Here is a 270308-nt window from a genome sequence, read left to right on the forward strand (position 1 = left end):
CAAAATTAAGTTTAGAAACTCTTATTTAAAAAAATCTTGATTGATTTCATTATCTTCTTAGTTCATATACAGTACTCAACCATGTGCATTGTATGCTAAACACTGTGTAGGGTTTTCTACCTCAGAACTGGAAGCTTCAAACTACATCACTTCAGATGACATATGGGAAATCTAGCAAATGTCGTTTAATTTTTCTGTATTTATGAAGAGTGACTCACGTTCCCTGCCCTCACAGATTTGCACAAGTTTCTCATTACCCTTTAGCCACAGTGTGCCATGGTGTCTTCCTCCTGATTTGAGGCCTCAGCCAACACTTACCAGTTATGTAATGCATGATGCTTTCTCTTCACCATTGACCAAGTGCCTTAGGGACAATTTGCTTATAGGGAGTCATCGTCTGATTCACAGATGAGTCTGTCTGTAAATTCATTCCTGCGCAGAATGTCCCAGATTTTCAAGATCTGGGGACAGAAATCACCAAGTTCAAGGGATCTAGTGAGAAAAAGGAGAAGCATTTTAATAAAAAAAAAATGAGGACGGGTTGTTACATTGTTTTAATTTTTCCCCCAAATAACTGTTGTGTAGGACTTTGATTTGTAAAATTTGGGTGAGATTAACAGTGGATTTCAAACACATGCCCAGACTTTTTCAAATTTTCAAAACTTGATATACTGCTAGATCTGACAGTTTAGTTTCAATAAGATGTGTGTTTTCTTCAGCCAGTCACAGATAAAGTTTGTGGGTTTAAGCAAGTCGTTTCATCTTGTATGCAGTTGTCTCTTAATTTGTCTTGTTCACCCAGGCCATTTATTCCCCAGCACAATGACCATTACTGTGTCTTTTGACTCAGCATTTATGACAGGCAAATATAATCTTGTCAGGCTCTTGCAATATTGTCATAACAATAATTTAAAAATACAATAACTAATATATACTTGGAGACAAAACATTAACTTAATGATTATTTGTTTTTACAAATGATTGCAGAACATAGAACCATTAAGGGAAAAAACCTTTTCTTTTTCCTTCTGAGCAGCAAAGTCTTACACTAAAGCCTACATTTCGAGAAAAATACAGAAAGGTAAAGGCAAAGTAAAAGGACAGAAGTGCAGTTCCAGAGCATGGACTCTTGTGATACAAACAAATATGAAGTCTAAATGACAGCTAAATACAGGAATTCTCCCATTTTACTTCTGAATGAAACACAATACTCTCTCCTTGTCCTTTAGAAAATCTCCAGCCTTTGGGATATTGTTCCACAGCTCAAAAAGAAGATCCTGGGGGAAGGCAACAAGTTATAAAGATTTTGGAAATGGCCTGCTGCATTGGATGATGATGTTGTAGACTGACTGGTTCATTGAATGTTTATGCCTTATCTCCTACATAGTTTTCACTCCAAAGTTATGGAGCAGCTTGTGTATCACGTGGTTTTATTCTATTTTTTAAAGCATTCATTCAGCATTTAATGCAGTGGAAACCAGTCATGATACTGTGATATTTTCCCTGAAAGCTTCAAATTTAACCATCTCTTGATGTCCACAGTGCTAGTCCTATGTCTAACTTGCATGGCTGAAAGCCAGCCTTCTTGAACTCTGGAAGGCTCAGTGCCATGACCGCATCCCTGGGGAGTCTGTTCCAGTATTCAACCACCCTCTTGGTGAAGAACGTTTCCCCAGTATTCAGCCTGACCCTCCCCTGTCACGGCTGCATGCTGTTCCCTTGGGTCTTATCATTGCTAAGCAGAAACCAGAGATCAGTGCTTCCCTCCCCGCTCTCCTCATGAGGAAGCTGTGGACCACCATGTGGTCTCCCCTTAGTCTTCTGTTTTCTATTTAAATCTTCCACAAGCAGAACAGTTACACATCCTTATAAAAAGATATACATGCAGAAATGAAATAAAACCTTGTCTACTGTACCTAAAATAAGGTTATGTAGGAAAAGTCTTTCTCCCTTATTCACATGCTACTATGTTTGCTTTGAGAAGGTATCATTTGGGGCTTGGGGTTTTGCCTCATGTCTCAGGTTGCTTCTGCTCAGTAGCCTTCACCTGAAACCTTGCTGATTACAGCTTCTGTAATTTTCCACCAGTGAAATATCTTCACCTTCAGGTATGCTCACATCTCAGCCTGCTCCCCTTCCCACTCTTTGATGGAGTGTTAGTTCTCCTCTCCTTCAACCCTTCAAGGACATCCAGACAGATCTATTCTTTTTGCTCTAAAACTCATGTTAATCCAGTCTTATGCAGGAGATAATCAGGCCATTCTTCTTAATGAAAAATGGAATTGTTCCCCTCTTTCAGTATGTATATATCACTTTGTTAGCCAAGGGGTTGCTGCCTATATATATATCTAGCTAGCAGACAATACTTTCCTTCAGTGAGTAAAATTCTTTCCTCCTCTCTTTAAGGACTGTTTGCCATGTTCTGGTGTGGAATGTAGCTTTCACTGTGGTTTATATTCAATATCAATCTGTACACTAAGACCACAATCAAGATACTTATACTTAGGTGCTTGTCTTCATCTCATTATTGGTGGAGTCCTGCCTGGAGAGACAATGAATTTGATGATTGCCCTCCAACCTCCTACTCCAAAGTATACAATTGTACATACTAATGGTCTTAGGATAACAAAGCTATGTCATTTAAAATGAAAAAGCAAACAAAAAAACAGGAATATGACCGTATTAAGAGAGGTGTAAGACTAAGTTGTGCTTATAAAAATTGTAATAATACAGTGAGTTCTGATCAAGTTAAATAAAAATATTGAAAATTCCAGATCTTTGTAAAACATTGCATTTTGAACACTAGACAGAATGAGTACCATCAAAAACACATTGGACAGATGTTATTCAGCCTTGTATTTCAGATGTGGAAATGGCATGTTTTGTCTGAGGTGAAACCGGTATCGTTGAAAAACTGCATAAAGTAGAAAAATGATATTTGTGAAACAGAGCTGAAAGAATAATCAATACCACAGACTTTGATGATAATGTCTTCTAGACAATCATTGTTTTTTGGGGGTGCAACGTAAGTCATCTACCTGAAATATAATACCTAGAAGAATTAAGCTCCTGATGGTGTTAGTGGCTGAATGAAAATTTAATTTTCTCTAGTTACTTCTGGGGAATCTGATGTATACACATGAGCCTTCCCACTAATGAAGAGAGAGGTTTGATCAATGGCTCGGTTGGTGAACTGCCTCTGTGCCAGGGAACTGACAAGGCTCAGAGAGGTCTCTCATCTACTATATGTGCTACCTCAGAAATGAGTAACTATATGACCATTTCGTTTCAGCGTTCTTGACTACTTGAGGTACCTGTCCTGAACAATTATGACAGGAAGTCTCAACCAGTGACTTCTTTTTTACTATTGGGAACTCATAAAAACGAAGAGGAATAGGGGAAAAAATAATTATATTTTTTTTATTTAAATTGATTGCTCTCAGAAAACATTGGCAATATTTACACAATTCTACTGCTAACTTTTCATCTTATTCTGTAAAGAGATCAAATTTGACAATTTCATAGATCTGGAGGAGGGTAAACAGTTTCACAATCAATAAAACTGATCTTAGGTGTCAAAAGAGCTAATGGGCATGTCAGGTGCTAATAGTTTTGCATGAGCTCTGTGTGGGGCATCATGATTATACAGGTACTGCTACCTTTCTAAATGTCTTTTTTTTTTTGGAGCAGAAGTTTACTGAGGTAGTGTTAGCGATAAAACATCTGTATGCCTGGTATTTGAGTGATTGCTTTCGTTGTAGATGAATCGTCAGAAGTACCCTGGCTTAGAAAATGTTCTCAGTTTCTGCAACAAAAAAAAATTGAAAAACTACTTTGAAAAAAGAAAAGAAAAGAAAAAAAAGTTATTCTTCTGAAGGCTTGAAATAATTCTAAAAATAGTTATTTTCTAAAGCAAAGCATTACTTCTTTCTCCTTCCTTTCCCAAATCAGCTGCATTCCCAATAACAACCTTTTTCTTTTCTTTTAAAGGTAGGAAAAAAAGAAGGAAAGTAGCTGGAGTTTTTCCCAAATTAGACTAATTTTAGAAGAGCAAAAGGTAAATTACGATTTTTCTTAAGTAACAAGATCCCAGAATATATCAAATGAAAAGAAAACCTTTTATCACTTTCCCCAGAAAAGTGTAACATATACTATTTTTATCTCCTTTCAGTAGTTCAATCTGAAGCCTGCCATTATAACCGAAAAGCTAATTTTCAGACTCGGCAGAAGCTAGACATTGAATTGGACCATAGAAGCTGAGGACTCAACTCACAGAAAGCCATTAAATGGAATGACTGTAACAGTTTCTGTGGAAAAAAGGCAGGTGGCAGTGCTATATTAGATAGTTTTCTAATCACGCAGACAGTCAGTGCCCCTTTTATAGACCTATTAGTTCACCTCCTCTCTTGAGCAGTTCATGCACTTGTGAAAGACTCTTGATAAAACAGATTCTTGTACAAAGACAAATTCATCCATCTTCACACCTTGTACAGTCAATAATTTTCAACAAATGTAATTGTTTTTAATAGGAGTGTTTGTGAAAAAAGTACTCCCTACCACATTAAGAACTTGCAAGTTCTAATACTAAATGGGGGTTTGTCCAAGTATAAGCAAGAAATAATGGTGCACTGTGTCACTAATTTTCTATACTACTGGGTAAAGTAGAAATACTTATTTACTTTGTGATCTAAAATTTAAGACATGGATAGAGAGGGGGAGGGGAGAGAGAGAGAGAAATTGATAACACAAAATAATTTTCTTCCAAATTTAGTACGTTGTGAAACTGGCAAGTATTATTCTGTTTTTGGAGAAACAGACATCATTAATAGACAGTGCTGAGTGATAGACATGTAAAGTATCCATAAGTATTAGTTGATGCTTGATCTGTTTTATCCTAACCTAATATTTCACTTAAACATCAGCCTTATGACAGAAGTTATCATTAGAATTCTCTTTTCTCTACTGAATAAAATGGTTTCCAGCTCTTTTGTAACTACTGTTATCATCCTGAATTAAATCTCTGACAGCAGGCTGGATGCCACACATGACAGAAAAATCAATTCCTCTCCCTGAAGAGCTTAAGGTCTGATTAAGTTCCTGTTAAAATCAATGGAAATCTGCTCATTAGCTTAAGAGAAAGTGGCTGATTACATAGGTCCAGATTTAGAGTTTAGGACCACAGTCGCACACTGCTCTGAATAGACAGCTTCAGTGAATCTGAGCCCAAGAAGACATTCAGCAAGCTGTTCTTTGCAGGGAACACCTATTCAAAGCACTTTTTCCCCCACCCGAAAAGAGTCTTTGCAGTGAAAAAGTGGAATGCCTTTGGTACCATGCACTGCATTCAGCACAAGCAGAACAAAGCATAAGATATCCAGTGAGGCTGGAGAGGTGCTGCTCAGCTTGTTTGTTGTTTAGCTCCAAGAGCAGGAAAAGAAGCCTGATCCTGAAAGACACCCTCTAATTTTTGCAGTTTAGTTTCAACAAAATAATTGCAGAAACTATTTGCAGACAGCTATTACTGGTTACATTTATTGATAGGTTTTAAAGTAATGCATAAAATTTGCAAACAATTATTTAAATAATTTTTCTCCCTTTTCACTGGAAAAAAACAGTAACCAACTAAATGCCATGAACTAAATATGTTTGCTTATTGTTAAAGCAGATATTTTTTCCCATCTGGCTGCAAATTAAATTGTATTGGAGCCCTTAGTTTGTGCCAAGCCAGCAGGAGGTAGACATTTTCATTAAACACGTAGGTAGAACAGAATTCTTCAAAGGTCTTCATGAACTACAATCCCACTGCAAGAGAAATTGATGTAGTCAAAAGAGAAAGAAAAAAAGCTCTTTAAAAGTGTACTAGCTGTAATAACATTTCTTAACATCAAGATGAACACCCAAGGCCTTTTTGTTCTAAATGCTTTTTCCAACATGAAAGTAAAAGTTGGTTACTACTACAAAGACTTTCAATATTAGACAAGACAGCAGATGGACACAGGCAGATGGGAAGGAGTATAAAGAGATGAATACTATGGGTCACAAATACTGTCAGTCAGCTTGTCTTAGAACACCAAGAGCTTAACCATGGTCGTGTTGTGGGCTGGTGTGTTTATTTGGGGCAGAAGTGAGTGTTTTGTGGTCTGGTTTAGCTTTTGTTGTTTTGTATTTTTGTTTGTTTGTTTTTCATATATATGCATTATTGCAATTGATGGTATTAAGGCAACTTGAAGCAGGATAATGAGATAGCTCTGCAGATGTTTACAGGGAGAATTGGGGGCACAGGATAATCTCACAATGTCAACTCTAACTTTCCCTCTAAGGATTTGTGTCTGTTTTAGTGCGTTATACTCTCAATAAATATATAACTGGCTTCAGAACTCTCTGCTTCATACTATATTCCTACCTTAATTTTGGTAAATTTAAACTCTCAGATAATTTTAATTGCATGAGACTTTGGTAATGGTGGTGAGGTGCATGTTAACTGTAAAACTAAAATTTTTAATGTAAAGAGGCATTCAGTCTAAGGGTCTTGTATCAAATATGTACCTGATTTAACTTGGATTAATGGGTCACTACTGTCAGCAAAATCACATTTTCCCTTAATAGTCTTTGTACAGTAGAACACTTTAGTATTCTTCATTCGATTATGTGTCCTTCCAGAATACATCATTTTCTCATGCTGTGAGATGCTGACATTTGATGCAAAAATTATGCACAAGCTACATTACTAACAACAACAAAAAAACAACTGTCTCCTGCTATTCTGGACAGGCTGGTGGCTCCAGTACACGCTAATTTGCAATAATACTTTGACAAAACTTTAGCTTTAGACAATGTTCAAAACAGTACAGTAAATCATGTTTATTTCCAAATGTACTGAATAGAATTCTTTTTTTTTTTTTTTGCTTGCTTACCTTAAAATGACTATTTTAAGGTTATTTTAGCTGCTGCTTATTTTTTGCATTTATTAATATGAATATTATATATAAATATACCTTGAAACACTTTTTTTATTTTGTTAGCTTCTGAGGACTTTTATATTTTTTCAGGTTTTCAATGAGCTTGATAGAAAATTGTGGAAGAGAAATATAGCCATGGCCTAAAGTCTCTCTTTTATCAAAACTGACATTTAATGAAAGATTAAGCAATATTTATATCATGTGAAGGAAATATTACACAAAGTAATATTGGTCACTTATGTAGCATTAGCTTAATAAAGAAGAATCAAAGAAGGCTGTTTTCAGAAAAAGATTTCCTTGGCCTAAAGCAGAACCGTGGATAAGACTAGTCTACTAAAATATTCTCACACTGGTATTTTTACAGGGATGGTTTTAGCCATTGGCAGCTGTTCAGCTGTGATTCATTTTTCCAATAATTTACATCTATCACTGTGTAACTACAACCTTTAGCTATAAATATTAGCCTACACAAGTTTTACTGTTTTATAAAGAGCTTACTGAACACTTGGGGTTTAAACTTTAAGTTTTGACTGTTTTTTATTGAATTATAAAAATATTTCACAAGGTATTAGTATATTCATTGTAATTCTAAGCTCACTGACTCATTGATTTGCCTGTTCCCTGCTGGAGGTGCTGCTATTAAGTTAATAAAGTGTTCGCAAATACATCTTGATCTGTTTGGTTCCCGTTTGTTTTGTTTCTTCTTGGAAATTCAGCTTTGCGCAGACAAGTAACTACCATTTGTTTCTGTTTTCCATTTTAAGTACTATTTTCCCTTGAAATGTCAAGTTTCCAGTTTACATCATCTGTCTTGGTGATGCATCAGATTTCAGTCTTTCTACAGCTGTGTAAGCTGTACAACAATGGAGAAAACATGGCACTTTTTTCATTTTGGAAAATGGGAATTCTTCTAAAACATTGAACACTGCGTGTTCCATTGTACTCACCAAAGATAGCACATAGTCAGTCACTTGTGCAATATTTAAGTAGCTAGTTCTGCCTCTTCAACACTGTTGTCAGCCCTCTACTTAGTGGCAGTCCTTGTGTTTGAAGTTTCATTTCCAGACACAAACCAACATCCTTATTTTATGTACAAGTAGAACTAGAGCAGAGATAGCATATTTGTACACAATATTTTTCTTCCAAAGTTTAGTCTTCACCAAATTTTGATTTCCAGATTTAAGAAAACAAACCTTCAGAAATCAGTTCTACTCAGGAAAAAATGGCAGAAAGAAAATGCTTAGTGTGAGAAACAGCTCTCTCAGCTGCAGTTACTAAACCACTATTCTAGGCTTGCATAAGAAATTTAACAAAAAGATTCCTTCTCAATATATAATATTTGATCTTATGAAGAAGAGAGGAGCTTTGCCAGCTATTTGGGCCACTTAATGTTGCCTCCATAAGTAAGTAACATCAGTGGTGGTCTGGCACCATGGCTGCATTCCTTAACTCAACAGTAAGCATCATCATGCCTCCTGATTATTCCTCATCAGGATATTCTGGGATACCCAAAAGATCACACGTGTGGCTTTTATGGCATCCACTCCATCTGCAGTGCAGATGGCTGAGTTTGAGGGTGCATCAAGAAGCAACATCAAGAGAGATCTTCAATTGCACCTGTGCACTGCTGCAGACAGAACATGTCCAAGGCTGTAGGAGCTCATTCTGGCACTTCACCATGCTTTTAGTTAACTGTTCCCCACCTCTGAAATCATTTGCTACAAATGAAATTACCTTCTTTCTGCCGTTATTTGTCCTGTATTTCATTCGTATCCTGACCTGACAAATTACTTTCATCCTTTCTGAATTGATTCATTCCACATGTGTTTCTTTTCCATCCTTTATATCCAGATCATATCAAACAAGAAAGGAATTTACACAGATAACTGTAAGGTATGTCCCTGTCAAAATGCATCCGAGTCCCAAATCTTCCTTCAGTCTCTAAGTATTCAATAATCCTCACTAGTATCACTGGTTGTTGCTGAAGTTCACTGCTATTGAAAATCAGGTCATGTGTTCAGGTTTTCAGTATGGATTTAACAGGTCATTTTAGGCACCTACTTTCAAAAATCCTCATTTATGTATTTGTGCCAATGATAGTTACACAAATTAGTTAGTGGACACATAAGAATGGTAGTAGCTCCCACCTCCAAAATATTTTGAGCTAGTTCTTATACTAGTATTGTGCAGAAAGTTGCTTTCTCTACATAAAAACAAACAAGCAAACCCCTGTTTTGCAATTTGTGTCTAAAACTCCAGATGGGTTGTTAGCATTCGGAATTTAGATCTGCTATGCAGGTTAAAATGAACATCCAGTAACATTGTCCTATTGTAGCTCACATTTGTTTTGTTCAAGAAAGCGAAAGCTTGGCTTAGTCAAAGCCAGAGTTGATCTGAGGTGAAATTTTCAGCATTGGCTGTGGAGGCAGGATAGCAAACAAGCTGTTCAAGCCCCTTGGAAATTTGCAGGCTAGTCCTGTATCATTTGAATGGTTGGAGGCAATGGATTTTCAAAGTTGAGTCCTGTTGCATTGTGACTGTGAAGAAGGTCTCCCAAAGACAGATGTGTGGAAAAAATAGTAGAAATATTAAGCAAGAAATTGAGGAAAATGCTATTCCATTTATTTTTGTTCACAAAGACAAGATCAGAACTCTATTTTCAGTGATTACTGAATATTGTGTGTTTTAATGGATTCAGACTTCTTTCTTCTTATTTTCACAATCTTTTTCATAGCCAGTTTAAACAGTCTTTTATTAATATCAAACTTGAATTCCCCGTCTCTGAATTTGGGGTAAACTCTAGTGCTAAACAATGAAGTAGACTGCACACTAAAAAAAAGGAGCTACTACTGAAAGCCTCTCTCCTCCTACGTGTGTATTTGCTTACCCCATAGCATAAGTCAATACAGACCTGCTGGTCAGATATTTTCACCAAGAAGAGTCATTTTCCAGCACAAATTGTGATACTGTCTGTCAGGCTCATCTTTAAAAATGTTCCTCACTTCCATGCTTTCTGGACCTGCTTCAGTGTTTCATGGTGATGATGCAACTCCCTGCAAGGGTATTACATCTTCCTTTAAAAAAAAAAAAAAAAAACTTTACAGGCTTCCTTTTGTTGTTCACCTTCACTTTGAACATGTAGACTTTGGGGGAGGGAATGCTACAAGCTGCCAACTCTAGCTAAAGTCAGTAGCAGAACAAAGTCATGTGCACTTCATTAACACGTATCATAAGCACAGTGATAGAATTCCTTCTTATTTACGTTGCACTAGCTGTTTAATCTGGTCAGACTGAAAGAAAAGATTAGAGAGTGGTTAGCACACTGCCATGTATGAAAGAGACATGTAGTTCCCACTGGGGAAAAAGAGAAGGCTGTGTAAGCAGGTATGTGCCCTATAAACGTGCACTTAGCATAGATTTATACTGAAAACTGCTTCTTGTTTGAAATCCCTCTAGACGATGCAATAGCAAACCAGAAAAATTAAATGATTTCCCATCTTGTGAAACTGAAGCCCAGCTGCAAGTTGTCATTGTTTTTGTACCAGGAGAGGAAACAGTGAAGAGTGGAAGGCCTCTGTTCAACTATTAGATTTTTTTTTTTTTCTGTTTTCTTTCTATGCTGATATTGCAGCAGCTGTATTCAGGCACTCTGGAGTACGTTTTATTTGTGAGACTGGTTGACTTCCTCTCATTGGAAGCGCCCTGAATAGCAATAAAGCCGTGCTTTGTAGACGTCTGCCCACACAGCGACTACAGCTTTTTCTCTCTTTAGCAGTAGGAGAAAGTGTAATGAAGGCTATCCTGTTTCAGATTTACAGAATATGTTTTACTTAGCATGAAACTGATCTGAGCACACATTAAATTCTCCTGGAAAGACACATTATATTTCCTCTGCATTCTGTGTTTTAGTTTCAAAATGCAGTGAATTTAGGAGCTAGGTGATCCAAAATTATGTGCAACGCACATCTTAGCTACACAGATTTTCATTTCAAGAATTACACTGTTTCCAGGAAAATAGTATTGTCATTATATCACATATTTTAATATATCTCCTATTTCCCTTACGAAAACTAATTGGCAGATTTCAAATAACAGAATCTTAAGATTATGTAAAAATAATAATAAAAAAAATAAAAAAGCATAAGTTATTTCATTGTGGTCACCAATGAAATAAGCTATTTCATTGTGGGCACCTTCTTAATGGTAATTACTCTAAATCTGTTTTTATATTCTACACCTGTTTTTCCCCGTTACCCTTATGAGAAACTTTCACCTGGGGAGTCATAACTGTTCTTTTTTAGAACTAAGCAAAAGCATTCTTCCTTTCTGTTTTTCATGAGGAAAAGTAAAAAGGCTTCCAGTTAGACAGCTCTGCTTATAACATTTCCAAATTCAGTGAGACAGGCAGTTTGAGTTTTCAGAAATTAAGCTGATTTCTCCAAATGGCTTACATAAACTTGCATTAGAAACAACCAAGGACTTCAGCAGATGGCAGCTGGATCCGAGGGAATGGATCTTGCAAACGAACACAGAGACGGGCAGAAATTCCTCTGACACTGAGCCCAGTAAGGGCTGCTAGGTTAAAAACATTTATGCTGAAATAGAGGAAGTGTTCTGTGGGTCATCCCACAGAGAAGCCCCAGTTCTGAAGAACATGCAATGCAGAAGCCAAGGTGTGAGAAGTGGAAAGGGAGAAGATGAGTATAATGAGAAGAACATATGTCATAATGATATAAGAACATATATCATAATAAGAACATATATCATAATGAGAAGAACAGAGGTCGAAAGTAGGTAGAGTCCTGGGTATGTCCCTTTCTGTCTCTCTGAAAGTTAGTTTTCTGCATGCCCACAGAAACCTTATCACAATCTACCATGGCTTAAGAAAAAAAAAAAGGGATACACATAAATAATATGGATGCGTATGTTTGTGTGTGCATCTACAAGTAATTTGTCAGAACACAGACACTTTAATTTGTATAAGCGAAGAAGAATTTACACCCAGGCTTGCTTTCTATTCATTCATTTGCAAATCAACTGCACACATTAGGCATGTTTTCTCTACTGATTAAGTGCTAGTGAAAAACAGAAACGTGGTAACGTGCTTAATGTACATAAACATCAAATATTTTTGACCGACTTTTTCATCAGCTGAAATGTTTGTATTAGAAGAAACAGAAGAGGAAAAGATGGTTTCATCATAAAAATAAAATTTGTTTGACCAGGACTGCAGCAGTGCATGAAATCTGTTTGAAATACCCTGTCAGATGATTAGTTTTATAGAAAATGGGGTTGTCAGAGGCAACAATTAGTTGAAGACAAAAAACTACAAAATGGAGGAAATTGTTCTGAAAGTCTGCCATATTAATCTTCACAGACCTGTGCTTCCAAAGCTACCCAATACACAGCTTTTTGATCTTTTTCAGCAAACAGGATACTAGTGGTGTCATAAAAATAATGCTCATCTCTTGAAAAATGTTTTATAATTTGAAGATCATATATTTAGGTAAACATTTCAGAGCAAAATCTCTTGTTAGATCATTATTAGGTTATTTCTACTCTACAATATAGTATCACTTATATCTGTAAATGACAATATTTCTGTAAACTATTACTTTTCTTTCTCATTCAGAAAATGCTATAATATATTATTTGCAAGGACTGTCAATAGCTATTATGTTGTCATCCATTCACTGCTGTCTTCATCCAGTGGGGAATCATAATTTACCAGGAGAAAGATTTTCTTTTCAATGCATATTTACGGTAACGCCATATACCTTAATATCCATGGTCAGTAAGAAACTGAGTTCTGACAAGATTTATGAAGCAGGTCTGTTCATTTGTGGTTGCAGAACATCTCTTTGATTTCAAGGTTCATTTAGGAGATAAAATGTGTATTTTTTAGACTAAAAGGCTTCAGAAGCAGTTGATTTTCCACTGTCCCTTTCACAGGTATTTACTGAAGAAGGACATATCTTGAACCATTTTTCTGCATATTTGTCAGAGCAGTCCTAAAGTTTAGCCATCACAACCATATAGAAATTCTCAGCAATCAAATCTAATTCTGGGATTCAGAATTAGAACTGAACGATGCTAACTCATAGCTCTCAGTCTGTGATAGATAGCAGCATCTGCATATAACAGTGCTGTGTCCGAGATCACTCAAACAAGCACTTACTGAACTGGTACTCTTATATTGGAGTCTTGCAAAAAAATAGTATGAAGAAGTTATTCTGGTTCTGGTTATAAAAGTATTTTAAGCATTATGTTGTTATTTTCAAGGATTCATACATAAGAATAGGTTTTATGAAATACAGCAACTTCATCAGTCTTTATAACAAATATTTGATTATAAGACTTAAGTGAAAGTGTTATCATCATAGTCCACTGAAGGTCCGTTCATGAAAAATTTTAAATGAGAGCATAATTGGGTCTAGATTATGTTTCCTCCACGCGTACTGCTTGATATTGTTAATCTTGGACTGGCAATTACCTCGTCTTGGTGATGGTTCCTCATTACTGCATTTTGCCATTTGCTGTTTTCAGTTCTTGAAAGTGAATAGCTGTTCTTTCATCTTAATTCAACAGCATCCTGCGAATTTTAATTAAATCATTATTTGAGATTATATGACATTGGTCTAGTTACCCAGTATGAGGCTTTCATGTCTATAAGGTTTCATATGGAAATGATAGTTTCCTTAGTAAGTCTAATCTATTAGCCAACCAGGTAATTTGTTATAATAGGTCATTAATAATAACAAATGACCAATTCTAGTACAAAAATACATATGAAACATAGTGCAAATTCTGCTTCCTTTCCATTCCCTCTCTCTAATTTACATGAAGGAAACTTGACAAATTTTTACTGGAACAATTTCTACTGAATTTTACTAAATAAAAAAAATAAATAAATAAAATCCAGATTAATTTCCCTATGTCTGCATTTTCATGTTTTCATTTATTCAGGTAGAGCTCTTTACAGTGGCCCGTGGAACAGGGATGAAATAATAGCATGTGGAGAATGCTAGAATATACATGTTTTCTTCATGAAGAGTAGCAGAATGGTAAGGGACAAATCAGAATGTCTAAATTTCTAGCTACAAATGTTGTCCAATGACTCTAATACTTGTGCAGGAGTTTAATTTTTGTGAGTATGTGTAAATGATCATACTGACATCTGTCTGCATCTCACAAAATGCTGGAGAAATAAAGAAAGGAAACTATAGACTGAGAAGTAGGGAGGTGTTCAACACTTTAAGAGAGAGTTGATACATGTACACCCTATAACAGCTGTAAAATGGCAGTATTTTTTCCAAAAATATTATTTTTCAACATACTGTATGACAATCTACCACATTCTGCAATTGTAACTTGTCACACCTTTCTACACCTTTAGGCCTCAATAGGGTAAATGTGCTTAATTGTGTGTAGTCTCTCTACTATGATTTATTAATTTGTTGCCTGTGAGTGCCGTCAGATGAGATTTTGCATCTAATTTTACATTCAGATTTTATACAACAAAGGCAGAGGTGACCACCTAACCACCTTCAGTGTTGCATTTTTAAAGTTGATAAATATCAGTTTCTTTGTGTCATGCTTTTTAACAAGGTTGCCATTTAGAAGTGAAAATATGTGTAGTTTAACTATGAAACTCCATTCATGTGCTCCTCAAATTTCCATGATACAAAGTGGTATTTTTCACAAGTGAAGGAATGTGGAGAAAGAGAGTGACTCAAAGCAGTACTGTCTGTACTCTAAATAGAAATTTCCCAGACTTTGAAGTGCTTGTACTAGTGATATTCCATCTATTCTTTTCCTCTGCGATCCTTCTTTCCATCTGTGATCTTTTCTATCTCGCGCTTCAGTGTTTTATCTTCAGGTTCTGTATGATAGTCTTCGTATTTATAATAAAGGCTCACACTGCACACTTCTCACTGTGAGGAATTACTTGTGGGATGCTCCTTTCATGCAATGGAAATATTTATCTAAATAACTGCTTATCTGTAAGATCATAGAGTTTATAAAGAGGCCCAAAATATTTTCTTAAACCTCCTCCATCTTCAAAGATGAATAGCAACCCCAAAAAGATTTACATATTGTGGAGTTAGTGGGTAGTTGACATAATAACTCTCCATCTGTTGAGGTTTAAATATGAGGCACTTGACAGGTGCAACAGATAAGTACAGAAATTGCCAATGAACCTTCCAAATAAAGCAACTTCTTCAAAAAAAATCTATAAATTCACTTCCTATTTTTGCATAAGTAATAAAAAATAAATTAAAAAAAATCACATTTGAACAGGATGGAAACTATCATTTGCCCCAAACATCTGTATGTGTGATCGGCATTCCCCAGTCTCGGACGAAATTTAAAGGGCTGTTCTCTTCCGCCAAAATATTACCCTGACCATTCATGCTTCTGAGCTTCTCCCCATAAATGTGGCCCAAGTTTGTGGGTCTGAGGCTAACGTGACATCATGCCATGGGACAGTAGAAGCACATCTGGCACTGCCAGGCCTGCATTACAACCGTGAGGACTGTCGAGCCAGCGAGTTACGCCAATGGCCTCAGATTGACCAGGGTTTACTCACGCTTGCTGGCGCAAGACTTTGGGACTAAAATGGCTGCGTTCTTTTGGTTTTTGGTTTGGGTTTTTGGTATGGTGGCTGTTTGTGGCTTTTTATTTTGTTCTGTTATTTCCACTTTTTTTAAAACACCGTTAGGCCGCATGTTGCGGGCGAGCTGCTGGCCCGGGTCTGTCAGACCTGAGGGGGCCGCCGCTGTATGCCTCCCCGTCCCCTTCCCCTTCCCCCCCCGCGGCGGGCACCCCCCGGAGCCGGGCTGAAGGCCGGTGCCCCCAGCTCTCGCCCCCTTCTCCCCGAATTGACCCGGGGACCCCGTCTGAGGGGCTCCTTCGCCCCCCGGGTGTCGGTGCCCCGGGCGGAGCGGGCAGAGCCTCCCGGCCGGCCCCGCGGACGGGGTGCGGGCACGGTGCTGCCCCGGCCCGCCGCTTCTTCCTGGTTCGGGGCCGCCGTGCGCGGAGGGGCGGCGAACACCTCGGGCACAGGTACCGGGGGCGGCTTTGCGAAGGGGGAACCGAGCCGGCCACCCGCGGGCGCGACCGGGCGGGACGAGGAGGAAGAGAGCGGGCGGGTGCCGCACGCCCCCGGGGGGGCGCGGCGCGGCGCGGCGCGGCTCGGCTCGGCTCGGCTCGGAGGTCGCCCCGCTCGCCCCTACGGCTGCCCGGGAGCAGGCTGCCTCCCGCACCTCGGCGGATGCTGCGCGCAAGCCCCCGGAGCGCCGCAGCCCGGGAGGAGACGCCGGTGCGTTGCCGTTTACGGTTTTGCTTTTATTTATATTTTTATTTTCCTTCCTGGAGGGGAGGGGAGCGGGGGGGACTCCGCCGCGGTGCTGCGCTGCGGGGAAGGAGGAGGAGGTGGTTCCCCGGGCGGGGGGCAGCGTTTGGGCTCGCTCCTCTTCCTCGCTGCCGGGTGCCCCGCGTCCCTCCTCCTCCTCCTCCTCCTGCCCAGCGGGGCTCGGAGGAGGAGCGGGCGGCGCTGCGGGACACCTGGAGCGGAGCACAGGTGGCTCGGCCACAGGCAGGCGGCGGCAGGTGGCCTCCGGGCTCCTTCCTCCACCTCCTCCTCCTCCTCCTCGCCATTCCGCCGGCGGGACAGGTACGCGCGGCCGGGGGCGGCCCGGTAGCGATCGGCGGGGCACGGCCGCCCGGACACCCGCTGCATACATATCCCGGCCCGGGGAGCTGGGGGACGGGACCGGCTGCGGCGGCTGGAGGCCCTCAGGTCGGTGCCGTGGGGGGTTCCGCTTTCACATCGTGGCCGTGCGCGGAGTTTTTGGAGCAAAACCCAGCGAACTTCTGCTTTTCACGCCAGCCCCGCTGCGCGGCGAGGCGCCCTAGGGCGGCTGAGGAGCGGGGCAGGCGCTGGCCCCGCCGCCGCCCCCAGGGCGGGTCCGGCCCCGGCCCCCCCGGCCCCGGCCAGGGCTGCCTAGGGAGTTTGAGGGGACGGGGACCGGGGACGGGGACCGGGGACAGGGGACGGGACCGGGACCGGGACCGAAACTGGGACCGGGGCCGCGGTGTCTGCGCGGTGCCGCTTCCCGCCCGGTTCCTGTCAGCGCCCCCGGGGCTGGGCCTGCGCCCGGCCTCTCCCTCGCCGGCAGATCTCTCGCCCTTCTGCTTTATTTTCATTTATTTATGACTTATCTTAAGCTGCCGTGCCTGTGGTGCGTGTCTCCGGGTGTGCTCGGGCCGTGCGATTTTTATTTATTTATTTTCTGCGTGTGTAGGGTTTGGCAGTGTTTAAAATAACTCTGAGTCTGTGGTGTCGCCGGGCTGTGGGGTTAGCAAAGACTGCAGTTTTAGGGTACGTTTTTATTATTGTTTCTGTTATTATTTCGCGGGGACTTTTGGAAAATCGCTACACGGTTTGTCCTGGAAAGAATGTAACCGCGTATCTTTGTAGTTTTAAATAGGTCGCTCATGACAGTGTTTCCTGTTAGCATCAAATTTATCCTTCAGTATATCAGGTGCTACGTTTGGAAAGTGGTTGATTTTTATAAAAGTACCAGGAAACTGTGAAAGCAAAGGGTATAATAAAATTAGAAGATTTGAAAATAATGCAAGAGACTTTATTGTTGAGGAACCGAAGCTTTCCCCCTTTTCAGTAGGACCACAACTGGGTCTCAGGTGATTAGGGCCAACACCGTGTATGTTGCACTTTTTAATTTGTATTGTATCCAGTAGTTATTTCTAAAACGCTGAGTTTACTACATATAATTTATGTCTATAGAGTATTACTGGTTCACAGATACATACAAGTTAAACTGTGAATTGTGAGGTGATTGTGCATGAAGGCTTGAAATCCCTGGCTGGAAGGATGATGAAGTGCTCCCTGTCATTCGAGGTAAATAATAACAGAGCAGGAGAATGGTCTTGTTTTACGTTAATGATTTGTTGATTACAGTTGGCAGCTGGCAGTCCTCAGCCAAGCTGAGGAAACAGATTTGGATGGTCTTAGAGCAGTTAATGACGACTGCTATGAGCCTGTCAAAACTCTCAAGCATCAGGGATTATATATAATTTTCCTATTCTACACCGGCTCTGCCTGTATGCGTTTAAAATTGTTCTGAAGAATGCCCACGAGAACATTAAAAATACCACGCCAGGGTGTAGCAGAGCTTCTGTGGGCAGGTGCCTAGAGCAAGAAGGCCGTGCTTGGTTGGGCTTTGACATGGTGCTCCCCTTCAGGGCCCTGACCAGGCACCTGTGGATCAAGGATTCCCTCGGGCTGAAGTCTTGCCTTCGTGTTTGACAGACCGTGTGTTTTTTTTCTTTGATTTTTTACGGTAGCTTTTGAACCCATGTAAGGTTCTAGTAAGGGAATAGAAAGGAGGAGGTAGGTAACCAGATGGACACCTTTACAAATGTTATTGATCGCTAATGAGACAGCTGAAAGTCAATTTCTAGCTTTTAAAAGCCAGTGCAAAGAAGTTGCATTAATAAATATTAACATACCAAGTAGGGTTCAAGCATTAGACTCTGAAGTAATCCATCTTAGATAAAGCTTGTTATTTATAACAAAAAAAAAAAAAGAAAAAAACAAGTCAGTTATGCTCTTCTAATGCATCCTAATGAAATAGATTCAAATTCATTTTCACCCGAGCTGGGAGAAAGCAGTGAATTAAATGTTAAATTTTGTCATCTTCACTGGATTTATGTTAACTAGAGAATTAATAACAGAAATTGAGTATTCATACTATATTTACACCGTGCTGTACAATTAAAAATAAAAAGTATACAACCCCTCAAAGCCCCAGATCTGCAGTGATAACTAGGAATAGAGTAGTGAATGTTTATAACCTGACTGATCATCATCACAGTGATAAGCTCTGGCCCACCGCAATCCATTTGCTTGATGATAGAGATTTCAGTATGTTACTTTAAAATTTTCACGAACACACAAAATTAAACAGCTAAAAATATGAAACAATTTTCAAGACAAAATTGTTTTTGCATTGGGCTTTATTCCTCGTAAACTCAACTCCCATGCAATGCTTATATTTCTAGTCACTTGAGGCCTTGCATCCTCTTTACAGACAAGCTAGTTAGAATTATAAAAATCATAGACTCAAGATATCCTGCATGTGCTGAGAAGCGCTATGTCTGTTTTCAAGGCATGGTACCAACCAAGGCTTGATGCTGGGCACCTCAAGTATCAGTATTAAAAGTGGGACAGGCTTCCAGTTCTATCCAGCTCTTAGAGTTTGAGAATATGCGTGTTAGTGATGTGTTGGATTAGAAGTGAATGCGTGTGGAATGGTAAATGGTAGGATCAGGCAAGAGAGCAAATTGTCCCAGGGGAATGCCAATGATCTCTTTCAGTGTTGCTGGGAGAAACACAGAATTTGTAAAATTGATGCTTGAGTCTCACTATCGCTGCATATGCACAAATTTCCTGTTTATTCTTTTTGCGATGTTTTTATTCAGTACTCTATATAAATTATTCATACGGCTGAAATAGCCACTTCAGTTATTTATTCCATCAAATAGAACATATCATTATAGTTTAGGCTCTAATTACTCTGCTACATGATTGTTATGACTAACGAAACACTTTCATTATAAACTGTTGAGAGAATACAGATTAAACTGAAATCCACATCTCATACTACTCATAGCATAAATAGCAAAAGTTCTAAGTGTTCAAATGATTCGATTTTGGTCAAGGGAGGTGATTTTCCCCCTCTACTCTGCTCTCGTGAGATCCCACGTAGAGTACTGCATTCAGCTCTGGGGTCCCCAGCACAAGAAGGACATGGAAGTATTAGAACAAGTCCAGAGGAGGGCCTCAAGGATGATCACGGGGCGGGAGCACCTAACCTATGAAGACAGGCTGAGGGACTTGGGGTTGTTCAGCCTGGAGAAGAGAAGGCTCTGGGGAGACCTCACTGCGGCCTTCCAGTACCTAAAGGGAGCCTGCAGGAAAGCTGAGGAGGGACTCTTTGTCAGGGGCTGTAGAGACAGGACAGGGAGTAATGGCTTTAAACTAAAAGAGAGTAGATTTAGGTTAGATTTAAGGAGGAAATTCCTTAGTCTGAGGGTGGTGAGGCACTGGCACAGGCTGCCCAGAGAAGCTGTGGATGCCCCATCCCTGGAAGTGTTCAAGGCCAGGCTGAATGAGGCCTTGGGCAACCTCATTCTTTAATCTAGATGAAAACTTAGTGATTTTTTGACAGTCAGCAAATTGCAGTCAGAACTAATGTGGATGAAATCTAGTATTCTTTGCAATAAACGCTGAAAGCCTAGCCAGTGTTTAATGGGGGAGGAGTCTGGAAAGTTTACAGTCCAATCTTGCATGAAGTCTGAATGGATTAAAGGGTAGCACAGTCTTCTGGATCACTGCTGAGGTGCCCAGTCCTGTGGTGTTTAATTACCTGGGTGATTTTTCTCTCAGGCAAGCTGTCATGTTGGAACTGTGAAGCATGTTTTTTGTGGTGAGGCTCTCACTTAGTAAAGGACACCAGTGATGAGCAGCAGTAGGTCAGGAATGTTTAGATGCAGTTTTGAATACAGCCAATTGATACTGCTCTATAAAACAGGAGTGTGTCTGGTTTCTTTAAAACACTCTGTTGAAGATGGAAAGTGTAAAAGCCACTAGGTGTCCAGAATTCTTAGGTGCTTCCAAGAAAAAAAAATCAGCAGGACACTGTCATTTGTGAAGAAGCCTGGATTTTTATGTGTAAGATAAAAGTACCAACTAATGGAAGAAGAAACAGAGAAAGGAGAAGAAAGAAAAAGAGCTTTAGGGCTCCACTGCTCAAATAACTTATACAATTGGAATTTCAAACAAATAACACTGGAATCCTGTACATTATTTGCTTATTACTTGCATTAATACCCATTTTCAGGGGCACCCAGCCTTCTGCATAAACTGCTTAATTTGAGCCTAATTAGATAGCAAGTGTAAAATAAACAAGTTAGTCTCTGAGAGAGTGATCCAGTTGCTACTGATGCCAAAGGCAGTGGCTGACTTCAGTGGAGATTACATTCTAACTGTGTTCCTGTAGCCTTCAGTCATAGCTCTGGGTCTGATTGTGCTAATCGTTCCGCAGGAAGATCGCTCCCACCCCGATGAGACATCGAGCGAATGCTGCATTTGAGCTGAAGGAGCCCTGTATAGTGATCCAGATCAGGTCATAAATTAAAATGACAAAATTGAAATCTAGTTCTCTAGGGGCGTTGCCCACCAAAGAATTCAGACAAAATTTTCTTAGTTATGCTAAGCACTGTGAGAATTAGCTGTGGTTGAAGAAAGTTGCATAAAACTTTACTGGCAGCTCTTCCCCAATCAGTCAATGACAATGTCTGAGCTTCTGTACTCGGTGACATTAAATAAAGGGTCTGCCACATGCACTATTTTAGATTTCCTTTACTTAGTTATCTCATTCAAATCAGTACGGATTTTTCTCTCTTTGTTTCTTTGGTTATTTTCATGTATTAGTCGCACATAAAGAAATTGCTCTCTCCTGCCATCTAATCACCACTCAAATACCAAACATAATCCGTGTTGAACCCTTGTGTCAGATGGGCTTTTGGATATAGTAGTAAACAATTTTGAGGTCAGTTACACAGCTGATAAATAGCAATTGCATTAACTTTTCTGAAGAACAAATTGTACTCATGTTTTCCTGATTTTTTCCAGCTGTTTTTAGTTTGGCTTTTTTTCTTGATGTCCAGAGGATACCAGTAACCCCCATCTGCATTTGCTACACCTCATCTTCTTTGTCGAGAGGTTTGCAGGGACTGACCCTTCAGTGAAGGGTTGATCATGCTAGGTTTAACTTTTCTGTAGAAATCGATATAAAACCTGCGACTGTATTCTTTAAGAGATTCATAATCTATTGAGAACAATTTTTTTCTGGCTAAAGAATTTCTGGTACTTAAACAGTTCCCAAGAGTAGTGTTTGGATTTAAACGTTCTGTGTTTCTCTCATTCAGAAGAAAAGGGAAAAAAAAAAAAAAAAAAAAAGCTTAAAATGCTCATTTAAAAATACTCAGAGAGGTTCTTGGTTAATATAAAGTGGGATCATTCCTTTGAGGCTTCTGGCTGTAACTGAAATCCCAGCTCTGCTGCTTGGAATAGCTGTAAATCTTGGACATATCCCAGGAAAGCCCACACAAAGGGCAAGTGAGAGAAAAAATGAGAAATAACATGGAAATTTCCAGCCAGTTTTTTTTTTCTTCCATTCTAAAATGATTTTGAAATAACTCAGTAGTGAAGTTAGTTTTCTAAATCCTTACTTCGCCATTGATTTTTTTTTTTCCTGAAGCTTCAGAAGAATCTTTGAAAGGGGAGAAACAAGCAAAGTAATAAATCAGAAACGATTGATCAATTCAGAGACAATACTTCTCCCTCTCCTCTCTGAAACACACAATGACTGAAGTACAGAAGTGATATTTTCCATTTTATTTCAACCATTTCTGATCAGTGTATCAGCTGTACTAGGTTTGTTTTGCACATTGGAAAAAAAGACAGTTTTAATTTATTTATTCCTTAAATTTTGTTCCAATACTCATAAAATTTCTCAGTTTATCATTTTAATTCTTAAAGTATCATTTCTTAAACATTTCGGGGAAGCTTTAACATCTGGGAAATTTTAACTTCAAGTCTTTCCATTACAGATTGGTGAAACTAAGAACTGAGGGAACCTAACATCTATCTATTATGATTTGAAAGGGAAAATGAAAGGGAAAACAAAATCAAAGCAAATATATACCAACAGATATTCCTAAAATTAATTCAGAGTTGTAGTATATTTTTATATTGTAAATATTGTAAATATTAGATAAATATTTTATATTTATTTATATATAAAATATAAATATATTTTATATTTATATTTTATATTATTTATATACCTGGTGTATTGTCTTTGGCTTCTGCTTAAGAATTTTGGTTCATGTGAGCTTTGGATCGTGTGAAAATGTGTTTGTTCTCAGCCTGCTTATTTTGAAGTCAAAATTCAGGCGAAACAATGCAGTTGGATGAGTTATAGCCATCTTTGGAATTCAGCAACTTGAAGAAAGAGGCTTGGCAGTGTGAGAGATCATTACTAATAGTCACCCATGAAGCTGTTCTTTTATTTTCTTTTCTGCTTATGCATTGTTTGCAACCTTTTTACTTGGTCTTAATGTTTGCTTTTAATCCTTGACTTTCCGAAGGAGATTTTTCAAGAAAAAAGGTGGGGCAATGTTGCTATCAAGGACAATAATATGTTCTCAGCACTTGGCTACATTTTTCAGTTGGTTTTCTTGATTGTGGTCTTGTAAATACAGGCAAGACTATGAAAAGTAATCTTTATTTGCAATGGAGTAAGTTTGATAAAGGACTTGTATAGTGCAAGAGAGTAGTCTGTAATCTTACTGACAATATTTGTACGTGCTCCAAAGATTCAGAAACCCCTGAGATACAGCTATTACATAGCTGTCAGTGTCCCGACGATTTTTTTTTCAGTTACAAATTGGACCATGAAAGCATGGGCTTTTCCTGGTAGAAAACATCACTTTGTATATCCAAAGGTCTTTCAGAGGCCACTGTGTAGCCGCTGCTTCTGTTGTGTCAAGGGATCTGCCATCAGCCCCTTTCTGGGTATGGAATTGCCAAGGTGTGCTTTGGTGGTAAGAAGCCAGCTCCAAGGTCGGTTTATCTGGGGACATGTGGTGCTTTACTGTAAAAGTGTCAGGGAAAAATTATAGTTTTCAATGTAATAACTTCAGAGCCCAAAGGACAGTTATCCTGTGCCTTCTGCTTAGTATTTACATGCACTGTTTTCTTTGCTAGATAAGACTTCCTATACTGAAGTAAGGTAAAGCAGCATCTTTTCCAAGGATGTTTTAAGGTAATGTAAGTTCAAAGTGCTATCTCCACAGCATTTGTGGGAAGACTGGCATCTGTAAAAGCAGTTCACTCTTATCTGGCCAGATGCAGATTAGGTATTATCTTGGCCAACACTGGCATTCCAGACACACCACTGAAGCATAAATTAATGCTGATTGAATATGTTCAGCAGTAGAGGTGATCTTTGCTATATCCTCAAATTTTCTTCCTTGCCAGCCCCTCAGTATGACTTTCATCTTGTCTGCTACAACTGACCAAATCTCACTCATTCCTCAGCCTTCGCACAGCCTGGGTTAATGTCATGGTGGAGGCACAGTCTAGATTTTATTTTTTATGCTGCAATTCTGTAGATCCTGGTGACAGCCACTATTGTCCTTAAATCTGTGTGTAAACCTGAGTGTCACAGGCAAGCTCACAGCCAGTTCCTTCTGACTAATATATTCAGAATTTCTGCTGCCTTCCCATGGTACCCACTCCCAGGAAGTGTTCCCGGAGTTTGTGACAAATTCTTTGAGTAACCTAGACTCTCAGCTCATCTGAGAAGAGACACATCAGCTTCTGGGATCAAAGTCCACATCATCTCACGGTTAATAGTAAAACATTGTTTTGTGATGCTGTGTAATGTATTGTAGTGCTTTTCCCTTATCCTTCTCCATCATTGTTATTTCCCAGATATCAACATCCTTCTTTCCTTAGGAGCTTAAAAAAATCAGTCCTTAATTTAACTCTTTTGTCAAATTTTGTTCATTCTCAGGGTGAAAAGTCATTCTGGAATATCACTGGAAAAGCTAGCACATTCAGAGCTTGCAGTGATTAAAGTGAAATTATGTGTTTGTCCCTTTGAATATTACAAAGGTACAGACGGAATTACGGATCTGTGCGCACGTGCTGGTTTTTGCATGTGAAGGACAGTTTCACAACTCTGTACAGAAAGGAGCAGTTACAGTGAAACCTATCGCAGCAAAGACTGAAGTCAGAACAAGGAAAACAACTGGATGAGGTTTTCGGTAGATCTGTGGTACAGGATAAAATACTGATGAAATGATACAGAGCAGAAACTTTGGAGATTGACTTGTCCCTCAAAGATTTATCCATTAAAAAATGATAGCATTATAATCTGAAACTTTCTGACCCTTAGTCATCGTTTTGCATTCATAGTGTTTTGACAGCTCTCACCATCCTAGAGAACTAAAATAGGAGCAGAAAACAGAATGTGAAATACTAAAATCTGCCACCAGGTTATACAGTGGTCCCATTTGAGTTTGGATCTTTAGTGGAGCGGTCACTGAAAAATACCGAGCAATTTGATTCCAGGCATTTTCATCTCTATGTTGCTGAAATGAAATGGGGTGGGGTGTGGAGCGGGATGGGACAAAACCCACTCAGACAAAGAAAACCCGTGCCTGAAAGGCAGACCAAAAGATGATGACGAACTATTGTGGAAATAGTCTCCTGATTATTATAGTTGCATGGAGTGCTTCATATATCAGAAAAAATGGTGATATTGAAGATGTGCAGAGCATCTTCATATTTCCGAAGTCACTCTTGGTGTTAACTGCCCTTTTATTTTTCTCAAAGCAGAAAGAAAACAGAAGTGATGTTTTATTCATGGTTGGTTTTTTTTTAGCTTAAGTGCTCAAGTAATTGGGACAGACTTGGAGGAAAACAGTTATCATTTACTTTGGCTCTCGTTGGGCCTTTTACTCTTGGACTTTTTCCCCAGATGGTGGAAGCTAATTGTGTCAAGGGGTTTTTTAGTAGCCAAAGTGTGTAGTCTGTAAAAATATAAACTCCCTGGCTTGGCTTTTGTAATCTTTTATACATACTATTACTTTGTCCTGGCTTGTTGCAGAAGCTTATGCTTAGCTCTCTTCCAGCATAGCTTTCATCAGCACAGTCTGAATTAGCACAGTTTGCCTGGAGGGCAAGCAATCATTTGGCTTGGGTTATGTTTTGCAGAAAAGCATTCTTGTCCAATGGAAAAGAGCCCCTAATGGGGTCACATGGGAAAGCTGTTGTTGTTAAGAGAATTTTAGGAGGTGCTCTTCGACTGAACACAGGATATTGAGAAGTTCATCTTAAATTTTGGCTGACTTGTATAGCGGGTTGCAAAATGTTCTTTTCTTCTCCTCCTTTGGTAAAAAGTGAAAATGCAACGTGAAGAAAATTGTTTCTAAATAAAGGCTGGAACTTGTAGCTACAAGTCATAATTTGGTTTGCCCCTGGAAAGTGTGCAAAAGGCTGAAGAATACTTTTCATTACTTCTAATTGGCCTTTTATTGTAAACTGTTTATAAACTTCATCCCTTTGTGAGTTATATTTTTCCAACTGCTAAGCTTTAGCGAGAAGACTGAAACATGCCTACCACGAATGGCGTGTAGCAATGACAGCAGTGTGCTCCTTCCTTTCTGCAGCTAGCTGGTAACATGTTGAGTATCACCGTATTCAGACTTCTTATCTGCAGTTTCCACTCTACCATAAGGGACAGTTGTATCTGCCATGAGGTGTGTATTTTACCTGTAGTATTTTCTTTATAATTAGCTTTTGGTTTGTTTTTGTTTTGTTTTTTTTTTTTTTTTTTCATTTTTTTTTTCTCCCCTATAACTGTAGTGCTGCTCAGTGAATTTTGGGTTAATTGTGGCTAAGGTTGTTCAGTTTTCCTGGTTCAGGGAGCCAAGTAGCATTATAGATGCTTTTGAAGGATGCGTTCCGATGATGTAAATACATGCTTATGCAGTTTTTGTGATCTGTATAATGGCATAAAACTCAGAACAATGAAGGATTTCAATTTACTGCTTGCACATAGCTCGTTTGTACTGCACACTCTTGTCGTCTTGGCTGCATTGTTCCTAACTGTGCATGCTCTGTGTAATGTGTTCACATAAGTCCAGCACAGATTCATAGGATCGTTCCGGTTAGAAGAGACCTGAAGAAGTATCGGACCATCCTCCTGCCTGAAGCAGGGTCAGGTATGGGGTCAGACCAGGTTCCTTAGGGCTTTGTTGGGCTGGGGCTCTGAGAGCACAGAACAACGTGGTTGTCCGACCGCAGCCAACTGAGTCACGGGATGGGGCACCTGTGTCTTGGGAATGTGATGACGGGTGTACCGGGACTTCGTGTGGCCTGGGGAAACGTGCTTGTTGGGAACAGGATGTTGCTGCTACAGTGATTCCTACTCCTCGTGTGTGAGTAATTTGCAGGAAAGGGACTTGGCAGCAGAAGTGACAGTAAGTTTAACAGTTATATTGGTTTGGAGTGCTTGCAGTCAGGGGGCTTTGGCTTGGATTCTCTTCTGCGTTGGTTTAGTTCCATAAATCTTGCTATTAGGTTGACAATAGGAAGAAATGCACGTGTATGTGTCAGGGAGAGGATTTGTGAAAGTCTTTATTTGCGTTCTAATAGACGTTTAAAACTTCACCAGTCATGTGGTACTCTTTTCTTTTACTCGCCATTTGATATTCCCTTATTACTCATAACTTGCCAGGTGATCTTTGGAAAACACCAGCCAACCTCACATGTTGCAAGACCCACAGTAAAACTGAGACTCGCTTGATTCAACTCTAGTAAGAAGCAGACAGTTTTAGCCTGACTGTATGGTGCTGAGCAGAGTTCATGACAGTTTACTGGGGAATTTAGTATTTGGCAGAGCTTCGTGTTGGCACCGCATGCCCTTCTGATTCAGACCATTCAGGCTCAGGCCTTTACCTGTTCTTGGTGAACAGTGATTACTCCGCGTAGTCCATCGTGTACCAAAATGATTTCCTCACATGATGATAGCAGTCCTTAGTTTTATGCTTTATGCTGTATGGGTTTATGTTTCAGATATTCATTTGTAGCCACTGAGTTACTATTTAATATCTGAATGACCTCTTGGGAGTAAGGTTATGTTTAATGAAACTTTTCTTCAGGACCTGTAGCTGAACTGAATGTAAGAAGAGTTATGTTTTGCAGTTAGAAACGTTCTAGTAACAATCCTGTCAGCAGTGAATTCATCTGAAACACAGCTTTCGTAATATGTTTTGAATGTCATGTGAAATTAGCTCTTTAATCCCTTCAATAGTGCTTATTTTCAGTAAGAGTTTAATACTTTAGGAAAAAATCATAGTAGAACGCAAATAATCTTCAGTATTTTAACTGAGGTATATTACATGTATCCCAAAATCTTAGTGTAATCATTTATTTTATTATATAGTGAAGACTTCTAAACTGGAAAATGAATATAGGGAAAAATCTTGCTAAAAAGTAAATAGTACCTCCGGAGTACATCTTAGAAACATGAGTTCTTACTTTTATCTCTACTGTCTATCAATGGATCTTATGTTTTAGGAATTTGTTTTTCACGCTGTAATTATTTGTGAAGTGTAAAATCACATTTTCTTGTCAAGTTTTGTAAATTAACCTCTATGGATAAAAGATTAACATGCTGATAAAGCATTGGTATGATGGTATGTTTGAAGACGGCCAGCTGATTAAAGGCATTTCACAATTGGCCAATTTTGTACTTTAACCTGAGAGAACTAACCAGAGCTTTGGAAAGAGAGCAATTAAATAATTTCATAATCACCCAGGCATTACAGCAATAGCACTGGCACACGTAAGCCTGAAAGCTGGTTTTGCAGTGTATTCCTGGTGCGTAGTAATGCAGTTGTCTTCGCTGGGTTTGCTTGCAAAAGAAAAGACCACCCAAATGAGTGCAGCCAGATGACTTTTCAAAAAGTCCATCTTCACATCTCTCTCTGAATGTACTGCATGTGTGCAAGAAGACTTTGAGGCTGTGTTTGTTTTCACGCTGGTTTTAAATAGATAGAAAGATTATTGCGTAATATGTCTTTTTGTGGTATTGAATCATTTTTTTATTGATTGAGAGAGGCATTAACTTTGGGCATGTTGACTCAATTCCAGCTTCTAATTGCATTCCATGTGTGCGAAACCTTCTCCTGCAGTGTCAGTTGAATAAGGTGCCTGTCAATTACAGTTCAAGTATTCTCAGTGTTTAAAGGTTGCTGCAATTCAGAAGCGTTTGAAATTATTCTTAGTTGTACGTGGTTGGGACCCCCGTATTTCGAAATTATTGAAAAGATTTTTATCTTTATGGTAACTGACATTGCAACTCTTAAGAGGCTTACTGTATTTTTACAGTAATAGCTTATTATAATATATATATATTGCTTATCTAATGGTTTGACTTTACACAGAATACCAAATTATATAGCCTGGTGTCACTTGAGTTCCTGAAAATTCAGCTATCATTAGATAAAACTAAAAAATACATGAGCTTACTTCAGCCTGTCATAAAGAAGGCTCTTGCAATACCATGCCTATAAGGTTGGATGCAGGTCAGAGAAGCTGTCCCGATCGTGCAAAGTGGTGCCTCCTGGCTTGGCTGTGGGCATGCAAAGGGTAAGCAAAGGAACAAGCAAGCAGCACGGTGGGAGTGCTGTGACTTTAAATGAGCAAAATAGTGATTGAGCAACATTTTTAAGTTCTCTTGTTTCTGCCGTGTTGGGAGTGTGTGGTACTGATGTTGTACCCATCCCTGTCCCGCTGATTCCCTTATTACCTGCTGTTATTAGCTCTTCCTATGTGGTGTTGGAGAGAGCCCGCGTGGTACGATCTGCAGCACTTCTCCACTCGAGCAGAGAGCTAATGCATAATGTCATTTGGAGTGCTTCAGGACAGGCTGTTCACATGACATAGCTGGCAAAAGTGGGATGTATCTGTGCATTACTAAATGAATATAGCGGTGAGTTTAAGTGACCTCTGATGTTTCCAAACTGATGAAATGTTTGCATGCAGCTGTGTTTAAAAACAAACAAACAAAAATCAGTTCTGGTGCTAATGGCTTTCCACTTTGCTTAACTTTAAAAACAGACGAAGCCTGCTGTGCTTTTAGCTTACATTTTTAAACATCCTTACCAGATAGTACGAAGCTTGTGGTTTGGGGGTGGGGCAATGTTTTGGTCGGTTTGGTGGTTTGGTTTTCTTTTTTTTTTTGAGTGAATATTTTGTGCTGCAAGATAAGAGATGGGGAAAACATTTTTTTCTTTCTTAGCATAGTTTTATTTATATTTATACATATATATTTGGACACTGAGCATCTGCAAAATGAACGACAAATACCACAGTGAGAACGGATTTACTAATAGATACTTATAAATGGTAATGCATTAAACTTATTGGATGTACTAAAAGAAGATAGTGATTAAAACTGTAACATTAACATAGTAAGGACAAGTTTGGTCAACCAGAATCATGGTAAGATTTTAAAATTCCACTTATTAAAGATTAGGGACTACAGCTGGGCAGGGCTGGCATTAGAAGGGACTGGTACATGGGTCATCCCCAGTGTGTTTGGCAGTGAAAGGCTGCATCTGCAACAGTCAAGTTGATCACAAACACTAACTTAAAATAGCCAGATTTCCAGTTAAAACAACAATGAAAAAAAGTAGTTATTGTTTTATAGTGTACATACTGACAGTAAAAAACTGTCAGTATTGTATCACTGCTTGCAAACTGTCCACTTACAATTCCAGTAAGAGCTCTTTTAAGCAAGATGCTACTTTAAATAAAAGACTGATTGTTTTCACTCATTGATAATTCATGTGTTAAATGACAGGTTTTTTATTCAGGTATCATAAAAAGAAAAAAACTTGCGTTATCAACTTCCCTTTTAGCATTACAAGCTGCTGTTTCTTGTGAGTGCTGTGGGTGAGCTAAGGTTTGATGGGAACTGGTTAGATATTGAGTTACTGTCTGAGCTGGGAAAGTAAGAAATTCAGCCAAAGCAGGTGTGCTGGCTGAAATGGGCACCCTCAGGTGAAGGTAATCCCCTGAGTCACCTGGGGATGTTTTTTGGCTGTGGCCAGAGCCCTGCCATTTCCGCTGTCATGCTCTTGTCTCTTATCTTGAAAGTAGTTGTAGTTAGTTGTCTACTCTCCCCTGGTTCCCCAGACCCTTTTCTTCTGACATTCAGAGCCACTCCGACTTGCAGCTTGGATTTATACACGGGCAGGATATATTTTCTCCTCTTCCAACACTGTCTTTCCACCTTGTTTTTCTTTTAAGTGTGACGTGTCCTGGGTTTTTAGTCTTATCCCTGTATAATAGGCTCCTATTGCTTTCATTATCCCATCGTCCCTACTATTAAAAAAGAAAATTTTGCTGTTAGATATGGCTGACCAGAGCTGTACCTTACATTCAGATGAGGTTATACGTGTGTGTTGTGTGATGACATCAGTCCTTCCCTATCATGACTGGAAATACCCCCTCGTCATACAACATAGGTCTGTCTTTTTTTTTTTTTTTCTTTCCCCTGCCAGATCATGTTGGTGACTCACAGTTATCCTGTGATCAACCCATAGACTGATCTTTCCCCTCAGTACCTTCTGAAATGCTCCCTGGTTTCCCACATCCTGTGTGAGTATGCGAATCACAAGCTGGTTATCTAATGGTACGGATGACCTCCTGCTCTGGCTGTTTAAATAAAGGCAGGCAGAGAGGGGTTACTGTGGTTTCTGCTCCGCCTCGTGATAAGCCCGGGCCTGATGGTTAGCGTGATGTGTGCCTGAGAAAGTCTGCTGAAATAACACCTCGGAGAGCAGAGAAATACCTCGTTGCTGTATTTCGACAGGGTTCTGGTGTAAAATGAGGTGAAGCTGCTTAGGCATGTTATCACGGCTGGCGTAATTTATCTCTGCCTTTGTGCTGTATCTATAATATGAGAGGAAGGCTTACCTCCTGAACGTGTGTCTTGTGTGCTGAGGTTGCAGGAGCTTTAGGGAAGCAATGTTCTTCATCTGCCTTCACATGCTGCCTGGCATAATGAGACCCTTTTTGGCTGAGGGCTGCAGACCCTGTTACAAATTTAATGATGATAATTGAAACATTTTCTTCTTATTTTAATAACATTCAGTTAACAGTAAAAATAGAAAAGTTTGTCCTTATACCTCACGAAGGAAACTTGTTCAAGATTAAGATGATAGCATGATGGTGCTGTGAATATACCTTTTAAGATTACTTAGCTTTTAATCATGGAGTGAATTTGAGTTGTATTTTGGTAAACATCTTTTAAAATGAATATGCTGCTAAGCTTCTTATTAAAACACAGATTTTCTTACTCCACTGACCTGTCGCAAGATTTAGCTGTTGTTTTGTACGGTGAATAAAATATGATTTGACATAAGTGCAGAACTGCAATAGAAAGCAATCCTGACAAGCAACAGTGTTTGGCCTGACACATTCCTTTGTCTTCCTTTTAACTTGAAATAAACAATCTGATTTTAATGAAAGAAGGGGAAGTAATTGTCTTGTGTACGTTTCGTACATCATTGCGTTCAAATAGAATTTTTTTTTCTGGACCTGTTATTCTCATCAGGAGGAATTCAGTAATAATTATTTCTATGCTGTCTTTGCTCACGGCTCTCCCAACCTTTATACAGGCTACATTTAGTACATGAAATTGAAGATTTTGAAAAAAAGAAAAAAAAGAGGCAATTCTCGAATGCGAGGCACAAAAGTACTCTATATTTGATGAAGCACACAGCACAAAAGTACTTTAAAGTATACATGACGAAGCACACAGCTACAATAATGGTATCAGGGTGATGTAAAGACTGAAGTGGTTTCTCACGCAGATTGCAGCGTCAGGGCTGCTGCTGTTACTCATTAATTATTTAAAATTCCAAGTGCAACACCTCACGGCTTAGTGACTGCAACCTGCTCAGCTTCTGACCTCAGCGAGGAAAACCCAAAGTAGCCAGGCTGAAATTCCATTTGAGAAGCAGGTAAACTTGTTTGTTTCTCAGATATACAATTGTCGTTGGCAAGAAGTGTTTTTGCTTTCTCTGTCCAGAAGGGAAAGCAACCCACTGTATCACTGACAGAGAAAATCCCAAACTAGTGTCGTGGTAGTGCTGCCAGATAGGCATTCATGAGCACACAAATATAGCTTCTCTACAGCTTTGTAAGTCACTTTGGCTTTGGAGTTAGTTTCTTGATGTAGAAGCAGAGCATCTTGTACATAGGCATTGAAGCTTCACGAGGTGTCACTTACAACTTGCACAGCAAAGGGTTTCAAGCTGGAGAGTCTTGTTTTGCACATGCTAATAGACTGTGGGTAATAACAACCTGTTAGAGGTTGTCACAAAACCCTTGAGTCTTGTTACATACATATCTTAAGCACACACAGATCAAAAACTTGGGGACTAAGTTTCCATCAAGTTATTTAAAAACAAAATTACTTTCATAATTTTATGCACGAATGCTCAGGCAATCAGGCTAGGAAAGAGAACGCAAAAGAGAGTAACATAGCACGTAAAGTGAGGAACATAAGCATATATATTGTTCAGGGTGATATTTTCATGTCACAAAAGACAAATTGGGTTTTGTGCCTCCTTGGCAGCGTGCTTATGGGAAGGGAGGGACATGGCTTTATAGCAGCAGATTGAGCCAAGAGGGAGTCAGCTGGGAGTGCGGTGAAAAGTCAGAGCCTTTCGTAATATCTATATTTATGCCAAATGTAAGAGAGGAACACTTATAGGAAACCCGACTCTCGGCCGATATGTTTACAGTATGGATAGGTAGATCATGTGTGAAGTCAGAACAGACGGAGGGAAAGGTGGGGCAGTGTCCTTTTTTTTTTTTTAAGCTTATTTAAATGAGAAGGGTGTAGTGGTTCATTGTTTTCTCCCAGCAATGTTAACGGTGTCTGGAGAGGATGAATCATCTTTTTGTCCCGTCTGTCAGTCAGTCGAATATGAGAAGATAAGAGCCAGCGTGCAGTGCCTTTGATTCACGTGCGTTCGGAGCTGCAGGTGTGCATTTTGTCATCAGTTGCTACCGTGTGTTAGCGAGACGCTGAGCATCAAAGTGGCTGTGTTCGCTGGAAGCCTCGCTTGTAAAGGGAAAACATACAGCTCACCGCTTGGAGAGGACTTCTTGTCTCTCTAAGTAGACACACGATAAAAATGTGAGTCTTCAAATGTATGTTGTTTTGATTTTCGTGGTGTCTCTCCATTTTTTTGTGAAAACAAATGTTAGATCTTCTCTGATTTCAGAATACTGTAATCTCAAAACCCGAAAGTCTGCAAGTAAGTCATAATGATACTTGCCTGCATGATTTCTTGATTGCTCCTTGCCTTTTTCTGCTGTTGTACTGATAAGATCATTATTTTGGCCTGAAATTCTCTACCATTTGAAATCAAATTTCATTGTTCATTTTTTCGTTTTCCTGCTTAATGTTACATTTATGTTACGTTTCCTTGTGTTCTGGTTTCTCTCTAAGTATTTTAGCATTTAGGGCAAGTACGTCTTTCAGTTGCTGACTCATTCAGGTCAAGAGGTGAAGTCCACTGCTGCAGGCACACTCCTAAAGGAGATACATAGCGCTTTAGGAGTAGTGATAGTGGAAAGTGCTGGTCTTAAGAGCTTACACCAGGTCTTCACTGTATGCAGAATGAGGTTGTGGTGCATCTTTGTACTTAGCTATTCTCTCTGTATTTTTATTTTTATTTTTATTTTTATTTTTATTTTTATTTTTATTTTTATTTATTTTTTTTTCCCTCAGGATTTATCTTAATTCAGTGGCAAAATACGTTGTCCGTGGAGCAGGCAAGTGTTGAGGAACAAACACCCATGCTGATGCCCCTGAGCATTTTCAGAGGGTTGGGAAAAATCGGTGCTTGCTCCTAGGTCTTGTATGCCATGCAGACCTAAAGACTCCTCCAGTGTGGGGGGAAAAAAATAGATGTTTTGTTGTTGCTTTGTTTTGTTTTTCTTCAGTAGGCTATCTGAAAGGGTGAAAAATGAAGGTGTATTGCTCATCAGTAAAGACAGCACATAGCAAGTTAAATGAACCTGTTGATATTAGTGAATGAAATGCGAATAGACAAATCAATTCTAATTTCATAATAAGGCAAAAATTCCTTTTTGAATCAGGCTCGAGGGGTGTGATACTAGGCAGATGTGTGATTTTCTCTGTTCTCTAGGTCAGGAACAGCTGTGAGGCACAAGGGTCTCAGTGAAAACCCAGGGGACAGATACAGCAGCTCCCCTGCAAAGCCCTTGCCGTGCGGGTGTTGTGGGGGAGCAGCAGGCACAGGGAATGGTGTGGCTGGGGGCTTGGACCTGTGGGGGCACCTGTGCCTCTCCCAGAGCTTTGGGGTGGCAGCAGCTTCCCCATCACACGTGTTGGCCTCTCTCCTAAAGTGGAGGTGATCAAGGAATCTTCCTTCTGATCCTTCAGGGGGGCTGCTGCCATAGAGCTCTCGACGCTCCTCCCATCCTGGTGTAGTGAAGACAAACAGTGAGCATGTGGCTAATGCCGTCTGATCGCAAACATTCAGGATTTGTGTTTGTACAAGGGAGTACAGATAATGGCATGTGCTAAGTGATGCCAGGTGAGCATTTTTCTGTTCACGAAGGGAGGCAGAAAAGCCCCATTGAGAAATTTGTTCTAAAACTATCAATTTTCTCATTCCTAATGGGGAACATGAGGCTGACAGCGTTTCAGAAAAGAGGGTGGAGTGGGCTGAAAGAAGAAAGAAGGGGGGAAAAAAAGAGAAGAATAAGCTACAGGAAATAAATATCTATGATTTAGAAATTTCACTATAATTGTTCTTACAGGCTGCTGTCTGTAATTGAGTTTGGACTGTCCTCAGGTGAAATTCCTGAAATTTACATGTGTTTAAAGAAAACAAAAACAATGCAATATCCTTGTTGAAGAGAGATAGAGGGAAAAGTGTAAGCAAAGCAGTCAGAAAAGATCAAGAAAAAGAACCAAACCAAAAAAAAAAATACCTTGTGTACCGTCTGCTGTGCTTACCCTGTGGCAGCTTTAGGAAATAACTTGGTGTTCTTTCACAAAATATATTCCACTGCAGCGTGGTAGCCTTTCTCCAGTGTCGTAATGCTTGCATGAAATGTACTGATACTTAAATAATTTTGGTATCTTTTGCAATGATGGATGAGGTGTACCGAAACGGCTGAGATACTGCACTAGCACGAGGGAGTCTTTTCTCGGGTGTTTCAGAACTTGACCCTTCTCTTAGAGGGTTGCTGTTCTAGGTCTAGGGTCCTTGCTAAAGAGCATACAGCTGCCTGTAAATATAAAAATTGCTGTAATGCCTACATAAGCCAGGAAGGACAGGTTTTTACTATGCAAGGCACTGTGCAAGCATAATTTAAATGCGTGTATTGGTACTTACAGCTGGTGATTTCTCTTATCTGAATATTACAGTTTGCCGCTATAATCTTGGTTTTTGCCATTGACAAAGGACATGTATATGGGGAATAATTTGGTTTTCCTTCAGGAAGGGTTCCTTAGAGAAATAGCATTGTGGAAGTCAAAAGTGAAATAAGGTTTGATCCAGCAGGGATTACATACTTTCATGGGTAATGAAAAGTTAAATTTATGTGAAATAATGATGAAACTTGTAAGATATAAAATGTTATATTTCACAAAAGAATTTAACACTTGAATTAAGAGGGATGGATTCCTAGGAAGCAGTTTGCCCATGAGGTGGGTTACTTTTATGTGGTTGCTTGCATCTGACTCTGGCTGTGGCTGCTGATGCAGTTAGCTACAGGTCGCTCCCCTGAAGCTGCCAGAGGTTTGTTTTCTTTCTTGGTACATGGGAGTCCCAGATGACCATGATGAGGGAAGTCTGAAGAAGCAGTTTAGGTGTGCCCAGGGTCTCATTCTGTTTTGAAAAAAAATGCTGAAGTGAAGGGCTTCTTTCTAAAGATGCACATCACCCTGAGAGCCTAGAAAGCACTCCAACATTTCCAACTAGCTGCTGGGCAGTAGGTCAGCTTGCTTCCCAGGAGGCTACGTAACCTGGACCCGACACTGGTGAAACAAAATGTTTTGCATGTCACTGCTGGGGAAGTTTGTCATTAAGAGTCTGCATTAGAAGGCTACCAAAAATAGACAGAACTTGGACATTTCTTAACAGTAACTACACTGCTTTCTTTTGTTTAATAAGATCTGGATGTAGTAGTAAAATACAGTTTTATTCAGACGAGAATATCAATTAATTTAGCAGAAAGTTTTAAGTAAATTCCTGAAATATTTTTATGTTCTATGCTGACTCTTCCCATACATGAGTAAGACCGTGAGCACTCGGTAAACGTATCTAGCACTGCAGCTCTGCACCATTATTCACCAGCATCAGTGTGTGGTGAATACATGTTCCTAGACAAGGTACTAATTATGAGCTGATACTTGTAAATATGTAAGCGCTTGCATACCTGTATTATTAGGTGTAGTTCTGTTGAGTCATACTTAAGTGCGTGGGAAGAGGTAAGATCGAACCCCTATTTTACATAACTAAATTGCTCTTCAAGGATAACATTTAACAATCCATTTGCAGCATCCTGTGACTTACATTAGGTAGTTTGTATGTTTTAAAGCTAAATAACCATTAATGTTCAATAAAGGTGCACCAGGTGCATTGGCTTCTAGCCTCTTGTAGTTCCTGAATTGTTGTGATTCGTTAGCTGTCACTGTAAACAAGATCCTGGGCTGAAATTTATTGTTTTTATTTAGATTACAGAAAGCTGACGTTTGGTGAGATGTTACAGGAGAAAGAGACCCTTTAGAGTCTGACAATTACAAGTAGTGGACTTTTATCAGGTTCCCTTCAGTGAGTAAGAAAATGGTACTTTGCATTTAAAACAGAGTAACCTGCAAAAAAATGATACCAATCTGTTTCTTGGTATATTCAAAGTTTAGAGGAACATGTTTCTGCCTTTCAGGGGAAATTCTGAAGTGAAATTTAAACCTCTCTGTAGGACAGTGCGTGTATATGGGGAGATAACCTCTTCAGAACCTCTTCTTTCAAAGTACAAATATCCGTTTAATTTCAACAGTCAGGCTAGAATGGGGTTTAACAAAATTCATCTGATGATATATGTTTACAAAACCCTATTTTTAAACAATTTAATCAATTTTAATCAAACATACACACTTTTATATATATATTGTTTGTGAATATGTGATATGCAGGACCGAGTTTTCCCGTCTCTTTCTGTATTTGTTCATCTTTTAATTTTACACTTAGCAGACAGCAAAGAGAGGTGTCTGTCCTGAGGTGGTGTTTCCACTGTTTCTAGCTGGAATACAGCTTCCTGTCCTGAAGAAGGCAGAAAAGAAGGCTTGGCCTAAGCTTCCCGCAGGCCACCTGTTAGACTGACTCCCCAAGGAAGGTGAGTTGGTGGGAGAAGGCAGTTTATTTCCCCAGGCGAAATCCCTGCGCTGTTTTGGAGAATCACTTGAAGCAGCCTGGATAGCTGGAGTGATTTCAGCAGCAGGCAGTGACCGGGTAATGTTAGGGTTTTGGCAGCAAAGCTGATTCAGCTGGCTCCTGGCAGGGGGAGCAGTGTGGAGGCTGTTGGGCAGCTCTGCTGGTAGAGCTTGCGGTGCCTGCCTGGGCAGCTGGTGCTGTGCTCTGGTTGTTGCAGATCTTCCCCGTGTCCCCTCTCATTTTGTGACTTAAGGTCATATGCAGAATCGTTCATCTCGCAGGAATTACAAAACTTGCTGGATTTCACTAGGAAGGTTGAGGGCACGTGCTGTTGCGGTCATAAGCTCGATCTCATGCTCAGGCCTATTTTGGAAGCTTATTGTTAGATCTGATTCACATCTGATTCAATGGAGGTTGCTGCATTTCTACGGCAGTTGTGTTTTCTCATTGTTTTGGAGCTTCAAGACTGTTCTTGTGGCTGTTTATCAGTGCTAAAGCACGTATGGACTCATCTGCAAACAAGGATGTTGATGGGTTGACTGACATTTGTTAATAACTGCCAGGAGCAGCTGCTTCAGTATATGCTTAGTCTGGCAACCTGAACGTTATGAAAATGACTAAAAAGAAAATAAATCCTCTTCTATCTCAGATTTTTTGAATACTTGGCTGCAAGTTCCTACAAAGATTGTACAGTGAGTAATCCCATTGAAGTCAGTGACTCAACTCATCTCATGAAGATCAGCACACATACAAACGGTGCAGTGTGGCTTTCTCAGAACAGCAGCAATCAGAGAATAGGTATTTAAGTCTTAACAGCAGCCTGTACTTGCATTCCGAAGTGAAAATGACCCATGGTCTCAGTTTTTAATCAAGTACGGCAGACTTCTGCTTGAGTGTAAAGTGAAAAATCAGGACTTTCTTTTTGCTGCTGGGAGTGATTTTAATGTTTCCAGGCTTGCGTATGCTGGTTCTTTGCTCTGATCGTTGCAGATCTGCATGTTGTCCCCTCTAATTTCATGTTGCCACTTCCCAATCAGATACATACAGAACAGTTTGCATTATATGCTTCCACTTCCAATTGACATCAAAGTTTTTGAAAGTCTTTTTTCCCAAAGAACCACTTACATATTTCTCCATTTCTGTTACTCTTAAGATATTTTGGTGCCTTTGTCTGCGAAGTATCTTCATCTCTACACAGGAATTTGTAGCTTATTGGTTTGCTGGTTTTTCATTGTGCTTACTTTGTGCAGACACTTGGGAAGAAAACTGGCCTTATCGTTTGCTACAGCTAGTTTGTGGCAGTGTGGAACTTGTTGCTGATTTTCTTTCCACTTGCCAGCAAAGGATTTTAAACGTTTATCTGGCTTAGTTTCACACCATGGGGCAGAATATGGTTTGTCTATATATATGTATCTTTCTCCACCATGGCAGTGTAGGAGCGGGGGCCCACTGTGTTGGGTGTTTGAGCCCAGGGCAGTTGTTCCTAGAGCTTTAATCCACAGAAACAAGGGAGAGAAAGGTAAGGCTGGGCAGTGAGCAGAGTTCTAGTTTGCAAGTATTACATCAGCTCCATTGCCTGTTTACTTAAAGGTATGTGCATTGCAGATCGTTTGATATTATTATCATTATTACTGTTTCTATAAATGACTTGGAACATCGTGCCGTTACGTTCCTGGATAGATGTTTCCTCTGGTTTTGTATTCCACTTGGTATTTTCCTTAGGTCGCAAAGTAGGCAATGAGAGATGAGCTGTCTTCCACAGGGAAAGAGGAAAAGCTGCTCTGAGGTAGTTCAGCTTTGAAATCAAGTGTAAATGCATTTATTTGGATTTTTTCTTGCAAATTTTCGTAATGTCACAACAACATAAACTGGTTGTGCTGATTTCACAGTTTCAAATGCTATATTTAAATCTTTTATGCAATACATACATCTGTTCTTTAAAAAGAAATCTATTATTCTATTATTTGCCAATAAACTCTATCTTGAGTACACTTAATGAGTTTGGATGGTTTTTAAGTTTTCCTCTGTGAGACCTCAGAATTGGATTTAGTGGGGAATTATTTAATCAGATACAGTGACATGTGTCACTTTGAGTGTTGAGTGGCTGAAATTTGGTGGATAATTGAATAAGTACTGGAGACACTTGCTAATTTGAAATTTATTATGTGTGTCTGCGGAGAAATCTGTCAGTCCTTCCAAAATTGCAGTAGTGATGCAGGACAAAGAAGCTTTCAATAAAATGCACGTTTCTGTGATGGAAAGTCAGAATTTCAGAAGTAATCAAATCCTCTATCCATCGGAGATAGGTATCCCTTGGTACACAGGTCAGTCCACGTATCTAAGCTTATAACCATGGTTTTATTTTCAAGTATAACTAGGTAATAGGCTGTTGTTTTACTTCATGTGTTTTCTGTCATAGCAAAGGTCAGCTGTGCTTAGAAAAGCCTTAGAAAAGCCAAGCCTTTGCAGAAGATATTGTTAATGAAGTAACAGCCCTCTGACACTGAGGGTGTTGTGTGAAGACGTCTGACGCCAATGTTTTATAGTATGCAGCATTACATTTATGGCAGAGTAGCAAATATTATTGTTGGTCAGAAATTCAATATTATGAGCAAAAGTCCAGTTCATAAGCCTGAGAGGAGAAAGTCTCTTTGAAACGTGTTTTGGAAGTAGTTTAAAGTTTCAGGGCTTTAAACGTTACCTTGCACCGTCTTTAGGTACTAAAACACAAAGACAAACCTTGCCTGTGTAAGATACTATACAGACACATGCTTCTAAGAGAAGAAATATGTAGTGTAACCACAAATGCAAGCTAAAAGCTGAAATTTGAGTGTTGTGGTTTAACCTACATAAGCTCTGCTAAAGCTGAGATACACCACAGAAAGCCAGAAAATACAAAGAAAAGGTTGGCATTCCATTCCTATGCGCTTTCCATGAAAGCTTGTGCTTTAAAGAACATATCCATTCTCACCTCCACAGAAAATTGTTAGCAGTTTAGTGTGGTGGTTGGTTTTTTTTCAGTAATTGCTGTTTATGTAATGGTAAATGTGAATTCTAAAGAATTTACTTGATCCCTTATAAAAATTCGCAGCTACAAATCAGCTGCTACATATTGTACAATTGGGATTGTAAATATGTTATCAAAAGACAGGGCTTCTGCTTAAATACTGACCTAGTCTTGGCTTGTATACAAATAAAATGCTTTATTTTTCCTCCTTTTTTTTTTTTTTAATTGAATAAGGAAAGTTTATGGTGGACTGTAAAAATGTTTATTGTACGAGAGCTGTTTCTTTGTTCTGCCCAAGGAAGAATTAATTTGTATTTCAATATATTTTGGTTTCCAAATTTCTGTTTTGTTTTTGTCTTTTCAGAATTTGAAGTTCTGGTGGTAGATCATGGGGAACCATGTAGGAAAACGAGAACATAGTGCTGACAAGTCAACCAAGGTAAGAGCAGAAAATTGAAGAGGCGAGACCATTTCAGAAATGTGTGTTTATAAAATAATTATATATATTTACTACCTTAATGTGTTTACCAGATCGTTTTCACTGTTGCTATTTTTGTCATTTTAAAATTATATATTTTTTTTAAGAGGGTCCTATGAGATGTAGCTGAACTAGGATTTTGTTGTGTTAGATGAAGTTTTCATGTGTCAGATGCATAACTGATAAAATGCTTCTCAGTCATGTTGGAAATGAATGAAACGATCCTTAGAAGCAGGAAATTGCAGACATTTTTAAAGAGCCAATGAGCTGAGTAATGTTTTACTTATCGACAGCTTTCCATTTTGGCAGTCGTTGGCTTTATCATTAAGAAAGGAACTGTATGGAAACAAGTAAAATAAGAGGATTCCAAAGGCAACGATTGTCAGTCTCAGTAGATACAACTTTAAAAATCTCCTTGGTAGAAAGATGAGAACCATCAAAATATTCACTAAAAGTTAGTATATACTTTCTAGGCCTCTGTAGGCACTTTGTATTTCACACATTATGTGGTATTCTGTTTGCCTTGTGATAATATCTTGTTTATTTGTGTGTCTGCATTGTACAGGAAGAGTGTATTCACACGTATCTTAGATTAAAACATACATAAAAAAGTTGTTTCTTCTTACTAGCTTTTGCTAACTTCCCTCTACCCATCCCCACCCAAAAATAACAGTTTACAGTCTGATCCCACAGTGTATAAAGTTATTGCCCTTTGCATCAGACAGATGATGTAAACAGATAATTCTGTGCTCTGTCTGGAGGAATGCAGGTATTGTGCATTGCTGTGGCACAGATAAGCAGCTATCCCTAAAAGGTTTATGCAGACTAGAATTCATATAGTTAAAAGTTCTCTGACTTCTTCTTTAGGGAAGTACATGAGCACATTGGAGGGAACAGTGAGAAAACAGCAGGAAGAGAGAACTGGAAACATGTTTTTGTTTTCTATTTATGCAGTGTTTTACAAAATGGTTTCAGTTTCAGTGCAAACAATAGCATGAGTCCCAAGCTGTGTTTGGCACCTTAAGATTTTTGGTTACATTTCTAGAAAAATGCCTTGTACAAATCCAGCAAAGTCACGGGTACCTAACAGATGTATTTAGCCAAATATTTTGACTCTTTCTGACCAAGTGTGGGAGATGCTGCAGGTGTGATATGGCAGGTACACAGAGCTTATTAGGCTGTTGTGCACCATGTGTCCTGTGCTTAGTTTTTTCTTTGGGTACAAAATCTGGTTAGAAAAACACTTCATAACTTCTCTCCCACTTTGGGATCTTGTGTCTCACACACCTGGGTGGCAGGTCAGTGAGTTGTGTCTGGCACATGGGGCTTCAAACAGTAAAAGATTCTTCAAACTCTAGCAGCCTGTGCCATAGGCACAAGTCCTTCAGGGGTGAGCAAGAGTCAGGTGTCCACGAGTCTTGCACTGAGTATGTAAGACAGGTCTATAAGGAAATGGACAGTTGAGCTCTTTTGAATTCCTTTTTCCTTATCATTCCATAAAGAACGGTGAATTCTGCAATGAAAATAACATTCATTGATGTAAAATATTTCAAAGGGGAAACTTACTTCTGTAGCAATATCTTCTGTCCCTCACTCATCCTTTCAGAGTGCAAAAATAAAGCAAAACCCCAAACTTTAAAACAGCCAATGCTTGATCAAGATCTCCCTTTACTCATGAAAGACAGCAGTAATGTCACAAGAAATGATAAGGCTACAGATCTAAAATCAGGAAATATATGGTTAAGGTGCTCCTGTGTATTCCACGTAACCAGTCAATCTTCATTCAGTTCTTGTAGGCAATAGTAAAGTTCTTACGGACAGCTGTAACCATATGTACCGTACTCGTTTTTTCTTTTCAAGCTGAAGTTGCTCTTTTGTCTTTGTTCAATATAACTGTAAATTAGAACTGTTTTCCCACCAGTCTTGTGGTGCTGCAGGCTTGAAGAGACTCTGTGAAAATGCTGAACTCTTCTTGCTCTTAGCAGTAGAACTGCAGTGCAGAAGGCTATTAGCTCATTCTAAAATTCATTACTTGTAACTTCAGGCTGTTTATAACGTTTCAATTCCCCAAAATATAGCACCAAAGAAGAAGATCATTTTAGGCAGCTTGTTTGAACCTATGACAGTCAGATTTGCTTCATGGACACCATACTGGCTCCTGAACAAGTAGTCCAGTTCTCCAGGTAGTTATATCATGAATGTTAGTAAAGATGCTGTAATGAAACTTTAATTCTTGATTGTACATTAAATGCCCTGTAGTATAGCAATTACTGTTGCTGTTGTTGTTGAGTTGACCTCTAGCTTTGTTTTACTTTCAGTAAACTTGGATATTTGACGGCAAAATTAGAAATAGCCAGAAAACAATTATTTCATCAAATTTCTGTTACGAGACCAAGATGCTTTCAAATTGGCAGATTTGCTAAAGGCAAGATGGTTTCCCATGCTGTGATGCTTCTTTCAAAATATTGTAATCCTCTTGATTTATAAAAATGCCAGGCTATAATGATGCTTTCATGAATAATAAGGAGAAATGTGAAATTAATTGAATGCTTTGAAAAATGGTCTATTTGACTTAGGTAATGAGAGAAATACTTACAAAGCCCTCACCTTTTTCTACTATTCAACGAACACAGCAATTTCTCCCATTTCTCTTTTACTTTGAATGGTTTAGGTTACTGAGACTACTGAGTCCTGTAGTAAATGTACAAATATTGATTTTGTTTAACTTTGTTCTTGGTGGTAATGCTTGGGTTTAAACTTACATAAATGTATGTGGGAACAACAGAAAAGAAAATAATGTCTGTTCTTCATGTCACAAATTTTGTTAAATTCCCTGAGAACTAAATGTAGAATTAAAAGAGTGGGTGACCAAAGTTTTGTTGATCTTTTTTCTGAGTTGTTGTTGATCTATGTTAATTCGGCACAGCTGCAAAGAGCCATGGGCTTTTTTTTTAATGTCAGAAGGTGCCTTCAAGTGTTTCATTAAAACAGTTCCTTGCCACTCTCTGTTCTGGCTGTCCCCCCTGGAGAATTCTGTTCAGCACATATATGCATCCCTAAATCTCTGAACCTTCTCGGTACCTGTCAAAACTGGCCCTTACCTTCCATGTTGTTTGTTCAGGCCTGTGGGGTTGGGAAGAAGTGTTTCGGTCATTGTCTCATCTATTCTACAAATACCAAATCCAGCAAGACCACAGAGCCTGGTTGCCCTGTGCCTCAGGTCATGTCGTACTGTGGGGTGCTGGACAACAAACTTGTGACTTGTAGAAAAGAAAAAAACCCACTGCCCAGATTGCTCAAGAAGCATAAGTAGGCCTGAAACACGTTCGATCATTTGCCTATTTCATGTCCTTGATGTACTTGGAGTATGCTGTCAGTAAACACCAAGGAACCAAAAACAATTGCTACCTCTGATATTTAACTCTGAGGAACCTTGAGAAGTGTAAATTTGCCACAGTATATTGCTTTTCACAGGCAGAAATTCAAAACAGATGTAGTGATGATAAAGCATTCAATCTACAGTTTAATGTTTTGCTTGAACTACAAAGGCATCTGTTAATAACGACCAGGTCTTTGTGTGTAGTAAATTTATGAAAAGTATTGCCTTTGATTACCATCTTACCTGGATTCTGTAAAGTGTTTTGCACGGTTCATTTGATAATTGTAATAAACAAACTGGTTCTCCATGTTTAAGGTGAACTCAACACAATTAGTTCAAGCAAAATTGCTCTGGTAAGCGTGCATCAGTCAATAAGTCAAATGGTTTCTAAACCGATTCTGAAGAGATTCTGGTTTTTCTTCTCCTTGTACGGCTAACGTTTAGAGATCTCACGCCCTGTGCAGCCCTACTCTTGATAACATTGACAGAAAGTTTTCTGGCTCTCCCTGATGAGAGAGGGGTGAAATTCTGAAGCTGGCTGGCTCAGTGTAGTACTTGTGTAGTTCACCTCATAGACACTGAGCAATCTGCAAGCAGAAGGGTTTCACACTGATCTCCTTTGATGCCCTACCTCAGACTGTTGAGACTGCTTGTCTCTAAACCATGTGCATGTTTGTTGTTCTTTTCTTTTACACCAGGTGCTTCCTCTTGGTATGCATGGTAAAGTACCAAGAAAGGGGGGGGGGAACACAACAGGTGAAGTAATTTGATTAGTTATATTAATTGCATTGAAGTATTATTTTTGTAAGATAAAGGTTTATTATTCAATACGTCAAGAGATACTTGATATACAGATTATGTAGGATATGCCTTTTTTTTTTTAAATTACACATGGTATTGTAATTTAATATGTTTAAATACACTATTGTTGTTACCATGCATAAAAAGAGTGATGCTCTTTCACTTTTTCCCCTAGCAGATTTGTATAGCGCTATTTTTATTTTCCTTTAAAATTGTTTTTTTTTTTTTTCTGAGTAAAATTTCTGCTGTAAAACAAAGAGTCCAGGGGCTCAAGTGATGTATCCTTCTTTGTAATCTGATATACTGATTAAAATACTCCCTCTCAAGCTCAGTACTCCATCTCAATAGCTTTCTGAAGGTAGAGGGAAAATAGAGAAAGAAAAACTTTAAAATGTTGAGAGAACCTAAGTTCTCTGTGAGGGACACGATGAACACTTTCACCAGCCAGTTTTACAGGTTACACATAGAAATTCTCTCAAACTGCTACCATCTGGTCAAGCTGGTGTCTGGTACAAGAGAAGGCAGCTTTCGAAAGAGGCAATCCCCTTCCAGGGAGCGAAGGGCAGTTCTGTGAAGTTAAGCAAAACCAGTTAAATTTGATAGGCATCTGTTTTCTTCAAATTCTGCCATTGCCCTAGATTTGGCCTTGAGCAAATCCCTTTGTGCCAGCTGTATTCTTCTGTTACATTTCTTAACCTTCCTACTGTCTAACTAGATTGCTTGCTGGGACAGATGCAGTGTCATTCTGTATTAATAGGGGGACTTTGAGACTTTGAGCGGAGCCTTCAGGCACTAATGTGCTTCAGACAGTGAGATGATATCATAGCGATACAGAAAGGACAGTGCTGTTTGAAGCCTCTGAGAATGCCAAGTATGCGGTAACTATGACATCTTTCATCAAAAATTAACCTTAAGACCATCATTCAGCATTGTACTGAAGCCTGTTCAACGTTTAAGTAGGCAAGTAGCTCTGCTGTAGAAGGACCAATTTATGTGTCCAAATTTAAGTTGTGTTTAAATACTTGACTGTTCATTAAACTTTTCAGGCACTGGGTTGAATAAGGTCTATTCATGTTACAATATTTTTTTTAGTCTAAAATATCCTAGGCTTATCATAAGTATGTGTGGAAGATAAACCCTCAGTGGTGTAGAGGTCATGCTTCTATGCTTCTTTGTTCCCCTTTTTCCTGTGTATCTGAATGCCACAGAAGGTAGCAAGGCTTATGAACAGAGCAACTGACAGAAGAGTTACAGGTGGGAGGCAAGACAGATAAGAGTGAGCAGCAAGTTCTGGTCAGTACCATGGCACCTGAGTATTTAAGGCTTTGCCTGAATTGTGTAATACTAGACATTTTTCATTAGACCTTCATTTTAATGAAAAAGCGAGTAAATACATAGGTAAATGTCACATCAAATATGTTGCAAGAATGTTTTTCTGTTGTGCATGAGTGCTAAGTACAAACGTTTCTTGGTTTAGGTCTTGAGCTGGTTGAGCTCGCATGGGTGCAAAAGGAAGAGGTGCAGTCACTGTGGTTTTGGCTGTGGAGGAGGAAGGGTCTTGGGCTTTCTTCTCCCACCCTCAGCCTGCAGAACTGACTAGCAAAAGAGGGAAGTGCGCTCTGTGCTTTTTGAGGTCTTGTGCATCAGATGCCATGCTGCTGTGGTATAGTTTCCTATAGTTTCCTTCACGTCTGCTGCTTTTTAGCTTTGATACAAAACTAGACAAATGTCCTGTCAAATGAGTTTAATGATAGCACCACTTAAATTAGCAAGGAACTGGAAGGAAAAGGGTGTAATACACTGCCCATTCTTTGTGAACTCCCTGTGAACTGGGCTGCTTGCTGAACAGGCTTCTCTTAAGGTCAGCCCATACTGCAGCCCAAGAACATGGTGTTCAAAGCCCTAGCGACTTCATGCCAGAAAAATGAAGGTGAAGATGTTATTTTTAGTCTGGAGGAAGCAATAAGTGATAGAGAGATCCTGAAAGGGAGCGATATCTTCCTTCTTTCTCACAGAACCTCTCTGTGCATCTACTGTTATGGCGGTTTGTAGATCAGCATGCTATCGTGTGGCAACATGCTTTATCAGCTGCTCTGAAACTGGATGAGATAGGTCAAAATAACAAACTAGAATTTCATTAGTTATATTTGTTAAGTTTATATTAAAAAAATAATAATCTTGTGCGATATGTAATATATTACCATAGAACACAGTTAAATCTGTAAAATCAGCACGGGTGAATTGCTTTCTCCCTATTAGAGGAGAGCTCACTGAGCTTTGCCTATGGGGCCAAACCCAGCAGAATCTCCAATCTCTAGGACAATGACTGGCAAATCTTTCTCATGACACTTGTCAAAGTATTGAGCCCTGGTAAAAGTGTGTTCAATAGTTCAGTAGTGTCCTCATCTTCTGCCCCTAATGCTAGTTCTGTTGTCTCACATGCTTCTGGGCACCAGCTGGGAGCATTGCATGCTGGAGCAATGGTTTATTTGACTTCTCCATTTCACACTTACTTACATTTCTGATAATGTAATTGTGAAACTGGGTCAATGAAACTTGTTGGTAGGCATGGTTTTACACCATGCAACAGTACAAAGCCAAAACCTAAGCTAAAGCCTGATGCTAAGCATCCTGCCACAAGAAATGAGGAATTCCACATAGTTAAGGTGAGGGGAATCTTCCTTTAATTTGTAAATTCAGCAAACATGAAATGGATATCAGAAGGAAAAAGATGAGGGACTTTCTTACAGAGTGTCACTTTAACAATAACTTCTCTTTTTACTTCAGAAGCTGAAGTTGAACAATAAACAGCACTTTCTAACTTAATTGCAGGGTTTTGTACACCAAGTAAATTTAACTTACCTGCGGCTGCAGTTCAAAAAGTATTTTTCCACCTTGAGCTAAGATGTCATGGGATATTTTTCCTTTCTACTTATCTTTCACATGCCCTCAGCTTTTATGCTGGAAATACTTGAGTAGTATTTGCTAGAGGAAAAAATTTGCTGGAGGAAAAAAGTCTTTTGCAAAAGGAAATTGAAAAACTTTTAAGCAGAGTAACGTGACTTTGTTCTTGATTGCTGAGATAAGGCTCATTCGAAAAACAATCTGATCTTCTGTGCAGCATCCCGTGGATGTGGCCATTACAATATGAGAATTTGCATAGAGCTGAGAGACACAAGATAAATACCATTTACATTGGATAATTAGGGGGACTTCTGAGCATCTCTTATAATCAGGAAGAGACAATGATGGAAACTTTGTGGGTGGTGTTTTTTTGTTGTGTGTGTTTTTTTTTTTTCCCCACAGTGCCACAGGATGACGTTGAGGTTGGTGTACCTGGACTTAGCTTTAACTGAAATATGGCAGTTGTAACAGCACTGAATTTAGGGAGGTATGGGGGAACTCAGCTTGCTTGTGACCTCCATACAGCTCAAAAGATGCAGACAAGAACCTGATGCCAGAAATTGTAGCAAGGCTGTCATCAATGAGATCTATCCTTAAACAAGTCACTTATGATCAAAACAACAAAAAAGTCACCATTTTGGGCCCTCAGTTATTCCCATTCTGTGTAAAAGCTTCAGGGCTAGATTCACTGTCTGGTAGCGCTAAGGTTTTCAGATGACTCATGGAAATCCCAACATGCTGGAAACGTCTTGGTTAAAAGGTACTGGCTGAGACTGTTACGTTGAAATCTGAATGATTTATGGTTTTGTGGTCATAACTGACTTACTAAATGTCTAGCACGTTTTCCTAGTCTTTCACACTCCTCCCCTTCCTTCCTCCTTTTACCTTCTCTGTCCCCCTACTCCTTGCACGCAGGTTTTTTCAGCACGTTATTTTCTGCTAGTATTTCCATCTCTAATGCAGTCAGTGCCATGTTTTGATCTCCTGAGGCATTAGAAACAGCATTTAATGATTAACAGTGCAGTTGCATGCTTGGAAACAGTGACGAGACAGCCAGCTGACAGGCAGTCTTATCAGGGAGGTGGGAACACTGTAGAAGAGAGAAAATTTGCACTTTTCTAACAACACACATCTACTTGAAAAATAGTTCACTTCCAGCCAGATCTCTCTCTTCATGTTGACAAAAGACGTTCAGCAACTATCCCTATCACCGTACCTTGCTTCAAGCAATCTAGTAGTACCATTGCCATTGTTTGAAAGAGTTGAAAATCAAAGCTCTCTTCTGTTATTTTTTTATACTCAACCATCATCATTTATTATATATATATATATTTATTTATTTATTTATTTATTTTACATTTGTACCTGTTGAAGAATTTGTCTTCGGCAGAAAACAGAAGAATGGCTATGGAATTCTTCTGGGGGAAGCATGGCTTCAATTTTGAGGGGGAACCATGCGCAAAAACTTTAAATCCCTCTTTAATTACTTACATGCATGTATATATATGTGTACACGCATACACAAAATATATAAAAAAAGATCAAGCATATATTGAACTACCTATAAAAATGTGAGTGTATATTCAAATATATGTACTCTGCTTATACCCCTGACTGGCTGCACATGTGTTCACTCCATGAGTTTTAAGAATTGAGACCAGCAGCCTTTCTCCCCAGGGCAGCTTGCTGTCCATTCTGATCTTCCCTATGAACTACAGGCTAAATCTCTCTTAATGTCGAACCAAAGCTTTCTACTGTAGAAGAAATTTGCCTTATGGTGCACAGTGAGAAAGCCTTGAATAATTGCTTTCTTTTTCCTTTTGTAATCCAGTGTCTGAAATCCCATTTGTTTTCATGAGACTTGGCAGATGCAGGTTGGTGAATGTGGGACTCTGAATCAGCATCTCACGTTAGTGACTGTAACAAATGAGGAATGCTTATATCTCATAAAATATATATTAAAGATGGTTCAATACTTGCCAATGCCATCTGTTTGTTAAATATTTAATAAGATATTTAACATCTTAAGTATGTAGTAATAGAATATATAAAAATCTCCTGGTGTTCTGTGGAAGGCTTCAGAGCTCACAGTAGGTGAGACCCACTGCATAAAGTAACAGTTGTTCTATCTTGGGTCCCCTGCTACACAGAAAACTCAATATGTTTAGGAGGGTTGATGTTATTTCTGGAGCTCAGTCACATGAGATGAGATTCTAGGTCAAAAGATGTACATAATGAAGACTAAAACTTAGTTTTTTTTCTGCTGAAAGAAATAACTTGCAATATGCTGCGGGATATTTGCTGGTAGAAAGAGGCTTTCTCCTGTGATACGGTGCTAACCTACAGTTTCTTTCAGAAGCAAATCTGTGTTCAGAGAAAACTTATGTTAATATATTTTAGTTGAGATCGATCTGAACCACAGTAATCCATTATGTTCAGATGTGACAAATTAAGTTACGGTGATTTGTAGGTGCGGAGAATGTGGACTTGCAACATCTAGCTTTCGGTTTCTTGCAGGTTCATTTACCTGATAAATTACTTTCGGTGTTGATTTTTTCCCCCCTACAATTCAATATTTCAAGAAAATGTAATTCTTAATAGTTGCTGCTGCTGTATGTAAGGGACTGGAGACCCTCTGAATGTGGAGCCCATGAGGGAGATGGCTCCACCAGGAGCAGGGGTTGGCCTCAATCCCACCTCATGAGCCACGGGTCTCAGCAGGAGGCAAGTTGTTCTGGTTTTGCTCTGATCATCTTGCTTTAACCAATTAGGCTACAAGCAGTGGGCTGGTGGAGCAGGTGCAGAGCTGCTTTCCTCTGTGCAGAGAGCCAGATGGCCAGCTAATTGTCCCTGTCCCCGACTAAGTCTTGGCCAAGTCTCCTGCGCAGAGCTCAATTAGGCTGGTGCACTGCCAAGGTGGGTCTTGGGGCTTTAAGAAAATGAGGACTTCAGGGACAGCTTTGGGCAGCTGGAATTTTCTTGGTCAGTCTTCAGTGGGGTTAATTTCAAACCTTGAAATGGTTCCTATTTTTGTTTAGTTGGTTGTTTTTTGTTGGTGGTGTTTTATGTTGCTTGGGTTTGTTTTTCTTGAAAGCAAAAATGCCTGATGCCTAACAGGACTCAAGACTTCTTGATCTGAGCTAAGACATCTTGCTTGTTACAAGACTCTTAGCATGAAGGTACGGCTGCAGCAGAGAAAAGAAATCTAAGTAGCAACCCGTATTTTGAAGCATTGATTCTCTGGAATTTTGCAATGAGAACTTGTGCCTGTTGAATAACCTCTTACAGCAGAAAAGTTGCAGGTGGGACAGTGTTTGGGTTGGCTTGGCTTTCTATGATCCTTTTGGGGGAATCTTTAATAAACCCTAAGACTTTTATTCATAGTACAAAATGGGAAGATATGATGGATGTTTTGTAATGGATTGTAAACTTGCTAAAAGAAATGCAAATGAAATGTGTTTGCTTATCCATATGCTTATACTTAATGTAATAACTGCAGCTATAATCTGTGTAACCTCTTCATTTACTTGTTTGTGAAATGCTATGTGTAACTCCATCAGTTGTTTTTATGTCAAGACATTCAACTTTTGTTAGAATAAACCACTGTGGGAGATAAAATTGTTGGGTGCCAGAGGAAAGCATTAGAAGAAGCGGAGTACTGTTAATAGATCATTTTGCAGTGGTAGGGAATTGAGTAAAAAGGATTCCTAGACATTTCCAAGGGGGCTGCCTGTTACATTCAATGCTGGAAAGGCTGTCTCTTGGTCCCGAAAGATACTGAAGTCCCGTGTTGATATTTACTCAGGCAGTTTGAGAGTACATAAGTAGCTGTCAAATATTGAGTTCACAAGTAGCCTATATATGGAAGGATCAAATATTGAGTTCACAAGTAGCCTATATATGGAAGGATCAAATATACAAGTTAATACAATACAGCTATTTAGACTTTATATGTACAGATGATGTATTCTTGTCTGATTTTTTTTTTTTTTTACATCGATCATGCTCCGCCTGTTTTCTTCAGCCCCATATCTATCTTCCTTTTCTTTTTTTCCTTCAGTGTTTTGTCTGTGGGTTTGCCCTACCAATTATATCTGGTGATTACGTAGCCAGTAGATTATACTACCTCTAGGGATGAAGGTGAAGAGCTTTGTGTATTCTCTGTTTTGCTTGTGTCTGAAGCTTGCACTGCACAGCAGATGAGCAATACCAGAAAAATCTGTCTGAGGTCTAACTTCAAAGGAGTTGTCCCTGCACCTTTTTTAGGATGAAACACCAGAAAGAGAATGGCAATGGAAATACTTCTCTGGTCATGCACAGTGAAATTCCCTGCCTCAAGAAGCAGTTGAACGTAGATTGTGCAAGTTTGATGTACAGTGCCCTGCGTGGCTTCCTGGGTTCTGGCTCGCCAGTAGAATTGAGGCATAAATTCCAGCCTTTGCAACACATATGCAGCCATGTAAAATTCTATTTATGTGCTGAGGGTTACTAAGTAACAGTTGCTGAGGGAAATGCAGTCTTTTAACTTCATGACGTCTGTGCGCTTAAAACTGCCAGCCAAGTAGTGCATTAACATAGATTTTGCACATTAATGTAATGTGATTTGCTGTGGGCTATGTGCAAGCAAAATCTTTGGGGAAAAAAAAAAAAGCAGCAGTGTTGTTTGAAGAGTCTCTCTGCAGCTGGGTCTTATGAACAAGAGGTGAAACCCAATTTTCCCTTTTTACATCTTCCTCTGCTTGACACATGATAAATATGGACCCTGATATATATGTATTATATGCATACTTATATCTTTATCTACCTGTAGATAGAGATAAAAAGGTGTAATCTATATGTTTTGCATTTGCATCTTTCTTCAAGGGTAGGAGGGGTGAGTAGAAAACAAACTAAAAGCCCATTGTGACTCAGCCGTAGGCTGGGTGCTGGTAATACAAGGAGAAGTTTGCCCTGAGCTGCGTGCGTCGCCTCTAGTAACTGTGTTTACCTCTAATTTTGCACAGACATTATCAGAGGATTTGTTTTTTCTAAGGAAGGTTACCTCAAAAAGGTCATCTGTCTAGGCTGAGATGGAACTTATCTACTGAAGGACATTCTACTGAAGTGAGCAATCTTTCCTTTAAACCAAACCAAACTTACAGTAGGGGCTTGAGCTGAAGATCTTCATATGTTGATGAAAATGAGCTGTTGAAATGTCGTTAATTCCTACAGTGTTTTTTTTAACGTATTTCTCCATTATAAAGCCACTTTTTGTCCTTGTGTATATGTACGTGAATTTTGCAGTGGGTAAGTAATCTGAGTTTATTAAGCTGTACGAATTGCTGATTGTAGACTGTGGAGACCTTCATTTCAGGGAGGTTCTTGTATTAATTATACTGTTAGGTCAGTGTACACAGGAGGTGTGCAAAAGTAAGTATAGGTAAGTAGCTACTACCACAGTCCTTTTATGAAAGGAGCATAAAATGTCTGTAAGTCATAGTCATTAGCTTTCATAGATTTTTGTAACTTGTTTTAGCTGAATCCAAGGATGTTATTTGCTAATCGCCGAATATTGCATCACAGTTGGGGTATGATAACAAGTTATTTACCTGGGCCAACATTTGCTGCTCTCATGTGAATAGTACAATAACTTTTGAACCTTGCAAAATATACTTGATCTATTCAGTCACGGCAATTGATTTTTTTTTTTCTTGTTATGAATTATTTACTAAAACAAGTAAACGAAAAGCCCACAAACAAACAAGTACCCTTACATCATCATCACTTTAAAATCTGGGTACGTTGATTTTTGTTCCCAGCGTTATAATTCTCTCGACATTTTTTGACAGGGTATAATTCTTAAGTACTGCCTGCGTTTTTGCCTGTCTTTTAGACAGCATAGTATCTCAGCTTTTTTGTAGTCTCTCGTACAGTCCACCCATTTTTTTTCTGAGGCCAGAAGCTTTTCCCTCTGGGGAGAAATCAGTCCTGAGTTTTTCATTGCTCAGTCAGGCTGCTTTTTTTCTGCAACTCTTGTGACCAGTTGTGACTGTTCAAGTGGTTTTAAACTGATGTATTAGCCACAGCTTTTCCCTTGGGAGGCTGTCGTTTCTAGTGACAATATTGGCTCCAAGCAAAGTATATTTAAAGTCTATAGAAGGAGCAAAGCAGAACAAAGAAAAAAATCTCAGCATAACTCTTAAGTACACATCTGTTCTTCTAACCCCCTTTCTTCTCACTATGTAGGGACTTACAGGGGGCTTTTCTCTCAAATGACAAAGTTTAGGAGAACTGGGGTTATATCTTCATGCTAATAGTCCCTTTCTTTGCTGCATGCTTCAGGAGCTATCCTTCACTTCCAAACATCTGTAATACAATCATTTACAGTCATTTAACTTAGTGGATGCAAAAAATAGACAAAGCCTTTTCTGCACAGCTATTTTCTGGCCAGTTGGCCTGTACCGGTGAATGGGGTTGTCCCACTTCAGATGCAGGGCTTTGCGTTTGCCTTTACTAAACTTCATGAGATTCTTGCCAGTCTGTTTCTGTAGCCTGTCAAGGTCCCTCTGGACAGCAGCTCTGCCTTTCCGTGTACTGAGCAGCTCGGTGGTCTTTACTAAAGTCACTGCGTGATACTGGCTGCAGTGCTGATCCCTGAGGGATGCAGCTGCTGGCTGACTGCCAGTTGGACTTGGTGCCCTTGATCACAGATGTCTGAGTCTGGTGGTGCAACCAGTTGTCTGCCTTTTGTATTCCACCTACCCAAACCTTATCTTCACCTGTTGGCTGAGGAGAGTGGCAGACTGTGGGAGTTGGTGTCAAAAAGGCTGTGCTAAAAGCAGGGCACACACCACCAGTGGTTTTCCCCATCTTCACTGAAGCAGTCATTTCACCACAGGAGACTCTCAGGCTGGTCAGACACTGGGTGCGTGTGGCATATCCAAGCAGTCTGTTCCCACCCACCTTCTTCACTCATGGAAACAGCTACCCTTAAAGCTGTTCGGTCATCTGCTTTTAACAAAAAGATATAAAGAGCTAAGCATTTGAAATACAATTTATTAAGTATGGCTCTCACTTTACCTTTCACTTTTCATGCAGGTGTTTCTATTGAGAACAGAATGTACCCTATCTTTAACAGTCTCTTATAGCCCAATAAAGTACTGCACTTTGGGATACATGGTAAAACAAAACAAAACGGTGGAGATGAGTTGCTCACTCGTGTATAGTCCTCTTTCTTTCAAGACAAATGCATATAAAAGGGAGAGAAGAGGCATAAAGCATATGTTCTAGTTGGGTGATGATCCTTGCTTGCTTGAAATCTTCCTGCTAGAAAGAGGGGTGCTGGGTACAACTTCACAAAAGATCTGAAAATTAGGCCATAAATTAAAAACAAGCAACAAAAAAAAAAAAAGTGGAAGTTGAGGGGGAGAAGAACAAGTTCTCCTGCCTGAAGGATGAGTAGAGATGCTGCAAAAGTAATACTTAGGTAAAGCACAACAAGCAAAATAGGAAACTTGCATTTTTAACATATAGCTCTTGAATTTCAGCATGGCGCAGGTATGTCTGTGTTCCCATCTTCCCCCACCGTGATACTTTTGTTCTCATGAAGGTACAGAGAGTTTTTATTGGAACCTCATTAGTTCCTCATTATCAGCATCTGATAAACTGAATCATCTTTTTAAACGCCAGTTTCTATTTGCTTTTTGGCTCACTAAGTGAAAAAGTGGCTGCTCATAGGTGTGGCCATATTACTGGTATTACCGTTTCTCCTGTCTATACGTGAGCAAGAGCCTTTTATTGTCATCACTTCTGGGATTTCTTTACACTGGGATTTCTTTACGTTGGTAGTACAGAAGGTGGACTTCTATTTTTACAGTCAATTGGAAATTTCCATTGCCTAGTCTTTCACAAGGTTTGGTGTCTTGTTTGACTTTACATTTGGAAAATTAAAGTTACAACTGTTTTAAAAAAAACAAACACTGCCCCTGTGAGCTGTTTACTTAAAAAAAAAAAAAAAAAAAAAAAGGGAAGGGGGGGGGCATTTAAAAAACAAATCCAAACCAAAATTAAAACAAATATGCTTATGAAGAATAGGGTTGTGCATAGTACAGATGGTGTGTTTCTTATTTGGTGATTAGATTATCTGTTCACACTTTTCAAAAGGTATGAAAACAGCCTTATGAAACATTTATATTATGGAACATGTATCTTACCATATTGGACATCTGAAGACACTTTTGAAAAATGCTTTTTGATCTTAGGGTGTTTTTGGTGTGCTTAAATGGAAGCAATCATATATGCAGGCAAACCTCCCCGATTTCCACGTAATAGTGTGTATTTGCTGATGAATCAGGTGTCACCTGGGACTGAGGAAGCACTAAGTGAGAGATTTGGGTGAGTCATTTCCTCAGGCTCTCAAGGTTTGTCTTACCACTGGCTCATTGTGGTACGTAGAAATAAGTTGACTCAAGGTGACTGTTTCTGAGAGTTAGGAATGTACCGAATTCTTGATCTGTAGGAAAAAATGCAACATTTTACCTGTACTCATTGCATAACAAATCACAAAGTCATGGTAGAAACTATCCACATAACTTTACTGAAGTTTGGATAAACACAAGTAAGATTGCATATGTGAGTAATTCACATCTGCATGTGACAGTCTGGGCTACATTAGGGTGTAGGTGGGCTGCAGAGGAGGGCTCCAATATCTGAAGGTGATGGTGGAACTGATACAACAAATTGCTTAGCGGCCTGGTAGCCAGATCGCACAGAGTTCAAGCTCTGACTGATACTCTGTATGATGTCTGGAAGCCCCACTGAGATCAGGGGCTCTGATCAGGTTTAAAATATGAACTCATTAAAGTGTATTTATCTCACAGCTGCATAAACATTCCTGTACTCTTGCTGCTGAATGAAACTGCATCCTAATGTCTTGTAGCTTGCTTTGTGCTTTAAGGGACCCCTATAAACCAACTGTGTGGCAAGGAATGAAATTGGCCTGTGCCATTTGTTAACCTTTGCTCCTCTCTTTTCTTTTTCTTGCTGTTGCTAGACCAGGGTCAGTGCGATTTGAATGCCAGTTTAAACGTTTACACGCTGATTGAACAGTTGCCTGAAAATAAACAATTAAAATGTCATCTCTCCAGGCACCTTTGGCTATACAATCATTTCTGTTTTTTTTCCAAAGTACGTTTTGCCTCTAGGACTTTGTTATTCAATTCTGAGATGTGAAAGTTCAGTTACTGGACATGCAGTTTAGTGTTTCAGCTTGTTAGCTTTGTACACATACTACAATGGCCCATTTGTCTTCCAGTCATATTGGTGCGATTGTAACTCTGCACAGTATTTCTTGTGAGAGTGCCTCTGTGTTGGTTTAAAGCACGGAGGAAAGCATTGTTCACTCGTTCTGCTTTTAGAAAATAAAATCACAGAATTGCAAGCAAAATCAGGGGAAGAGGTAACTTTTTACATGAATCATTGACATAATGCCATTTACACAGTGGTGGTTGACAAATTTTGCTGTGACCTTCGTGAAAAAACATGTAGGCTTTAATGGTGAGTTCAGCAGAGCCTCTTGCATAGAGTCCCAAGAGTTACGACTCTCACTGTTGGCTGCATCATGAAATTGCTTGTTTCTGAAGAAGCCATCAAAGAAGAAAATATCAACTTCTGTGTAATGTCACACTTCCCACCTCCTCCGAGCTCTTGCCAAAAGAGAGATCTGTGATGGCCCTCTCCGACTGCTTGCTGAAGGCTTTGAGAGAACCTATGGGATGGCTGAAGAGCCAGCTCCCTAGCTTTCCTCTCTGAAGATAATAATAATGGACCATGATCTTGTGCATATAAACATTGGCAAAGGGAAACAATCATCTCAGAAGGTCTGCCCTTCTGTTCCAGCAAAACTGAACGTTTCTCCTCATGTTGGGGTCATCTGGTGTAGCTTTTCCTTCTTGCTGGGGTGGATTGCTTTGGGTTAATTTTTCTGAGATCCTCCCGGGTTGTGTTGTAGTGTTTTAGTGCTAATTAGGTGTATCATTTTGTTATTTATTGTAATTTTTATGACAGTCTTTCAGGTTCTGTTTAGACAGCTTCTGGAAAATGACTGACAGCTAGAATATTTCAGAAATCAGTTAAACCTTTCTTCAGAGCATGCATTTTGTGGTTAAAAAAGTAACTAGGGAACATGGGGAAGGGATCATTGTTTTGCTGCTTTTAACATGCCTTAGGCAAAACCGTAAATTGATTGTAATCAGCTTTCTGAAATTGTTTTCTTAATGTCATATTCAGAAAAGTAGGAGTGTGTACACTTCAGTATACCTAGTTCTTTGGCTCTAGGATGATTTTCCCTAAACATGAAAAATCTAGATATTTTTCTGTGTCCTGGTAAGGAGTTATATTTAAATTTCATTGACAGTTTAACAGGTTTAACAGTTGGCTAACACTTGAGAGACTTGCAATGGCCTGCTGAGAAGGTCTGCCAGATTTGGGCCCATAGTGGGACTGCAGGTGTCTGGATCCTTCGGACAGTGGTGTGGCTTTCTCAAAAGGGAGTTAGTGTCAAAATTTAGCATTTAATTTAAACTTTCTTTTACTTCCTGCTAATTGCCTCGTATGACAACTGATGTTTCTAAGAATTGATGGACAAAGTCTCTCTCTTAACTTGATATATTTTGTATTTTTAAACACTTTAGTGCTAGAGGAATGTGAGTGAATCTGTTTACTGGATTTCTTTGAAGGAGAGGGAAACCTATGCCACAAAAGAATAAAGGATGTTTTACAGGAACCATTATTGATGAAAACTTTTTTGTTCTTTTTCACCATCTTTTTGTTGTTACTGTGCTTTTTTGTTTGATTGTTTTAACCGAGTTGTAGCTTTCCGATTTAATGAGGAAGGAGAAGAGAACAGAGAAACCAGACCGCCTGCACGAAACCATTTCCCTGCTCGTGTTGTTTGGCCTTGCCTGATCGCTATTCAGTGCTGATGATTTAAGCTTCAGTTCTGGAGGTCTTTTACAAAGCCATATACTCTCAAAGTGAATAGAGTGTGTGCCTGTTTGTATTAGTTTCCTTAAGTGGGAGTTGAAAGGCATCATAGCAGTATTTGTTACCATTACGCAGGCTATTTTGTGCCTTTATCAGCTTCCTTCAACTACAAAACCTTGCTGCCGTGCCAGCTGTATTTCACAACTCTTATCTGAGAAAAGCAAAACCAAAAAACTATTTACATTTGGAAAATTGTGTTTTGATTGTTTGGTGAATATAACCCCATAAATCTTGACATTTGAAAATACTGTCTTTTAAGTGCTGTTTGTGCATTTATTTGCACTACTCTCAGGACCTGAGCTCGTTCCAGGAGCACGGTGTAACAATACTCAGATTCTTTCAACATCTTGAATTTAATATCGAGCTATTTACATCAAATAGTTGTGCCATTCAGTTATTTAGCCCAACCTTTTGTGTTTTGTCTGGATAGGCAGGAATGTATGAAGGCCTTGTGATCGGTGGCTTGTTCATGGCAGCTTCTCTCCTGGCCCGAGGGAGGACACATGGCTGGGCAGTGAGGGGGCTACACCCCAACGAGGAGCTGAAACATCATTTTTTCTGGGTTAAAACATCTTGCCAGTTGAAAAGACAAAACTTTATTTTTCTCGATGTGCTCTCCCTCATGATGATAAATACAAATAAAAATAAATAAATAAAATAACCCAACATCTTGTAATAAGACTTAAGAACCTAGTCTAGTGGGAAGTGTCCCTGCTATTTTTTTTTAGGTAAATATATTGTAATATCAGGCAACTTCGATATAAAATTTCTAGCTTTGTCCTAGAAATAAATATGAAGACTAGAGACTGCCAAGTGATCCAAAGCAGTGAAAATAGTCTTCCCTCAAAATCACTATATTAGAAAAATTCCCTTCTAATATTAACTGCTAGGTGTTACAACTAATTCTTTTAATTCTTGGCAAGCAAGAGTAAAGCCTACTTTTTAAATGATGAAAATGTCTTGGTATGTTTCAGGGAATTGAAGGAATGTAATTTTGAATCTAAAATGCTTTTACGTAGCAGTTTCTGAGTCTTCTTTCCTCATGAGCTAGAACTTGGGAAATGAAAATTAAATTAAATACAAGTTGATAGTCCATTATTGGTGTTTGGTGGAAGTTGTTTCCAGGCATGGTTTCTACTCATGATATTAAACTCAGAAGGGGTTTGGATTAGTCTAATGTATCACTGCAGGTAGAACACTGAAAAAGTTGTTTAAATGTCTACCCTTCTTAGTGTTGTTTTTTGTGTGTGTGTGTGTGTGTTTGTTTTTTATTTGTACCTTCTTAATACAGAGCAAGCACTAAAAAGACACTCATGTTATTCGGTAAAGCCCACCCTCAATTGTGTAGAGAAATGACTTCTAAGTGTATGTTGTCATCTTCATTTTGCACCCTGAAGGACTGCTACTTGTCTGTGATGGAAGTAAGAATAAAATTCCCAAAGTGAAATTCTAGCCTGCCTGAAGTCTGGTTTGGTGCTGGGGAACTGCGCAGAGCTCAGCTGTTGTCAGGAGCTGTTTCTTTCTCTGTGTGCCTAGCTGACACAGTTATGCTTCAGCTCACAGCCTGCCTGAAATCTGCTTTGGTACTTCAGGTCCATATAAAATATTTTCCTTGCAGGTAATGGGAGGAAGCAAAAAAATTTTGATTTGGCTACACATTTTCAGCCCCTTTGCTGTTCCAGAGGAGCACACAGGTGAAATCCTTGTGGTGCTGCTTTGAGGTGGCTTTGTAGCACTGCGGGATGCGGTGCGGTATCCCTGCATCGTGCTTCGCTGCCACCTGCTTCGCCTCACGTCTCGCTTCCTGTGGCTCAGAGGGGCAAATCAGCAGCCCTACGGCCACAGTCAATCCCCCGATGGAGGACTCAAGGCTGAGGATCTCAAAGAGTCTGGGCAATGACAAATGTTTTGCTTTTTATTCATTACCAATTGCCAAACTCAAACCCATGATACAAGAAGTTCAGAGTACAAGGTTGAAAGGGAAGTTTTGCCTGAAAAACAAGATATTCTTAATCCTCTGTCCCTGACTAGTGAATTTAGTTTGTATTTTTTTTTAATGTTTGTAGTTTTGGTTATTTTTCTCTGTTGTTTCTTGTTCTTTCACTAGTTGCTAGTTTTTGCATCTCTGTTGTGCCTTTAGCTTGGGTGTATTCAGATGCTTAGGTGACTTGTTTTCTTCTGGTTTATCAGATATCCCTATTCATTCTTTTTAGATCTTATCAGAATGCTAGCATGTATGAGTGGTTTCACTAGCAGAAGGAAACAGGATTGGTTTTGTGTACTTTTCTTTATTATTGCCCTTCAGAAGGACGTCAGTGATGGTGGCACTGGAAAATTACCCATCCAGTGGGGTTCAATGCTGCCCGTGTTCGATGTATTTGGGAAAGAGATTGCAGGCTGCACCATCAACATAGCATTTTAGACTTAAACCATGTCTTTTTCAGGGAAAAAAGGAGTGAAATATTTGTACTTCCTCAACGTGGGGCTAAAATGAATGTTCAAAGGAGAGTGAATTGGCAAATACTCAGTCCAGGTGGGATAAAGATGGTGAGTGGACTGGGAAAGCGTGGGTATTGATGGCTATTGCTCTTCAGACTACTCTGGAAACCTTCTTGAGCGCCTTTGGTGACAAGAGATTAGCTATTTGCTTGAAGTTGAAGTGCCTGTTGTTTCTGCCTTGGCTGATCAAGTGCTGTTATAGCTCCTCTCTGGTCCATTAGGGCAGGAGCTGCACCCGTCCGCGTGTTTTCCACTTCAGGAAAAGCGCCTCAGATCGGAGCGGGGAGCATCTGTGCTTTAATAGCGTTACGTTCAGGTCAAGTGCTCTGGAGGTTATCGAAACCCAGTGTATTTCCAAGTGCACTTTTAGGTCCTTGTATTGATCTTGACGCTTTGGTATTGCGTGTGCCACTGCGCCTTTTGTACAGCTGGGGGGTTGTCGCCCTGCCGGGGCTGATCGGGGTGGGATCGGCAGAGGAAACAGCAATTCACTTCTCTGTCTGTGCTTGTCTGCAGCGGGCGTGAGTCACAGTCAGGCTTCCTGTGCATGGTTTCAGCCCTGGTGTTGCACAGAGTAAAAGACACGTGACAGGATTCTTGCTTCAAATTGAAAATATTGACCTGGAGCATGTTCTTCTGCCTTGTCTTAACTTGTTTTTGCGATTTCTGTGCTGCTTTGGGAGCATTGCCGATACTGCCCGCGTCTCGGGGACCTGCAGAGTAGTAAGAGGTTGCTCACATAAGTTTTTCCTCACAGGATACGTGGGTTTGGGTGTTTTCTTTTTTCAGTTCACAGAATTGTTGTGAAAACCTTAATCTTTATATGGGATTATTTTTGTTTTGGTTTGTTTCCCAAATAAACTCTGTCATTTTAGCACCTTTCTCCCAGATGCAATTAGCTTGTGCCGGTGGAGAGGGCACAGTAATGTAATCACTTATTTTTATTTTCTCCCTATTGCATGCCTGAACCTCCATCCTAGCACCAGGGAATACCTTATGGACTAGTAAAGGCCATAACCCAATTGGTAAATACTTGTCCCTGAACAAAAACAGTTTTAAAATGTCCTTCATAAATGGAAGCAAACAGCAAAATAGTGCAGAACTGGTAATGGGGAACATAACAATATTTTTTAGATGGAATTCGGTACTACTTATTGCAACCCTTAGTATCTTAGGGTTTTTAAACAGACTCAGTGCATTTCTTCAATGACTTGGACAATGTGTTTGAGGCATCTCAGTCCTTTTTCAAGTCTATCTTGAGGGTTAGTGATGGGATCCTTTCATTTGAAACTTCTTTTGAAATTCTCCATTTGGTGACAAAAGCAGCCCCAGCACTGAAGCTGAGTGCCAAAAATCTCTCCTTGGAAGACTCTCCCTCTTTCTCTCTCTTCCCCTCACCTCTCTGTCACTTTTTCATTCTGCCGCCTCATATCTTGAATAAGATTTTGACAAACACAGAGGTATGTAAGAATAACTACTCCGTATAGAAGTTGTTGAATAGAGGATATTTTAAGTATTGTGTTTCCAAAGCGGGATATAAAGAACCTGTAGAAATGAAAATTGTACTGAGAGTATAAGGTCTACCAGAAAACTGGAGATAATGGCTGATTTAGTTGCGGTTTGAGGGAGTACTTTATTTATTTGAAAATTGTTGGGAAAATTATGAAACATTTTCACGTCTGGTGGGGAATGAAGAAGGAGCTGATATCAGAGCTCCCTGGAGTATTGTTGAGAACTTGAAGCTGTGGAGCTAGCACAAACCCAACTTCAGTCTGGCATAACCATGTCGTGTGTAGTGGCAGTAGCCTTGCTCAAGGGGGTAGGAATTAACCACCGTGGCACTGTTAAGATTCACCGTTCAGGTTCTGTGTAACAAACGGGATGCTTCCTAATATGTATGTCAGTTTCCATGTTAATGGCAGGTGTGATGAAGGATCTGCACAGTCAAGAGGAATTAATGGTGGACTTCAGGAAGATGCTAGAACACATTCGTTAATCCAGGTAGAGAAGATCTCGTGCCAGGCAGCGTGCCTCGAGTTCCTGCTGTCCACAGGGTTGTCCGCAGGGTCTGCTTGGTTGTGCTAAGCAGCACCTGTAATGTTCCTCCCAATGAACAGGAGCTAAAATCTTTGAGACTGATGGAGGTCTTTGAGGAGGCAATAAGGAACTTTTCTCAGACTCGTTCTAATGAGACTTGCCTGATAGCACTATTGTTAGCACTTAGTCTAGTGATGCAGAACACGAGGCGATAGTGACAAAGAAAATTACCCCTGTTAAGAGTGACTGAGGTAATTCTTGCCCATTTCAGCTGTATTTGTTATTTAGAGAAATATTCATGCATTTCAGACTTACTGGTATGTGCCTCTCTATCATGTTACCATCACATTGTGAAGCAGCACATATCTATCATTTACAAATTTACTTTTTTTCTTCCCCAGGAACTCTGTGGAAGGTCAGTTAGCTCTGTTGAGAAGAGGCAAAGTATATAATGTCCTGAAGGTGTACAGTCACCTGAAATCATATATCCATTATGTGATTATTCAATGAAAGGCAGCCTTATGTTAGAGAAATTAGGTGAATATCACTGCAGAAGTGAAATATCAGGGATGGTTTGCTGAGTTCTTTAGCTGTGTCTGGAGTTGTATGATTTACTGCTATGGATACAATTTGCATTATTAAGATTATTATTGCCTGCAGCGACTTATGCTTTTTCTATTCTTCCAAAATGGAGGCTCATTGCCAGTCAAATCTGTTTTTGTCTGCTAGAAACTTTTGTCTGTCTTCTGGGGTGGTGTCTGTTGTTTATCTTAAATAATTTTAAATCTACTGTAGAGGAGGAATCAAATGTTTTATTATGCCCTGAGTTCTGCTGGGTCTTGGGGAGTTACATGCAGGGAAAGTAACAGCTGTGGACAGATAGAAATGGAGAGATGGATATGCTGGAGAGAGATGGATATCCACAGCCTGTGGTGTTTTACTGCAATTAGAGCTTCTGATGTCAGTGTGGCACTGAAAAATAAAGGAAACTTAAGTATATTTTCCTTTCTGCCTTTGGGTTGGTGCTAAGCAGACCGTCTGAGCACATAATAAGAGTACAGAATTTCTTGTACAAGGCAGGGGTGGATGTCAGCACAGACAACACAAAAGTCTACTTTGGATAGGATTTCACAGATTTCTTTAATTCTCTTGGATAAAACACTAATTTCGCTTGAACGCTTGTTTGGTTTCTGATGAGAAGTTTTGATTTGTCTGTGTTTTTCCTTTGCAAAATGAAGTCCTCAAGTAACAGTTTTATGGTTAAAGGAAAAGAAACAAGCTGTTCCTAACTAGTATGCAAAATGGCAAGGGAGCTTAAAAAGTTGGCTTCAGTACTCAAGAGTACAACTTTTCACTTCCGAGACTTATGTTTTCTTGAGCAAATGAGCTGCTTTGGTAAATGCAATATGCTTAACAGTGTATTTTAACCTGGCCTGCTACTGTAGTGTCTGCAGAACACTCAGCTTTGTAACTCAGCCTTTCTTAATATTTCCTATTTTGTTAAAGATCCTCTAAATAGGCACCGATAGCAGCAAAATACAAACAAGCCTTGCTTTTTGCACTAATGTGTGTGTACATAGCCAGAACATGATTTTCATATCAGTATTGGTTGTGGCAAATATTTTGATAGCTGCCAGTTATTTGTATATTTACATATAAAAAATTGTGAAATGTTTTTTAGTATGGAGACTGTGATGCTCACTCGAGACATGATGGGATGTATGAAATGTGATGGAAAGCAGGTAAACTGAGTCTCAAGGAACTGGTGATCTGCCACAATGGGAAACTGGGCCAAAAGTGTCTTATAGCAAATTATAACACAGGTTTCAGTTTTATTGAAGTTGAGTCAAGAGCAGCTGTTATATATACACATTCACATATATGCAGTTACAGTGTACACACACATCTTATTTTACAACTGCTTTGTAAAATGGTACAAGTATTTCTGGGCTGTGACAGCTTGCTGTGACCTGTTGTTAAGATAAATTAGGTGCTACCTTCCTGCTTTAGATTTTTTGTTTGCTTGTTTTATAGCATTTTGGACCAAGAGTGGCCTGATTCCCTAAAGAAATGCAACTCCACTGTGCTTTGGTAATGAGCTTTGCAGTTTCTCTTCTGATGTTGGAGCACCTGCAGAGATGGGGGAGTCCTTCTCACTTCCCCGAAGTGCAGGTCGGAGGCCTTGCTTCAGGAAAGCATCTAAGCACACGCAGAGCACATCTCTCATCACAGGAGACTTTACTTGAATTCTGGTTTGAAGCAAATTTTTGTGGTGATGCTTTGGATAGAGAGAGAGACGGAGTTACTGTGAACTTTATTTAAATATGTAAACCTAAATTTGATGTAATCTATAGTTCTGGGGAACTGATCCTATAAAAATAAACTTATTTTGCCAGTTGCTCCTGAAATTGCGGTGAGTGCTGAACCTGCAAGTCAGATCTAGATAGCATTACATTTGCTATGATAGGTACAAAGGGCCTTTATTTTACAACCCGCCACAAGCACTTTATAACTGTAGGTAATGAATCCATCCTGGCACAGCTCAGGCAGTGTAAAGGAATATGTTTTCACTTTCTGTTTATTGGTTGGAAGGATTGAGATACTCGAGAACTTTCAGGACACTGGAAGAAAGAATTAAACAACCGGCTTATATCTTGCCTTTTAAAATCTGTTTTAGAATAGAAATTGTTTTTAGAGAATCTGGATCATCAATTGCTCCTTTGCAGTGATTTTTCTTGTATCATGTTTGGTAGTAAAATATTAGCTATGCCAGTAACAATATGTCATGTAAGTTTTTGGTGCAAATAATAAAGCAAAAGAAATCTTTTTAAAGTTAGCCTTTTTTGTATGTGTAAGGAGCCATGCCAAAGAGACTTACATCCAGCCATGTACTGTCATGTTTCAGACTTAACATTCTCAGGCAGCTTTCCTGTTGACATCTTGGAGCTGACATCTGTCAATGCCGACAACATAGCTCATCCAGGGAGCAGGCAACGCAGCTGCTATGTAGTCTTCCCCGGTGATTTAACTCAACCCAAAATATCTCAGGGCTCTGTCTTTCTAGCTTTCCTGAGAATGCCAAAAACATGTTTTTAGAGTAATGGATGCGAATGTCTCCCTAGAAAGAACACGGTGTGACAACTCACTCCTAGGCACTGTCTGTGAGTACCAGCTGTTTTGTTGCTGCTGCTCTTGATGTCTTGCAGCAAGTTGCAGACTCAACCATTTCCTAAGAGGAACCAGAGCACAGAGAATAGCAACCTCCCTCCTCCAGCTTTACGGTACACTAGGTATGATGGAATACACCCAAAACTTGAGCTGACAAGCACTATCTTTGCACAACCTGGAGCAATAGCTCTGATGACAATTTCAGTTGTCCCCTTCATCTTGGAGAGCCCTGAACTTGATTTGCTCATCTAATTGCATGAATTTTGTCTTTTCCATGATGGCACACTGGTTGGGAGCTTTTTGCTTTTTGGCTCACTGCTGTAGCAGATGCCTTCTTCTGCTTTTTTCACAGTAGAAGGCTGGTCTCCATCTCTTACAAAAATGATGTAACTGAGTTGCTGTTTGCTATGGTGCAAGGAAAATAGGATGGAGAGCCCAACTTTAATACATAGGTTACTGAGCCAGTGGCTTCTACTGTTTCTGTAAGCCAGTACAGGCACCATGGGCCTTGGCACATGCCTCTTGGACAGCACCTGCACACTGCAACTAACACAGGATAGCCACGGGGACAGGGCTCGAGCATTTGTGCTGATCACGAAGTCGCTTGTCTAAAGCCAGTTGTCTCTCAGTGTACTCATTGCTGGTTTGTGACCATCTTCCTGAGGGACACTAGTTCTAGTTAACACAAACTGAGGTGAACATCTGCTAAAACTGTCTCCTCAGCTTTGAGATTCATAGTTGATGGATTTTCTGCTTGGGATGTTCAGTTCGGTACCTCAAAAGAGTGCAGAATCCTTTCTCTTCTACAGGTCCTTTCCTCTGAAGCACAGTTTCTCCCTTTCTTCTTGTTTCTGCTTTTCTTAACTCTTGTCTGCTGCTACTGTGACACCATTAGGCTTCCTGAGTCTTGCTTTCTTCTTTTTTTCCAACAAAGCTTGCTGTCTGGCTTGGAAGTCTCTTGAGTTTTTGTGCCCTAAGTTCAACTGCTGTGTGGTTTAGGAAGGTTGACAGACTTAGTCAAACTGTTTTCTTTTATCTGCTGTGCAGTTATTAACAAGGGGAAATAAGAGACTGCTTACAGTTTGGAAGTGTGCTGCAATTCCGAGGGCAGAACTAGTATTTCTCATGGACTGTATAGCAGCACTTCCAAAATGTAAGGCAGAAATTATAAATTGTACAAAGGTGATTTCTTCAAAACATTACAAAAAGTCTTCTAAATGAATGTGTACTTGAATAGAGCAGTATCTGCCCTTTCAAAAACACAGGCATTCTACATTCCTCTTTTTCTTTCCCAGTTCATAGTTAACTCTTTCCAATAATATTTAGTATCACATCAGTCACTTGATATCCATCACTCAAGAGCTGACCATGTATGCAGTTTACTGTCTGCATTGCTGCAAGCATGCATATACATTTCTTTTGGGTACCAAAGTAAAACATTTTGAAAACACAAGGGGGCTTCTTTTGTTGCAGTTTTAGTGGTGTGATGTTTTTTGTTTGGTTTTAATAGCAATGTAACTATTTGAAACTCAGTGTTTGACAGATTAGGGCTTTTCTAGCGCAGGTTTCAGTCTTTTCTAGATAGGGGATGAAATGCTTTGAATCCCGGCAGTCTGTATTCTGAAGCTGTTGTCTTGTCTTTGGAGCCAGTCTAGCACTACGTAGCTAATTGGCAATTTTTTTTCAGAAACAGGTAAGTGCTTGTGCTTCAGATGGTCAGTACAGTGGTTAAAGACTTGAGGATGGCTGCTCCCAAGCAACTGTAGCTCTCTCTATCTCAGTTACCTTTGCTTTGTAAGGAGAAATATTTGTGCACTGTCTTCTGATCCGTTGGCTCACTAAGTCAACATTGGAAGATGTCACTAGAAAGAAAGAAAGTATGAGAAGGAAAGATGGAAACTTAGAAGCCTGTCATGGTTTTTAAAGATCTTGCTCTTATTCTACTCATTTTAGATGTCTTTTTTAGGCCTGCATTTTATGTCCTGTAGTGCTGTTTTAATGTGATTTAAATATAAATGGTGGTAATTTGGGTAAAATAAGGGGGTGAATTGTGAACTGCTCTGTTATGTACTCGCTATTGCTAGTTGCTACTCAGTAAGTGTGAGATAGCAGTAAAGGTGACCTTATTGCTGAATGAGTGGAAAGCTCTTGTTACAGAACCTTCTTCTGTCACTGAGAAATTTATTAAAATAATCTCAAGTGGAAACTCAAAAGTCCAAGTCAGATGTTTGACAGGGAACTAGATTAGAAAAATTCTAGGTAAACACTTTTGGTAAATTAATATTAGAAATGCCATTTCTTCTGTGTTGCTTCCCCCTCTCTTCCCCTCCCCCCCCCCGTCCCCCCCTCACCCATCCCAACTTAAAATGGACTGGATTTGGTCTTATTTGATAACAACATTTTTATTTTTTTTTTCAAAGACTAGATCTTTGGTGATGGGTAGGCACATTACAAACTTGAGCTCAGTGAGAATCTTGCCACTGACATTAGAATTTCACTTCAGTTCTCTCTCCAGTGAGTTTGGTGAATAAACAAGTAAAGCAAATTTCGTAGACAGGCACCTGAGCAACATGTCAAAGATGCCCAGCTTTGTTTTGAATATGTGTAAATATCATCTACACGCACATACACAACCAAGTTATCCTCTGTGCTCTAATGTTACTTTTGTTAGTGTCCCAGTCCCAGTTTCTTGTCTTTTTTTTTTTTCATTGTGCACATGGGAAATAATTTTAAATCTCTTTCATTGTGGAAGAAAATACAGCATTAGAGAGGAGGAGGCAATGGCATGTGAGAACATGTCACAGTCAGGCACATTGGTAATTTTACTAACAGCATCACCATTAGTGCTATGGTATGACCTTAGAGTTTGCAGGAAAAGCTCATCCTATTTGGAAAAAGAACCTCGCTAAAAATTGTACAGACTTTTATTTAGCTATAACGCAAAAAAACAAAGTATCAACTGGAAGGAGAAGTATGTTGTAGGACATGTAGCCATGCTTGTCTATTGGGAGAGTTTTGCTTAACTTTAAATTAAGTAGAGGTGCAAGGAAGACAGTGGTGAAAATGTTTCATAATGAAACAGCAGAGAAAATACAATGATTTAGACTTGAGAACAAATGACTGGAAAGTAGAGGGGAAAAAAAAGGGAGGAAAAAACTCAACACAGACCAAAAAAAAAGTCTGTGTTTCCTGAGAATGTTTTCCCTCAATGTTTTACAAAACATATATAAGAAATTCTAAAGATACCAAAACCCTCACTGTTAATGCTTCTGTTTTCACTTAAGAATTCTTGCACAATTAAGAATTCTTGCAATTAAGAATTTTGAAAAATGTTTCTGGTTGATGACTTTAGAAGACCTAATCTGAAGAAATTTTTTTGTTACAGATTGCTGAAACCAAGGTGGAAGAGGCAGCTAAAGAGAGTCCAAAAGCAGCAAGACTAACACAGCAGTCTTCAGAGGACAATGAAGTATTTGGTGAGTTATTCAGACAATTGGAAAATGTTACCTGACCTGTTTGGTTTTGTGTGTTTTTTGTTGGTGTGGCTTTGTTTTTTTTTTTGTGGTGTTTTTTTTTTTTTTCCTCTCTCCGAAAAACAGAAGAAATAACTCCTTTAAAATCCTTGTCATCTACCTGAGTATGGGCAGTACAGCTCCAGAGAGATGTGGAAAGGTGGAGGAAAGGATGAAGAAATAAACAAAGAGTGATCAAAGGTCTGAAATATATCACCTCTGAAGAAAAACTTGTAGTTGGTTACTATAGAGGAGAAAGAGTGAATGCAAGTCTTCAACAAAGTTAAAGATGTATACGGTGAGAGGAAAAATGAACTTTTCTCTGTCCCTGATGGATAGAACAAGCAGTCATTTCTTTAAATTGCAGAAAGACTCAATTAAATGTTGGCTAGGGGAATCCTAAAACAAATACTGAAACATTGGCATGCGTCATCTAGAAAGTGTGGAGATTCATCATTGCTGGCCTTTACAAACAGGTTAGACAAGTAACTGTGTAAACTGATATAAGAGAGTTCATTTTGTGGCAGAAGGATAGACTGACTGTCTGATGACACATGAGGATGCTTGGAGGCCTAGATTTTAGATGAGTTCCTCTTGCTGTGATTTTTTTTCACGGGTTGTGCTGATAGCTTTCATATCGAATAACAAGACTATTTTTGGCCTCTTCTTCTGAAGTAAGACTGGGAGAAATAGCATGAAACCTTCGTTTTTCCAACTTTATGTGGATTTTATGGTAGTGGAAATCCACAAAAAAAAAAAAGTAGTCAAAAGTTAACGCAGGAAACGCTGAAGATGTGTCAGTTAATGTAATATTTAGCTCCATTACATTTTGGAGTGGAAATTCTACATCTGCAAAAGTCACGTGGATTTTATTAAGGCTGACTAGCTTAAAATTTTGGATGATTCAACTATTTATGTATACAGTAAGGAATTATTTTTGTTCTTTCTAGGTACAAAAGGAGTGGAGGGTGTATAACTAAATTTTTCTTACTATATGTGGAAACAATGCATGTCCATTTAAACTGGTTTGGGCTAAAATCATCTTTCCTCTATGAGTTAATGTAGCGTGATTAGCACATGAGCCTGAATTCCTAGCATGAATTCTTCCAACACTGATCACACAATGCCAGTGGCTGAAGAATCCACAAGTGGACTTAAGTGGACATAAGAACTAGGTTTCAACTTTATTAACTTAGTGGCGAGGCTCTTACCTCATTTCCTCTACATCTGCTCCACCAGTTATTTGCAGCAGATCCAGTGCTACTGGTTACAGCGCCCCACGGCACTGTATAAAGCCCGCTTCAAACTGCGCCCTTTCTCGGTTCAGATCTCTCTAGTGCTCCTCTGGTGAGACGGATGGAGACAGCAAAGCAGGGAGACTTCAGTCTACTTCTTCCTACTAGTGAATTCTCAGGCTTTTAAACAATGCCTCTGAGGCTCTGAGACCTCTTCTTTAATGTGATCACTAGCTCCAAATAGGAGTGAACTAAACCAGCAGTTAGTTGTTCAAACCTGTGGCACTTATCACATATGGGGACTGTGAAACTAAAAAAAAAAAAAAAAAGAGAGAGAGAAGAAAACAGGGGGGTTTAGGGAATTAAAAACATGAAGTTCACCATTGGTATGTTTAAATTTATTGTCCAGTGATCACTGCGCAGTACAGAGTAATAACCTCAGTACAAATTCGTTTGCTAATTTTAGAAGGTCAACAGGCAGTGTCCTACATGTTCTTTAAAGCTAATGATTTACTAACAAATTGTGAAATATTTCCATGTTCTAAATCTGTGAACTGAATGGCTTATCTAAGATAAGCCAGTGATCAACCTTTGCTAAGCTGGCAATACAAGAACGAAAATTTCTTTCCAGCTCTAAAAACGGTCAGCATCTTGTATCAACCCTTTTACCATTTACAAATGAAGTCTGGCTGGTTTGCTTTCTAAAATTAGACGAAAACTGGCTGGAAAGAACTGGCAAGTATGGTGCAAATAGAGTCTGTAATCTTGTTCTTGTTGACCCTTGTGCAGTGAAGAAATCAAAGGCTGAAGGTGCAAAGGCAGTCACTTTAGTGTGAGACTCCCTGAGAGTCAGGGAAGACATTTTTTGCAGCTACAAGTTTTATGTCTCCAAGAATGGCACTGCTGTACGTAACTGCCTTTCCCTGCCCTTTCTGGGCAATTTGTTAAGAGATTCATATCCAGTGTATAGAAGATAAATGAAAAGCTTCAGACAGCTCTCCATAGGTGAGGAATTTGTTGTCCTGTGATTTAAATGGTTAGATTACAGGCCCTGCTCACTTACTCTCCCTGTCTTGATCTATTTCAAGCCATCCTTCATTTCTTTCTTCTTTTTCTCCCTCGTGATGCTAATTATAATGAGTGTCAAGTATGCACCAGGAGTTGCTTAATTTATAGCTTCAGCTTTGACTAGAAACCCTCTTCCTAGGAATTTTAAATAGCCTCCAGCCTCTTTGGGAGGCTGCAGCGCAGCCTTCCTTTTTCACATACATCACCGTCTTCTGTGCTTTCTTTTGCGCAAAAGATCACTTTCCCTAGCTTTATCTGGACAATGCCACCCCCTACAGAAAGGTTAGCACAAGGAAGCGAAGGATTCAATTCCAGCCTGAAACAGCCACCGAGCTCCCTTCGCAAAGGGGGGTCTCACACCTCGACTCGTGTTGTACTACTGTGCATGAGCGCACAGCGGGCACCCAGAGGAGTCCGGACCCCTGAAATCACTGTGGCTGTCCCTCTGTACTGAGCCACCCGGTGGCAGCAACTGCCAGTCCCCAGCAGCCCCCGGAGCACCCGGACCGCCTGAGCAAAGCAGGCAGAAATCTCTTTATCTTCCCCCTCTCCAAGGTTAGTATTATCTTGGGCCAGGTGACAAGGTGATTTATCAGGGAAAGGGAACCCTCTGTATTGTCGACAGCGTGGAATATGTGCAAGTGCTAGAGGCTGTTGTACACTGAGGATATCTGAGGGAGCTGTACTGCTTGAATATGTCAGTGTTTCTTTTGGAAATACTTGCTTCTAGAGAAAGTGTGGTTTCTGCAGTCCTTACCAGCTGGGTATGGTTTTGGAGGCAAACACAGTATTACCGATTAAAAGTGTTGTGGTGATAAAGAACCAAGTGTGGCTATCTCTTTCAAGTGTGCTAGACCCAATAGTGCTCTCTGTAAATACAAGTAAAGATTGATCCACTACTGTGGAGGGGCCCCTGGTGAGTGAACATGAATGTCTGTTTTCTTCTTCATGAGTTGCATTCGGGAACTATCATTTTGGAGGATGTTTTCGTTTGTTTTGGGTTTTGTCTTTAGTTGTCCTTCACTACTAAATTTTTATGCTGCCATATGGCTGAAATGCCCTCAGCAGCAATGGAGCCCCATTGTTCCAGATCCTTTATACACAAAAAAAAAAGGGGGAAAAAAAAGTCAGATTTGTACTGTTTGGGAGAGCTAATTCTCAACAGCGATGAACTTTTAATACAAAAAGATAGAGTGGAGAGATGGAGCATAAGGGTAAGAGAAAGGGAATCTAGTCTGTATGATAATGGTATGTGTAACTATCAAATTCTGAATTAACAAGAGTTAGTTTTGTTTGGCCTTTGAAAGGATTTCCTTGTGACACCCAACAGAGTTCTGTTGTCTGTTCTACACTGAATATGCATCTGTGATCTAGAACTGTGCTGTCCTGCTGCTACAAACTTCTGCTGAACTTGCACGTAGTCAACATGGTCTCTGTTGAAACCAGTATGTACTCGGAAAGGATCGTGAATGACTCAGTACAGGAGAGAGATAAAATATTGCTGGGTAGAGTACTGCGTGTTTAAAGAAATGGATCAGGAGGTGACTGCTGGCTTTGCTTCCAAAGATGACCATAAACTATCTCTGGATAATTCAGAAGTTTATTAGATCCATTGTGACTCTATATCTGTGAGGCAAAAGCAGGGGGCCAAACTGTCTGTCATCCTGACTAGGGGGTTTGTACCTTCTTTTGGTGCAATCTCTTAATTCATTAACTTGGACAAAAGCAGGTTTGTACAGAAAAGTTCTTCCTACTGGGCTAAACAAGCATAAAATTACACGTAAGGAAAAATTCTCTCAGGGGGAACTGTGATACGTTGACAGCATGTTTTCTTTGATAGCACACTTCAGCTTTTCATTGCTAACTTTTCAAGATACAGTAAGTCGCGATATCCTCAAACAGGAAAGTTTCATCTTTACTGAGGTCAGTTCTAAAATGGTACCTGGGGAAGGGGCCATGGTTTCCCATGGCTTAGTGCTTTCCAGTCATCCCTACTGGATCTTGCAGCATGGAGTTGCACTGTGTTTTTCTTTGGTGGTTTGTTTCGTGTTTTTTGTTTGTTTGTTTTTAAAGAGGCAAAATTAACTTTTTTTTTTTTCCTGAAAATATCAGAACTGTGGAGCTCTCTTCCCCCTTTTACTTGAGCAGGAGGTAGGCTCTATTCTGCATATGGCCAGGTGGCACTGAACGAAGCACCATCTATCGTTCTGCCAGCTTCAACTGCAGTGCTGGTAGATCCTGAGGTAGGTTTTGTGTGCAGAGCTCAGGGATGTAGCTCGATACTGTGCATTCAGAACAATCCCACAGTGACCCCGACTAACCGTGATTCGTTGCTTATGCTGACACCCGCTGCTCTGTCCTACACGTTAAACTCCTGTGTATATTTGTCTAACCCTGCGCAGGTGGGAGAACTTCTGTCTCCATGAGATTGCCATTTGTTTTGACAGGCGTAGGCATTGTCGCTATTGCTTTTTGAGTTCTTTTTTGCTTTTCAATCCCCTATTTAAAAAGGGAAGGGGCAAAATGCTAAAGAAGGAGCTGGAAAGTCTTTAGCATCTCCTGGCTGCGTGATCCCTTTCTCGGGAGGTGATGTGGTAGTGTCAAGAACTTGCTAAAAGCTGGGTGTTACTGTCGTTCAGTGACCTTCTTACTAGGAAGCTTCTCTTGTTGTAAACACGGTTGATTGTAGGACACAGGCTGTGACTTTAATGCAAAATAATGGCAAGCTGATTTCCAGCCACAGAGGGACATTTGTGGATAGCTTTAAACGGTATCATACAGCTGTAGCTGGTCCTCATAGTAAATTGCTTGGGGTTGGTTGCGATGCTCAAATTTTGGTGTCTTGGCTTGTCCAGCTGTATTTGCAGAAGTACTGGCTCATCAAGGAGGTAATGCCAGGCCTGCCCCCTCCTCAACCCTTATTTCATTCACTAGCCCACTTTGCTTTACCTGTCCAACTCTAATCTCTGTATCAAATTTATACCAAAAATAGGGGAGCTCAGATGAAAAATAACATGAATATGAGTTTAAATTTTAACTTTCAAAGTTTTTCAAGAGAAACAATGGCCTTAAGTTGCGCTATGGGAGGTTTAGGTTGGCTATTAGGAAGAATTCCTTCACTGAAAGGGTTGTGAAGTATTGGAACAGGCTGCCCAGGGAAGTAGTTGAGTCACCATCCCTTTCCTGGAGGTCTTACAAAAAACATGTAGATATAGAGCTTAGCGACATGGTTTAACAGTGGGCTTGGCAGTGGTGGGTTAAAGGTTGGACAAGATGACCTTAGGGGTCTTTTCCAGCCTAAATGGTTCAGTGACTCTATGAAAGAAGAAAATCAGTCCAGTGAGACAGCAGATTGTCCTAAAATAGGTGTTATAACCATGGTGCGGTTATTCCCTCTGGCATGAGAGGGAAATGGGGGAATTTCGTAGTTTTCTGTAATTCTGTAGTTTTTCATTATAAGGTAGAAAATCATTCTGTTGTTCAAGCTGTCCGCATTGTCCTCATTGTCTTTTTCTTTTTCCCAGTTTGTTGCAAGACTTGACCTGCCAGAGACCACTGGTTTATCAAAATGACACCAGAAAGACTGGAATAATTTTCTGAGCTGGAAAGGATAGATTTGCATTTCAACAAAAAGTTGTTTTGCATTTTTTGTGTAGTGATTGCATCTCAGAAGTAGGAAATAAATACTGCTCGTACCTTTCCTTTTGGTGCATTTTTGTGCCCACCTAAAGCTTTTTTTTCAAGGAAAGGGTTGAAATTTTGTTCTTTTAAGATCTTCACTTTTTACAAATTGTGTGTAGGAAACCTTGCCCTGTTTCCTATGCACTAGAGAACTGTTGTGGTGAAATGAGAGACAGGATTTCAGAGAGAGCAGTTGGCTGATCTTTTTTGTTGTTGCTGTTTTCAAGTTTGAAGCTTTTATAAAGTACAGATATTTGCATTTTGATGTGAATTCTGTAGTTTGGTTATGGCTTATTAGGTGACTACCCATTTTTATGGATTTTCTTTTTATAATAATAGCATTCAAGCTTTTTTTTTTATTTTTTAGCAGCCATTTGATGCTTTAAACAGTAATGGTAGCTCTTGGGCATCTAACTAGTTAATATGCCAGTAAATTAATGTAGTGCTCCACGGTAACATCTAAACCCATGAAATTGCTTTGAACATGGCACTGATGTTTGCCACAAAATTAGTGCACAACCATTTTAACAAGTCTGATCCCATGTGTTGTTTTTTTTTTGTGTGTTTTTTTTTTTTTCTCATCTGCACCGTGCACAAGCTGCAGGCATCAAAGTAGCGTAGGGTTTTTCTCTTTTTCCTGGGGACTGGGTTTGTTACTAGATTCATTAGCAAAGGCAGAGACCTGAGCCAGTGATGCCTGCTGTACTTTCAGCAGTGCTGGCCTGGCAGGGTGCTCTCACTGTAATTTGTCAGCACGATAACAGTTCAATAATTGAGTTATTCATGAATTTAATGCCTGCTATACAGTGTACAGGATCTGCTGAATTTTTTTTCCCTTGTTTATTCAGAGTGAGTCAGTATTGTTATCCACAGCACACATTGTGTCTGAATGTAAAAGTTAGGATGGCTGAGGGTGGCCTAATGTCACATGCTGCTGCGTGGTGATTATGAGGCCTTTTGCTAATTAGCTAACCATGAAAACAAGTTACCCCTTTCCCAGTGTATTTTGTCGTCTTTGTCCAGTTAGCAGCCTGCAGCCCAGGGCAGTGGTCTGTTTGCACAGAAGAAACAGACTGCTTAGTGTTCTCCATCACTGGTCCTTATGTACCAACCAGTTTGGTTAAGGCAGGATTTTATCTGCAAATGAATTAAAAGTGCTTCTGAAAGATCATTATTTTGAGGTAGGTAGCTGACATAATGCTGTTGTCCCATTTCCAGTGGGGTTTTTTTGTTTGTTTGTTTTTGAGGCTGAATAAATGCTCAGTTCTGGTTTGAGTGAAGAAAGCAGAATACTCCTCTGCGGGCCAACCACTCTTCTGTCCTTTTAGCTGAAACAGATGTTGTCATTAAAGTTTAATTATGATGTGACTCACTTTTGATGTAATGCTTAGAAGAAAACCAGAGTGATGATTTTTTTTTTTGTACAATTTATTATGAGGATACATGCCCAGAAACGTCAACTGAGACTGGTAATCCTTTTGTGTCTTAAAAAAAAGTATTAAAGCCACCTACTTTGACTTCCTGCATAATAAGAATTAAGGAATTTCATGGGGTAATTCCTGGATCAAATCCAAAATATCTGCTTTCAGCCAAAGTCATGTCATATTGCAAGAATTGTGTGAATACAATGGATTCTCCTCAGGCTTCCAGTTGCCAGTTATCCTGGTTGAAGGTAGGCACGTTGCTGAGGGTGTGTGCCAGGGACTGTATCCCAACATAACCTGTGGCTGCAGGGCTGGGCTCCTCTGGGCTGCCCGTAGCACACATCACGGGAGGGATCCTGAACCAGTTTTTGTCCTGGCTAGATGCAGAAGACAGAAGTCAGTGGGAAAAGGGGGTATGGAGGCAAATATTTCTTGCCCTCATAACCACAGTAGGTCAGTATTAAGTCTGTGCTTCCCATCCAGAGTGCTATCAATAGGGTGAAATTTCAGTTCCTTGTGATTTCTTGTCAGGGTTAGATAGGGCTGAGTTCTGGCTTGGAGCTCTTAGTGGTTCTTTCCACTCACACCTCCGTTTAAGCTTCAGTCACTGGCAGTATTGCAATTAGCTCTATTTACTTTGACTAAAATATGGAGATAGCGAGTTGAGCTTATAAACCAAAAATCCATCAACCTGACCTTCCAGTACTGAAAGGGGGTGGTGGTCTGGAGTATGGAAAGTTGTGGACTTCCTTTTAGGCTCAAGTTGTTGCCCAAAGAGCATGGAAAGGAGGTGAGAAGGGTGTAGTAGCTGCCTCCTCTCTGCCAGCAGCTGTTTCTTCATGAAAGTACCAGCAGATGTGTAATGGGTGTACATCTGAAAGCCTTACAGGGAGGGCTGAGCAGCAGAAAGCCCTCTGTGAAAGGATTGTGACACTGGAGAACGACATCAAATTGTAAACACCCATTGCAAGTGACACTGACAAAATATTCTTACTTCTACGCTGAGTCAATCTAAATGGTGCTTCGGTGTAATGTATGACATTTGTAACGGTGTCCGCAGGACTGAAAATGAATCAAATGGTGGTGTGAAAGCTGGAGAGTGAAAGCAAGAAGGAATGCAGAGTGTTTGTATGAGTACAAGAAAATGCTGTGGGACTTGGCACCTCTTGGCTTCCCCTTGGCACTCCCATCTCTGTACCACAGAGCTCTGAAACCCCAGGACTCCAGTACCATGTCAGGCAGCAAATCCAGTCTGTACTCAAAGCTATAGTTCAAGCAAGCTGTCTGTGGTGTGGCTTAACATCCTAAAACACACACCTTGGCAGCACTTGCACCCTACTTCAGTTCTGTGGGCACGACAAGTACCCCTTTAAGTGCTGACAAGGAGCCCCACAGCAGAAATTCACGTCTGAGGTATCTATTTTTGATGGGGAAGATAGAATTGAAAAGGACTAGTATTTATGGGTGTGCACACACTGGTACTTGTACAGAAACATCCTGGTAGTGACAAGACTGCAGTTGCTCCCAAGCCTTGCGAGCAGCAGCGAACAGCCACGATAATGCTGCTCTTTCTTTTCTGCGCTGCTGAGAGCAGGCTCGCTCTCTAGAGCCTCCCCTATGAAAAGCCAATAAAAAGCTTGGCTTTCTCTAGACCTTTTAATATTCTTACTTAATTAGAAGGAACAATTTTTTTTTCTGCTGGATGGAATGCATCTCCATCTGAACAGGAACTTTAAATTAGCCTGAGTGATATTTAGTAGCTGTCATCCGTGGTGGCTTGGTTTTTGTTTTTGTTTATTCCTTGCTGCAGCATCTTAAAATTACTGCTGTGTGAGACATTAACCACGGAGAACTAACAGTGGCTGTGGTAGTGCTAACAAGGAGGATTTCAAGAGAAATCAGTGTTTTGGAGACGAAACTCAGTTGTTTAAACAAACACATGTATGGCTGCTGTTGCAAAAATACTTCTAGATCTCTTTTCGTCTCAAGTGACTGTCACAGAAATTGGCTACAGATAAAAGAAATTCACAAGAGTTCTGACTTCTGTTCTGAAAGATCTGTAATAAGATTTTTTTTTTAATCTTTGTTTGGGGAAAAGTGATTGAATATGCCTCTTGAAGCAAAAGAATGATAGGTTTTGGACACCTGACTAAGTCACCACATAACATTAGTATAAATAGACTTGGTTTCGCTGAAGTCAGTGGAGACAAAATGAAAACATTGATGCTTCCAAAACAGACACTGAACGTTCGAGAAACTTTTCTGCCCTGAGATATTCAGGGAATCCCACTTATTTAATCAGGATGTGATGACTCTTACTTGCCTTATCTAAGCACGAGCTCCTTTTTTTTTTTTCTTTTTTTTTTTCAGTACAGTAACTCTGCTGATTTCAACAGCTATGCAGTGATTATATCTGAGTTTTTAACAAGGCAGATGCTGATCTTAGGTCCATGGGGGGTGAACTTCTCGACCTAGCTAGCAGACTTGAGGAAACCATCTGTCACATCAGACATCCTGCATGCTGCCGAGGCAGCTTCAGGCAGAAAGAACATTTCCATTTCCTTGTCTGTAGATGTGTTGCAACCCAAAGTCGAATGGGTAGCTGTGGGACTAAGTGGATTAGGGGAGCTGCAGTCTATTGAGTAGAAAATTTTATTTGTGAACTGCTGAAGGGCTAAGTTCGAAGTGCACTTCTGACGTTTATTGTTGTAAGTGGACTGGATTTTTTGCAAAGCCTATTCGAGCTGGAGTAGTTCTAGATGTGATGTAGTTTTGCTTTCTTCTGTGTCACCTATTCATCAGGTCTGAATTGTTCCATTTTTTCAATTTCCTAAGATAAGGTTATGGAATGAGCAGGACTTTGCCACATTAGTAATGTTATTCTGTTGCCTTTTACTTTCTTTCAGGCCATCCTTTGATTTCTGTGTTATTTTTGAGTGACTGGAAAACTGCCTGGTGGAAAAATTTGTCCTCCGCCTTACTAGGGGACAATGATTAATGAAACTAAACAGAGGAACTTCCCCAGATTTCAGCAGAACCAGGAATATACCTTGAAGTATTGCCCATGATTTCCTCCTCTATTCCTAAAGTATTATAGTCCAAGTGCAGAGTCATTCTAGCATTATCTCAGTTGTTGTTCATCCTGCAGAAGCACCTAGCTGAGGACTAGGACCTCGTTCATCCTGTAGATCGATAAACATAAAGAATATAAGAAAGGCACTCTGCGGCTGTGACAGCTGATTCCCCTTTCTCAGAGCAAGTACTTCCTCCACCAAACTGCTTTTGCACCGAGGAGATTGTTGCTCTCTAACTGCAGTACAAGAATCAAAGTGCTGTGGTTTTTGCAGATGAACTGCAGTTAGAGCATAAAGCCTGTTCTGCCTGGGAAAACTCAGTAGCACAATCACAGCAGCACAATTACTCCGATTACGTGAGTGCTTCATTAGCACCCTCTATACATGCTATTCCTCCTCTGGACACAGTTACAGCTGCACTGTTCTCCCTGTACCAATATAGCTCTGCCAGTCAGTTTTCCCTGAAGGCAAACCGTTAAATAATTTCTCTTTCCTATTCATCTAATCAACAATCTTTTTATATTGACTCGCAATTTTTCCTCCAGTTGTAAGTAATTATAAGGGTTGAAAAATGCCTTACTAGTTTGAGTTACATTTTTTCCACCCACGGGGTTTTTTTGTTTAACATATGCGTTCATTACAAATGTCTCCTACGGTGAAAATACGAGGCCTTTTCTAATAGATTTTTCTTACGTCCCTTGTAAAAGGGCCCTTTTTTAGCTCTACTTAAAGTTTAGGTGTCTATTATGTGATTTCTGATTCTGAATGATCTTGGAAGTTATTTTTGAGGTTCCAGTAAAAAGAAAGTAAGAGAAAGATAGCACGCAGAGCTGTTCCCTCAAGAAAAAGTAAGTCAATGTCTTGAAATCAGCATGTTGCTCAAAACTGCACGCTGCTTTGGCTAGTTATCATGGCTCCCGGCCTCTTTGTAATAAATCACTATTGACATATACAAATATCTGACTTTTCTAGTGGGCTCCCTGTGTTTTTCAGCATATCATAATTGTGTTCTTTATCGGGAATGGAGTGTGAGAAAAGGTTTACGTCTTCATTCATGTGCATGCTGAGTATAAGCTGGTTGGACACAGGGAACTATTTAAAATTAAAGCATTTTCCCCACCATCTATATTAGTCTGCGTGTATTGACATAGCTGGGATGCACAACTGCTACATAAAGACTTAAATATTTTTAGGGCCAGATTCATAATTCAGATTTTCTGATTTAAATACAAATATAACCCTTTTAATTTAACAGACTTCTTTTCGTTGAGGAAGTACAGCAACATTTGATCCATATGATGGTTTTGCTTATTTTTAATTGGCTTTTTAAATTAATGATTAAAAAGGATTTTGATATGAAGGGTCTCAATTTTGGACAGAAGAGATCTGAAATGTGTAATTTTGTTTGATCTATAATTTTAGAAGAAAAATATGCATAAAAATAATTATATTTTAATGTGAGTGAAGTATCCCAAAATTTCCTGGACACAGAAGTTTTAATGAGGTCACATCTTTCTGAAAATTGCAGTTTATTTGCATGAAGTGTAGGTTTTTAAGAGTCCTTCAGATCTTCTTGAAATGTCATGATTACAACAGTACATTTATTTTCAAGATAGTATTTGCACACAAGAGTTAGTTAGTAAGCCATGTTACTGGAGGGGGCAAAAAAAAAAGAAAGGGAGAATTTAGATTGATAGGGGGATTTTGTCAGGCTGTGTTTATGCTCATTTAATGCGCTGCATATGTATCTATTTAATTCACAGTGAAATCTAGGCTGTTTTGTGTGTTAATTGAGGATGGTAATATGCACACAGTGGAGATGCATAGACAATTGCTTTATCTCCATTAAAAACTGGGAAGTGTGTCAGTCTTCTGTAGACTTAGTTACGTAGTAGTACTGATTGGAGTTCTTGCTTATATGCTATTTGTGCTAAAATGACATGGATCGGAGGTGGTGATTGTTGGTTTTTTATTATTATTATTTTATTAATATATGTATAGGTAAGAGGCTGAGCACTTGTAAGATTACTGGTGAATAACAGTGTTTTTAACAAAACAATTCAGGAATCATAAAAATGCATCACAAGACCATCTTAGTGACTTGAAAAATGAAATAATGTAAAACAAACTTCAAAAGGTTGCAAGTAAAATGAAGTATATTTGTAGGAGAAGGTAGGATAAGACAGCATGGAGTAACCTTGTGCTTTGTTAACTGCATTATCTGTGTGCAGCTTTTTAGCCTGGTGCATGTTTTTTGAGAGTAGGGATATTTATTTATGTATTGTCTTATGTGTTAGTATCTGCTTGCACTAACAGCCTTGGATAAAAAGCACGTATGGGTTTCTGCCCATGGCTTTGGGGAAAGACATGTGTATCTGAGATTTAAACCACATCTGTATCAATTTTGTCATTCTTAAAACTGCTTCACCATTCGACACACGAGCTCTCAAACTTGAAATCCATACATAAAAGCTCTCTTGTACACTCACGCCTTCAGACTTAGTCTGGTGGTCTGCAAATTCAGCTGTCATCAGGCAATGCAGAAGATGAATTCCAGGTCTCCGAAAAGCTTTCACTTAAGCTATCCTGCCCGCAGTTCTACCTCAGCCTTTATATTTGATAGCCGGCATATCTCAGATGATCTCAACTCCCAGGGGAACATGAGAATAGAGGCATTCTCTGAGTGCATGAGTGGTTAGAATAACACTATGTTTAGCGATCAAATGAACGATCCCTTTGAGCTTTCGAGATAGTACCCCCTCTCACAGGGCGTCGGAAAGCATTTCTTTAACAATTATGCAGCAACAAAGCACAATGGGATCGCTGGTTGCCATCATTCCTTTCAGAGGAGAAAATTCAGAGTTTGTATATTACCTTTGTGTTAGGATCTCAAATTCAACCGATTTGGCATACAGGGAATACAACCATAATCTGTTGTCGCATCCCTGATGTTAGTGGAATAGGCTGCAGCAAAAATATGTTTAAAATTTTTTTTCAGATTGACAGATTTTTTTCCAAAGATGTCACCTGCCTGCTGCTTGTTCTTTTCAATCCATTTTCTGTCCTGTCCACTTTTGCATTAATCAGGTTTAAAACCCTTCTGGTGTAAACAGAATGTGAATTACCAGCTGGGCTTTTCTTATGCTCTAGGTCATTTCTCCAATGTATTGTTCTTGCTATTTACTACGACTTATCTCCACTATGTGACTATGGTATTATATTGCTGTTGTCCACTCTCATGTATCACCAGTCTTTTCCCTGTGCTTTGCTCCCCACTTGTTCTTCTCACCTACTGCTCCATTTCTCTCTGTCAGACGTTCTTTTGCTGCATTTGTGTGCTTCCATCTGGCTGCTTCATTCCTTTTCTGCATTATTTTCTCCCCCTCTTTACACTGTGGTCTTTCGTTGCTGCCAGGGGTCAAATCTATCTCAGTTGCTTTCTAGCAGCTACTCTCCTGAACAAACACCCAAAGTTCTCCTTGGTTATTAACCTGGGTGTTACCACAATTAACACAACTCTGCTACACAGTCTTACCCGTTCCATCACCCCTTGCATCCCTGAATTGTCTTTTTTTTGGTTTAAAAAAAAAAAAAAAAAAAAAAAAAGAAAAATCTCTATGTTAAGGGTCAATTTTAAAGTTAGTTAGGTATACGTATTTTTTAAAGGCCATTTTTAATTTGTAACAAACTGACAGGATATATCCCAAATGTGAGATCCTGCAAGCCATGTGCTAGGGAATATTCCAGGCTTGGACAGATGAATTACTGTTGAGATGACTTGGGTTAATAGCACTGCGTGGGGCTGTTGTGACCATTCTGCTGTAATAACAAATTCTAGTCAAAACTTGAGGCTTCATCCTTGAAAAAGAAAGTTTCATGTGAAAAGCTTCTTCTAACAAACTATACTCTTTTCTGATAGAAGTCTGCGTAGTCTGTGAGTCTTTAAGCAGATTTAGGGCCTAAAATGCACAGAATGAGAATGCAGACAAGCACAGTCCCTTTCTCAACGGTAAAATAAATTATAAATACGACACTAGGTAAGTTCTGTAACAAGTTGGTCACACTTTCCAGTACTGAAAATATCATCATCCCTGCATGTCTGCTCAACAAATGAAAGAAATTTAAATCTCAATTAAAATTGGAGTCTGACCTTGTGTCTTTAATCTGCTTACTAGACAGGCTGTTTTTATTTGCAATTGCTTAGGATTCAGAATTGTTTCATTAAGATTGTGCCAGCAGGGATAAAAAAAATACTTCTGCTATAAAATATCACTGAAGTATTTGCACCCTAAAGTACATTTCACAAACCACAGATCACTTGTACATTGTAATTCACAGATCTTCTTAACCTACTGTGACTGAGCCTCTGTAGCTGCATCTAATAATGTGGGATTAGGTATCTTGGTTTTATGATTATCAACAGAACTTTTATTAAATGGTTTTAGCAATACATGGCATCTCTGAAAAGCTGAAAATTAAAGAAAGCAGTACAGGCTTGCCGTCTGTTTCCTAAGCATGTAATAGACCAATTGGCCAATTTACAGGGCTTGAATGTGTATATATTCAAAGGGCAAAGGAATTAGCTAACCTGAGAATTTCTAAAAATGTTAAGTAAAGCCGTTCAGTAGTTTTGCTTTGAATCTGGAAACAAATATTGTGTTTATATGTATAAACATGTATGTGTAGGATATACAGCTGTTGCTCAGTTAGACAGCAGTACAATGCACACACATATATATATTCTGCGTTCCTTTGGATATTCACGTTACCTAATTTTTTCATCCTAGAAAAGGAAGAATAGAAGATTGCAAATTACACTGATTTAAAATTAAGATCAGGTGCTTACATTTTAATATATTTTTCTTTTTTGCTAGAGCAATGCCCACAGCCTATTAAAATCTCAAAAGAGGCTGTAATCTTAAGCAAACATGCCGGTTCTGAACCTTTGTGTTGCAAATCATGAATGTGACTACGTGACTACGTGCTTATTAGGCTGGGGTTGATGCCTTCCTCTGGCTCTTGGCAGTTCTGGATGATGGGGAGGAAGGAGCGGCAAACTGGATGAAGGGTGACAAGTGACATCCTAACGGGTGTTCGCACGCAGTGCATGGCCTCGGAGATGCTACGTGAGAAATCACAGTTGTAAACTGGGTGAAACTTCATGTGTTAGCATCTTTTTATCTTTCTGAATACGTCTGCTGAAGCAGTATCTGGATTAGCCAACAGCTAAGGAAATTGAAAGTGCCATTTTCGTGAGATAATGTTGAGGTTTGTGAGTGCACAACATTGAATGTGTCAAAGATTGCTTTTCATTTTAATGGACAGTGTGTAGAGAATTCAGCTGTCTGAACAGAGTTCTGCACCTGTCCGTGGTTCATAAGCCACTGGTGTGGGCCTCAAGCTAATATTCCTTGTGTTTGTTAGTTTTACTGTTTTGGTGTGTTTTTTATTCCTCTCTCCCTGTTCATTAAATTGATGCTGCTTCCAGCTTGCCATCTTCAGACCAAGGAGCATCTTTTTACTTTATACTATTTATCTATGCTTCAGGTTTATGTTCACTATTTAGGAAAGGGAAAGAATTTCAGTCTCGAGTCATATCTGAAGTCTTGGGCCATTAATATGTCTGGAATCTGTCCTTATTGCTGGTGCTGGTTTTAGAAAACTTTTGCTCTGTTAAAGCATCTTATTTGTCATCTGTTGTTGTGCTTTTACGAATCCAGAAAAATCCAGTATCAGCTTTTTACTGTATGCAACCTGTGGTACGTCCTACTCTGCTTCAGAACCCCTCTGTGCTACTAAACCCAGCCAAATCAGACTGATGTGTGCATGAAGCTTCCTTGGTCTGAAATCAAGCTCTGGGTAGATTGAGACATTGGTAGTCTGCACTTCTAATGAGGTAGTTGATTTTTAACAAGAACTTTGCTCCACTGCACAGGGGTTAAATGTTTCTTCATAGAAAAGAAATTGCTGCAAATTTCCTGTGTTGTTATATCTTGTCTAAAATGAAAATTGAAGTCTGGGTTTTATTAAAGTAGAGCCTCGCCGTGGAGTTTTAGTAGCGAAAGAGGCTGGCTGACAGTTGGCTTTGAGCCATTCATAATAAGGAAATGCACTTTGTTGGAGTTTGCATTGCTGAAGTGCCCGAGGCTGGAAATGGGGACATATCAATTTGATATTTGATATGATATTCTTTATACGTTGTCTTCTGTTTTGTTTTGTTTTCCTCTCTCTTTCCCATCGACTACGTATTTATTCACCTAGCAGGCCTGGGTGGAGGTGCCTTGGACACAGTGTTTTCAGTTTTTGACTTGGAAGTATCTTATGGGCAGTAAAGGAAATTTTAAACCACTATAGCTGAATTTAGTGATAACATGCTGAAGGGTCTACCACAAGCTGTGCTTTGTGATACCTGCTGAATAAAAGCCACATGCATTTCTCCCTTCTCAATCCTATTTCCTCCTGTTGGAGGAGGACATGTCCACTAATGAGTCTTTTAGGTAGCAACAAAGTGCTGCATAACTGTGATCCCAAGGGACAAATCCATGCTGATTTTGGTTGTTTTGTGATGGGCATTTAGCACATCCACTCTTCTTGGCATCCTGCTGCAAGGTTCTTTCAGTATGCAAACAAGTAGGTTTAGTGTCCAAGCCTACTGCTGACCTTCTTTTCCTTTTTCTTAATGTATTTTGAGTCTTGTGGGTTAGTATCTTGCTTCAGATTTGAAATGTAAATAACAAAGATGAAAATGCATGATAAGTTGACAACGTTATCCTATCTGTTTGAGTATGAAATTGATACAAAATAAATTAAAAAAAATAATAATAATCAAAAAGTTAAGCAATCAATTTCCATGATGTGGGTGGATTTTCTGAAATACCCAAGGTAAAATTTTTTAATGCTCTGGAAGAAGTATCTGAAAAATCATAAACCATATGTGTTGTAAATAATGAAGAACACAAAGCAGAAATGTGAGCTCTACAGAATATCCTAAAACATTTCTACGTTCACAGCTCAGTCTCTAAGAACAAAATTGTAAATGGAAGGGAAGGACTAGAAGAATCTGGATCATGCAAGTATAAGTAATGAACACTCCACCAATATCATGGTCTGGGAGCTCTGATATGCAAAATAACTTGAAATCTGGGAGTCTGTACAGGTTTTTTTTGGACAAGTTGAAGTTCAAAATAACCGAGGTATGGCTGTACGTGAGCTGAAGCTGAAAGGTGAAATACTGACACCACTAAACTTCTCAGTTTGACTGGAAATAGTGCCACTAGCTGCGTGGAGTTTTGTGAAAACGATACTAGGGACAGCCAAGTGAGATGGGTAGAAGCACGCGTACAGCAGCCATCTGTAACATCCAGTTTCACTTGGCTAAGCCCTAATTTTGTACTTCTGCTACTACCACATTTTTGAGCACACTGCAATCTCTTTGGAAGGGCTGGTTAAGCAAAACCTGCCCCAAAAGCAGAACTCAACAGCCGTTGCTTTACTGCGAGCCTCGCCAAACACCCCATTTCAAACACAGCCCATTTTCAGAGTAGGGTGATTAAACATTTTGCTTGTTTGCTTTCAATTTCCATTAGACTTTGCTGCCAAAACAACCTGGGATACCAGTGACAAAGCTGAAAGTTTGCTCGCTAACAATTACCAATGTTTGTCTTCAAATGCAAAAGTCTTTTCCAAGAAGGAGGTGGTTTAAGGCAGTAACTGCACAATGTTTAGAAAAATATTTATTTTCATCTTTAGAGACCACTTGCTTATAAATTGCTGCAGGTGAATGCATTGCATTGCAAGCTGCAAGAAGGGACATATCAGCTTAGGGAACTGTGATTTTGTTATGCCTGTGTGAGGCAGGAGGAGAGGAGAAGCAAAAGAACCAGGTACAGAGGGTGAGTGGCGTCTCCTCCTTCTCCTCCTGCAGCTGGATCTCAGTCTGAAATTCATGGCATGTGTCTCTCACACCGACCGTGATCATGGGTGGAAAGCTCTGAGCGCTTGGCTCAGTCCTCTCCAGATGCTTGCTTCTGACGGACACAATACCAGAGTGTTCGCGTCCCAAGTGGGGTAGGAAAGTTGGCTGATCAAGCACATAGCTGGTCCTGGAATCTAAAGATTTACTTCTGTACTTTACAATTCTTTCTTGCTGAATGATTTATATGCAGACTATTAAAAACAAAGAAGTGTTTCTCTCTTCTTTTGAAGTGGAGGAATAACCAGACGCAAAGGATGCCTCTAAACTGCAGGACCCCAGGGACACTTTCCAGCTCTTTCTTGTGTCTATGTGCTGGCTTCTCCCTGCACTCATGTGCATGCAGTCCCTTCCTTCCCAATTCTGATTGCTTATGTCTGTGTTTCCATCTCACAGAAACCTGAATGTTCAGGCTGATGACAGGACTTCAGAGCTCACGTCCTGCCCCATAGTGTCAGCGCAGCTATATAATCTGAATACATCAAATGTAAAAAAATAAAAAATAAACAGGAAAGGCAGTTTTCCGACTCTCAGATCACTGGGGGTATGGAAGAGGCTGTTCTTATTTTATTTTTGAGATTTACAGCAATCAGTAGCCTTGATCAGTTTACAGTTTGGGCTTAGTGGATGCAGGAAAGACTTAAGGAATGTGTTTTCCAAGTGGGGGAATGTGTTTTCCATGTGTTTCCCATAGTGTTTTCCAAGCAGGGATCAGCTCAGTTCTGAATCATGACACTGAGCTATTCCTGTCAGATGGGTGAAGCCAGTAGTCCCTGATACATATACGCCTTTTCAGAAGTAGAAGAGTTTCACTCAGTCATATTTTTAAGACTTTACAAACTGTGTAAGGCAAAGAGGCTTTCTGTAGAGGAGGAAAAGACATTGCTGTAGCTGTTTTCTCTGGTATCGCTGGCATCACTGGCATCTCTCCAGTCAGCATTCAAGTGCAATGGTATTCATTTTTTCAAAAGCAGAGCCTCTTGCTCTTTTTCAGCTGGTGTTATAAAACATGAAAAGACGGCCTCTTCAAATAACTTTCCTTTTTTCAGTCACTGACCTTTTAGCTCTGTTTCTTTTTATTTTTTTTTCATTTTGAGTTGTTCTCTGGCTACCGTTCAAGGCATATTTGAGCTAGCTCGCTAAACCTGCTGCTGCTGGTGTTCCTGAGTTACTAATGCTCGTGCTCTGTTACTGTTGGAGAAGCTTTTTCTTCCCACTGTGAGCAGCTTCACTGGCAGAAGGTAACCTGGTGCGCTGATCATGGCCACGGTGCTGCTGCACTGGAGTGCATCCACCCTTACCTTTTGCTGACATTTATGCATTTGCTTGGAGTTTGTTAAAGGAATTACCTTTATTCAGGCAGCAGGTAGGCTGGCATTTACCAACAACCTCAAATTTGTGTGTGTGTGCATGCAGATTAGTGATGACAAAAAGGTGCGAAAGTAGTTGTGTTGCACACACTGTCTCAAGTGTAGCAGTGGCTGTACTGACAGTGCTGTACAGATGCAATTTTTTTTTCTTCAAAGAATGACTCAACAAAGTTGAGATCTGGTTGTATCCATGCAATTATGTTACGTCCAAGTGAACTGGGGTGGATGTCTCAGGCCCTGCCACTTGTATGAAGATAGATGGCTTGTAATGACTTGGAGAACAGTGGAAATAATCGTCAGGAAAATGAGCAGATCTATGCTGCAGCATGAGCACAACAGTGGCTAAAGATTAAGCAATCTTTCTGCTGGCTGATGGTAGTGGTGGTGATCATTAGCACTCAGCCTGCCCCCTACAACTTCACCCACAGTACATTAGTGAGAGGCGGACTGCTCTTCCAGTTCACTCCTACCTTTGCAGGAAGGTTGAAGCCTTTTTATGAAGTGTGCCAAGCCTGACAGTGAAAAGAAAAAAGAGATGTAACCAGCATGACTTCAACTTGCAATCTTCTAGTCAAACTGTTACAAATCGTAAGTCAGATTTATATTAGAAAAACTAAATGCCAAGCTAGCAGTGTTTTACAGCTACAAGTCAAGTTACCCTGTATCTTCTCATTTTCTATATGCAGTGCAACACGCTACTTATACCATCAGTAGAAGTACAGGATGATTTGACAATTACAGATTTCAACCAAGTTGTGTCAGCCACCTGCAAAGAAAATATGGTCCTTAATTTTATTCCTTTCAGGCACAAAGAAAATATTTTCCTTGTCAGAATAAAAAACTCTGAATTCAGAAATGGGGGGATGTTCTTCTGTTCCAAACATTAGGTCTCTCTTGATTTCTTTGTTGCTTGATGGGCCTGTCTTAACGTCACAAGGAGGATTGTCAGGAGGAGGTGTGGGTAGGGACGAGGGAATTTGTTTCAGTAAATGCCTCTTTATGACACTTTCTGAAAGGCAAGCAGTCAGAGCTTTAGGCTTTTGCAATTGGAAGCTTCTATCCTAGTTAGGAACTGCATACGTTTTGTAAGAAGCAAATCTCTTGGTTTGTTAATCACCCTGTGATTGTTTTCTTGTTGTTTTCATCTCTCAGGTAATACTATCCCCAGTGAGCTTCTTTGCTGCTGGAAGGGATATCCTAGAGGTTCAACCCCTCTCTAAGTGTCTCATTTTATTTATGTAGTTAGGATAACTCACATACTGGAAGCAGCTTTGTGTAAACCACAGTTGCAGATGGAAACAAGATGGAATCCTCTATTATTCTTGCACTTATCAGATTGGACACTGATTAGTTTTCTTTCAGTGGTGTTTGAAAGCCAAAGATAACAAAGGAGGACTCCACAATAACTGTATTTGGTTTTGGTTTGGTTTATTTGTCTTGTTTTGCATTTTGATGCTTCCAGGCTGCAAGGGAGCAGCAGGACTGGCCTGCCCGGGCAGGGGAGGCAGGCTGGGACCCTGGGTGACAGCGGGGCTGGCACCTCACACTGGAGAGCTTCAGCCCAGCAGTGCCCCAGGAGCAGAGCAGAGCAGGAGCAGGGATGGCTGTCAGGGTTGGACACCATCCGGTGACCACCAGGCAAGCATGAGGCACGGCTGTCCCTGTAGTGTCACCGGGGGTGTCACAAAACCGTGACTTGCAGCCAGCCAGCCCTGAAGGCTTCTTGCAGCTCTTTCTCACAACTGAGCAATTCTCCAGCAGTCTGAGCCCAGGCGACAGTTGCCCTGTAGCAGAGCTGACCTCGAACGCTGGCAGATAAACTTCTGGATGTACGGGGGAAAGAGGCTGCAGAGCCTGCTGGTGTGCTCAGCACCCTGTCTAGGCGTGTTCACTAATCTATGAACACCAATCTGGAGACACATGGGCAATTTTCTAGTTACCTCTTCCAGCACACGGCACCCCTGGAGCCTGTGACCCCCCTAGGAAGGCTCCACCAGTTACCCAAGTTTCTCCAGGTAACCAAAGTCTGTGATTCACCACAACTGACTACATCCTAAATTGAGAACTGAACCAAATTACAAGAGCTTTATAAATAGATTGCATTATTTACATATTTCCAAAGGACACACACAGATAGTGTAGAGTCTGTTGATAGGGGAGACTTCTTATTTTGCCAGACAGCCACAGCTTGTGGATACAGAAATGCCCCTGAAGCATTTACCTGGAAAATAGATGACCTTTCATTTTCAGAGATAACACAGCTACTTCCTGCCTATGGAGCATTTTATACCATTTGTGAGTTGTCTCCACAGCTTCCTACGAGGTAGAAGAATGAAAACTTCCTGCCGAGCAAATTGAGGCAGGGTTGTTGTGTCTATTTCAGAAATGCACACTGGCTCGGACACGCAGGCACATGCACACACGGCTGCGAATCCCAGGCTGGGGCAGCACCGAGGCTGCTCCAGGCACCAGCAGGGTGCCGAGGGGTTTGTCAGGACTTGGGCTGCCCTGGGGCTCTGCCTGCAAAAGGGAGGCGAGGTATTGCCTGGCTTCCCAGGCTTGCACCTGCACTTAGGGTAACGGGGAATGTGCGTGTTTGGTGTATGTGTACTGCCCTGTCATGGTCCTGGCGTGACCTAACACATCACTCGCAGGCTCTGTAAATTATTCTGGAAGTGGTGGTTTTCCTCTTTCTTGTGCGTCCTGCGTGGATAGAGAGGAACATCCCCAGTTTACACTTGGAAAAATGTGTTCATACAGTATTTCAGATTGTGTGCCTTATATATATATATATATATCGTGCTATAATTTTACTCTTTACAACTAATATTTCTTCATGTTGGGTGTGCTCTTCATCACGTAAAAAGTGACTTTATTTCACTATTTGAGCGTGTATAAAGTTTGTGAATTCTTTTTTCTTTCTTTTCTTCTTTTTTTTTAATAGCAGTAACTCCCACGAACTGGTACAAGGCTTGGTACTGTGCAAGCAGTTTTTCACTCTTAGAATGCTGCTAATGAAAAGCAGATATTGTGCAAAGTACCATCGATCACTGCCGCTGTTTTATACAGTTTGTCACCATTGTTCGTCGTATAGCATTGAGTCACATTTAGGACTATGGTACAGCTCACAAGTGTTCAGCAGGGGAAAAAAAAGTGGTTTTAAATTCTTTTTTAAACCTTAGTATTTATAATCTAATACCAATGGTTTGTTAGTATATAGAAAATGTCTGATGTGACCTCCTGTCTATATGAGAACAGATTTATTAACATATTTAGAAGTGTATAGGTAATGTGGTTTGTAATAATGGAGAGTGGGATGGAGTTTCAAAGGACCTGAAATAGCTGAGGTTAGATGCTAAAATACTAAGAGAAGACATCTAAAGCACTGTTCCTACAGATGGTTAGCTCAGAGGCAGAAATGAACTTTTGTTTTATGTCTAGATTTACTTTAACATCTCTGGGATTTCCTAATAATTTCCTAGATCTCCTCTGACTAAGAGCATACTGTATCCAAGGACACTAGCTAAAATCCAACCGAAACACTAGGTATGTATGTCTTTAGTTAAGAGATGAGTTGTGTAAATTATGGTCACTTTTTTTTATTGAGGCTGACATTCCCTCAATGCCACGGAGTCTTGGGGCTGCCTGGATATGCTACTGGGGCCTTTTACCTTGTGCTTTTGTCAGCTAAGAATCTCAAGTTTCTTATGGGATTCAGTTTTTTTCCTGATGTTTGATTTCTTTCTTTTATTATTGCATTGATTTAAGCAAACTGTTTCCCTATGAATATGTTTAGTGATTCCATAAGGAGTTTTGTTTTCATATGACAGATTTTTCTTGCTGAATTGATGGGGATGGTAATTGACACTACCATCGTCGTTTTTTACTTCTATTACTGTTTTGCTCTATATTAAATATGCCTCAATTTATTGTAATATGTATATATAATATATAAACCAAGGCTGGTCTCTGGGCATTCATTGCTATAATGTGCAATGGGGTGCAGAAGAATAGGACTAAGACCTTAAATGTTACTTTCAAAGATGAAAAAGTGTGCAAACTTGACAATTGGAAACTTTTAGAACTTGTTGGAGGTTGGAGAGGTTTAGTTGTCAGAGCTTCTTCAAAAAGTATCTAGCATCCAGACCTTGAAATAAGCAGCAATTACCAGGGAAGAGTAAGAGGGCTAGAGAAGTTTAGTTTTTCTGTTCTCAGAACGTGGATATAAAAAAGTATAAAAGTACGCTGTCCTTACTAATAGACTTTACAGTGTAAGATTCAGTTATGCACTAGATTTACAAATGATTCCAACAAAGGAGAATAGCTGAGCTGCACTTAAGGGTTTTAAAGTAATGAAAGCTGACCACTTCTATGTAAGTTCATCTCCTGCTTTTCCTTTGATATTCTAGGAGAAGAATATTGAGGAGTTAGTGCCTATGCTGTGTGCTGGAAATTAAATCTGTGGAAAGAACCTGCAGTAGGCCTGTGCACCACACTTTGGTCCGCTTCAGGCATGTGGTGGGACTGGAACTTGACTATGTTGTTTTCTGCTGGCAGAGGGAAACCACGTTAGCACCAGGCTAAGCTTCAGCTCATTGTCAGCAGCTTTGCAGATTGAGTTGCTCTCAACCTAGAAAACCCCCTGTAAATACACCTTCTAGAAACCTGAGATTTCATGCTGTGCAGATGGTACCAGCCTACTTTGTAAACCTGTGCTTTAATTTTTATCCCTTCCATCAGCCAATGCAGAAATGTTGTGTTTTCCTTTCATGGAAAGGTTTGTTGTAAAATGAAATGGGAAGAAACCTATTTTTAATTGAGACATGGAGAAGGCATCACTGTATGATCACCCTGATAGTGCAGCCACTTAAGTTCCTCTGAAAAGGATGAGAGATGAGCTGTTTCTTCTTTCAGTGCCTATGCAGTATTTGTGTTTTGAAAACAGGAACCCCTTGAATTTAGACATTTTGTCTGGGAGTATCTAAGATATGCATGGTTTTTAAGCATTTAACGATGCAGGTTAGGAGAGATAGCATTTTAATCTTTTGACTCTCAAACTTGATTTAAAAGTGAGCATGTATCGTCTGCCTGTACTAGCTGTCAACAGCCCTGACTGGTACTGAGCAGGTAGGCTTTGCAACCAGGAGAGGTTTCAGAGCTGAATTGCTGTGCAGAGATAATTTAGAATTTGGTCCAGAAGAAGCCTGCTGAAGCCTCCAGCAGTATGGTGAGGGATCGTGGAGCAGGATGGGCTGCACGGCAGAGTGGTTTGACTGCAGCGTTGGCACAGGAGCTTGGTGAAGAGGAGGTGAGAGGAGGGACTGGCAACTGTGGGGGGGACAAAAATGGAGAGGGCTCTTGGTGTGGGAGAGCAGCAGGATGCTGCGACAGCTTGGAAGTGCAAACACTGTTCTTTCCTTCAAGGTAGGGAGACTTGCATCCAGACACCAAATGCTGTAGATTCTGCAGTTTGCCACTGAGTCCAGTCTTTCCACGTGACCTCTTGCCATGTGTTTCTTTATTCCCTGCCCATTGCTGACAGTTGATTGCAGGATAGGCAGACAAGATGATTTCTATCCATCTCTAAAGGTTTGAATTTGTCTTTCTCTTTAACCTTCTAGTCATCAAAAGAAGTACTCATCTCTTTCCTTCTGATATCTTTCAAACATCTGTCTGAGTTCTTTGCCAATATTTTAGATTTTTTTTGTGGAATAATTTGTGCGCTGTAAGACCCTGTGCCAATTCCATCCGTGCAGACTATTTTAGTCCTTTGTATTCATTGCTGCATTTGCTGGAACTTCCTTCTTGGTTTCAAGTATTCTTTATTCTAGTTTTAGGACTGCACTTGAGGCTATTATGAAGAAGACATTGCTTGCTGTAAACCCTATGATAAATTCTGGAGATAAGATTCCCTTCTAGTGTCTTTTTTCTGCCAGACAGGCAGACATTTTAATCAAATCTCATATAAACTCCTCAGGCCTATATTAGAGCTTCCTTCTGAAAAATATTTCTTTGAATACCAAATTTTATTACTGAGGATATCTTAAATTTTTATAATAATTTAAAAATTCTGAGAAGGCTCCGAACGGTTTATCATTGCTTTATGATCCAAAGTACCTCTAAAACTTTTTTTAAAGTTGTGTACATTATAAAAAAGTGAAGGCATTGAAACCTTTTTTTGCTAATATTTTAACAAGCTACCCACTGTTTATTGCATGTCTTGCAATATTTTCATACCCTCTACTCATTCTGCCACAGCAATTACATGGCTCTGTTCCTAGGTCTGTGCTGACGTACTCCATTATGCAGCCTCCAAACAAAGCTGTTTTGACAAGCAAGGCAGGGCATGGTGACAAAAATCCTGTTCTCCTCCCGTCACAGCAGGCAGCAGGATGCAAGGTCCCTGGGAGCTGTGTTCCTTGTGCCAGGGGCTGCAGAGGGATTTTAAACCAGCCCCAAACAGCCTTGGGATTCTGTGCCCCGGGAGCATCCTCACCATAAATGTGCTCAGGTGTGGGGATCTCTGCATGTGGCTTTGAATATGGCGTGGGGAATTTGTCCTCTGAGTAACCTGGCTTTTGGGTTTATGTTCAGAGTTAAGAGTGATTGTTTCAACAGTGAACCTCTAGAATCCCCTTCATGGGAGGAAATGTTGTCAAGCAGCCAAGTCCTAAAATCTGAAATGCTGAACGTCCCCGAAGTGACACATTTGCAAAGAATTTACTGTATTTTTTTAATTAGCAATTAGCTGCTAAGCTTTTAGGCAGAATTATGTTTTTTCCCACTCTAGCAGTACCTGAGACTTGGCAATGCTGGTGATAAAATGTTTTAAATATTTATTCAAAGAGTTTGGCCTGACGTGACTCTCTATTGTATTTGCAAGAATAATGATGCAGTCAAAATCTATAGAGCTGAAGATGGCTGAGTAGATATATGTAATGGGGGACTTATTTCAATGTTTCATTTTTATCCCTTCAGAATTGGTATTTAATGCTTAGAAGTGAGTGGGATACCAGAGATTTTATTGTTTTAGCTTGACATTGTTTCAGTTTTGAGTCCTGCAGATGCCAAACCACTGGTTTGATCTCCAGGGGATGTAGAAGGTACCTTTACAAAAATAAAGGTATTTTTCTTTCTTACAGTCTTCACTGCATAATACAGTATGATGGCTTACACTTCAGTAACTCCCCAACTGCTGTTTCCATCTCACACTTGCCTGAAATCATCAGACAGATACCCGAAAAGCAGAGGAGAGCAGCAGGCTGTGGAGGAGAGCAGTGTTTCCTTGCTGATAGAGCTGGCCAGAGAAATAAGGGAAAGCAGCGCTGCTGTTGTGAGCAGGGACGTGGGGGATTAGGGATGTGCTGAGTTTTATACAGATTGATTATCCAGAGCTGGGGATGTTGCTCTTTCTTGCTCAGGCCTGAGGACTGAAGAGATGCTTGTTTGCTGTTGTAGAAGAGTGTGGCTGAGGAAATGGGTGTCTGAAGGGACTCGTCCCGGTCTGTCCTGCCAAGGATGGCTGCTTCTCTGCTAACAGACTAGTGAAAGAAAGGCTGGGAGATAAGGAAAGTTGGGGAAGCTCAGACGAGTACATTTTCCTTGAGTTTAGAAGATGAGGGAACCCTTTGATTTGCCAAAATGTGATAAAGGTCTTTCTGGGAAGCCTGAGGTGGACCAAAAATGTAGAGTTGGCCTGTCCAGAGAAGAGGCCTCTCAGCTCCTGCCTGATGCAGGAACTTGTTTCCTGGGTTTGTGCCGAGCCTGCTGCCAGCTCTGCCGTCTCCCTCACCACCTTCAAAGCCCTCTCCAGCAGTCAGTGACTCAGGCTGGTGGTTCTCCTCCATGAGGGAAACCAAGATGCCCCCAGGAAAGGAGGTCTGTCTGCTTGGTGCCATACGAGGCTTGAGACCAGGTGCTGGGGAGAACAAAAGCAGCCTGGCCGCTCTGGCAGTGACTGGTCCTGTACACCATGGGCACTTGCTGGGCCAAAGCCCTTGACCAGGGGTCTGGGGCTCTTTCTATGGACAGGCCTTCCAGATAATGCCACCAAAGGTGAATTTATGATTACTGGTAAGGGTCTAGAGTCAGCATGTCGAAGGCTGCTGCCATCACCAGCACCGCTTTCAGTATCCCAGCTGCACAAGGAGCTTTTCTTACTGTCCGTGTCAAAGGCAGAGCTGGAGCTGCAGATGGACAGCCACACGCTGTTTGTTCCCATATCAGACAGGAGTTGTCTGTCATTGCCAGCGTCTTGTAGAATGATGAAAGCGTCTAGGCTGGAAAAGACCTTCAAGGTCATCAAGTCCAACCATCTTGAAGTGGAGGTGCACCTCATGACCCGGTTCTCTGTTTCCCAAAGGGTACAGAGGTGCTCATGTCTTGTACCTCATGGAAGCAGCTGGTGATGTGGGTCTCCTCTCCACAGAGGGCTGAGCTTCTTCCCCTGTCATCATCGTGGGCAGAGCGGGAGATGTGGGTCATGGCCTGGGTCTCTGCCTTCCCATCTTCTTGCATCTCCTACATCTTGGACACAGCTGGAAGTACAGCTCTTGATCTGAATCCTCACAGGGTAGAGAGCTGCCACCCACACAGCCTGGGCAGGGCTTTGATCTCACTGAGATCTCACAGGGACAAGGTGGGATAGCTCACCCACCATGGCTGAACACAGGCTTTTCAGAAAGAACGGGGGGGACGGCAAGGAAGGGCAGTTGCACTGCGTGTGAGAGCAGTGGGGATGCACAGAGCTCTGCCTTGGGCTGGGGGTGAGCCAGTTAAGAGCTTGTTATCCTTGATGATAAGCTTAATGTTTTGCAATAGTGTTGTAAGTAGGAAGAATAAAGATAAGTTTAAAGAAAATAAATTGTAGAGTAATCCATTAGTCTCTGGGATATGACAAGCTCTGTGACCAAATTTCAAGCAAACTCCTGCTGGCTTTTGCTTCTCTGTCCTTTCACCACATACGTAAGGTGAAAATTAATTCCAAAGTGAAGATAATGTCAGACTATGACAGTGTCTGACAGTTGTGGAATTGTTCTGCCCATAGAGAACTGCAGTTCAGACAGCCTTGAACATCTCTATAGCCCCTTTTCAGCTTTTAGAAGGTGTTCAGTATTTTTTCAAGTCCTGTAGAGAAAATGTAAAAGGGTCTATAGGTTCATTTGTGCCCCAACATTTCAAATATTTTTAGAAATATTAGCAAATTACACGCTTCAGGGTCTGAATATCATTTATGGCACTCTGGTGGATCTTCTAAAATTTTTTCTTCTAAAAATTACCAAAGTAATTCCCCTCACTGCAGATTTTATAACGATGGTGACTCTCTGAGTTCAAGTGGGCTTTCTAGTGAAAGCTTCAGTTCAAATACATTCATAGTGAAAAGAGAGAAATCTAGATATAACGTCGTATACTGAAAGCATGCATGAGCATTTCAAGCATGTTGACTACAGCATCCTGCAGATAATTCACAGTAACAAAATAGATAACTTGTACTGATCTCTCTAGGGATGAGCAGTCACATTACTGTAATCTGTTTTTTCTTTGGGTCTGCTCTGTAAAACCCTATCTTGGAATTCAAAGTTTGAAGTGGTATCGCAAAACCATGAAATCAATACTGTGGCTTTTGGGGAGTTACGAGCATTCATATTCTTTTACATATGCAGTAGTTCACATTATAGTCACTACTGTGAAGTGTTTCGGGGTTAGGTCTAGGTAGTTATTGCCAGGAAAACTTAACACACATCAACAGTTTTACTCTGCAGGACTGAAAAGCAGTTTATCCAAGGAAGGCTTTGTAGTCTTGTGCTGTAAGTAATTTTTCTGTGATCACAATCATTGTTTCTTAAAGTTAGCATACTTATAACTGTATTTTATATAACTTACTTATAACTTATATACTTTATATACTTATAACTGTATTTTAAATAACTTATAACAGTATTTTATTCTGCAATGTATTCTACCTAAGTATAAACTATGACATGTACACTTAACCCCTGGTCAAGAAAAAAACAGTAATGTCGCCAGGTACAGTTTTGGAGGAGCTAGCTATATGATGATTTTTAACAGCCTGTATTCTACAGCTGGTTTGAACCAGCTGGTTCAGTCACTGCCCTTAGCTCACTCATTTCACCAACAGTTCTGCTGATTTTAAGGCCCTGCTTCCCTATGGAATTATGAAAGAAAACTAAATCAACTACCGTATATTCAGTTGCACTGACGGGAATAGGTTATTTCTCAGAAAAATGTGGCTCGTGCAAAATACAATAGATAACGTGAGTTATTGCGAAATCTGATTTAAGTGCTAGTACTTTTGTTGTGCTATTACTTCTGTGGGGGTGATATGTACAGGTTTTGCAACCTAACAATTAGTTAGGCTCAATGTGACTGTAGCAGAGAAGAAAAATTATCAAGCAATCCTTTGTTTATTACTGGTCAGTTGTACAATTCGTAAGGATGACAAATGCTGATGGATCAAACAGGTGATTTCATTTCTCCTCTTTAAGAACACAACATTGTTATTTACAAATGATGCCCCAGCTCATTTTACTGTGGGAGGATCCGTTGTGAGACACTTAAGATTAAACCAAACCTATATGTTCTAGTACAAAGAAGGACAACAACAAAGGAACATTTTTCTTTGAAACTGGTGGGTGGATAAAATTCTTTTAAGTTTTTTTGTATAACAAAAAAAAACAACTCCAACAACAAACCTCTGCGGCTTGTATGGAGAATTGCCACATGCTTCTCATAGATTCCAAATTTCTGCCATAGCAAGTCCCACTGGTTTCAACCACAGGCTTTTTTGTTTTCTGTATTCTCCTTTGTAACCCTCAGCAAATGGAGGCAATGCCTGAATCTCTGGAAAACAAGAGCAAGAGGCTGCAAGCCAGGCCTACACTGCTGCATTCCTCTACAATGGTAGGCCACCGTGTGGGCTTCGCTTCGTCTCTTCATTGTAAGCCAGTGGCAGGGATAACCAATGACCAGCTGCATGAAAACACGCAGGGTGCAAGGTAGCTAGTACAGTCGAGTGGGTTGGTTTTAATTGCAACCTTGACATCAAAAATAACTTTTCCATGGGGAATATTTTTAATTTTTTTTGAACGCCTCTTTTTACTTTACTTTTATTTTACTGTGCTCATAAGCATAAATCACCTTTGAGCACCCAGGAGGCAAGTAACAAAGTCCAGAACAGTTTTCTTCTTGTTACAGTTGGTACCATGTACTCCCAAATCATTAGATTTCTTTACCTAACTGCACTGACATGTAAAGGCAGAAGATGGATAGAAAACCTTTCTGCAAGACTTTAGCAGTTGAGAGTAGCTGGTAATTCCGTACAAAGATGCATCACCTCACTGCAGAAATATATATATCCTGTAGTATAAATAAAACACAACTAGAACAGGGGAAGAGGAGGAAATGAAGCTCAGTGCAGCTACAAAGAAACATGTAACATCCTCCCTGCCCCCTGCTAATTTCTTGCATGTTGAATCTGGTGGTAGTGTGTGACTTCTAGAGTAAGTTTAAGAAAAAAAAGGTTTGTCGCACCTCTGGTTTCTGATACCTTCAGCATCATCTGTAATGGAAGAAGACGCTTAGTTCCTATGCGATTACTGCTCCTGTTCCTATGGTTTGAAAAACATTGTGGGCTGTCTTTCTGTGATCTCTTTCCTTTGACATGGCCATAATGAACGAGGCTATTTCAGCTGCTGTCACAGCTCATTTTGCTGCTTTAATTGAGCATCTGTGTGAAAGGCTAAATTTCTTCACTAAAAAAGAGGATACTTAAAGACAACACAGAGTAAACAAGTTCGGGGATGACATGACATTGTTTTTCTTCCATCAAGCGTAAAAGCTGGCTCCCAGAGAGCAGCCCCTCACAGTGGGTAACAGGACGTTAACGCATTTCAGCCCACAGTAACCACATGTGCTTCCTGTTAACATCCAGCCTTTGGGCACTGACTACAGCACTGAGCTATTGCTGCACAGACTGCAAGTGTTTTCACATCTCTGACATGCAGACGCTAGGAGTTACATGTCCCTTGGTGAAAAGCCTCGCGATAAGCAAGAGTTTTGCAGAGAGAGGACCCCTGGTGATGGTATATCCAAAATCTGATTGACTCTGTTTTACACAGTGATACCATAAAACTTAGTTGTCTTTGGTGGAATAATTATGCTGAACCCAACTGTAATGAATGTACAATGTACTTTAATTTTTGTTTCATAGAACCAGTCTTCTCAAATCATTAAATTACAGCCAGGGGTGTAAAAATTGTGTGCTGTTTGCTAATTCACGAGGTAAGACTTCAGCATTTTCGTTAGAGTGTCACCGTTCCAGCTATGTGTCACATTCTTGCATGTTTTCATCTGCTCATTGCTTGTGTTTGGGTTTTACCACATAAGCTGAAAAGATCAGTGTAATTACCCTACCAAACAGAATACCACAGCAACACCAGCACCCCACCTGCTTACTACAGGGGTCTATTCTATTTCATGTTTATCATCTAGTTTTTAGGCATTGGGTCCCTGAACTGAAAGAGGCAAATTTAGAAAAGCAGGTAAGACTCGTGATATTTGCTGTTAAATAACATAATTCACTAGTTGTGTTGCTTATAATCTTATAGTGTGCCTCCACGTAAGCGTGACATTGAAACAGTTGCCACCAACTGAAAAGTGTCTTTAAGCAGATTCTATGGAACCCCTACAAGCTGCTGCTGCTTGCATAAAGAGTGCAGTGACCTGGCCCAGTACTTAAAATCCAAAAGTCCTTTCTTGTCCCGCAAGCAGCAAAATGTCAGATCTGGAAATCGGTATTAGAGGACCAGAAGCAGCAAAATGAGATCCAGCTGCATGCAAGCCAAGGTCTGTTCCTACAGGATATTGAAGGCTTTTGTTTTCCCCTCTTAGTCAGTCTCACATTTCTGAAAGAACTGACACAAAATCGGGCATTTACTGTTTACACAGAGATGTGTGCAGGTAACCCTTTTTCTCTTACCAGTAACCTTTGGGATAAATTACTTCACAGATAGATTTTTTATTATTATTTTTTTTTATTTTTTTCCAACTCTGGTTTGTGAGCTCTGGGAACTACATTTCATGTAGCTGAGGGAAGTCCTGAAAATGGTGCATCTCGGGATCGCAGTCAGACCTACTCTCCCTTGAGCACTGAAGGAACTAAGAAGCTGGCAGGTCAGCATGGGTGGAAGGTTTGTTTTTCTCAGTGTCAAAAGAAGAACAGCACTGGTGTTACAGACACCTTTGGCAGCCAGCAAGTGTCCCCTGGGGAAGCAGATTGTGAGGCATTTCAAGGGAGACTTTACTGGTCGCCTTACCTAGTGCAACACCTGGCTGTGAATTATGTCACAAATGTTTATCAAACGTCGGAGTTTTTTTCAGCAGCTCTGGAATACATTTTAAGCTAGTATCAGAAATTAAGTAAGGGGATTTGTACTTAGGTTTTTCATAGTGCAGTAATTAATATCTGAAAGAATTGCTGAATAATACTCTGCTATGCAAACTGAATTTTTCTCCCACAGCATGGCTTTCTACTACAAAGTACACCAAAAGTAGAGAGAACCCCTCCTGACTGAATGTGGTATTTCTTTCCTTCAAAGTCTGAGCATAAATAGTGTTGGCATGCTGTCATCCCATTCTCCTGCTGAGCCTGGAAAGACAGGTATTTCTGTAATCAGATGTGACCTGGCACTGTCCTTCTCCCCATCAAAACCTTTGTGTTGTCACGCAAGCTCTGCTGCAAGGACAAGCTCTGTTTCTGCACCAACCATTCTTCAGAGAGAGAGGGCCAGGGCGCACTTGGAGCAGTGAGGTGTTTGAGCAGTCAGCAGCTATGCCAAGACAGATATTAACGATGGTGTAGCAATTAATAGATCATATGTGATCTATCCGTTTTTAGGCTGGCAGTAGCCCTAGGATGGCATAACGCTGCCTGCACGGGTTGGCTGAGAACTGCTATTCCCTAAGTCAGCAGGGGTTCATGGAAAGCAGCATCTATCAGGCTCCTCATCTTTTCTAAGTGAAATCTTAAGAGTGAGTGTTTCATTCTTCTGGCCACAGCAATGCAAGCTAGACATCAGCTCTAATAAAGTGTCATGTCTTTACCAACAGCAGTAAAATCCTCTTCTGCATGCTTAGCCAATGATCTTTAATCCCATGCTACGTGTTGGGTTAATAGTCTTTTATTTAGTTCAATAGAATTAAATTAAACTTGGTCTTGAACATAGTTCAATAGGAGTGTAAATGAGACTCTGCAAGTAACATAGGTAGTTAAGAGCCTATGCTGGGCCAGATGTGTGTGGGTTTTTTTTGTTGTTTTTTGTATTTTCTGCCCACTTCTTCCTCTATTTTGAGTACTAAGGTTTTCTTGGTGTTATTTTTTTTTTGTTTTTTTTTTTGGCTGGTTGGTTTTGTTTTGTTTTGTTTGTTGTTTGAGGAAAATTGTGCCACTTTATACCCATTATTCACTGTTTCGTCAGAGTAGAATAGACATTTACTGGGCTAATCAATGGAATGGAAACCCTTTTATGCTTGTCTGGTAAGAGCCTTATATGCTCTGTAATGTCTAATGTGTGCAGTGAGGGAAGAGAGTCAAAGGACTGCATGTTATGCTTAGCAGATGGTTTGTCATTTTTGTGGGAGGAAAGTCCAAAGGACTAACATTTGACAAACTCATTGGAAAAGCTGAGTTTCCTCTGCAAATACTCATCCTGTGCTATGAAGTTACATTGAAGCTATAGAAAATTTTGGGCGGAATTTTTTCCTAGAAGTGATAAGTTTTGTCAAGGAGGGAGGGAAGAGAGTGAGCTGTAATGGAAGTGGTCTCTTGGCTCACTACAACAGGAGTATTGAACTCATGTGGATTTGTATTATGAGACACACGTTTCTCTGCACTTGTTCTGCTAGGGAAATGGGAAAAATAGTTGTGTAAAGGCTAAATGCACCAGCAGATTGGCTTTGGTTGTGTTCAGAGCTAGGACCAACTATTTTCCATACCATTATACTGCATGCAACATATTCCAGACAGAAGTGTTTGGTCAGTGTTGACTTCCAACAATTTGACAAGCATCAGACAAACCTGGTAATTAGATCTGTGAAGTAAAATGTCTGATGGCATATTGCCTTCTAACCACATCAGTGAAGTTAGGCTGAGAGCCATTTTTTGTCTGCTGTATCTTAGCACACATAATGAGAAATCAAACTTTGCAGTTCAGATTGAGTAATGCAAACTTAATTCTTTTTTCCCACACCCTAAATACTTATTTATTGGAGCCTAAATGCTGTAGATGCGCCATTCTGCTGTGAGTTGCACTGCAGTCAAAGTACAAAACAGGAGCTAGACTGTACCTTTCAGTGGTACTCGAGGGAGCAAGTGCAACCTCCTCAAGAATTTTGATCAGAAAACTTCTCTATTTTCTTCAGCTACTTAGGAAATGACCAAGAGATCTGTAACCTTGTTTGCTGAACCGTACTCTGCACCAGTTTATTGGTTTGTACCCCTTCTGTCATCCTCTTTTCTCCATTTCTTTTAGTTTGATCAGTAGGTGTTCCCACTGCACACCAAGTGGTGCAGTGCTCCTCAGCACCACCTCCAGTGGCAGAGGAGCCAGAACCGGCCTTGGTATTTCTGGCAGATGACCTGCACTGGTCCACAGGTTAAATAGTTTTTCCACACTTGCCTTTGCTACTTGATGCTGCTGAGCACCAGATAGTTGAATCCTGTTTCGGAGGAAATCAAGTCTTGAATTGGCCTGACCTTTATTTGACCCTGGCTTTCATAGCATATCACTGTGTCTAAATATTAGAACTGAACTGCCTAAAAAACAAAAGACAAATGTTGAACAGCACTATGATCTCAATGCAGAGTTGGAACCCAGACATCCTCAGCTGCAGTTCCTGCATAGTGATGCTGGACCTGCTTTTTCTGTCCTTTCCATTCTTTCAAATGTTTCAATATTACCCCTAGGGTTACTGAAAGCCACATATTCCAGAAGAGACTTTTTTCAGCCTCTCCAAGTAATGCAAGGCAAACTATTACCCGTACACTGCACATATGCCTTACTACTACTTCAGTTTACTAAACGTCTTGAAATCTTAGTCATTATGAAGCTGAGTAATTTTTAGGTGTAACTTTCAACTGTTCAAGTGACTAAATACAGGTAAGTCAGTATAAAATTCCACATTTTGATATTTTATCATCAGCATTTCAGTAAACATACTGAAATGTAGTTAGAATTAACTGTTCTGCATTGTGTTTAACTACCTAGTTGGCTTATCATAGAAGAGAGAGGAGAAATATGCTTTGTATTTTGTATGCTGAAGAGCACCACTTCATAAATATACATGACTTACGCAAAAAGAAAAGTTGATTCAAAAGGTCCCTGAAGTTAAGTGAGATCGTTTTCATCTTTGTACATGGAGAAAAAGAGGGAAACAAGAAGGAAATTAATAATCGGTAACAGCAATCTGTAGTTATTGTAAAATGTAGTAAGTATTCGGTGTTGTGACTTTGATTACCTACTTCTGGTGTTCGTAAAATCTCCATCTGAGATGGAGATCTCACTTTGTATAAAACAGGTTTTGACAGTAGCTATTCAAACCACAGGGCTGAGAGGTCCCAGCTAATTTGAGGCTTATACGAGCGTGTTGATTCCCAAGAAATGGGATAAACTGCTTCTGCCAAACTGAGCGTTAAGGCACAGTGGTTGTGAAAATAGAGATGTGGCATGACTCGTATGGGCAGGCAATGGGAGTGAGTTTTAATATTGCTTCTTCGAAAGCACCCCTGGAGTTTCTGTTAATTGTGTTTCACTAAGAGACTGGATTTGTTGGTCCATCTGTGTTCCTTCATTTGGGGAGTCACTGCTTATATGGGGAACAAATGGCTTGGCCACTCTGACCAACACGCCCAGGGAAAGTTGTGCCAGCAGCAGGCTCAAGAGCTGCATTGCTCAAGGGGATGTGGGAAGGTGGCACTGCCTGCAGGAGTGGTCCTCTGCTGCGCCTGAAGCAACAGATCCTTGCTTGCTTTTGGGATGGAGTGAGGAAATGTCTCCCATGACATCCTGATAGCAAAGCTAAGAAAGTGTGGGATAGAGGAGTGGACAGTAAGGTGGGTTGAGAACTGGCCGACTGGCCGAGCTCAGAGGGTGGTGATCGGCGGCGCAGAGTCCGTCTGGAGACCTGTGACTAGCGGCGTTCCCCAGGGGTCGGTGCTGGGTCCGGTCCGATCTTGTTCAACATCTTCATCGACGACCTTGATGAGGGAATAGTGTCTGCCCTCAGCAAGTACGCCGATGACACAAAGCTGGGAGGAGTGGCTGACACGCCAGAAGGCTGTGCTGCCATTCAGCGAGACCTGGACCGGCTGGAGAGATGGGCAGGAAGAAACCAAATGAGGTTTAATAAGAGCAAGTGTAGAGTCCTGCACCTGGGAAGGAACAACCGCACATATCAGTACAGGATGGGGGAGACCTGCTGGAGAGGAGCTCTGAGGAGAAGGACCTGGGGGTCCTGGTGGACGACATGTTGGCCATTAGCCAGCAGTGTGCCCTTGTGGCCAAGAGGGCCAATGGGATCCTGGCGTGCATTAAAAGGAGTGTGGCCAGCAGGTCAAGGGAGGTGATCCGCCCCCTCTACTCTGCCCTGGTCAGGCCTCACCTGGAGTGCCGTGTCCAGTTCTGGGCTCCCCGGTACAAAAAAGACAGGGATCTCCTGGAAAGAGTCCAGAGGAGGGCCACAAAGATGGTACGGGGCCTAGAACATCTTCCCTATGGTGGGGAAAGGCTGAGAGACCTGGGTCTGTTCAGCCTGGAGAAAAGAAGACTGAGAGGGGATCTCCTCAATGTGCATAAATACCTGAGGTGTGGGAGACAGAGGGATTTGGCCAACCTCTTTTCAGTGGTTTGTGGGGATAGGACAAGGGATAATGGCCACAAGATAGAGCACAGGAAGTTCTGCACCAACACGAGAAAGAACTTCTTCATAGTGAGGGTGATGGAGCACTGGAACAGGCTGCCCAGGGAGGTTGTGGAGTCGCCTTCTCTGGAGATATTCAAAGCCCATCTGGACGCCTACCTGGGCAGCCTGCTCTAAGGGACCTGCTTTGGCAGGGGGGTTGGACCTGATGATCTCTCAAGGTCCCTTCCAACCGCTTCAATTCTGTGATTCTGTGAAATGCGCTTCCCACGCTCTCACTCGTACAGCTTTCAATGACTTTATTCACTTAAGCGCAAATAAAAGAGCATACACTTTAGTAGCCTTCCAGTTATGCCTATGGCAATGCATTCTGCTATATGTACTCTTAAAATTAACCCATTTTACAAGAATTAAAAAATTAAAAAAAATAAAATGCCTGAAGCCCTCTTCTTTCCTGGGCAGCTTTCTCTTGTACAAATGATATGCTGTAGGAAGGGTGCTCTTGTTTATTCTGTCTTAGACAACCTTGTCGAAGCAGGGCTTCATCTTGCTGGAAGAAACAAAGAAAGTATCAGTACCACGTGCACTGCATTTATGATGGGCCTTAATAGAAGTCTAAATATTTGTTACTAAGTGAACCAATAGGCATATGTTTGTGTGTACCATTAGTCCTGGTTATCCTTAAGATATTATTAAAGGGGTCTGACTCTCCAAATGTACTTGAAGGTTTTGCTTAGTTAGCTCAAATATTAACAGTATCTCTCTGCTATATATTTTTAAATATTAGAAAACACTGAAGTGTGCAAAAAAATCCAGAAGAAAATTTAAATGTATGCTTTCATTACTGAAATAGAACATACAGAAAGATTTATACTTCACAGCTCGCTGCATATGCATTGGGAGAAGCTACTTTTATGGCACAAATGCCCTTTGTTGCTTACCAATACACGTATTCAGGGACACAAAGCACAACTGTTGTAAAAAATATTAGTATGCAGATGCTCTAGTGTTTTGTTAATGCATTTAATTAAATACAATAGCTCTTTTGTTCATTTTTCTTTTTCTGGCCTTGAATGGATTTGTATTATGGTATAGAATCTAGGGTTATAGCTGCTAGTTGAAATGTTTTGCCGTTTCAGAAAGTGTCATATATTGGTGATGTTACTTTCTCTTTCATTTGACTAAGAAAAACAGTTGGGGGTTTTAATAGTTCCTAAGAAACCTGAAATCATCTTTTTCAGGAAAACCAACATCACAAAGGTGCCGCATATTTTCCTCTTCTCCACTGATGAGGTCTTAAGTCACAATTAGCATTGGTTAAATAATTGTATTCCTGAGAAATATTTTCAAATGTTTTAACTGAAGAAAAACCTCTCAAAGTTTCCCCAACCTTTTCTAGGTTGTTTTCGAAGGTGCACAGCAGAATTGCATGATATATTTTTTATATGAAAAGCTGTGTAAAACCACAGCAGACCGATGACAACAAATTGTAGCCTGGTGAGTACCAGTGTGTCTGTTTGCAGAAACCAGCATTACTGTCTTGTGCGGTTATCCCTAAATTTATTTCAGAATTAATCTCAGCCTGAGAAGAGGTTTCTTCAGTGCCCTGTGGGTGGGAAAAGCAATTTGAAACGACTGTGTCAAGTCTAAAATTGCTCTGGTGAATTAGTGAAGTATTTGAGCCTTGGCTACATGAAAACATAACAGTATTTGCCAGAATCTATCCTGTTCATGGAAACAAAGACCAAATCAAATGGGAATGAGATAATTAGAAGATCCTAAAGGTAGCACATGACTGACTGCAACTTACCTCTGCATTTTCTAGTTCTGTTAACTCCAAAAAACTTGATCTTTCCAACATGGGGTGAGTGTGTGAGAAGCATTTACTCTGTAGGGTGAAAGGCTGCTTCCCAAGCAGTAACCTCCTACTAATAATAGCTCCGTAAGTTTTGTGTCACTGGTAGAAGGATTAGATGTTAAGGATCGAGTGTGCTGTAACTGATTTTTTTCAGATATTTTAGTGCATGCGTCAGAACGCAACTGTAGAGAAGGCAGCAAACACTTCATTCACTTCTATCACGGAGGTCCGCCTCGGCTCCTTTCTTGGCTAAATGCTCATCAGGTTCTGGTAATTCTTATCATCACTTTTCACACATAATAAATGCAAATTACATCATTCTGCTCCAGGCCTTCAGTCAGCATCAGAGAGCTAGGACATCAGATGTAGAAGGCCAGGCTCACACATGGAGGGAAAACTGTTATGGGAAGCAAAGCAGAAAATTACAGCCAAGTATTCTCCACTTTTCTGAAGTGAGGACAATTTAAATAATAAAGAAACCCTCACGCCTCATTATGCTTTTGATTGTTAATGAAGTTACAGTGAGAAATTCAAAATGGGGACAGACCTGAAGCGTAGAGATGCTCTGACAGCACAGAGGGGGAATGTGCAGTTGAGGAGACACAGCCCTGCACATTGCTTTAACTATTTTTATTTTTTCCTGTTCTGGAGACGAAGAGCAGAGTTTAGAGTTCCAGTCTTCAACAGGAACTACTGGAAATCTGATTGTCCAGACATTGTGCCTGAAAGCCTCATCAACAGTAAACCTTCCGCAAAATTAATTTCAGTTGTGCTTCTAACATTTACAAATATTAATTAAAAAAAAAAAACACCTAGAACTACTGCAAATTTTGTGTGAGAACATCATCAGAGTTTCAGTTGTGAGATAGCTTAATGTTCTGACAGGCTGTTAGAGAACGTAGTTTCACTGCAACTGCACAGCTTACGGGTTTTGTATGAAATGACCATCTCAAGGCCAGGGAGAGAAAGCAGCATTGTTCCCGGGCTGTTTTTCACAGGCCTGTATTCATATCTCATCCTTGTTGTTTGCAGGAGAGGCAGATGTGAACCAGAACAATGGGACCTCCACGAAGAGCCCAGCGGTGACAGACTCCAAAGGCGCAGCAGACCCGAAGAATGCCTGGCCCGAGGCCAACCCAGCTGACACAAGCGGTCGCCCCCACTTGATCCGCCTCTTTTCCCGAGATGCCCCAGGAAGAGAAGACAACACCTTCAAAGATCGGCCCTCCGAGTCAGACGAGCTACAGACCATCCAAGAGGACAGTGCAGCAGCTTCAGAGAATTCGGATTTGATGGCTTCGCAAAAACGCTCCTCGTTCCGGCACGGATCAAAAATGGCCTCTGCAAGCACTACAGACCATGCTCGACATGGATCTCCAAGGCACAGAGACTCGGGTCTACTTGACTCGCTGGGCAGATTCTTTGGAGGTGAAAGACACGTTCCCCGGCGGGGCTCGGGCAAGGTGAGCTCTGAGGAATAGAGAACTGCACAGCTACAACAAAATAAAGTACAATTAAAAAGGAAGGGTGGGACTAAAAAGAAGGTGTAACTGCTATAATGCAAGAGTTGACTTAGCCAGCAAGACAGTACTTGCAGTTGTGTCATTTAATGCTTGGCTTTGATCTGAAAACAACAAAAAAAAGCATAGATCTGGGAAACATGAGGAGCTATTTCTGGGTCATAACAAGGAGTATTAGAAGTCCAGGTGTCTCTAGAAACATTACCAAGAGGAACTTTTATGAACATTTTATGTGGTGCATTCTATGCATTTGTATGCTGTGCTGTTTAGAGAGAGATGGCAGTCTGCTTTTGTGTGTTGTTTTCAAATATTTGCAAAATGGAGCTGGATGAAAGCACTAAATGCAAGACAATGGCTAGATAGTTTGGCACTAATTGTGGGACAGACTTGGAAATAGATGTTGGAAAAAGAACTGTGGCCAGATTCTCAGCCTGCTTGCACAAGGGCATGTTTTAAGGTCAGTTGATAGCATTACAAAATAGCCCAGCTGCTTTATTCTGGTGAGAAGCAAAGACTTGTATTCTAACCATTTCATACTAGGAATTGTGTAACAAAACCATTTATTTGTTCTGAATAGAAAAACAAGGTATTGATTAAAGGATGCTGTATTCTTTCCTATTCTAGGATTAATCTGCATCCTTCGATAAGTTTGCAGATAATGAGTTCACTGCTGTTCGAGTGGCAAAATTTTAGATAGATATCATTTACATAGCAAAGGGTGAAAATAGTCTTGTGTTTGTGTGCTTACACACTACATAAGCATTTGAATGGATCTACTCCTAAATTCTTCATTTTAGCTAAATATATGGTTTGATGTAGTCGCTCAAAGTGTAAGTGTTGCAAAACGTAATGCTCACAGTTGCTGGCTGGCTACACATTTTTTGGTAACCTTTGACAATCTTTGTTGTCTGTTCAACAGTTCTAACCCGAGACACTTGCTAGGACGGGTCAATTCGTGCAGCTTTCCCAAATCAGCCCTCTCGTGGTGTTGCATTGGGGCGTTATACTGCGATTTACAGCGGGTTTGTGATCACTTCCCTACAGAGCTGTGGCAATGTGTAGAGCACTGGATGGAAAATACTCTGGGACCTTGAGACCAGAACTACCAAAGCTTCTCCCACTTGGTCACCAGTGCTAAGCACACTGCCTTTTCTGGTCGTGGTGTTGCTCCCCTTAATGCAGCGGGGACAATAGTGCTTGTGATGATAATGCTTACAACAAGGATTTAGCAACTGACTACAGGGATGTTCGTACAGCAACTAAAAACTGCCAGAAGCAGTTGCTGTGAGAAGGAAGAAAAGCCACTTTTCTTCATCTCACAGATGTCACAGACTGTTCCCAACACTGCTGTATTCTGCAACCTGGTTGGCTAGCTCAACTCTTGCTGTTTTATTTGTATACTGCATTACTCAATGGAAAATCATATACAACATGCTCTTTATACCAAGGAAACAATACCAAAAACTTAGATTCTGCATACAGACTATACAGAGGTGTGTACATTCTTGCCTAGCAATAAGACAAACCAACCAAGCCACTTTTTAGTAGCGATGACTGAAAAGTGGCTGCAAGTTGTACAGATTTCTGTACTGTGTCCTTTGGGATGAACGTAGTCACTATGATTCCATTCAGCTCTCTATGATCAATCATGCGCAAGGGGACAGAATAGCACCTGTCTTATCTCTGTTGCTGTTCAGTGAGGCACTTAAATGTCTGTAAAAACAGTACAGGATTAGGGGTGATTGGTTTTGGTTTTTTGAAGAACTACTACATTTAATTTGAGAGTTATGGCTTACAAATTTCGTCTAGAAGCACAGGGAAGTTTTGTTGTTCTGGCAAAGTCAGTCCCGTTAGCACTGCCTTCCAGTGCCAAAGCACCTCTACCCCCATTTCCCACAATGATAATTGATGCATGAAAACATAGCCTAGGAAGCTACCTTGTGGGAGAGTTTCAATGCTGAAAATGTTGAGAATGTGCCACAAACGATTATTTATTTAGCCTTTGAATCAATGCCTTTTGGTTTCTCGTGTCAAGGAAGGCTTGTGCTGTCATTTATTTATGTGTGTGTATACAGAGGAAGGCGAGGTGGCTAATAGTCTTATCAGTACTTAAAACCTAAATAGCTCTAATTTGCTGAATGTTGTAGTGTGAGCAGTGAGCCATGCCAAAGGTGTTTGTGGAAGAGCTGAACGAGAAAGAAGTCTGGCAGTTTTCCAAACTCTGCTAGGTAAACAGGGCTTTGGTAAATAGGATACCCTGAAAAGCACCTTCAAGGTTGAATTTCAAAGGCTTGACGTAGAAGCATTCCTGGAGCTGCACTGCTTATTTGCTTGCACTCATCGCTGACCAAATTTTGAAGCTTTTTAAAAGCATTTCTGCAGCTGCCTTCCTCACCATCATCCTTTTTCAGCCAACCCCTGTCCCAGTAGGAGCATGTAGCTGAACTACCCACACCAGCAAGCACTGGAATGCAAAGACAACACTTGCTCTTTGTACAAATTTAGGGCTGACATTCAAGCAAAACACATTACAAATTCTTTGTGGAGGCATTTTCATCTTCTAGCCATAGCTGAAAAGTACATAAATGAATAATATTCACTATTGTGTAAGGAAAGGTGGGGTAGGAACAAAGAAGGGACTGTTCTGTGGCCTCCTTTTCTCCCATGGAGCAGGTTCTCCCTTATCATGGAATTCTGAAGTTAAATTAAGAGCCCGTGGGAGTCCCATGGGAGTAAATAGAAATAGAAGCACTGGAATGTACAGAAATACTTTCTCTTCTACAGGGCAGCGAATGCATTTGCCATTGTCCCCTCCACCCCCTGCCCCATCATGATTTTGATAGCAGACTCAATCAAAAGCAGCTTGAATTTTGTACTTCCAAGACTTACTTTTAAGGTAGAATATTCCAAGCAAAGCTATTTTTGCACACAGCTTAATTTTAATTGTATTAAAGAAGATGTTAAAAGGGTGACAGAAAGAAACTGCAGGGCAGACACTTTAAGAAGCATGCAGCACAACAGCATAACTATAAATTACATCCCTTCCAATCTTTATAGAATATATCTGTAAAGTGTTTGAGCAAGTTTATGTTAAAATGATCAAATCTCCCTTATGCCTCTTAGGTATTAGCCTGTATTCAGCTTCAGTATGTGCTGAGTACTGTCTAGTTTCTTTTATGGGAACAACTGCAACTAAATCAGTTGGTTATGCTTTTGTAATTTTTCTTCATGATTTTTTTTTTCTTACTAAACTCTTAATTATGAAACAAAAACCTTTCTGTCCTGATTTAACAATATTCATTAACATACTAAACTTTACACTGCACTTGGGACAAATGCAACAGACCAAAACATTGTGAATGACAGTAGATAATAGGCCAAAGCCAGACAGTGAAAGATTAAATCCGCTTCTCTTATATTAACTTCAGTTTTCCGTGTAATCTTGTAAAGTTGTCCTGTTGCCTGTATGAAGCCTTGCACCTGTACTTCTTTCCCAAGATACGCGTTTGGGTGCAAGGAATATGGGAGGTAGCCACAGGGATTTCCCTTCCTACAGCCACAAAGTGTCCGGAGTACTTACCCATCTGAGCAGAACCAGGGGGTAGGATCAGCATTTTGGAAACTTCATTTCCAAACCCTACTCCAGAGTTAAGCGGTCTGCGCAATGGCTGTGATGGGGATCTACAAAAAGGGTTTTGGTAAAGCTGCAAAGGGAAGATTTAGGAACCAGGGTTTCAAATAATAACACAGACCTATGTAATCATCCGAATTCCCATACTTCTTTTCTTATTGCACTTGAACTCAACCCACATTTTTTTTCATGCAAGCTTTAATGTATACTACAGCACCGTGAAGATGTTGACAAGTAGTTAAAGCAATGCTAGTTGGACTAGTATATGATGTGCTTTGAGTAAATACTGTGATCTTTTATTTCCAGGTCTTGGTTTTCAGGGAGTGGTATTGCTCATGATACACTGGTTTTGTAAAACCTGCTGTGCAAGCAATATGCTTGTAAACATTTTTGATATAGTTTATGGTGATTGTAACGATTTTGTTTTAATCTCTTGCTTTATATGTGCTTTGTTTATGTATTCATTAAACTGTTTACATGACAAAACTGGCGTACTAATGATTTAATTTCGTTTAAATACTTTTAATACATTAACAGAAGTCACAACAAACTACTTCATAGTACTTGATGGGGTAATGAGATAATTAAAAGAAACTTCACTGACTTTTGTGGAAAGACACACAGTATACTTGACGAATGAAACTTACCTTTTTTAAGGAGGTGGCTACACTTTCAGTAACTGAAGCTGCTACATCAGGTGTTCTCACGTTCCAGTGATGGGAACTGAATCTGGCTTTTCTTTTTCATAGCAGGTAGTAATGGATGATGCATGACCTAAAAATGAGTCAGTGTGTCAAAACCATCAGTTTCATTAAAGTTCAGTTAATTTGTAAGTTACGCCTCTGAGCACTTTAGAATTGTTTGTTTAAAAAAATAAAATACAGTAACTTGCACAAAACAAGCAAGTGTCAACAGGTAAGTGCCACATATCACTTGACAAGGAAAGGTTAAGGAGCCAACATCATACATGACTCATTTTAACATATTTTAACACACGTATATCCCACATACGTTGCACATGCTTAACATTTAACACGTTATTTAATGCACTAATCTCTTACATTTTAAGGAAACATTTTAAGGAAATTACTGCTTAAAACTATATACTTTACAAGAGAAATTTGGAAGTCAAACTAGATTAGGTGAGATGCTGAGAGTGAGCACCAGTTCTTGGTAAAGTATTAGTGATGTTTTGTGTCCAGACTAATTGCAGGTACAGGCAGAGTTCAGTTACAAGTGGGACAAAGCAGTCAGGGTCCACAGATTTGTTGCAGGATTTGAATGAAAAATCATGATTGGATGGACAGGAAAAACCTATGCACGTAACTGCTTTTAGTATATTATTTTTCCCCTTCAAATTTGGAGAAGTATTTAATTATTTGTGCAGGTTAAAATACTATTAAATCAACTGAAGCATTTTAAAATTACTTGTTTGAGTCATTCTACAGCAAAAGATTTTCCTTTTTTGTTAAATTTCAAACTGTACCTTCCATTTCAGTCTTCACTAGCTTGCTTCTGGGGACTTCTTTCCACCAGTATGACATCACAATGATGTGTTTGAGAAAGAGATAATAGGGCACCCTCAAGAAGACCACCGATAATTTATTTTAGTGCGTGGTGACGGTACGGGCTTGCTGCTACAATTCCCCTGCACCTTAGCATGGCCACCAGAGAGGTGGCAATGGCAGCTATTGTAGGAACCGGCATTATTTATTCTGCAGAAGTTCCTCTGGTTTTCAACTGAAAGGTACCACAGCACAGTTGAGAGTAGTAAGGTCTGGCTTTGGTTTTACTATGATAATACACCCAAGAGTTGTTGGGGTTTTTTTGCACTTGTTTTAACAAGTGGGAAGGGCAGGGAGGAAACCTGAAACTCACACACAGGTCAAATGAACGTGTTCAAAGTTTAGTATAAGGTTTTTCTCTACCTAATGTTATATTTTGCTTGCTATACTTCTCTACAGCTGAGCTGGATTTATAAATTTCTCTAAGTTAAATCCATTACAGCGTTTTTCTTCTATCATATGTTAAGCTTGATTCCTTGCAAATCATGAGCTGTTATCCTTAGCACTTTCCATCCTACAGTGATTAGAGATTTTTTTGTACTTTAGCTATTTTGAGATTACAGAGTAGTAAATGATCACTGATAGAAAACTGAGAAGAAAAAAAAGTTAAAGATTTTTTTTTTCCTGACCTTGTATTGCACCACCATCATCACGCATCATTAGCACCAAATGCTGGCTTTTGCTTTATGTACTGATGCAAAACATTGTATGTAGTTCCTGAAATGGGGTCTAGTTAGGCATGTACAGTTACTCATTTCACTTTAAAGCTACTGGGTTCCGTCACTGAGCTACACCAAATCTTTCACTGCTATTTTGGGATGCTTTTATTGGGCCTTATGTGAAGCAATTAAAAAAGAAAAAATGCCCAAAGCACTCTGAATTTCTGCTGGAGACCCAGAAAGATCCTTAGCACCATTTTGCCTTTCATTCATAATGCATTTACTTTTTCATTTCTGACATTTCATACAATTAACATGCCTTGGAGGCTGTAAAAGCTCAGGATTTTAGTGATTTCTTTTTTCCCTCCCTTCTCATTTTATAGTGGCTACACCATTGGAAATTTTATCTCTGATAGTATTTGTTTCAAAGAAATAAGCTATTAACCATGCCAGGTCTAATTACTTTATAATAGTCGACTCTCCTTAATATTATATTCTCCCTTTACACTATGCTGATATCAGCAATAATACATGTAACAACCTGCACACAACTTGGGCTTGTCATTTTCTTACCTATAGGCAGAAAAGAAACAGCATTTGGCCAAGCCCTTCAAATGTGAGAACTCTCTTAAGGTGGGGGCGTGGATCTTACTCTTGTGTTAGCAACCTGAGAGCTGAAATGCGTATTTTGAGAAATAAATTTTTTTACTGCAGCACCATTTTTACCTCAACTCAGGGCTGTAATATTTTTCCCCTCCGGGGGCCGTAACCTTTTTCCTTCCTTTGCCTTTTTTTTTTTTTTCTGGTAAGCAGTTATAAAGTGATAGTATATACCTGGTACTTACAGTTTTGTTTTCCGAATAATCAACATCATCATATTTATTGTATGAGCTTCTTGACGGTATGAAAGTACTGGGCATCAGGCCTTTCAAGGGGTCCCCTTAAAAACAGCAGGGGACAGCACTGAAAATGCACCAGAGACTATGCCCAAGCAGATGAAGAGCCTCTACTGTGAAAAACATTTGAATGACTAATCTAAGCAGAGAAATGCTTCAGAAAAAAAGCAAAGGTAAATGAAAGCATTGTTTTTTGATGACAAAATCCTTTAAGTGTCATGACAGTGGAATAAAATAAACATGGAGAGAAAACAAGAAGGTATGACAGGACCGGTCATACCTTAGGACCTATCTTAAAACAGGTCATTATCTTAAAACACCGTCAAGATTCCTGTTCTTTATTCTTCCCCAAAAAAATTCCTTACTGTCACCTTCTAATTTGTGAACCACAGTCATCAAAGCACTAAGGAGTAAGAAGGTTATGGAGAACTGTGTCTTGGGATTACTGACAATCCCTTACCTTTCTTGATGGAGCGTTCTCCGTTGCTTCCTTCTTCGTGCTGTCGCTGCATTACATTTGGGTTTCTTGTCAGTCATCTCCGGTCTTGCCTACAGCACTTTTCGTTCCCATCTTTCTGCTACAGCACCTCCTCTTTCTTTTCACCACCTGTTTCAAGGCCAGGAGTATATTACTGATCTCAACACATGACTGGAAGCGAGACCCTCCTGGACTCTCAGTCCTTCTCTTCCTACTGACCTGCTCTGTCCCTTTGAGCAAGCGGTTTTGTTTCCGTCTTACTTTCTGCTCAAAATTAACAGCACCATCACAAAGATGGATGGCTCATCCTTTCTAAAGTGATTAGAAAAGCCTCCTGAGTTAGATAAGCATTTATAATGTCACCTTTGGACCAGCACGTGGGGATCCATTCCCATCACCTACAGCAACAGATCAGTAAGTTGTGAAGAGCCCAGAAGAAACGTCATCAGCTGTGCTCAGGAACGCCAAGGCCCAATGCACAAAATCCCCCTGAATTCTGAGATGAAGCAAATCCCGTATAAAAGCACTCGTCAATTTGCCCATGATTGCGCTACTCAAACTCTATATAATAAATTTCCTCTTTTTAAAAGAAAAAAGGGGAGACGTTCATTGAAAGGATGCGTCTCTCCACTCCCATCCGAAGACTGTTTGGAAACAGTTCTAACTACAGAAATGCAAAGCTGAATATCCACTCCCTTGTGCTCAGAGAGACTTTGGATGCAGAGTGCCTTTCAAGTGCTAACACAGAATTAGCTGAGTGGCTTACAAATTGCCTCTTGTTCTTTCACCTTGCTCTTCAGATAAACTAGCGTGAGCTGTATTTATCACTTAAAGGCGGTTTTATTCCACCTGTGCTGCTGCAAATTTCTTCATGGGGTTAAGCGTTATTTCCTGTAGGTTGTGGAACAGTTTGGTTTCATACAGCAACCAATAGGTACTTTCTATATCTCTACCAATTTGAAATTTGTAGATTTTGTATCATTTAGTATTCACGCACAGTGATCTTGGTGATGACAACTTTTTTGAAGGCAACCCATTGAAAAAACCATGAAACCCACCGAACCCATGAAAAGCATCCATTGTTTTTCATTCCTACTAATGTCAAAAATTCTTACTAGGCTTGGTTACATTTTAAATCAGCTATTTTTACATGTTTTGGATGCATCTCAATTTTGCCATTGTATATGTGATGTTCTTTAAGTTTTCATTTCACCTCCTAAAACAGACAACAAAAAATATGTATTACTGATACTGAAAGGAGTATGAAGAACTATAAATTCAGTACTCCAGAACTGAAAGCTCTTAATGCTATTGTCACTAAAACATGTTATCAACTGATTGGGAATTATAAGTTTTAAGTCTATCTATCTTTACATGTATATGCAATCCCTACTTATAGTCAATCCTCTTATGGAGAACAAGAGGTCTTAGAGCTTACGACACACATTTAAAAATCCCCCTTAATGAGCTTGAGTTGCAAGATCTAACATACCATGCTTATACCAAACAAACTCAGAGATGTATTTCATAGTATCACTAAAAAATGTTTGCTTCTGCTTAACCACGTATTTAACACTTACCATCATATCTGAAGGCAAAATCAAGTGGGACATGTACAATACTTAACTGCAAAAGTTTTAAATGAAAGTGAATTTAATCTCTTAAATCCTACCACTCTCAAATTAGATGAATAGATCACAAAACAGGATTATCAAACCCAATGTACAAATTTTCAGAACAAAAGGCTCCCACGATCCATTTATCAAAAATCCCAAGACCCCTCCCTCTAATCTCTGCAGAGTACAGGCAATAACATCCCTTAGCAATTATAAAGTGCCATGGAAAATACCAAGAGAATTGGTTAGGTCTACTGTATCAGAACACTGAAGAGCACATCTCAGGTGTATTCGCCGCAATTAGAAATGGAATAATCTTGCACAACAGCCAAAATGGAGCCCAAGCAGAATTACATACAGGTTCTTCCCAGTGCATCACCAGAAAGAGTTGCAAAGCATTTCAATATTGAATCACTTGGTGACAGAATAACTGTGGGCATTTGGCATTTAAGCGTTGACTATTTACCTTATTAATCCTTAAACTGTTAATTTCACAATGAAGTTGCAGACTGTGCCCTTGTCCTCAGATCTCCCAGATACAGTCTAAGTATTCAATACTGGCAAATACCGTAAAATAATTAAGATTATTCAGATTAAGGGATCTTTCCTCTATGGCTTTTTGGGGCATATATAGCCAAGTTGACTTAGCTGTCAAACAAAAGTGAACTGGGGGCATCAGAAAGATGTTTTCTCCTCTGTCCTGTATGTTTTGTGGAAAGCATGACCGCTTGCTGTTCACCACAAACCATTCAGTTGCCCCAGAAATTACACTGGCACAGATGAACCTCTGCAGCTGTGGGGCACTGCTAGGTAAGCTAAAAGGTGTTTGCGCTGCTTTATCCCTATTAGGTTTTAATGCTTTGGTGTTTTCTTTTCTATTTATATATTTATTTATTTTGCCAAGCTCTTAAAGCACGTTTAAAGACAATTGGTGGTCTCCTAAATATATTAATGAAACAACCAATGACACAGCTCATTCAAAAAAAGTCCAGTTACGAAACAAAACCTCAGTAGCCTAACCTAGAACAATAAACCAGATTTGTCTTCTCTTTCATTCAGCAAAGTATTGCATGAATCCATTCAAATTTAACTTCTAACACTTATTGATATCAGTTATTACTTTTCTGAGGGAAATGGTTTTTGTAACTTATGTATATGAGCAATTAAAAATAAAAAGGATTTTCCCCTCTCCCCCTTAGGACTCCAAAAACTGAAAGAACACACTACAAGTGGAAGAGCAAGTCCAACTGCTCATAAATCAAAAGGAAACATATAATCACATGCCACAAACTTAGAATATTGAAGATTCTGCCCACAGGTGAAATCTGCTGATCACATGAATGAAAAGCACATTATTTGTAACATGGGGAAACACCGTCCTAAATTCATACAGAACCATCCTTAATGTTTTCAGACTTGCTGCTGCCTGATAGCAATCCATACAACACTTGCTACCGCCTGGTGGCAATCCACAGCCCACTGCAGAACTGCAGGCTACTTCCATTCAAAAACTAATTTAATTTAGTTCCACTTCATGTACTGTTGGAGTTTCACGGATAGACAGCAACCTGCTGCTAGGACAGGAATTGCCACCTGCAACACTGCCGAAGGAGAAGTGCACCAGAACACGGATCAGGGCATTTATCATAAAGACAATGCAGACAACCGGTTTCAGAGGCAAAGCAATGTTTTCTTTAAATATAGATTTAAAAGGCAAAACATGGCAGAAGTATCTTGGTTCTAAACATGCACACATGTTGATACCTTACTGGCTCCCTCTTCCTTATCATAGCAACTTGGGGTATTTTGGCAGCGTTGGGACTAGCTGCAAAATGGAAAGTGCTGCAGAAGCACAGACAGGACTGCCTGCCTGGCACCATGGAAATCCCAGAGACCCAGTAAAGTTCAGAAATTCCTGCCTTTTAAACAGTAAATCTCTAGATATCATCAGCATGCAAAAAAAAAAAAAAAAAAGCTGATAAATACCAGCTGAACTTCTCTGCATCTGCTTGTTTTTGTCCTAAGGAAATGAATCTCCTAAACAATCTGACATTCATTTCTCCTAAGAAACACACAACTTAAAAGGCACCGCTCATGGATACTTCTGACTCTCATTTCAGAGGACCCAACATAGGATAAAGACATTTCATTCACATAGAGTCACAAGATCTGAATCCACTCATTTAAAAATAGATCTTCCATTCAGTAGCTTTGAGCAGTAACATTAGGTAGCTCTGTGGGACCTTTTATCCACGGATCTAAGCACATGGAAATAAATCTCTGCCTCAAGCTACTACTGCTGAGAACTGGCTACACAGGCAGGGCAGGGTCGCTCTGAAAGCTGCTGATGTCACTAGGCAATCAAAGTCCAAAAACATCCTTCAAACCTTTGAAAATCTGTTCTACAGCTGCTAACTTATTTCTCAAAATTCACCAAACCGTTCACAGGTCAGGAGTCCTGCTCCAACAATAAGACTAAGTTTTTTCGTTGGCAAATTGATCTATGTTTTTCCTATACGTGGTGAAAATAAAGTGTATTTTAAATAACTACTCATATTATTCTATAGTCAAATGCCTATTCAGTTTGGACAACTAAGTGCTTATGTGAGTGGTTGTCTCAGTACATATTTATATTTCATATTTAGAAGCCAAAGAAATATTTTATTATCCACCTGATGCTTATAATGTCATTGTATTTGCATAGAATTCATTATACTGAGGGAACCATTGCTGCACTAACGTTATTTTAATTCTCTCCTACCTTCTCTGTTCCCTACTGCATACGCTTAGGAACTCTTGTGCTCAACGTGAGGCACTGCACCTCTACATTTACACTGATGGACAGACAGTCATCGTTTGGGACAGACACATGTAACAGTTTTTTTCAACTTAGTCATACTGCATCCATTTAACAATACGATCAATAACATATTTTTTTTTTAACGCTATTTTCACCACAACAGCTGCATCATGCTCTAAGCACCTCTTAAGGCAGTCATTCTTCACAATATTATTTGTGTCCTTATGCCTTCACTTAGTGGACTTTTCCATATTGCTACAGGAATGGAAAATGGAAAGTATTGCCACTCTCATTTAATTCCTTCATTCTAAAAAAGGTTGCTCTTGCAGTTCACCAGTGCTATGTAGTCGCTGAAAACTGAGAAAATGAGATCCAGCCCACTCCTGCTTTCGCAAGTGATCCAGCATCACCTTTCCTCAGGTTTCATTTCTAAAATTACATTACATGATCTTACTTAGAAGGAAGAAATTTTTTAAAGTTTCTGCTATCAGAATTGTCCCATAACAGACTTAGTTCCACACTGGGCTGTAATGTTAAAAACATGTACACCTATATCTATATATATGCATATACATACACCTATATATACACATGTATAACGTATATATACATACACGCATGTATGTACAGTGCATTTGCCATTGCATTAAAGAGTTGTTCCTTCGCAGCACTGACAAGTTTAGATCGCAGTCCCTGCAGACTGCTGAGGCATTGTCCTCCTTTGTTCTCTCCTGGTAAAAAAAAAAAAAAAAAAAAAAAGAGTCTTCCCTTCACACGCTTCCAGCTGCCCTTCCCTTCTCGCTGACTTGGCGCTATGCCTATTCTGCTTTGCAGGATATACACGCAGCCAGGGCCAGCCACGTAGGGTCCATCCCCCAGAGATCTCAGCACGGCCGGCCTGGTGATGACAACCCCGTAGTCCACTTCTTCAAGAACATTGTAAGTCTCACCTCTTCTTGTTACCTACTAGAATGAGAGATTTTCTTCGCGATCTGTCAGTAACCAAATAACCCACAATCGTTAGCCTCTGTGTGGAAACTCATGAGTTGTTCCGTGCTTTTCAGCTAACCATGCAATCTGATACGAATATAATTTTACCTGGAAATGCAAACACCACTGAAATGCTACAAAAAAAGTGGGTGAGCCCTCGATTAGCACAGACAAATTTTGACAACAGTGATTACAGTTATACAACTTCACCATTTACAAGGTTTGTGCTGGTGTCTTTGGCAGGGGGTGTGTTTAGACATGCCTTTTGTTTAAAAACAGCTATGGCAATAAAGAGTACAACAAAATTAAACAAGAACTAATACTAGGGTCTAATAGCTCAGATAATATGCAAAAGGCTTGATGGTTACCTACACTTACTGTTGCCTTGGTTTTATAATTCTGTTTTGTTTTGGTTTTTAGGTCTCACCCCGTACCCCTCCTCCAATGCAAGCAAAGGTGAGTGTTTGCAGGGCCACGTGCAACACCAGAGATTTTCTGTAGGCTCGTTTATGCCAATTCAGCTGTTGGCCTCATTAATTTTCTCTATCTGTATTAAATTAAAATCAGAAGCTATCTTTGGGTAAATCTCAAGCAAGGGACTAAGACTGAAAAGCCATGGTTCTCTTCCTCATGCGCTGGCTGATTTGCTGCATGGCACTGAGCCAAGTGCAGTCCCACACGAGGATCTTTGCAGCCCAATTCTGTTGGGATTTCATCGTGTAATATACAATATACCCAACAGTGGGCAATGCTTTCAGACAAGCCTCACCCGCCAGGAACTGTCCCTACATCTACTCAGCTCCAATGGCTCCTGAAGTAGCCGGCCCTGACAAACCATGGCTTGTGAAGGAAGCTCCTGTAATTTTGATTGAGAACTTTGCCTTCTTCATCTTTATGTCATGCCGGTACATAGACTGCTGATTTCAACCGATGCTTTGTTATCCGGCCAGTATTTCGTTATCTTTACTGCATTTCCATCACCATCTGTGCATCACACATGCAGATGTTATGTTCCACAGTGATCAACATGCCGTTGTTTCTGTTTCTTACATGTACAGGGAAGAGGATTATCCCTCACCAGATTTAGCTGGGTAGGTGATGAACGCGCTTGCAGTAAAAGCCATTTTATTTACCAGGCCAAAGCATATCTTGCTCCGCTGCCTCAAGCTGCTGCAGCAACGTGATAATTTTGTTTTGTCTCAATTTTGCTATTTTGCTTTTCCTGTTCCACTTTCCTCCCTCCTCCCACAGCACTTTAAGACGGTAACCATGCCGCTTGCTCTTATCCCAACAACTTGACAGCCTTGCAGCGATAACTTACTTCTTTTGCTTTAGCACAACGGGAGCAAAACCCACTGCATGGCAAAGCTCTCCTCCTTTAAAGATTCCCGGATGACTCATCTGCTGCATTTCTCTTTTCATGGGAATGACAAAAATAGGAGGGTGGGGCTGGGACAACATGGGAAGCTGCCCCATGGTTCCAGCTGTTCTTACACAGCAAACCCTGCAAAACTAACACTGCCACTAACTCAAGTATTTTGTCTTACCTTTCCTCACAACCCCTTTCAGTAAGGAGAGACCTGCCTGAACAGTTATTAGACAAGTTCTTCCTACAGTCATCACAGCTAATTCAATTCTACTTCTCCACCACAGGTTTGGTTTTGTTAGGAGAGGAACACGTACATTTTAAGATGAAAAACATTAAAGCCTTCATGCTGTTAACCATTTCTTTCGCCATCAGTAGACCACCAGTTTACTTGATGCGTTAGCCATCCCAGATCTTGTAAAACTTCAAACTTTTTCAGTTTTGCCACGCAGGTTAACATCCTGAGCATCCATTTTTGATTATTAATTCTTCTTTTACAGATTGGTGCTTCCCTCAGATTTAAGTATATTCCGATAATCTCCTAATATTTTCCTTCATCCTGGCTTACTACTTAAAAGGTTATTTTATTCCAACACGTTTATGGCTCTCGTTCAAGTATTGCATTTCAGCGATGACAAAGAAAGATTACAATGTGAATATATGCTAATTTGTATATGTTAATTTGCAACATACATGAAAATCTTTCTTTGCAGGGAGGTGAAGGACACAAGCCAGGATACGGAGGAAGCGGAAAATTCTATGAGCATAAATCTGCTCACAAGGGACATAAGGGATCCTATCATGAGGGCCAGGGCACTCTTTCCAAAATCTTTAAACTGGTAAAGTACAATTGAATTTACTATAAGTATGAAAAATTGAGTCCAGGAAAAAGAGAAGCCAGTCCTCTCCAGAACCTGTCATATTTGAAACTGCCACATTTCCTTAAAGCTTCTGAAGGAGCTAGGTATTCATGGACAAAACAGAAGGTTATCTCAAGGCCTAGTAAATACTTATAGGATTTACTAGAAACAGTAAAATACATTCCCAGTTACAACCAGGAAAGAAGGTAAGTCCACAAAGCCACACAGAGAGCTGCACCAGAATCCATTATTAAGGAACTCAAAACTGATCCGGAACTCAGGAGGTGAATAAGGTGACAATTTCTCAGCAGCAGCAGGCTTTATTTAGAGTAGTGAAAACAAAAGCCCACTGATACGCTGCAGAATGCAGTCTAGGTCATAGTTTCACAAATACTTGGTACAGATGCAGTAATAACTTGGGCAGTCCCTGCTTGTTCCCACCCCAGGTGTGAGAGCTCCTACGGTGTTGGCACAAGGACTTGTAAAACCACATAGGCAAATTAGAAAACCGTCATATTAAAAATAAACATTTCATCAAGATCATCTTTAATCTGGCCAATTCATTACTTTGAGACACCACGCAGCACCCTCCAGTGCTAATAAATGAAAACAGAGCAGGAAAAAAGTCAGGCGTGAGGATTTACATGAGCTGATCAAGCTACCAATAGAAATAGCAATTGAATTGCAGTTTAAATTAGAAAAATAAATAAATAAACATATATATATATATATATGCAAGGAAGATAAATGGAGAAAAGCCTAATCCTAGATGTATCATTAAAACAAGTTAGAGGCCTCAAATCAACTTATTAATTTGGATACTTAACATATGCAAAAAGAAATACATTTTTCACAAAACATCCAGTTCAGCTTTGGAACTTACCATCGCAGATGTGGATGCCAGCAGTATGCAATATATAACTTAAAAACACAGGGAAAAGAATTAAAAAATAAATACATAGATTATTAAGATTACAATATCCAAAAGTCACTAAATTTCATTATTTCTAGATGTTGGAATCCCTACTGGAACAATCAACACTGCACATTCGCTCATCCCTCTAAACTTTTCCTAGCGAGCTGCTGATATTCGTACATGATACTGTCATGTCTCTTTGGTCCGGCATAGCATGTCTGTCTGTCAGAAATTCTCAAATAAATTTGTCTTATAAAATCACCTCATAAATAGGTAAACAAGACATTAGGCTTCAGGTAAATCTATTTTGTTTTTTTTTCTTGACAGCAAAGACATCTGAAAATGTCGTATATTTCAGTTTTTCAAATCGAATCATTAGAAATATAAGTGAAAAGTGAAATACTTCAATTATCCTCGAATGTACGCTTACAAATCAAGCTGAGTAGGTACTTCAAACAGAATGAAGTTGTTCAGCTGTTTCTGTAGCTAACATTCCCAATTCCCAAAACAGAGAGATACCAATCCATTACTTACTTTACAACAACAAAAAACAGCAAACCCACAAACAGTTAAGCCTTATTCTCACCTGTGTAAATCTCCAAAAAAAAATATTCTTACTGTATAAGTGTCTATCTGGTGCAAGTCTAGAGCATGGTAGCATGGTAGCCCACGTTTCTTTTTACATTCTATGTTAGGTAAGACATGAAAAACACATCATATCCAGTGCTTTAACCAAGACTGTGTTTTTCCTCAGAGGTAGTAAAGCACTCACTGTGTAATGAATCATAATACACTAATCTCACATGAAGAACACTATCAGCAGTAATCTTAACTTCAAGATAGAGGATCCAAGTTACAAACAGCAGAGTTGATCATCTCAAACTCCTACTCTCCAACTGAGTGCATTACAAAACCTTCGCCTGTAGTAAAATATACATTACATGGCTTTTACATGGCTTAGGGCATGTCTCACTGTAAAGCTGTTTTTCAAACACATGCAGCATCAAGTGAGAGCTGGAAAACTTCAAGGAGGTAGTACGAATTCTTCTGTTGCAGTTTGATGGGAAAAGATACCCAATCAGCCTAATCTTATATTGAAATAAATGACTTAAAGAAAGAAATGCCAAACCTTCTAGCTTCGATCATCTTTACCATAAAACTGCTACAGGGCTTTTTTAAAATCTACGAATTGACACGAATATACTCAAAGACTGAGAGTTACCGCAGAATCACAGAATGGTTTGGGTTGGAAGGGACCTTTAAGACCACCCAGTTCCAACCCCCTGCCATGGGCAGGGACACCTCCCACTAAATCAGGTCACCCAAAGCTCCATCCAGCCTGGCCTTGAACACTTCCAGGGATGGGGCACCACAGCTTCTCTGAGCAAATCTTTTTTTTCCTATTTTGAAGCTTTCTTATGTGTAAGAGTAGGTCAGGTTTCAGCCCTTCATTTCTTCTTAGTGTTTTTTTTTTTTTTTCTTTACGTGCATCAGAGTCTTCCATGCAAGACTGATGTTGATAAAACTGCGTGCATTAAGAACTTACCCAAATAAATTGATTACGTTTCAACTTGTATGCAAGGTCTGGATTTTTTTTTTTTGACATCTAAGATGTCCAAATAAATAAATTGCTCTCATAAGTAAGGTCTGAATAAGAACACTCATTTACAAATGATTCATGAGAGACTGCCTAGTCCTGTATAAGAAGTTTAATGAGAACAAATTAATCCTAAGTGAAAATATATGAAAAGCAATCATCTCTTTCAAGTGAAAATTCAAGTAAGATTCAACAATATACTAGAGGTCACTGCAAAGTCATTATTATTATTATCTAATGTTAGATATTTATAACTTCATTGCATTACAGATAGACATTTTTAAGAGCACAGCCCTAAATATCCAGTACCTTTTAAGTAATTTAACTTTGCTCTTCCTTCCACAGGGAGGCTCTGGTTCCCGACCTGGATCACGGTCTGGTTCACCAGTTGCGAGGCGCTGAAGCTCTAAGATGTCACTCAAGGATCATGTACTCTGCTTCATAACGTAACGGCCTTAAAATTAATAACAACTGTGAGAATTACCTAGTTAGATGCAATCCATTACTTAATGGCAATTAGGTTCTGCATGCAGTAGATTACACAAACTTCTATTGGCAATCCCTGACCAACAGTTGAATGAAAGGAACACACAGAGTAGCTTTACTAGAAATTTTCCTTATTTTTATGTAAAGTAACAAGATCTCTTGACTTTACTTATTCTTCTTCAGGATGCCCTAACTGTACGCTGAACTTCATTATTTCTCCCATGCCCTTGATTTGAGCTCGAGTCTTCTGGTTTCATTTTACTGAACATCAGAATTGCAAATAAAGAGCTAACGTCTTGGATACTGAGCACTGCTGTTAAGGAATTTCTGAGACACTGCTGTAAAAAAAAAAAAAAAAATCCACCATGTGCAGAAGTTGTAAGGACTGTTTATCCAAATACGTTTTTTTTAATTTGGGATTTTTTTTTTGTTTTTTTTTTTTTTGTTTGTTTTAATCTTCCTTCTCTCACTCACAGAATAATTTATTTTCATAACAGGATTAGGCAGTCATGGAAAGGTTTACCAAACATTGGGAGTTCAAGGTATGTGAAATGTGGGAGGGGGCAGATGTTGTAGAATCAATACGATGCAGAGCAACTGTAATAAGGAAATGCTTTCCATACCAAAAATTGCTCGTCGCATCCAAACCATTAGAATCAAGAGCAGATGAGGGAGAGAAAGAGGATTTCAAATTTGAGTTAGACTAATGTTAAGAAACAAGGGATATTCCCAGCAACGAAACATCTAAGATCGCACATGTGACCACTGGACGTCACTGTTGCTCCACACGAACTCTGCTGCAGCAGCATTAACTTTGCAGTAAAATAAGTAAGTAAACAAACATATACATAAATAAGTCTAATTTCTGAAAGAGAGCCCTTCAGTACTGGTATCTCAGATAGTCCTGCACATCTCACGATAGAATTTCAAACCTAGTTCTTGGTATTGCAGCAGTGTTGGATTCGGTTGGCTCAGCTTTTGCCTGAATAACATCTGGATGCCTGTTCAGGGCAGTGCACCAAAGCCAACTCATAGTAAAACTACTGTGAACGTTTAACTGTTGTACTGTAGTTGCCTTATAGAAATAAATTATAGCTGAGTTAGATTTAGATATTAATTGTTCACAAATAACTAAAATGAATGTGTGGTGATGGTATTTCCAGCCACATAGAGAAATACAAGGCTCTTCTGAATTGCACTGTTTTATTACTTAAACTTACCATTCCTTCAAGCTATCACCTAAGTGTCTTAATTAATTCTTTTCTTTTTTTAGTTTTAGCCTATGTGTTGTAGACTACAGTTAATACTTCCCAGGCTGAAACTGCATCTATAGTAAGTGCCCAGTAAAAGTCACCTATAAACGTGTATGTTAATTCCATTTCACATCTAGATCTATTTTAGGTTTCTATTCAGCGTCTATTAATACAAAGCAGTGGAAGATGAGAGGATAGAAAATACATAGAGATTAAAGAAAAAAAAACCACCAAAATTATTAAGCGTACACACGCGTTACATCTTCTGTTACCTGCATTGTTTGCTATGTGTATTTTTCTATTGTAGCTTCGTTCAGATGTATACTCCGCGACGTAATAGTTGATTTAATTTGAACACATATTGTTCTTATAGGAACAAAGCTTTTAAAAATATTCATTATTGAAATAAAGTAATCAACTTGTAATGAAACTTGGACCAATTTTTGTCTCTTATAACATCCATTGTGTACACAACAGTATTATTTTCCCTGAAGTTTATTAAGAATTAAGATACTGGAAAATGACACTTTGGGCAGGACTCACTTGCCTGTTCACAGGCTCCTAGTGACATTGCTGGCGACTTAACATGGCCCACAAGGCTGACAAATATGACATGGGATTTATGGGAGACCAGTGTCTCTGCAGCAGCAGCTAAAGACCAGGGGAATACTGCAAGGCATAAAATGCCTATGTATAAACAATTAAATCCTGCCCTTTGCAGACAAGTATAGCACAAAGTGTCTTCCTTGAACAGAGCATGTAAAAACTCAATTTAATTTTTAAAGAATTCTTCAAAACTCATAAAGAATAATTAAGGTAAAAAATGAGAGAAATCTGAATACAGCACTGTACAGCTACTGATCATAGCTAAAGCCTCTTCCTTTCCTTCACCACTCTTCTCCCCAGTAACCTTTTTCAGAGGCTGGAAGTGTCTTTTTTGATTGTTTACTTCATACAGGAAGAAAAGGTACAGTAATTTAAAACAATATTTTACCAACACAAGTCTTGTGAGACTAAAACTTAAGAGTGAAATCTTTCTTTTTAATTACTCAATAGTAGCTTTGCTGACAAAACAGCAATTTATATGGTATGTGACTAATGAAAAAAAAAAGATTTTTCTGGTACAAATGGACAACCAACACTAGGAGTTTGTCATTTCTTGTGCTGAGGGAATGGACATAAAGACAAACCAAAAGCAATTCTTGAGCAGACCCATGCCAAAAGGCCTGAGGCAAGCAGAAACCTACTACTGCAACAAACCGGAAAGAACAGAGGCATTCCTAAGCCCTGTTTTGCCTTACCCCACTACTCAGTCTGACTCTTCAGCAAGGTCCCCGAATAAGGGTTCTTTCCAGTTCCTAAACAAGATGCATCTGCTTTGGATTTTCAAGAGCATTATTAACATATTTGTTCCAGTGCCTGTATTTGTACTGAACATCAGATATATTGCTCTGAAAGTTTCCAATTTGATCTCACCAAGTCATGTGCTATGAAAACCTCTGTATCAGGATACTTGGGAGTGGATTCCTGAAGTTCACCAGCAAGGAGGTGGGGTGGTGGTATGGCAAGCACACAAAATACCATGGTACAAAAATGTTTTTAGGAAGTCTATTTACTGTAACTGTAAGGACTGCAAGTGCTAAAGGAGAAGCAAACTGAATTCAGGAAAAGTGTCAGGTGACTACATAACTCATGCTGTTGATTTGTCACTTCCAAGATTTGCAACAAACACTTGTTGCCTCTTGTCGAGAAAACACTTGAAGTAATCATTTTAAAAATGCATCCTTTTATTCATGAGATCTGTTTTTAGCACATGATCTCATCTCTTAGTGCCAACCACTGCCACTTCTGACTTGCTGCAAAGCAACCACAGGCAGAGCATGTTCAAGAATCCCACTGCCAGTATGAAGGATGAAATTACATCTGGACATGACCACATGCAAATCGTTTTCTGTCGAAGTGTATTCGGCCACCTCTGGACACCGTCATCACATATGCAACAAATCAACTCCAGCAAACCTTGCTGTGCACACACACTATTCTCTGAAAGAGTGGGAGAAATGTTTTATACATGGCATGTATCTCACAGCCCATTTGAACGTTTTCAGGACCGTGTAACTTCAAAATCTGTCTTCTTATTGGTAAATAGGGCACCGTGTAAAGGGGTTGGTATGCCTTCAGACAACAACTGTAAAATTTCCTTCTTAAACAGCTGAAATACTAACACTGTCTGGAAGGAATGGCACTGCTGGAAGACCTTCAAATGCGCTCTTTAAATATGAGAGGCACACTTCTGTCAAACAGTTTTCAGTTTCCTAGAATCCCAAGTCAAATGCTTAAAAAATACACGAAGCAGAATTTGGAAAAAAGTAATATTATTTAACATGTTTTTGAATTAAATATTCCACATAACAAAAGTGTTATTTTCATGTCACCAACTATATTACTTATATACATATGCCAAAGAGTTAACAAAAGAATTGAGAGATGCCCTATCAAAAACAACAGTGATTTCTTGATTCAGCAATCCGAAATAACTAGTTTGTATCATAGACAAAGTATAGACAATATTTACAAAAAAAGGGCTTTCTGGATTTGAGAGCAATTATCTTTCAGAAAGTAAATTAAAATCCAGCTCTGTATTATAGTACAATGAATCCACCACTGATCTAGAAGTACTTGCAGCAAAATGAAAAGATGAACTTCCTGCAAATGGGATTAGTATTTACAAAATATACTGATCAGCCACACAGAGGCTCATATAACTTTAAATATATATATACAAGCACACATATATATAATCTATATATATGTAACATATAAATAAAACTCAAAAGAACAAGGTAAAAATAAGAAAAAAGCTTTGTCTTTGGAATGTCTAAAAGATGACTATGTTTTTACTCCAGTGTTTCTTTGCTATGAATATACTTAAGAAGTGGCACCTTTCAAAGCATTACTTAGTCAACTAGGTAGTTTTGCTGAAACAATGACTTCAACAACAACATATGAAAGTAACATGTTCCCAAATTCACAAAGAAAACAATGAGGAATTTACAGATTTGAAATAACCGTTCACAGCACCGGGGAATTTTGTATAATATAGATGACCTAATGTGCAACTCACTTTCTGACTGCCACTACCAGAGAACTGCATGTTTACTTCCCAAATTTAGTATACGGCTGTGCTTTCCACAGATACTGAGATATGTACCTGCTGATCCAGTACAGCAAACATAAAAGAGGATTTCTTTGTAACCTCTTCTAGTTTGAATTTTCTTTAAATAATTATTGCTGAGTTTAAAATCTCAGGCATTTGAATGTAAAATCTAACAACGAACTGAACTGCCCCTGTGGTTGGAATGGAAATGAATATGTGCCCTCTGAAGAGCTTAACTCAAGAAAAGCCATAAGTTTATGGCAATTTATTTTTTTTTCAAATTCTCAAAATGGTTAAAACAGAAATATAGCATTTTCACGTGCCTTGTAAAAACAAAAATCTAATTCATACTGCATGCATCTACTTTGTAACATTGTTTCCAAACTCAATTACTTCTTTAAACAAGAGGAAAAAAAAGGAAGCTAACAGCTTCATAGCTTCCTCATGAAGTTAATTTATTCTTCATCTCCTTTAAAAATGGGAATCGTTCTACTCTGGTATGAAGTTCCAGTTTATTTTTCAAATAGATATACTGGCTGTGAATTAGAAGATGAAACTGTATACAGTATTACCTGAGTTCATTGATTCACAGACAACTTGCACAGATTAAGTGATGTTTTCCCAATGTTTTTCAACAAGCTTAAAAAAAGACAATGATTCTTTTAGGTAATTTTTGTAAATAATTAAAAAAACTATAATATATTATTCTATTGTTAATATTTCCAATGCTTGAAGCTTCAACAGTAAAATCCATCTTTTTCTTCTCTGAAAACTTGTTTATAGAGAAATTCAAGTCCCAAAAACATTTTTAGCTTTCAGATTTAAAGTTGTCATCGAAAAACACTGCCTATACTTTGCCATTCATTTGAAGATTCTTGTACCACTTCTTCTAAATTCAGAGCACGACTAATATCTTCCCCTTCTTGTTCTTGATTGCTAGCTTGTTCTTGTACAGGACCTACCAAAGTACAAGGGAAAAAAGAAAAGTGAGTATGATTGGACATGTAGTGTAAGGAAAATGCAAATATCTTGGAATTATTCCTTGGGAATAAAGGTACTTGCTTTGAAAGGTACTATACAACTAACTCAGATTCTGAATAATTATTATACAGTATTTGAAAAAAAATCAAAAACTAATATAATTGTTTGTTTTCCTATTATAGCTTTTGAACTTCCTACTTTAACAATATACAGTTCCACATAAAAAGCAGGAACCAGAAGTGCTAACCCATCTGTTTCAACCTGCTTTCTGGGTTGTGTTCAAATATTAGCTCACCAGCACCGGTGCTACTGGTGCCTAAACCCTCAGTACCTTAGGGCAAGCGTTTTGTGTTTTCCTAGTAAACTACATGGCTTTCTGCACTCACCATTGCTATCGTTATGCTACATACCAGTGTAACCATGAGCCCGTTTCATATGGAGTTTCATATTGCTTTTCTGTGTAAATCCCATTGCACAGTAATCACATTTATAAGGCCTCTCTCCTGTGTGCTTTTTCATATGAACTTGAAGAGCGCTCTTCTGGTTAAAAGCCTTTTCACATAGTGTACACTGAAATGGCCGTTCCCCTAGAAGAGAAAAATGTATTTACTAAATTCTCATTTCAACATGTGCGATTCAGAATTCAATAAATATCATTAAGGTGACCTAGAAATTATGTAGACAAACAGTTTTTTTCCTTGAGTCTCTAGGAATCTAGGACATTTCTGGAGTACATTAATGATAACTTCTTGAGACAGATGACTGAGAAGCTAGCAAGGGGAGGTGTTCGGCTGGACTTCATAATCACAAACAAAGGAGAATTAGTTGGGAATGTGAAGGTCAGGAACACCCTTGGGTGCAGTGATTATCAGATAGTGGAATTCAGGATCCTGAGAGAAGGAAACAAGGCAAATGGCAGGATCACAATAGCAGGAACCAGGAGAGCAGATTTTGGTCTGTTCAGGGATCTACTTGGAATAATTCTGTGATTTCTGTGTTCTTGGGGGGAGAAAAGGGATCCTAATAGAAGTATATGAATGTAACAAGTATATTTCTATTAAGATGCCCCTACCCCAGGAGGACTTCAGATGCTTACGCTAACGTATGTTACAGTGATGCAAACAATACTCTTAAGATAGGCAGAGGGAAGACAGATTTGGGTGGTGGGCAAGCTGAAGAGAGAGGACTATTGTTCATACAACAAACTCAGCTACCAAATATAGAAATACATCCCTAGATCTTGAAAACAAAGCTTTTTATATATTTTAATTTTGAATTTTGAGGGAAAAGTGGGCAGCCTTGCAAAATATTTTTTTCTGCTAACCTGCCAAATAAAGGGACTCTCATATATGTCCGAAAGAAAGTTTTTTGGAAGACTGCTCTGATAAATCCATTCAATAATGTAATCACTACATGGTGTTTCCAACAACACTACTGAAAATAACTATGTGCAAAGCATCACTTCAAGGAAAACTCTCAAGAAATTAAGTTCCAGAGCATTACAAATCTTCAATGTAGTGGCAAAATTATGGCTAAAGCCCCACCCACCTTGATACTCAGATTTAACAGTTATCAATTACTTTAAAACCTAAGTTCCTTCCTCCACTGAAAGATCTGCTTTTTCAGCAAAAATGCTGACAGGTTTTCTGGGTATGTAGCATGCAGCCTGTGTATTTTTTTGTGTGTCTTCAGACTATAGATCAGAAAGGGGACTGACATAGAAATGAAAACTGCAGCACAGAGGTGTTCTTTGTATTTTTGTTAACAATTTCACTAGTTTGAAGTAGAAAATCTGTTTCCTCAGATACTTTTGACTAGAGTAATCTTGAAGGTCTTTTCCAACCTAGATGAATCTATGATTTTACTCATAGAGACAATGTGATTTTCTTTAGGCCACACAGATTCAGTAGGTATTGCCCATTATAAATCATTAAAAGTGTTTAATCAAGATAGGTATCAGTTTCTCACAGACAAGAATCATTTCTAAGTCTAAACTGATGGGCTTTCCTAAACTTTGATAGGAAAGCCTGTGTATGTAAGAGCACCTATCTAAAGATTTATTTGCAGCACATTTTCACTCATTTTTCTTAAGGGATTTTTAAAAGAGTAGTCATTCTTTCAGAAGAGAATGTTATGTTACAGCTGCAAGTCAATCTACAACTTCAAACAACAATAATATAAAAATGAATTCCGCAAGGATTGTTGCAGCTTGTGGCCATTCCCAGCTTATGAACACTCAAGTCCAAGAAATCCCAAAATATCTGACAACTTACTGAGTATATTATAAATGATTCCAAAATAGGAAGATTTTTTTTCCCTATGATTGTACAGATTTATGAGAAACAGATGCATAAACGGACTCTGGTCTCTCCACAGCCTTCCTGAAGGGCTCTGTGTCTATTACAATGGACAGCATGAGCCAAAGCAGGGAGGAAGGATACTGGCTTCTTCCCTGATTTCAAGCTATTTGGGGAACTCTTAGAACAAAACACTCCCTTTTCCTAAAATCTGAATTATTTAAGCCAGTTATACAGAAAGCAAATTATCGTGGAATTCTAAAGATGGTTAATCTCCTTTCATTGTAACTCCTGGCTCTCCTTTCCCACCCCCACTATAACCAGAATGTTCCTTTCTACCACTGTAACAACAAAGAAGCTCTGCTCCCCTTCTTCAGTTTTTCTCCCACAGAGAGTCACCACTCATCCACAGCTGAAATTCTCTTGGGGTAGGGGGTGGAGGAAAGAGAAGCATGCACAGGCAGCCTGTTAAATCAGAATGCACAGGATCACCAGAGACCTCTAAAACATAACAGCTGTAACAGATCAAATCAAAGCCTACTCTCACAACCAGATGAGAAACCACCTTCAACCAGGTGTAAAAAGCTTTTATAAAGCAGGCTTACAGACACCTATGTATTATGGGAATAAATACAACTAGCTACAACTGAGCAGTAATAAATGCTGCTAGCTGACAAACTGCTGCAAATGCCCACTACCTCTATCTATCCATGCCTCCTACTGCAGCATCTGTAAACCTGTTCTCAGGATTCCCAAATCTAAGGATTTCCTTTGTGAAACGCCTCAAACCATAAATTAATCTTAAGTTCATGAATCTTCTCTATCCACCCTCCTATCTTTTCCTGCTAGAGAGATCTCAACAGTAGGAGAACAAAAAGTGAAAAAAGACAGATCCAGGATCTGCAGCCCCTCTGGCTCTCAGTTGCCTGGCAAATCCTAATAACCCAAAGCTCGTCAAACACTGATGTGTAAATGAGGTGGTGTTTGCAATTACTGTTCCTGTTTTTTATACCTTTGACAGTATACAAAGCATGTGCTGAATTAGTCAACTGAAATGAGGCAAATTCATTCTTCCAGAACAAATCAGACAATGCACAGAAGGCTGTACATTATATAGGCCTGATCTAATTCATCCACAAACATTTTGAGTTCTTAAATAATTTTTCTCAAATCCTTTTTTTCGTGGTAAAGCAGGTATCAGACCACATTCATTTATGTGCAGACCTCATGATATACTGGCAAAAGATTTAAAAATGTTTTGAAGATAAAACTGAATGAGCAGTCGAGGAACATCCCCTCTCAACATTTGGTACATATGGTAGAATGCATGCAGGTACGTGGAGGGAAATTTTAAACAGGGTGAGAATTACAGAGATTCCATGCTCACCAGAGACTGGAATAAATAGCTCAATAAGGGGTTGGGGGTATAGAGACAGGGAAGAGGGAAGAAGGAAGAGAGAGAAAGGGATAGGGGCAGGCAGAGAAGGTGATTGAGAACAGCTCAAAGTCACTTGAATGGGAAGACAGGTAGTTTGTGGTTGGTGCAACGGAGGAGAATGAAGGCATATAAACAAGAATCCAACACAGTACAATGACATCCAGAAAAGAGTTCTGCGAAAAAGCCAAACCATTTCATATGGATTTGATTAAGACTGTACTTACCAAAGTCAAAGAAAAGAAAGTTCTAATATTTTGAGATGCATGTAATGAGAGCATGCACAAGACAGCTGGATATATAGGCAAGCCTATACAGCAGAGATGTAATACTAAAAAGTGCAAGACTGAACCTGAGAGTGCAAAGTGAAGATCCAGTCAAAAGGTGAAACTCAGATTATCCTTCACAAGACAGGCAAGTGATACCAACCAAGGAAAAATGACAAGGCTAACACGATAGCTTGAAGAGATTAGGAGTTTTGCTTTAAATCCATGAAGAGCAGCCAAAAGCTAACTGCCAGACAATGATACTGGGGAAAGAGAAAACTCTGGCTGACTCACTGAACAAAAGACTAATCATTTTTTGGGTGTTGTCTTAAGCTATAGCTTACAGTTAGTCCCCTCCAGCTTAGAAGCAATATAGATAACTTCCCCATTTTTATTTATAACATTTCCCATGTTACCTGTGTGAATTCGACTATGTCTCTCCAGCTGACTTGGCTTAGCGAAAGCTTTTTCACAAGTATCACACTTAAACACCCTAGGCTTCTGGGAACTCAGTGAAGGTCCAGCCTGATGGGTTTGCATGTGTTCCTAAGCCAGCAGAGAAAAAGATAATGTTTTAGAACCATTTAAAAAAACCTTCAGTATCTAACACAAATATATTCACATTTTGAAGACAAAAGCAGAGGATCTTAGTCATCAGCAGACAAGCAGGAGGACAATGGGAGCCTGCAGGTTTTTTTTCCCTTTAGAAGAGACACTGCATTTGCATATCATCTCTTTGTAAGACTGAGGCATCAGTAGCTTTACGTTCCTGAAAACCTCTGTCAAGAACTGTATGGACTATTTTATTTTTTTTTTTGAATACATTAGTAACCTCACTAGTTATGCGAAGCAAAATGACAAAGTTATTCATTCGAAGTGCTCTTTGAATACTTTGTTCACTTACAAACATGGATTTAGGGCAATTATACATAGTAAGTTAGTATTGGATTTTTCCCCCTCTCATCCATCTCCCCCTCATTTGCCTGATGCATAGACATTTACACTCAGCACCTGAATAAGTATTATTCTGAAAGAGCGAAGGCCTCAGAAGAAGACAATCAACACACAGAGCTGTACTATCAACATGCACATTGAACCACTTAACAACAGACTGTTGAATTAATTAAAAAACACTAAGGTCTTTGCAGGTAAGAGAGCAGAATGAAAGTATGGCACATTCTATTAAGAAGCATTAATATCAGTTCTAACTTCAGTGGTCTTAACACACTAATGCTGAACCTAGAAAAGGTTTACTTCTAAGGAAACAAGAGATTGGTATCTTTTTTTGTTTTGTTTTTGTGTGGTTTTTTTTCATCATCACTTAATTAAACAATTATCTATACTGTATTCCAAAAACTTTTTGCTGGAAAATTTCTCCTAAAACATAAGTAACTGAGTTTGACAGCATTCTGAGAGTTTCCCCACAGACCAATAATCTTGTTGTAACACATGCTCACTCCAAGGGGGTGAAGTTCACAACCAGAGTATATTTCCTTAAAATATGATACAAAAATGACAGGAAGTCTCCCGAAAAGCTCTCTGAAGAGATACTAATTAAGACATGGCTTCTGGATCTGGAAGTTTCCTATTATAACTTCTGGGAAGCTGTAAAAATTCTGGACAAGTTATATGTTTGTTTTGTTCTTAATACACTTCTTCAAACCACTGCCTTTTAGTATCTCTCAGAGATGGGATACTGGCCTGGAAAGAACACTTGTCTACTGCAGCCCGATACTCTTAACAAGAACATTCTATAATCATAATTAAAAATAAAACTAAAATTTCTGAAAAGATTCAGGAGTATCAGGTTGTTCATAATCTAAAGAAAACAAAGAAAATATCACTAAACCGCAACAATATAAGGATATTTTAAAACCAATGCTTCCTTGCATTGTGCTCAAAAGAGAGAGCACCTAAATATCAAAGGGTAGTGTGCAAAGTAAAGTGTTTCCTATGATTACAAAAGCCTATCTGGAAATCAGGACAAGCAATGCTGACATACATAAGCAAATAAAATAAATGAAATCTTTTTCTGCCATTGCTATTTGCATGACAATTATTCACATTTTTCTAAGGTCAATATATGTATTAAAATACTGTGGTCCAGGAAAGAGTTCTATATCTGTGCAAGCAGTACCATTTAGACTCTCCCTCTCAGATTCATATCTCACAGACTATGAACGGAAAGGAAAGGGGTAACAGGTATCTTTCATTAGCATGAAGTCCAAACCAAAAGAACGAGTTAACAGACCGATCCACTGTTATTACCAAATACCTTGAGATGCGTTGCCCGCTTAAAGGCTTTATTGCAGACATGGCAAACGTGTATTCTTTCCTTGCCATGAACCTCTTTACTATGGTGCATCAACATGGTGGCTGAAGAGAACGTCTGACTACACTCAAAACACTGGTGCACACGACTTTCTTTCTCTGCTTGACTGCTTTTAGTCACATTAGGAGAAACCTCTGTCACCTATAACAATTTGCAAAACAGTCAAATAATTACATAGGCACACCCACAACAGCTGTTTATTTTTCAATGTGATCAATTTTTGGAGTACTTGCAAGCAGCTATCAACGCAAAGGAAAAACATAAGTTGCATATAAATATAAACTTGTATTTCAGTGCTCTTAAGAATGACCAAATACAGTTCTTTTAAGAAAAAAAATAGAGTAACTATGCTCAAATTCATTTATGTCCTAAAAATCCAATGTGTTTGAGTATATGAATATTTTCCTATACTTGTATATTCCTGAGCATCTCAGATGATGCTTTTCTCACCAAACGAAGTTCAAAGACAAAAGCATCTCAAACAACAACAACAAAAACAACAAAGAGTGTCCTATTTTTACAGAGGATAATTATGTTTTCTCTTCAGTTAGTTTATTCTTCAAGAACTCTTTCCTTTAAGGAATTAGCTCTAAGCTACCAACACAAGATTTCATAAGTACTGAAATTGTAATGAAAAGTTGAGAGGTGTGGGTGGGATTTTGCTGTGTTATTTTTTGTTTTTAATCAATGATGGCATTCGCAAAAATTTCACTTTCTTCAAATAAGGTAACACAAAACTCGCTGAACTTCGTGGATAGAAAAGAATCTTAAATGCAAAAGCTTATAAAAAGAAATAAATGAAAATATACAAAAGATAAAGGAAGTACTCTAAATGACTTATTCAGGATGAACTGAACTTGAGAAAGATACAGAACACAGTAGAATATTTTCCATAATAGAAAGCAGGAATAGTAACAAAATTAGGAATGATATAATACATACTGAACAGAATGATACACACACACATTTAATTATACATGTATGCACATTTCCAACTAGTTGGAACCTCCAAGGAAAAGGCCAAAATGTTGAAAGGTCAGTCAACAGTCACCAGAAAGACAGAAATGTAGTTTACATTACTGTTATATTTTGACTATCACAGCATTGCTGCACAATACTGCTACTCAGTCACTATCCCACTTTGCAGGTGACTGGGATTGCAGAAGACAAATCTTAACAGGAAAAACAAAGTCAATGAGACACTTGATGTATTGTATGTAAGACATTTACACGTCTTCTTTCACCACGTCCTCTGACCCCCTTGTAGCAGGCTAACTCATTTTTCTTTTTCTGCTGATACAACTGCAAAAGCACCTCAGAGGAGCTCAGAGGTGCTGGGGCAGAGGCTGGGCCACCCCCACCAGCACGGCTGCGGTGACCCCACTACACTTCTGGGCATGTGCCTTGGAGGGCTGCTGGCTCCAGCAGAGCCTGAAGCCTTTGTTGGCTTTTTTCAATATGAAAAAGTGTTCTTCACACAAAATTTAAGCACAATCCGGACGACTAGGCAGTTAAAATAAACCTCTTCCCAATGGGAATGACATCAGTCTTCCTGCTTCAGTATACAGAAGAATCATTATAATACTTTTTATTAATAACATCTTTTACCCACAAGAGACAAAGAAATACATTGCATCTACCTGATATGTTATTTCTTCAGAGTTGGCAGCTGCTGAATGGGGTGTATGGCTCACCAATATGACTTGCTGTGAGCCTGACCCACTTTGGCTAGCGAGACTGGAATCCGTGAGTATAGCAGGGAACTGCTGACCCTGTGAAAGAGAGAAGGGAAAAAAGTAGGAGTAATTATATTTAAACAGTTAATTGTAGTCAAGCATGTTATTTTTATACCTCAAAACTTTTTTTTTCCCCTAGAAAAAGACACTTTCCAGTATCCTATTTGAACAAATGTTACTGTTTTCTCTCCTCTTCCCCTCTCATCTTAAACCTACCAACTTAAGGGTAACAATGATTGGAAGCCTGTAAAAGCAGAGATGCAGTTCAATTTTTCCAAGTCTTGCATCAAGTGCTGCATGTTTCATCCTTCCCTTATCTGTGTCTTTTCAGATCATACCTTCTTTAACCCTATTTTCTGCTTTTCTGCATGGTCTTCCCACAATATTTCCCCTTTAAAAATCTGTTAAATAAATCTACTTCCAAAATACATGAAATCAAAAAAATTACCAATTCAGATTCACAATTACTAACATCACACCACTACTTCTATTTCTTACTATTAAAGACTTTTCCATCTCCCCAGGAAATGCACTAACTTCATGTACTACCTGTCCATTTATCATGATTTGCGCTACATACACTGTTTGCATAGTAGCCAATATGATTTTCCTTTATTGGACTTAACGTCTAATTAATTTAACAGCAGCTTATTAATAATTATCAACACTTAACTTTACATTGTTTAAATGATTACAAAGTCTGAAATGAAGCTACATGTCGCTTTGTTAACTCTAACGTCAAAAATGACAAATGCATCACTAGAAACATTTAAGAAGCCTTCACCCAATCTTTCCCCGTCTTTAGCTTTCAATGACACCACAAAAATCTTACATTATAATAAAAACAAAATTAATGCTAAAGCTACCTGGGAGATGATAGCCATATTGCACAGTTCTTGCATCATTTCTTATCACTCTACCTCTACTAAAGAGGGCTTAATTTAATCACTTTCCTATTACTTGCTGTGAAAAAAACACAATTACTCTTCAACTCGTATATCCACAAGGAAGAAGAAAAAAATTTACCAGATTAAACAATAAAAAGTTTGGGAATACTAAACTATATTGTTTACTGAACAGTATGTTGTATAATTAAACTAAAGTGATGATACTTTCTCAGGTTAGCATTCTTAAGGTAAAAGAATGATCTGATTTAGGCCTCTAGGAGTTAGGACCTCAAGGAAAGCCTACATCAAGGTCTTTATAATTTGTCCTATTATCACAGGTCAACTATTCTGTCTCAGATCAAATTATTTTTAACCCTCTTCCACACAGGACTATGCAATCAAAATTGGAAGGTATTTTTTGAAGACTGAGTAGAGAAAAAACAGCCTTTGCTACTTTCCCAGCAGAACAATTCATAAATTATTACAACAGCATATGACTTATTTTACGTCAATAAAGAATAAAGGGACAGCCTAAATTTAACCAGAAGGAAAAAAAATGACATTTTAAAGCAAGCTTATTGTTTTTTCATTATTTATTCTGTGCGTACTGAACACTTAGCAGAATTGCTACTAACATTTCTCTAACATTTTTACTGTAACACTCATTCCAACCCTCGAGAAAGTGCTATCTACCAATTCTGTGATTAGGTAAGAACTAATTCAGGAGTACCCACAGGAAATATTCATTACCAATCTCCCTTTTCATTTAAAGGGGAAAAACACAAAAGCTACAATTAGAAGAAATTAAGTTTATGGTTTGTTTTAAGTGGCTTGGTCAGGTTTTGCTCTCCAAAGAATTACTTACAGTAGCCATACATACAATCAGTTTATCACAAAAAAATGATCTCATACAAAATTATTTTTTAAGCAAAATCTCAAATTCCTGCCCTCAAAACAGTAGTGTTAATTTATCTGTCACTTCAGAAAAAACATTTCTTACCTGTGAAGTGATATTAAGTGTAACCGCATCAAGACCACCCGACAACATTCCTTGAGTGTCAGCAAGAGTCAAAGTGACACTACCATCTCCTCCAACTCCCGATGAAGACATTACCAAATTCTGTGTAGAAACTGTAGACTGAGACATGGGTGTTGTTGAAGGAAGGTTTGTTCCACCTGTTGTACTAAGCTCTGGAATATATGTAGAATAGTTAAAAAGCCCGTTACATAAGCTCTAGCTGCAAATTTATTATTTTAATTGAACTTAATCATTTCTATTTCTCTTTTGCTATGCTTCTATGTCTCAAAAGCAAAAAAAAAAATCAGTTAAACTAATCACGTCACAAACCATCAGTCAAATGATAAAATTAGAAAAAATAGTTCTAACTATAGCTTGATGTATATCACACTGCAAAGCCATAACTTTGTAAGAAGGCATATTCATTGCCAAAAGAACACCTGAAGAAATTTCAGGTTACACATTTCTGTAGTCTGTCTGCTTTCAGAATTCTCAAAGACTACTTTGACTCAAGGTAGTAAAACCAAAACTTCAAACTCCACAACACAACAATCCCAGCCCATTTTCACAACATGGCTGATAAACCGTAACAGCTAAATAGGCTAGTTTATTTAGCTATATCAAACTGTTATACGATACCTGTATAAAAATAGATTCTCCAACGTGACTAGAGGCCTCGCAGCTCTCAGTTTATAAGTCTCAAAGAAATGAAAAGATGAGACACAAGATACAACCCAACTGCCTGTATTTCATTACATAAGAGCATGCCTTAACCTCAAAATTTTACAGAATATTCTGGGGTAGGCCTCATCTGTATTTCTTTCTTACTCTGTGGAGTGGATAATTTAAATTGGCACAACAATGTAAGGCTAGTGAGAAAACACACCCAAGCCTTGTAGTTCCTCAATTGTAATGTGCAAGATCATACTATTCCAGGTTCAGTCATCTGGCCTACCATTCAGTTTTTTAACACGACATTATGTTTTTTCTTAGCAGATCATTTTATGCATACCTGGAGCATTTAGTGAAGTGCCCTGAGAAAGAAGCTGGTCATTGCTTATAGTTAATGTCGCCCCTGTACTCTGGCTGTTGATGGTTGGTGTTGTCAGCCTTAAGCTACTATTCATATCACTGCTTCCAGAATTATGCTGAATAAGATCTTGGCCTAAACAGAAATTAATCTTGTTATAACTGGAAGTATCTCAACATTATTCTACTACTGTACTTTCGACAATAAAAAATTGATCATATCATAAGAGATAAGAGAAGTAGAAAATAAAACCAAAGCACAAAATTCATTATGCAGTGGTTCAACATTTTTAATGCAGATGTGGTTATGTACGCACATAACCATACATCTAGATACTAACACAGAGAGATACTTCTGCTTATTAATATTTAGACAAATTGATCTTTCTTATATTCAAGTCACCAACTTCATGAACCTATACAACCTAGCAAACTAAGGGCTAATATTTAAAATATTTTTTATATCTATTATATGGTTAATGAATTGCATTTAACATGTTCTCTTTTGGAAAAACATCAGTGTTAATTTTGCAGAACCGTCAACAGGCACCCAACATGCAGAAACTGAAGGCAGATTCTGTCAGCTGTTGCACAGCTAAAGTCCCTTCTCCTTAGATGTGTGAATATCCATTGACAAGCAAAAAACACAGAGGTGCGGAACCACGACACTTTAACATGGACATTATTGCCACAACACTTGAAAATATTAAACACTTTACAGAAAAGAAAAAAAGAGAGAATAAAAGAAAAGAGAGAAGCACTAAATATTACACTGAATTCTACTAAAGAAATGCAATGATACAAAAAGTGTCTTGGGGGGAAGTGGACAGCTATTTATGCTGTATAATAGGATCGGTCTCTTAGAGGCACTAAAGAAAGTTGGTGCAAACGTATTCAAAGAGAGCCAGCGTATTAACTACATATTATAAAGGCTGAATAGTACAACTCAAAGAACGATCAGAGCACGTATTAGCAGATGGTTGTACTTTAAGTAAATGTAGATCATATAAACTCAACCCCAACATCTGCCCCGAGCTGCTTGTTCCCATCCCAGTATTACCCAGGAGTTATACTACACCACATAAGGCATGGAAAGGAAATACGAACTGCTTATCCAGGCTTTCTCCCTGAGAAATATCTGTTGAATCGAGACTATGAATAAAATAGGGAACCAATTTAACAGGTCCTCAAAGCAAACGTACGCTGTTTTCATAGGCAAATTTGGGGAGTATCTTTAAAAGCTGATGTATATAAAAGTACGCCACAGGAATGCTGTGAAAAGTGGAAAATATCCTCAAATACTGTATAGCTAGCCTATGAAATGGAGACCTGGTACCATTAAGAAATTATTAAAAATACCAACCAGATATTGTAAGAGTGATTTCTTGAGGGCTTCCTGAAGAGTTTGTAGTAGTAGACCCTGTAGCATGAGCCAAAACTTGGCTCAAACTGGAATTATTTATGGTCAACGTTATCTCATGTTGTCCATTTGAAGATGATACCATACCCTGTGAAGTCATGACTTGAGAGATGTCCTGTGTACCTAAATAGATAGAACAAACAAAAACAAATCTATGAAGATCCTATCTTTACAATACATACAATTTTTAAAACAATTACTACATTTTCTAAATATATTTATATATAAAACTATATACATCTATACATATATAGATGTATATATAGATTTATATTTATATATGTGTATATCTTTTTTATATATATATATGTTATCTATATGATTCTAAATTCTTACTATAAAAAGATGTAGCCAACATAAGATTTTAGAACTTGCACTCTAAAGGAGAAATTGTTTCCACTATTAAATCCACTCCTCTAAAGGTTAAGATTTTCAAAGTTTTTATACATTTCTAAAGACTATAAATGTTTTTCTATTTTTATTATATAGCTTACATTATGAAAAAAGTATTAACAATGATAAAATTGTAGAATTTGCCGAATATGCTGCTACAAGAAGTATATGCCTATCTTTTTAAACAAGGTATTAAAAAAATTCTCAGTGCCATGACTGAAACTAAGAAATTCAAAGCATAAGACTTATGACACTGCTTACCACTAGCATTGGTTGTCAGCACAGACTCTTGCTCAGATAGGGATCCTATTGTCATGTTAGCTGAAGATGTTACTGTAGGCTGTAAAGACAGGCCTGATATAGGCTGAATAACCACATTAGCAGGCACTGTGTTTTCTGTTGTCTGGAGGGTGGGATTCTGTGAAGCCATATTGGGATCTCCAGTTAGCTGCTGAGCGAGTAAATTACTCTGCTGTAGAATACTTGGATCAATCTGAAAAGCAAGTTCTCAATCTGAAGTTAACAAATATGGGTTACGTGAATACACATAGCAAACCTAGAATTCAAAAAGGTGCATATAGAGTATATGTATGAACTTCATAATTGAACATTTTAGTTTTTATTGTTTTTTTGTTTTTAAATGTCTATATATATAGAAAGTCTCCAAAGTCTACATGTAAACAGCCTGTCTAGCTTCAGCTATAGATTCATCAAAAAGTTTGGGAAACCATTATTATAGTTGCATACAAGCATGCTGGACTCTGGGTACCCATTATACTGGCATTCTGTACGGACTTACTGTTGCATTTACTCTTAACGCTGTTTTCAGGACTTTCAAAGCAAAACGGCATGGAGCAGAAGATAAGACTGATATCAGAAACTACCTACTTTTTCAGCTCCTATGAGTCTGAAAGCTCCCAGCTCACTATCAAACATCTATTCTCAATATTTAAAACAGACATTTTATTCTTTAGGGATGAGTATTTGGGAACTGGAGGAAATGGAACTAGTCAAAATCAAAGATGACTGTATTTTAGAAACTTTTTGAGTAGACAGACTCCAAGCAAGTCAATGCAACTCTGCAAATGACTTTTCCCCTAGCTTGGAGTTGGACCTGTTGACCTCCACAGGTCTTCTCCAACCTCAGAATGATTCTGTGAAACTGATCAAACCTAAACTAGTTCATCAAAACTGTTAACATCATTTTAAAATTTAAATGTAATCATCTCACTTTTTTATATAAAGTATTTGTATTGTCCATTTTACAAGCTCAAAGGGAATTTAAATTCTGAAACCAAGTATTTAAAAACATGCTAAATAATGCAGGTGTTATGGTAAGGAAAAAAACATTCTCTGTAATCATTTGAGTTGTTTTCAGGGGTGGGGACTGCTGGGTGGGGAGATTTAGCCTAAAATGCTTTTAAAATGAAAAAGACAAAATGCAATTAAAAGAAAAAGCAGCATTTAAAGCAATCTGACAAAATCCCAGAGGGGTAAAAAACAGAAAGACTGCAGGAGAAAAACTTAAACAGAAAAACCCCACAATGTAGCTATTGTTGAAGTCTTTTATCACTGTACAATTGATATAGCACAGAACTGCCAAACACCTCGCTCAAGGGAACTCTTCCAGAAGTATACTCATTAAACTTCCTTCAGTCCTCAAACTGACTCTACAAAATTAGAGACAAGAGACTAAAAGCAACCTACCTGTAATGTTATGTTGTTAATACTGGTGGCATCTATTCCAGAGATTTGAACATTTTGTCCAACTAGATTAGCAGCAAGTTGTAACTGTATTCCTTCAAGAGTGGCCAAGCTACCATCTGTCAAGGACACAGTTAAGTCACCTCCAGCTACCAAAGAAAACAGCCACATTACAATGTTTTTCTTTATCATTACTGACCACCTCTTTTAGCATTTTTATTTTTATAAATGAAATCGCTACAAAAGCTACACAAACACGTATATATGCGAGAAAACATAACTTGCAGTTGCTAATTATAAATTCCACATAATTTAGGGATAGCTATTGCTTAAACACAAGCTGGCATCTTCCAAAACCAAGAACTGCTCCAAAGTAGCTTTGGAAACCTGGAGAAATTTGGTATAAATTTCATTGGAGAGTATGCCACCCCTAAATACAAGCAACACTTACACAAGCTATGTACACCTGAACACACAGGAGAAAGTCATTGCTACATCTATGCACAGAACAGAAACTTTATTCAAGAAAGAATCAAAGGTAAACCTACACACATATGTGGGTGGAAATAAAGGTACATTGGCATTTAAAAAAAAAATCTTAACAACTTAGAAAACTAATATTAAAGTTGAACAGACTGTTGCTACAAATGCTCAGAAGAGGTGAAGAAGTCACCTTGTGTTTGACATACCTTTTCCAAACACCTTCAGTATTAAGTATGATCAACCAGCCTCCTTTGGTTCATGTCTCAAAAACATTTATCTTTGCCTATCCAAAATCCCTTACTACAGTAAATAAATCTGCTTTACGAAGCATCCAAGAAATACCTCCTCTGGGCAAAATACAAATCAGTAATCTCGATTTTAAAAGTTTCCTGCCTCTTCCTAGGACTCCTTATTCTGTTCACTCAAGAACTCCAAGCAAACATCAGATAGTTTTTAAATCTCCAATTTTTCACAAACCAAGCCTGTCAAAAAAACATTTACCAGTATATTCTGAACTCTGTTGGTTTCAGACAACAGCTTAGGGTAGCTGATGACTATAGTTAAATATAAGACCAAGACACCACTGCAAAACTGTTTTGCTTCTCTCCTTTTTAAGAAAAGGCAAGAATATTACCAAAAAGAACACAAGTACTCCTGCTACTTATCTGTGTTTTCTTCCCTTCTACAGTGCAACACCACAGCAGAACTTAAGAAATCTTTCTAAGTGAACTATGACCAGCATACATTTTTCTCTTCATTCTAAAATAAATAGCTATTTATGTCATCACTGTGCAGGAAGTTGAATGCTACCTGCCTGGAAGTAGCGTTTGCTATAAGTTCCTGAACCCTAGTAGAAAGCAGAGTTCAGTATTTCATCTAAATACCAACAACAACAAGTAACCCGTTTTTACCTGACACAGAAGCAGGCAGAATAGCCTGGCCCACAAGTCCTTGTTGAAGTAAATTTTGATCAAACTGACTCGTCAAAACAGAGTTATTCATGATGAAAACATTTGGGTCTGTTGAGGATGAATTAAGAAGACTGACTGGCTGTAGTCCCTCAGTTGAAGTACGGGCAACAGGCTTCCTAACCTTCTTGGTCTCTGGTTTATAATGACACTGTATGTGGGTTTTTCTGCGCCCAGACGTACGAAACCGTAAATCACAGTGCGGACATTTGAACGGCTTTGCTCCTGTATGCAGACGCATGTGGACTTTTAGACTTCCTTTTGTAGAAAAAGAATTACTGCACACATGACAACTGAAGAGCTTCTGACCTAGAAAAATTTTAAAAAGAGAAAGGTAAGTGATAAAAACTCTAAAAATCAATAGCCCTGTACCAATAAATTAAGAAAACATGGATTATAAACTAAATTGAACAGAATAAATTCGAAATAACTAGCCACATTCTTTATATTTCTGGCTGCTTTTCAAATGAAAAAAAAGGATTTCAATTAATCTTATTTTTTTCCTAATTTCTGAGACTCTGTTTCCAATGCACTGTGAAAAAAATCATTCAGAACCCTGACAGGTCACCTGATGCTTCTTGTCTTCATCATTATCTCTCACTTCCTGACATAACAATTCAGTTTACAGATTTAGATTACAAAACCCTAACACATTGATGTCCCTTTTTGTTCAACAAAATAGTGATTACAAATTGGGATGAAAAGTCATACAGTAATGATAAATGCTGAATAAGCACTGTTTCCAAATAAAGTCAAATTAAGTGTACTTTATGGCATCTACAAGATGATTATTGCATCTACAAGATGATGCAATATTGCTGGCTACTCAGGTAAAACGTTAGCAAGAACTGCTATATATAGAGGAAATTACAAAGCAGTGAAGGCAGAAGTACAATACTGTGTGACTTCAGTTATTCCACTACAACAGTGTACACTATGTCAGGATGAGATGCAGGAAGTAAGTATTTAGCCGAAGAACCAAATCTCAGAACCTTCAACAACATATAAGAGCTGGTTCTATGTATTACAACAAAGAGTCTCTGTATACTAACTGCAGTACAAAGGCCAACAACATCCATGAGAATAACATACCTGAAAGGAAGCGTAACAGGAGTGTTTGTTTAAAAAAAATTAATAATCACCTCAAACAGTAAGTTTTTGCAGATAGCACAGCATTTTTTAAAAGACAGTATACCAGACACTCAGAGGAAAAAAAAAAGCTTATTACATATTAAAAGACTTTAAACTGATTTTAAACACAAGTCCTAACAATAGAAAGAAGTGACTAGAAATGTGGATATATTTCAAAAAGTCCACCTGAAGAAAAGAACAATATTAAATAAAAGTCATAGTACGATAAACCAAGAAAATGTATCCAGTGCTAACGGTTAAAAAGATGGCAGGTACATATATACTTTTTCCATGAGCTAGAACTGCTCCAGTGAGGCCACACCTCAAGTACTCTGTCCAGCTTTGGGCCCCTCACTACAAGAAGGACATCGAGGCACTGGAAGGTGTCCAGAGAAGGGCTACGAAGCTGGTGAAGGGTCTGGAACACAAGTCCTGTGAGGAGCGGCTGAGGGAACTGGGGTTGTTTAGTCTGGAGAAGAGGAGGTTTGGGGCAGACCTTATTGCTCTCTACAACTACCTGAAAGGAAGCTGTGGGGAGCTAGGGGTCAGCCTCTTCTCACAGATAACTAGTGATAGGACTAGAGGGAATGGCCTCAAGTTGCAGCAGCGGAGGTTTATGACGGAAATTAGGAGACATTTATTCTCAGAAAGAACAGTCGGGCATTGGAACGGGTTGCCCAGGGAGGTGGTGGCATCACCGTCCCTGGGGGTGTTCAAGGAAAGGTTGGAGCTGGTGCTTAGGGACATGGTTTAGTGGGTGACATTGGTGGTAGGTGGATCGTTGGACCAGATGATCTTGGAGGTCTTTTCCAACCTTAATGATTCCATGATTCTACTTTATAAGCTTACTGGCATAGGACAAAGTAATAATATGGTTTATTCAAAATAATGACTCATTTGAGGATGTTATAAGCGCAGAAAGTGTCACCTAGCATTCCGATTCCCCACATCATAGTGAAATGCATTATTCCTTGCAAAATCTTCAAGCTAAAAGAGCCTGTTAAGATGGTTACAAGATTCTCAACAAAGACATTCAAAATCTTACTGACCTGTGTGTGTTTTAACATGACAATCTAGAGTGGATTTTACAGTGAAACTCTTCCCACATTCTTCACACTTATACGGCTTCTCTCCAGTATGGATACGAACATGCCTAATAATTCCAGAATACATGTATTATGTGAATCTATACCTTTTATATCAGTTTCTAGGAATATTCTATATCTTCCTAATTTTAGATTTTATCGAATACTTAATGTAACATTAAACAGAACTAGTAAAGAAGATGATTTAAGCGCTATTTTTCAAACTGATTTTTATGTTTTTATATGCAAGTTCTATTTCAAGAAAAATAATCTAAAACTTAACAACTGTTTTAATAGTGCAGGAAACAAGAAATATGAAAAGGCTGCATATTCTGTATCTGACTAAACCAGCATTTTGATACGTATTTTTAAACCACTCTGGAAAAAAAAAAAAGACAAAAGTACATAAATAAGAGTCAAGCCTTAGCTTAGCAGTAAAGGTTTCATATAACTTTTTTGTGACAAAGTGTCTGGTGAAGAATTTAGAGATCTAAGAAGATACAGAAGTTTTCCATTTCTTACCTGACTAAATCACTGGGCTTTTTAAAGCTTTTGGGGCAGTAACTGCAACAGTTAGCGTATTTAGGCTCTGCTTCCAGTTCTGCCTGCTTATCTTTGATCTCACTAATTCTGTCCTTCTCTGCAGCAGACTGAACAAGAACTTTTTCTGAGACGGTGGCACTTTCTCGAGGCCTAATCTTTGCCAGTTCTGCTGTTTCTTCTTCTGTGAAAGTTATAACTCCAGGACGAGATTTTCTTGAAGTTCTTTCAGAGTTTTCTTCGTCATCTTCAACACACGTAACTATCAAAAAATACATATACACACCTGTTTAGCCTAATCTGTCAGCTGAAGTTATGAAAATAAAGGGTGGCCAAGAAACACATGACCACTGCGTGGACTTAAAGTCTGTGGCCTGAACTTGGACTTATATCTCTTTCAGAGATCTACCTAGATGTCTATATTTATTTTTAATAGAGCTAGATTTGTAACTCCTATTTTTACAACAATTAAATACAGGTATAAGTTATTCAAGACAAAAAAAATCCCTTTTAGTGGCACATTAAAATAACTATGGAACACAATACTCTGACTACACTGGACAGGCTCCTGGCAAACTGATTTCTTTAAACAATTTAGACAAAAAAGTATTTTCAGTGGCTCAGGACATTACGCATGCTTGAAGGCTAATTTATAGCATTACTGTTACAGCATTCATGTAATCCGCTGAAACATTGGTACTTGTTACGTAGTAAGTACGGTAAGAGTAAAAAATGAAATTACCTCCCCCTCCTGTTTCTGTAGCTGCTGCTACAGCTGAGGAGACTGCCTGATGTTTTTTCATATGTTTTTTGCAGTGAACTGTTGTTCGAAAACTTTCATCACAGAATGGGCACTTGTAAGGCTTCATGCTCATGTGAGTTGCCATGTGCCTTGTAAGGCTGCCATTAGTTGTGAAGGACGTACTGCAAATGCTACAGCTGAATGCTTTAACTCCTTAAAATAACAGAAACAAGTAAGTAGCGTGCAGTTCTTCTAATTTATGTATACAAATTTGGTATTGTAAACCTTCTGAGTTAAGGAAATGCAGAGCTGGTATACTCTGTTACCTGTATGAGTCTTTTCATGTGACTTAAGAACTCCTGATGAAACAAAGCCACGGCCACATAGTTGGCATTTATAAGGCTTCTCACCAGTATGTGATCGTACGTGTTGTTTCAAATGGCTGGATTTCTTAAAACCCTTGTTGCAATATTCACATCTATTAAAAGAAAATTATTTTCATTAGTGCATGTAGTTAGTAGCCATAAGAAATTCAGGAAAATCTTTGACTGATCCTAAAAGTTAAGTATAACAAACCTATATGAACGCCTGCTTTGATCTTCATTGTCCTCAAGAAAATGAGGCCGCTGGGTATGCAATTCAAGTTCTTCTTGTGATGACTGATCTTGTATCAACCGAGTAGTCTAAAAATCAAAGCCTTAAGTAAATTTCAGCAACACAATATTGAAACAAAGCCACACAAGTAGGTAAGGAAAAATATAGTATTTGCAGTCAATACAAATTAATCGAAGCAATGTCAGAAATCTACCCTTTCACAAATTCATGTCAAGAAATTGAGTGCAATACAATACCTCACTCTTTCCAAGTGAGAAGGAAAATAGCAAAACTTGCACCTACTAAACCAGAATAAACACGAGGTGTACTCGCACCTCCCTACCAATTTAGAAAAGAAGTCTCAAGTCTCCTAGATTGTCTAATGTTTGAAGGGTTAAATTTAACACTAAAGCAGCCATTTTCAACAGCACAAGCCCCAGACCAAGTAGCAAAATACACGGTGGTGCTGATAGTTCTTGACTACTTTCTGAACAGGTTTTTTCCTCTAAGCAACAGCTACAGACAAATCCTCCAGAAAAATAGCATGCTGTAACATTAAGAAAAAAAACTCCAAAGGCTGAATTTACTCCAGCGTTTCCAGACTCTACAACCTAATTCCCTGACTGGCATTTGCCCTTTGCAAAAAAGCATAAAAGGGCTATAATTCATGCAGCTCAGTATCAGCATTGTAAAGACACTCCCCACTGCTAGAGATGGTCTTCACACTAGATACTGTTAACATAATAAAAAGTACTATTTAAACTGTGTTGTTCTTTTTTTATAAGTAACTAAACTCTTTTATAAATTTAACCAGATGAGAACTATGAAAGAACTCTCTACGCTGCAATATGCAAGCTCCATGAATGATAACTACATATTTATAATGTTCTTTTTATTGCTTGATCACATCTGTAAGAATCTAAGAATTAGGAAAGAATATAGTGCAATAATACAAGATTGTCTTATAACAATAAGTCACATGAGAAGACTCATACAGGTTCCTTAGCTTCAGGCTTACAATTTTACTTCATAGCATTATAACCTTTTAAATGCCTAGAGCACCAAATCATACAAACCTTTTTATGAAACAAATAGCCATGTCACTTACATACCACCCCCTCCCTTTTTTTCCCCTAGCTACTCAAAGAAAAAATGCAATCTAGAAAAGAAATCATGAAACATTCCCTATTTGTCACTTTACAAAATCATTAAAGAACTCAAGAAAATCATCACTGAACATAAAACAATGGATTCTGCCATCTAGCAGTACTTACTACATTAATAGTGTCTGTATTTGGAACTTGAAGAAGGGTTGGTGGATGGTAACTCGTTGAAAGAGCCTGAGATTCAAGTGTGCTTGAATCCTGCAGCTGCTGTACAGCTGGAAATTGAGTCTGTTGATTGTAGCTGTCATTCACTGTAAAACCTGTCAGAAATTAAAAGTCACAAAACCAGAAAACATACCGAACGGGACTCAATAACACCACTTTTTTTTTTTTAAAGACTACCCTCAAAAGAGATTAAGTAGTATTACTATATGGTAATGCTCATTTTATACTCTTCACTGCTGAGTGGCAAAATACATGTTTCTGGGATCTACATAATATGCATAATTGGGTTACTTACCATTAGCTGGAATTCTATTGGACAATCTCCTCCACAGAAAAACACTGTTTGAAGTTTCTTCAAGGTGCCACAATTACCTTAGAGCCATTGAAATTTTGAATTTCTTGTATGTAAGCATGCATGTGTCAAACAGGTTGACCCATCTCCCTTTATCCATGTTGGTACCACGCTCCCTTAACTACACTGGAAGCCGATCACAAGGATGCAAAGCTCAGTGGGGAGGATGGCGGGTGAGTGGAGGAGATGACCCAATAGGAGAACTCCAGTTTCTGATAAAGCAACCCCATTTTCTCCTACTTTGGATCTCCTCCACATATTCCCACTCTTTAGATAACAGTAAAGTATGGCCTCTCAAAGGCAAACTGCAAAGTAAAAATAAACACATTTTTAACTCACATTTCCAGTATGAAGACCTGAAATTTTTATTTGGTTTTGTTCTTCTAAGATATCAGATCTTAACCAATTCTTTTTCTAAATGAATGAACAAACTGATAGTATCACTGACTCAAAGCCAGGAAAATATAGCTCAGATTTCAATTTTCTTTATGCTATTAGAGATGCCCTTTTATCAACCCTTCCAAACCCTAATACTTCTAATATTAAATAAAATCGGTGTTACATTGGAGGAAATGAAACCACAAGTATGAGTAATTAATAAGGGCAGCAATTTTATTATTTCTGTGCAGTTTGCCTTCAGCGGACAAAAAGGGTGAAGATTATGAAACAGGGTAGAAACAAAAACCCATATCAGATGATCACAGCATCAGAGGCCAAAAAAAGCAATGCTTAGAGAATGTTTTGAATTACGTTTATCAAACACTGGGATGAGTTAAGTATAAGCAGAAATTTTCCCAGAAGATATTTTCACAGCGTAAGAATACTATTATCAATATAGAAAGAAAAAAACTCTTTATGTGCTATCACACATCATAGAATGAAGGCACAAATGTAAACAAGTCTTGAGAGCATTATTAGTCAGGTGGTAATTCAGCATAAAACCTAATGCCACAACTTGTGTCTTAGATTTTCTCCTAGAACTACCAAGATTACAAGAAAAAAGGATTCAACAAGCTGAACCTTGCACTCGAATTACTCTTAATTAAATGACAAAAAAAAATGGCCTGAAAAACAGCAACGCAAAGCTTTATGGTCTTTAAAGGGACACTAATTGCTGTTTTGAAATATATTTTAAAAGCTCTGTTATGGAAAACTGGTATTCCCATTACATATGATGAGAACGCATACAAAAATAAGCTTCAAGAAACTGAGAAACTAAAGTGATGCCACTTCCACGCCCTACATACAAAAATGGACATAACTATCAAATGTTAAAAAAAAAATCTTAGATCAGTAACTGATTTTTACTAAGAAGGAAAAAAACAGAAAAGCTACTATACCATCACCTATTTCATTTTACAGTGTTTTAATAAAAGCAATTATAGGTCTTCTGAAAAGTTTCCCAGAAAGAATCCTGGAACAGAGTGCTTGGGAAGAAAAGTTCTGAATTTAGATGTATTTTGGGACAAAATGAAGAAAGAAATACTACTTCTGAAGGTAGTTCAAGAATAAATATAGTAATAAGCTACAAAAAGAACGTAAGTGATGCATCACTCTGTTGCTCAACACCTAGGTCGAAGGTCAATTTCCACTCAATATTTTAAAAAGATCTGACAACTCTGAGTACGTTAAAGACATTTGCCACTACCAGACTATTTTCACGGAACAACATTAAACAAAAAAATAAGTAAATGAGATAGGCTATGTCTAAGTAAGAGACAAAATTCATAGCCTTGAATTTCTGTTCTTGCTTTCCATCACTATCATTTCACAGAAACTTCTGCTTAACTTTCTTTTGCCAAGCAAAGAACAGAAAACAACTTAAGGTCTGTATAACAAAGGGAGTCTCTTACTACAAAGTTTTCTAAACTTGGATCAGCTTTACGTTCAGTACAAGCATTCATTTGCAACGTTCATTTTCTCTTGGCTTTATAACATTACCCAACCTATTCTCTTCTACATTGATAAAAATTACTAAACAAAATAGAATATGCTGGAAATCAGTTTACTACTGGAGACACATGGGCTTGACGTAAGAATCAGAAACCTACCGTGTAATAGTTCATAGAAAATACAGTATTTTAGAGTTTGTAATAACAACTTTGTGTCTTTCTTTTCCAAACTGACAGGTCATTCAAAATTACAAATGCATCTACATGCACATGTTTATCACTGCAGAGATCCACAACTAGCAATCAAATGTTCTGGAGGTTTGTTTCCTAGGTAACTTTTGGAACCACCTGAACGGTATTCATTAGAACCAATGTGTAAATAGTTACTGAAAAAAATAGGAATTTCAAGTCTTAGGATTGCAAATCAACTTCTTAAGAAAGCAAAACAGCAGTCCAGTGGCAAGGGTATATTCATGTAGGCAACAGAATAATAGTATTTGGAATTCTTGTAGTATTTCATAAACACTTCCCCCATCTCCACTAATTGAATTATTAACATTCAACCATGCTTATAGGGATATTTTAAGGAAGAAAGGGTGACATAATCTATATGAAAACATGTTTGGTGACAGATGATGTTCAACAGCCTAAAGACATGTTCTGATAAAGGATCTGTTTGGTTGTTCTGACCTCACTAAAAAGTCTTCAAATGAAGATGCCTGAATACGTAAAATTACAAAGAACACTGAAGTGCTTTTACTATCTTCAGAACTAGCTAAAATGAATACCAGATTATGACACAGAAGCACCCTCAAAAGATACACACTTTTTACCAAGTCTGAGCATATCAAGAAGAAAATCTGAACAAACCAGAAATTGTTTGTACTAGTAACTAATACTTATACTACTGAAAAGTATTACAAACAAACCAGAAAGAAAAAAAAAACAAGTTCTAACAGGTCTGTGCAGACGTAGAAATCAGCATCATTTGGATGAAATGCAAAGATTTCCTTTCTCAAAAAAATTTAAAAAAAACTTACTGAAGATTTTCTAAAAACTTTGATGTTCTGTTAATAAACAATGACCCAAACTATTTTAGCAAGAATACAGCCTACAAGTATCAAGGAAAAAAAAAAAGACACATTGTCTTGAGCTTGAATGCTCTGCCTAGCTGATAGGAAAAAGAAATTAGGAGCATGAAGCACAGATGCAGACATAGGGAGAGGGTCGACCAATTTAACGCATGCATCCGCGCAAATGCTTACCTACCTGAAATTCAAAAATTTTGTAGGGCTCCAGGATCTTCAAGGAAACTTCAAAGAGTAGGGAATCTGTGGATGAGATTCCAAGTAGAATAGGAGACATCTTATACAAATGAGCCTTAAATAAAACCACACTCGTTCTGATTCTCCTGTACCAGTTTTATAATGTACTGATGATCAGCCCAGATTTCTGATGAAAGAATTGTTTTGTAGGATCAAGAAGTATCTTTTCTTCCCCCTCCCCGGAAAAAAGCACTCTGTATTTAACATTCACTTAATGAAGAAAATAACACACTAGAAACTGAAGTCTAAATAAAAACAGCAAAACAAGGTCTGCATATTGGATTTTTAAGCTCAAAAGAGCTGTAAAAATCCAAACAAAAAACAAAATCACACTGAAAGTTACACTGAGGGTGAAAAGGTTGCATTTTTATTCTGCAGTCTCTTTTTGTTCATTTGGAAAAATTGAATAGGTAACGAATGAAAGTAATCCACAGGTTTTTAATAGGACCTGGTTCAGTCTTACTTAATAAAGGTGGAGACTAATTTCTTTTCTCAGTGACATACAAAGCAGCACAACCTAGAGAATTAAAATTGGCAAGAAATTACACTACTTCTTCACACTGTCACACAATTTAGCAGTTGATAACATTTTTACAAAAAGCACTCTACAATTAATCAGGGAATGAAATTAATATAGAAGTTTAATCAAATGGGATACCAATTGCTAATTACCAGCTAAAGTTCTTTGCTAGAATCAGAAAAAAGGAGGAAGAGACCAACCAAAACAAACAAAAAACTTCAATGTAACACCACACCCAAACCCAACCAAACAAGAACTAGTAACATCATATCAAGCAACAACTCAAGAAAGACAGCAGTGAAAAGTGAAGGAAAACTAACTTCTTCATTCTCTGCAGGCTACAAAAGCATCTCTTACACCTGAGTATTTTAAAGCTAGAATAAAAAAAACTTACAAGTGTTTATGAACTTTTAATTTGTTATGTATGTAGGTTTATAAAATATAAAGAAAACCGCTGTCATTAAGTGAAACAATGATTTTTACATGATAATGTATCACAAATCTCAACAGCTACTCAATCAAATCGTAGAGCATGTTTCTGATCATCTCAAGTTAGCAGCAGGTACAGTTAGATGGGGAAGTTCTGTGGACTGCCTACTATCACAGCAATTACCAACACAATCAAGGAAAGACTATAAAATGCCTGACTACAAGCCCCATACTGTAACGGCTAATCATCAGCTCATAAAAGCAAAATCTAATTATATTCAAGTATTCTGTATATTCTAGCAAATATAGTTTCAAAATTGTAATTTAAGAAAATGCTTTTGCAAGTTATCTGCCTTGCAGCTACATTGATTGTGGATGCTCAATTTTAAAATGTTTTTTGATAGCTATGCCGTAAAACCAAATTTATAAAGATCACCTTCAAAACCTTTATAAAAGCTTTATTTATTACTAACCTTGTGATAAGCCCTGTTGATCAAATGACTGCTGTGTTATAGCTTGTTGCTCAAACTGAGCGATGTTTTCTTGTAAAGTATGCTGGGATGTCACAAATCTATCTGAAATGGGGGAGATGAACAAAATATATGTATCAAGAAAAGATGGAATTAATTGGATAATTCAGTTACTCCTGAAAAATTATATTTTAGTCATTTGAATTTTTCCTATATTAAAAAATAGACAAAAAATTATTAGCTGAATAGCTATTTAAATCTCTGCTTATTGTAGGCTCTTGTATTTACTATGAAAAAAAGCAAAAAAGCTTAAGTAAAATACTTTGTTCTATCATCACTAATGGAATAAATTGACCAAGCATTTTGTATTTTCTGACCTCAAATCACAGGTATTACTTTCTAAGCAGACTATACAGCAGTGCTTTTTATTAGAGATGAAAAAATTTTTGGCCATGTTATTTTCAATATATTTAGCAGTTTTGTTTGTGATACAAATAAATGTGTAAAGTTTAATACGTAGTTTTATATTTTTAACAGTACGCCTAAAAACTAATGAATAAAATTGTATAATATGCTAAGTGGTGACCTTTTTACTCTACGTACTTTTCTAGTTATTTACTCGCATTGTCTTGAAACCAAAATCATTTGAATTTTGGAAGAAACTGACCTCATCATAAACCTCATCATGTTTCAAATACTCACCCTCATCTTGCTCTAAAGGCTGATCAGCCAATTGTTGTTCTAGTGCTGTTTCTTCTGTGCCTACTACTGGCTGCTGGTCTAACTCTAAAATAGCCTGCTGATCTGTTGCAACAGCTTCTGACTGCTGAAGCTCATCGCTTTCAATCTCCACTTGCATCTGTGTAGAAACATGAATGCTCTGCTGATCTACTGTAGAGTCATCTATTGAAGCAGACTGCTGATGCTGCTGAAGTTGCTGTGCAAGTTCGTACCTGCAAATAAAGGTAAGAAGGTTTTTTTTGTGGCTTTAGACATACATTATGTCTTTTTTTTATTATTATACAGCATAATTTACTATGCCTACAGAGCGAGCTAAGTATTTGCTACCCAGAAACAAATATCCTTATTCAATTATTAGCATTTAAGACTGAGCAAAGCTACCTTTTGAAGTATTTTTACGAAAGGACTACCGATATACATCGAAGGATTTGCATAAAAACTGTAAACATACCTATGAGTCTTCATGTGTTTTTTACAGTTTAGTGATGTTTTGAATGTTTTTTGACAATATGGACACATATATGGTCGAAGGTCATTATGGATTCCCATATGTCGCCTGAGGCTACCACCAGTAGTGAAGGCCCCGTTGCATATAAGACACTTAAAAGCTTTCAGTCCAGTGTGTGTTCTAATATGTGCTTTCAGAACTCCCGCTGACACAAAACCTCTTCCACACTGAGAGCACTTAAATGGCTTTTCACCAGTATGTGACCTTTTTAAGAGAAAGGAGATTTATGTTTGATTCTAAAAGGCAGTAAGATAATAAATTTTCAAAAGAGTAAAATAAAGAAAATGAAAACAACTGCTATATGGATGGAAGAGGCCTAAGTTAACAAAATTTGGATATCATAGCTTCAGTAAATTATACATGTCCTGCATGTCATCATTGGCAGGGCCAGACGCAATATTGTCTTCACGGCTTTCACCATGTTCTGCATTCCAGCCGCCTTTTCTGGTCAGACTTTGCCTGAATTAAGCCATTTGGGTTGAACTGAATACGCTCTTTAGACTAAGATAATATCATTCACATGCAGTCTGCTCATTCTAGCTAAACCGATGTCCCCAGAAATTCAGAGAAAAATATATTATTCTGCACATATTAACTGCTACTCTGGCAATCTCTTAATGAAAGTCTTGGATACCTTTGACTGAATTTCAACAATAAAGAGGGCTTTTTTGTCTCTAATACATCTGCTACGGTTCACTAACAACTACGTTTTAAGTAACTACAATCTGCAGCCAATTTTCTAGAAGCTAAGTTTTGGGAACAGAACTATGTCCATCCTGAACACTCCCTGAAAAAAAGCACGGTATAACTAGTACTTCAGACTGCTATGTGAAAACAGTGTTAGTATGTTACTATAGGTGAGAGAGTTTCCCACTTCTGAATACTCCTAATATACTAAATTATAAATACTAAATACTAAATCTCCTGCTCAATAAATCCTTCCTTCCTTCCAGAGATAGAGTTTCCCTTTAAGACTCCACTGGGATGTAACACAGACTGAATGACAAGTTAGGAAATGGAGCAGAGTGAAATGAGAATTTTTAAAGTTACAACTATAGTTTCTGAGGAGTGAGAGCTAGGAGAAGGACAGTGTGAATGCTAGCAAATGGAAGATAAAAGAACCAGGATTTAATAAAATAACCAGCTGGAACTGGGGAAAGTTAGGGATGGTTTATGATTATAGTACTTTCAGAAGTCTATGACCACCACACCAGATGCCATAGTAAAGAAGAGTACGATAGACAGATCTACATATCTCAATTTAAATTAGAGAAAGTACGAAAATCATGTAGCGCTCACATTGCAGATGTAAGCAGATCACCACCTGCTTGCAAGGAATCTTTACTTAGGTTACAGTAATCATGACTTTTTTCTTCCCCCCACGTCTTCTCTTGCAGTTATTTGGCCCACAAAACGTTGTCAAGGCTTGGAGCAACCTGATCTAACTTTGAAGCTCTAACTTTGAAGCTAGCTCTTCTTTCAAAAAGAAGGTTATACTAGTTACATCCACTAGCACCCCTCAGACCTCAATTTTTTCTATAACTCCATGGCTTTAGGGTTTTAACAAATACCCACACTATGGAACTTGAACAGAACTTGAAGGAACCAGGAGACCCCAAGAATGTTTACGTGATTACATTGTAAGCCTAAATTTTTAGGTTCAGTACATAGAAACTAGAAAACAACACGAGACTGATTTCCTTCTCAAATAATAGCAGCTACATACAAAGCAGACGATTTGGAGTATGCATTTACAAAATTATTACAAGAACTTGCGTGCAACGCTTGCAGTTTTCTATATACCATTTAGGAAAAAAAAGAATTCTACTGTTAATGAACTGCAAGGTAAACACAACCATGCGTACTGCTAGAACTGTGCACGGGCACAAATTAGTGCAAAATCTCCTTCAACATTACCAGAAAAATCAGTTATCAATGGTTCACTGCTTAAAGACAATTAAAACAACAAAAAGAAGCCTTTTCAGTGACCAATATGTAAATTTCATACTTTTCCATAAGATTTGTTATTGTGTACATTTCCTTCCCCCTTCATATTTATTTTACCTGATATGTTGTTTAAGATGACAAGATTTTTTATAGGCTCGATGGCAATAAAAACACTTATATGGTCTGTCTGCATCACTCACAAAATTGTTGTTAAAATAATTTTGGAAGAACTGGCTATTCCTTGGGATTGGCTGGATAAGACCTACACATAAAAACACAAAGGAAAAAATAATTGATAAAAGATATTCCAAAGTTGCAGTAATCTGGAAAGCTAGTATTTGAAAAAAAAATAAAAAACTTACACCTAGACTTTTGGTACAAAAGAATATAAGAAAATTAGCACATTTTCAGCACCTATTTGAGATTATATATATTCATCTACTTTGCATTATACACACTGTATCATGCATGCTATCTGACTGTTGATTTTTTTTAATCCATAGGTCAACCTCATTACATTAAGCCTCACATATATCCAAAATAAAAATCAATTTTAAAGAAAGTCAACTGTTATGAATTCACTGCCGATCAGATGCTTTGTTTTTCCTACCTCCATCTTATCCACATAACATTTAATGTACCCACATATATATTACAACATGACATATTTAATATGTATCTCATGTGAAAATTAGTTTGCCATGATATGTAACAGCCTTACTTAAAGGATATAAAATCGACTTTAAAATATTTTATTTTTATATGATCTACTCTGCCTAATCAGCAGGCTTGCTAATTTTCTGGGTAACTCCAAATATTTATTGGGGGGAAAAAAGAATCAAAGATGGCTTATTTAAACAAAGACTCTTTACACATTGTACCCTGAAGCCAGTTAAGGGTAGTTCTGGAAAATCACGTAAGTGTTTCTGCTACTAAACATCCAACTGCTAATAGAAGAGTATCTGTCTCAGAAGCAGTCAACATAAGGCCATCATTCCAAACATTGTAACAGAATGGGAACAGTAGCAGAGCTCTCAAGTAAACAAGCTCACTGTCATTCACACATCTGAATGCAAAAGTACTCATCACAACACTAGTATGAAAGACTGATGAATGATGCAGCTTCAATAAAGCAGCAAAGGATACCTTTGTGATACTAAATACTCACCAAAAAAAGCCCTTAATGCTATTTTTCCTTCTTCAAACTGCTTAGTCTAACCCTGTATTTCATATTCAGAAAGGAAAGTCCAATGGGTTTCTGCTGACTTCCAAATATATTTGAAAAGGGTAGAAGATAAGGAAAGAAAACTTTCTACTTTTTGATGAGAGGTTGCAGCAACATCAAAAAGAGATTAGGTTTATCAGGCTGTGATTTGAATAAGTGTATGTATATATATGTTTTTTATATATATATATATATATATATTTCTGTATGTGTATATGTAAATCAAAATTTCCTTTATGTTCCCCAGCTAACTCAGTCTAGGAAGAATATCTTCTCCCAGAAAAATTCTTCTGACATTCTTAAGCAACAGTAATGAGAATCATACAATATCCTGAGTTGGAAGGGACCCACGAGATTCCTGAGTCCAACTCTTGGCTCCACACAGGACTACCTAAAAGTCAGACCATGTTGTCCAAACACTTCTTGAACTCCAGCAGCTCGGTGCCATGACCACATCTCTCGGGAGCCTGTCCCAGTGTCCGACCATCCTCTTGGTGAGGAACCTTTCCCTAACGCCCAGCCTGACCCTCCCCTGTCCCAGCTCCATGCTGTTCCCTCGGGTCCTGTCGCTGTCCCCTGAGAGCAGAGCTCAGCGCCTGCCCCTCCGCTCCCCTCGTGAGGGAGCTGCAGGTGACCATGAGGCCTCCTCTCAGCCTGCTCTGCTCTGGGCTTTTATAGTATTTCTCTTTTTTTTTTTTTGTCATTAATATTACTTCCATCTCCCTGCCTATTGCAATTTCACTGCAGAGATCTTAATTTTATTGTAGTGTTTTTTTCCTTCAAAATCAAGAAAAATGACTGTACCTGCTCCTGGGTTCGCTCAAGAAAGAAAGGTTGTAGAATCTGAGTATCTGAAGCTTTCAGATTAAGCCTTGCTGCTACTCTTTGAAAATTTACGTCTTATATCAGACACCAAATAAACAATTACTCTTGCATACAGTAATTCTTGGAAGCAATGAAAACAAGTGGATTTTTAAAGATTTTAGGATAAATATATTACCAATTTTCTACTACATAATGCTGACTATACAACAGACAAGGTAGGGGTTACCAGACTGTTGAATCAAACAACAATGGAGAGTAAATAACCTGCCCACTACACTGACTTCTGATGGACATAACATATCTTGATTGAGCTGTGAGACAACTTACCTTGTTCCAAAAAGTGGTTTTACATAATGATGTAATAATTCTTCTACAACAGAATTAAAAGAACTATATGATTTATCTGTAGTATGTTCAAAAACTATTCTGCCCTTTATTGAAATATTATCTCTAATTTAGTTGAGGTCACAATTATACCAAATGCACTAAAATCTGTAACACTGGCATATTAAATATATGTAATTAGAATAAACGTGATTGACTCAAGAAAAATCTAAGACTGTATGCCACCTTTTCTATATCAAATGTCTAACAGTAGTTAAGCTAAAGTCCAAGTAACATAAGGTAAAAATGCATACACTTATTTCTATGGCTTATACAACTTCTCTGTAAATAAAAGACTTCTTATTAACTCAGAAAGCACAGGAGAGTTTCAAGCAAACTATGAAATACAGTGCTTTTCTGAAGCTAAGTTTATTAGTTTATCTGATGACTAATCTCAAAAGTACATATTTCTGAGTAAGGTCTAATTGTGTTTGCTTGATTAAACTGTGACCTTTGTTTCCCAGTGAAATCCAAATTTCATGTTTACAGGCAAACACAGATTTACTCACTCTTTACCTAAATCAGTGATGAGTATGGGCTCTTGCAAAGGGATGTCTGGTACAGGGACATTTGTTTTTCCTACTCGAACTTTTGCAGGTTTACGTTGATGTCGCAGCTTTCTTAGTTCCGTGTGTTTAAAATGTGAAGCTATATGAGTTTTCCGGTGGCCTGATGTTCTAAATTTTTTGTCACAGTGAGGACAAGCAAAAGGCCTAACACCTGCAAAAAGATTAAAAAAATTAGTTTCTGATTTTATTTCTACTTCCCCAGAAACGTAGTTTTGGTATACAGATTCTTTTCTGCATTTTCTGTTTTGCTTTCTACCCAGGTGTTCACTGTTAAATATGCTTTCAGAGAACATCAATAAAATCCAATCAACAGTAAATATAAAATTGCCAAATTACTAGCTGTTTATAACAGGAAAAAGACAGCAATTTTCAAAAGGTGCCAGAAGCTATCAAAAAATTGCAGATACCAGGTCAGAGAAAATTGAGAAAAAAAGAATCAGCGAACACGCAGACAAATGATACCTAATAGTATGAAAAAGATGAACATTGTAAAAGTTTCAAGAAATTCTGACTCTGTCTCTGAAATGTCAGCAGTGTTTGATGACAGCCAAATAAGCATGTCAATGGGAATTTTTAAAGGATGACTTTCTCACTGCAAAATCCAGTAGTATTTTGAACAGGAATATTCAGTTCTGGACACACGGTCTCCTTGGAACGCATACTGGAGAACTTACTAAGTTACAGAGACAGGCAAAGCTGATGAACATTCAGCTTTTGTTCAAGGGGAAATCTCAGACTTACAGGGCTAGGAAACATGGCTAGGTGCCACAAAGAAAATCAGTGGAAAATATGTGCAAGAAATAAGATCAAACTGCTGCTCTTCACAATACAGTAACTCAGAAACACCAAATGAAACTACTGGGCAGAATACTGAGGACAATAGAAGTTACTTCACTTAACATATAGCTCAACATTTGAATTCATAATGGTCTATCTGGCAGTAAGTTCACATGGATTCAAAATCAATTAGCTAAGTTCCTGAAACAAAAATTGACAGTGTTGCTTAACATAAAGGTGTGGCCTGCTTCATAAAACGCTCAGCCCCAAAAGAGCAGTGGAAACTAGTTGTACACTGCGAAGAAGCTTTACTGTAGGCTTCTCCTCTTCAGCAGGTCTGCATCAGAGACAGCACAGAGAGCTAGACAACCCTTTAGCTTAACCCTGCAAGCCCTAACCTGATAGGCAGAGAAAGAAGTAAATGTCCATCTCCAATAGGAGTTACATGCTGGAGTTCCATGAACATGGAATTATGTAGTCTTTAAGCAAACTTTGAATAGGTTGGATTTCTGCAGATGAACACAACGCTGACATTTCAATGGACTAAAGGTGTTAGATCACAAAACACTGAAGACCAAATGCGCGTAGCCAATAAATGACACAGGAAAAGAACTTTGCTACAAACATTTTTACAGAAGTCAATAAGAAACCATATCTTGCAGAATTAAAATATGTGAACAGAAGTGAAAGTTTCATATTTATGAGTATCTGGCTGAAAGTTTATTTAGCAGCACAAACAAAGAATGAAAAAGTAGAAAATGACAAAGTAGTCCATCAAGAGCGGAAAATTCATTTCAATCTATGCAGAAAATAGAAGCTGAGCCATAGATCTTGAAGCTATCATATATGATGTAAACAAATACCAAATGAGAAGAGTTTTACTGTATGCAACGCAAGATATTTAAAACAGGTACTTTGGTGAAAGCACCATGCAACACCTTATTGCAGAAGATAAAATAGGAAGTAAATAATCCTGAGAGATACTATGAAATTATTGACGAGTGTAAAGAAGGGGAAATAAAAGATACAGAGTAAATAAGGTAACTGTAAATAAGTAAAATTAGAACTCAAAGTCTAAGTGTACGATTCTCTAGAAAGCATCATTAAATACATTCATAAATTGATATTAAAAGGGAACAACAGCTGACACATCATCAGAAAACTAAATGCCCACGGCTTTTCTGTAAGCCCAAAATTTCAAAGCCATGAAACTCTAGAGAGCTAAGACAGAAATTTTAAGTTCATCATTTAAGACAATGAAAGTGATTTATTCTACGGCAGATATCGATTTATTCTACGGCAGATATCGATTTATTCTACGGCAGATATCGATTTATTCTACGGCAGATATCGATTTATTCTACGGCAGATATCGATTTATTCTACGGCAGATATCGATTTATTCTACGGCAGATATCGATTTATTCTACGGCAGATATCGATTTATTCTACGGCAGATATCGATTTATTCTACGGCAGATATCGATTTATTCTACGGCAGATATCGATTTATTCTACGGCAGATATCGATTTATTCTACGGCAGATATCGATTTATTCTACGGCAGATATCGATTTATTCTACGGCAGATATCGATTTATTCTACGGCAGATATCGATTTATTCTACGGCAGATATCGATTTATTCTACGGCAGATATCGATTTATTCTACGGCAGATATCGATTTATTCTACGGCAGATATCGATTTATTCTACGGCAGATATCGATTTATTCTACGGCAGATATCGATTTATTCTACGGCAGATATCGATTTATTCTACGGCAGATATCGATTTATTCTACGGCAGATATCGATTTATTCTACGGCAGATATCGATTTATTCTACGGCAGATATCGATTTATTCTACGGCAGATATCGATTTATTCTACGGCAGATATCGATTTATTCTACGGCAGATATCGATTTATTCTACGGCAGATATCGATTTATTCTACGGCAGATATCGATTTATTCTACGGCAGATATCGATTTATTCTACGGCAGATATCGATTTATTCTACGGCAGATATCGATTTATTCTACGGCAGATATCGATTTATTCTACGGCAGATATCGATTTATTCTACGGCAGGTATCAACAGCATGATAGACACTAAGCACTTCACATTGTACGCATTTGTTCGAAGCCTCACCCACATTATCGAAAACACACCAACAGTTTTGAGACCTTACCTGTATGTAGACGAATGTGAACTTTTAAACTCCCTGAGGTGGAAAAGCATTTCATACAAAATTGGCACTTGAAAGCTTTAATGCCAGTGTGTGTTTTTATGTGTGCTGTGAGAGTACTCTTAACGGCAAATGCACGGAAACACTGGGGACACTTGAATGGCTTCTCATGGGTATGAATGCGAATGTGGCGCACTAAATCACTTGGTTTTTTAAATTCTTTAGAGCAGTATGGACAAACATGCCACCTTATTCCATTTTCTTCACGTATAGAACCTGAAATAAGAAACAAAACCAAATTTAATTTGTTTGAAGTATTTTAACAGTTTTGTTTTATAAGTTCCACTATACTGACACCATTATACTAAGTAATCAAAAAGAACACAAACACATTTTGCAGATGCCACTACAACACACTCTGTAGACAATTAACTTCTCAATCAGATGCATTCTACTTCACAAAAGTAGTGACGGGCTGGAATGAAAAACAAAATCCTGTTGAAATTCAAAGATTTTTATGCTACTGAAAAGGAAGAAAGGAGAGAAAAGAAAAATGAAGCTAAGAAATGTCTGATTTCACAGAATAACAAGAAACAATGCAGCTTGAATGCCACTTCAAATGTAGGCATAATGCAGTATAATATACCAGTTAACTTATAAATACCACGTCTAACACAAAATTGTTCAACAGTAAATGTAACTCCTCCATAACAACACCTACAAATTATTTTAAGTACTAAAGACTTACGTATCTCACTGGAGGGGTTACTTTACATGGCACTCTCTTATCCATATTCAAGAAAGCTATGAATCCCTCACAGTTCTCATCTAAGGACTCTTTCAGGCTCAAAGTACACTGTTCTATGTTTATCTCTATTTCCAGTTCAATTTATGATACAGATACAGCTGCCATACAAGAAGTGAACAACTGAAAGGAAAGTTACAGGTGTGTTTACAAGTAATATGGGTTGCATTTGGACCAATGATATAAAGGCAGAGCTGTTCAGCAGATACACCGGAATTTCATATCAGCCCAGTAGAGCCTGTACAGTTGTGAACACAAATTTACAGCTCAATCACTAGTTTCAGGTTACAGACTTAGACATGCAACATCAGTGATGATCTGTATGAGGCAACAGCATTGTACTTGCGTCCCTGTGAGGCCTCATTTCCAAAAGAGGAAAAGGAGAGCTTGCAAGAACCCTCTGCTCTGGGACACACCATGAAATCCCAATCCTCCTCAAAGAAGGATGATATGAGAAACAGGGAAGAAGATTTCTATTTTCTGTCCTTTTCCAAAAATTCCACTGATCTAAATCCAGAATATTTAATAGTGTAACTTCAGTTATTGCTACTCCATAAGGTTTTTAGTATAAAAGTTATAAATTACATTGATCATAGCTTATACAAATACTGTATTTTAGATAAAAGTCGATGAAGTCTGTAACTGATCTGCAATGTTTTGGGAAATTCCTTTATAAAGTCATCAACACCCCCAAAAATACTGTAGTCTTTACAGCACAAAAAGTATCAAACAGTGGCAACATTACCAGGTAAAAATGGCGATTTTTTCTTAATAACCTTTTTTTCTTTTTTATCCAGTTTATCTGTACTCTCTTGCTCCTTATCTTGTTCTGCATTATTAGAGTCAGTCTGATGATTTGAGAGAGTCTGGACATCTGGGTTCTGATCCTGGGTCCCAGGAGTCTTAGCTTGGCTGCAGTCAGTAGAATGTGCAGAGACAGGAATTGAAGACAGCCCACTGTTCTCTAAGGCTTGCTAGAAGAGAACAAAACTTTTACACTAGGAAACAAGCATTCTCCAGCTGCACCAATTTTTGTCAGACTGCTATTTAGAAGATGTAACACAAATATAATTAAAGGACTTACCTTTCAGAAAAGTGCCAGTTGTCTCTATAAAATCAAACATTTGCCAGAAATATACCACTATGTCTTATACCTACACTACATAAGAGGATAGTTTCCCATAAACAGTCAATTTGAAGCCCATTAGCTTAGGGAGAAGCCATAGATTGTATAATCAAAAAGAAAGACTGCTACGTCAAAGAAAGACCTGGAAAAGTTCTCTGTTAACATATGATTGATAACCCTCTGACTGAGACAAGAGCAATGCACTCATTTCATGCACACCTGAAGGGACTGAAGTGGAGGCACTTTCATGGATACTATCACGTATGAGAAGATTCTGGATCAAAGACCTCAAACACATTTCAGTAAGACTGCAGACATTTGATCACTTGAAAGAAAACATTTTTATTTTGTACAATATGTTTAAGGTGTTAAATGCTCATACTTCCCATGTGTGTTGTTGTCGTCTTTTTGTTTGTTTTTTGATAGCTATCAAGAGTATAGTTATATTTTGTATTGTAATTTGCTGCAACTACACACAACCTTCCAGACATTAGGGAACACAGCACAGGTAACATAGTGAACCTGCAAAGAGCTACATGTAACGTTCAGGTCTTCCAAAAAAATTCAAGTGGTTCTTAAAAGGTTAGAGATAAGGAATAGCTTAAAGGTTAGCAGGCTACCACCAACGCTAAAGAAAAACACTCTCTGCCCCGTTCCATCCTGTTTGTGTCTTTAATGCAGAGGAGGGTGCAAAAGAAGCATAGATAGTTGAACTACTGCCCAACTACTCTTCCATACTACTCAGCATTTCCTATTGCCATTACCAAGGACGGAATAATGGGTTAGACAAAACACAACCCAGGAAGGAATTTGCACAGGTAAGAAAAATTCCAATAGCCCATATTAATTAGATCAGGATAAAGGCCCAGAGACACTCTCATTTTTTAACTAGATAAAAATATTTTTCCCTATTAAATATGGCTACACTTTAAGAATCGTAACTTAAGGACGTGTCAAAAGCTGCTTCTAGGCAAGAGATAAAAAGTCAAAGGGTAAAATGTCCATGAATAGGTGTGTACACTCACAGCTTTCCTCTAGGCCATGTAATCAATCTTTGTAACCTTCGTTTTGTAACATTATATAAAACAGTATCCTGGCATTTTCCATTCCTGTTCGTTAGATCTTTACTATTCTCTCTTGACTGATAAATCATTTCGAAATACAGGCGGATTGCTGTCATTGAAAATACTGAAACAAAGTTTCACTAAAATAAAAACAAGAAAAAACATTGAAATGTAAAGATGTTATCACACACAGCTCTGACCTGCAAAATATCTCTATTGATCCCCACAGCAATGCTGAGCTGCTGACCAGGTTGTTGAGGCTGGTTATTTTCTACAGGACCTGGTTCTGATAACTCAAGGAGCTGCTGGATGACATCAGTTACAGCCTGTTGTCCCTGATTAGCAGTAGCTGAAGACACCTGGTTTTCTGTCTGCTGAAGAAGCGGAGACCGGAAATGCGTGGCCTGAAATATACAGCAGTATATTTGTAATGGAAGATGAAATGTATATATGAACTTACCTGTTCAGGCTCCCTTATGTGAAACGTCTGTTAACTGTCCACTACAAGGACTTTTATCAGACTACTTCACACAGATCTGCTACTTAAGGTCTTCTTACTCCGTTTTTTTGGACTTCTTCCCAAGATGCATAACTGTAAGCTTAAAGCTTGAATTAAGTTTGTAGCAACTACTGAACCTTCAACCAGTTTACAAAACACAGGGATCAATTACTGAATTCCACATGGAGAGGCCACATGAAAAGTACAAAACAGATACATGACGCTGATATGGTTGTCTTTTTATAATTCACATTTAACTAAAGTCCTTTAGAAAAGAGAAGTTCTACTAGCTGAGATTTTTGTATTAAATAATTAGTGTTGTTACACTGAAACCCTTCAGAACAATCAAACTACTAACTTGTTTGCTTCCAACTTTCAATCTTCTAAATCTGAGCTTTAAACGAAACTGTTTATACTCTGAAAGTTTAAATATACATGGAGCTGTGTTCAAATACTCAAAAAAAATCTTAGTCTAAAAATCAATTTTTTTCCGTTCTGATTTGATAATTGCATCCTTAAGCTAACTTAGTAACAAATGAAGAAAAAAGATTTAAAAACTTGGTGTTTCTTTTTAGAATCACAAAGGTATTCAGTTCTCTTTCATTTATGAACTTCTCTTTCTTGAAACACACTGCACAAGTATACCATTATTGAAACAAACGCTTTTAATCATTTTACTGCAAAAAATAAATACGTATTCATATAGTGGCTGGCCCTGTAATTCTGTTCCTTGGAGCACACTGGATATTTGTTTTTAATATTTCCCTTCCCCAAAAGTAATCACTTCCAGGCACAAACGCATATACAAAACACTATATCCTTTAGATCATTTTTGACAAAGAACAAATCTCAGGCTTCACACATGTAATATTTCTTTCAATCTGAAAACTCCCCAAGATTTTCTTTATATTGACACATTACACAAGACAGTTAAAATGGCATTGTCACCACATTTGAGAATGGTTCCAAAGACACGTATAAAGAAAAATCAGCTTGATTCCAACTTTCAATTGAGTTCTGAGAATTTAATGAATTTCACGTCTTTGCATGAGACAATATAAAACAAACCCTTCTCTCATTTTTCTTGCATACAAGCAACAGAGTAACACTTGCTATTTTGTTGCTATTATAATTAGTTCATCTTTTTTCACCTCACCAGTGGGACAGATGGAAAAACTTTTCAGATTCCAATTTAACAAAAAAAAAAATATAAGCATTTCAGTAAGTATTTTACAAAAATATGACATGTTATAAGACATTTTCACAGTAACAAACAGGAACTGAAGCAAAGCATGTTGTTAAGGACTGAAACAGCTCTTTGAAAAGACTGCCCTTTTTCATGAAACAGAATGCAGGGAAGCCTAGACCAAAATAAAATTCTCCCAGGTTTTAACACAAGAAAAAAAATTGCTAATGAAGGAATTAGCTCAACATCATCTTCAAAATTACATGTATTTAGACAGCGTGTTCACGTATTAAACAGCAGTATATATATAGTCTCACTGAGGTTATCTTTTTTGAAAAATACATGTATGCATATGAAGTTTGTTACCATTAAGCTGGCCTGTTAATTATGAAAAGCTTCAGAGATCTCTTTCTAGGTTTCCCTTAGAACACTTAAATATCTAATTTTAAAAATAGCATAGAAAATGAAGTATTATATCATTACTTTGTAATTCCACATTTGTTCAATTAGAATAGTGAACCTTGTGATCACAGGCTTTCTGATCTGGCTGTGTAACTAACACAGACTGCACTGCTGAGTCGATTACTCCCTCAAGTGAAATAACTGTCCAGAAATTAGTCTTTTTTTAATTAAGCAATTTATTATGGTAACTTTCTATTGCTAACAAACTTCAATGAGTTGCTCCAACAGTAAATTATCCACACTAAAATTCCCTACGTCATTTCAAAGTGTGAATTTATCTAGTTTCAACCCTCAAGTCTCTTTTCCCTCTCTTTTTAATAAAAAAATTATAGATTTTTCCCTTTTCTGCAAAGCAGAAGATCAAGTCATCATTAAATATTTTATCTGATGGGCAAAATAGATACAGCTCCTTGAAACTCTTTGGTAACAAAACACATCATATAGTTCAAGAATTTTGATGGGTGATTCCTCTTGTATCTTTCAATACAGATCATGAATAGTGGACATAATAAACAGACAAATGATAAAAGCAAAAATTGCCAGAATGAAATACAAAGTGCATATATAGCTTTTCACTTTCATGCAAACATTCTTCTCAAAATAAAAAGACCAAACGGATCTTTGGAGGCAAGAAAAATTTTGCTTTTTGCTGATGTATCAATTAAAACCGTTTTAATCCCTATTATTATGAATAAAATGTCTGTCCTTTGAATTTGGCTCATTTTTCTGGGCCAAACTTCCCAGATGTGCCCAGGCTGCACATCTGATGGCATGGGAACAAGCACGTCTTACAATAAAGAATGAGACTTCGAAAGCATGTAAGAAAATTGCTGCTGATTCATCTTTGTACTGAAGGTGGTGCCATATGCTCCTTTTCCTCAAAATTCCCATACATGTTACAACATATAGTTGCTAGTTTAAAAATAGAAGGTACCCTAGCAAGGGGAAAGAATTCAAGTTTATTCTCTGCTAGACTACAAAGTCAGACTTCCCTTTGCTTGACTTCCTAGATTCCCCACATATAAGGTGAAGCTGATTTTGCAAAGTTGCACACAAACTGCCTGGGCACCCAGCAGCTACTAAGGTATTCTCTTGAGAAGACGCTAGTTTGAAGAACCTGAGACTAAGGATGGAATTGGAGACAGTTCTCTCACTTGCTAGGGAAGACTATCAGACACTTCTCTGAAGAAGGTGGGAATGGGGACCCATTGCTCCCAGCTGGCACCTACCACCAGGGAGGAACCAGCACTCTGCATCAAGTAGAGGGAACCACAAAACAGGACACGATGACACAGAAGCCTAATTTCAACGTTCAGATTCAATAAAAAAATAGGCAGAACTACCCACTTGACTCAAAATTTGACAAGAAGGTCATCAGCTCCTCTTTGGAGCTTGCTTTGTTGGAAAGCTTTTGAAAATAATGCAGCCTACACGAAGTCTTTTCTCTCCACAATACCTATGTGCAATCACCAGTAAGTCTGCCTTCATATATCAGCAGGTGAACTTATCACAGAGGACAACTGTGTATCTTTTTTCCACCAGGAAGTTTACCAAATTCTGTAAAGTTCCTCCCCTTTCTATTCTTGACAAAACAAACAAACAAAAAAACTCTATACTTACATTCTTCCATTTATTGTCAACAGGTTGCAAAAGATTAGCAGGAGATGTTGTTAAAGGCTGGGTGACAGAGTCCTACAAAGAAATAAAAAGCAGTATTTTAAGCTTTTGTACAAAAAAAATTAAAATAAAATAAAAAACCAAACAGTGTAAGTACCACAGTTCACTTTCCTAGAGCATTGAGACTAGAGAGAGGAAAAAAGGAGACTACAGGAAAGATACGAATGCACATAGAATCACCAGTGTTGCTCCATAGTTTATATATATTAAACACAAATTTTAGAAAGCAACGTACCTGAGCTATAAAGCACTGATGCTGCAAATACAAGTAACAGCCCTGGAGTAAGCAAGTTTACAAGATGCACCTATGTATCAGAAAAGAATGCATTCTTTGGTAGTGCAGCAATACAGGTGACATCAACTTTTGGAATGAATGTATTTAAGACAATCATTGCTCATCCCCACATCCATAGCAAGGGATGACAAAGAAAAATCACAAACTTTAGAACAGGAAAAGTATTATACAGGAAACCAGTTGTTAAAGAAGATCCGCAAGTTGCGATCAGAATAAGGAAGTCAGTTCTAATGTAAGAATGCTAGTGCTAATCTAAGAATCTTTCTACAGCAATAAATAAATCAACCATTACATATCTGCAATTTCAGAGGAAAAGTTAAATATGGAAGTGATAATGCTCCTAATACACAATTAAGATGTCAGTCATCTTTGTTCTTCCTTATTAAACTTCTTGGCATCTGTTTTTAAAATGAATTATTTTTCTTCTGTTTTGCTTATACCATTGTGCAGAGATATTATTTTTCATTGCCTTCATGCAAGCAGAGATAGATGCATGAAACAAAGGTAATGACAACACACTTCTGGATTATCAATATGCAATTCAAATGCAAAATACTCAATCAAGCCAAACAAAGCAAAAAAACACAGCTGGCCAGGGAAATCAAACATTAGGTAGGTATGAAGGAATCTTTCTCCATTCTGCTTTTAAGATAAAACTTGTGAATGTGAAGATCTACAAAAAGATGTATAGATTATATGTACTTTCAAGTAAATAGGACACATTAGTTCTCCCTCCCCACGAATTAACCTGGAGACAAATAGCATCTGCAATATAGAAGCGCAGCTTTATGGAATCTAAAGAAAAATGGTTCTCCACACAATACTACTAGACACTTGTGTCAACAAGATACAGCTGCATAACAAAGCTCGAACTTGAAATTTTATCCGCCCCCCCTTCAAAGTCTGATATTACTTGTCATACATTGAACTTCAGAGCATTGAAGTTGGAAACGGTAAGAAATAGCAGAAGAAAGGCAGAAAAGGTAGAAGCTTTCTTCAAAGAAGAAAATATATTATGATGTAGTAAATATGCACAGGCTTAAAAAAATAGTCAAATGAAAGCAGAAGCATTTTTTGAATCTTAGCATTTTCTTTTATTTCGGTAATGAAAGAAAACACATTCAGTATTGCTAATAAAGCTAAGATTTTTCCTTTACGATCTTGCCAAATAAGAAGCTAACATTGAAAACAAGTTATAAGAAACACAAAAAAGAAGAATCTCCTCCGTATAGATTAGAATTATACCAACAATTAATTTATGAAAATGAGTTAACGCTATTAGGTACTTGGAATAATCTAGGTTTCATTGTTCCAATAAAACTTCCAAATTAGTTTCATTAAATACAAAGAAAACCTTTCCTTCCCACGCAATCTGTAACTACAAGAGTTATGTTTTAATTAGTTGTAGAATAAAATCATTATATTTCCATCTAAACCCTCAAACTGTAAATCCTTTTTTGCATTTACTTGGCCGATCTATGTTGTGCCAATATGCAAATCAATTCCAAAAAGACAAATCTAAAAAAAGACAAAAGACCTACAACAGGTCAGAACTAAAGTTACATGAATAATTACTGGAATTAAAATATAGACCCGATTAAACTCTTATGGGAATTTTCATAATATACCGAGTGAAGCTTACCGCTGTAACATGAGATACATCTGTTGAAGAGCTCGCAGAATTCTGTTGACCACCCATGTGCATCTTGCTGATATGCGTATTCAAACTACCCAAGCTTTTGAAGACACAGCTACATTCTGTACAGTTGTACGTAGGGCCATTCTTGACCTTCAGGAAAACAAAAGTGTTTAGTACTCATTTTCCCTAAACCTACCTAGTTATCTTTTACATTATTTATTTGCATAACAAATGTACCATGGGATTATGAGAGTTAAAACGGTCTATTTCTCCAAGTTACTGATATCTTGTTATGGAATCAGTCTGGTATCAAGTCAACTGTAATCTGTGTGCATGACTCATCTTCACTTCTCAACACTGGAAAGCACAGAGAGCGAGACAAACGTCATCTGGCTAATCAGGCTTCAGACTTCTCTTTCCTTACAATTTCCTACCATTACACACAAAAAAAAAAAACAAAATGCAACTTTATCAAATAAGATGTGCCTGCAAAAGTAACAACATACTGAATACACACTGAAGTTGGGAAAAAATGAAGGGAAAGAATGCAGATAGTTTATTTTCAGATTTTGGTTCTCTTTTGTTTACTTTTGCAAAAGCGTCTTTGATAAATTTCCAAGAACAAATAAAATCCATTTTTCAGGTCTGAGTAAAACAAAGAGATGTGGCCAAAGGCTATTAAGGACCGCACGAAAAAATAATGGTGAAGGACAGGGAAGCTTAATGTACTAAGAAAGTGATCAGCAACAACTTGTTTGAGACCTCCAGGGCAAGGGGTTGAGGGGACATGAGGTAGTTAAGGCAAATAAATGTGCAGTTTCTAACCATGCTCACATCTCACCTCCCCCTCCTCAGTTTGTCAGATAGCAGTAAGATCCAGTATACTACTTTCAGATATGCAGGGGACAATGAAGTCTTCAAACAAAAATACGCTCTTCTGCTTGCAATGTAATATGGAATTCTATTTTCTGATATTAAGCTCTACCTCTTTCTGAAATGTCTTGTTACCAGTTATCAACTAATAAAATACAGATAAGATTAAATGGTGATAAACCAAGTGGGAATCATCCTGTTTTATCACCACCTGTAACAATTTTTATTGTGATTGTTTCAGAATTAGAGTTCTGCATACAATCTTGAAGGAAATACAGTGACAACAAGAAAAAAAAAACAAAAGATCCAAAGCCGTAACTAAAATGTATGCTCAGGATCATGCAACACTGCATGAGATGTGACCAAGAGGTAGCATTTATGACAAAACAGTCAAAAAAGTGAAAAATATACTTGGCTTGATACCCCAAAACTTTAATATTAAAGAAATCCATGCAAATTATGAAATTAATGCTGATGCAGGTTTTTTATATAGCAATAGCTATCGTGTATAGGAAGTTGTGAATAAGGAAAACGAGTCATACGAACCCATATGAAGTGTAAACATGATTTAATATAACTACAAGTAATATAAAATATTCTGTTAAGGACTGTATCCTAAAAATAACAAACTATCATACTAGAAGGTTCCATAGTAAAAAAATAAAAATAAAAAAAAAATCAGATAAATCTACCATTGTAATACAATAATCGAAAATGAGAATGTAACTCTTTCTTCTAACTCTGACAGAGCAGAGAAAGCACCCTGCATGCAGCAAAAAGAAAAAAAAAGCTGCCTGTACCACTTTATACCTCCAAAATCAAAACTAGGTCTCTTTCTGTAGGTATTTCAAACCACAAATCACTGAAGTTAGTGCAGTAATTACTGAACAAAGTTGCATAGCCAGTGCTGCTCAGAAGACTATACTGTATCAGTACCTTAGGCATATTAAAAATTGTCTGTCACAAAGAAAAAAAAAATCAGCATTAAAAAATATATCATAAAGAGGTCCAAGTTTTGTGGGTTTTTTTTGTGTTTGTTTTTTTTCTTTTAAGTCTTATTTCATGATTTTTTTCTGGCTGTAACTGCAAAGCTTCTGAGAGAGGCTGCAAGATGCATTCTTCAAAGACAATTATCAACTGTGCTTTATATATATAGATAGTATATCTATACTTTATGAATATATAGATAGTAAGTTGCTGTTTGGGCTTGAAATTTCTCCTTTTCTACTTCGCAGTTTTTGGCTTATTTTCACCTGATTCCAGACCTCATTCTCTCAATACTGAGGTAAGTAGCATTTTTAGCTATTAAAGGAAACAACGTTTTAATCTTTCAATGTACCGAAAAGACAATGGTAAATGAAGGCCTTGCTAATTATCCTAAGCATCCATTTATTCAGATGAAGCTATTTTAAGCAAGCTGAATTTGCTGGTAAAAGCCAACAAACTGGAATCTATACTACAGCAGAAAATCTATATTGGCTGAAGAAAGCACCAGTGCGCACAGAAATAGCAAACAGTACATTTTAAATACTGAAAATGAAAGGTTAAACACCAATATGCAGTATATTAGCACCAACCACTTTATGAATAATTGCATTTACCTCTGAATGAACTCTCTGTATGTGTGACTGAAGATTGCCTTTCTGAGAAAAGGCAGCAGGACAAAAGGCACAAGCATGGGGTTTTTCACCAGTGTGCTTGATCATATGGGTCTGTAATGCCCCCTTCTGGTTAAAGGCTTTTCCACATTCACTACATTTAAAAGGTCTTTCACCTAAAGCGGGGGGGAAAAAAGGCAGCTGTGGGGTAAGAGGCTTTAAATAAATGTTAGCAGTTTCCCATATCTGAAAGGAAAATTCTGTCACTAAAACAAATTATTGCATGTAGATAGATGTACGCACATGGATGAGAACAGAAACACAAATTATTAGATGTTTTGACAGTGACTGTTTACTTCAAACACTAATCCTAGCATCTAGACAAAGATTTGAAACTTTTTCACAAAGCTATGACCTAGGTGATCATTACAGTGTGTAAATTAAATGAAACCTGTACAAAAAATATTTAGAACAGCTTCACTCAACCTGCGGATCTAAAAAGTTACTATGCAAAAGCACCAGAGGAGGAAAACAAAGAGGTGAAAAGCAGAGAAAAAAGGCAAAAAAAATCATTGGCTATTCCTTTACACCAAATCCTTTTAAACATATACACCTGCATGGACACAAACAAGCAGGAGGATTAAGGAGGGCACATAAAGTAATAAATAAATAATGCTCAAAAATCTAACCTCTTATTTAGCTTAAAATCAAAGTCGTGCAGCAACACTGCAAAAGATTCCTGCCCTACAATGAGTATTAACAATCCCCTATCCAAAAAGGTGCAATAAAATAATATTCTTATTATTTGGGATACTGTACAGCCCCACTCAACAACTAAAACTTTGAATGTTCTTTTTCAAGAACATCATATTATTATAGAACATTAAAGAAAATCCCGGGCAATACTGTTTCAAGAATCTGTCACTATTCTCTGATTTTAGTGTTTTCAATATTGTACATAGCTACAGTTATTTGCACATTGATTAACCCTCCTCCCCCCCCCCCAAAAAAAAACCCACAGAAATGTTAAGTGATGAAAAGTAACAGAACTACATTAACACATTACAAAGCTGCATGTATTAAACAGACATCAAGCACAAAATTCAGTTTTTTATAACTTTGTGTCTCAACTGACTACTGGAAATCTCCACTGTGAATTGAGTATTAATATATACATATATATATTTTTTTTAAATGAAACAGTTTTGCTGTTAACTCCAGGACCCTGAGAAAATGTAATACTTTGCTTTTGCACATTTCTATATCAAAGCCACTACAGGTATGCTGTGCATCTGCTACAGGAATAAGCAACAGTATTTGCTAAATATTATTCACAATAAAGCAATTTCAATCAGTGTTTTTGTATTACTTCTGATTATATTAATAACTGTAGTTTACAACTAGTTTAATGAGATTAATTCTTAATTCGTTCTCAATTATTTCTTAATTAAGCTCACATTGTTTGCAGTGAAGGCAGGCGTTTTCAGAAACAGGTTACAAGATTTGATGCTATGATATTCTTAAGGAACTGTTCTGCTGCATTTGGGTTTTGAAGATGTTTTAAGGTCTGCGGGTTTCATTATGCATTTTTTAATACAGATTAAATTCAGGAACACATTCAGAGCTTCTCAAAACACAGTGACAAAATTCATATTGGGATTTCCTAAGTAAAATATTTAGTTACCACTACTAAGTGCTAGTGGACACAGAAGAATTGCTTCTATTTAAGTTCTATTTAAGTAACTTTCATTACACAAACTAAATCTTAATTCTAGCGCGGAAGTGTGCAATACATGTAGCTCTCACGCATAACAGTAAAATACCAATTGGTGTGTGCGTGGTGGGAGGGCATTACTCTGATTTTAATAAGGAAATTTCAAAATTCGAGACTTTACCCCACCACCAGCCTGCAGGGTGAAAGTGCTTTAATAGCTATCAACAAAAAAGTAATGCAATCATGATGGTAGCGTAGTACTGTACGTGCACCACAGACATACTCTTTCCAAAATTAAAGACGTACATATTCTAAATTCTCCCATATATTACAGAGTGCCTCAAGCAATTGGATGCCAGACAGATTGGCTGTGGATTTAAAGTAATAACGTAATTCGTATCTTAAATTAATATTTCCTAGCTACTTGAATCTTGAAATGACATACTGTCATGTGTAGATAGGGACTGTTTTTTTTGTCTCTGGTTTCCCCAATAGACAAATGTCTTTTTATTCTTCAAGAGAACTGCGGATGTTCTTGAACTTATTAAAGCTTCACAAATGTGTCCTCAACCAACTATAATTTTGCTTAATTCTGATCCAAATAGCTAAAATAACATATCAAAGAGACTAGACTCTAAAATGAGAAAACTACTTTTCAATGACTTTTTTGGGTATTATTTTGAGGCAACTTTTAAGGCAGGTACAAGGGTGACCTCTTGTGTCACTGCATCATAACTAAAACCTGTAAAACTCTAATGTTCCTATGAAAAGGTCACACAATGAAATTAAGGGAATTTCTTTTCGTAAACTGTCATTCCTACACATGACGACTCATGATATCACTGTCTGAGCATAATGCTAATAGATAGAATATTGGGCAATTAAATCATTTACTACTTTAATTAGCTAAAAACTAAACAAGCAGCAATTTATTCATAGGATGGAAAATACATATAAATTGCACATCACTGCAGCACCTTCAATGTTTTACTTAAATCCAATCTCATCCTATATTATGTATGGCTGGTTAAAACTTAACTATTCTTACAGTTCTCTGTACACTTCCTCCTAAACTTTTGTATTAATTTCATACACCACTTTTTTCAGTTATTTCTATTGTTTAAGGATTAAACAAATACACATTCTTTTTAAACAAATTTAGCCCAAACCACCTGCTATTCATTCTGCAAAATTGATTAGTCTCCCACTCTTCTTTAAATATCAAAATTAGTCTTATCACCTCCTAAATTCACTTTGGACATCCTGAATGTGGCAGTTACAGTAAGTCAGGAAAAAAATACAGGTTTAACTTTAAGTAAATTGATATAAAAACAAAAGCAATGCCACTAATTTACTATTTATTCTCATGTATTTCCACTGGTTTTGAGATTTAACATCTTAGAATCTGTTCTACTATGCAAGATCTTACTTAGATATGCAAGATCTTACTTAGAGTAACATGCAAGCCCTGATCCAGTGAGTCAAATTTTACAGCCCTCTGAAACTGTAAGAACTAAGTGGCATTCTGTAACAAACGAGGCCTACGAAGTACTTAAGGTTTCCAGATGTATATCATTAGAAACAGTTTTTAAAAAGTCTTAAACATATAAATTTTCCTCATCAAAGGAATTACATAAAAGGGTTTTTAAATCAACAGATATCATAATAATGTTTCACATCCCAACAGGGAGAAAAGTATTTAACATTTCAAGGGGTAATAGAATTTTGTAAAATAGTTGCTTTCACAGTCTTACCTGTGTGTATTCTAACATGTCGAGTTAACTGACTTGGTTTTTGGAAGGTCTTTCCACAGTGAGGACAGGAATAGGTAAATCCACTTCTGTCAATGTTTCTGTTATAAGATCTGGTATTTGATACCCTGTCATTTTAAAAAAAAAATCTTTTTAATCCTAATATTAAGCATTATTTTGAGGGAATTTATTTTACTGCATCTTTTTTTTAACATACACCTTTAATTTCATGAACATACATACCATCAGCTGTATTAGTTTAAAAAAGTTCTTTAAAAGTGAAAGAACAATGGAAACAGTTGGAGACCTTTAGGTCTACCTACACAACACCACCAAGAATTTTATAGTTATTTCTGTAATAACATTGATACATCTTGTAGGTTCTCCAGAGAACCTACAATTTCATTGTAAATTCTGCTAGAAGTACAGAGAGACTTCAAAAGTACTGTTTTGGTGGTAACTTTCAACACTGCAAATTCATCTGTTCCCTGAACACAGCAAAATCTTTGTTCTCGACTATGTATGAGTATCTCATAAGCATAGACAAACACAGTTTCTTATGTCTAACAAGAACAGGTTAAGAATTTAATATCCCAAATACGTATCACAATCTCCACAGAGCCACAATAACATATGAGACAAAGTTCCGTAATTGATTTCTCTACAAATCAAGCTAACTAGTTTAAATGACTGCTGAAAACCAACAGCATAAATGTGGAAAAACAACTAATTTTATCCAGGAAAAAGAAAGAAAAAACTAAAATCTGGGATACCTTACAGACCATTACAACAACTCAGTTAAAGAAACTGAAAACAGAAGGTAGCAGGCAAACCACTTATATCCAGACCACTTCGCATTTTCATTAATGCCTCACTATTTATGCCTATACAGTAATTCCGCTTGCCAGTACTGCTCAAGGCAAGCAGAAATTACAGATTTCAATACTTACTGTTTTTCTAAAGAAAATAAGGTAGCTAACATGGATCAGATGCGCAAAATATGCCTTGAAGCATAAACTGGTAGCAACAACATGAAAAATAGCAGGGAAGTAATAGTCTGTGCGGAAGAAGAAATCTTTAAACTTCTACTCAAATGCTGCATCTTTCTACTCCAAAACAGAGTCTAAATACATTGTCTATTTAAAGGACAGAACATTTCCTCTTCCAGCTACTTGAAGCAAATTTTATGTGTGTTTTTAAACTTTTTATACTCTTCCAAAGAAAGCAGAGTTTGTGTGATACTGTTACTAATACACATCAATTATATCTGCTAAAGTTTACTGAATTATCCAGAGTAAAATCTGCTGAAGACTGAAAAGCAGCACAGATAGTAGGACAGATTTTTAGAGTCTCCTCTTTCTTCCATCTCAGGTTAGATGTGCACCAGCCTGACTGTTCCAATATGCTCTCTGATGAGTAATGACATCTGCACAGTATGGCTGTGACATTTTAATAAAGAAAAAACTAATTTGGAAACAACTGCAGGGTCAGTCCTTCAAGACCAGGTCATCTTCTGAAATATTTCAGCATTTACAGTTACATTGACCATTTTCTTTTTAGCGGAAGATTAAAATTATAACTTATAATAGTTTCTATTCAAATGATTCAGATATAGAACAGATACCTTTTGGGAAGGGCAGCCAATTTCTGAAAAAAAAGTTTTGTTTCCTTAGGTCCTAAAAATTTCAAGCTTATTTTATAATTAAAAGCAGGAATCAAACAATAAGACTTTTAACTACCTTTGAACTTCGAATACTATACTGTATACTGTCAAGTTAGATGAAACACTAACTTTTCATAATTCATCTGAACAGTGTGACAGAACTGTGTCATATCAAAATTCAGAACCTCCATGCTTTTCACTTCAAAATCATTTCTACTGAAACAGAGAAGGTCTGAGCTGCATTAGCTTTGTGATGAAATAGCTCTCATGCAATTCATTAACCTGGCTCACATACACGGGTTGCATTGGAAGAGCAGGTAAAAAGACAGTAAGTAACTGTTATAAACAACAGTTTATTGGATATAAATGTAACACATCACTACGCCGAAATTGATAAATAAGGTGAATTTCATATAAGGAAGCTCTGATTCCAAAAGTAATCTTTATTTTCCTAAACATGAATTTACAAATGATCACAGAGCTCTCCTTTCCTGCAAAATGAGAGACGTTACTCGTAAAAGAAACAATCTGTGAATGAAATACCACAAATAATTGTTTCTCCTGTTTTGTCACTAACCTCCCTGCCAAGATTAATGTCATATCAATTTTGTCCTCCTTGAAAAAAAAACTTCTGATCTTCAACATTTTTAACAAACAAATTAAAACTATATTTATATCTCATTTACATCAAAACGTAACATGCCTAACACTCAAAAATCACAGCTGTCATATTATATTCACTCATCTAATCTTTATTTATTCATCCTAACTTACACAGTAGACATCCACAATGAGAGTTCACCTTTTCACTAGTATTACATGCTTATCTACTAACCCAATACAAACATAGCAACTTCATGCTCCAAACAGTCAATTTTCAGTTTGCAAGTGGAAACTACAATCCATTTTTAAACCTTCTGGAACACAAATGGTAAGACTGCTTGACCTAAGACAGATGCTACTAAAAGCCATTGGAAATACCTGATATTTCTCATTTTTAAAAAAGTATTTTTTGCTGTCTGTTAAGTTTACTGCCAAAACCTTAGGCTTTGTTAACGTATAAACTAAACCAATGGGAAGTGTTGCTTTCTTCTAATATAGTTATCTTCACCTTCCTAAAAGTTAAGTTAAAATAGAGACCTGAAAGAAATTACAGAACAAATATTGACCAAAATTAAGAACGGCATTTATTAGGCCTCTTTCTTCCCCTCATTTTGTGCTTTTTCAGATTTATATCTCATGGCAGGTTGTGATGGGGGCTAGCAAAATATAATTAAACTGCAAGGAAAAAATCTTTCTTCTTTGCAAAAGAGAAGCATTAGCAGTTACTGTAATTGCAAAAATCCTATGTAAAATTAATATACATTTGCTTCAATGTATTGCTATTAGGCTTTAAAAATCATACAAATGCACTTCAAAAAGCACTGTCAGAAAAAAATTAACCTGTGTTTACAAGTAGCTGACAGATGAAACTGTGCCTAGTATGGGTTCCTAAATACAAAAATGGCAAAAAAATGGCCTCAAAAAGGAACCACCTAGTTTAGCAAGGATTTAAAAACAAGTGCCATTTCAGAAGAGCATACCAAAGAAAGGAAGCGACCCTCCACACATCATGTTACTTCAATGACTAGAAACACTATTCCTGCCTTCCCCAGATAAAAGTAACATCTGCCCATTTTGTTACAAACCCACGATTGTCACCTTATTTTATAGTGAGTTTTCATATGTTCCTTTAGCTGTGAGGAAGTTTCAAATTCCTTTTTGCAAGATTTGCAGCTGTGGATCCTAGTGCCTGCCAATTCTTGACGATGTTCTTCCATGTGTATGGACAGCTGACTCTGTAAAGTAAATTCATCTCCACACTCTGAACAGATAAGATTCTGAAAGAGATAATAGAGACTGATTTTTAAAAAGATTCACAAACAGCTGTACGCATACACAAGCTTTGCTCAAGTAGATGCATGTATACTTCTGAGGACATTGGCAGCTGGAAGCAAGCAGCAATAAAAGTATACAAGCAAAAAAAGTTTAAGCCTCACAATATAAATCATGAGCACTAATTGTTGCATACTTATGGTAATATTTATCTTTTAAGAAACTTCACAAACTAAATTCTGAAATAGTTCATAAGACAGCAGCAACAAGCATTTCAGTGTGGTCATCTCCACTGCCTATTTCCTTGGTTGGCTATTTGAAGATACACACAAAATACATTTATGCTCTATATAAACATTTGTTAAAAAAAAAAAAAAAATACCACTTCCTAACCAAAAATACCTTAACTGCAGATTCAGGTTTTTTACACCCTCACTAGTTAAAATGATACAGAGTACCACTTAACAGTAACAGTAAACCCACCACACTCGATACTAACTTACCTCAAGCTATCTACACAGATAAGACAACAGAAATAAGTAGGCACACAATCTTTTTGACAGGTATCACTTCAATCCATTAATTTTAAATATGTCACTTTCTAGTTAGTCATTTAGAGTGGAAATTATACTTGCAACATTTAATGCAGTTTCTCTAAAATTTGGAGGAAGATTCACAGTCAATTATTGTTGTAATGCAAACTAGAAGAGTAACAAGGACATGCAGTGCTATTTTAAAATGCTCTGACAACAAAATTGTTCCCCAAGTCCACAAAAAATTGAAAAAATCTGTAATATTGCCAATGTTTAATTGCCAGACAAAGATAAGTCCTTTAATGAAATTAAATACTACTTTAAAAATGACTTGTTTAATTTAACCTAGAGATCATGATTACTGGAATGAAGTTACAGTGTGGTCCAATAAATATTACTTTATTTTCCAGGACCTACTTTCAAGTCTGAATAAAAATACTCTTCAAAAGAAAGTTTATATAACAAATTCATTTCATGATGATCCTTTGGTACAAGTGGTAAAAAATTACCCAAAGAGAAGCTTATAAAGCATACTATACCAAGCTCATGGCCCCCCAAACAGTTTGTCAATCATTTCTCAGCATTTTTCAGACACATGCATCTATGTTATTAAGTTGCACATATCTTATTAAGCAATTTGCGCAAACAAAAGAATAATCTAAGAAAAGGTATTTGATACAAAAAGTCTATGTATTTTTGTTCAGTACAGTAAAGTTTGCAAGGACAAATAGGCAGAAGTAGTAAAGCAATAGTAAAGCAAGAACAACGTAAGGCAGAAGAAACAAAACTCAGCAATGCCTCAAATCAAACAGTCTCTCCCTGGAATACATAGTACAAAATTTATTTTTTTGCCCCTCAAGCAAACAAAAAAACACCACCACACACAGAACAAGTAATTGTGCAATGTTAACCTCACTGTGGTTAAACCCACCTTCTGACACTCGAAGAAAAAAGGCAATTCATACATTGCTAGATAAGACTCAACATTCCAAAATTCAAAAACAATTTTATCAAACTTTATTCATCTAATTCTGCCTATATTAACTATCTTTATCTTATCACATCCAACAACATACATTTTTACCGAATGTTTCAGCTTTCTCAATACATTGTTTTCCTAGAGACCTTGTGTCCCAAAGACAACATATTTGCAGTTTTAAAGTAATAAATTAACGTTTTAAGTTTCAATTAAGATTTTGTCTCACCAGATCAAAAAATAACACTAGGTGCCACTGTCATTTAGAAGAAATAGACAATGCAAGAATACTCTACAAGGCTGGGCATATTTACACAAGGCATTTTCTTTATGACTTAGAAGAAGAAAGCTACCTGGATATGAAGAATTTCAAACATAGAGGGTTTTTGGTGTGTATGTGTTTTTGTTTTGCTTCCTGTTACACCAGTTTATCACAAAAGAATCCATAAATCACCAAAGAACAGGATAAAAGCTAGTCTTTTGCAAGCTAGATTTCAATAGCCCAGAGAACTTCTTGAAGTCATTGTCGTTCAATGTCTCACAGGAGCAATCAATCATGAAATTCTGCTTTTCAACACAGATATGCTTTCCCAAACCTAATTTGACAGTTTAAGAAGCTAATCACACCAATTTCTTCTTTCTTCTGCACTCACTTGTAGATAAAGCTGGCTGATGGAGCACAAAACAAGACTAAAGGTACCCAAACCTCAGCTTTGTACAGTAGCCTCCTCCACTGCTATGTATGTTTCCCTAAGTGAGTACATACCCGCTCTGTTTTCAGACTTCCAACCTGTTTAACAGCAAGGGCAAGAAAGTGACAGCAAACAAGAGGTAGGAATGTACTCCACTGCTAATTTAACCTCTTACACTGCACATCTTGAAGAACTCCTGAATGACAGCCAGTACTGTGCTCAATAGCCTATGGTTCAAGTTCAAATTCCAGCTCTTCAATGATGAGGCCCTGAACATTATCACTGGGAAAGTCATTCCTGCAATTCTCTGAATTAATTGCTATGGTCATCTGTTTTATCACAGAATCATACTGAATTACAAGAGTATATTAATTCACAATTGAAAGCAACTGATATTTTTCCAAGTTTAATTTTTAAGTTGCCGTTTATTTTTTTTAATTGCGAGGCATCACACAACCTACTCCCCTAACATCTGCGCCAAGTATCAAGATCAGAGTAGCTGAAGCATAGAAATTAATACTAAAAATCACTTAGGCATCTTCCTTGATGCTCAATTTCCTTATTCTAATGCTTTTAGCAATCCAAAAATTTTCTTCAATAAACTCCTATTAAACTGTTTAGTACTACAGACAGATTAACACCCAACAAAATTGTACTGAAGTCTTCTAACTCTGTTGTGTACATGACAAAATGGGAACTGATAACAAGATTGTAAGAGGAACCATGCCCTATAGATAGTAATAGCATAAAGAAACAGCTTCATGATGCAAAAAATAGATTGTGAAAGAGTCTCAGCAGTAATTAAAATATACTAACACTAGCTCAACAAGGCTAAGTGCTGCGTCCTGCACTTGCGGAGCAACAACCTTGTGCAGTGCTACGGGCTGGGAGAAGAGTGGCTGGAAAGCTGCCCGGCAGAAAGGGACCTGGGAATATTGGTGAATAGCCAGCTGAATATGAGCCAGCAGTGTGCTCAGATGGTCAAGAAGGCCAACAGCATCCTGGCTTGTATCAGAAATAGCATGGCCAGCAGCACAAGGGAAGATTTTGTCCCTCTGTACTCGGCTCTGGTGAGGCTGCACCTCAAATACTGTTTTTGGTTTTGGGCCCCTCACTACAAGAAGGACATCGAGGTGCTGAAGCATGTCCAGAGAAGGGCAACGAAGCTGGTGAAAGGTCTAGAGAACACATCTTTTATGAAGAGCAGCTGAGATTGTTTAGCCTGGAAAAAAGGAGGCTCAGGGGAAACCTTATCACACACTACAGTTACCTTAAAATGAGGCTATAGCAAGGTGGGAATCGGTCTCTTCTCCCAAGCACCAAGTGATAAAACAAGAAGAAATGGCCTCAAGTTATGCCAGGGGAGGTTTAGGTTGGCTATTAGGAAAAATTCCTTCACTGAAAGGTTGTGAAGTATTGGAAAAGGCTGCCCAGGGAAGTAGTTGAGTCACCATACCAGAAAGTCCTCCAAAAACACGTAGATGTAGAGCTTAAGGACATGGTTTAAGTGTGGACTAAGCAGTGCTAGGTTAAAGGTGGGACTAGATGATCTTAAAGGTCTTTTCCAACCGGAATGGTTCTATGATACACACAGAAGTACAGTAAGAGCAGGAATTATCTGAAATTACATCAGCCATCGAAAAATTATCACACAGACTATTACATATGGGCTTATCACTGTACATAAAATCACAGCAGTTGCTTCAAAGTAAAAGTATTTGTAAATAACCAAAAGAGAATTTTTAGGTGGGAGTAGTTTTACTAATAGCGCATTCATCAGCTAATAATCATTGACTGGGTATGACAATTATAAGAACACACACACAGATTCTCTCTGTTAAAAGAGGACAGGATTGGAACACAAGTTTATATCCAATATATTAATTTCTGCTACTATTTTTAAAATACTTTCCACAATAGAAATTTTGTGCTTCTTCTAAATGAGACCATTTTTTCAATCTTCCAATCTAAAACATATCGCTGAGGGATTAAGTAAAACCAACATAACACATTCATCTTTTTCAAGCTTAAATTATGAGGTTTAATGAATTACCTCTTCTTTCTCATGCAGCATTATATGAGCTTTCAGACTTGCTACTCTGGAGAATTTCTTGTTGCACACAGGACACGTAGGATCTTCACCATTGTGAGTACATTTATGAAGTGTCAAGTTGAATTCAACATTAAATGACATCGGACACTGGTCACATCGGTGAGGCTGTTTGTTTAAACCATACAAATAAAGACAAAATGCAAATCTTCCCAAAATTTTATATATACAATATAGATGTCGTGTAACTATACAAATAAAAATTTAAAAAAATTAATTCAAGTCCCCACACATAATAATGATTCCTAATAACACCCATCTTAAATATTTTCTCCAGCTCTCCTTACTGGAAATGCTACTACTATATTTAAAGAGCATTTAGGGAAAGAAAGCAGGGGAACTAAAAGCAGGGAGTCAAAATACAGGCTCTCTGAAAAGAGTGAAGTTAGCAGGAAAAAGAATAAGCAAGAGACAAGTTTCCCTGCTTTAACTGAGATACTGAATTCTCCGTAAGCTCAATTAATTATTCAACCAGGAAAGAGCTTAGTTTATGCTAGGTTTGACTGCTCTTCAGTTGCTATCTGCACAACTACTTGTCATTTTTAAAGAATATCTTTGCTTTTAGATACAAAACCTCTTATACAAGCATGGAATAAAATAGTTTTAACAACATTAACTTCCATTTTTTATGTATCAACTTCAAAACATTGAAATTTGTGTAAATAGCTCTTTGGACACATGAATTAACATATGAAAGTTAAACATTTCTTAAACATTATCCATTCCATCTACAACTACAATTAGCTCAGTACTAGAACTTTTCAAATCACATGAAATAGTTATAGCTTTGTGAAACAAAGCGAGGAACAGAAATTAAATAAAATGCTTCAAATTACATATGAAACCTGGGGCAAAAGGTTCTTTCAAAAAGTCAACAGTCTTAAACATATCTGCATTTTTCTCATTCTTTCCCAAATTTGATTTGTAAGCAGCTGAAGTGATGAAATTAATCTATGGACTAGTAGTTTACAAGCATACTAAACTAGGTAGCTTGACTTTATTCAAGACAGCTACTCAAGACTAGCTGGGCCTAGGTAATCAGTATAATAATCATTTTCTTTTTATTGCTAATGTGTAGAAACAGTTCCGAAATTCAATTAAGAGGATACCATATCTTTTCACATTGGAGTATTTTATAAATCAAATGAAACAGCTAAAAATAAAAATTATTGAACTTCAAACAATAAGCTAACTAAATGGTATCAAAGTAAGGTCTTGGCTCAAAGGAAAGGTGAGGAAATGTCTAAGAAAAACTTCATAAAACTCCAAGGTTCCCAAGTAGTAATTACGAGGGATGTAAATAAAAACAAATGTTCTTTTTTGTATTAGCTTTACTTGTCAGTATATGAAAGTATTAATATACATCGGTGCTTTCTAAATTTAAATCTACTAAAACTCGTACCTTGTCATTTTGCTCATGATCCCTCATATGGCGCTGGAACTGGGTCTCTTTTGGAAAAGACAGCAAACAGATCTCACACTTATGGAAGTTGGGTACTTGGTAGGGAAAATTACTGTTCTCTATTGTTGGGGTCAGCACACCATCTACAAAACAAGCATCAAGACATTTTGTATGACATTCTGTACTTCATTCACTTATAATTTATTGTAAAAACAAGAGTTCTTTGAAGCAGAAACTACTCTAATTCCTGTAAGTTTTTGACCCATATAATATTCTAACTGCGCTGGATCTTGAAGATTACAAATTATTTCTTTCCATGCTTCATAAAGACCCTTTGATTTTGCAACAACATGAAATGCTGCCAAAGACAACAAGGTATACATAAGATACCGACCAAGGTTACTTTTAATAATATTACCTGTACTTAATACAACATAGTCAGCACCTCTAACTACTCAAGATTTCTTTCCTTTAACACAGATTTAGGAATCTTTTATTTCTTCTACTTGTGGCAATGTAAAACCTTTATTAGTTATCTTTACAGTTGTAAAACCAACACCAATGTTTCAAATAGCTGAGAGAGATGCAATAAACTGCAAGTCAAACTGTGTACACATGCATTCAATGGAGAAAATGATTTTTTATAGACTCAGTCTAACCCTATATAGGTTTCTTGTTCTGAATGCCCACAGTCATATAACTTTTGATATACACGTTGAAAGCTTCAATATTCTCTCAGATTGCTGAAGTCAGTCTTGTTACTATTTTCCCTTTATCTTAAATATTTAATAGAAAGGGGAAATTCAAAAATCACAGGTTCCAAGACAAACAGATTTTACACTTGAGACCATACTGTATGACTAAGAAGTTATTTAAGGAAAACTTTAATGAAAGAAACTTGCAGGAGGGGTTAAAATATGTAAGAGCCTTCAAAGCTGTATTAATAAAACAAAAAAGGTCTGTTGACTCATGCTGCAGAGTAAGGACACTAAAGAGAAAAAAAAAACAGAATTCTACTTCAAACAGTGCCACAGCTCCAAGTGCATCAACAACAGAACGCAACAGGATGCAAAAAAAAAAAAGTTGATTTTATTATCTAGATATCCAATAAATTATGTTGCCCTTTACGAACGTCAGCACTTCCCTCCGTGTTTGTAAGAATTAGCCAAAGAAAGCAGAAACAAAACTAGGAGTTTACAGTATCCTGTTTACATTTCCTCTGAAGAAATTAAAGATTCAGCAACATAGAGTATATCTCCTCAGTACTATACCTACTTCAAAGTCCTCTATCATGCAATACATCACTTATAAGAAAAAAAAAAAAAAGGGATACCTTATGCCCTGACCACCTTTTCTTCCTACTATAATTCCCATACGCAACCTTAAAAAGTTTGTAGTTAAGGAAGCTCTGGAAAATGTTTTAGGACAAGATAGCATGAGTGAGAAATGGCAACTGAAAACAGTATCCTGGAACATCACGCTTCCCATTCCTGGGCCATCTGAGTCACGCCATTAACTTTTGCTCTGCAAAGTTTAGTTATGCATCATTCTGTTACAGACACAATTTCAGTATCATAAATGTTAAACATGTGTAAGTTTAAACCTACTGCATCTTTTAAAGAACTCTGCAGTAAATTCGCAGCATATTTAGACACTATTAATAACAGGTATCCTTTCCACCCCTGAAATGGCCACGGCATTTCAAAAGCTGATAGGCACAGCATTAGTTACAAGACACTGTCACTTAAGCGTTTTTGTGATAAATATGCTCAAGTAGAACAAAGGGCACAAAATGAGTTTCTGTAAATACTGGCATGACTAAAAAAAAAGAGAAGAGAAGAGAAAAATCTACTCCAATACTTAAACCACACAAACTTAACGCAAGGAGCTTTCCTCTTCCCTGGAAAAAGGAGTGATTGTTCAACCCCATGAAGGCTTGACCTCTCACTTTAAATTGACAACTGAAAAATGATCTAATCCATGACTCTTAAAAGGCTTTAAACTTTCTCCAAGAACCGAAGAGATTATTATCTTTAAACATCCACTCTTGAGATCAAAGAGACCAGACAACATACAAAAACAATGCTTAAGCAACTGAGCTAACACTAAAATAATCAAAGGTGCTAACTTGCCTACAATTTGAAATACAGAGAAGCAACGTGCTCACTACTGTCTGAATTACCAGTTAGTTATTTTTCACATCAGTAACATTTATTAAATGTTGCTCCACTTTTATTAAAACATGTATCATATCTGCAAAAGCACAACACTGATTAAACTACAGGCTATGAATTTTCTTCTGGAATTCAAAAAGGACTTCAGTGGAAATATATGTTAATGAAAAATTAGTATCTTGCAACAGAATTTGAGTGGTAACTAAGTGTACAAAGTCATTCCATCTGATGCACTGATACATGGGAAGAAAGTGTTCCAGCTTTTGTTTAAAAAGAAACTATCACCACAGAAAAGAGTAACAAACACATAATCTTAAAATATTTCATAGCACAGAACAGGCAAAGAGCCTAAACTGTAGCAGTTCACCAACTGAGCACATCATACACCATATCAAAATGTCAGAAGTTTCTCAAGACCTGCTCATGCTGGTCAAGCCCGAACTGCCTGAAAGCTTTTCTGCCCTCCTAAAGGTCCTCAGGCTCCACGAAGAGGAAGAGGGCACACATTTCACATTTACAAAATGCACTGCTTATGTCTGTAAGGTCTTAAGCATTTCTCTTTCAAAGCAAACCTCTGTAACACCTTGCAAAGCCAAATTTCACATTCTTTTGATCACATCTTTCTTAGTTGGTGTCCCAAAGAGCGAAAGAAAGAAGGCTGGGGAGTCAGGACTGGACTCTGGACTGCCTGGTCCGGCCTGAAGAAGGCTGCTTGGCAGATGACTCTTACCGCAGAAATGCATCTGAAAGCCTCAAGGAAAAGGCACAGCAAATCAATTTAGGTTAGATCCAGAAATCTTCAAAGGCTCAACTACTGAAGATCAGCTGAAAAGTGCTTTAAGTAGTTATGAATAGAAAAACTGTCCAATTAAAAGACTCAAAAGAACTTTGAAAGTTCAACTGTTTCACTTTTACTCAAAGGGCAGGATTGAGATTTAATGCAGATTAAAATTAAAACAAATTCAATTCTTCATTATCACTACGTCTGAACCAGCTTAAGGAAGACGAAATTATGATAATCTTTTTTCACTTATATTCTCGCTAAAGTACAGTCTAGTCTCTATTGCCAGCCAAACCTGGGGTATTGCTGAGAGCTGCACAGCTCCTTTTTATTAAAGATGCAGGAAGGGATTTTTTATTTCATTCTTCTAGTAATAAGGGAAGTATTCAAAATAATATCCCTAGAGAAATCAACGAACTAGATAACAGCAAGGACAATACTGTCACGTGTTTAGAATGGGGAAGACAGAAGAACAGAAAAGACATTGTCAATAAAAAAAGCAACAAGTGAGATATATTGTAACTTTTCAGGCAGGCATCACAGACAAAGTATAGGGTAGGCCTGTCTTCATTTAGATATAAAAACGAAGTAACAGCTTGACAGAACTTTTTGTTGAAATAATTAATAAGGAGATGAAGACACTATTTACACTGATACCTCATTCACATAGCAAGCCAAAGTAATAACCTACATTACCATATTTCAGGGAAATCAGCACTAAAACCCTGTTGTGTTATCACCATTCCTTATTTTAGAGGAGCAATGCTTTTAAATGTATCGGCTTGGGCCATGAAACAGGCCAAAGACTGAAAAATACTGAACCTATCTTAAAGGCCAATGTTTTGAAGACCCAAAAGTACAGAGATGAGGCTAACTAAAGAAGTCAGCAACAGGATATGCTTCCTATCCTTTCAAATGCACTGATCAATTTGCTCATTTAAAAACTCTCGGGGCATTCCCTGCTTACCAAAGAGAATACAAATACTGACACACGTGATAAAGTTTTTGATGGTCACAATTAACAACTCTATCATTAATACCCAATGTGGCGCCTAAGCTCTGTAAAGAGATAAACTAAGAAAAATGTAAATATTGGGTACACAGATTAAGCAATCTGTCTGTTCTTAAATATACTCAGTCCAGACGGAAACACAAGTCCACTGCCTGTTAACAAGGATAACAGAATGCTACTCAAGTCAACAACAGAAATAAAAGTTTGAGGTTTTATTTAGATTAGAAATCAACTTATTAACCATATGCCCCCAACAAAATCACACGAAAATATGCACTCAAGAGAGAAGCTGTTTATTGACATAAACAAAAAGTGAATGTCAGTCCAACCAGTGCCCTGTAAGACAAGTGATTCTTCCATGTCTGCACGCTACAACAAATGATAATCCTTACTGAGCAGCTGCAAAGTTAAAATCACTGCCATTTATTCATATTAACTGCATGGAAACAGAGCAAAAGGTACTGGTTTTATTTTGTTCTGTTGCAATTTGAATGTTTGTCCAGTTGCAACCTAAATCAACCCCATTACATCACAGCTTGAGTGACAGTCATATTATCGATACAATTAAACTAAAAAAGCAGAGGGCAGTTCCTTATGCTCTATCAAAGATCTTGTCTTGCAGTTTGTTTGTAGTGCTAAAGTTGAAAAGTATCAAAGATAACATTTTAGTTTAAAGATGGACTACTCAAACACTCTTAATTTGACAGCCTTCAAGTTTGTTTGCAGTGTCCCGTCCCTCGCAGCGTACCAGCCATCAAGGTTTGGGTCAACTCCACTGGATTTCTGCGCTGCTGCCTTCTGAAAAATCCACCTCGGGGGCTGAGTCAGCAAGCAGGTGCTCTCTGCTCCAAGGCCTGGTAACATCTCAGCGTGGAAGGGGGAAGACAGAACGAGAGTACTCCCAGACATTTCTTCCTTACGTAAGCAGCCCCGTGCCCCGTGGCAGTCAGCAATTCTCCGTGCAAGGCGCAGATGGGCGCACTCAGCTGCAAGCACGGCACAGTCTCGTAGATCTCATGCAGCCTGCTGGCATCAGACCGAGAGGACAATCCAACACGACTCATGCTCACCGAATTCACCTACAAAAACCTGCCACTGAATCTACACGGCAGCTGACAAGCCTAGGGACACAAGGACCCAAGCCTATCGAAATCTATACACTATTTTTGAGTATTAAAAAGCGGTAGAACGAGAGAACAAAACGGGGATGGCAAAATTGTCTCCTCACACTATGCTAAAAGTCATGATGATGAATAGCAATGTATGAATCATTAAACACTTAGTTCTGTAACCACAACAGAATCAGATTTCTTTAAACCTAACTCAGCACTTTTTTAAAACAAAAAACAGTACACTCACTCCTCGTAACTTCTGACGGGAGGAGCAAGGGGGAAGACTCAACTCCCAGTCCATGCGTCAGACCAAAACACAGAGATGAATTAAGATTTGCTAATATTAAAAAAAGTAGTTTTTGCTATTTTTTGGTCAATTCTCAATCTCAAATTTCAAGTAGCACCAGTAAAGACACCGAGCTTCCAGAAGCACACTGGGAGATGGATGTCCAGGCACCAAGCGGCAGCATTTGCCAACACACAAGCAGCTGTGCTCCTTTCTGGACCACAGGTGAATCCTGCAGTTGCATGGCCACACTGACGCCCAGCGGGCAGCAGAGAAGCCTGACGGGATCCATCCTCTTTGGTTAGAAGCAGAGTAGATTGGACTGGGTCTGGCTGGGCTGGAGTTAATTTTCTTCATAGCAGCTTGTACAGTGCCGGGTTTTATTTTAGACTGGTGACAAACCAGTGCTGATAACATGTCAGTGCTTCCATCAGTGCTGGCTGCTGCTTCTACAGCGTGAGGGCCGCTCGCTTCTCACCCTGCCCCAACAGTGAGCAGGCTGGGGTGGGCAAGAGGAGAGGGGACAGCTGCTGGGAATTAACCAAAGGGATGCTCCCTGCCATCCGACATCACGCCCAGCAACAGACGCTCAGGGCAGTCCCTCCAAGGGAGCTGAGCATCAGTCTGCTCGTGGGGTGCAATGAATGATTGCCTTTGCACAGCCTTTTTTTTCCTCCTAAATTTTTCCTTGATTTATTGAGCTATCTTTATCTCAAGCCACAGGTTTTTCTCACTTTTGTTCTTCCAATTCTATTCCGCAGTGAAGTGAGGGAAATGAGTGAGTTTTGGGTGGCTAGGATGAACTCACAATGTAACCCACCCCCCACATCACCCTAATCTACAGATAATTGAAAATTGGCATTTCCTTAACCAAATCTAATAGCTGCATGAGACATTCAGGTAAAATATTGCTACATTTATTGCTTAATATTCTAAAACAGGAATTACACTTTTTGACAGCTGCACATTTAACACCAAGCTACCGCTTTTCAGATGTTTGCTTTTGCATTATTTGGACCTTGACCCTCACCAACGTCTAGGTACTATATCGCTCATAAAAATTTAAGAATGAACTAAAAAATTTGCTAGATGATCTTCCCTATCTCTGACGGGGAACACTGCCCACTTACAGAAGAAAAACTCAAAAAGAAGGTGACATGAGATGTCTCAAACAGAAATCTAAATGTATTTGGAAACAATACTTAGGAATGAATGAGGTATAAAGGTATGAGTGTGATCACAATAGGAAACAAAATAATGAGGACCTGCGATTGGCAGAAAAGTTTGAGAAGGACAGAACAAGGACTGAAGTTATCACACAGCCAGAACTTAAACACCGGTTATTTAACTGCTTAGATTACTGGGGAAGAGGTACTGATTTATTTTAAGCCTACTGAGGAACGACTGTGGAATTAAAGAACACCAATGTAATCTAAAGCTCTCTTCTTCCAGCAGGAACCCAGCGTAGCCCTCACACATAAACTTACATCTGGTTGTTGCTGTGTAACACTGAGATGACAGAACAAAATTATCACTATTAAAGCCTAAAGATTCCCTTTTCTACAGCAAACATTTGAGCAGGTGGCCCCCCTGTATGTTTTAACAAGGAATTACCTTTATCTATCATACTTAAAAGATTTAGCCCACATCACAGAGGTGATACCACAGACCCCTCATTCTTGCCTGCACAACATCACTCACCTAGTCTTTTACTTGTCAGTCAGAGGTCAACACATAAAACCCTAGTGCACAACTACTAAAGTAATCAACGTAAGTCTTCTCTGGATTGATATTAACTGGCATGTTCAAGTTGCATTTCACTTCAATCGTACAACATTGGGAAGTAAAGCCACAAGACCGCCTTTTCCCTAATTCATTATATTCACACCCTAACTCAAGCTAGAGAACTGACAGGTAGTAAAAAAAATACAGCCAGCTCTGCATAGGCAGACTTAAAGCTACGCTGCTTTCTTTATGGTTCTTAACTTTGTGTATTTACCACCCTTCATCTGTGAATTTTGTTAAAATTTATGCCGTGTGAAGGCACAAAATACGCAGTTCAAACCCGTGTAAAAGTAGTCTTTGCATTTAAATACAGGACATACATACACTCCAGGCTTAAAAGTTGAGTACATCCTGCTTATATTGCAGCTTGCTGAAAATTCACAACCTAAAAATCAGACAGTCCAAACACTGTAATGGGAGTTACACCGCAGCCACACTGGAAACTCTGAGGGCACACGTGAGTAATTGTCTCATAACCTTCTCAGGTTAGAAGCTGTCACCAGAACCTGTACGGAGGTGTTACTAGTGTGCTAACACCCATTACATGCGAAGTGCTGCTTGTTCTTTCTTCAAAAAGATCTCCATGGAAGAGCACCATTTTTTCTAACGTATTATTCTTGCTTCACATAGACTCAAGGTCTCATCCTGAAATTTTCAGGACAAAAGCCAATGTCTTGCTGTACCTCTGTATTAGGATTTGCCATACAACCACTAAGCAGCCGGAGTAGGAATCAAGGAGTGGCAAAATCCCAAATCACAGCAGATTAGCTCATGAAGCTTCCTGGGAATCATATTTCATGTCCACTCACCTCAAAGGAGAGGTCAGTTCGAAAAGTTTGATCAAGTTAAAAATAAAAACTAAGAACAATAATAAAAAATCATTTTTAGGAAAGCATTACCAATTCAAAAAAAAAAAGTTGTTTTAGAATAGCAGCCACTGAGGTCAAGATATTGTTTTGACAAATTCTGCCTAAAGTTCAGATTTGTACCTAACATTTTGTTTTCATAGAACAAAGAACATGCCTGGTGTTTGACACATGTGGTAGTCAAAGAAGTCTGAGGAAGCTGCACAACAAAGCATTACGGATTCACCTTCATTTCCTTCCAAACAGAGCTGTATTGCCATAAATATACACACTGTCTAACCACAGAGAGCTTCTCCATGGAAGAGATGAGCATACCAGCGCTATAAGAATTTGGGGGGGGGGGGAGGGGACGACACTGTCAGGGAACAAAGCCTAGACATGTACAGTCTGCTAAGCAAAAGATATGCAATCTCTTTTTGTGAACAGTTGTTTTCCAACTGAATTCCTCCCCCCCGAACTCAAAGCCTGTAGGATTCACAACCAGTTTTCCAGGTCTGTCAGCATGCACCTGAATGGGACAAAGAGCCAAATGTCCTGGGAGCACAGCTTCTCTAGATCCAAGCTGCCTTGTTCTGCTAGAGCTTCTTCATTCATGACTTCTATTCAGCCACACAGAAATGTAGGAAAAAAAAAAAAAAAACACGATGCTTGACAGCACTAATTTGGCTGTTGTCTCAGACTTCTGAGATCTCTAGGGCCAGAGGCTCCAGCACCCACAATATTTGCCTGTGCGGGGCAGAGTCCTCACAACTGCGGGCCGCACGAGCCTCTGAATCCCTGCAGCAGCCCTAGACCCTGTAATTCTAAACTGCTCTTGGCAAATTACCCCATAAAGCAATTTCATTAATAAATTAGAAAGTTTCTTTTTTTTTTTTTTTAAATATGGAAATTACAAAATACAATTGAACTAGTAATCAGCTGACAGTAATCTCTTTCAGCCGTACATTTTCTATATAGGAAGGGTCTAAGATCAAGGTCCGACTACAAGCAGAATGGATACAGCCACCAGGCTCTTGTTCTTGGACAGCTTGTCTCAGTCTTTTCCCATTCATAGCCCCATGCCATCGTTACAGGGCTTACAAGTACACCATACATGTATAACCTTGCAAGAATTACTACAGAATTAAGTAGACAATCTAGTCGAAATGAACGTAAAGAAATCTCAACTTCCAAAACTTGTAGAAGCCAAAGCTCTTTGGGTCCTTCTTTATATTTGGCATTAAAAAGCTGACATCAACTGCTCCAAGGAACAAAAATAATAGCTTCTGACAGGAACCTGTGGCCCATTTGGCTTTCCATACAGGAGGAAATGTTTTAAAAAACATCAGTCATGTAACAGTGCAGCATTTTATTTTTGCCTACCACCACATTTTAATTCCACAAAAAGTACACCACACAGAAGTCTCACCTACACATTCCTCTTGAAGAGCCAGAGCTCATCTGTGAGCACTCAGAAAGCCAGACATTTAAAGTGTATGCTGCAAGTATTAATTAGCCGGCTTTTCATGACTGAAATAACCGTGGTATTTATGTTTTATGAAATCTCTTCCCTTCCTATCTGAAAAAATAGGCCTACGTGGTTGTGCAGAAAATCACTGAAGGGGGTTTTGTATCTGTGATCACTTTTGCAGTTTATGGGCCTTGCTCGGGGTCTGTTAATGGATCCCCAGTAACATCAGCAAGTCCGACCTACACAAAAGACCCACAAAACCGTCAGAAAACCGCTGTCAAAACCCCCAAGCCACCACAAGCAATCCTGACCGGGAGTATTTCTCAGAGCCTCACAGCGACAAAAAAAAAAAAACAAAACAAAACGCGAGGCACAAGAGCAACAACAAAAAAAAGGCGGTGCGGGACGAACCGGGAGCTCCCCGCGAGCAGGCAGGCGCTCTTTCCCTACTCACGAACAGCATTTTTAAAACCGCGGGTGGGATAATAATAATGAAAATAAGTAAATAAATAAGTAGGAAAGAAAGCGGGGAAGTTTCAGCCGCCTCGTTCCGTGAGGGAACTCGGGTGGGGGGGAAGGGGCAGGCGAGGCCGCCGGCCGGGCCCTCGCTCCTTCCCTCAGCCCTTCCCTCGGTCCTTCCTTCCCCGGGTCGCCTTCCCCGGGTCCTTGCCCCCTCAGCCCTTCCCTCAGCGCCTGGTCCCTCCCCGCCGCCACCCGCTGCCCCGCGCGGTGCCCAGCGCCGCCGCCGCTCCTCAGGGCCGGGCCCTGCTCCCTCCCTCCCGCTCCCTCCCCCCCCATATCCGGGGACTATATTCGCACCCCGCGGAGCTCCCTCCCTTCCTTCCTCCCTTCCCCGCCGGGGCCCCGGCCGCGCCGTTTACCTGCCTCGCTGCCGGCCTTGCCGCTCTCCCCGCCGGGCCCCGGAGGCCGCCCCCTCGGCATGGCTGCCCCCTCCTCCTCCTCCTCCTCCCTCCCCCCTCCCCCCCCGGCGCGCACGCACACACGCACGCACGCGCGCGACGCGGCCGTTGGCGGAGGGTGGTGCGGGGCGGGGAGGGAAGGGAAGGCAGCCGGCGCTGCGCGGGGAGCGCGGCGCATGCGCGCTGAGTGCTCTGTGTGTGTGTGTGTGTCTGTGTGGGAGGGCGGGTGAGGTGCTGAGGGGACGTGGCGCATGCGCAGTGGCGCAGAGCTGAAATTCCTATTTATTTTAATACTACTCAATCTTTTACCCAAAGGTCGACCCAAAACTCGCTTTTCCCCTGAGCCATGTGGCTCCTATTTAGTTGCTCAGCTATTAAGATGCCCAAATTCTTCTCGTTGTTTTCCATCATATCTCTCTTTTCCTCCCCCTACCCCATATGGCCACTTTATTTCAAACTATAGTGTTTCAGTAGCCTCTCCTAAAATGCATTTAGTATTACGCAGAGCTACTTAATCGCTCAAATTTGATGACCCTGTCTTCATTACTTACTTCTTTTATGTCACTTTCTGTATTCTTCAGAAATAGCATTAAATGGGTGCTGCAGATCACTGATCAAAACTATAGTGCAGGCTAGGCACTGATACCTGTAAATTATACCAGCTAAACGTTACATAATGGTTTTCTCATCGTTGGATATTGATAATACCTTTTATCTCATATTGATTCAAAGATCATAAATCCAATTTCTTTAAGTGATTTATTCTTTATTGACGGCGCCGGATGCACGGGGGATCTTTCCGCCTATCGTGCATCCCGAAGTGAAAAGCCGTCCCAAATTTATACATCACAGTGATTAATATTTTATTAACGCCTATACATATTCATTATCTAACCCCGCCTACTCTCGCTTCTCATGCTAATCAGTTTTTTGTGTCCTGCGCCTGCGCAGATCCTCTCAGTGGTCTTGGGCAGGGGTCGTCGAGCTGTGGTCGGTGGTCTCAGAGAGGAAGGCCATAAGTCTTCCTCACAGTGTACTTTTCACCTTTGGTCAGGATTCTGCTGAATTAGCTTTCTTCCTAACCGCAAGGACTGTTTTTTCTTCGAATCTTCTGCTCATTATTTCTTATCTTGGATTCCAATGTCTTGTTCGAGATATATTGTCCGTATGTCCTATTTTGAGATACATTGTCCGTACATCTGCTTCCTGCCCTACACCTAATGTTCTGTTCTCCTTTAATAGTTTCATTCTTAACCCTTTCTTATCTGGAATCGCCTCAGCTTCCCTAATCAATCCCCCCTTTTCTTTTCCCCATGCAAATTCTTTTGCATTGCATGCCCTTATCATTAGCAGTATCGCAGTGACATACATACAAATATTCCTACTACCAATAACATAACCAGATCAGTAAAAACTTGTTCTAACTATTGAAAGTTGGGTAACCATGAAGTTAACTTATTCCATATTTCCTCAAAGCCCCATGAAATGTTATCCTTACTAATCTTATACAGAACCTTTGTTTGTTTCTATATTCCTCTATGTCGGTAGAGACCTTTCCGAATACAAAAATTCTTCTTCCCTGCCTCTACGATATGTATCTCTCAATACCTTGCCATGTACTTTCGTCAGGGAAGCTAATATTGCCATTCGTTGTAACAATTTCCAATTCCAAACAAGTATTACAAAAGACAATATTAAACTTATACCAACTAACATCAATAGAACAATAATTGGGTGACACAATGTGTTCAAAATCCCAGTTGCAGTTGGCGACCATCCAAAGAGTTTGTCCCACCAGCTATGATCTGTGTCTTGTTTTACTCTTTGCAAAACTCTGTTTATTTCTTTTGTATCATGGTGGACAGTGATTAAAGTCTTCTCTCCATCTTCCTGAATGCCTTTTAAAATTTTGATCAGGTCTTGGTGTTTAAGTAATTGCTTCACTAGCGTGAGGTTCATCCCAATAGGTGTGGGTAATAACTTGTGATACATTGTGTGGTTGGACTTGATCAACTGGTGGGATACCACTGGTGCTGAATATAAAAAATCACACCCGATGATTCTAACAAAGTTACAAATACAAAAGTTAGAGTGATTTTTGCTAGGTAGAGTTATGTTTTCCTTATCTACTTCTACAAAAGCACAAGCAGTTCTTAAACACACACAGCCTTGACCAATATATACAAGCACAGTCTTTTGACTAGTATTTGGATGAATTTCAAAGTGGCAAACACCTTGCTCAGTGTCAAGACAGACATCCTGAGCATCAATTGTGTTGCTCTCACAAATAAATCCTTGTTGTTCCCGGGTAACACATGATTCTAGATTCACAGACTGCCATTTCCTGTTCTTCATCCGGGCCCAGGTTCTATGCTCCGAAGGATAGAGCACTGTTTCCTCATGATTTAACCCTAGTGCAACAATGGGGTGGATAACATAAACTGTAGCATTACGTATGGTAAGCACAAGGGCGGTAGCCATGTTAATAATGGGATCATAGGTAAAATTTACCAGAGTCCACCAAGATTGGAACTTCTTTTCAAAATCATTGGCATTGTCCCAAACAATCTTTCGGACTTCAGCCAGAAAAATGCCTTCACTTCCTTCCCTAATGATCAAGGCAGCCGTTGCCTGCATCCATAACTGTACCTGTATACAACTAAGAGCTAAAGATACATTATCTTGCGCCATACTAAGTGCATCTATTATTAGTCTGTGGTCCTGGTCTTCAGCCTTTTCCCATATTGGTAACACCTTTGAAACTTGCCATTGGCTAGTTCCCAATGCCAGTAAGGATGATTGCTCTTATCCTCTGTGGTTACGGCTTCAGACCAAGGCCACCCACCATTCTCTATCATCATAGAAGCACCTTCCAATTCTTGAATCACAATTACAACTATAAGCCACAGAAATAAAACAATTCTGTTAACTAAATTTCTGCTAACTACATTACTAAATACTCCTGACCATAGTGTCTTCATTTTGCTTGACTGAACTTTAGTTTCAGTTCACCGTCACCCAGCGTTACTTTCCAGGGGGCTTTTGGAGCTTTCTTCACTCTCGAATAATGGATCCAGGCCGTTTGCTCCTTAATCTTGATGGCGGTATGTGTTGTCAGCAGCACCTGGTATGGTCCCGTCCACTTTTCTTCCAAAGGGCGACCTGCAAATGCTTTTACATACACATAATCCCCAGGTTTAAAGGGGTGGATTGGTTGGTCCAGCCCTCTAGCCCTGGTTCCTGAGACAACTTTAGATATTTGATCCAACTGTTTTTGGAGTCCTATTAAATAATTATACAAGTATCCCAACCCCAGTTGCGTCAGGTCCTCCCCGCTGAACAAAAACTGATAGGGTCTTCCGTATAATATTTCAAAAGGGCTTAGATTTTCCTTTGTCCGTGGTTTTACTCTAATTCTAAGTAAAGCCAAAGGGAGAGACTGAGGCCATGATAAATTAGTCTCTTGCCCTATTTTGGCTATTTGTTGTTTGATTAGATGATTCATCTTTTCCACTTGTCCGCTTGCCTGTGGTCTGTAAGGGGTATGGAGTTGCCAGTCTACCCCTAAGACCTTACTTACTTCTTGAACTATTTGCGCACAAAAACGAGAGCCTCTATCCGAGGACATTGCTGCCGGAATTCCGAAACGCGGTATTATCTCATTCAGTAAAACCTTAACCACTTCTCTTGCCTTGTTGGTTCGACAGGGAAAAGCCTCCGGCCACCCGAAAAAAGTATCTGTCAAAACCAACAAGTATCGATACCCCCCTTTTCTTGGCAGTTCTGAAAAATCTATCTGCCATTGTTGTCCTGGATAGTTTCCTTTACTGATTATTCCGAACTTTACCCTATTTTCTGTATTAGGGTTATGATGCAAACAAATACTGCATTGCTGGGTTACTTGTTTTACCGTAGTATACAGATTTCTTCCCACCAAGACTCGACTCAGATTTTTATATAAGGTGTCTGCTCCCCAATGAGTCTTATTATGTTCTGCCATGACCGTAGGCCATATTAAATTAGAGGGTAGTACAACCCTATTATCTTTCAGGTATACCCATCCATCACTCCTTGCTTTTCCTCCCAGGTCCCCAATTAACTTTTGATCTTCCTGTGTGTACCTAGGTTCCTGTCCTTCGCCTAAAGTTTGTATTTTACCGTCTGGTATTAAAGTGAGCGCTTCTGCCTCAGCCAATCCGGCCACCCTTTTTGCTTCTTGGTCAGCCAGTCGGTTCCCTACCTCGAAGTCAGCGGTTCCTTTTTGGTGTCCCCGGCAATGTATAACAGCCACCTTCTCTGGGTGCTTTACCGCTTTCAACAACTTCAAAATCTCCTCAGCATATTTTATTTGTTTTCCTTGGGCCGTTAATAATCCTCGTTCCTTCCAGATAGCCCCATGTGCATGCACCACACCAAATGCATACTTAGAGTCTGTCCAGATATTTACTTTCTTTCCTGCTGCTAGTTCCAATGCCCGCGTAAGGGCAACTATTTCTGCTTTCTGAGCAGACGTCCCAGGGGGTAATGGTTTCGACTCAATTACCTGTTGAGTGGTCGTCACCGCATACCCTGCTTTGCGTTGTCCTTGTTTCACAAAGCTGCTTCCATCAGTATACCATAATTCGTCCGCGTCTTCCAAGGGCTCCTCCTTGAGATCTGGTCGGCTAGAATACACAGTTTCCATAGTTTCGATACAATCGTGGACCACTGGCTCGTCAGGAGCGTTACTAAGGAAAGAAGCTGGGTTCACAATGTTAGTAACCACAATTTCTACGTCATCTTGCTCCACCAGTATTGCTTGGTATTTTAAAAATCTTTGAGGGGATAACCAGTGTGCCCCTTTCTGCTCCAAGACTGCCGAGACAGTGTGTGATACCAGCACGGTTATCTTCTGTCCCATAGTGAACTTCCGAGCCTCCTGTATATTCATGATGACAGCGGCCACCGCTCGAAGGCAACCCGGCCAACCTTTACTTACTTCATCCAGTTGTTTAGAGAAGTAGGCCACAGCTCTCCTGTAGGGGCCCAGCTTCTGTGCCAGCACCCCCAGAGCCATCCCTTGTCTCTCATAAGAGTACAACCAAAAGGGTTTAGACAAGTCCGGTAGACCCAAAGCTGGTGCTCGCATTAACTCCAATTTAAGCTTCTTAAAGGCAGCCCGTGCTTCCCCCGTCCAGACCAATTTTGATTGGTTATTCTTGATGAGGTCATATAGGGGTTTTACAATTAGTCCATAATTATTAATCCATAGACGGCACCAACCTGTCATCCCTAGAAAAGTTCGTAATTCCTTAATGGTCTGTGGTTCTGGAGTATGGCAGATAGTTTCTTTCCGTTCTGTTCCTAACTCCCTTTGTCCCCCTGAAATCTCAAACCCCAAGTAAGTTACACGTGACTGAATCAGCTGAGCCTTCTGTTGAGAGACTCGATACCCATTCAAACCCAAAAAATTAAGGAGACTTATTGTCCATTGCATGCAGCTGCTCCTATTCTCAGTGGCTATCAAAAGGTCATCAACGTATTGCAGCAGAACTCCTTCGGTGTTTGGGGCCTCCCAAACCTCAAGCTCTTTTGCTAGTTGATTCCCAAAAATCGTGGGGCTGTTTTTGAATCCCTGCGGCAATATGGTCCAGGTCAATTGAGCCTTTCGTCCTGAGTCTGGATTTTCCCATTCAAAAGCAAAAAGCTTCTGACTTTCTGGGGCTAAAGTCAGGCAGAAGAAGGCATCTTTTAAATCCAGTACGGTAAACCAAACTAAATTATCTTTTAATTTAGTCAGTAATGTGTACGGGTTGGCTACCACAGGGTGTATATCTTCAGTGATCTTATTTATAGCTCTTAAATCCTGCACTAATCTATAGTTCTTCCCATCTGGCTTCTTAATTGGTAGTATAGGAGTATTATATTCAGATTCACACTCAACCAGCAGTCCATGTTTTAAAAACTTATCCACTATCCCCTTAATTCCTTTCCTGTCTTCTAATCTTAGGGGATATTGCTTAATCTTAACTGGCCTTTCCCCTGGCTTTAATCTCACCACTATCGGGGCTGCATTTTTGGCTCGCCCAGGGATGTCAGTAGCCCAGACTCCTGGGTAAACTTGGTCTAAAATCTCCGAAGGTACTTTACCGATGGGGTCTGCTTATATCAGCATTAAGCTTAGCGCGGTTATCAGCTTTTCTTCTCTCACTTTTAACCCCACCTTCCCTTTTTCAAAGACAATTTCCGCTTCTAATTGTTCTAGTAAATCTCGCCCCAGCAAAGACTTCGGGGATCCTGGTAAATATAAAAACCTATGTATTCCCATCTGTTTCCCTAACTTATATTTTAAAGGCCTTAGGAAAAAGGCTTTCTCGTGCTGGCCTGTAGCTCCTATCACCGTCACAAAATCCTCATCCTCTGGTATCAATTTCTGGTTTAACACAGAATAAGTCGCTCCTGTGTCAATTAAAAACTCCACTTCCTGTCCTGATTTCCCTAGCTTAATTTTAACCAGCGGATCTGCTAGGGTAGAATCCCCCGGTCCACTTCATTGGTCGGGAGATACACTAGCTACCATCAACCTGTTCTTCTCCCATTGTTTCGGACATTCCCTTCTCCAATGACCCACTTCCCTACAATATGCACACTGATTCGGTCTCAGGGGAGGCTTTACTGACCTTCCCCTTATCCCATTCCCTCTTCCTTTTCCCCGAAAAGGTTCTTCTTGCCTCTGTAAGGCCGCAACAGTTGCCGCAGCAATAGCCCTACCCAGCCTTTGTTTCTCATTCCCTTCTCGATTCCTAAATACCCTCCATGCCTCTTCCACCAGCCTTTCTAAATCTCTCACATCCGGCTCCTTCATTTTCTGAAGCTTCCGCCTTATATCGTCCGCAGACTGACCCAAGAACAGTGATACTAGCTGGACTTTACCTTCCTCAGAAGAGGGGTCTATCGTTGTAAATTTTTGCATTGCTGTCCTTAGTCAATCGAGAAATTCTGATGGGGTCTCAGTTTGCCCCTGTTTTATGGTATATAACCTAGACCAGTTTACAGACTTTGGTATCGCACTTTCCAAGGCGATCCTAATCCATTCCTGATATCTTTTTAATAACCTATAATCACCCTCATCATTATAGTCCCAGTTTGGGTCCACTCTGGGCACATATACCTCCACAGTTCCAGGTAAAACTCCTGACGTTACCTGGGTCTGTACTTGAGTTTGTGCATTCTTAATTACCAGTTGCTTTTCCGTTTCCGATAATGCTGCCAGCATTATCTCTATATCTTTCCAATCGGGATCTAAATTCTTTACAATCAGCTCAAACCTCCGGGCCACTGATTCTGGATCATCCCGGTATCCTTTCACAGCTTCCTTCCATGAATCTAACTCAGCAGTTGTGAAAGGTACTTTTATCCGAGCTGGTCCGTTAGCCCCCATAGCCTGTCGTAACGGGGCTTGAATAATGGGCCCGACCTTACTTCAGGTTCGAGCCGTGATCGGGGTAAAGTCTCCATTCCCCCAACTCTCATTTTTCTTATCTATTCTGCCGTTTCCTGAACTCGCCCCCACGCCTCGTTCTATTATCTGGGGCGGGAGGACATAATCCTCCATTCTCTCCTCTGACTCATTCAATTTCAAACATCTCTGCCCGATACTGCACGCCGAACAACATCTTTTCATTTTTCCTGCCCCTTCCTTCTTCATATCCTTTTCTATTGCCAGGATCAAAGGATCCTGTGGGGCTAAGTTAATTCCACACTCCTTCTGCCATTCCGGGTGGTTTCTCAAAGTGAAAAACATATCTGCGTATGACACCTCATCCCACTTTCCTTCTCTCCTTAGAAACAACATTAACTGTAGTAAAGTATTATAATTTAAGGTTCCATTCAGTGGCCATTTCCCTCACAATCCAACTTATAAAGTGGCCACCATTGATTACAATATTTTATCAACGTTTTCTTATTTTCAGTTCCACCGGGGGATCCCCCTATATCTTTCCAATGACTCAAGATACATCCCAACGGGCTTTTCTTTGGAATCCCACTACTCTGCTGCCCCCCCATGTTACAGTTCAGAATGTTTCTTGTTACACAATACAAGCCGGCAGCTTTCCACAATAACACCAAGATCCTAGTAACGTTATAAAGAGTATAATCAAAATCCCAAAGACAATAGCCAAGGTCAAGTTCCACATTTAAACACAACGTAATACCAACCTCGCATGCAAAGGTTACTTGTTTCCCAACAGCAACTGAGTGCTTTCCAAAAAACCAAATGCCGTCCTGCAGAAAACTTTTACTTTCTGACTTACAGACGACCCCAATTGACCGGTCAACCAAATAAACCAAAATAAAGAATATAATCACTTACAGTGATGGGGTCCGTGTCTGCCTCCGCAGTGATCCGTTGAGTCGAGGAGTCCCTCCGGGAAATCCCGGGGGTACCCTAGGGAGTCCTGTTCCCAGCGGGTCCTGCGGTCCGACAGAGAAGAAGTCCCATCTGGGGTGCCAGATTGATTCAAAGATCATAAATCCAATTTCTTTAAGTGATTTATTCTTTATTGACGGCGCCGGATGCACGGGGGATCTTTCCGCCTATCGTGCATCCCGAAGTGAAAAGCCGTCCCAAATTTATACATCACAGTGATTAATATTTTATTAACGCCTATACATATTCATTATCTAACCCCGCCTACTCTCGCTTCTCATGCTAATCAGTTTTTTGTGTCCTGCGCCTGCGCAGATCCTCTCAGTGGTCTTGGGCAGGGGTCGTCGAGCTGTGGTTGGTGGTCTCAGAGAGGAAGGCCATAAGTCTTCCTCACAGTGTACTTTTCACCTTTGGTCAGGATTCTGCTGAATTAGCTTTCTTCCTAACCGCAAGGACTGTTTTTTCTTCGAATCTTCTGCTCATTATTTCTTATCTTGGATTCCAATGTCTTGTTCGAGATATATTGTCCGTATGTCCTATTTTGAGATACATTGTCCGTACATCTGCTTCCTGCCCTACACCTAATGTTCTGTTCTCCTTTAATAGTTTCATTCTTAACCCTTTCTTATCTGGAATCGCCTCAGCTTCCCTAATCAATATATCCCTTATAACTCATTTATCATCTTCTGTTTGGAAACGTGTGGAGCTGTTTCTATTTTTTTTTTTCATTGGTGCTGAGTTAAATGCTTTTCATGTATGTATCTAATTAAATCTAAAAACTTGCCCTTAGCTACCAAATTTAATCACATAAGGGAATGGAATCAGGTTTTTGGAATGCAAGGTCTCATTTCTTCCTGAAGGCTAAGGTTGGGTAAGCATATTTAGATAATTTCTTCTTCTATCAGCCAGTAAAAAAAAAAAAAAAAAAAAAAAAAAATGTACCGTGTTTAATTTTCTCTGCAGAAGTGCAGCATTGGTGCATAAATATGGGAAAGGAGGACTGAAACTGCTGTGACCCTTGCCTGGGGCTCCTTAGAGCTGGCTGCTTGGTAAGAGCACAGCTCCACACAGAGAAAAGGCGAAGAACAGCAGTGGCCTCTGGTGGCTACAGGCTAGTTCTGTGCTGAAAGTTGCCACGCTTGTCTCTCAGCAGCAAACTACAACCTTCAATTCCATGAGATAAAATGACATCTGCTCACAAGATTTCACTTGGACCCTAGGGACCGGACTCTGAAACAAAGAGACCCAACTGAATCTGTATCTTAAATCATTGCACAGGCTCATTATTCTAACTACTAGTCCTTATTCTGTTCTGATTCTGCCATAGGATTATCTGTATTTCTGGTGGGGTCTCTGAGTTAGGATTAAGAACTGTGAATCTTGAGTTCTGTTTCAGTTTTGAACTGATGTATACAGCAAAGTAAGAAGTATATAGTTTTTCAAGTCGAACGCAAAAAGCAGCTTTAGTTCCTATTTTGGCTTTTCAGTATTATTGTTCCCAGCATTTCTCTCAGTGTTCAGCAGTAGAACATACAATCATGTTAATTCTGTACTGCAGAAGTCAGCGTGTCTGTTCCAAATTAGGTGATATTTGTCGATGTGTATCAGTGTTCTAATGCTGCTGCTGCATTACTCTCATTCTCTACAAAACTAGCTCTGTATAAAAGTTGAAAAGACATCAGATTTTGCTTCAGACCTCCAAGGAGCCTGTGGTACCAGGAGGCAAAAATAACGCTTTTCAATGAAGAGAATGGAATAGGTGTTGAATAGCACATGAAAGTAACTCCTTGTTAATAAGGAAATACAACACTAAATCATATGTCCAAAATATTGTATTTAACTTTACAACCACTTTCATATTATTGAAGCTGTTTAATCTCTGTGACTACCCTTTATATGTCTATATAATAGACATATTTTTCACCTGCACTTTGCAACTCCTGGAAGAAAGGCACTTAATGCATAGCTAAAGCTGTTGCTCTTCTTGTTGAGTGAATCTGTTGTCTGTATTTGCAGAAATTATGATATTTCAACATACTTAAAATTTGTTATAGTTTGTGAATTATAAAATAACCTACTACAGTTTCTCTTCAGTGTGTCTTGCGTTGTTCTGAAGGTGCTACACAGAGAACTTTTCAGGTTTTGGGTGTGCCATGGTATTACAACCCTCTGCCTTCTCAGGTGAGAGCCTAGCAGACCATTAGTCATGCTCTGCTTTCAATGGAAAGGAAACACGGGTCTGTTCCCCAGAGGGAATCTGTAATGTAATACAGGGAGAGTGCTAGTCAGATGGCTGGCCTTTAACTCTTTCCTTTGTGAATTTTATCTGGTATCACTGATTTATGGGAAGAAAAGCAGCTATAGTGTCAGCCCTTAAAATATGCAAAATTAAAAGTCATGCTTGCTTTTTGTCTACAGATGAAGGATATAGCTACAGAGAGATTGAGGTTGACACAGGGCCGCAGAACAAGTTGAATTCTAGTTTTTCCTAGTAAATGTACTCCTAAATTTTAAGGCAAACTCATGAAACCTGGCAAACCATCTCAGTAATCCTACTGACAAATTAGGGTGCTGTTTACTGTTACAGTAGCCAGATCCTTACAGTTGTGAGATACTATTTCCAATTGCTTATAGCTTTGCCATGCTTGAACTTTTTGGACTAAAATTTGCATGCTGCCCAACTTCAGTTTGGGTTTGGTCGATTTGAATGTATTACTTCTATTTGTCAGATTATGTTTCAAGCACTTTTTTTTAAAGAAGACAGAAAATTATTTAAAGAAGACAGAAAATTATTACTGTATTAAACTACAGTACTCACCAGTGATAAGTTTTCACTCCAGCATGAATTTTAAGTTAGAATGAGTCCACCACTCTCTCCAGGAAAATTTCCATTAAATTTATGCTTTTTATGAGTCCCAAAAAAAAATATATTTTCAATGAAGATTTTTGTTCCTTTTATGGAACTGAGTTACATAACAAATCTCTGTCCATATTTTCCAAGCTGGAGCAACACAGCGCTTTCCCTGATTTAGTTGTAGGTATGTAGTACTCCAGGATGGCAAATCCTTCCACAATTTGTTGAAAATCAGGGTATTTATTTAAGTAAAACAGCTTTGGAGTTCCTTTTATTTGCTTTCAACATTTTGAATTCTCATGTTTTACCCTTGTATGTCTGAATGATTGTGAATTAGAAATGTACTTCTAATGAATATGGTTTGATTTTGGGGAACAAGAAAGAAAGAAAGGAGGAAAAAAACGAGAAAAAATATCACAAGATTCATAACATGATTTCAGAGATGGAATCATTAATAAACCAAAGTATTTCTGTGCTCAGACGAAGGTGACAGAAATGAAGGCCATCACGATACCCTACATACTCAATACATCCAGACCTCCACAGAGGAGCGTTTTGATAGCTATACCAGCACATTTGCCTAGTGTGGACACAAGGCAACAAATGCAGTTAGGATATACTTATACGTGTTACCAAAATGAAATAAGCTGCACCAGGAAGAGCAATTTTATGCTTATCAGGCATAACCTGAACTAGAACCTGCAGTAATGTGGAAATGCCAATAAAAGCAGCAGCCTTCTCTCGTATTAATATAATAACATGAGCTAGAATAGACCTGGTGTATATTTGGCATGTATTTAATCATGGAAATTATACACTGCAAGAACTGCAGTATACATTTGGTGTAAAGAGTTTCACTAAAGAAACAGTTTTCCAGTGTTAATATATTGATTTCCAAAGAAACAATAATGTTTTCAGCTTTGCTGGGATGCTTTGTTCATTCATGAAAGAAAGGGTGCCTTGGTTTGCTATTGTTTGGATAAAAGACTTGGGTTTCCAGCCCTGCCAGTTTGCTTCTAAAAGCGCTATTCCAGTGGAAAATAATAATTTGATAACAAATTAATACTCTGTAAAATCTAATGTTTACACTCATTACAAAAAAAAAAAAAAAAAGAAAAAAAAGAAAAAGAAAAAGGAAAAAAAAAGATTGAAAAGGTAAATTAAAATACTGTTAGCCACTTGAATAACATCCATGAAATTCTCATTGTCAGCCCTAAAGTTACATGTACAGTTCAATAGTTTAAGAGAAAATACTTTAGAATACTGAGATGTGCTATACTCTAGTACTGAGGCAGCAGAGGTGTATTTCATGTGAAATTTTCATGTATTTTCAGACTGAGACCACTAATACAGTAAGTACACTGAGTCTAGCAGCTTCTTTTTAATATACACAGCTGAACTTAGATATGTCATGTTTATGTGACTTTCACCTGTTGTCAGCTGGGCACTAAATCAAACCACTTGTCTAAACATTAAAAATTAGGTTCCTTATCAGTGTTGGAGTTCTAATTGACAGCTATGAATCCCTACAAAAGTGTTATCAATGTTGGGTCCTACATTGGTTTTTTAAGGCTCATTCCACCGTAGAAACTGAACAAGGATATCACAATTTACTTGAGCAGCTTTCCTAGATGTTCATTTTTTACTAGGACATTGATCAGTTGGAGGCTCTGTAAGTAGCTGTACCATTTCTGTTGCATTTGTTGCTTCCATTTGTCTACTATTTATGTAATACATACCTTGTGGTGCAGGTACTCCACTGACTGAGCTGTTTTTTTCCTGTTTGTGGGTGTAACGTGCCTGGAAGACGTTCCAGTTCTTCAAATACAACCTCCTAATCTTTCAGCAGCACTGCTGTGGGAATGCCAGACTGCATTATCTGCTCTAGATAGCAAGGGGGTTTGGATCTGTTTTGCTTTTGAATCTGTTTAAAATCATTTGTCAGAAATTTACTGTAATTAGTTTTGTGATTTCTTTCAGTGACATTAGTTTCTGTGTTGTCTGTACCACCCAAAATTCCAGCCTCTAAGTTTTCTCTGTTTTTTTTTTTCTTTGTGTGTGGATCTATTTGTTTATTTATTTATTTTAATCTCATAATCTTTGTGGGTTTATGTTTATGCCTTGTGTAATTCAAATCTTTTTGTGGTTGTAATTTTGCTTTCTATGATCAAGTAACAATACGGGAGTCTTCATAATGTACTAGGTTCATTGATGCCTTACTACGTATTCGGCATTTAATTTCCTGTTTGTATGCTGCCTTGTCTTGATATTTTATGATAGGCTGAGGTTTATGTTTTCTATTTTATATTGCCTTTTGTTCTCTCCTCCTTTCTGCTCTTCTCTTTCCTCTCCTTTTTTCTTTTTCCTTGCCTAGAAGTTTTGGCTTGATAATTTCTTCTGCCACAAATGTGAGAGGGAAGGCCCCTCCATCATCTTATTTTCTTCATAATATACCACAAACTATTTTACATGATCTCACATTTTGCTTGTCTTCTCTGCACTGTATTGCTTTTTGATGTTTTTAGTGTTGGTGATTAGTTCTTGGGCATGTTTTTTTCTCTGTTCCTTTGGTTTTTGTGTTATATGTTGAATTGTCTCTGAGACTGCTCTGTTAGAGGGCTGCTGTCCATACTGCACTTGTCTATTTCTTTTCATAATGTTTGCATGGATTTCTGCATATTTTCATTCAATATCCTGCAACTTCATTCATATTCCTAATTTATCGGGACTTTAATCTGATAATTACAGAATTCATCCATTTTGTGTAATTCAGAAACATACCAGTCTGTTGGTTCTTGACTTTATTAAAAATCCCCTTTCACAAGTTTTTGAGAGAATGTAAAATCAGAAAACCTCCAAAAACATGAACTTCCCTGCTCTTCTCTTGATATGCAGAGGCTCCTTGAATATGTAGTCGTTTTTAAAAGTAATGACCAAGCCACAGCTGTTCTAATGCAGTCCTGTAGCCATTTTGTCATCAAGAATGCCCGGTTACTAAACAACTTTGTCTTTGTGTCTACAATGAGTTTGATTTCATCTGTATGCAACAATAAACATGTTTCTGACACATAAATATTTCAGACACTGAGAGAAACAGTACAGTCTCAGGACTTTATTCTGCCTTCCACATATACAGACCTCTCTTGCAAAGCATTTTATGAAATGAGGGTTTCAGTTCACAGAAATTACACTTCACATCATTTTTGAACTATAACGACGATGTTTGGAAAATTGCTCACTCCACGTGCAGGATGTGTGGTGTATTTTTTTCAGAAGGCTTGCATTTGGACACATTATTAAACTCTTGTTTTGTATCCAGATGTTGTTTAGACAGTAGAACAAAACACTGTTGGTGACGAACACAAACATCATCTCCTCAGCCAGATATTAAAACTGCAGAAATCAGGGAGTCAAGTTCAGCCTCAGGAACGCTGCCTCAGTACAGGGAGGCCATGCGAGAGGGGTAGGCCTCTGCATGGGGTTTTGTAAGGGAAGCAGGCTTCTGGCAGTTAAAGTCAGGAATATCATGAGTGAGCTTTTAAACTAAAACGTGGTGAGAAGGCCAGAAGGTGCAGAAGAAGATGTGGTTTGAAATGAAACTTCTTGTACAGATAATGGTATGGGATTTCTGATACATCGGTCAGAGGGGATAAACCAGTCAAAAAGGAAGTGGAGACAGACTGCCAGTCAAAAAGAAAGCATGGCAGATACAAGAGCTTGGAATTTAGGATCCAGGATGAGGGAAGTGAGTCTAGCCCTCCATGAAAGAAGTGACCGTGTATACATACAAGAAGCTTGACAGAAGAAAGATAATCCATGGAAGACTGTAACAATAGAACAATATGATAAGGAGGATGAAAGATGAAGTGGGCCTTCTTGGTGCTGTGATATATATATATATATACACACACACATTTTTAATCATAATCTCTTTACTATAAGAAATGTATCACTTCAGCAAGCAAACTTATGAATCCACATGGACTGAAATTTCAATCTCAAATAAATAAGTAAACATTTCATTGGCTGTATATGATTGCCCAGCAAGGATAGTAATATTGATTTCAGTATTCTGAGGCAATTGAAGAAGCAGGCAAAGCAGGAAATAGGATAATCGTGGGCCTGCCCAGTTACCTATTGGGCAATTGGGCAAACACTACATAAGACCATACCACAGAGACCACCCCAAGTTGCTGTTTCATGGAGCAGCTGGTTAGGAAGAGCCCCGGAGGATGTGCAGAGCAGCACAGCTGAAGATTTGTGTCTCACAGGATACTGGGGAGGCTCTGAAGCTGAAGTCTTCTTTGTGAAAGACTCCTCAGAGGATGTATGTGAAGAGGAGATGACAGCAGAAGACAACATGTGGAGCAAATAGAGAAAACAAGCAACAGAAAAGCAGCAGCAGGACTAAGCTGTGTTCACAAAAAAGTTCTAATGGAGTTCAAGTATAAAATTTTTGAAGGATTCCTCAGGCATTACAATGACTCTTCTCACACAAAGTTGCCTTGGTACCTAGGGACCAAGGAAAGTTGAAAATCTAAATTAAAAAAAAAAAAAAAGTTTTGAAAAAAGACCTGGGAAGCTACAAAGCTTTTAAGCATGGCATCTAAACCGTGCAGATTGGCAGGAGATATAAAAATAGAATTACTGAGTATCTTGATAAAATGATCTTTTTGAGAAAAGCCATGTTGGCTTTTGTGAAGTGAAGTCATATCACAGTTACGTTGACAACTGCGTGGTTGACACAGCTTACTTGGTTTTTCAAAAAAATATGGGAAGTGTCTTACTGGAGGCTTATAAGAAAACTTAGGGCCACATCATGAAAGGGAATACTCCTATATGGTTAAATGGTGGGAGACAGGAATAAATGGTCAGTTTTCACAACAGAACGCAATGACCAATGAGGTTCCATAAGATCTATATTAGGACCTTTACTGTTCAACATGCTCATAAATGACTGGAAAGCATGTTAGCAATGAGGTAATCAAGCCTGATGATATTAATTTATTCAGGGTAGTAAAACACAGTGACTGAGCAGTAAAATGACAGGTGAAATTCAGTGTAGATAATTGTGTGGTGATGTACATAAGGGGAAGAAATCCTAATTTCACTTACATGAGCTCTGAGCTGACTAGAGTGAGAGTTGAGAGTTATGATAGATAGTCACACAGAAACATCACTCGACGCTCAATAGTGATTGAAAGAGCAAATCAAAGGTTAGAAGTCATCTGGAGAAGAATGAAGAATAAAAGAGAGAATGTCACTCTGCCATTGTGTAAATCTGGTTTCACCATATCTATCATGTGTTGTATGATTCTGGCCTTGTCCTTCCCTACCATCTCAAACAATACAGGAATCTGGAGAAAGTTCAGGAAGGGCAGCAATGATGATTCTATACCAGAGGTATAAAATAACTTCCATGTGAGAAATGACTTAGGTAAGCTTCAACTATTTAGACAAAGGAGATGATTTCAATGGCAAGAGGCAAGCTACAGAAAAATGATCCAGGAAGAAACTAAATTATTATTTAGGACAACAAATAATAATAGAGTCAAATGAAGAGCCAAAAGGTAAAAAGACAGAAAAAAATGAAACTAGAGATACTAAGATGCTCAGCAGAATACCTGGATGGTGTTTGGATGTGGTGCTTAAGGACGTGGTTTAGTGGGTAATGTTGGTGGTTGGACCAGGTGATCTTGGAGGCCTTTTCCAACATTAATGATTCTGATTCTTAATATCACCCATTGCTCCATGAGGGCATCCAAAGACTAGGTGAATGCTGCCAGCAGTTCTGTACCCAGAGGCATTGCTGGACTCATGGCTACAGCCAAGCTACTAACACTGGACAGTATATATATAAATGTATATATATATTTAGTCAAATACTGTTATTTGGATGTTCTTGTTTACATCTGTAGTATTTCTACTGTCATACACTTTCCCCCACTTTTGTTTGAACTATTTTGTTGAAATGCACATTATAATCACATATCTTTTTATTTGTTTCTGAGTCCAACTTCACATTAAGCTTTTGGATCCTTTTCTGGCACCTTAAACTAAACAAAACCTGTAACAGAGTTCTTATTAACATCAGGACGACAGCTATTTGAATAAATGATTCCCTATAAATATAATATGTATCAGTATTTGAAGAATATACCATCCCAAAAATACATCCATCAGCATCATAGCAAATATTTTTAATACACTTGCTTATTTAAATATGGAAAATAAATCAACTATTCATCTATTTTCTATCATTCATCTGTTCTTAAAAAACAGTAGGACTGAGGCAACAAGGCCACTTCCAATCAGATTATAACTGCGGGTCTGGTGCAGATCATTAGTGGGTAAATTACCTTGGGATGTGGTTAAAATCACTGCAGGTGTTCTACTTAATGAAGTGTTAGTTAGGTGGCAGATGACCATAAAACTTTGGGGCTGTGCAAGTTGTCAGTACAGGAGTAGGAAAGCACTAATACCAATCTGTGTTACATCAAAGACAGATACTGAGGATTGCCCTTTACTGATGCTAATTGCAGTCTTTGCTGCATCCAGCAGCTGCTGACCTGGACCAAAATGTAGTTGCCAATGTATATGTGGAAAGCTCTATAAGTTGCTAGTAAATCAGATAAGCTCGCATCTATTTTATAGACACTGCAGACGGCAGAGGCAGATGGGTTTAGTGAATTTTCAAAAGCCACACGGAAAAACAGTGGCAAACTCAGGGTTAAAATCCAAGCTTCCTGATTGCAAATTGTCTGAGAAGCAATGAGGAGAGAATAAAGCGTAAAATCATCATAATTAAAAACACAAACAACAATTTCATATACAGATCTTAGCAGATGAGCACTCCACAATGACATTTTTTAGGGATGTCAGTAATTTAAAACATATTTCTTTTACAAAAGTTGTTTTAGAGTTAATTGCTTTAATGTATCCCTATGTAACATGAATCAGGCAATATGACTTTTGTGAGAGGAACAAATGATTTTGTAATAGCATATATCTGGACAGAGTTTCTAGTTATGCAGTCAGCAGCACAGAAACCTGATGCTGACTTTTCTCTGGAAAAGTTAGAAAAACTGCATGCTGATATTTCGTGAGAGCTATCTATCTTCTTGGGCTCTTGGTCATTGGCACAGAATTTCCTCATTATTTTATTACCAGATAAACAACAAAAAATAATCATCATTCATTATCACATCATATTATTCATCATCATATCGTTTTCACAAAAATGAATTATCATTTTTATGGAAACGAACAGAAAGGAATGGAAAATTACAGCAGTTTGCCTCTTCGCTATTTGAGAATTTCCAAGGATTTGGAGTCCTGGTTTAGATACTTCAGCTTTTAAAAGCCCTTTGTACCTTATCTGCCTCCCCAGTATCTCCTGTTTTTTTTTTTTCTTGTATATATTTGTTTTTTTCAGTGCTCTCTGGCATTGCATGCCTTACCAAGCTTGTCTTTTCTTCTTCAGTTTCATACACCCCACTGCAATCACACCTGTCCACATCATCCCACTTAGTGCGTGTTTGCCTTCCACAGCTTTCTTTTTTCACTCCTGGCAATTTGTCAGAGGAAAATGCGAGTGGAATCTTCACAGATGATAGCTACAAAATTGTAATACCCTTCCACTTACATCAGCGAGTATTGCCTGATTTTTCTGGTGCTCATAGCTTGGCCAGCTATGGATTCCTTTCTCAGGAACTTCAACAAGTGTAATTCTGCCAGCTCTTGAGTTCTTGTTTCAAAGGATGTAGATAAGTGATTTTCTTTTTAATGAAGTAATTGAAAGAGAGCCCATACAAAGTAAGCGAGCTGTTAACCTCCTACATCATTCTTGAAAATCACAAAAACATTTTATCTGAAACACTGATTCTCGCTCTCTTTTTTTTTTTCCGTTGAATTAAATCTCAAGATGACACTGATCTCAGAAAAAGTCAGCCCCCAGAGTTAAATCAGTAAGGAGACTGAAAATGGTCTTAAAATGAGAAAAGTTAGGCAGTCTTAACAGCAGGTGTCAGTGTGAACTCTGCCTCTATAATTAAGGGTGTAAACAATGTGATTAACAACTTTCAGTGCCCTCACATAATATCCTGAGTTAATGTGAACGTTAGAAGCTGCTGTATTATTACAAAATACTTTCCAGATACTGTTGTTTCACATGTCTCATATCTATCAAATAGTTACAGTATCGTAGTCATGCTATTTTTCTGTCTTGTCAGCAATTTTCACTAGCAGCAGCACAATGATGAGAACTTTTAAATCAACCCTCTGGAAGCAGCAACAATACATGTAAATATTTGATGTTATGTAATGTATATTATATTTACCTTGTAGAAGAATATGCTAAATAAATGATAAGCTTGATTGAAAAGACGATCTAAACTCTGAAAAGACAGAAACAAAACAGAATATTATTTTGAAGAGATTTGTAGAACCGTGTAGTAAATGGAAAAATCTAATGTAGAAAGTCACTGAAGCATGTAGGAATAAAAATCAATTGTCTGCAGAGCTGGCTGAACAAGTTATAAGAAGTTAATGAAATGAATTAAATTAGAAACACCTGGTAACTAGTAAAATGGGTTGGCTTTGTTTTGTTTTGTTTTCCAGAGAGGAAGAAATGAACATTTAATTTTATCTTGAAATCCACTTAGCTATTCCCTCCTCTGCTTTTAGAAGGGGATACCTTCAGCCACCTGCTTCTGTGCTAGGTGCAAAAAGATATTTTCTGTTATTGCAGATCTTTGGAGCACCTGTCTGTATTTCTTCTCAGGTACAGGTACTCCAGCCATTAAGCTGTTGAAATATTTAGGCTGCATTTTTTTCTGAGAAGACAGACATAGAGGTTTTTGTCCACGTGATGGCTTAAAAGTCTGGTTTATGTGAAAGCTGAGGGTAATCACAGATCAGGCAGCTGCAGGTTTATTCTGTCCTAGCCCAGATATGAAATAAAAATCTTAGTCAAACTAGAAGACATATGGAAGATAATTATTCCCTTAAATGTTCTGCTATACATACATGCAGATATATATATATATCTGCGGAGGAACAAGGCTGGAAGGCAGCCAGGTTTTCCCAGCTGAGAATTCCCCTGGCGCTGGGGGACTCAGCTGGCACCCAGCCTGTTTCACTGCCTCCTGCCCCGCCGCGCTCCTGCGCTGCAGAGCAGCAAGCACCTTGCCCTGAGCTACGTGCTCAGCTGGTGTACATAAAGCTTTCAGGATTTAGGGCAGTGCATGTCTGTCCTGAGAGCCCATGGTCCGTAACTGCCTCTGTCTTTCTGCTCCATCTGCACCACCAAGGATGTTTCATCTTTTTGGCTGCGTGTTTGGTGTGGCTCCCGTGGTGTATTGCCCGAGTGCCTCCAAAATGTGAATGTGTCATCTTCCCAGTTCCTGTAAGGTAGAAAAGTTCTGCTACACCCATGTTGTGCATTAATGCATGGCACTAATTTTACTGTCTTTGAAATCCGTGTTTGAATTCAAAGAGCCGAATGGCTTGAGCTGTGTCTGTATGGCCTGGAGGAGCAGGAGCACAGGTGCAAGCCAGTCCTGCTCTCTGCCTCAGGTTTCCTTTTTGGAGAGGCACCTTGCTCCTTCCAGGCAAGAATCAAAGTGAGAGTCAATGTGCAGGCACTATGGTCAAGAGTGTGCTCCCCTCTGGCCCCAAGTAGCATGGCCATGTAGATCCAGCAGAGATCTGGAAGACAGAGCTATTACAGCAATTAGTTGTCCATAATTTCATCATGGAGCAGCTAAATTTGGTGAGATTGGGTCTTGAGAATCCAAAACACAGAATACAGGGGCTAGACAGAGTTAGGATAATCCCACCAAAATCATGTGAAGCAGAGCCACTTAATATTATCCAAAAGGCACCGGCAACACATAGGTTTGCCTGAAAACTCATTCTGATTGGGACTTACATATCTATAGAAAGATTGTGAGGTAAGAATCTGGATTTCCTCAGGGATGTGAGTTTGGACAAGTGAGATAGGCGCAAGTAAACTTTGGTAGTACTGTACCTTCTGTAGGACAGCCTAATGGCTACAGCATTCAGCCCGGAGACGGGAGGCACCGGCCCCTCCATTTTGTCTCTCTTCAGCTGCAGATGCACTAAAAACCTACATCCCTTTAGGGCTGCCTGCACGTTTGGCTGCTGGGTGGTCTGCTTTGGGACGTCACCTTATTGCAGCTTCATCTCTGCACATGCATTGTGTTGGAAGAATTAATGCTTTGGTCTTGTGACTTCCAGGACTGTGTTTGTGGTGGCGGGCAGTCATTTCTGATTACTTGGAATATTGGATATTGATGTATGTTGCCTTGAATCCTAACTCCAGACATTCTGCATGGGATTAATCAAGACACAGAATAAAAGCAGGCTATACCTTAAACTGTTTCTGATTTTGGCTTAATGCTGTGCCACCTGTGTTGCAGTGGGATTAAAACAACAGGGGAAAGCAGCCTGTTAAAAATAAAAAATGGAAAAAGCCCCATCCTTCCTTATGGATTTGACTATCAAGAGTGATTCCAGCTGAATGAAACTTTATAGATTTAGTATTTACCCTCCTGAAGCACGAGCGGGGAAGGGATATGTGTACGTTTCTTCTAGCAAGTTCCCAAGGACATTCCCAGGCCCGGGAGCCAACTGGCATGGGCTGACTCACCAGCAGAGTGGTAAACAAACACGCTCAGCCTCCAGAGCAGGGCGGATGGATGCAAATCGGTAATGGGCTGTGGGATGCTCTAACGCCCGAGCCGTGCCTGGGAATTGCTTGGGAGACTGCTAGTCGGTACAGGCCAGCAGCACGCACTTCCAGAGCAGCCGAATTCCAGCGTCTGGGAACGCTCTCACACACGCTGGGATTCACCAGCAGAGGCACAGCCCTAGGTTGACTGGCGTATCCCACTAACTAGTCTCAACAGTGCAAAAACGATAAATACGGGTTACTTTTGAGGAGGAACCATTTAATATGTCTCAGACGCTTGTTTTAGGGAAGCTTTTAACTCCTTAAGGGTACCTGGTCTTGTATTATTTCTCTTGTGCATTTTCGAGTATTTTCTAGTGCAGCCAACATGTTAATGAGTCATACAGACTCATAAAATATCTTGAAGATGTCTACAGGTTTTAGGATGAATTTAGTGACCTTAAGGGCCAACTCGGAAGCAGATGACTAAATGTTGGGTGCTTGGTGTCATTCTTAAACTGCAGAAGCACTCTTCTGTTCAGGATCTTATCTCTACAGCACCTATTATTGGCTGTTACCATACTTAGTTAGAAGGTGATACAGCTTTAATGCTATCTTTAGAGGCCCTCAATTTGGGGCACTGGATAGCATATTATCTGTAGCTGTCATTAATACACGCAGATAAAAATGGTTGGTGATTTAGTTATATATCTTAATTTGATAATTGTCACAGTTTTAAATCTCATAATTCCTACTATCTACTGCTCACTAACTTTATTTGTTGTATCCTATGTTAAATTAGCTAAAAAGACCCATAAATTTAAAAATCCATTTGTAAGCACCTAACACACACAAATAACTGATCAGTTTTTGCCTTCAATTTCACTTATTTTCCTGGTTTTGATAGTCCTTTGACTGCAAATCTTGTCTTTACTTTGACCATGAAAAAGTTGTTTTTTGTTTCTGTTTGTTTTTTACCCTGTCAAGTATTACTTTCTTTTTGAAAAGAAAATCACCTCAGCATAAATAAAGCATAAAGAAATTCAGCTAAAACCTGGTTTTCCCTTTTTCTCCAAGTTTTATTTAAATGTCTTTATCTTTTAATTATTCTTTAATTACAGAACTAATTTAAATCCCTTGAGTCCACAAAAGGTCAGACAAAAGTTTCTGCCACAGCCCTAATGCCCTTCAGGAGTCACTTTCTATTTTTTTATATATATATATGTTTTTTTTCTAACTGTGATGATAAAAGAGCAAAGCCCTAAGAGGATCACTCTGAGGAGCCTGTGGTCAGTTACATTACAGGATATTGTCTTATCTTTTTGTGATTGAATTATGTCTGCATATTTCAAAGGCTAAAATTTACAGAAAATTAGCACAAAAAATTGTGCTAAGGCAACATGAAGTCACAATAGGAAGAAAATGGCAGCTTTTATTGCTGCATATTCTTAACACGCCTTTCAGTATCCAGCTGTTGGGACAGATATGGAGCATTAGATAAGGTGGTGTCACTGTTTGTGTAATGTTGCATCTACTAACAAAAGGGGTAGGGTAAATATGAATTAATGCAAACATTTAAATATTAAAAGAAGGTGTTCTTATAAAAGTGAAGCTAAATATGAAAGCAATAAAAAACATTATTCTTCAGCTATGCTATATCCTACCATCAACTGAAAAGATGCTTCTAAAACTCTACCTTTCACTCCTTTACTCTGCCTAAGCATCACAGACTCATTTAAATCTTTCCTTCTTCTAAGAATAACTATCTCCATGTTGTGACACCCTATCCTAGTGGTATTCCAAAATATTGCAAGGCTATTGGTATAAAGGCAGTGAAAAGAGACACAGAAACATTAAATTATACAGCAAATAAAACTAGGAATGATGGTTAGAAGACTCTATTTTTAGATGTTTTACGTAGATCTGAATCATGGAACCACCTATTCCAAAACTGAAAGTCCATAAATATGGGTTGGAAAAATGTGATGAGTGAACCCGTTGTATTTTATGTTATTGTGATAAACCTATTATACATAAATCAAATATTATGATTGCCAGTTTTCATCAGCAAAGTAGTTCAATAAACAGATCTTTAAGACTGGGAGTGACTCAAAGTATATAGGCTTGTTTACAGTATGCCACAAGCAGATGAACACAGTGAATGTCCTCAGTGTGTAAATTCTGTGAAGTTCAGCATTTTCTGGTAGTCTCACGACTGTGGGAACTGGGATTTTAAAGAAAATCAACAAATCCCAAGAAAATCATGACACAGCAACAAGTTAGCAGCATGAGAAATGTGTGTCACATCTCAAACCAGCTATATCAGTTCTAGGTACCTGATCACATTAAATCTCCTCAATTTAGAGAGCCTCAACTAATACCAAAACTTGTGGCATGTTCTTTCAGTTTCCCATCTAATTTCAAATCAGATACAGGGTTTCAATGTTTGGTGGTAGTTGGCTTGGTTCGAGTCTGTGGGATCTGTGGTTTGCTGCAGTTTGTAGTTTACGGTCTTCTCCAGGGGAGCTAAGTAAAACAGATAGCGTGCAGCTGAGGCAGCTTAAACGTTCTGCTTTTAATCAGAGCTGATGGACAGTTAACTGCTGAGATTTAACAATGGAAGTAGCCAATGCTGGGAAAGTACAGTGACTATAAAAGCAAAGAAATAAAGAGCATTAAAAAAAAAAAAAAAGTTTTTATAGGGTGAGATGAAGGAAGTATAATTTTCTCTTTAAATTTAGGGAAATTTGATCTGAATTGATCTTTTACTCAGAGAACTAATTTAAACACCACATGTCTTTAAAAGGTCAGTTAAAATCATCCTTCACAAACTTGATAGTCCTCATAAGTTACTATATATTTTCATGTCCACACAGATTGTTGTTGACTCAATATGACACATCCAAAAAAAACCCTCCACGATCTATTAAAAACAGGCAGGGGACAGAGAAATACAGTGTCTTTAATGCATTAAAAACTGACTAAAAATGGAACAGGCATGAAAAGCACTTGATGCAGAAGCGGTAGAATATTTTCTAATCTTGAATAGGTACCTGATGGAAATTACCTACTGATGAAGTGTTGCCAGACAGAAGAAAAGATCTGAGGATTAGTGCTGCAGCTGGAGGATTGGTGAAAGAGTAATAAGAAAATACAGGGCAAAGGAAGGGAGAGAGGAGGCTGTGCAGGCAACTTGAAATTTATAGACACCTAATAAATGAGATGACATAGGGAATAGATGCTTGAATGAGTTGGATGACCCAGAAAAACAGTTAATTTCCCCTTTGAGCAGTTTCAAAGAATTTCCCCTTCAAACAGTTGTAGGCCACTATTAGATCACACCATATTTTCTTCTTCACCAAACTAAACGGAGTTCTTCCCACATATGTGAGGGGCTATGCCCTTGGCATCTTTCCACCTTCGTATCCCTCTGCTGGACTCTGGTCTCTTAACAGCCAGGAAGTGGAGTGGGTGAAGCAGGACACCATATTCAAGGTATGGCCACACTAGCACCAACTAAACAGGAATAATAACTTGCCTTTATCTGCTAGCCACTCACCTCTTATCAAAGCCCATTTGCCTTTTTGTTTTATAGATTTCCAATGGATTACAGTGGCAAGGTAAAATTGGAAACTCAGATTAATTTAGATTAGAAGGGACTTCTGTAGGTCATGTGGTCCATGCTCTGCTCAAAGCAGGGCCAAATTTGAAGGTAGATCAGGTGTGCTCAGGCCTTGTCCACTTAAGTTCTGAATAGCTTCAAAGATGGAGATTCCAGAACTTGCATATGCAACCTGCTTCAATATTTGACCACTCTCTCAGTGAAGGCATTTTTTCCTAAGATTTCATCAAAATTTTTGTTGCTGCAAGTTAGGACCATTATATCCTACTTTTTCACTGTCCCCATCTTCTTATAATCACTCTACAGACAGCAGAGGAAAACAGTTAGAGCTCCTATTAGACTTCCCTTATCCAGGTTGAACAAATATGGCTTCATCACCTCCTCATAGGTGATGTGCTCCAGCCTCATAGTCATCTTGGTGGGCTTCCACTGGGCTCACTCTGGTATGTTCATATCCTTCTCCTACTGGGCAGCACAAAACTGAACACAGTACACCAGATGTGGTCTCACAAGTACAAAATAAATGAGAAAAATCACTTCGTTTGACTTGCTGGCTACACTTTTCCTAATACAGCACAGGATGTGGTTAACTTTCATCACCACAAGGACACGGGGAAGTCTTTTCCTGTCCTCTGAGAGGAAAGGCTGTGGCGTGTGAAAACAACAAAATATAACAGATTCTAAAGGCTGGGATTTGGAGGAGAGTTTTGGTTATGAGTGCTCAGTCACAGTCATTGAACAAGTTTTATGAGAAGAGGAATTTCACTGAAAATGGACTCAACTGTGGGGTACTGTTTTTTCTGGCACAACTTAGAAGATTCTTAAAATAAAAGCTTTGAACTGTTGTCATATTTACAGTGATGGGTAAAAAGTAGTGTAGCCGTACATGAACTATTTCATGTCACGGGAGCAGCCTGGCTACAGCTATATGCAGCACAAGATAGGTTTGCTTATGCGGTTCAACCTGATATTTAGAAATTGCTTGCACAGCAGGGGAAGGCTGACATGGAGATTCATGTTAATTTCCACGCTTGGCAAAAGCACAGAGGAAGAAGAAAATTAGGAAAATAAAGACACTGTAGTGGGTAGAAGAAAAACCAAATTAAATAAGAAAGTCTTCATTCAATATCCTTCCATTTTATTTTCAGTGGATTTGAAGTATTTAATATGGTAACTGCATGGGGAATTATAAAATAAAACACAGATTGAGGTTAAACAAATAAATGTCTCAGAAAATGGGTTCTTCACTCTCTGATCTCCTAGGCCTTCACTATACTCCCTTTGGATTTGAAGCATTAGTCTCAAACACTGCTCAGCCACAATTCCAACAAAATTCTTCTGAGTGCTGTTGTGGGATGGAAGAGACAGTCAGCTCCTCTGCAGTACCTTTCCTCACACATTCTGGTTTTCCTTATCCTATTGGTCCATGTGTGATCAATATGTGCAAAAACTTGTTTCCAACTACAAGCACCCAACTCAGAGCAGAAGACTTTAAGCAGAGCATCCTGCATTTTAAGCTCTTACAATTCATTAAATGAGAATTTTTTCACACCATAAAATCATACATCTATATGATATTCCAGTCCTGCTTTGCATTGTTGATGCTTTCCAAATATGTGACAACAACACTTCTCATGCTGCTTGTGCCGTAGCCATTAAAGAAAATAATAACTAATATTGATCAGAAATGCAGACCCTGAAGGATTCCATCCTAGTACTGTTGTTTTACCAACCTTACTAGCCACTAGGACATAAATGTGTAAGAAAGGGTAACCGTGAGGGGGAGAAAAAAGCTGTTTAGCTAAGGGACAATGCTGGCAGAATAACAGACATCTATGGATTGGCCACAATTAAATTTAAGCTGGTAATTTAGAATCAGGATTCTGAATACTGGAGGAATATTAATTTGGAACTGCTTCTCAGGCAAGTAAGTAAAAGGTGGAAAAAAAAAACAAACAAAAAAACTTTTAAAATGATACTGTGCTTTTCAGGTAGTTGAAGTCTGTATTTACTGTAACATTAGAGGCTGTATTTACTGTAACATTAGAGAAAGTAAATCTTTTTGGCACTTCCATATCATTTTTTGTTGTTATATAAATATAACCCTACTTTCTTGACACTGGTTGTTTTTCATCTTTAAACAAGAAGAGCAAAACAATAAATTCTGTTTAGTTTTAGTCCTGAAGTAATTAGCACATTGTCTTCTTGCAGCTCAAAAAACTGAGCTTCAATAGTAGAGACTGTGGTACAAAATACCCGTATTTCCAAGCCTTGTGAAATGGGCAGTTGCCAGTATAGAATACCAAGACAACATTTCGGGTGAGTGACTGTGGTGGGTTGGTCCTGGCTGCAAGCCTAGCACCCACCCAAGTGCTTGATTACACACGCATACACACACACACACACACACGCACCCCGTTTGGGGTGTGGAGAAAACTCGTGGGTTGAAGAAAAAAAAAAAAAAAGATCGTTCACAGGTACTGTTGTGGGCAAAACAAACTCAGCTTGGGGAATTTAATTTAATTTAAAACATTTAGTTACTGATTTGGGTATTAGGAAACAAGGAAGGCAAGCATTTAAAGACTTAGGGAAAACACCTTTCTTCTCCCTTCCCTCCAGACACCTCTCCTCCCTGCTTGCCAGTCTCCACTCCCCTTTTTATCACGGCCGGTTATGCTCACTCCTGTTGGCAATGCAATGGGCCGTGCAGGGGGCTGGAGTCAGGGCATAGCAGTTTCTTTCTGCCATTCCTCCTTTCTCACTCTTTTCTTCCACTCCTCCTTCATTCTTATTTGTTTCCTCTGTTTTGGTGTGGGTTACCTGTAGTGCTGCAGACCCTTGGGGAGTTCCTGCTCTTCCTTGGGCCACAGTCCTTCTAGAGGTCTTACCACTTCCATCCACCATGGAGCACCTCCTGCTTCTCTAGCATTAGTGTTTTTCCCTTTTGGCATTTATTGCTGTTTCTTAAATGTGTTCTCACAGAGGCACCACAAACTCCTGTGACTGGTTCACAGGGGCCACCAACTCCCCTGGTAGCCTAAGCTGTGTCCTGTGGTGGAGCTGACTACTACCAGCTGTGTCCAGCATGAGTCTCCTCACAGAGGCCAACCTTGCAGCCCACCCACTACAAAAACCTTGTCATCTACACACAATACAATATCAGAGGTTGTTCAAAGAGCTGACAAAATGATGTGGGCATCCTAAATCCAACCGCAGTCTCGGGTGAGTGTAAGCATCGCTACCTCTGCACAGGCCACCCTTTCAGTATGCTTTGTGAAGAATGGTGCAACACTCAGCACGGTGAAGATTTCACGCAATTCACCCATCCATAGAGCATCCTCGGGAGATAGCCATAACTTAACCAGGACTTGGAGCCTGTCTAAATTATGCTGGGAACCACTATGTGGGAGCCCAGGATTAGGGGCAGGCCATACGGGTTTACACATGTCCTTGTTCTCTCTGTAAGAGAGTGAGTACTTTTCCGTATCTGTCTCAGACACAGAGTGGCTGTCACTTTCCAAAGTAAATTGCATTTGGAAGAAAAACTAATCAGATTATTCATCATGTTTCAGACAGAGTAAACCATTTGGGGTGAACTGCCCAAAGGTATCCAGACTGGAGCCAGCTTTTCATGGAAGTAGTTAGCACAATACTTTTTAGAAAGGCATAGGATTAACATGCTAAAAAGAGAAGTTATATCACAGTTTAAACTGTTAATATGCAGTGAAATTTTCATGATCTTTTCTCACTTTATGTGTGTAGTTGTGTTATTGATTTTTTAACAGTGCCTTGGAAACACTGAGTCATGGCTCACTTTTTAATAAAACTCAAACAGCGAACCTTCGGGGTCTAACTTCTCCATATAAATCTCGTGTCACATCACACGTTGGAACCTCATGACAAAAATTCTCTTTTATTGTGCTGTAAAATATGCAAATATTATTGTGATGGTAGTTCTGTAAAAGCTTTAAAAGTAAATTTTTCAGTTGTGCTTGTAAAGAGAAAATTCATTGTCTGTGGTTAGGAGTGGTTTAGAGCCTTCTCTGCATTAGGAAGACAAAAGGAAAATAGTCCAATAGTGGCAATCCTAGTAATTTAAAAGTATGCAAACAATATCTTGCTTTCTAGGAAATAGTAGAAACAAGCATGATGAGACAGCTTCTTTGTTCAGAAATCAAAGTCTGCCTAGCTCTCCAGATTTTTTTTCTCCCAAATAACCCTGCATGGCTTGCTTACATAGGTATGCCCTTGACATCTCTTACTTTATTCGGGGTTTCTGCTCCTCTCACATACACACATTGGTAATCAGTCTCCCAACACCCCTGAGACCTTCTCCATCTCTCTCATCTTCTTGAATTGCAACCTATTTAGTTAGTTACTTAGTTACCACCCCCCAAAGGGGCCCTTGCTTGCTCCTTCCAGTTAGTCTGTTGAAAGGGTAGTTTCTACGCCCTTTTAGTTTTGCATGTCTATAAAGTAGAGAAAGCATCTATTATCAGCAACCAAAGAACTAAAATTCTGCATTTAAAATATATATATATATATATATATCTGTGTGACCAATTGTTTATTGTTCTCATATTTACATTGGAGTAGCTGTTAGCCTCCAAGTGTTGGAGCAGAATGAGGATAGGGCACCCATTCTTTTCACATTTATATTGATGCTATCTAACTAACTTACTGTGTTGCACAGTAAACATGCCAGCTCTACAGCTGCTGAGTTTGCTTTAGCAGTTGTAACAATAATAGAATATTTGGCCAGGACAATCAAGGAGTTAAATACAAGGGGCATGACAAATTTAAGAAGGATAGGTCCATTGTGATTTTAAATACAGTAGCCCAAAAGAAGACTCTGACACAGGATATAACAAAACAGCAGCTTTTTGAAAGTAAAGCGGATACTCCTGGGAAACACTGCTCTATACTTGATATGTTTCTGATGATGTGTCTCTAAGCATCCATTTTAATCTTCTGTCATAGGGCCAGGTGGACTTTTGATCTGCCCGATTGTAGCAGTTCCAGTACTCATGCAGGAGCAGGAGAAGAGGATGGACTGTACCTGGAAGCTAAAACCAGAAGCATTCGAAGTAGAAGCCTTTGAAACAGTTTATGAGGAAATGTTATCATTCTTCATCCCCTGCAGTTCTGAGGTCCAAGTCAACAAAATATGTAAATTTTTAATGCACAAGCAGTGATATGTTAGCAGGTGTTTCACATTAATTGTCCTTAAATGGTGTGCTTTATGGTGGGATGTATTTCTAGATATGTAATCTAGACCACAAGGTTGTTGACATCACTCTAGAAAATAGTGAGTGAAACTTGCGGGCTAGTGCTCTGAAGGACACTAGATTAGGTAACCCTAATAGCACCTTTGCATTTGAACTCTAGTGGATATATAGATGGTGACATATGAACAAATTATTGGGAGATATTAATTACTATGTTAACTACTTCTCTGTGTGTGTTTACCTTGAGTAAAAGTGAACTAGCCTATCCTTCCTTAATTGAGAGGAAAACTACCCATAATTATATTGCATTTGCAGAAGAGAAGAAATGTGCGTATGGACGATTACCTCACAGGAGCAAACACATGGCAATTTATTGCCCCATGGTAACATCTTTGTATGTCAAAGCCTTAAGACTTCAAACTGATATTTTGCTACACTTTAAATCTCTGCATTGAACAGACTGTATATTCATTTCTTGAGGTCACTGGAAGAGCCAAACATAAAACAATGACCTCTTGAGATTTTAACTGTGGGAAGATTTATGCATGTTTGTAATGATTTAGTTTATGACGAAGGTTGCAGCAAAACCGACCTATATGTACTCTGACTGGGCATAATTTCTGTAAAGGTTATGTCTACCAATGCTAGTATGCATCTAGCTCTATTTAGGTGCTCTCATTTTTGTCCACCATTTTTTTCCCTTTTTTTTTTTTTAATTTTTATCAGCTCCCTGAAAGTGTGATACACAAAATTAGTCATCACCAAAGTAAGTCCAAACTCTGAAACCTTTTGAAATGAAATTTCATGCTGCTGAATATAAATATTTGTAATAAAAACTTCCAGACAGAAGATACCGTAGTGACGCTATCATGCCAAAAAAAATGATTACTTTATATCTAATCGAAGTACCACTCATATCTAAGAAGTTCCTGGTTAAACAAAGTTGACACACTTTCACCCGCCAAATCCTATTGGATTGTCAAGTTAATATTGCTATAACTAAAACTCTTGGTAAAAAAATTAATTCTAACATTACTTTATGGTACAGGAACCAGTGTCAGTATCTTGGTTTTATTTCTTCCTTTACATCACATGTCACTTGTTTCTGGAGAATGAAATTTGGCTTAAAACAAAAATCACAGCTAGACTTCTATTTATTCAGGAAGAATGACTGATCACTTAGTGGTGAAGTTCATGATACTGAATAGTAAACTTCTGTTTTTTGCTATAGTTCATGTTTCTACAAAATAATTAATGGAAAGAACCAAGAGAGAAGAAAAAATAAACTATGAACCAAGCAAAAAAAAAAAAAAAAAAGAAAGGATACCAAAGGATACTTCAGCAGGAGAAAACATGCTGCAAACATAAAATGATTTATATAGAAGGATCTGCAGCTGGTAGGATAGGAAAAGGACTACCCAACAGGCTTTACACAAGGATTCATTGATGTGGTGCCATTGCAAGGCTGCTCTCAATAATCTTGGAAAGGTCATGACAACTAGGAGAAGTTCCTGAGGACTGGAAGAAAGTAAATATCACTTTTGCCTTCAAGAAGGACAAGTTGGAGGATGTAGGGAGATACAGGTCAGTCACCCTCATCTGAGTTCCTAGGAAGGTGATGAAGCACACAACCCTGGAAACAATTTTCAAGCTCATGAAAGACAAGAAAATGATTGGGAATAGTCAGCAGGGATTTATGGAGGGGAAGTCATACTTACCTGACCTGATAGCCTTCAACAGTGAGATGGCTTGGTGGATGAGGGGAGCAGCAAACATGGTTTATCTTGATTGTAGAAAGGCTTTTGACACTGTCTCCCATAATCTCCTCAAAAGACAGGCTGATAAAGTATGGGCTAGATAAATGGAATAGCAAGTTGGATTGAAAATTGCCTGAACTGCCGGGCTTAAAAGGTTTGTGATCTGTGGCACAAAGTCCATCTTGAGGCCGGTCAATGGTGTACCTCAGGGTTCAAATACTTCAGTAGTGTTTACCCTCTTCACTGACGACCTGCATGACTGGACATAGTGCATGTTCAGCAAGTTGACAGATGACAGAAAACTGAGAGGAGTGGCTGATACACCAAAGGGACCTTGACAAGATGGAGAACTGGGCCAACAGGAACCTCATGAAGTTCCACAAAGGGAAATGCAATGTCCTGCCTCTGTGGAAAGATAAGTGGTATGTGCTGGAGGCATCTGGAAAGCAGATCTGCAGAGAAGAGGACTGAGGGTACTGGTGGACAAGTAGTTGACATGGACATAAAGGACTGGAGCATTTGATACAGGAAGAGAGGCTGACAGAGCTGGGATTTTTCAGCCTGGAGAAGAGGACTGGAGAGAGATCAATGTATATAAATACCTGATGTGTGGGAGTAAAAACTATGTAGCCTTGCTCTTCTCAGTGATGCCCACTGAAATGACAAGAGGCAATAGGACAAAATGAAATATGGGAGATATCACTTGAACATATAAAAACCTTTTTTAACTGTGAGGGTGATTGAACCCTGAAAGAGGTTGTCCAGAGAGGTTTTAAAGTCTTCCTATATAGTTCCAAATATAGCCTTCAAAATATAGTTCCTGCTAATTGTGAAGGGATAAATATTACCTCCAAAACTGTGGGAAAAGAGAGAATATTATTTAAAGCAGAAAGCACTTTTGGTGAATGTGGTTCTCTAGGGAACCTGCTTTGGCAGGGGGGTTGGACCCTATGATCTCTTGAGGTCCCTTGAGGTCCCTTCTAACCCCTACAATTCTGTGATTCTGTGAATGCACAAAACGACAAATTAATGTTATAAATCTGTTCGTTTTACTATTGAGTTAAGGAGTAATGATTCTAGCATAATCAGGTGAAGTGTTTTGAGCAAGTTGAGAGCCAAGAATTGAGAAAGTACTTGAGGCAAATTTCACAAGAACTTCCATTGTATCCCTCTTGTCGCCACCTGGCAGTCAACCACCACAACAGGCTTTCTGCTTACTTTTTTTTTTGATGCAGCCAGAAGAGTGGGACTCTACAGACTGCCCTGTATCCTAAGGAATGGAGCTGTCATTTTCTTTTTGTATGTGCAGAGGAGTTTAGGGAGTCAAAACCACCACTGCTTTTAGACATCAGTGGCGAGAGAGCATGAGATTTCCACTGTTGGCAGATTAAGTGTATTTGCTTACAGAAATCCTGGGAACTTGTTATATAGTCCAGGAGAGAAAGGGTATGAATAATATATTTAAGTTGTATAATGAAACACATAAGGGTCTTCTTCAAGCAACCTGTGAACCTCAAGTGCATGAGACAGTCTTGATGATGACGATAGTGAGTAAATATGGATTGAATAGAGGCAATGGACTAAAACAATGACCATAAATTTTGAATGCAATCTAGTATGTAGCCATAAATGTACATGCACAAAATCTGAAACTGGCCAAATGGAGTAAAACAAAAGTAAATCAGAAGTGGCCTGAGGCAAGTCACTTTCTTTCATCTGCATTAGGAATGTCCCATTAAAGGACATTGTAGAAAGAGTTATAGCTAAAGCAGCTAGGCCCCCTAAAACTTTGCTTTATTTGCATCTCTTCAAATAAAGCCTCATTGATACAATTAAAAGAAAAACAACAAAACCAACTCATGATTTTGTTACTACTCTTGTTAAAGATTATTTTTTTTCCTAAACAGATAAGGAAAACTATCTGGAGGATAAAATTAAGCAATAATACACATTGCTCTAATGGAGGAAGCAATATAGGACAAAAAGGAAAATGCAAGAAGACTATGTCATAGTCAGAACTCGTATGACAGACATAACTCTTTTGAAGAGACTCGAAGAGACTGGAATTGTATCAGAGCTGAGCTGAGTCTTCCTAAGTTACATGAAGACAGATATTTTGGTAGATTATTTGTGGGATGGAAAAATTTTATTTCTTCTTTTCAGGAAGCTTGTAGTAACAACACACACAGAGATGGAAATCCACACATACTAAATTTATAGCCACCATTCTAGCTTGTACAAATGAACACCTAATTACTTGTTTATATATTTTGCATATCACCACTCAATAATATTTTACATTTTTCTTACAATCAAATTTGGTCCTCCAAACCATATAACCAAGTAGAACGTAAATAAGTTTTTTGTTTGATTGTTCTTTTTGTTTGTTTGTTTGTTTGTTTGTTTTCATTCAGATAGATAATACATGTGTCATATGGACATCTTAATCCAATAATGTTGTAATGAAATTTTGAAGGATATCAAAAGATGTTGTTTTTTCTTTCTGTTCTTTCTTTTCAATTTCTTTCATTGCAGCTTTGTTAATGCCTGGTCAAAACCTTTCTATATGGCATCTTTGTTACTTACATACACTTCAATAAATGTTATGGGCTGAATTTTGATTCCTTCCCCTTTTGTTATTCAAAACAATTAACATCAAACTGAAACATGAAAGAGGTTTTAGGAAAGATTGCTTTCCGTACCTGAAGAATTGTATTTTATGTTTTCTGTATGAAAACAATTATTGTGCGTCTCTTACCCACATGCTACATCTTACATTTGGATTTTGGCAGGTAAAGTTATGCCATTTTAGTTGGCTAATGCTTTGTCCAACCCCAAGCAGCACTAGCACTGTAATGTTTGCTATTATCCAATAGACACTTCCCCTCCCCCACGTGATACTTTAATCCTTTTTTAAGACCAGTTTTCTGGAGTCCATCTGGCATTTTCAGACACCTCTCACACCCATGTTGCCATTGCAGTAATGCTGTTGCATTACTGGGGTATGCTGTAGCCAAGTCATGCTTTGTTACACACACACAGCAGCAACGTAAGTGCTTTTAGTTTATACTCCTCTGAATGTTATCTATAATCTAATTTCAAACATGTAACAATAAAATAAGACTACTTCCAACTACTACTTTTTTATATACACTTAAGCTTTCTCAATCATAGCTTTATTGGCTACAGAAGTTTATAAATAACATCCCCCAGGCAAAGTTCTCTAATGCTTCATTTAAGAAACATTAGTAACTCTGATCTGTGGAAATTAAGTAAGATATATGGTTGCCTTTTTAATACGGTTTCCTTATATCCAATTTAGGTATCAAAAACTGAAATATTGGTGGTATTTCTAAGGCATCTGAAGGTGCAATAGGAAACAACTGTTAAAAATGAAGTTGAGTTTACATCATTTTAAGACTGATCTATCCAGACCCATATGGAAGAGGATAGGATAAAGGGTGCAACAGTGCAGTTTTCCTGTGTGAAAACTGATCATTAGACAATACCTAGAGTTGTGCTTTTTCAGGCAATAAATAAGTTTACAAAAAGCAGTGCAATTGTTAGGAAGCTCTGACTGACTTTGGCTAATAGATTCATTGGGGATTTTTTTCCTCCAGGGAGCGTGAGTCACAAAGCTGCTAGAGGATGGTATGATTCTCTTTTATCTACATTCTTAGTGGATCAGGGCACCTCGCATATAGGGACATTGAGATTTAGTTTCCTCCTTTGTCTGAAGGAACTTGAAGCCATATAGATTAATACCTTAAGCCCAAAGCTTCCTGGTATGTACAGGCTAGAGCAACAGTGCCTTTGGTTCCTTCATCTTACTCAGTTTCACTTCACATAAATAGACAAACTTTCCCTGATAGAGATCATCTGACTCTTGCGTAGTTCTCCTAAGCATCACACCTGAAGCTGCTTGAATGCATTTCATCCTCCATCAGTGTTTTCACTGCTTCATTTTGAGTAACGTACTTAAATGTCCACTTTCACAAGAATGACCCTCACCTGCTGTTTGAACCACATGGCAATGAAGTCAATCTCACATTGTGGATGAGGGATCTAAGCTAATAATGGAGCCACAATTATTAGTACTGTCTATAGTGAAGAGCAGGATTTCAACCATACTATGTGACATCCAAAGAAAGGTCAAGTATTACATTTAGTAAATGCTATCTTGGAAACTTCTTTTGTAAATCTTGGGGTATATTTCATACAAAATTTGAAATTAATTACTGGTATCTTCTCTGGCCCAGAGAACATAGCATTTGGGACAGTTTGTTCATCATAGATTTACAAGCTTTCCATGAGATATAGGGCAAACTAAATAGACCAATCTAATCCTCAGTTCACTATTTATAAAAAATAATAGTGTTTGAGGGCAGTTTGTTTCAATGATAGTGAAACATTTTGATTCTGTGAGCTGGATAGAGCATTCTCCTTTTGCTAAGTGGTAGCAAAATTCAGAGATTTTCAGTTGATTTTTTTCATATGAAACAAATAAGTGACAAAACAGTAATTTAACTCATGTAACTTGTGCATTGAAATATCATATAGATGTTTCTTTTCTTTAAATAAAAGTAGCAACAAAGAACAAAATGTAATTTCATCTGACACCTCTGTTCTGCAACCAACCATCACTCAAATAACATTAAATTTTCCACAGCCTCTTTCTCTAGTCTTGAGAGAAAGATTATCCTGATGCCATGCCAAATTCAGAAATACCTACCACGATCAGGAAAGTTTTGTGTCTTTCTGTCATCTTTCTGTTCGTGATTACTTCAACCTCAGCTGAGACATTTGAATCAATCCCTTGAACATTTCAGGATAAAACCAGTTGGGTTGCCCTGAATTCTTGATGGTGGTAGTTAATGGCATCCAGGTGACTTTGCACTGAACAGAATGAAGGGCACTCACAAAACGTTCCACTAAATCAGCAGTACAGCCAATAGTTTCCAGTTAAGAGTCATTAAAATATCTGGGGATAGAGGAAGAGGAGTGGGTGCTGCAGTTATTTCTACAATAACCACTTTATTCACAACTGGGAAGCTCCTAGCTATGGGTTATTTAGAAAAAGCAGCTGTGGATGAGTATCTTTCTTCAAATAAGCCTGACTATCCATGTCTTTTCTGTGTTTCCTTTCTGCATTTGTTGTGCTTTCTGATGAGGTTGTGCAACTTCAGGGAACTTCAAGGTTTCAGATGCCATCCAGGAAGAAAAATATAATTTTCTGGTCATAGCTAATTACTGTTTGGCTTGATACTCTCCAAAGGGTTATCCAGCATGTTTACATATCTTTAACCTTCTGCATACCTATTCTGTAATACCTTTAACATCAGATACTTCATACCAATTAGCATTCCAGCATTTTTAGTTCAGAATAATTATTTTCACATAATATTTTAATTGCTATGCCAATGCATTGCACTTAATAGTGCAATAAAAACATAATTATACAATACACAACATCTATTTTGCTATGTAAGTTTGCTTGTAGAATCAAATTACTGACCTTTTTTCACTTCACCCTACTTGGAATGCCCTCTTACAGCACTCAACAGTGAAACTCAGGAACTATCTGAAAGCCAGATCAATTGCGGGGTTTTTTTTGGTCTTTTTTTCACCTAAGGTTCTTTCCTTGAGTAAATAAAATCCAATGAAATCAAAATGATCTGAAACAAAAATCAAAAGTGACTGGGTTTATAGGCCTATTTTCCCACATTACTTCAGATGTTATCTGTTATGTTCATACCACAAATAATCAGGAGGAAAACACTTGGAGGGTCACACAGGTCAATAAACATCTGGCTTATGAAGTGTTGCCCTGCTGCCTGTATTATGTTGATAAAATTACTTTAGTCAGGAGAAAGAAATATCAAGTACAAAATTTAAGTGGTAAATCTTCCCGTCTTGACATATGGAAGATTTGCATGTGTAATTTACATTGGCATAAATCTCGTTATATCAAAATGAAATTCCAAAAATCTGAAAGAAAAAGAAACATGGGGTGCATGTTTAGGGAGTGCATCTCCATCTCAGTGTGGGCATAGACATGTTGGTCCTCTGTACATGGAGATGAGACCACTCAAGTGCACTCCGTATTTGTTTAAGGAAAACATATAAAGGCGCTCTTGATTTGTGTTGTTTTTTTGTTGTTGTTGTTTGTTTTTTTGGTTTGGTTTTAGTTTTTGTTTGTTTTGTTTTTGCTGCTACAGAAACAATTTTGAGCTTCTCTAAATGCAGATCAGTAGTGGATCCCTGCAGCTATATGTGTTCCCACAGTCATGCTCTTCCCTGAATTCTTCTTGTTTATCTCTCAAGCTTTTGCAAATATTTGAAATTCCTGGAGGAAGCAGTTTTCACCTGCACCCACTAGCAGAGCCACTGAAAGAATATTTAATGAGAAAGTACTGTGTTGTCTGTGTTATCTGGAACAGCATGCTTAGCTTTCTTTAATTCACATGGCAGATAACTGCCTTTATGATAAGTCAGTTTTCTTATTTTTACAGTTGTTCTTTGCATAGCTATTATGCTCTCCTGTGATGTTACTAAACAGTTTGCCCGAATAAAGACTGGGCTTCTTGCTGGATTTTTGGAAACTTTCTGTGTTTAAAAAAAAAATTGCTTTGGGCTAGATTTTTTTTTTTTTTTTAAGGAAAATTCTTATTGACTTAAAATAAGGGCTTCAGGGGGTTAGCTGTCCAAGAAAAATGAATATATGATCACAGGAAGAGATTTCTGACACTTTCCTTGGCCAGGGGCATTCATCACATATTTGAATGGTATGCTGCCTAGAATGGATCCAGGAAAATAGGTATGAACTACAGTTATTGTGCAACTGAAGTGCAATGATATTGTCTGATATGTTTAGGTAGAAATCTTTTGTCAATAGGAAGGAAAATGAAAATTAGTAGATGTGATAAAAACAAAAAGGATAGTCCTGTGCTAACTTAAGTACTTCTGAGGCAGTCACAAAATTAATCACAAAGCATCTTACGTAGACTCTATAACTCTATATAACTCGTATAACTCTAGTTATATAGTCTGCTAACATTAAATAATTGATTTTTTTACATCACGCAGGTTCAGTCATTTTTCAAATCACTTTAATGGAGAACCTGAAATGAGTATTTCTAGAGACTAGAGACTTCTAACGTGGTTTGGTACTCACACCATAGGTAATGAAATATCCCCAGCAAGGCATTATGGTCTGTGATAATCAGGAAACACACACTGATCTTTCAATTTAGGTCTTAGGTAATTAGGCAGTAGGTGTTTACCATGAGAGGGAATAATGTCCTCAAGAAGCCATCATCTGGTGTTTGTTAGGTAGCTCCAATGTAGCCAGTTCCTGTCTATCTGACCACTTCTCATCCTACATTCCAAATAAGTCACCTCATCCATACTTATCTGGCCACTTTCTCAGTTTTCACACAGTCAAACATGCTCATAAAACTGTCCTAAACACCTCTTTCACATCCTTCAACTATTCCAAGCAGGTGTGGTGATATATCAGAATTTCATCGCTGTTGGCCATGGTGGATTTGCTCTGCACCTCATGTACTTCCTAGGATATTTTTTTCTTTCACCATTCTTTGGAATGCCGCAGGTGTGTGCTACATGCTAGAAGCCAGCAATGGCTTTATCTGTGGAGAAAAAAAAAGGCCAAAAGAGCCTTCTGCTCTTTTCCATTACTTTGAACTATCAGAACCATAGGGAGTTAGGTGAGTGCCGCTTTGCTCTGCTTGAAAGAGTGGCACGTAATATTAGTAAGCTTGGCATCTTTGAAATGCTCTTCAGGACACAGGCTTATGTGTATTGGTTGAATCAGTTGAATTAATACGTCCAAATGGTTCTCAGCACCATTATTTGCACTCTAGAAATGACTGGTATTGACAATGGCTTCTTGTCTCATGTGGTACGTTTGGTAAACTTCAAGTTGTGTTCTTCAGAATCCCCTGCTCTTACATTAATGATCATAGCAACAAATACTCAGCTTCACTTTTTTTTCCTTTACTTCATGTATGTGAAAAGAAGAACCTGAAAGGAAGGGAACTAATTTAAGTCTCCTTTCTGTCCTGTGTTGCTAGAGAGCTGCTCCTGCCTTAGCGCTTTCTAAAAACTATTTTGTAAAGAATGGAAGACAGAGACAGAAATACTGTTGGACATCTGAAGATACACTATCATCCTGTCTAATATTATTACCCATTATCCACTTCAGAATAATTTTTTATGGTTGCTATGAGGATCAGAAGTTCTTGGACATATTTCTAAACTTAGATCTTGCACAGTGCTTGAATTTTGTGCAATATAAATTTAAAATTAAAACATTAAAATATATATAACTATTTCAAGTTAGATTCAAATATCTGCCCACAAGCACTTAAATAAGTGGTCTGTTTTCTTAAATAATTAAGCACTTGCAGCTTCTATCAGGCCCAACAGAAGACAAGGAGATGGGAACAAGCAGAAACTTCAAGGTAGAAAATAATAAAGAAAAGCAAATTTCTGCCAATACTGTATCAACCTGAATCATATGCAGAAAAACATGTAGAAATTGCACTCTTAACATGAATTCTGCTAATTAAGGGGCTCACTGCTCGTCTGTCCACTAGTTGGCAGGCACAGCAACGGAATCAGCTATCCTGTGAATGCATCCCTGGCTGCTACTGAATCTCTGCAAAAAAGTCCTAGCAACTGCGTGCCAGCACTGCACGGTGCAAATGCATAAACACCAGAATCAGTCAAACCTGCATGGGGTTTACCAGTGGTGCACAAAGCATTTCACTGGAAGACAGTTAAACAGCTGGGGTACCAAGGTTAAATAAATATGAATACATTTACAGGACTGTCTTTAAAAATAAAAAATAATAATAATTAAAATTAAAAAAAAAAAAAACACTAAAAATCACATCCTCAAATGCATGGCATATAGATTTTCTCCTTCCCTTCAAGCTCCTGTTCCTGAGGATTATGTAATTGTACAAGTGCCTGCAGCAGATGCTCAGAATATTCTCACTCATCTGATGGATTAAATGGGTCACATCACATTTAGGTACTGTAGGACTCAGATCAGGTTCTTGGCATATTTAATATTCCCGTTTTGATAGTGCTAGTCCAGCATGCCAGTAGAGACTGAACTGACTGTAGTGTAGATGTGTATACATTTTTCTTCAGATACTATGTGTTCAGAACAACACAATTGCACACCAGCAATTTAATTTGACTTAAAAGACAGCGCATATTCTTTAATTTTTATTTTGTCTTCTGCCTTTTCATTGCCCATCTAGCAGCTCTGTAACATTTATTTTGGAGCAAACTTGATGTTCAGTCAGCAAACTAGAAATGAATCACAGCTCTCATTTCACATAAACCTTTAAGTACATCTATATACAGATTCACGATTTCATTTTCTATCTCGTACATATCACCTGATATATTAATATGCTTTCCTAGTCTTCTTTTACTCCTTTACTTTTCTGTAGCTGCTGGAGAGACTTTTGTTGGAGCTTTTTTGTACTGGAGCAAAACCCTGTCAACAGAGCGCAAAAGCTTGTTTAATGGCCTCTAGCTGGCTGCAGATGCCTACATTTCTGAATAGTACTCAACATCAGAAAACTGAACGTACTATTAATTAAAGCTTTCTTTTCAAATGATGCCAAAATAGAATATTTGCTAGAAAGACTGCACTTTTCCTCTGACATGAAGTAAGATGAAAGACATTTACTCTGTGATTTAATTTGCATTCTCTGAAGTGACTCTGTGAAATGTCCTTTGGTAATAAAGAAGGCACTTGTTGCTGAAAACCTAAAACAAAGTATTAGTTGTCGCTTTCTATACAGTGTAGTTGCAAATGTGAGTCTCGCATGCGAAAAATTAGTGCTAGTGTAAAATAGGACACGTAAGGTCACACATTTATTGGTTAGAACATCCTAGAAGTCAATTTTTTTCCAACCACATTAAATCATCCACATCAAATATCTATTTTAAGATTACTATACAATAATATGTTAAGATTTACATTTGGCATGTAAAAGAGTTGTAGACAACTGAATAGATCTAAAGGGACTGAATTAATTTTCTCAGAGTAAAAGAATGCTTTTTTGAGGTTTACAATGTAGAACTGAGTTTTACACTACTTCATTTTGTATTCCTAATATTACATTAAGATTCTTTCTATTTCTTTTCCATTTCTTTTTCTTTTTATTTCCTTTTATGCATATATATATTTCAATGAGAAAAAAAGAAAAGTGTTTAAATAAAGAGTAAATGATCTGTGAAGTTTCTAGGCATTGTTTGTTGTTAGAGCAAGCAAGTATACACTTAGGGTTACAAAATGGACATCTGAGTTGTGTGGAAGGTATGCTGGTCTCAGTTTTCCAGACTGGGAAACAAGCTGGTAAATGCCTCTTCCCCAACTTCCAGGCCCTGTACCTTCAACACAAAGCTGAAAGGAGAATAGGAAATATGGTCTCAAGCTATGCAGAGTTAGGATGTGACTACAGTATAAGCTTGGACTTGCTACATGGGGAGACCATACAACAGCGCAGGGCAAGAAGAAACATATTGTTGTGCTCCTCCTGGAAAACCCCTTCTAACTCCCATGCAGTTCAGGAAAAAATAAATAAAAAACGTAAATACCTCTATGCAAAATAAACAAAGATACACTGGCTGACATTCTGGCAAAACTTTCTCCAGCCTTAATTTCTATTTGCCTGCTCTTGCCTGCCTGCATGAGGAGAATACATAATGAGTCAGTGGGACCTGCTCCTCCCCTCACACTGCTTTGTGAAAAGTGCTGAGGACCATATGGATACCTGGCACCCCTCTGTCCTCATTAAGTTACTGTGTATTAGCACTTCCAGGATACTAGGGGAATACTTTTCTGCCCAGTACTCTGTAATACATCTTATTTGAAATTATTAAGTCCTGCTGTCCTTGCTCAAGGACTTTTATAACCAGTAGGAGAATTCTGATGCTAAACTTTAAAACCCTTTAAATAATAATAACAATAACAACAACAACAACACAAGTATTTCTGTAAGCAGTTAAATTAATAAAGCCTGATTTGTGAAGAGTACTGTAACTGCATCTTCATGGACTCTAAGTGTTTTCCATGGCTGGGAATGGACTTCTTCCATTTCTACTGTAGATTTTTTAATGCTTAAAAAGGATTGAGCTCATATCCAGCCTTCCCCATAATGGAGCCCAGTGGTGGGCCACCACGATGTTTGCGGGCTGGAGCACATACATACAAGGAAAGGCTGGTTCAGTCATAAGATGAAAAGGTGGAGTTAGGATCCCATTGGATCCTAGTCAAACTAATGGGAGAGCATGGCAAAAATGGTGTCAGAGTTTTCTGAGAGGTGCACAGTGATAGGGCAAGAGACTGCAGACATGAACTGCAACACGAAAAATTTTGATCAGATATCCAGAAAAATTATTTCCACAGGTCTGATGGTCAAACACTGGTGTAGGTCACCCAGAGAAGCTGTGGAGTATCAATCCACAGAGATATTTTTCTCTTACCTATATACTGTTGAATTTGGTTGAAATAGGAAAAAGAGGATCAAAGGTTATTAGTAGACAATATACATCATAATCACATAACACTCATTTCCTTACAAAGCTAGTTTGCTTGTGAAAAAAAAAAAAAAAAAGATTTTTTGTCTGAATAACAGGTTCAAAAATTGCTGAGGTATAAAATGTAACTTACAGATTTTTTTTTTGAAGATATATCACTTAATGTCAGGCTTTTAGTGAAATTGTTTCTATAAAGATTTTTAATTACTAGAGTAATTAATTTAGCATCTAGATTAATATACTAGTCTATATTAATTATTAGAATGACAAACAAATCATCAGGCCAACTCTGACCTCTGCAATACTGAAATAAATGTTGAATTAACATCAAACTAAGCAAGAGCAGAATTTGTCCCACTGATTCAAAGAAGTTATTCTGAATGTTACCACACTTGACTATATCTATACAGATGTATAAGCAAATTATGTCTAAAGTACCTGTCTATGCAATGTACAGAAGTGTGCCTAAGAACTCAGAGAAACAATAGCATTTTATTTCATGTAATTAAATCATTATTTATATCATTTTGTAGACACTACGACTGTATTCTATTATTTTCTATTTTTATCATTCCATTGATGAGACACAGAGTACACAAGATTAGAGAAGACTCTGGAGCACACGAAGGCTTATTCATTTGGTGGACATCACTGCAGTCATGAGCCAGTAGAGTGAACACTGAGGAGACTTGGAATACAAAATATATTCAGCCTGTACAGGTGGAGCATTGTTAATACTATTTGTTTATAAATCTAAAACTCCTGAAAAATTACAAGAATGTTTAGGTCTTCTAAACTACTGAAGTAATGATAATGTGGGAAGCAAGAATACACATTTTTTAATCTATGTAATCTAAATTAATTTAGTTATAAAACAACCCTTCTTTTTGAAGGATATCAATTCTGTGTAGAGTAGAAACAACAGAACAAATCAGTCTCTTCTAGCATGGGGAATGCTGAATTGGTGTTATCTGGTGGAAGTTTGATATGGTATCCATTTTAAATATAGGAACCAAACAAAAATCTTATTTTGGGGAGAGAAGTATTATACCCTTACCTTTCACTGGTACCTCTTCTTTACCATTTTCTCCATCCTTGCAAAGTGAGCTGATATAGAAAGAAAGTTTTTCTAAAGCAACCCCCAAGGATAACTTTCCATGCTATTCTAAAGATCCTTCTGTCGATTCTTAGGGAAATGTCTCTCTTTCCAGATGAATTAAGCAAAAGCATTCATTGTTTTATAACTTCAGAGAAAAGCAAAGATTTTGGAAAAGTTATTCAGCTGGTGTAAACTGACTTACAGTCTTTGATTTCTGAATTTACAGCTGGCAAAATTGCATGTGGATTTAGTGCTATTAAATAGTCCCATTGAAAACAATAGGATATATAATATGTGGTGCAGTCAGAAAGTGTCAGTAGCTGGCATAAGTATCTGAAGTAGTAGTATAATCTATAGTTATGACAAAATAGACATGTCTTCTGGGCTTGAAGCACGGACCTACCTTGTCTGTGCCTCCTGCAGCTCCTTATGAATAGATGTGGATTTGCTCTTTGCACAAGCGCAGATCTGGAGCAAGCTAGTAACTGATTAAACTCCTCATACAGTTAGGTGCTTGTAATTGCGCTACCTTGAGCTGTTAACAGCACCCAGTAAGATGGTTGTCTCCCTGCCAGCAATCGCGAGGTGCATGGTAAGGACGCCGAGAAACCGTTGCTTGCCTGGTTAAGAGCCTTTAATGTTGCTTTTGCTCTACTTCTGGCAGAGAGTTTCTCAACTGATGGCCAGGCTCCAAATCCTCCTCAGACTGCTAACCCGTATAAAGTATATTGCAAACAGAAATATTTATGTAGTGTCTTCCAGTGTTGCTCAAGGTAACTCAGATTACCATAAGAAGGAGACTATTGTTGCTCATTTTTAGTGTTTCTATGCCTGTGCTAGATGACAGTCCTCCCTCTGTTTTGGCAGTCTGCACTATTTTCAAGCTCAAATGCCAGCCTCATATCCATAATATCCATATCCATATCCATAATATCCAACAATCTGCTTTCGCTAAGACAAGCAGTATTTTTCCAGCATTTATGGTGGTAGGTAGGAGTTGTGTTTTAGACCTGGCTCTGCCCCTGTGTTTGGGAAAATTAAGTCACCACTGTACAGTGGGATGTATTACACTCTTAAATATGTCTAAATTTCCTGTATCCTCTGATGACCTCAGGGAGGAAGGTTGGAAAGAAAAGTACTCAGTAACAGTTGAATAAGTTTACTGGGAAAAATAAATGTTTTTGTTCTTTTTTTTCTTTTTTCTTTTTCTTCTTCTGTTTTGTTTCTTAATAAGAGAAATTTGCTGCTATAAAACTATGACTGAACGACATGCCCTTTAAAAGGTTTTCTTGCTACACCAAAATTGCTAGGAAACTTGCTCCTTGGTCACTATGCAACACACCACCACAATGTCCTTCAGCTCCAGATGCAGCTGGTTAGAAGGTCACTGGTTGGCTGCATACGATAGACGAAGTCCCAGAGTGGAAGTGTGGGAGGCAAGAAGATGGTGAGAGAGTCTCACACCCGAAGCATAAGTCTTCATATTTCCAAAGGCCAAATGGTAGTCTTGTGTAGAAATTCCCTTGAATAATTGTAAAGGTTCCACCCACAAGCATGAGGAATGCAACTCTGTGTTCTGTCTCTAATCCGAGAGGGAGTTTTATAGCTCTGTGGAAATCCCTATTGTTGTAGCTACACTGACTTCCTGCAGCAGTGTTGGGTGATTAGAAAAAAAATGGGGTAACTCTACTTTGTACTGTAGAGTGTAGGCTACCCTAATTCTCTTCTTCTGTAAAGAGAAAGGAATAGTATTCCTATCTCTTTGCAAGAGATTTAAAAACTATAGTTGAAATAATAAAAAATAATATTCTCAGTTTTGTATAATGCCTAGTTGGCACATGAGTGAGGCACTCTACAATGACACAAACCATCATGGTAATTCTCTTTTCTTCTTTACTTAGGATTCACTCACAGATATCATGATTTGCCAATATATATTACAGGTTATAAAGAAAATGTGTTGCCTGCCAGCCTTAGGATAAATTTACTTGCAAATATGATATTAGAAAGCATGTAATCTGAAAAGACAAATTTTTCTCCACTTATCTCTCTCTGTGCTCGAAAACCTTATCTTTCATCTACTGTTCTTCCTCAGATCAAAAATAAGTAATAATAAAAAAAAATCAAAAAACAATGTCTCAGAGCAAAAAGCTATTAGTTAAAAAAGTAGAAAATGGAAGTGCAAAGTAGGTCAACTTTAACCAACTGACTCAGCTTCCAAGGTCAGGAAAGGCTTCAGTCATACTTTTTGTTCCTTTGCTAGGGAAATTATTACACATTAATGTCTTGGGGCTGTGCGTTTTCTAGCGCTGCCAAGACAAGTCATTTCTGTGTGTGCTGTGAGCAGCATTCCTTTTCTATCATGTGACTACAGGATGGACATAATGCGCTGCAGTTAGCAGCACTGACTCACCCTGTAGTTGACGCCAACTCTTAATGTCATTCATGCTTAATAAAACCGTAGGGTTCTGCTTTTCCACCCGCTTTTTGTTATTTATCTTGAAACCTTCCATACCACAAGAAAAATTATGTCTGCTTGATGTAAAATGCTTATTTTATATTCTCCTTTCAGGCCTTTTTGATGCATTGACAAGATCCCTGAGAAAAAGCTCTCTGAAAAGCCACATGTAAGATGGCCAGCACATATCTAAACGACTGTGGCATACTTTTCAGAGAAACAAGTATCATCTGATATTCTGACTATCTAGTCTTTTTATTTGACTTAATGTTCATTTAGAAATCATGGATTCACCCACCCAAGCCAAAATCTCCCACAAAAATTCTCCAGCAAACTGACCCATTTATGCTCTCTGCAGATTAGGCCTGCCCTTAAATTTTATACAGTAGCTGCCATGCTGCCTCTGAATGACTGATGTGAAGAGAATCTGTTAAATATTGCAGGTACAAGCCTTACTAAAAAAATATAGAATCAAACATGTTTCCTGCAATACTGTAAGCCCAAACACAATAGCAGCGGCATGGTAGCTAATGAGAAATGCAAAGTGAAGTTGACACACCTCAGTGTCTAAGATCACAGAATCGTAGGACAGCTTGGGTTGGAAGGGACTTTAAAGACCATCCAGTTCCAACCCCCCTGTCGTGGCCAGGGATGCCACCCACTAAATCAGGTTGCCCAGGGCCTCATCCAACCTGTGATGTACTGGAAGAAAGCAAATGTCGCCTCTTAAGCCACATTGTGCCTTGCCCTGCACTCAAGTCCAGCAGGATTGAGCAATTCACTCAGTTGCCACTTTGAGCAATGAGCAGCCGTAACTCCAGCTCTCTGCCTCCTAAGTAAAAGCAATGAGGAAACTGAATGGGCCTGAAGATTGCACAGCTCACAAAATAACAAGTTTGGGTGGGGCTCTCAGGGCTTTCTTCATGCCATACTGCCAGCACAACTGACTATGCACAGGAGCCCCAACGCTAAAACCATCAAATTTGTAGCAAGAGTGTACAATCCGCATGAACTGTGCTACTGAGGTGAGAATAGAAAATCTAGTGAAATTAGAGCTGCTAGTCTGTACTTTGCATTTTGCTCCTGTGCTCAGAGCCTGAAGTCTCCTGTCCCAAAAAGTGTATTGGAAATACCTGAAATCTGGTGTTCTGTGCTCTCTCCCAGTGGAACAAAATTATCATTCAAAAATATCTGTAGCAGTTCCAGGAATAAATCTTGTCTCTTATTGATTTAGTAATACCAAGGCAGTAGAAAATTCTCAGTGTTATATATGGAGGGAATTGTCCCAGTTTTCATTGTAGCAATGGAACAATTGAAACAGGCAATTCCAGTAAAGTGTTATTCTACTAAAAACACTTTAATTGCCGTTTAACTGTGTCTAAGCCACAGAGTTCTATTCCTTCTCCCTCTTCCAGCCAAAAAAAAAAAAAAATCACATCTTTCAGTAATACTGTTATTCCAGTAAAATTAACAAATTAACAACCTGGCTTCTCTGTTTATTGTCTGTTTGATTACAATCTACAGCACTCAGATATCTGACCTTCTCCTTGCTCAGGGATCCTTTCATGGACAATGAGGAATGTGAATACAGATGTGACACTGAGTGGTTGAGTCATACATTTGTGGATGGTTTTACCTCAGTTAATACTTAAAAAAAAAAAAAAAGAGAGAGAAAATTTAGAAAACTTAGGATTTTCATTGTTGGCTTTTGAGATAGTCAGGAGATTGTGCCAGTATATATGTTTGTTGCAAAATATTCCCACAAGAAACAGGACAATCGTTGTCTAAACCCTTCTTTGTTTAACATATTTGTTTCAGGCTTTCCAGTGAAATATATCACAAATAAAATCTTTCAGATTAGTATACTAAGAATAAATAAATAATATTATAAATTAATTACAATAAAATTAATTATATTAATATTATTAATAAATAATAAAAATATTTTTGAAAAGAAAAAAAACATATTTAGAGCCCTAGTAAAAATATTGTAAAAATACAAGATATTTCTCTTTAGAAAAATAAGTTTTAAAAATATTGGAAAGAGGAAAATTTTTTAAAGGGAGCTTTTGAATCTTTGCAGGAACTTTCTACTTGTCCCTGGCTTAATTTTAACAGTAAAATCTGATAATAAAAACCAAAGCAAAGTGTTGCAATAGGAAGGAATGACACACAGTTTCCTTTTCCCCCCACCCTTATAATTGGTGTTGCTGACAGGTATCTTGGGGTTCTGGGACAGAAATTATCCAGAACTTCCAGTATTGTGCTAGGCCCATACTTGGCATTTGCTGCTCAGCTCCTCTCAGGCATTAGTACCCTCTGCCGATGCCGTTTGGAGGCCCACAGTAAACAACAGCGTGTGCAGTCCATGTTTGAATTAGGGCCTATTGTTGCTCTGCGTTAACGAGGGCAGAGGCGAGACCAGAAAGGAGAAGTCATGGAGTTGTTTCGTAAGGAGCTGTCTTTGATGGCCAAGGAAGGAGTCAGATGCCTCAGGCAGTGAGAGCTATTGTATATGTGAGACACGAGCTGTCTGGGAGAGATGTGAGGCCCACGGTTTTGATTCATGTGGCCTACAATGTAGGATACCCTGACTGAATGGCATCTGAGCTAAATCATTTAGTTCTTTGCCTTAGGCTTCATGTCCTGTGTATTGCCATGAGTATATTTAAATGATCACCATCCCCTGCCCAGCTCTCCCATAAGGCAGCAGACATACACATCTGCTGTATGTACACAGCCGGATTTATTTTCAGGTCTTCCATTTCAAAGCTTCCTTTCATTCAGACTTCTTCAACCTCATTGGTGCTCCATGTGAATCATCACTTGCATTTAGTTCACAGTATGAGGGCCAAATGAGAGATGGCATATAGAAGAAAGAAAACTGTGTGCAAAGAAGTCACCATACTGGAAGGAAGCACGTGAAATTACATGGCAAACTATGTGCCTGTGGGCTGATGCCCTAGATATATTCACAAAAGAAGAAAAGTAAAGTCTCTCTCAGATTACTCAGGTGAGCAACTACTTACTGATGTGAGCAAACGTGTCACATCTGCCTAAAATACTAGTAATTTTTTGTAGACCTATTTTTTTTTGGCTCATAGAAGGAAATATACTCAGAACTATTCTTTCAAAGCAGAAAAAAAAAAAAAAAAAAGGATCACCGCAATCTTTTCTGTGTTAGCTTTATGCATTTGTTCTATTTATTTTTAGGAATACATGTTAATATATTTGAGAAAAGCTATATTGTGGTTATTGACTTCATATCTGAATGATACCATGAACGGTGACCAATTCCCAAGTGATCTGACCCAGCTTTTGTAGCTGTGGCTGATATCGTCTCTGGGACTGATAACTAAATGAATCAAGCAACAGCTGAAGGTCTCCTCACCTAGCCAATGACTTGGACTGTTGCCCAGATACCCTCGTTTATTCTTTATGTGTATATTAATCCTGCTCTTTGTTCTTAATTAGTCATCCTGACTCCTCACTACATCATGGTCTCACTGAGAAGACCTAGTAAACAAAGGGGCAAAGAGATGGGCAGAGCTGAAAACCATGCCATGCTCTGTCCTGTCATATTAGTTTAACTGATGTTATCACAGACTTAACATGCATCTAGTTGATTCCCATCTGCCACCATAGGATTGGCAATATGAGCAATCTAAATGTATTCACAGATAATTTGATGCCACTTGATGCTACTGAATATCTCCTACATATTTATATGCTGTCTGAAATGATAGATATCACTATTTACATTATTCAGTATTTAATATATCTGCGTACCCAAAATTATAAAGATGTACACACAGCATTGTTCCACTGCAAAGCGGAAAAGGGAAGCCCTTCCTTCCTGAGACAGCTCAGAAATTAATAAATTATGGTAAAATATTCTGCATAATAAAGACCAAAGTACCTCACCCAATAATTTACACCCTGGACAACTAATCTCTGCTGGATTTAGCATTGGTTTTCCAGGAAGACACAGTTATTACTTTAGCCCTCCCTACTCAGGTCATGTTAGCAATTAATTAACCTCAGCAGGCACAATTTCGCTGTGTTTCTACTAAGCATTTATTTAATGTCTCAGTATAGACATTGGAGCTCATGCCTCTTGGTTTGCTGTTACTTGGGCTTTTTTTTTCTTTTCTTTTCTTTCTAAATTAGAAGCTACCTTCAATCAGAAATTCCTTTACAGTATAGGAGCTGTTAAACTACGTGTAATTCACCTCACAACCTTCTTAATTGTGTTTGCTACAAAAGTATGAAAAATTGGAGGCTGCTTTCTCCAAGCAAACCTAAGGGAAAGCAGACAGAGCTGTGATGTGCAAGTCTGCCCTTAGATGAAGCAATGGGGATCTGCTGCCTGGAAGGACCCTGGAGATGCTGCTTATCAACCACCTGGGGCTCCCTCTGGCCAAGACACACAAATTTTGCACCAAAAACAAAGACAGGAGGGTCTGGGGTATGCTTATGTCTCACCACAGTATGGGTTTCATGCCTTGCCAAAAAAGGCACACCTGGGCCTGGAAGCTCAGAAACACTCTATCAGTTTAGACATCCTCTTGGTCACTCAAATACATTTTGTGGGAAAGAGATATGTGCGTACATGGTGCTGGTTCCACTCAGCTAGTTGCTCAAGTAAGCAGTAGCGGCCACTTTATGTCTTCCTCCAGAATATCTGCAGTGGAAAAATGAATTACTTTTTTCCCTTTGGCCAAACATGAACAAAGTGGAAATGATCACTTTTTCATACATTTTTTGATACTGCTGAGTATCTTCCACATCTCACCTACTACATATCTGCTCTGTTTATGTATAAATAGAAATCAGCCAATTTGATCTGTGAGAAGAGAACTGTTTTGTAGTTAGGGTAGCAAGGTAAAATCCAAGGTTTATTTGAGGGCAAGGTTTATGAAAGCAGGCCTCCTTTTCCTCTGGGTAAGGAGGAGTGCTGTAATAGTCTCAAATTACCAGAGATAAAGCATCTCATTTCAGTTACCTAGAGCCTAATTTTGTCTAGAACACAAAGCACCACATATCGCAGGCAAATTCAATCGTTTGGCTATCATACATGTTTCATGCATATTGCGTAGCTCATACATAGTTTTCAAAGGAAAAATGCCTTATAAAATGGACCTAACTTATATCTTTAGGTCAGCTATGTGGAATTCTTTAAGCTAAATTGCCCTTTAGATAATTCTGACAATGAGAAAGAGTATACCTGAACTATTTATGGAAGTTGGGTCTGTGTTTAGAGAATGGTAAGTGTAGCACCATTAGAGAGCTGTTAAACCATACTGTGCAATAACTAAGAGTTCTGACAAAAAGGCAGAGGTATCCCTAGCCCTATTTTTAACCACTGACAGATAATCCGTAAGTGTGGGAATCAGACATACGTATCAGAAAACTAATGGCCACATTTTGGTATTAGTTATACCATTGCAATTTGATAGAAGACATTGGTTGGGTTGCTTATAAGATGCATTATAAGATGCATTCTGTGCACCACTCCTCTGATTAATATTAATGATCCATTCTCAAGTCAAATGAAACATTCCTCAGCTCACAAGACTTTTTTCCTCTTGAGAAACATATTTCATAATGAAGAAAAATGATAATCTTCTGAGATTTGTTTTGGTTGGGTTTGGTTTTCTTAGTCTGGAAGAGCCAATCAAATAATAAATAACTGCGAAATTAAGGATATTATACAAAAATAATTTGCTATTTTTATTGTGTATTTAGAGTTGCGAATGACCATTGATGAGTCATCTATGTGTTGGTATTATGGCAAATTTGATTTAATTTTGAAGCTATCCCTGATAAGAAGACATCTGCTTCTCCTCACCACTCTGGCATTTTATCTTGAATACAACCATTCATGGTAGATGTTTACAGTTTCATATCACTGTTATAGTCACTTCCCAGTGGCATTCAAACAAATGTCCTTGCTTGTCTTGAAGGTAGGATTTAGTAAAAATCTATAAGATGAATTAGAATTAACTAATCATTTTAGCCCTTTGACTTCCATGGGCTGAATTTAATGCAAAGGGTACATAAGCTGATCTTTCTTAACTCTTTTCTATTTAAAGATATACCAAAACCATATATTTTTAAATTATTTAGAAACAAAAGAGGACTCTGTAAAAACTTCAAAGAGATGCAGATGTAGAGGGAAAAAGTGAGCCTAAATCTTCTGAAAGAGCAACAACCCTCAGAAAGGTGTACATCAGGGAGAATATCTCCTCCCCCATCATAGAGATGATGTCTCCTGAGAAAACACGTCTAGGAGATAAGGAGCCTTAAGGAAGAGATTAACAGCTAGCCAAGTATTAGCACCAAAATAATTTGTCACAATATTTGCTGGAGTGGGAAAGGACAGGAATCTGCATTTACTCCAAGTAATTGAAATGGATGAGGTAAATCTTTTAAAAAAATAGACTGGGAGAAGAGGCCTTGTAGGATAAGAGCATAACCATGACAACATTACATGAAACATTCAGGACACTCAGCTACTAGCCTTTCTACTGAATTGAAATAGAAAAAGGACTCTTGCTATTACCATGATTTTACTATTATCTTACTCAAAGAATGACTTGAAGTATTTATGTTTGGTTGAATGGCCTGCCCTTGAGACATACAGCTTGTTACATAGTGAACTTGAAAAAATAACTTTTCTTCTATTTAAAAATGAACATGTGACCAATTGGTAGTCCCCCACCCTATGTTGTGTTGTTCCTGATAATCAATAGCAATGACACCCTATTACTTTTTTTACAGTGCCAAAAGCCTTTTAAGGGAATTCATAACCTACACACAAAAAAAACAGATGGCAGTGGGCTACTATCAGTATGATTCTGAGCAGTAACAAAATCTGTCACTGCTTTTTACTGTTGCAATATCCAAATCTCCACTTAAAGCTCACAGACAGGACTTTGAGAAAGGAAATATAAGGTAAAAAATATCATCCTGGCCAAAAATATCACTAAGTGGCATTTTGGGCTCAGAGCTCAAATCAAGGGGAGACCATTTCCTTTGCTACAAATGAAAGCAGCTATCTTGTTTCCACTGAAGTCACAGACTTGATCATATAAGACAGGTAAAGGGAAATTCACTTTAATATTTGCCATTTCAGTTCTTCATGTTTCTGTTTCCTTAGAGACATACCTCATTGTACCTTCCTTGCTTTTACAGGTTGAGGTTTTAAAAGTGCATATATTTTCCTTCTTTTTTTTTTTTTTTCTTCTTCTCATAAATACTAACGAGGACAGCAGGGTTGCTGCAATATCATATGCAGTATAAAAAACAATCAAAACTCTGACTTGGAGTATTCCTCACTAGTTACCTTGCCTAAATAAATGTATTGACTATAACAGAGCAAAACAATGATATTAGAAAACAAAATGAACTGCATACACTCAACTTCTGGCCAAATATTGATCTTGTTGTCACAAGTATTATTGCACTGTGTTCTTTTCTTCCATGTCTGTATCCATGGCACTTCATATCCAACAAACATTGCCAAATACACATGGTGTCTCTACTCCTTCTTCTGTGCTCTGGTACGATAACAGGGTTGATATCCTCAGTCTGGTAGGCTGTGTTGAAAACCTGTAAGATTTATCTTTCCAGTGTCTCTGTATGAACTTATTTTCTGATCATTTCAAAAGTTTCAATGAAGTTAACCTCCCAGAACCTCTGTGAAATAGGAAACTGGAATAATTACTACATTTGGGAAGTGAGCATCACAAAGAGTAAGATTATTCAAGATATTACAATGTTCCTGCACTCAGGAGCACATAAGATGTCACTGGTTTAGACTCCTGTCTTCTGACGTCAAAGACCCCAATAACTGCAGCATGCATCTGATTCGAAGTAGAAGCCAGCCCAAAAGCAAACCCACGTATTATTCATAGTAGGCAAACTATTGAATCTCTAATCCATCCTTCTGTGTCTGGTTTTGACTGGAAAATGCAGACCTAAGGAGTCTTCTCAGGTAAAAAAAAAAAAAAAAAAATCCAAAGGAAATGTTCCCATCCTTTTGGGAAATGTTTTGGATCTGAGAAATAGGTTTCCTCTTTCATTGTTGAAACTAGCCTTATCAAATAATTCCCAGTGAACTCTTACTCTACAGCATGTCAGCTATGTTGTTGCCAGACACCAGGAATTGGCACCTGCTCAAAAAGCCATTTTTTTCTGAAGTGGATCTTGGTTTAGCTCTTTTTTTTATTAACAAACTTCAGAAGATCATATTGTCAAAGTTCACTCTGGCGTCATGTTTAGATCCAGTAGCAACCTCAGACTAAAGTGATTGTTAAAAAGGGTACAGAAGGGGAAAATAAATCAGCATTGGTGTCAGTTTGTTTTATTTCAATAATGGTCACCATGGAAACAAAGTCACTGACCTGTTTCTTTTCATACATATAAGTAAACACTAGGGTTTCCAATTTTCATACAAACCATTTTTAGTACCAACAGTTTACCCCACAGAATGCCTACAACATGCTATCTTATTGAAACCTACTTTTTTATTTTTCCTTCCCCTAAAGGCCTATTTTTATTTATTTATTGCCAATTTCCTTTACCAGGGAAACAATGAAAATTCAGTACTGTCATTAAACCAGACCATCTCAATTTTCACTGTAACTACCCTTTCTCACAGGTGCAGTGACTGTAAACCAGCAATCTAATAGCAGTACATTTAGATGTGCTTCAACAGCCACTTCTGACTCATCAGGTTAATTTCAGATGACTTCATTCTGCATCTTTTTATTGGTCAGGCATACTATGCATGAAAAACACCTTACTAATGACAAGCTAGCTGTGATTGAGTTGACACATTCTATTTACAATGAAGAAGGCCTTTTTTCATACCTCCTCAACAAAGCACTCTTAAAACAATTTATTACCACCAACATGGCTTGTGTCATACATTCCTTGCTTGCTGTATTTGCATTATTCACATTGATTCTAAGCAAAATCTTACACGCTTAAATAAGCAAGAGATATGACTGAGGTGTCATATATAATCCACAGATAACCAGCTGACACCCAAACTGAGTGTGAACATGTAACCATAACGCATGCGTGCTTGCAGAAAGAAGCAGGTAATGGAGTTTGCAAGGAATAGTGCAAAAATATCAGGTTGGAGTGCCATTTCTCCTTCTAAGAACACAAGAACACCCTCGCTCTAGCCCTCTTAAGCTTTGACTATGCATGTTGTATGTGCAATGTATTGTGGCCTTAAGGACAACCACCCACATATACAGGAAGAGAGATAAATCATATATGGAAATGTTGAAAGGCAAAAGAATATCATATTTGCTATATTATGGCTTCTGAAACTATGCCCTGTGTTTGTTATCTCAAGAGTAGGCAAATAATCTAGCATATCAGCATATTATCTGGGACAAATGCACTGCTAGAGTAACTCCAGTTAAGTAATACACTTATTTTCCTTTCCTTTAAGCAATGTAAAAACTCATAACACCATTTAATTTAATGGCATTACTCCAAGACTAAATAGTTATAACTACGAACAGAATTATCTGACTGAATCAAGCTGTTCAGAAAGAAATCGAAGTCATGCCAAAGTGCCTTTTTTTTTTTTTATTGCTCTGTGACAAGCCTGACTGCTCCATCTTTCACAGGCATTTTGGGTTTAAGCTAAAGGCTTATGAAAATAGTTGCTTTGAGTCAAGTAACTCATCTACATCACTGTTCACAGCAGTCAATACATGCATTTTAGATGATCAGGGGATTGGGTGTTGTCTAGGTCACTTTATACAGAGGTTTGCTGGTTTTGTATATTTTTTATTTTTATTTTTTCAGAAAGGATTATGCCTGAAGTTTGGCTGCTATTATTCTGCAATCTGCTAGACAAATGTGGTTACAATTTCCTAACTCCCATTGCCCAAATTTACTTAAATTGCTTCATAAACAGAATTTAAACATGCTCTAGCTAGTGCTTGTGATAGATTAAACTTTTCCTCTAATACACTTCCAAAATCTCTGTTCCAGCTGAGGGCACTGACCTTACAAATAAATAAAACATGTTTTGTTTCCACGCTCTGTATTTATCTCAATGGCCTGTAATCTTTCAAACTTTCCTTCCCTCCCCCTCCTTTTCTTCGGATCTGCTTCAGTTTCCCACTGATACTGATACGCAAGCTTCCTTATTGGGTAACATTTGGCAAGTCTCTCTGCTGCTGTCCAGTAAAGGCAGATTTCTGTAATGACGTCTGCTGGTTTTTACAACAGCAGCATGGGGAGTCTGAACTCAGCAGTCAACAGCTTGTGGGATTAAACAGGAAGAGGAAAAATAATATTAAAAAAAAAAAAAAGAAAAAAACACCGTCAACTGCTTCAGTCTTAATAAACTCTGACGATTTTTGCTATCTTGAAACAGTGAAATATAAAGTCAGAATGCTTTCTCCTCATTTTCTACCTTTTAATATTTCAGTGTTCCATCCTGAGCTGCTGTCATTGTGATTTTATTCTCAACTTTAAAACATTTTTAGAGGTTATTTGATATTTGTATGTTTCAATTGGTCGGGGATACAGTACAGGAGAATTTATGTGGTGACATAAATGATGGTGACTCCTCAGGGCCAACCGGTGCTCACATGCAGTGTGCTCTCTGCATATTCTCCCTGCTTAGAGTAAAATCCACTGAGAATAGACCATAAAATAGTTATTTCATGTCGCTGGTTAATATATTTAGGACTTTCATGCCACTGATTAATATATTTAGGACTATCTTTGTTTATTTCAGTAACAAAAATTAATACATGGTATATTGGAATTCCATAGTCTACTAATTGTCCCAGACTGATGGGACTAGCGGTGATATTTGCATAACAAGTCTTCTGAAGTAAAACCATCCTAAAAACTGCTTTGTGTCCCAGGCGGCTGCATGGAGAACCTGGAGTCTTCTACCTCCTGCCTCAGGAGAAAAGAGATTAACCAAATTCTAACTGTGGGCGTTAGTTTGCTTCAGAAAGGGTTTTTCTTTCTTTGCCCAAGTGGTAATTGCAAATGGGAAGTTACAGTGCATTAAATTAAAACAGGATAAAATAAAATAGCTTTTCTTTAATCACCATGTTAAATTTGATACATCAACCACCCATATGAACACAGAATCTAAATTTTAAAGATTTAGAATTCCAAATATAAAAATTGTTGAGAGATGTAATTTCAGAGGGAGTGAAAGAAAAGTCCACGTCAGAGACTGAGTATACTTAGCAATAACTTCTCTTTAGAAATATACTCTCCCTCTGGTTTTGGCCATCCTCCAAAATTCTACTTCTGAGACATCCCAAACAATGGAGACGTTATAACAAGAACCTGTGGAGCAGTGTCCTGCATTGCACTGATGGTTTATAAAAGAGTGGTTTGTCTCAGCTAACCATTCCACATATATAAAATTAATGGTCTCAAAAGACAAGTAAATGCTTACTGCACATAGTGAGCACATTGCAGAAATCCACTTAGATGGTACTAACTTTCCATTAATTTTCTCTGCACCTTGCCAGAATAAGCAGGCAGCCAGCAGGGTACTCCCGTGTGTAAGCCCAGACTTTGCAAGTGGTGATTCCTACAGGCAGATTCCTCACACCATACTTAAGGTGCTTACAAGAAAATGATCGGATTTTCAAAATTGTGAGAAACACACAGTTGCCTCTGCCATCAAGAAGACAGCTTGGCAAATTCTAGGCAAGTCAGGAACCTTCTTGTTGGTCACCTAACTGTGGTCTGCCAAGCACAGGTCTGGTTATTCAAAAATCTTGGTGTAAGGCTGGATATACAGGATTTTGTGCTGATACAAGTATTTTGACCTCATGAGTGATTTTTCTATTAAAATTATAGAGGTGATGCATTCCCAAATGTGTAGTTTCCTACTCATACAAACACCTCTTTTTCTCCTGCTCCCTGAAAATGCGAGCCGTGCTGGTGTGTGTACCATACACCTCCATGACTGCAAGTGTGCCAAAGGACTGTCAGTGTGCTGGGGGGCTCATCGGCAGAAGTTGTTTTTTCATAAAACACGCAGGGGTCCATGCAGCGTGAGCTCGGCTGCGGTGTACCTCGGTCCCTGTCACTAGATGGGGCTCTGGGGAGGCTCTTCCTGGCCTCGCCGCTTTTGTGGGGGCTGCAATTACTGTGACCCGCAGCTCTACAATGTGTTTTATTAATCCATTGGCCGGACATGAACTAAGGAGCAATATCTGCACAGGTGGAAGGTGTTCCGCCCTAAGGAAAGGCCTGCTTCGTGCACCCGGCCTGTGTCCAACCTCCCCCTGCCTCTCACCAGCCTTCCCCTCGGCCTCCCCACTCGGCTGAGGGCAGCCAAAATGGCAGCCTGCCCCAGGGCCGCTCGGCAGGCTGCAGGAAGTGGGAGATGGAGATGAACTACAAAGGGAAATTCCTACGAGGCTGGGAGTTTGGCAGCGAGGACCGGAGTATCCTGACTTGGCTTGTGGGAATTAAGAGATGATCTCGGCTGAAGCTTGTGCTGTCAGACCTGCCCCTCTCAGCGTGGGCGCCTGGCAGAGCCACCCCAGCGGGAAGCTCTGTTCCTGGATCATTCCTGCTTTCTCCAGTCTTTTAGGTTCAAACTGAAAGGAGGGTTTTGTGAGTGTTTGCTTCCGTTAGCAGAGGACATTTATGCAAAAACGCATGTGTGGTACTAAATCAATCAGAAGATGTTACACGCTCCTCCCAGTGGATTACAAAATGAGAGCAGCCTCTCAGCAGTTTGCACATACATTTTATCAAACCCCATCTGTCACCGAAACTTGGTGTCCCAGGTAGTTGCTCAGATGAGCAATGACATCAGTTTATAAGTTGCATCACACTAAATTTTATTTAAAGACTCTTTACTTACTTTTCAATGCTATTATATAAAGTCAGTTAGCAGCTGGTATTGTCAGATCACTTTTTTTTTTTTGGTGAAAAAATACCATTTCAGTTCTTATTCAAAGCCTCTCAGGTCTCTGGAAGAAATAGAAAGTGATGAAAAATAATTAAAATTATTAAACATAATGTTTCCCAGATCAAAGCAAATTGAATGAGCACAATGCGCCATCCCTAATTATTTTAAAGTAGATACTGTTTTCTACCTTTATGAAACCAAAACAATTTTTAGAATTTGAGCAGGTATATTTAATTGACATAATGCAGAAAACCATTTTATGCACAAATCCGTGCTTACGGACATTATTTCAAGGACTTATCCACATGAAATAACTACCTTGATTTAAGGGCAGATCAAAGACAAAGGATTATCTTTGTCATCTACACAACTATTAATTCAAAAAAGCAAAAATACGTTTATTTGTATCTGTGCACTTTATTCCCTGTTGTGTCTTCTTGACAGGGGAAAGCTTAATGGTGTGTTAGTAGCAAATAAAAAGCCTAAGGGTAACGAGCAGAAGAGACTGTGGTTTGACGCATGTAAGTTGCTGTTTATAAGTTAAGAGAAACATATCTTCACCTGTATGCTAAAGAATCATATGCTGTTTTATGAAGGAAATCGCTGATGTTTTTCTTCTGACTTGCACTTGTCCTGTAGGACAAAATAGATGCATCATAGCAGTGCTGTGGACTGCCTTTGTGTTAAAACACCACAGCAGCATGTGATAAGTTCTGCCACTATTTTGTAACCAATTACTACCAAGTATTGACAAATCTTGTCAAGCTATTTGGCATACATCCAAATTTGGCAGTACACCAAATAGAAGACAGCATTTTCAATGTGATTTGAGTTTTGCTGGTGTAAAATGTGGACAATTCAACGATTTTAGAAATGGAGGGTAATCCTAGCTATGCAGACCTTATTCTGGTCATTGTATAATACCCTCTGAAAAGAAGAAAAAATAATTTACAGGGGTTTTCCACACAAGGGGGTTGCAGTTTCTTCCGTTCCCAGGAGATGGCATACATCTTTTGGAAAAAAATGTCTGCTCACTTCCTAAAGGAGCAGCGAGGTGTAGGAGGAAATACATCAATGCGCCATTCACTCCTGCGATTTCCACTTGAAAATTGAAAGTCAGTTGGCAAACCCCTTGGGATTTAGGAGAGATGGAATGGGGATTGCCATCCACAGAAGAGAATTTGTATGAATAGCTCAGCAGGAGGAGGGCGAAGAATCCCCACCCAGCAACCGCATTTTCTTTGTGGCATAATATATGTAAGACTATAATACAATGCCCTCCTACTTTCATCTTTCTATATTGCCACTCATCAGCATTACAAAGAATGTAGCTATTAAAAGAACTGCCTCTTGGCACCCAAAAGCCATAGCACTGTATTTTCTACAACAAAAAAACTCAAGCCTCTATTATTTGTTTTGCTACATTTGCAGCAGTCTCCCCATTAAGCTTGCTTCTCACAGCTCCCTGATCTCATTCCCTGTTGGATCTAGATCAGACACACCAGAGGTCAGGCTGACTTTCAAACCTTCTTGCGGCTGGCAGGCATAGAAAAGTGTAACAGTAATAAGGATTAAGAAGTTCTCAGATGGGCCTACCAAACTGGAAAGCCCCTCCCTTCCCGAGACTTGCCACCCTCTGAAATGTTCGGCATAAACAACAGAGTTATCGAGAGAGCATGTATTAATTCCTGGTTACTCAGGTTAGTTCTTTCACACATGGATAACAATACTGAAGCTCCTGTAAATACCCTCTGTGACACTTCAGTGAGGTTTTCAGAGGTCCCGCGACTCCTGTTAATGGAAGAGAATTGCCACCAGTTTCTTTTGGTTACCCCCAACCTTGGAAGAGTGATCTGAGGCCATGAAAGGCCATCTGATGTAGGTCCCATTACTGGCACACCAGCGAGAAGGTGTTTGTGGTAAATGTGAACTGTTACGTCATGAGTCATGATACACTGACTGCACATTCAAAGTTACATTAAATTAAAAAAAAAAAAAAGTTAAAAATTGCTGAAAGTGAGGTAATGTGAACCAGCAGCGATGGCTGTAAGAACCCAAATCCAGCCTATTAGCAGTCACCTCCTACCTGCAGACAGCCAAGACCTAAGTAGCCACAGTGGAGATACCACTGCACTACATCAGTCACTGAAGAAAGCTACAGCAAGAAGAAAAAAAGAGAAATACTTAACAACTGATTGCCCCACTACTACAACCAGCATCTTCACCACATCTTGCCAGCAAGGGATTAGCTTGACTACAACTGGATTCAGGTCTAATTTCATCAGAGAGGACACGTGAGGCTCCTCACCTGGGTGTTTCAGAGCAACGCACTGGGCACTGGACTGCTGATTCTTCAGGTCCAGACTGTTACATTGCAGGCAACTTGGGCACTGCTTTGGGGACACAAATTGAACCCTCAGTGGTCACTGCCATGGTTGTATGTGCTCATGGTGACATGACTGATGATGGGTTACACGGTTGCACCACCCCATTCTACCCATGAGCACCAGGGCTGGAGCCATTGCCACGGTCACTTTATAAAGGCCCCTTAGGAGCATGCTTGGTTCCAGTTCTCCTTAATTTGTTACTGCTGCCATTCACGGCGACAGACTTCCAGCTAAAGCCTCGATTGCTCAGAAGAAGGTTCCTCCGGGTCATCGCCAGGATTCCCCACCTCTTCAAGTCTTCATCCAGCTGCGAGCAGTGACTCTGGAGACTGAATTCAAATGCACCAAGACTCCAGCAGGTAAGCTGTCTTGCCAATGTAGCAAGCCCCCCAACCTGGGGCATGCCATGCTAGTTGTGGTGTTGTTGGGATGTGCATTTTGCATACCCAACTTGCCAGGAAAATGTTCCCTGCTGTGCATGGGCATGGCAGGCTCCCACCAGATGGGTGTGCTGATAGTAGCTCGTGTGCTCCAGTGTCTGGCTACCAGTTGTCAGAGATAATGTGGCCCCTCTGAAACACACTGGTAAATCTTAAAACTACTTGACAGCATGCTCCTTTTAGCCTGCCTTTTTCCACCATGTTTGACACAAGAGAGGTGGTGCGGGTTTCAGACTTTGGGGGCCACAGAGGACTGAGATGAGGCTATACCAGCTCCACTAAAATAAAAGTAAGCAAAACAGCTGGCAGCAGGTAGGTAGTGTATTTTTGAAGATCCTGGGGGATGTTTGAAGTGCACTTATCTTGATTTTAGCTGATAGTTTTAAAAGAGCTCCCTGGATTTGCTGTAGTCAGCTGTTTGCTTATTCTACCAGATAAATATAATACACTGCTCTTCAAGAAATGAAAGGTTAAATTTGGATGCCATCCACAGGAAATGGGAGCTTAAGGGTGAGTGTATTTTGAAATACAGATGTTACAATTCCCTTTCTAGCTTGCAAAACAAACCTTGGGCCTATACCATGTCACTTTAATGATTTATTAGCCCATCTTGAAAAATCACTTATTCAGTTCCTCCCAATGGCTCTGTGCTACAGACGAGGCTCAGCAGCCTGCTCGTTTCTCATGCTGCAAAGATTATTGCTTTTACCGATGGCCAGACTGTGGCTGCCCAGGAGCAGGTGTGCGAGGGAGGGGAGCTAGGGAAGCTCAGAGCCTCCGTCTCTTCGGGCACCTATTCAACAAGCAGCAGCCCTAATCGTGCTTGCCGAAAAAGAGCAGGTGAGCCACGACACTGGTGGCACCTCACAGTTCAGATGGGGTGAATGCTTTTCCCTCCAACACTGCCCGCTGGGATGGTTTTGAGATGCTTGTGCTGCATCTTGAGGTGTGTTAGTGAGTAGCAGCTGCTCAAAGCACTGGGGCAGGACAGGACAAAGAAAATCAGACTGCTCCCTGGACTTTCTGACCCTCCTCCTTTATTCCCAGGAAGAGAATGTCTGACTTTTTTTTAGATTTCTGTTAATTTGAAAGGGATGAGTCTTTCAAAAGTATCTATGTAATCTGGCCCATTGCTCAGGTCCCCTGACACCTGGAGATGGACTTCAGACACCCAGCACTGCACAGGGGCTGTCCGGTCTTTGAGCTCAGAAAATCAGACTTGTGAAACACTCTTAAGCCTGAGAGGCTCCAAACCAGCAGGTGAAATGCAGCTGCAGGAGTTTTGCCATCTTAGTTACTGAGAACAGGAGCAGATTTAAATACAGACACACATGCCGAAGTGCGAGTGAAAGAAAAAGTGAAAACAAGATCAAGGACATGCAGATATGGAATTATTAAAGCATTGTTTAATGATCTAAGATCTACTCTGAACAATACCAAAATTGAACAATACCAAAGTTGAGAAGTTTCTCATTTTTTTTGAGACTAAAATAGTATATCATAATTTGTTTGACCAATGCAAAATCTAAACCATACTTAATGTATTATTAGGCTTCAAAAGTAAACTTATCTGCCAGAATGCTGCCTGTTTTTTTTTTCCTGTGAGATATACGGTTTGTTAGAGCTGATCTATATGAAGGGGGACCTTT

At 38.7% G+C, this 270308-nt stretch overlaps 2 protein-coding genes and 1 long non-coding RNA gene across 9 annotated transcripts; 1 reads left to right on the top strand and 2 right to left on the bottom strand.

Annotated features, from left to right (window-relative positions):
* The first annotated feature begins 41485 nt into the window (after nt 1-41485).
* Nucleotides 41486-131606, top strand: MBP (myelin basic protein). Of its 2 annotated transcripts, none has more exons than XM_013181154.3 (8): nt 41486-41566; nt 70801-70891; nt 111576-112006; nt 124543-124647; nt 125119-125154; nt 125757-125789; nt 126778-126903; nt 129783-131606. In XM_013181154.3, exons 1-8 carry the CDS (start codon nt 41516-41518, stop codon nt 129837-129839), a joined length of 930 nt encoding a protein of 309 aa, XP_013036608.2. In that variant the 5' UTR covers nt 41486-41515; the 3' UTR covers nt 129840-131606. The 2 variants fall into 2 exon arrangements, with proteins under 2 accessions (XP_013036608.2, XP_066848819.1); XM_066992718.1 differs by lacking the exon at nt 41486-41566 and adding an exon at nt 53290-53391.
* On the bottom strand, nt 108716-117416 carry LOC136790152 (uncharacterized). The gene is made up of 3 exons (XR_010829575.1): nt 117181-117416; nt 116342-116468; nt 108716-109235 (listed from the first exon to the last, which is right to left on the bottom strand). It is a non-coding gene; the product is annotated as an uncharacterized lncRNA (long non-coding RNA).
* On the bottom strand, nt 130267-205381 carry ZNF236 (zinc finger protein 236). Of its 6 annotated transcripts, none has more exons than XM_048079256.2 (33): nt 205150-205381; nt 194803-194945; nt 193344-193508; nt 188916-189094; nt 185555-185679; nt 182090-182262; nt 179619-179765; nt 177625-177696; nt 174058-174261; nt 172413-172641; nt 170866-171138; nt 167840-168043; nt 165007-165151; nt 162886-163146; nt 162396-162646; nt 161697-161798; nt 156649-156800; nt 155357-155463; nt 155107-155258; nt 154781-154993; nt 154021-154300; nt 153463-153566; nt 151226-151591; nt 149835-149950; nt 148389-148620; nt 147678-147857; nt 146298-146450; nt 145268-145458; nt 143285-143416; nt 141588-141785; nt 139729-139858; nt 135725-135901; nt 130267-135291 (listed from the first exon to the last, which is right to left on the bottom strand). In XM_048079256.2, the coding sequence occupies exons 1-33, from the start codon at nt 205364-205366 to the stop codon at nt 135164-135166; spliced, it is 5901 nt and encodes a 1966-aa protein (XP_047935213.2). In that variant the 5' UTR covers nt 205367-205381; the 3' UTR covers nt 130267-135163. The 6 variants fall into 6 exon arrangements, with proteins under 6 accessions (XP_047935213.2, XP_047935212.2, XP_047935218.1 ...); XM_048079255.2 differs by having other exon boundaries at nt 149835-149980; XM_048079261.2 differs by having other exon boundaries at nt 149835-149980; nt 205154-205277.
* Nucleotides 205382-270308: the final 64927 nt, after the last annotated feature.

Source organism: Anser cygnoides, chromosome 2 (assembly GCF_040182565.1).
Source record: "Anser cygnoides isolate HZ-2024a breed goose chromosome 2, Taihu_goose_T2T_genome, whole genome shotgun sequence".
Taxonomy (NCBI): Eukaryota; Metazoa; Chordata; class Aves; order Anseriformes; family Anatidae; genus Anser; species Anser cygnoides.

Excerpts from the sequence above, each read along its gene's own strand:
- ZNF236 (XM_048079255.2), bottom strand. The coding sequence starts at position 205,366 with ATGCGCCGCGCTCCCCGCGCAGCGCCGGCTGCCTTCCCTTCCCTCCCC. Across the intron at positions 171,139-172,412 it reads AAAATCGCCATTTTTACCTG|GTTCTATACGTGAAGAAAAT; the intron begins GTAATGTTGCCA and ends TTCTTATTTCAG. Across the intron at positions 155,464-156,648 it reads ATACAGACACTATTAATGTA|ACTACTCGGTTGATACAAGA; the intron begins GTAAGTACTGCT and ends TTTGATTTTTAG.
- MBP (XM_066992718.1), top strand. The coding sequence starts at position 53,305 with ATGTGCAAGCAAAATCTTTGGGGAAAAAAAAAAAAGCAGCAGTGTTGT. Across the intron at positions 112,007-124,542 it reads CCCGGCGGGGCTCGGGCAAG|GATATACACGCAGCCAGGGC; the intron begins GTGAGCTCTGAG and ends TCTGCTTTGCAG. Across the intron at positions 125,155-125,756 it reads CTCCTCCAATGCAAGCAAAG|GGAAGAGGATTATCCCTCAC; the intron begins GTGAGTGTTTGC and ends TTACATGTACAG.